The sequence below is a fragment of the Oryctolagus cuniculus genome, chromosome 11 (assembly GCF_051225735.1).
Source record: "Oryctolagus cuniculus isolate XC-2025 breed Fujian yellow rabbit chromosome 11, ASM5122573v1, whole genome shotgun sequence".
Lineage (NCBI taxonomy): Eukaryota > Metazoa > Chordata > Mammalia > Lagomorpha > Leporidae > Oryctolagus > Oryctolagus cuniculus.
In genome coordinates, this window is record NC_142877.1 from 9,625,341 (window position 1) to 9,899,590 (window position 274,250).

Below are 274,250 nucleotides of genomic sequence, written 5' to 3' on the forward strand. Positions count from 1 at the left end.
TTCCCCAGGCCGTGGCGTCCCTGGACAAAGGGTGCGGGGCATCGGAGCGGAGGCTTGTGGGGCTTTCACTCAAGGGCTGGCACTGTGGGTGCCACGACGCTGTCCCCGTCCCCAGCCAGGCCACTAGGGGGACCTGGAAGACTGCAAGACGACCCGGTTTCCTGTTTTCAACAAGCACCGGGCCGGCCTGCCCAAGTGCCCTGAGTTTCAAGACGTTGCTTTCATAGCTTCCAGAATTTATTTCATGGCCAAGGGCTCCGTTAAAAACAGACATTTCTTTTCATGCTGTTGCCCAGACTATTTTGCTGGACTGGGTTTAAGAAAGAGAAGGGGGGAGGGAGGGGAGGGCGTGGGCGATGAATATTTATTTGATCTTGGATATTTGCATTTTTGAAAGATTGGCAGCTCCCCGGGGTGGCTAATAAGGTTTGTCGAGACGCGATGTTCCGAGGCCCCGAGCCCTTTACCTGTTTTTGTTATGGAGCGCCGCGGGGTGACGCGGAAGGCTGCGGTGTTTGTGAGGCGTTCTATAAATGATGGACTTGCTCACCTCAAAATAGAACTGCAAAGTTTCCAGCAGGCAGCACAGTAACAGAATTCATTCAGGACTTGCTAATTTCCTACTTGAAATGGTTACATAACCGGGCAGCCCCGCCTTCGCGCCTCGCGGGGCTCCGCATGCAGGGATGGTGAGATGTATCATTAAAAGCCCGAAATAGCTCGGCTCAACTCTGGGAAAAAGATGAGTTTTTTTTCCTGATATCCTCCCCCCCACACACCCAGGTTTTTTTTTTTTTTCACCCAAACATTGCATAATGTTCAGAAAGTCAGATCTTTCCGTGGGGTTTAATTTCATTCTCCATGTGGCTGTGGTCGGAGGGGTAACCGAAGCACTTCGGGGCCGGCGGATTTTTGGAGGATCACGCATTCCCGGATCGGTTTTCACCCAGAGCCTTGGGTGGGTGGGGGTGCTGCCCACCCTGCCCTGGGGCTCCTCCCCGCCCCCGCCGTGGGCATGAACGCCCTCCAAGCGTATTTTCTGAGGGCTGCTCTCTGCTTTCCACGGCGACTTCTGATCCGGTCCTGGGCTCCCCCCCGAACCTCGGGGTAACTCGATCACGTGCGAGGTTGGCGGAGTCCCAGGGCTGTGTCTGAGGTCTCAGCCTGCAGGTCTGTCTGCGCACGCTCTGGACGCCGTGTCCTAAGCCTCCACTCTCCATTTTCATGAGACTTACGAGGCATACATTCTGTGTTTTATTGGGTCCAGATAAACCCAGGAATATTTTTTATTCATTTATTTTGTGACAAAGACTGGAGCCCAGAAGAAAAAGGTGGGGTGAGGGCAGGTACAGTATGCTAATGTTTTCATTCAGTTCACCAAATAGTTACTAAGCACTTCTTTAAAAATGTTTTAAATTCATGTTATTAAATTTTTTTTTTTTTGCAAAGCAGACACAGAGAGAAAGAGACAGAAAGATCTTCCATCCAATGGTTCACTCTCCCAATGCCCACAACAGCCAGAGCCCCGCCAGGCCAGAGCCAGGAGCCTGAACTTGATCTGGGTCTCCCATGGAGGTTGGCAGGAACCCAAGCCCTGGCGTCGGTGCCCGCTGCCTCCCAGGGTGTCCGTGAGCAGGAAGCTGGCATTGGAAGCAGGGCTGAGACTGGACTGAGAACCCACACACTCGCATGTGGGGGGGCTCCCAAGCAGCATGGCCTCGTCACTGACCCACCCCCGCCCTGTGCCAGATGCCCACCCAGTGCACCTGCTTGGGGCCAGAGGGACGGCAGAGAGCAGACAGGCAGAGCTCCTGCCCTCCTGGTGGCTGTCCTCTTGTATGTGTGTGAGCGGGAGAGAGGGAGTCAGCCGGCACACAGACCCTGATGGCCACAGGAAGTGAGGCCCTGCTAACCAGAGGCAGGGGGGCAGCCAGGGAAGGAGGGGGTGGAGCAAGTGATGGGAGTGGGAGAAGGGTCCTGAGGCATGAGAGGAGAGAGCCGTGGAGAGGTCGGAGGCAGTAGCATTCAGGCCAGGGGACGTGTAAAGGCCCTGGGGTAGGAGGGGCTGGGCGTGTTGCAGGGGCACATGGCTGCAGGTGAGCGAGGGAGCTCAGGAGACGGACAGGACCACAGGCCTTGGCCTTCAGGCCTGGGAGCCCCATAGCGCCTGCAGCAGCAGGCAGGTGTGATTGGAGGGGCCCCCTGCCCCTGAGCTGAGTCCGAGGCCCCATTTTTCTCCCTCCCTTCTCCCTTTCTTCGCTGACCCATCCCCGCCCGGTGTTCCAAAAGGCTCAAGTGAACGCCCACGCACCAGAACCCAGCCATTGCCGTGCCCCGCCCTTCAGTCTGCTTGTGCGCGCGTTGGCCACGCTGACCGACCAGTGACAGGCAGAAGCGGCCCGTCCTCGGGGGCAGTTGCTTGTTGCTAGGGAGAGCGAAGGGTCTCCCTTCAGCCCTGTAGCATGGGGGGTGGGGGACGGGCGTTGGCAGAGGAGCCCGCGGCGGGAGCCCGCGGCGGGAGCCCGCAGGCGCGGCCGCAGGAAGAGTAGGTAGAGAAAAATGAACTGGGTCATGTTCGAAGCCGCCACGTTTCCCGAATGTGCCCACTGGGGTCAGATTTCCAAGACGGAGCCTTGAGCTGCCGTGGACTGCGGGAACCCAGGCTGGCTTCGGATTCCTGCCGAAGAAAGGAAGAATAATAACAGCTGTGGCAAAGAATGTAGTTAGTGTCTTAAAGATGGGCAAATCCGCGTTCTCATTTGTCCTTTGATGTGAAACAGATTTTTAAAAAGGCAATTGGAGTAGCTAACGACATCCAGAGCCCTGCCGATGCGCGTGGGGCTGGCGGTGGGGGCTCCAGGGGGCTCCGAGAGCTAATCAGGCCCAGGAAAGAGGTGAGTTGATTGAGCTGGAAATCGCACAGGGATTCTTCAAAGCCCGGCCGGGAATCGGAGTCGAAGCTGCTACTCTCTATGCACATAACTTAGCATAATTTTATCAGGCAGCTCATCACCACCAGAATTAGGGAAACCCGGGCCAGAAAACATCCAAGCACCCGGGCTGGCTTACGCAGACCTGCCCCGAGGCCGCATCTCAGTGGGGCTGCCTCGGGCTAGAGGGAGACTCGGAGCTGACACCCTGCCTCCCTGCTGGGCTCTGCTGGGACGTGGGGGTGGGGGTGGGGGCTGAGGTGCCCCGGGGGTGGGTGTGTGTGTGGCTGGGCCCCAGCTGGCACTGGCACAGGCCGGGTTTGAGTGCCAGGTCCCTGACTTCCTAGCTGAGGGCCCTGGGGCCAGGAGCTTCCATTCTGGGAGCTTCCACGCCTCGCCTGTTTCTGGGAGCGCCAAGGCCAGCTATGAGGGTCAGCAGCGAGGCCTATGGGAAGTGGGAGCTGTTCTCCGCGCCGGGGGATGCGGGTGGAGGGAGCCGTGTGTCCCCCGAGTGTGAAGGCTTTTGCCCGACACTTTGGTCGCCCTCTGGCTGGAGTTGGGGGCAGGGGGCAGGGGGCAGGCTCCAGCGCCGTCTTCACGCACCTTTTCCAGGGTGACAGGTGCTCTGCCTTTGGGAGCCCAGTCTGTCCCCTGCCAAGTGGCTGAATGTTCGCAGAGGATGTGTCTGTGAGAAAGCATCCAGGAACTTCCCAAGTGGTGTAGCTGAAATGAGATGGAAGCCACACACCCCCGGCTCCCGATGAAGGCAGCCACAGTAACCGGGGCCTGGGGAGCTGCGTGGCTTGGATGTCCTCAGACAACAAGCCTTCTTCAGCTCTCTGCTCCCCTGACCCTTATCCTCAAGGTCCAGAATGGCTGCTGGAGCTCCAGCCCTCGTGTCTGAAGCTTGGGGCCTCTCTCCTGAAGGAGACGTCCCACCGCTCCCACACAGTATTTGTGCAGACATCGTAGGCAGGCAACCAGTGGCCACAGCTGGCTTGGAGCCAGCAGCTGGGAGATGGAGCCTTCCTGGGCCCCCTGGTGACACCTGAAACTCTGTTTGCAAAACCAGAGGGGAGCATGTGCCGGGCTGGGCATCGGGGTCCCCACGCTGCAGAGGGGAAAGGTGTGTGGCCCCGTGGAGGACTTGGCCTTCCATCACGTCTGTCACTGGCATGCGTGTGCAGTGCACTGGGGCTGCCTGAGCAGGAGCACCCGCCTCTGTGAAAGGCACAGGCACAGCTGGTGGAAGGCGCTGCAGGCTTTGTGCTTCTTTTGTTGCCTGCACCCCTCATCTCATGCATCTTCGTGTTCATCCAGGCCTTCAGGACGTCCTCTCCGGTTTTCCTGTAAACAAAATGTGAGCACAGCATGTGTGCAGCTACAAAATGTGGCCCTCGGTGTGCAGCTGGTGACTTGCTGTGTAGGGTTTTGGCCGAGAGGCCACCCCTGAGGTCACAGAGGAAGCGTGCGATTCGTTGTCTGAGCAGCTGCTGTCACAGGGAGATGTGGCTCCAGTCAGAGGAAAATGTCGGGACTGCGGCTGGCAGGGTGGCAGCGTGGGTTACGCTGCTGCTCGCGACGCCGGCATCCCATACAGGAGTTCCAGTTCACATCCCAGAAGCTCCACTTCTGATGCAGCTTCCTGCTAATGTGCCTGCGAAGCCAGTAGAGGGTGGCCCAAGAACCTGGGTGGCAGGGACCCGAGTCGCTGCCGCTTCCCAGGGTGAGCACCCACAGGCACTGGGATGGGAGGTGGGGCCAGGACCAAGCTGTATCTTAATTACTACAGTAAATGCGCAGCCCTGAATTATGTTTGGAGTAGATTTTTTTCTTTTAAAGATTTATTTGATTTGAAAGAGTTACACAGAGAGAGAAGGAGAGGCAGAGAGAGAGGGAGAGAGAGAGGTCTTCCATCACCGGTTCAGAGACAGACAGAGAGAGAGAGGGAGAGAGGGAGGGAGGAGAGAGGTCTTCTGTCCGCCGGTTCACTCCCTAATTGGTCACAAAGGCAGGAACTGTGCCGATCTGAAGCCAGGAGCTTCTTCTGGGTCTCCCACGTGGGTACAGGGGCCCAAGCACTTGGGCCATCTTCTACTGCTTTCCCAGGCCACAGCAGAGAGCTGGATTGGAAGTGGAGCAGCCAGGACTAGAACCGGCGCCCATATGGGAGGCCGGCACTGCAGGTGGCCGCTTCACCCACTACGCCACAGTGCCGGCCCCCGGAAAGAATTTTATGATACGTAATTTATATCTCTCCCGGCAACCTAAGTTCCTGAGCAGCTGCAGCACGCCGACCCTGTCGGGGCGTCCCTGTGGCTCCTCGCCCTCGCCGCCCTCGCCGCCCTCGCCGCCCTCACCACCCTCGCCGCCGTTACGGTATTCATTTCAGCCGTTCTAATACCAGGGCGCTTCAAAAGCTCATGGAAAACACGCATGTGCAAAGCTGTTCCTGAGTTTCATCATTTTTTGCAGCGAAACAGCCTCATCTTTGAGGTCCTCTCTCCGTGAGCTTTGGCGGGGCCGTGTGGGTGTCAGCCGTGGCTGCCTCGCCCGCACGCGTCCCCACCGGAGCTCGGGCTCAGGAACGACTTCCCGTGTGCTTTCTGCCCGCTCCGTGGCCTCCTTGGTGAAGTGCTCGTGTCTGTTGCCCATTTGGAGAATTAAGAGGTTTTCTTACGGCTGACTCCTGAGCGTGCAAGCCCGTTGTTGGATAGGGGATTTGCAAAATTTTCACCACCTGTGTCTTTCAGTCCTCTTTATTGTCAATATTCAGTTCTTAAAAAATTTGTTTGAAAGGCACGCAGAGAGGGAGGGAGGAAGGGAGGGACAGGGAGATCCCCCATCTACAATTTACTCCCCTAAGTACAGCAGCCAAGGCTGGGCCGGGCAAAACCCGGAGTCCGGAGCTCCAGCTGAGCCTCCCACGTCCCGGAAGCTGGAGTTGAAGTGGGGCTGAGCCTGGAATCCAGCACTCAGATCTAGGAGACGGGCATCCCTCGGCATCTGGACTGCGCTGAACGCCCGCCCCCCCATCAGCATCGTCAGCATCGGGTGCGGTGCAGCGTGGCACTGTGGTGTTCACGTGCACCGCGCCGTCTCTTAGTCTGGCTTGGAGCAGGGGGAGGGGTTCTTGGTTCAACTGCAGCTGTAGCTCATCTACAAATTAACTTTTTTAGTTTTGAAATCTGACAAAATTTTTTAATATGGAATCTTTCTGACGCGGAATCTTTCACCGTCTTGTCCTCCGATGTGGCTGGAGTGTGCGGTGAGTTGCTCAGGGTCACACGACCTGCAGGTGAGAGGTGAGGCGTCGGCTGGAGCCCGGTCTGAGGTTCTGGGGCTCAGAGCTGTCCTCTGGGTCTGCTTCGAGGAGCAGCCTCGCGTCTGTCTCTCCGCTGAGCTGAGCCCCGGGGGGCTGGAGAGATGCTGACGCCGACGCCAACGCCGAGGGAGCATCCGAGGGTCTCGCATCCCTCCGTCCCCAGGTCGGTCACCTCCAGCCCGCCTCAGTTCCCGGAGACTCGCCGCTTTCTCCAGCTGCCGTCACAGTGGCTGTCCCCACTTTTAATCATGAGCAGAGCCCAGCTCAGACGGGCTACGGGCCCCACACCCTCATCAGCCCTGCGCCGTCTGGAGGCACCAGGGACGTCCACTGGGTGCACGTGTAGTGTGCACCTGCTGGGTGCCAGGCAGCTTCCTCCTGGGGGTGTGAGGAGGTCACATTCCTGACAACGCAGCCTGTGTCCCGGGGGACAGAGACAAGTAAGCGTCCTCCTGCCTTCTTTCCCCACCCTCCCTATCCGCGGTGGCAGCCCCTCTCCTGGCTGCGTCTGTCTTGGGCCCTGAGCCGCTCTGTGAGGATGCGGGTTGACTTATTTGCTCTTCTGGTGATGTGGATGAGGCGGCAGGTGGTGCGCGTTCAGTGAGTGAATCAAGTAGACAAACAAGGCAATTGCATCTCATGATGAATGGCGTTAGCTGCCACTAGGGAGACGGAGCAGAGGGTGGCAGGTGGCAGGGTGGGGACGGTGTGAGGCTATTTCAGATGTGGTTGTGGTGGACATCCTTGGGCCGCCCACCTTTTGAGAGGAGCCAGCAGGCTCAGATGTGAGAAGAGGGTATCCCAGGCAACAGAAGCAGCATGTGCCAATGTCCTGTGGCAGGAAGGGTTCAGAGATTCTGGACGAGAATGCAGCGTGATGGCAGCCGGTGCCGCTGAGTGTCGAGGGGGTGCATTGTTGCCTGGTAGTACACTTGGTTAGCCCCGCAGCTGACCTCTGACCTTAGGCAGCTTGGGGAGTGGACACACCGTGCATCCTACTGAAGGCTGCAAATCTCAGGGTCCCTGATTCCGTGGCCAGAGAATTTGAGGATGTGGCGCTCACTCCAGGCCACGTGACCTGTCCCCCACACAATGGGTTTCTTTCTTCGAGTCCGGCCTGTGGCTTCCGGCAGCAGCGGTGTCAGTCCGGAGGAAAACCGCCTTTGTTGTCCAGGGAATGTCCCCGGGTCTGGTGAAGAGGCTTCTGGGAGCCTGAAGCTTCCCAGTGGGACTGTGGGTGCTGTGTGCTGTGTGCTTGCCCCTTGCTTAGCCCCTTGGGTCCTCGCCAGAACCTTGTGGGCCAAGTGGGATTGAGCCCCTCTGACAGATGGGGAGAACAAGTTCCAGGCCTGGCAACTTAGTAACGGGAGGTTCTGGGCGCAGGTTGCTCTTGGAGCCTCAGCTTGCTCATCTGTGAAATGGGTACATGCCTGCGTCTGTGTGCACGAGGGCCCGGGCCCTCACTGCCACTCTGTTGGGAGAAATGTGATGTATGTGCCGTGGTGCTCACACGCAGCCTGTGTCAGTTACAGCCCTGTGGGCGCTTGTGACAGAACTCCACACTGGCGAAGTAAAACCAAGAAAGGGGGAGGGCGGTTTATTGCCGGGACATGGGGCTTTATCACCGTTTGCTCCCCCGCCCCCACCTTGTCTAACCTCCTGCGAGAATCTGATGGGCGGAGCATGGGTCCCTGGCCAAGTGTCCTGATCGACACGCGTGGGGAGGAGGGACCTTTGAGGGCAAATGGATGCTTGGTCAGATGACGTTCGGCCCCTGCAGGTGGGACCTCTCCCGTCACCTCTGTCCCCTCTCCAGGCTTCAGCTCCTACTGTCAAATGAGGGGCAGAAGGTGACACTCAGAGTCCCACAGAGCTGTAGCAGCGCAAGGGCGCGCTCTCCTGCCTGGACCTCCTCCTACATCTCATTGGCCAGTGCTGGGGTACACGGCCATGGCTAAGCCAATCACCAGTGAGGGGGAATGGATGATGACCAATCAAAGCTGGCCCACAGTCTTGCGCAGGGAGGCTGAAGGCGCTGCAGGCCCCAGCGTGGGCTGCCAGGCCTCAGCTCTGTCTAGGATGTGGCCAGAGGCTGCTGTGCCAGTCACCCTGCCAGGTGGCTCAGCCACCGCACGGCACTCGTCTCAGTGTGCCCAAGCCAGCCGCCAGCCGCCAGCCTGGAGAAGAAGCGCCGGGTGTTAGCGGCCAGTGCATAAAGAAGATGGTGGCTGAATTGGAAAAAAATTCACTGTGCTCAGCCCATGGCCACGTCGGCGTGGACCAAGGGCAGGCTTGAGTCCTGGAGTCGGATCCCCTCTGCTCTGCCCGCATGGAGCTGTTGACGGTCACACAGCTGGGCTCACGTGTAACCCAACCCGTGGTAACTGAATTTGAGGTGCTGAAAGAAATATTGCCATTGAAATAAAGCTTTAGGGAACATTCATGTGCCTCAGGCGGAATTAACGTCTCGGGGAAAATAAGCCCCTTCTCTGGGCGCAAGCGCACGTTGCCCTCCAGGGCTCCGCAGGCACCGTGGGCTTAGCAGCGGTGTAAATCAGAGGTTCCAGGCCACACATTCCACGCATGGAGTTCATTAACTGTGTGAGATCTGACCTTGGCTCAGGGCGTGGCGAGGGGCTGTGCTAAGGGCCTAGGGAGCTCACTGCTTCTCCCCAGAGCTCTCTGTCCACAGACCCGGCACAAATAAGACAGGTGGCTGTGCCGTCTCACTCAAGTGGCCACCCCGGCGAGACGTGCGCTCCTAAGTCCTGAGCTGTGTGGGCGCGTCCCCCGGTTCGGTGGCCACTCACTGAGCCAGGCTCCCGGCTGCTCCCTGAGAACTCAGTGGCACATTAGACAACGTCTGGTCTGGTGGCTTTGCGGTTTTGAAGGGAGATAGATTACTTAGTGTTAAAACATGATTTATGTATTTGACAGGGATGGGGAGAAGAGAGGAAGAGGGAGAGGGAGAGAGGGAGGGAGAGGGAGAGAGGGAGGGAGAGGGAGAGAGGGAGGGAGAGGGAGAGAGGGAGGGAGAGGGAGAGAGGGAGGAAGAGGGAGAGAGGGAGGGAGAGGGAAGGAGAGAGAGATCTTCCTTCCGCTGGTTCACCCCCAAATGGCTGCAATGGCCGGGGCTGGGTCAGGCCAAAGCCAGGAGCTGGAACTGCACCTGGGTCTCCCATGAGGGTGCAGGGGCCCGAGCACCTGGGCCATCTTCCGCTGCTTTCCCAGGCGCATCTGCAGGGAGCTGCCTCAAAGTGGAGCAGCCAGGACTCGAACCCATGCCCTTATGGGATGCCAGTGTCACAGGCGGTGCCTTAACCCACTGTGCCACAACACAGGCGGCAGAACACTTAATTAATGAACTATAGTGCAATTGCTAACTGCAGGCACGTTGTGAAGGAAGACCTGGGGGGTTATAAGGCTCAGGTATTATGGGAACAGCTAATTTTGGGGGGCAGAGGAGGGAGTATTGGGGAAGATCTTTCTGGGCATAATAGTGGAGAGGGACTTGAAGGACAGGTGGCACTGAGCTAGGAGATTTGGTGCTGTGCACGGTGCACGGCAGGTGGAGAGCAGCCCCATCATCAGTCGCTGCTGGTGAAATACTTAAAGGCTGCCCGCTGCGCTCTGAGTCCCGCGCAGAAGGGGGAGAAAGACTTGCAGCTTGTATCAGCTGAGCCCATGGCTGCAGCTTTCACAGACCCAACCATTAGGAATGTACAGACACACGTTTCTAAAGAGGACAGAGTAGCTGGCTTCAGGCACGGCTGCATCCAGGAGCTTAAAATGCCAGCTCCCACTTGATCGCGAAGTCTCCTTTCCCTTGAGCTGACTTATGGTGGCAAGATGGCCCTCAGCGATTCCTGCATCGCCCAGCCGAGCGAGAGCAGGAGCGAGAGCGAGAGCGAGAGCGAGAGCGGGCACCTCTTAGTAGTTCCAGCCAAGGACGTGGTCAGGGGAAGCTCACACACTTATCTGCCCAGACTGAGTCGATCAGCCTCCTTCTGAGCTTGGCCTTGAAGGCAGCCCCCAAACCGTAGGGGAGGGGCGGGGTGGTTCCCTGGCTCCCTGAGGGAACTAGCAAGGGAGGGTGACCCTAAGAGGAGGAGAAGCCAGATGCCGGGACAGTGGGCGTGTTGGACGCCTGGGCATCGCTGTGGGAGTTGGTCGGTCAGCAGGAGTGGGGGGGGGGAGCAAGAGGCTCTGTGACGTCCGGGAGAAGCCGGGTGCCAGTGTGAGACAGGGCAGTGGCTGTTGGAGTGGCAGAGAGCCCTGGGCCGGGCGGGCTGAGTGCAGGGTGGGCTGGGCCCGAGATGCTGGGTCAGGGCTGCAGGTGGAGGCGGGTGATGTGGGAGGGACAGACCCCCTGGGAGGACAGGGCCTGGCGCCTCCCCCGAGAGCATTTGGGGGGGTGGGCGTGCACCCCGCGGGCGCTGCCTGCTCACTGCAGGGAGGGGCCTTTTGCGGGATGCCGTTCTCTGCAAAGCTTTCCAGATGTTTGCTGGGTAGCTTTGCTGTATTTACTTATTTTTTTTTAAGCGGTAACAACAAAGGAAAAAGCTTTTAAACAACAAAACCCACAGCAGAACAGAAGTGGAGAGCAAGGAGCCCTTCAGGAGAGGGGCCGGGGCAAGCCTGGGGAGGAGGGAGCCAGAGGTTGCGCACCTGCCCCAGGTGCCCCGGCTGCCTCGGCCGCAGGCTCTGAGCTCTGCCGGCTCCACAGCCGCCCCCTTCCCCTGGCTGGACTCCCCCTCCCCTCACCGCCACGCAGTGACTCAGAACTCCCGCCTCCATCCAGCTCAGCAAAGCAGCTGCTTGCCGGAACCCAGGCCTGATGGGAAACACAGCCCTGCCCGTGTAGCCGTGGAAGCCAGGTGAGTCCTCAGGCCCGGGGGCCTCAGTGTGCTCATCTGTAAATGGGGCTCGCCGTTCGCCTGCCTCCCAGAGTAGTGCTCTGGGGAGGAGGCAGGAGGAGGGTTTGTGAAAGCACATTTTCCTTCGTGGGCCTGTGTGAGTTCATAAAGTGCATTTGGAGAAGCGGCCCTTCCCGTGCGAATGTTCATGGAGCCGCGCTTGGGTGAGCTTTCTGGAGGGAAGAACGCGGCCCGCAGAGCTGGGATTTGTCAGAGTCCTTATGAAAACAGACCTGCTAGGGCCTGCCTGCCGAGGGGGGCAGGGCCCCCAGGTCCCGGTGCCTGCAGAATTCTGTGACAGCCCGCCCGCGGGAAGGGGCTGTGGATGCGAGTGCTCCCCAGAAGGGGGGCTGCAGGTCCGGGACATTGGCTGTGTTGTGCTGGACGGGGGGGAACGTCTTAATGGCCAGGGGCTGCCAGCACCCCTCACCCCCCTGCACGTGCGCCCACCCCCAGGAACCTGGCACAGAAGTGAAAGCTCCTGGAGAAAAGTGTAGATGAAGGCCCCAGCAGGTGTGGAGGTTAATCTCCGCCCAGGCCAGGGCTGCCTGGGCCGCCCACTCCGAGGGGAAGCCTGCACTTGGTTCCGAAGTTGACCGAACGAACGCAGCCTGGCGCTGGGCTCTGCAGGCCACAGGGGGATGCCCGCAGGGGAGGCTGGTGTCAGGGTGACCAGGGCTCCTGGCTGTCCCGTGCTCACCTCTGAGCCAGTCACTGCGGTCAGGGGAATTTGATGAGCTGATTGGCTTAGGCCGTGGGCACATGAACAAGCTTTAGTTGATTTATCTGAGAGAGGAGGGGGTGCTCCCACGTGCTGGTGCACTCTCCAAATGCCTGTGGGAACTCAGCCCGGGTCCCCACGCAGCAGCAGGGCCCCAGGTCCTTGAGCCACCGCTGCTGCCTCCCAGGGTCTGCATCGGTAGGAAGCTGGAGCCAGGAGCCGGAGCCAGGCGCTATGACCTGGGAGGTGGTATCCTAACTGGCATCGCACCTGCTCGCCCTGTGTGGCCCAACTTGAAGCTGGGGCGGAAGTCCCTCCCAGGTGCGCAGCCCGAGGGAGGAAGCGGCGGGACGCCCAGCGGGACACTGGGGGGGCTGTTTTGTCCAGAGGGTGAGCTGACTGTGCGTCGGGACTCCTGGTGCCGCAGTAGCACAGCCAGTGTCCGCTGCCCCGGGGGTCCCAGCCAGCCCTGCAGGGGGCCAGCAGTGAGAAAGCGGAGACACCAAGCAGTGGGTCTGGGAGCCCCTGCTGTGTCCCTCGGACCCGGGCAGGAGCCTTGGCACACCTGGTCTATCTTGCTCGAGGACACTTCTGGCTGCAAGAAAGCACGTCCTGACGCCAGCTGGCTTCAGCCCACAGAGAGTATGCTGTTGGACTGCTAGGCACTTCGGCGGGAAGGTGGGTCTCAGGAATGGTGTGATCAAAGCTCCGGGTCCGTCTCCAGATGTCTCCCTTGGTTCCGTCCCGTGCGTGTGTCGGTCCCCTTTCCTCCTGGTGGTGGGTGGTGGCTGCTGGCTAGGGCAACATCTCTGTTCGCCTGCATCCCAGGAGCTGGGGGTGGTGTGACAGTATCCCCTTCAGAGTGGCATAACTGAAAAAGAAGCGTTTTCAGAGGCGTGAGAAGCAGCCTGGAGCTCCTGTGACTTCAGGTGTGGCTGGACTTGGGGGCCAAAATGTGCTCGGCAGCCCAGGGTCTCCGGCCACCAGGATGCCCCGCGTTCCTCTGTGACGGCTCCGTCCGACCCCTGCTCTGCAGGCCGCTGGCCCCAAGCTGACCGGGACAGCGAGTAGGTGGGGTCTCTCTTTCCTGACGGTTGAACTTCAGTCCCAGGGCGGACTCTCACCGGCCTGAGCCAAGCGCTCAGGATGCTGATTGGCTGCGCCTGGGTCACACGTCTGTCCCAGGAGCTGGGGTACACGCGGGCACTGCGTGATCTGATCCCCGAATTCACTGTTTCTGGGAGAAGAGGGAGGGGCTGGGACAAGATTAGTGAGTACAGAGAGGGCCTTGGGGGGTGTCCCGGCGGTCACAGCGAAAGCCCCCTCCCATGCTCAGGTCCCTGCGCAGTCTGTCCGGACGGAGACCCTGGCCCGGTCTCCTGTGGCTTCCTGCACTGAGCTCGAGGGACCGGGTCCGGGGAGAGGCCGGCGCAGGCGGCTGGCTCCTGCAGCCTCTCATCTGCGGGCTCCGCCTCTTGCGTGTTCACGAGCTTTGCTCTGAAAGCTGATGACTGTGCAACTTTGTTAGGCTGCTCGGCTGCCGGCAAACTGAGTCAGCGCCATAAAGAAGACGCACTTTGAGGGAAGCCGGCTCTCACGGCGGACCTGGTGGACCGATGTGTCTTTACAGGGGAGAGGGAGGGGAGAGAGGAGAGAGAGGGGGGAGAGAGAGAGGGAGGAGGAGAATGGGGAGGCGGGGGGAAGGATGGAAGGGGAGAGAGGAGGCAGGCAGGGAGAGAGAGGGTGGGCTTAGGGAGCCACAGTTCCTGGGCCGGAGCCCCCCAGGGTGCCGCCGCTGGGCGCTGCCGGGTGGGGCTCTGGGCATGAAAGAGGGGGCTCACATGCCCTGCTGAAGAGACATCAACTGGTTCCCAAAGGGGATCTCTGGGGAGGACTTGGATCTTCCCACACAGGCCTGCGGCTGGCAGCTGTCGCCACACGCATGGGTGAGCGGGGCTCCGCGGCCGTTTGTGGATAAGAGATGAAGACGCTGCTGGGGGTTGGCCCTGACCTCAGGGGCGGACAGAGTCGCCCCAGCTCCCAGGTTTCCCCTGAACCACTCGGCTTTGCCGGTTGCCCACCCCTTGCGCCACCTGCCACTGGGGCGTGAACGTGACCCCGCGTGATTTGTGAAGACGTGTACAGCTCTGTTCCAATAAAACTTTATTCACAAAACGGGCACTGGGCCAGGTTTGACAGAAGTCTGTCAACCCTGACAGATTCCAAAGAATTGTAGGGACGCTTAGTGTCCAGAAGCTGGTATTTTATTTTAAAGATTTATTTACTTATTTGAAAGGCAGAGTTACAGAGAGAGAGGGGGAGAGGGAGAGAGGGAGGGAGGGAGGGAGGGAGGGGAGGGGAGGGGAGAGATATTCCATCTGTTAGTTCTCTCCCCAGATGGCTGCAACAGCCAGGGCTGGGCCAACCCGAAGCCAGGAGCCTGGAACTTCCTCCAGGTCTCCCATGTGGGTGCAGGGGCCGAGGACCTGGGCCATCCTCTGCTGCCTTCCCAGGCCACAGCAGAGAGCTGGACTGGAAGAGGAGCTGCCAGGTCTCGAACTGGCACCCATATGAGATCCTGGCGTCCCAGACGGGGACTTAACCCACTACACTGCAACGCCGGCCCTGGACGCTGATATTTTAAAAATTAAAATTCACATAAAATGACAACATGCGCATTTTGAGTGCGCGGCTCCATCAGCTTTGGCTGTAGCTGCAGGGAAGCACAGAACACCTCTGCGGCCCTGCGGCCCACGACGCCATCCCCTTGCCGCCCAGACGCCTCGTGAGCTGGCTGCTGTCCTGCAGGTGCGTGCGGACCATTCCGGGTGCCGCACGCGGGGCTTCCACCGCGAGCGCTCCTGTGGCCGGGTAGCGAGGCCGGGTCCTCTGCTCTGTCCAGGGTGTCTCTGGCTGTGGTCGTGATTTTGAATTGCACCTGCGGGTTCTTTGGCTCCACCCCTCAGAGGGCAGAGTGGAGCCTGTTTCTTTCACCCTGGAGTGGGAACCAGACGCCGGGCCTCGCGTCTAAGGAGCAGGCGGTGGTGGAAGCGACAGTGACGTCCATGGCCAGTCAGACTCTGGTTCTGCCAGCTTCGGTGTCGCGAGCACCCTGGAGCAGCCAAGGCCATGCCTGTGGCCAGCACCCTTCTGGCCGCCGCGTCACTCAGCCCTGGCTGGATGGTTGATTCCAGCACCGGGCAGGACCCTCGGGAACTGCTGACTCCCCACATTCACAGGGCTCAGAGATGCTTATGTTGTAAGACGCTGGGTTTTAGAGGGACTGGGTGTGCAGCCCCAGAGCACTAACCCGGGCACTGCTGCCTCGTCCCCCTCCTCCCTTCCTTCCCTCCCTCCTCCCGGCCATGTTCTCTCTTGTGCAAGCCAGCGTTCACTCATTCTTCCAGCAAATACTGACTTTATTTCTTTTCACTCATTTGAAAGGCAGAGAGAGAGAGAGGACAGAGAGTCTCCCATGTGCCGGTTTACTCCCAAATTCCTGTGATAGGCAGGGCTGGGCCAGGCAGAAGCAGGGAACCAGGGACCCAGCCCAGGGCCCCGTGCGGGCTGCAGGGACTCGAGTGCTTGGGCCATCCCTGCTGCCCCACAGGGAGCTGGAGCTCCAACTCGGGCACTTCCCTGGGGGGTGCTGGCGCCAGCCCCCTCCACGGACTCCTTGAACGGTGATGGTACTTCTGCACTTCTCCCGGCGCATGTCCCTGACCTGGACGTCCACTGGTGTCCCCATTGGTATACGAGGAGCCCTAAGTGCTGCAGTGTGGAAACCGGGTCCCAGTGCTGCCCTTGGCCTCTCTCCCCTTGGCCCTCGCCTGTGCCCGGCACGAGCAGGTTGATCCGTGACCACATCTGCTCCTGGCAGGGCCCCGGCTCCCCCAGGCCAGAGGCTGTGTCTTCTCTGTGCTGCGTTGGGCCCAGTGCAGGGCCTCACAGAGGCACGATGATTGGCGGGCCGATGGACCCGAGAGAGGGAGGGGTGGGCATGCCTGGCACCTGCGGGCCGGGGGCACCCTGCAGAGCAAGGACACCGCCTGTGCTCTCCGTGGGGCCGGCAGCCTCTGGGCCGACTCCTGGGCCAGACTGCAGCTCAGAACACAGGGGCCCTGGCCCAGGCAGCGCGGCTCCCCTGCTCTGCGGCCAGGCCTGGGGATGGGCTCTGTTTACCTTGGAAGGCCTTGCCTCTTTTGTAACACTTGCTCATTGTTGCTGGGAGCCCAAAAATACTTTTATTAATGGAAAATCAGGGATGGCTCGGCAGAGGAATATTTGGACAAGCGCAGAGGAGCTGCGGGAGGCCCGGAACACATCCTTGGGAAGCTGGGGCTTCGGCTCCTGCGGGGCACCCCCCGCGGCTCCCGTGTCTGTGCAGGGTGCCCAGGCCGGCTTTCTGGGCTGGACGTGCGATGCACCTGGGCCCCGCCCCACCCCACCCAGGACACCGCATGGGGGGCCCCTGCCCGTGTCAGGGCACCCGCCCTGCAGGTGCACCCTCCTCTGGGTGCCCAGGAGGGCTTGGAGCTGCTAGGACGTCTTCCTGGGCTCGCTGTGATCCGGGGTGCCTGCCGAAGCTACTGGGAGTGGGTGGGTGCTGTGGGCTTCCCAGCGCGGCTGCAGGTCGAGGGGTGCACCCGGGTGGCTGTGCTCCCGGAGCCTCGGGCTCTTACTACGCACCCACTGCACACGTGCACTCGCTTGACTCTCACAGCAGCCGGGGGGGGGGGGGTGCCACGGCACCTGCCCATTTTGCAGAGGAGAAATTGCACAGAGCGCTCCTGAAAGACATGCACCGCTGGTCTTGTTTCCCACGGTACCCTTCATCAAGTTCAGGGCCACGGAGCAGTGCCCGGAACACTTGGCAAATGCATGAAGGAATGAGTATCTCCAAAGGCAGCGGCTTGCTGCCTCACCGGATCCTTCCCCAGGGCCTTTGCACACGCTGCTCCTGCTGCTCGCCGTGGGTTTCCCTGGCTGGCAGCACGGCCGGTGGCCTTTGCTCTGCTCAGGGTCACCTCTGTGGGGAAGCCTCCTGGACCGCCCTGGCTACAACGGGCTCCTTTCCTGTTCCTCTGCGACCCCTCGCCCCCAGTTACGCTGATCCCTTGGCGCGTCCCACTCACCAGCGTCATCTCTCTGTGGACATTTACTCTCAGTCCCCTGCAGGACTGAGAGCTCCCCAGAGTGGCTTCTCCTACTGTTTGGCACAACCGCACCCCCAGGACCCGGAGTATGCTAGGTGTGCAGCAATGTTTGTTGCCCGAATAAACAGGAGCAGGTTCACCCATTTGATTTTAAAATTCCAGTGAGTGACTGGCACCTCGGTCCTCCCTGTTGACAGATGAAACCCTCGGTGCTTTTTATTTATTTATTTTTTTGACAGGCAGAGTGGACAGTGAGAGAGAGAGACAGAGAGAAAGGTCTTCCTTTGCCGTTGGTTCACCCTCCAATGGCCGCTGTGGCTGGCGCACTGCGCTGATCCGAAGGCAGGAGCCAGGTGCTTCTCCTGCTCTCCCATGGGGTGCAGGGCCCAAGCACCTGGGCCATCCTCCACTGCACTCCCTGGCCACAGCAGAGAGCTGGCCTGGAAGAGGGGCAACTGGGACAGAATCCAGCACCCCAACCGGGACTAGAACCCGGTGTGCCGGCGCCGCAGGTGGAGGATTAGCCTAGTGAGGCGCGGCGCCGGCCTACCCTCGGTGCTTTAAGCTTCGTTCTCGCAAAGATGCGAAGGCATTGCCCTCCCTCGACCCTGCGCCCCTCTTTCTCCCCCCCCCCCAATAAACGGAAATGGGAGCGGGGCAGCGCCCGCAGCCTCCACGCCGCGTTCGCTCCGCAGCTTCTAGGAAAATCGGCCGGGCCTCGAGGCCGGGGCGCTCCGAGCGCTGCCCGGCCCCTCCCGGCTCTCAGCAGCCGGGGGAAACTTGCCGTCAGCAGCCCTGGAGCTGGCGGGGAGCGCGGGGCTCTCTCCAAATGCCTCGGAAACCTCCCTGTTGGGTCACATTCCGGCCTGGGGGACCCTGGGATTCCAAGGCGCTCGGTGGCAGCCAGCGGCTGATGGGGAGGCAGCGAGATTCAGCACTTCTGAGCTGGAAAAAGCCGCGCTGCGGGTTATTTTGGGAACAGGCAGTCATGAGAGCTTCCAGGAGGGACCAGGGAGGCTGTGGGGAGCAAGACAATGTCTCCTGCGGCCAGCCAGGCTTGGGGCCCTCGCGCCCGCGCGGCCATGGCCACAGAACGAGGTGTTCTTTCCCGAGATGATCCCTCTGCGCCCCAGGGATAGGGAAGGTGTCCCGCTCCTTCCCCCCTGCCAGCCCCATCTGTGCACTGCACCCACCTCCCCGGCCACATAACTGTGGAGGGGCCTCCCCCCTCCCCAGTGGAGCAGGTGGCCAGGCACGCCTGCCATCAGTTATTCACTCAACAAACATTGACGGGACCTAGGAGTGTGGCTGTGGGGCCAGGTTGCCCCTGTCCTGCCTTTTGCTGTTTGGTGCCCGTTGGGCTGCATGCCTCAGTTTCCCCATTTGCAAAATGAGGCTGATAGTGAGTTTCATCGTGGAGACCTGTGGGGCCCAGAGGGGGTCGGTGTGGGAGGCTGGGAGAGTCTGCCGTAGCATCACTCAGTGGGTGGGAGGGGGGACCTAGACTGGTGCCCTCCCGTTCCGGACGTGGTGCCAAGCCCCAAGTCAGACAGGCCCCTATTTTTCTAGTCTGGCGGGGAGGTGAGTCAGAAGCAAGCAAGCAAACAAACCATGTTCTGTTATTCACTCAACAAACATTTTGGAAGCCCCGTTGTAGGCCAGGCACCGTGCAGATGCCGAGAACCCAGCAGTGCCGAAGGCCAGGGCGGGGCTGAGCATCCGGCCGCAGGGGTGACAGTCCCGGCCGGGCTGGCACAGGGGGCTGAGAGGATGCCGGAGGCCAGCCGTAGGTAGGGGCTGGTGTTGGGCTACGATGCTCGTGGCCTGCATCCGAGTGCCCGGGTCAGACGCCCGGCCGTGCTCCTGACTCCAGCTCCCTGTGGGTGCAGACCCCGGGAGGCAGAGGGAACGGCTCACGTGACTGGGTTCCTGCCACACCCATGGGAGGCCTGGACACAGTTCCCGGCTCCCAGCTTCAGCCTGGCCCAGTCCTGGCCACTGTGCGCTTTTGGGGAGTGAAATGGCGCACAGGAGTGCTCCGTCTCCACAATTAGTACATACAACTCAGGACAGATAAAGAAGCCAGGGACAGAGATGCAGGGATGAAGGGGTCAGGGCAAGGGGTCAGAGAGCACACAGGCTGGAGCAGGGGTAGCCCCCAGAGACAGACGAGAGAGGGGGGCGGGGCTGGCCCCTCTGTTGCGTCCCCCAAACCTAACGGGCTAAAGCAGCGTATGTTTGTCATCTCGCGGTCTCTGTGGCTTCTCCGGGCTCAAGGCCTTCCCCCAGACAAGCCGTGGCTGTGGCTTCCAAGGCTGCAGACGGCTGCCCGCGTGGCCTGGTGACACAGCACTGGCTTGCCCCCAAGTGGCGGGATGGAGGGGGGAGCACAGGGCAGAGCCACACATCGGCCATGACGCAGCCCCTCTCGGCCGTCTGCTCGGGCTGCCAGTGTCAGCCACGGTGAGGGGGTTGCGTTTTCTTCTGCGAAGGAGGGAAGCCCCCAGGCATCTGTCTGATCGATCTTGGTGCTTACAGCACAGCTGCGGTAGCCACCACCGTTGAGCATTCCCTGAGTCCCAGAGCTCCAGCAGACACAATGATATCAGATCCTAAGAAGTGGGTATGGCCCCATTTCACAGATGAGAAAGCAGAGGCTTTGGAGGAAACGTTAGCCAGGACAGGATGAAGAGGCCAGTGGATGTGCAGAGAGCAGCCTGGCGGCAGTTAGGAGCGCTGGGTGTCTCAGCAGGGCAGGAGCCCAGAGGTCAAGGTCAGGGGCCGGCAGCCTCTCCATGGCCACACATGGATTTGGGCTTTATCCTGCAGGCGACTGTCACCGGGTGGGTCAGATGTCCTCTTTAGTCTGATGGATAGCGTTGTGCACGAGACAGCGGACCTTGGGGGAACCACTGGACAGGAGGGCGGCGAGCAGGCTGTGGGGGCCCCCTGGGGTGTGGCTGTGGTGTGTGTGTGGAGGTCCTGGCTGGCACGGCAGCTGTGGGGAGGGGCAGAGTAGGTGGAGCAGAGAGACTCCCTGGAGGAGCTGTTTGGGGCTGGGAGGGCTGTCGGGTGTGGCCGTGGACAGAGGAGACAGAGCAGGATGGCAAGCCCCAGCTCAGGGAGCCCCGGGGTCGGAGGCCGCTACTCAAAGCCCCTCGGGCCGCCCGCGCACCCTCTGCTGATGTCGCCAGCATTGACTGCCCATGGGCACCTCCTGCCACTGCCGCCCGTCACCGCTGCTCCCCTAGCTTCATGTCGAAGCCAGGGCCTGACCCTATCCTGGCCACACAGCCAGAGCCAGGCTCCCGAATGAGCCCGGGGAAAGAGCCAGTCTTCAGCCGGAAGTTCTCAGGCCCCTGAGAAAACACTCAGACAGCGTAGCCTCCTGGGCCCGGTCATAAGTGCTGGAGTCATGTGGCTGGGGCTCGGCTCCCACCGCTGCTGCTCCTTGTGCTGTGCGGCCTCGGGTGAGCCGCATGAGCTCTCTGTGCCGCTCCGCACAGAGCATCCAGCGAGCCAGCACCGCACACAGCAGGTGCTCCAGGAGTGGCTGGATCGGTCAGCACACCTCACCGTCCTGGGCTCGTATGCCCGGGGAGGCGGGAGGCCTAATTTTGGCATTGGAGACAGGCATGGAAATGCGGCCCCATCCCCGATGGCCCCGTACATCTCAACCAGAGAGGGGTCAAGGATCAGGGTGGGCTGCAGGTCCGGAGGTGACGGGTGGGCTCTCACAGCAGCGAGGCAGCGGGCGAGGTGCCCTCTCTCCCCTTCCCAGCCCGGGGCCCTTTAAACCCTGCTGTTGTTGGAGGTGGCAGATGTAGGGGGGTCTCTCAGAGATGCCTGCCTTCCCTGTGTACAAGGCTTCGGAGCGTGGGGGGGGGGTCCTAATAAAAGGCTCCCCTGGTGGCTCAGGGCCGCGGCCAGTGCAACTGTCTGCAGGCTCCCGGGCCACTCCGTCCTGGCCACCTGGCCGTCTTGTATTTGCTTGGATTCAGCTCCTCTTCTGCTCTTTCCTCCCAGGCTGGCGCGTTCCCACCCCAGCTGAGGGACTCTATTTTTGGGAGTTTCGTGGATAATTTAGTGGGCGGAAGCTCCCCACCCACCCCCCTTGGAGCATCCCTTAGAAAGGGGGAGAGCGCTGCAGAGAAGCGAAAAACAGTGGGTGGTTCGGTTCAAAAGGACAAAATAGTTCTTGCTCTGGCACTGGGAGAGGAAAGAAATTGTCTCAGGAACGGAGCGGCAGCTAAACTAAGACTCGGAGAGCTGCAGCCCAGGAGGGCAAATTAGGTGACTCAGCTGCAACTGCCGGGCTCCAGCCCTCGTAGTATTAATGTGCTTTAAAAGGGAAAAACGCTTAACAAAGAGAGAGTTCCATAAAACCTCGGCCAATGCTGACTCTCCCGAGTTCCAGAAGGCGTGCCCGCGCCGCAGCACCGGGCACCTGCAAGACGGGGCCTCGCCTCCCAGGCCCGCGTTGGGTGGGACCGAGTCTAAAATTAGCCTGATAATGAGCCCGCCAGCCCGGCTTCCTGCCTCGCTCTGGCCCCTAGGACCTCCGCTCGCTCCGGAGGCCTCTGGCTGGCAGGGGCTGTGCTGCTGAAGACACGGCCCCCGTTGCCAGCCATCTGAACACCAACTCACAGAGCCTCAGTTTCCTCCTCTGTAACTGGGGCTCACAGCAGCAAGCTGGGGGCGGGGGGAGCGTGGAAGGCATTCGATCTTGCCCAAGAGCTTGCTGGACACGGCCTGGGGGTGACGGGCAGGAAGACAGAGTGGAAGAGGCTTACTCTTGGCCTAATCGCTCCTCACTTCTCCACTTCTTTTTAATTATTTATTCATAAGGCGGAGTTACAGACAGAGAGTGAGCAACCTTCCATCTGCTGGTTCACTCCCCAAATGGCTGCGATGGCTGGGCCAGACGGAAGCCAGGAGCCGGGAGCTTCATCTGGGGCTCCCATGTGGGTGGCAGGGGCCCAAGCACTTGGGCTGTCCTCTGCTGCTTTCCCAGGTGCATCAGCAGGGAGCTGGATCGGAAGTGGAGCAGCTGGGACTCGAACCGGCACTTTTCAGACACATATTTGTAGCATTGGCTGTACGCCTGACCGCTCTTAGCCCCTCAATGGAATCAGCTCGTGGGATCCTGACAGCAACTCATTTTGCACAGTTGGTCCATGAGCCGGAGCCTGGTTTTAAAGCCCCTGCTTTCCGCTGCCTCTTAGGCCACCTGGCCCATAGCTGCCTGAGAGAACTCTCTGGAGGAATGCAAATGCAGTGTGTGCCGCCGAAGAGCTGGGCCAACCTTCAGTTTAGCTGCTGAGTGCTGACTTTGCATTTCAAGGCGCGCGTGGCTGGCGGCTGCCATATTGGACAGCACAGGACTGAACCCGTGCATCACTGCAAGGGGCTGGTGAGTGTTTAGAATTTAGAGAGGACCCAAGCTCAGGGCCAACACTGAGTTGGAGATGCCAGTCCTGGGATTGCTAAGTGTGCTGGCTGCCTTCAGAAGATAGCAGTTCGCACATTTCCCTTGGCATCTGGATATTGGCAAAAGGAACTTGAACTTCTTTGGTGTCTAGGGTGACCAACCTGGCCCAATTTGCTTGGGACGTCCTTGGCTCCACAACTGAAAACCCAGCATCTCTCGGTGCCAGGCAGCCCAGGACAGCCGGTCGCCCCGCTGTGGCTTCAGGAGGCTTGGGGAAAGAGGCCTTGGAGAGTGGGGTATGCCCCAGGATTGGCTGAGCCACCTGCCTGCTGTGTGCCTCGGTTTCCCTTTGGGAAAGCGGCACAGAGCATCCATCCCCGGCTTGTAGGGGTGCTGCAGACATCTGCTGCAATTGCTCGGCGCACAGTAGGTGGACAGACAGTGTCTGCTCTCCGAGGGACAGCACCACCTGCGCTCTCCTGCTGGACACCACCAGGCTGCGGGGCCAGGGTGGGGGGCTGATGTCTCCAGCAGGAGGGGTCCTGCAGGGTGACCGTGGGCAGAGGCGTGGAGAAGACAGTGGTCCCATGGTCGGAGCCAGCTGCCTCTCCGTGCGTCTGGAAGTTCAGGTCCGCGTGTGAGAGAGTGCGGGGAGGCGATGAGTCACCGGCCCTGGCTGCTGCCCACGGTTTGATCAGAGCTCACCGCAGGGTCTCATAAAGTGCATTTTCAAAGTGGGCTTTATCGGGGGCCTGCAATGCCCCCCGCCCTGCTCGCAGGTGGAGCGGCACGGGAGCTGAATTCCAGGGAAGGCATCTTGCCAGCTGCACCTCTCCCTCCACCTCCCCACGCACGCCCCCCGGCCGTGTCCCCTGGAGGGAGCCACGCGCAGCTCCCGGGGACCTTCTCCTGGGGCCACGAGTTCACGACATCCCTGCCTTTATTTTCCTGTTTGTGCACAGCGTGTGTAAACACATGGGTTGCCTGGTTTCGGCGTCGCTTTGGCCATTTCATTACTGCTGGAGGCTGCTGAGCATCCCTGGAAACCCTGGATTCCCTAAATGAATCTAAAAATAAACCCTTTGAGAAAAAATATCTTCAAGTTGGAGCGTTGACACAGGCACCGTTATTTATTTCTTTTCCTTCCTCCTCCTTCTCTTCCTCCTATCCAGCATCCCTGAACACACAAGCCTCTGAGCAGAGGGGCCGGGGAGGGGCCCTGGGCAGGTGGGGGGGCGGGGAGGGGGCGCTCCACGACTTGGGGTACGGCTGGGAGCCCTGGGCAGCCCTTGGAAAACGGGGTGGGGGCACGACGTGGCGTCCTCCCGCACAGCCACCCGCCCTGGACACGCGCGCGCCCCCACCCCCTCCAGTCGGCGTCGCCCGCGTCGCGCTGCCTCTCCCCGACTTTTCTCGCGAACAATCAGGGACTTGTGCTGGCGGCCGAGGGAGCCACGGAGCTGGCTGGCCGCGGAGGAGGCGACGTCATGGATTCCTGAGTGTGAAGGTTGCAGGAAAGCCCTTCGTTTTGGAGATGGACGGGATCCAGCGGTTTCCATGGCGCTGGGTAAACAGGAGGAAACAGTGAGGGAATCCCGTTATTTTACTGCATTGAAAGCCTATAAACACGGAGCTCTGGGAAGGAAGTCGCGCTGCCTCTGGAGTAAGCCGGAGCGCGGAGCCGCGCCGACTCCGCCGCGCCGGGAGCCGGGAGGCGCACAGCCCCCGGGCCGCTGGAGGCTCCCGCGGGCGCGCTGCGGCCGAGACGGCGCCCCCCGGCTGCCGCTCTCCGCACCCAGACCCCCGTGCCCCACGCGCCGAGCCCCCAGCCCCTCCAGATGCAGAGAGAGGCTGCGTTCAGACTGGGGCTGTGCCATCCCCTCCGCACCATGGGGTCCGTGGACCAAGGTAACGGACGCGCGGCCCTTCCAGCCTTTCCCCCCTCGCGCCCCCAGCCCACTCGGCCGGCTCGCGTCCCGGGCGGCGCTTCCGGCTCCGGCCAGGGGGTGGGTGCCTGAGGCCCCCGGGACCCCGCTGCCCCAGGGGCGCACAGGTAGAGCGGCCGGAGGAGCGGCGCCGGCGCCCGCGCCCGGCCGGCCGGGGGAGGGAGAGGTCGGGAAGCCGCCGCCAGACGACTCTGCGCGGGGCAGGGACGTGTCCAAGGCGGGATTCCCTGGCGAGCCTTGGGGAGGACGTTCCTCGGCGGGACCCCGGGAGGATCCTGGCTGCTAACCGCTGGCTGCTTAACCGTTTCGGCGCTCGGCTTGGGGACAGCACACGCCAGGCAGCTGCATGCTGTTTTGCTTGTGACCATCATGGTTAGTTAGCTGCGCTTGGACTTTTACGCAGACAGGCTGGGCGCTTTCCTGTACGGTCAATACGGTAGGGGAGACTCGTCCCGCGCGGTTTCTGGACGCGCCTGGTGGAGAAAGTCCTCCCGGCTCTCCCTTTAAAGTGCAGTGTACCATCAGCTTGTTCTGTGACCTGATTACTGGCTGCCTTCTGTGTCTCTCCCGCTGCCCCCCTCCTCTTGGGGTTAGCCCTGGACTCAGCCTGCCTGGATCTTAGGTCCGAGGGTTCACGTGGAAGACCCCGTGGGGTGGGCACTGTGGAGGGGTTTCGGCGGCGCCGCGCTGCACCGGGCTGGGACAGTGAAGTCGCCGCGGTGCCCCTGTGGTTTCAGAGGCTCGAGCCCTGCGCGGGGGGCGGGGGCACTGCCCAGTGGGCAGGGCTGCAAGAGTTAAGCGAAATTAATTCGCGTAGGAGGAGTTAGCCTCGTGTCATAAACTCAGAGTTGAATGTAGGTTTTGTGCTCTGCGTGGCTGATTAAAGTTCTAGGGGGGAAGAAATGACAATTTCAGTAAATAAACCTGAGGGCCTTTTTTTTTTTTCTTTTTGAAAGCCAGACTGAAGCCAAGTGCCTTGGGTTAGGTAAATGGCGTGCTTTGCCACTGCGGGTCTTAATGACATATTTTCAGCTGAGTTGCGTTTTTGAAAGCAAGATGGTGCCAGCACTTTGAACGCTTTAACTGGTACCAGTTTATCCTGTCCTCTGCGACCCATCAAGTCCATGACATAACGACCAAAAAAAAAAAAATTACTAATCTGGCATCGTCTGTAAAAGTGACGCTCTCAGACAGGCGACACGTATATTAAGGACGCGAAATGGCTTTTACTGTGAAACATACTGAAACTGAGTGTTTGAAGTTCTGGTGGGGGTGGGGGTGGGGTGGGCGGGGGCGGGCACAGTCATGCCGCCTGTGGCTGTATTTGGAAGGAAGGAGGGAGAGAACCCAGCAGCGAAATGGGGCTTCTGTTTCACTGTGTGATCTCACACAGCCTCGGATTTTTACTGGGACTGCTCAGTCTCCGCTCCAGGTTTGTGAACTTGTTCCTCCGTCCTAGTGTGGAGTTTGTGTGTCTTGTGTGTGTGTGTGTCCACACTCGGGAGTGAGTGGATGCCTGTGTGTGTGTGTGCACACTTGGGAGTGAGTGGACACCTGTGTGTGCATGTGTGTGCACACTCGGGAGTGGGTGCCTGTGTGTGTGTATCCACACTCAGGAGTGAGTGGATGCCTGTGTGTGCATGTGGGTGCACACTTGGGAGTGAGTGGATGCCTGTGTGTGTGTGCACACCCGGGAGTGAGTGGATGCCTGTGTGTGTGTGTGCACACTTGGGAGTGAGTGGATGCCTGTGTGTATGTGTGCACACTTGGGAGTGAGTGGACACCTCTGTGTGTGTGTGTGTGCGCGCGCACTCGGGAGTGAGTGGACGCCTGTGTGTGTGTGTGCACATTTGGGAGTGAGTGGACACCTCTGTGTGTGTGTGTGCGCGCACACTCGGGAGTGAGTGGACGCCTGTGTGTGCATGTGTGTGCACACTCGGGAGTAAGTGGATGCCTTGTGTGTGTGTGTGTGCACACTCAGGAGTGAGTGGACACCTGTGTGTGTACACACTCGGGATTGAGTGGACACCTGTGTGTGTGTGTGTGCACACTCAGGATGAGTGGATGACTGTGTGTGTGCACACTTGGGAGTGAGTGGATGCCTGTGTGTGCATGTGTGTGCACACTAGGGAGTGGATGCCTCTGTGTGTGTGTGCACACTCGGAGTGAGTGGACACTGTGTGCATGTGTGTGCACACTTGGGAGTGGATGCCTCTGTGTGTGTGTGCATACTCGGGAGTGAGTGGATGCCTGTGTGTGCATGTGTGTGCACACTCGGGAGTGAGTGGACGCCTGTGTGTGCATGTGTGTGCACACTCGGGAGTGAGTGGATGCCTTGTGTGTGTGTGCACACTCAGGAGTGAGTGGACACCTGTGTGTGTGCACACTCGAGTGAGTGGACGCCTGTGTGTGTGTGCACACTCGAGTGAGTGGACGCCTGTGTGTGTGTGCACACTCGGGAATGAGTGGACACCTGTGTGTGCATGTGTGTGCACACTTGGGAGTGAGTGTACGCCTGTGTGTGTGCACACTCAGGAGTGAGTGGACAGCTGTGTGTGTGTGCACACTCGGGAGTGAGTGGACACCTGTGTATGTGTGTGCACACTTGGGAGTGAGTGGATGCCTGTGTGTGTATGTGTGCACACTCGGGAGTGAGTGGACGCCTGTGTGTGTGTGTGTGCATACTCGGGAGTGAGTGGACGCCTGTGTGTGTGTGCACACTCGGGAGTGGACGCCTGTGTGTGTGTGTGCACACTCGGGAGTGAGTGGACACCTGTGTGTGTGTGTGCACACTCGGGAGTGAGTGGACGCCTGTGTGTGCATGTGTGTGCACACTCGGGAGTGGATGCCTGTGTGTGTGTGTGTGCACACTCGGGAGTGAGTGGACGCCTGTGTGTGTGTGTGTGTGTGTGTGTGCGCGTGCGTGCACATGCACATGTGGGAGGCAGGGGTAGCAGGTTGCTCCCTGGGAAGCACACGTGGCAGGACAAAGCAGTCGGGCACACGGTGCCATTCCCGGCACGCAGCACAGCTGGCTCGGAGCGGCCTGGTCCTAGGGCTTCGTCCGTGCCCTGCACAGGGGTCTCCTGGGAGGACGCTGAATGCTCCTTTCACGCGCGAGCCCCGGGGGATCCGGGACAGGGACCCCCAGTGTGCAGGCAGAAGGGCGGGGTCGTTAGAGGAGAACAGAAACGTTTACAGGGGAAGAAATGCTGCCGAGGGCCGGCCCGAGGCCCCGGAGGAGACGCAGCTCAGAGGAGGTGTCAGTGTTATCTGAGGGAGACGGTGGAAAGTATTTCAGGAGTAAACAAACCTCCCAGGCCCACGCTCCCTGCCTTCTGCTTGGATTAGGATTTCTGCGCGGCCACATTGCAACGGTGTGAACCCGGACACGTAACATGACCTCTCTGGGCCTCAGTTTCTGCATCCGGAAAATGGAGCCGTTGTTGTTGGGGGACTCCATGGGACAATGTCTTGTTCATAGTCAACGCCCAAGGGATGGGGACTGCAGGACTGCAGTTGGTGGAGTTGAGAGACGCAGGGCCATTAACTGCTGTTATGCAGAAGCTGAAATTCACAGCCGCCGTTTGGAGACCTGAGGTGCCCTACAGTTCCCAGGCTACTTTTTAACTTATGGGAGCTTCGGCATGACACAGGCTGGGTTAAGATCGTGGCTTGGGAAGCGCAATTTCTTCGTTTGCCAGTAAGCATAATAACAGCGTGGATTTCATTGGGCTGTCTCAAGCGAGTGAAATCACACTCGCAAAACGCTTCACTCTGTGCTTAGCGTGTGGTGAACCCGCACGAAATGCTCTCATCGTGTGACTGTTGAAGACAGGCAGGCCCAGCTTTGTCTGAAGTCGCTCAACGGTTGGTGTGCAGCCAGCACCCGGTTGCTGTCAGAGTAAATGTCTCAGCTGGGCTCCGCGTGTTTTATAAACACGGCTGCTCCCTCTCCGTGGGGCGGGTCGCACGCCCCTTCTGTAAAATGACCTAGAGTTTGCACAGAACCCGTGCACATCCTGCTGTGTGCTTGGTCTCGTCTCTGGATGACTTAGAACCCCTAGCGCGAGGCAGAGGCTGTGCGAATCCGGAAACAGTGGACGTGCGGTGCTGTCCCGGGACGGCGACACACCAGACGCCTGCAGGCGTTCAGGGACGATGAGGTGTTTTCAGCTTTGTCGAGTCTGTGGAATGGAACCTGTGGACAGGAGGCCAATGGCATTGAGGTGTTTTTTTTTTTTTTAAATTGGTTTATTTGAAAGGCACAGAGGCAGGAGAGAGAGAGAGGGGTCTTCTATTGCCTCTTTCACGCCCCCAAATGCTTACAACAGCCAGAGCCAAGCCAGGTCAAGGCCAGGGGCCCGGAACTCAGTCCTGGTCTTTCCTGGGGTGGCAGGGATCCAACACTCGAACCGTCACCTGTTGCTGCTCGGGCTGCGCACTAGCAGGAAGCTGGATTGGAAGCAGAGGAGCTGGGCTGCGAACCCGGCACTCCCACCAAGGCTGCTGATTCCGCAGGCTCATTGGAACTGCTGCGCCAAACACCCACCCTGCACTGAGTTCCTTAGTCCTCATGGCAAACGTCTGTGACGGGTTGCAATCCCCATCTCCTTCATGGAGGTGGCGTGAGGCACGGAGAGGGACAGCAACCAGCCAAGAGTTAGCCAGTAAGGGTGCGGCAGAGCCTGAAATGGAACCCAGGTTCTCAACCTCACATTCTGAATCTCACTATCGCTTTCCTATATATATTTTTAAAGATATTTCTTTATTTGAAAGAGTGACGGGGAAGAAGGGAGAGAGAGCGAGAGATCTTCCACCCACCCGTTCACTCCCCAAATGGCCCCAACAACCAGGTCTGGGCCAGACTGAGACAGGAGCCCGGAGCTGCATCCCACTATCCCATGTGGGTGCAGGGGCCCAGGCACCCGGGCCACCTTCTGCTGCTTTCCCAGGCCACAGCGGAGAGCTGCATGGGAAGTGGAGCAGCTGGGACTCGAACCTGCACTCCGATATGGGATGAATCCACTGCACCACAACACTGGGCCCCATCCTCATATTTTAACCATGGCCTTTGACAGATGAGGTGACCGAGGTGGGGCCAGACCTCAGGGCTGGGCTGTTTCCCCAACCCCAGGTTGATCCTTGACATAACCTGGAAGGGAATAGGGGGGCCTCTGGGAGGACAAGGAGGGTGGAGGCGTCACTGTTAGAGACAGGGAAACTGAGGCAGTCACTGATCTGTACACGGGGTGGGGGGGAGTCCTAGCCTTGGCTTGCCCCGGGGGAGTGAAGGCACAAGGTCCCCCTTTCCCAGCCAGCCAGCACGGGGGCCCGAAAGCAGCGTGTGTTCCGTGTTCACAGAGCTGAGACCCGCTCCGTGGACCCCATTCTCCTGGCCAGGCCTTCCCTGGCTACCTGGATGGCCCCTCCCCCTCGGCCAGCCCACCCACAGGCCCCTCCTCTTCTAGGACTTCAGGGAGAGGCACCTGTTTCCGGAGACTTTGAAAGTGAACTTCCTTGTAAGCTGCCGGAGGCCAGGGACAGGTTTCCTGTTTCTGAGTTGTCTGTGGGCCTCAGGTCAGAGGTGCAAATCCTGGCTCTGCCACTTGCTGGCTGTGTGACCTGGTGCGAGTCATTCCACTGTCCCATGCCTCAGTTTCCCCAAGGGTCACCGAAATGTAACCCACGGTAATTTAATGAAAGCAGCAACTGGATATAAACCCACCGGAGCAGTGCGAGCAGAGTCCCAAGACAATCCCCTGCTGGGCCAGGCCCCTTAGCTGCTGAATTGTGGGGAGGGTCCCAGGCAGGAGAGGTCCCTGGAGGGGGTTGGAGCATCAAGTATTTAATAATCCATGGAAGTTTTCAGTCTTTGAATAAACAACCTGACCATCAGTAAGCAGGTGCTATCATTATTATACAATTTATTAACATTTACTCCCCCCCCAAAAAAAAAATTGCCACTCAAACCAGTTCCCAGGTGCTCGCTCCTGCGTTTTCTCACAACCCCTAGGTGAGTGAGGATTTTGTACCTTACCTGGAAAGAGCGGCCGGGTCCTCACTTGGGTTCCTCTGGCTCCTTTGCTAGCAGAGGAATTTGAGGCTGGCTGCCCGGGCTGTGCTGGGGGCTCCGTGGAGTCCCTGGGCTCTGTCTCGTGCTGGCCTGTTCTTGTGCTGGTCACACTGATAGGAATCGTCCATGTCCACACCAGGGGTGAACTCCCGGAGCCAGAAAGCACGCGGCACTTGGTAGGTGCTCAGTAGTGCTTTCGGTCAAGTGGGTGGATAGGTGGACAAATGAGTGAACGAATGACCAGTGCTCAGGAGGGGAGGGGCCTGACTTGTTAAAGCCGCAGCATGGGGGCCTGCGCGTGGCGCACTAGGTTAATCCTCCGCCTGCGGCGCCGGCATCCCATATGGGCACCGGGTTCTAGTCCCGGTTGCTCCTCTTCCAGGCCAGCTCTCTGCTGTGGCCCGGGAGTGCAGTGGAGGATGGCCCAAGTGCTTGGGCCCTGCACCCATGTGGGAGACCAGGAGAAGCACCTGGCTCCTGGCTTCGGATCAGCATAGCTCCTGCCGTTGCAGCCATCTGGGGAGTGAACCAATGGAAGGAAGACCTTTCTCTCTCTCTTTCTCTTACTGTAACTCTGCCTGTCAAATAAATAAATAAAAAATCTTAAAAAAAAAAAAAGCCGCAGCGTGGAGGAGACCTTGATGCCCCTGTCCCTTTCCTTGACACCCTCTCTTCTGCCTCCTTTAGCCATGACCGTGGCCTTTGACCCTCACATCTCCTCCCTAGGCTGGACCAGGAAGCCCCCAGTGGCGACAGCACGCCACAGCACCCTGGTGACCGTCACTAACTGAGCCCAGCTGTGTACCAGGCACCACGGCAAAAGCCGCCTCGTGGCTCCTCACTCGGCCCTGTCCTTCTCCCCAGATATCAGGGAGAGAGCGTGGCGCTTGGCCGGGCTCAGTCTGTGGGAGGTTTTGCACCAGGGTTCGGCACACACGTGGCCACACACTGGGCTGTGACAGCAGCGGCGAGGGTTCGTCTTTTCCCTGCAGGACAGGGGCTGTGTGGCCGACCACTGTGCGGAGATCGCCGTGTTCTGTCCCACAGCCCAGCCTCAAGGGAGCGTGACCTTCCTTTGAGAGAAAAACCAAGATGGGCGTGGTGAAGGCATCGTGAGGGGCAGAACTGGGTCTAGCTGAGCTCCGAAGCTTAGATTTTTTGAAAAAAAAAAAAATTCTTTTTCTTTTAATTGTACATCTTTATGGGGCACAGTGTGACATTTGAATAAATGTCTACCATGGGCACTGAAAGGCCTGGCTTCTAAGGGCTCTGTGGTCCTGTCTCCTCTGCCTGCCGCTGCAGGATGTGAGCCCGAGAGGAGAGGTCCAGCTCTCCGCACACCCGGCCCGGGGGTCCTCTCTCCCCTTCGACTTGACTTCCGCGCTGCTCAGTGGTTCCCAGGAGCCTCATCAGGCCCTCTCTGGCTCTGTCTGCCACAGTGGATTTGCCCAGGGCCCATGGCCTGAGACTCTTGGCGCAGGTCCCCCAGGCTTCTGTTCCCAGCACCATTGCCCCACCTGCTGTTCTCATTCCCACACACCCACGCGCCCAGTCTGCCCCGTGCCCGCACCTGTGCCAGTCCTCCTGTGCGGGCACACCTTGCTGGAAGGCCCAGCCGGTTCCCTGCTCCTGTCCAAGGCATCAGCAGTTTCAGGGCACCTGCCGTGTGCTGGCCAGTGTCCAGGATGTCGGGGGCGGAGCCTCGGATAAGACAGATGCAGACTCTGCCGGACGTGAGCCTGTGTGCTGGGTGGTGACCTAAGAAGTGTCCAGTATGATCTCTCGCAGTCTCAACTGCTGGGGACTGAAGAAGAGAACGGAGTCGCGAATGACCTGGGGTGTGTGTGTGTGTGTGTGTGTGTGTGTGTGATGGGGGGTGTGCTGAGTGTGTTCATTCGCTGTGGCTACTCTTTGGGTGGCTTCCAACAGTAGAAATGCATTCCCTGGCCACTTTCAAAGTCAGAAGCTGGAAGTCAAGGTGCTGTGAATGAGGCCGTGCTCCCTGTGCAGGTGCTGGGGAGAACCTGCCCTGTTCTCCCAGCTTCTCGTGGCTCCTGGATCTCCTTGGGTGGTTGTGGCTTGTGGACACGTCACTCCTCTGCCCGCCCTGCGCACGGCTGCCTCCCTGGGTCTGAGTGTGTTCTCGCCTCTTGTGATAGAGACCACAGTCATGGGATTGGACCTCTTAGCTCTGCTGTGACCTTGTCTTAACAAGATTACATCCGCAAGGGCTCCGTTTCCAAGTAAGGTCCCAGTCGCAAGTGTTTGGGTTGCACTTGAACGTAGTCTCCCTGGAGCGTGGGTTCAGGACCCCCCACAGATTCCACATCTGTGGATGCCCAAGTCCCGCATGTCCTTCTCTGTGCATAACAGTGGTTCAGGCCACGACGGGCCGCGTGCAGATGGTGACCATACTCCCAGTGATGTCACAGCCAGTGCGGCCTGTGTGAGGACACCCCGCGAGGCTCGCCCAACAGCCCCATCAGCTCACAACGTGTTTCTCAGAACATCTCCTTGCCATTAAGTGACACGTGACTGGACATTGAAATCAGGGGTGGGGAACGTCATTTAAGACCCACGAGATCATCTGGTCTGGCCCCTGCCAAGGCAACCGCAGCAGGACTCAAATTCAGTAAATCTATAGCAAGCTCATTGGCAGGTGGATCATCCTGTATGGCCCGTGATGGATGTTAAAAACATCTACACGGCCCTTGGCAGCGACAAGCTTCCCCACCCTTGAGTCAGGTCCAGATCGCTTATACCCGGGACGGTTGTGCAGTGCAAATGCCGTGCAAGTCTTTGTTTTACCTTGCTGTTTGGGGGAATAATGGCCACTTCTAAAAGACTGCGCATCTTCAGTCCAGACCCGATTTCCACGCGCCCACCCCCCACGATTATTCTGCCTCTGTGGTTGGCTGAATCCATGAATGCAAAGCCGGCCCTGTGTCTGTTGAGGGTGACGGTGGGGTCACTGCTTCAGACTGGGCGCCCCTTCCTCTCTAAGGAGACGTCTTCTTTCTGTTGATGCCTGAATGGTGAGGGATCACTCTGAAATGTCTCTGGGAGGAGCACAGGGTGGGGTGGAACCGTGTGTGCAGAGGCCCCGAGGAGAGGGGGTGCGTGGAGTGTTTCATGGAGAGCAGGAGCCCCACGTGGATGGGGTGGCCAGAGACGAGACTGCAGAAGCAGGTCAGGCCAGGGGCGCAGGGATCTCCTAAGAGCCCTGACGTTCCTTCTCGGCGCAGTGAGGAGCCACCAGGCACAGCAGTGGCGTGTGTGTGGTCCCATTCGCCTTTGTACAGGGTCCCTGACCCCGCACTGAGGCGACCAGGGCAGAGTGGCTGCTGGGATGGGGTGAGAGCCCACGGGGGTGGACCGGGCAGGAGGGCGCTGTTGCTGGAGCCGGTTTGGGGCAGGAGAGGGCATCAGAAGCAGTGCCTCCCTGTCCAGTTTCTCAAACTCTGTTCCCTGGAGCCCTGGGGTTCCCCAGGGGTTCTCGGCATCTCTGGCACTTGGAAGTGGAGCCGCTCATTCCGTGAACACGTGAGCCACCGGGGGCGTGAGTCCCCTCAGTCCCCACGTCACTCCCCTCCAGCCCTGCTTCTGCTGAGAGTCAAGGCCTTATCTCTTCATGTTCTGTCTGAGTCCGAAAATGTCTTAGGAACCCAGGACTGGCGTGACCCAGCGTGAGGAGCAGGGTGCACCTGGGACTTTCGCCCGCTGTGTGCGCTGGGCTCCTTCTCGCGGGGCTGCTCCGTGGCTCGAGGCGGGCCGCGGCCAGGTCTTCAGCAGAGGCCACGGGGTCACTCTGTGTCGGCCGCCATGTTTGCTATCATTTTATTATTTCAGATTCAAGCTATTGCTTTCCTGCAGCCAACTGACCCTCAAATGTCCTTCCTGAAGGGGAGAAATCCATTTCCCACCAAACCAAGGGGTCTTTTCTGTGGGTTCCAGACGACCGACTCCTGTCTCTCAAACGGACAAGTGCAGGCAGGGGCTTTGTGACGGTGCTGGGTGCTCACTGGCACAGGGAGGTCGGAGGTGCAGTGAAGTTGGGGGGATGGTCACTCACATGCCAGCCTGGTGATGGCCTTGGCAAGGTGCTGAGGGGACAGAGCCCAGCGGCTGCTTTGTGCCCTTTGGGAGGTGAGGACGCCCTCCAGGGCTTGGCCGGGCTGATGGGGGCTGCAGATGCATAGCCCTGAGGTCTCCAAGGTGAGCTCACCTGTGCCCTCATCATGCCCCGACTTCAAAGATGATGAAATGGGGGCCGGCATCGTGGCGTAGCAGGTAAAGCCGCCATCTGCGATGCCAGCATCCCATATAGGTGCTGGTTCGAGTCCCGGCTGCTCCACTTCCGATCCAGCTCCCTGCAAATGGCCTGGGAAAAGCAGTAGAGGATGCCCCAAGTGCTTGGGCCCCTGAACCCACATGGGGGACCCAGATGAAGCCCCTGGCTTTGTTGTGGCCCAGCCCTGGTTATTGCAGCCATGTGGGGGAGTAAAATAGTGGATGGGAAAATCTCTCTCTGTAACTCTGACTTTCAAAATAAATAAAATCAATCTGAAGAAAAAGATTATGAAATAGACATGGGTGTTCAAATCTGCACGGACTGTGGTGAGAGAGAGGAGAAGCATGACCCTGGGCTGTGGTCCTGGAGGAGGACAGCCTGGGTGACCCGGGGTGACAGTGGGCTGTGGGTGACCCACGAGGTGTGGTGGTCAGGAGTTGGGGGACGGCAGAGACCACCCCAGTGCTGTCTGCTTAGAATCACCCCATCTGCTGCCTGCCCTGATGGCACAGACAGACGCTGCAGCCCCCTGGTGAGGGAGGGCAGCTGATGGGACAGGAATTGAAGGGACGGGCCACTCTGCGGATTACGCTGTCCTAAGCATGGATCCGTGTGTCGGGTGTGGGCTGCAGACTGTCCAAGGAAGGGAGGCACCCAGAGGAGAAGTGAAGCCAGGACCAAGTAGGTGCGCAGGGACCCGGCGGGAGGCTCAGGTCCCGAGCTCCCACACTGCTGAAGCCAGCAGGTGCCGAGGGGACAGAGCCGCAGCACCTGCCCCAGGCACAGCCCCGACTCTGCTCCGGATGATTGGCCCAAACGGGATTAAGGGCCTGCTGTGGCCAGATCCCCCACTTTTTAGGAGGAATTGGGAATTTTGGTATTTACACGAGATCTTCCAATTTAAAAGTGAGTGCCTTTTAAAATAACGGGGCAGGCCAGACAGGAGATGCCTGTGGGCTGGTTGGCCAGGCTTCTGTGAACCTGTGCCCTCCGCCATGGCTGTACGGGACGTCGCTTCCCCTAGTGCACACCTGGATCTCGGTTCTGGCTCTCCCGGGGAAGGTGCCAGCCAACCGCTGGCGTCTGCCCCGCGGGTGGCGGATTTCGCTGACTGCCTTTTGCCGCCCTCCCCTCCTTGAGAGCAGCCTGCTTTCAGCCGGGCAGTCCTGTCCAGGCTTTCAACCGTCGTGTGGGAGACGGGAGATGCATGTGACAGTCGGGCTTGAAACCGTCTTCCTGTTCCTGAGTGCTAAGAGCCGATTCCCAACCGCGGCTCTGCAGGAGTGTCGAGGACAGGAGGGAAGTTAAAAACCTCAGTCACCAGGACAAGTTATAGTTTTATGTAATAGTTTAACCACACAAATGAATGCCAAAAATCCATGATAAACTAAGATAAGTAAGAATCAACAGGAGGCTCATTTCCCTGCTGTTCTCGGGTTCCCATCTTCACCGCACGGCGGCGCTGCTCCGGCACCTGCCTTTGTTGGCGCTGTAGGAGTTTGTTCACCTTGGAATTTCTGGGTCCGTTTTGGTTCTTTCAAACACTGCATGCAAATCTAGTCTATCTGACCACTGAATTCTGGGGCGCCCTCTTGGATTTCGTCCCTCTTGTCTCACCCGCTGCCGGCCCTGTGGAAGTCAGATGCACTCATCTGAAAATTACAGCAGCAACCTGCTGGGCGTGCTCAGGTTGTGTCCGGGGTCTCCTGGAGGGGTTCGCCCTTCTCAGATCTCGCTCAGAGCGGTTCAGGGCCTGTTGTTTGCGAGCTGTGTTTTATTGTAACAGGGGCTGTCAGGATGTGGGGCTGGTGACGAGGCTGTGATGTGAGACAGCGTCTGCCATTCCTGGTTCAACAATGATTAGGACTTTAAAGGCGGCGGCGGCGGAGCATTAAGCCGAGTGCAGGTGCCTTCTGCGGGCAGGCTCCCCCAGGTCGGGTGCTGTCTGGCTTGTCTTACCCGAGCCCCGTCTGCCACTCAGGTGAGCATGAGAAAATCCTCGAATACTGGAACTGGCATGGGGGCTCAGGAATTATCTAATTCAGCCCCTTCCCATCCTAAAGATGGAGAAACCGAGGCACAGGAAGTCAGGTAGGCGTCTTACTTAAAGGTCACAGGGTGAGTTAGAGCAAGAACTCAGACTGGGTCCTGGGTCTCCCAGTTCCGGGCTGTTTTTATTGTAGCGCAAGGTCACTCAGCCCTGGCCATCCATTTCTGCCTTCATGCCTGTGGGAAGGTCAGCGTGGAAGGGCTGGGAGGAGTCCCATCTGCCGGACTGGTTATTGGTGACCCCAAGGACATAGTTCCTGTTAATACTGAAGATGTTCCTATACAGCGAACAGTCTCTCATCTTTTCATTAAAAATTAAAAAACTCACGGGCAGGCCGAATGTTCCTGAAGTCATTGAAGCAGATGAAGTGCTATGCTAAGATGATGGCAGCTTTTAGAAGCAGGCTGGAGGCCGGGCCACAAATGTGCAGGACAGCGCCGGTTTCCAGCCCTCCCTGTGTGTCTCCCAGTGGAGCAGAGAGGGGGCCGGGGTCCTCCTGTGATGCGGTTTCATTTACTGAGGGTCTCTCGGGCCGGACCTCTGCTGGCCATGATTTAGCGAGGACTAGCACGTGCCAGGCACGCTGTAAGGATTGGGGGATGCAGCCAGGGTTGCCATTTGAAAATACAGGCTACCCAGTGGAAGTTAAGTTGAGAATAGCTTTTTAGTTTAAGCATGCGCTATATAATATGTGAGATCTACTTGTCATAAGAAAGCACTTGTTATCTAAAATGAATATCTAATTGGTGTCTTGTATTTTTATTTGCTGAATCTGGCAACCCTAGAAACTCCCTTGGAGAAAATGGACAGATATCCCCGCCCTGTGTGCACCTGCCACTCCAGTCTTCTTCCAGGTCCTCCAATGCTTCAAACTTCCTGCTGCCTCAGGACTTTGCACTCACGTGCCCACCTGTCTGTCACTTCATTCCCTGGCTATTCCCTGGCTAACTTCCTCTCAACCTGACAAGTCCCAGCTTGAACCTCGCCTCCCTGGGGAATCTGCAGGAACTCCCCGTCTGCGTCGGGTTCCGTGACGGAGGCTCTGTAATACCTTCTCCCTTCGTTTCTCGTTATTCACTGCAGTAAATGCTTCTTCTTTTTAATTAAAGATTTGTATTTATTTATTTGAGAGGTAGAGTTACAGACAGTGAGAGGGAGAGATGGACAGGTCTTCCATCTGCTGGTTCACTCCCCAAATGGCCGCAATGGCTGGAGCTGGGCCGATCTGAAGCCAGGAACCAGGAACTTCTTCCGGGTCTCCCATGTGGGTGCAGAGGCTCAAGCACCTGGGTCATCTTCCACTGCTTTCCCAGGCCACAGCAGAGAGCTGGATTGGAAGAGGAGCAGCCAGGACTAGAACTGGCATTCATATGGGATGCCAGTGCCACGGGCGGAGGATTAACCCACTATGCCACAGTGCCGGCCCTGGTAAATGCTTCTTGACTTGTGTTGCATTCCTGGGCCAGGGTCGCACAGCACCAATGTGTGCTAGCAGATTCCAGCTCTCGGTGGCTTCACCGCTTTCCCATTGCCCCTCTGTGGGAGAGGAAGGGCCGGGGCCTTTGCAGGGAGGTCAGCTTGGGGCAGAGAGGAGGCTGACCTGAGTGTGCTGGCAAGGCCTCCATCTCATCCCACCCGGGGCATACAGGGCACTCATCGGCAGCTGGCCCTTGTACCTAAGAGCACAGATGGTTTACTTTGGGCCTGAAAATGTGCCTTCCCCCCCTTCCCCTCCCATCCTTCCAGGTAGACTCTACGCAGCAAAGCTCGCCACTGCCTCTGCTCCTGCACTGCTTCTGTGGGCCAGCGCCTCGTCCGAACTCCTTCCTTCCTTCCTTTTCTTTCTTTTATTTTTTTAAAAGATTTATTTATTTTATTTGAAAGTCAGAGTTACACAGAGAGAGGAGAGACAGAGGGAGAGAGAGGTCTTCCGTCCGCTGGTTCACTCCCCAGTTGGCCGCAATGGCCGGAGCTGTGCCGATCTGAAGCCAGGAGCCAGGAGCTTTTTCAGGTCTCCTACGCGGATGCAGGGACCCAAGGACTTGGGCCATCTTCTACTGCTTTCCCAGGCCACAGCAGAGAGCTGGATTGGAAGTGGAGCAGCCTGGACTCGAACCAGTGTCTATATGGGATGACGGGGCTTCAGGCCAGGGCGTTAACCCGCTGCTCCACAGCGCCGGCCCCGTGAACTCCTTCTTTTCAAAGAACTCTGGGTGCTTTGGTGCAGACTTCAAATTCTAGAAGCATTGGAAGGACGTCCACTGTTCAGAGACAGGGACAAGTAGGGCAGCTGGAGTCTCGTTTAGTATGTCCGAACCATCTGCCCAAGGCTGCAGTTTTTGGAGCATTGAATAATTAGTTGTAAAGTGATCTTCCCTGTATTAGTTCAACCCTTGCAATTCAGAGTAATCCTCAAGGAGGAGGATCCTTCAAGAGAAATTTAGACACACAGGAGAATCAAACTTTCCCCGTCCATCTGTCCACCCACCCACCTATCCACAGATCCATCCATCCACACATCTATCCATCCATCAACACATCTATCCATCTACCCACACATCCATCCATCTACATATCCATGCATCCATCTGTCCTTCCATCCACCCATCCACCCACTCATCCATCCATTCACACATCTATCCTTCCTTCCTTCCTTCCTTCCTTCCTTCCTTCCTTCCTTCCTTCCTTCCATATACCATCCATCTGTCCATCCATCCACCCAGCCACCCAGCCATCCATCTATACATCCATCCACATATCCATCCATTCATCCATATATCATATACATCTATCCATTCACACCTCAATCATCCAAACACTATCCACCCACCCACCCACCCATCCAGCCATCCAGCCATCCACCCATCCACCCATCCATCCAGCCATCCAGCCATCCACCCATCCACTGTCCACATTAATCCATTGTGAATGAGGCAGCCACGGCCCCTGCCTTAGTAGCTCACGTGGGCTGGTGGAGATATAATTCTCTAATTGCCAAGATGGGGTCATTCATCCATGTCTTTGCCAGGGGAGGGAGGAACAGCTGTCGACAGTTCTACTGAGATGAAGTTCAAAGTCTTCTCCGAAGGGAACACACTGGGGGGTTGTCATCTGAAGAGGGGGACGTTGCTGGGTAGGCAGTCAGCTGATGTCCACTGGGTAACAGGCATTTAACCGCTGCTGGGTAGGGGGAGGGCATGTGCATGTGCCTGCGTGTGTGGAGTGGTGGTACTAGCTTTTCTCCTTTTCTACAGAAGGATGCGTGTGCACGTGCATGTATGTGCGTGCACATGTGTGCACACGTGTGTGTGTTCACGTGTGTGTGGAGCTGTGGTAGTACTAGCTAGTCTCCTTTTCTCCAGTGGAAGGAGAGGCTGCTTCCCTCCCTTGGCGCTGAGCGCATTTCCGGCTTGGGCCCTGGGACCCCTGTCATAGGAGCCCAGGAGAACCTGGCTCCTTGACTGTAACCGTCCTCGTCTGCATCCTGACGCTCTCCCCCACCTAAATGATCAGTCGCTCCCTGGGGCCTTGTTGGGTAATACGGGGAAGCTCTGCTTATGGTTAGGGGATTTCCTTAGGCTCTGACAACCACAAGTGCTTTCCACGACTGTGAAATGAGTGCCAGTGAGGCTCAGGGGCCTCGGGTGGAGTTTGACCCTAAACACATGGTTGTCACTCCTGGCGCACAGTGGGAGCACCTGCCTAGGTTCAGGCCCGCCCTCAAACCTGATGACATCCTTGTCTGGTGGGGCCCAGGGATTTGAATGTTTTAGCAGCTTGCCAGGTGATTTTTTTTTTTTTTTAAATTTACTTGAAAGGCAGAGTAACAGAGAGAGAGATCAAGAGAGAGAGAGATTTATCATCCACTGGTTCACTCCCCAAGTGGCCACAACAGCTAGGACTGAGCCAGGCTGAAGCCAGGAGCTTTCTCTGGGTTTCCCACATGGGTGCGGGCCCGAGCACTTGGGTAATCCTCCACTACCTTCCCAGGCCGTTAGCAAGGAGCTGGATCGGAATTGGAGCAGCCAGAAATCCCACTACCCACTAGTGTCTATATGGGATGCCAGCGTTGCAGGCAGCAGCTTGACCCACTGTGCCACAGTGCCAGCCCCCAGGGGATTGCAATACACAGCCTGGATTAAGACCCATTGGTCTGAGGCCGGCGCTGTGGCACAGCATCCCACATGGGCGCTGGTTCGAGTCCTGGCTGCTCCACTTCTGATCCAGCTCTCTGCTATGGCCTGGGAAAACAGTAGAAGATGGCCCAGGTCCTTGGCCACTGCACCCACATGGGAGACCCCAAAGAAGCTCCTGGCTCCTGGCTTTGGATCTGTGCAGCTCCAGCCATTGCAGCCATTTGGGGAGTGAACCAGCGGAAGACCTTTCCCTCTACCTCTCAAATAAATAAAAAAGGCCCACGGCTCTAAGTGCAATTTGAAAAGCCAATTCCTAGCTGTGCCTAAGCTCCAACAAGGGAGGAGACTGCTTTGCTAATAGCTGCCTCCCTGCCCCCGCAGCAGGGACAGGTTCCTGACAGGTTTCAGTACTCCCTTGTAGGACGAGTGATGATTGACGGCTTTGCACAAACCCCTGTGTGCAGCAGAGGTGGCTCTGTGGAAGATGCACACCCTCTGTGCTCCTCCTTCCTCCTCCGGACACAGGCTTCCTCCCCATCCCCCGGGAACACGGGCAAGGAGTCTGGTCACTGGAGATGCAGCCGTGGATCGCGTGGGGCTGTAGACGTGTCCCCTCGACCCGCCGCACCTGCTGCAGCTGAGTGTTGTCTGAAAGCCAGAGGAAGACATCTTCCGCTGCTCTCCTGAGCCCTGGAGGCCCCGTCCCAGTCTCCTTCCCCCTCCGGGAGTCCGTTTATGGGGGGGGGGGGGGTAGTACTGGGTTCTTCTGCAGTGTTTGTACCTGTGTGTGACACGCACCTTAGGTGCTTGATTAAAAATACCCAACCCCCAGCCTGGACTCCAGGGAGGGGCCTCTGAGCAAGCATCCAGGTGTCCCCTTTACCTGTCAACCTCCCAGCAGCCCTGCTGCCCCGCTCCCTGGGGGGGGGGGGGCTTGCCCTTTCTGTTGGTTATAGAGAGAACACTCTTCCCCCAGGGCTTCCCATCAGCCAGGCGCAGTCTGGGTCGCCCCCCCCAACCCCGCGCTCCCCAACCCCCAGCCTCTGTCCCAAGGATACTCTGTCTGCCAGTTTCCTTGATGCCTCTCCCACTACCAGAACCCAGCAACACTGGGAGCTGCTGAGGGCTGGATGTGAGGGTGGGGCTCGTGCTGTCCGCGCACCTGCATTTCCTTCCTAGGCCCAGGGAAGTTGAGTTCAGGGGCGTGAAAATCAGGCCACAGCTGCGGGCACACGGAGGCACCCGGAGACCTGGGGCTGTAGAAGAGGGAGTGGGTGCGCCGGGAAAAGGAAAGGGTTCCTTAGTTCCTAGGGCAAAACCACCAGCGGCAGTCGCTTTCTTGTTTGGAACCTGGGCCGGGCAAGGTGCTCAGCGCTCCCGGGGCAGGGTGGGAGGCAGCGGCCGCCCGCCAGCCCGAGCGCCAGACGGTGGCACAGCGCGGGGCAGGGGCGGTGCGCCGAGGCCGACGGCGGGCGGCTCCTTCCTCCCCCGCGGCCAGCGCCGCGCGCCCCTCCCCCGCCCCGGGCCCCCGGGTGGCGGCCCCGCCCTCGCCGGCCCGGCCGCGCTGTCCCCGCCTCCTCGCCCCGGGCTGCAACAGGTGCCTCCCCGAGCAGGAAGCCCGCGCCGCCGCCGCCGCCGCCGCCGCCGCTGCGCTCCCCCGGCGCGTCCAGGTCCCGCTGCGCCAGGCGCGCCATCCCCGGGCCCCGCGTGCGTCACCACGAGGAGAGCGACCCCCATCGCCCGACCGCCGCGCCGCCGGGTGCCGCCGCGGGCGAGGGGCCGACTGCGCCCGGCCTCGCCGCCCGACCGCCGCCTAGCGCGCCATGGACGCCCCGGAGCCGCAGCCGGACCCCGACGGCGGGGACGCCTCGGGCCCCGAGCCCGGGGGCAGCCCCCAGGAAGAGTTCGACTTCTCCATCCTCTTCGACTATGACTATTTGAATCCCATCGAAGGTCCGTGGCGGTTCCCCCGGCCCGGCCTCAGAGCCCAGGCAGGGGCGTGGGCCTGGGGCCTGGGGCGTGGGCTCGGAGGGGGCCCTGTTTTGCTCCAGGTGCGACCCTTCCTCGGGGGGTGGGGGGGTTTGGAGGGCGGTGCCCTCCGCAGGTGAGAGGGAGGGGAGGAGGCTCCGGCGGCCGCAGGTTCGAAGCCGAAGGCAGCAGGTGCCAGGGTAGGGGCTGCAGACTCCTTGCCTGGGAGTGGCCGGCAGAGGACAGGGGAGGGCTTTGCTCGCTCCGGAGGCAGGCGGCGAGGAAGCTGCGTGGAGCTGGGGATGGGCCGAGGCAGAAAGAGGTTACTGGGGGCCAGGGGAGGTCGCTTCCCCTCCCCTCCCGCGCTGCCGCCGCGTGCGAGCAGAGCAGCGCGCGCTGGGGACTTGGTGTTGAAACTGAACGAGAGGCTGGCAGGGCTGACTTTGATGTGCAGTGGCGCCCGCGGCCTCCTGGGCGGATGCTGCTGCTGCTGTGTCTGGGGGATCGTCCAGCCCCCGGCCCAAAAGGGTGGCTGGGAGGTGTGAATTCTGGAAGGGGAGCTGGAGCTATTTCGGGCTGAAGGCTGTGGCTCGGCTTCAGCTGCCCTCCCGCGCGGGGCCGGGGCCGGGGCCGGGGCCGGGGACTTCCCGAGGCTGGGGCCGTGCTCCGCCTGCAGCGGGAGGGGGAGGAGGAGGTCACAGGCGCAACCGCGCGGTATTTTTCTGGTTAGCAGGTTGTTCTGGAAAAAAACAAACAGCAGAAAACTTAAGCAGGCTTCCTGGTTTTGACAGCCCGGGCCAGCCGGTGCTGGCGGCCGGCTCCGCTCTGGGGAACCTGCCCGCGACTTCCAAACGCACGCTGGGCCTGACTGCTTGGGGAAGGGGGTGGGGCTACGCTCCGCACGGTGAGGGGGGTGGGGGGGTGGCGCCCTCCTGCCCGGAGCCGCTGGGTCAGGCAGAGGGATGGAGCCGCTGTTACCTGTCCTCGCTGGCCACCTTAGGTGAGGGGCTTGCCCCACGTCGTCGGCTCTTGCCCTCACTTGGATGAGGGCAGGTGGTAATGGCTAGCAAGCTTGTCTTTGGGCTGGGGATGGACATGATTAGCCAGAAGGGGGATCAGTCTTCTGGACTCCCAGTCTGGAGGAGATCTTCTGCTTTGAAAAAATACAATTAGGAGTCTGTGCTGACATCAGTGGTCTCTCTGTTCATTAAGATTAAAGTTGTGTTTGGAGGAAATTGATACTTACACCCCTCCCAGATTCGCAAAAAGTTAATTTTTTTTTGGCAGGGGTGGGGATTTCCAGGAAATAGCTCCCGAGTTGAATCTGGTGGGAGGTCCTTCTACCGTTTTTCTTGGCAAGCGGGGCTTGGTGGCCACGAGATGGGTATCTAAATGACCACAGTGAGAACTCCGGAATATTTTTTTAAATAAACTTTATTGTTTGGAACAGGCCCGTATTTACAGAAATGTTACAGAGATAGGACACAGCTTCCACACAGGCTGCTCCCATTCCTCATGAATTCTCACGGCGGCGTGGGGCACTTGTAATTAACAACCAGCGTCGGCACATGAGTTTTACAATCCATACTCTGTTCAGGTTTACACAGTCCTTGACAGTTGTGAGGAATATGGAGGAGGGGGAGGCCAGTTCTTCAAAAAAGTTCATGCAGAAGTGGAATGAAAAGTTTCTTGGGTGCAAAGGATTCTGAAATCCCTGCGAGGGAGCGGCCTACAGAAGCTCCTGGAAAAATACAGATGGTGGAAAGATTTGCAAACCTTTTTTGCATCAGAATAAATTTACTTTTCTTTTCCCCCCTCCGTGGTCCTTTTGCTGTACCGTCATAATGTAGGGTTTTTCTGAGATTCTTCTCGTGATTAAAATAGAGCTCTGGGTTCTTGGGAGGAAGCGCACAGCGCTGCAGCGCCCCCTCATGAGCGCGGAGGGCGTGGTTTCTCACTGCTGACGTGCGCTGTGAACACCTGGCGGAGGTCGGGTTTCCAGACAGACCAGGGTCTTTGGAAGGAAGTTCTTCGAGAAACCCCGAGAGCCTAGAGTTCACTCCGGAGTCATCTGCTTGTCACACAGGGACCATGCTGGCACTTGGGGGGCTCCGACAGTGGGCGCTCAGGAAGAGAAAGGACGCTGTGGCTTGGAGAGGCTGCTGGAAGACACCGCAGGTGTGGGTCTGGCCCGCCCAGGGGTGCACAGCACCCACTCCCTCAGCTTCTGCAGGGTGGAAGTCTCCGGGGGCCTGCCCTGGCCTGGCTTTGTTGCAGGGTCGGCTCTTGGTGATGCGTGTGAAGGGGCGCCCTCAGCTCAGGCCGTGAGCTGGCCGCAAGCGAGGGGCCGCGGAGACTGCTCGTGGGGACAGACTTCCTGGTCAGCTCTGGTGGGGGTGCTCAGGGAGTTCTGGGGAGACGCCCATGTTGTGGGACTGGACCCCCGAAGCCTAAGTGGGTTCTGTTATCTCCGCCCCCACAGAGAGGGGCACAGAGAGGTGCAGTAACTTCCCCAAGCAAGCAGAGCTGGCAAATGGCAGAGCTGAAGTCGGAGCTTCAGTGCCTGGCGCAGCGCGGAGCCGCAGTGGGAGGGGTCCGCGCCCTTCCCTGATGAGAGACACATGTGCAGCAGCTGGCAGGGGCCTGCGGCCAGGGCACGGCTGCGACTGCACGCGTTTACCAGCGGGGCCGTCTGCCTACGTGGAGAAGGCCTGGGAGGAGAGCCCTGCCCTCCTGGGGCTGAGTCCGCCTGCGGTGCGTGAACTCGCTTAACTCCACGAACACAGGGTCTGCTCTCTCCCTTGTGCTGGATCAGACCCTTGCTTATGTTAAGAGAGGCGCTCGCGCGGCTCACTAGGCTAATCCTTCGCCTGCAGCACCGGCACCCCGGGTTCTAGTCCCGGTCGGGGCGCCGGATTCTGTCCTGGTTGCCCCTCTTCCAGGCCAGCTCTCTGCTGTGGCCTGGGAGTGCAGTGGAGGATGGTCCAAGTGCTTGGGCCCTGCCCCCCATGGGAGACCAGGAGAAGCACCTGGCTCCTGCCTTCGGATCAGCGCGGTGCGCCGGCCGGAGCAGCCATTGGGGGGTGAACCAACGGAAAAGGAAGACCCTTCTCTCTCTGTCCACTCTGCCTGTCAAAAAAAAAAAGAGAGAGAGAGAGAGAGAGAGAGGTGCTCGTGCATGTAGTGTTGAGCACCTGCCGTGTCAGATCCTGGCCTACCTGGGAGGGGGTACGGCTGAGCTCCTGCCCTTGCTGAGTGAGGGCCTCCGTTGGGTCCCCTTGTCTGTTGCATGGTCCAGCGGATGCCTCTGGTAGGGACAGCAGGCGTCCTTGGCACCTTCTTGGCTCTCGCAGGAGTACCTCTAGTGCTGGCTTTATTTTTATTCTTTAATTTAAAAAAAAGGATTTTATTTATTTGAAGGGCAGAGTTGAGGAGAGGGAGACATATCTTCTATTTACTGGTTCACTCCCCAAATGGCCGCAAAGGTCAGGGTTGGGCCAGGAGCCACATCTGGGTCTCCCACATGGGTGCAGGGCTCCAAGAACTTGGGCTGTCTTCCTCTGCTTTCCCAGGCTTGTTAGCAGGGAGCTGGATTGGAAGTGGAGCAGCCGGGTCTTGAAGCGGTGCCTGTAAGGGATGCTGACATCATAGGCGACAGCTTTACTGGCTACGCCACGACACCGGCCCTAAGTGTTCGGATTGAGATGTGTGCATGTATTATTATTGTTGTTGTTGTCAGAGAGAGACACAGAGTGAGGGGAGAGAGCTCTTTTCTGCTTCTGCTTACTCCTCAAATGCCCACAACGGCCCCAGCAGGAGTCAAAGCCAGGAGCCAGGAACTCAGTCGATTTCTCCCGCGTGGCAGCAGAAACCTGGGTACTTGTGTCGCTGTCACCACCTGCCCGGGTCTGCATTAGCAAGCAGGTGGAGCCGGGAGCTGCATCTGTGGTTGAACCCGAGGCCGTCGGATATGGCACATGGACACCTTATCTTGTAGGCCACGCATCTGCTTAAGATGTATATTACGCTCAGGAGGGATATCCTTTCATCCGTTCCTGTTTCCTTGAAAGTTTTTTAGGCACGGAAGTTTAGTCACATCAAAAGTTTCTTGACATCTATGGAGAAATGATTAATATGTCGGCTTGTACAGACGGATTTTCTAATGCTGAGACATCCGTGCTATGCCCCACTTGGTCGTTACGGCGGCCTCTGTTGGGTTGGTAAGGTTTTCCCAGCAACGTTCCTGAGGGATGTTGGTCTCTGTCCCTCTACGCCCAGGGTGGTTCGTGCAGCCCTGGGCATTCTGGGTTGTAAAGTTGTGAGAGAGCCCCCGGGTGCCTTTTTGTAGAACTGCTGCTTTTTAAAATGTGTGTTTGTTCATTTGAGAGAGAGTGCGTGCGCTCATTCACACGCTCCCTCCTCGGATGCCTGCAACAACTCTGGGGGTGGGAGCCGGGAGCCGGGAGCTGGGAGCTGGGAGCTGGGAGCCGGGGACACAACCCAGGGCTCCCGCTCGTGCGGCAGGAACCCAGCTGCTGCCTCCAGGGTCTGTGTCGGAAGAAGCCGGAGTCAGGAGCCAGCGCTGAGAATCAGCCCCGGTCTCCCGGGCGGGACGAAGGCCTCGCTGCCGGGCCGGACGCCCACCCTGGAGCCCTCCCTTGAGGGCTGTCTCTGCTGTGTCCTTGGGAATTTGTTTCTACTGGAGTCAGCCTCGGGGAATGGCATCTTGCTAAGAAATTGTCCGCCTCCCCTTTCGAATACATTTGCCTAGAGATGTGCAAAGTAGCCTCTCTTTTCCGGTGGGGGTGACAGCCGGAGCCATGCTCGGAGGCGGAGACGCTCTGGCCGTCTCCAGGCAGCCCAAAAGTCGAGCCTCGTGATCCGCTGGTGCATTCTGCCGACTCGGATAGCGCTGGGATCCCTGGCGGCCCAGAGGTGCCGGATCCCCTGCATACCACTTGGGGACGGATGTGGTGGGACTGCTGCCTTCTGGTCTGCCCTGAGACATCCCACGTGTGCCCCCTTCACTTCCTCGGAGGGGAAGGCCCGAGCTGCCCCCTGTGACCCTTCGGGGTGGGCAGCGGCCTCCAGCCTTGTAGAGTCCATTCCTGGATCCTTCAAGCTCTGGGGCCACAGCCCTCGGGAAAGCTGATGGCAGCTGCAGCTCCTGCATCGCCCGTCCCCGGTGCCCGTCCCCGCCTCCCCCGCCGTGTGCATTTCACGCCACGTCTTGGGAGCCTTCCGTGTTTCAACCGAGGAGCACCTGCTCGGGACCCTGCAGGGGTAATGAAAACCAGTGCTTTCAGCAACACACTGAATGCTGGTTTTGTGCCAGGCCAAGCGGGTGTGGAGAGATGAATTAGCTGTGGTCCCTGCCCTTTTCTGCCCCGCCCCCCAGGCCATTATGGCACACAGCCTGGTAAACAAATAGGGACAAATGAGGTGCTGTGATACAATATCTGTTTTTTTTTTTTTTTTTTTTTTTTTTTTTTGTGCTTTCTAAAAATAGAGGCCTAGAGTAAGCAAGCAGGTTCGCTAAACACACGCGGCTTTCAGAGACGTTGCCGTCTGTGTGGAGTTAAGGACGGGCCTCCGTAAGCCTGCTTTGGGCAAATAATGTCTCCAGGTGCAGCTGGAAAGGTGAAGTGGGGCTCGCGTAGGGAGGCAGAGGAGAGGGGACTGAAGTGGGCTCCGGCGTTCTTCACCGCGGAACGCAGCGCGTGCTGGTTCCCGGGTGGAAGGCGGCCTAGGTTGGGATGGGAGCAGCCGCTCTGAACACCTTTGGCCGTGTCGTCAGCTTGGTTCCCCAAGCTCGCTGGCCCTGCAAGGCGGCCCGTTCAGTCAATCTGGAGAAGGCAGCCTGGGCGGTGTCTATGTCTCAGTGCTGCCTCGGCGCCACCCTCTCCCCGGCTGCACCCTGGCCGATGTTTAGCCTCTTTGGGGGTGAGTTCACTTGGCTGGGAGTCATGCCTTAGGAAGTGGGGGTAGGACAGGGCACTTGGGGTCCCCCACGCTCTACAGTGCACAGCCAGAAGGTGCCCTGCACCCAGGCAGAGCCAGTCCCGTGACGCTCGCTCCCTGTGTCACTGTGGGCTTGCTGCTCCCCTGACGGGATCATCCTCATTATAACCCTTCCAGAAAACTGAGAGATGAACAAAGAGGATGCGAAAGGGGTCCCGCTGCTCTCTCTCTCTCTTTCCCCATCCTGGTGGAGGCCACTGCTTCCCGCCACCTCACTGGCTCAGCAAGTCAGAGCACCAGGTCTGAAATCAGGGAATCTTGGCTGAACGTGCTTCCTCTGCTCCCTTCTACTTGGCTGACCTTGGCTGAGCAGAGGTGCCTGGCATGTAGCAAACACACGGCACGTATTTGCCGAACAGATGGATGAGAAGTTGCGCCGTTCCTTTGCCGTGTGCCGCGGGACGGGTGATTTGGTTTTCTGGACTTGCGTTTTCTCATCTGTAAAATGGGACCAGTGAAGACGGCGTCCATTGCTCAGGCGCACGTGACATTCCCGGGAGGCCATGTGATTCAGGCACGGGTAGTGGGGGTGACGTGGACGTGCGGTGCCAATGGCCATGGCAGCCAGCTCTGAGAACCCCAACCCCCCTGAATTTCTGCAGGCTCTGCTTGCTTATAGGACAGGGTCTTGGTCTTGGTCTCTGCTGGGTCCCGGACCTTAAGAGAGGCTGGGCGGGGAGTGAAGGCGTGTGCTGGCTGGTGGGTTGGCAGGGTAGGTTGGTGGCGGGCTAGAGTCCGCCCAGCAGCAAGTTGTCTGACTCCTGTGCCTGTTCCCGTCTGCAGAAGCTCTCCTCTGCCCCTCCCTCCTAGAACTGGGCTGGCTGCAAAAGCGTCCTCCGTTGTCCAGGTTCCATGGTTGGGAGGTTCCCTGGGGCTGCCTCTCCCCAGGATGCAGGGTCTCCCCAGGTGCCGTGTCCTGGCCCCATGGGACTGCCTGAGCCATGGCCAGGAAAGCACAGCCCTGAAAATGCACTGGGAGGGAGGGGGTGCTGTGGCCCCTCCCACAGGGGACTTCCTCCTCCCTCCCTCCCCAGCACAGGAAATAGCCACAGGCTCTGGCTAAACCCAGCTTCCCTGGGTTGATTCGAGGTTCGGTTTTTGCTGATTGTTCTCAAACTGAGCTCAGGGAGTCAATCAATGGGGGAGTGGCCCTGGGGTCCTTCCTGGGCTGGCCCAGGAGCTGTCTGCCTGCTTACCTGGAGCAGAGCCGGGTGGAGGAACTGCCTTTGACTCTCCCCCTGAACTTGTGAACTTCCCCCAAATATGCAAAAAGACAGTGCTGTGCCCTGATGAGCCCTGGTCACCCAGCTCCAGCAAGACATCTTCCTCCCTCCCTTCCAGCCCACATGTGCTGCCCACCCCACCTCTGGTTACTCTGAATCGAATTCCAGATGGCATGATATTTTGTTAATAGTCTGCCTGTCTCTCGAAGATAAGGATTCTTGAGAAAAAGCCAATGCTGTTATTCCAACTGAAATGACTCAATAACAGAGCCAGCGACCGGGTTTCTGGCTGCTCTCACAACTGGTGTTTCACACGCATTTGTCTGAACCGAGATGCAAGTGAGAGTCGTCTGCTGTGTGTGGTCAGACTGACCGCTGTGTCTCTCCCGTCTCCGAGAACCCCACCGGTCCCTGTTCTTGGCGAGCTCTTGCTGAAGACACGGGCCATCCGGGTCTTGCCAGGTGGATCCCGGTGGTGTCTTCTTAACCTGTCCCTCTGTCCCCGGTTTCTCTGCAGGGCCCCTTGTTTTTTCTTTCTGCCCCCCGCAAAAAGCAAGCAAGCCAGGGGAGACCGTAGGCTGCTTTACCCGAGTTGGCACGTGGGGCTCCTCTCGACCTTTTAATCTGCGGATTTGTGAAAGCACATTTTCCTTCGTGGGCCTGGTGAGTTCATAAAGTGCATTTGGAGAAGCGGCCCTTCCCGTGCGAATGTCCATGGAGCCGCGCTGGGGTGAGCTTTCTGGAGGGAAGAACGCGGCCCGCAGAGCTGGGATTTGCCAGAGTCCTTATGAAAACAGACCTGCTAGGGCCTGCCTGCCGAGGGGGGCAGGGCCCCCAGGTCCCGGTGCCTGCAGAATTCTGTGACAGCCCGCCCGCGGGAAGGGGCTGTGGATGCGAGTGCTCCCCAGAAGGGGGGCTGCAGGTCCGGGACATTGGCTGTGTTGTGCTGGACGGGGGGGAACGTCTTAATGGCCAGGGGCTGCCAGCACCCCTCACCCCCCTGCACGTGCGCCCACCCCCAGGAACCTGGCACAGAAGTGAAAGCTCCTGGAGAAAAGTGTAGATGAAGGCCCCAGCAGGTGTGGAGGTTAATCTCCGCCCAGGCCAGGGCTGCCTGGGCCGCCCCCTCCGAGGGGAAGCCTGCACTTGGTTCCGAAGTTGACCGAACGAACGCAGCCTGGCGCTGGGCTCTGCAGGCCACAGGGGGACGCCCGCAGGGGAGGCTGGTGTCAGGGTGACCAGGGCTCCTGGCTGGGGCTCTTAGGGGATGAGGGAAGGGGCTGCTCTGGCCAGTGTGACAGCAAGGCCGTCTGAAACCTATTTCTGGCTCATTCTTCTGACCAGCTCTTTCCTTCTGCTTTTGGGGGGAAGCCAGCTGGATCCTGCTGTCATGCGCTATACAGACACAGGCTCCTGCATTATAAGTCCGGCCTCGAGGGGCTGTCTGGAGAGACGGCAGGCTGGTTGGATCAGGCTTGTGGTGTGTTCCTGACATGAGCTACTACGCGGTAATAAGATGGAAACGGCTGCTGCACCTGCTGAGGCTGAGTCGCTGACTTACTGTTGAGCAAAAGCAGTACCACGCGCCCGGCTTGCAGAATTGTGTTTGTGTGATGGTCAAGGTCACTCAGGTTCAGCCTGTGGGGAGAGGAGTCCGGCAAGTGGTGGCTCCTGGGTGGGGTCACGTGGGAGCCCAGCAGGGGGCTGGGAACGTTGTGTGTCCCAAGTTGTGTTTCCCCACAAAAAAGCAGGCGACGGACATGAAGCGCTGCTGCATTGTGTTGTGCACAAGTGATGCCTCTTTTTTTTTTTTTTTTAAACATATATTTATTTACTTGAAAGGCAGAGGGAGGGAGGGGTCCTCCATCTGCTGGTTCACTCCCCAGATGTCCACAACAGTGGAGCTGGGCTGACCCAAAGCCAGGAGCCAGGAGCTTCTTCTGGGTCTCCATGGGGGTACAGGGGCCCGAGCACTTGGGCCGTCTTCCACTGCTTTCCCAGGCCATGGCAGAGAGCTGGATAGGAAGAGGAGCAGCTGGGACTGGAACTGGCACCCATATGGGATGCCGGCACTGTAGGTGGTGGCTTTACCTGCTTTACCACAGTGCCGGCCTCGACGCCTGGGTTTGAATCCCAGCTTTGCCCCTATTTTTGTCATCTTGGGAGTGTCTGCACCCCATGCCTCAGTTTCTCTGGGTGTAGCACAGAGATGTTGGAGACAGCCCTCTTGCCTGAGAGAGGCAGTGCACGCAAAAGCTGGTGGCACAGGGACCGTCACCAGGTGGAGTGAATAAAAACAGGTGGAGCAGTCTGGGGTTCTGCAAGGCAGGAGGGCCCCACGAGACGGCCTCAGCCCAGCGACGGGAGGTTCCCTCTAGGCAGACGAGGCTGCGTCTACCGGAAGCCCCAGCCCCACTGCCTCCATCTCCAAGGTGACCTTGAGGCCTGTGGGTTGCAGGTTGCATGCGTCTCCCCTACCTCCCACGTCAGCGTGTGGGCGCGAATGTTTTTGCACAGGGCGCTGCCAGCAGCCCGTCTGTAAGGCTCATTGCTTGTGGATCATCCGGGGCCTGTGTCCCCGGCGCCTGGCCTCACGGCGGCTGATTTGGGCAGGGCGACTGAGCCCTGCTTTTGAGCGTGTCTGGAGGAAGCAGACAGCGGTCTTTGCTGGGACAGGGTCAGCAGAGACCGGAGCATTCAAGGTGGCCTTGTCCAGGGCTCTCGCGTGGCCAAGCCAGGATGGCGAGCGCCCCACCTCGTCTTCCTGGCACTTGTGTGCCTGATTTATCCGGGAGGAATTTCTCGGCATGCAGGCGCTGTGCCCGCGTGTGTCACCTCTGAGTGGAGGGCGGGCCAGCCCGCGTCTCTGTCGTTAGTGGTGTCCCTGATTCATTGGTGGGGAATCCTGTTCTCACAGCGCCCGTGTGCGTGATGTGCGTGACGCTGTGTCTGCGGGGCCTCGGGGGCGCTTTGAAACTATGGCTGGGTGGAAGGCGGTCTTGTGGCTTCGTAGAGAGAGAGTCTGTCCTGTGGGCTGTGCAAGCCGCCAGAGGAGAAAGCGGCCCGCCCACCCCGTCCGGTGTGCGGTCCCTGCAGCCCCTCTCTTTGGCTGCAGATCTGCGGGGCCAGGTGGTGGCATCCTGAGCGTTGCCATGGCGACAGACTGTGATGTCTCAAGCCCAGGACCTGGAACTCATAGCACCTCTGGCCGTGAGCTCATGGCGTGAGGGGCTGGCTGACCACCTTGGACAGGGATGGGCCTTGGCTCCATGGCTCCATGACCTGTCCGAGGGGCATCTGTTTCCAGGCCTTGCCCTGCCATCTCTTTTCCCAGCATTCAAACCTGAAGGCACCAGTTAACTTTGCCGCCCCGGTGTAAGTAGCCCTGCTGGGTTTCTATTTTGGTCACTCTATTCTGCTTCCCGAAAATTCCACCCGCCTGCACTTCTCATTGGAGAAGATGTTCTCTCGCTGTTCCCGTTTTCAAAAGTGATCTGTCGGCGGCTGCTTCAGACTTGGCTGTGTGAGCGTCTGTGAGGGCGGGCGGCAGGCCTGCGGGAGGAGAAGGCGCTGGCAGAGACCACCGCGCCGGCCCGTGTGCGATTTTAAAATAATCCTTGACTCAGTTCTGGGGCAAACGGAGGGATTGGGAACATTCCAGAAGGAAGGAGCCAGCGTCTGCGGTTGTCGGGGGTGACCTGCGTCCTGGGTGAAAGGTGCGGCTCCAGCCGTCCCTGCGTGGGAGTTGAAGTGTCAGCTCTAGGAGAGAGCCCCTTGCGTGAGAAGCGGGGCTCAGCGGGGCTCAGCGGGGCTCAGCGGTGGCTGGGGGGGGGGGGGCAGGGAGCAGGTTGTCCGAGCCTGAGTCCCGGCTCTGCCACTCAGAAGCCCTGCGACCTCGCTGAACCTCCCTCCTGCGGTTCTGGGAGACAAGTGCAGGAACGCGGGGCAGATGAGCAGAGTGAGTGGTGTAGACGGGCGAGGTCAGACCACGGTCTCCTGCTGCGTCACTCATACCTTAGTAGGGTTCGGTGGATGTGCTCCCCAGGAGCCTGCAGGAGAAGTGCAAAAGGTGGAAGGAGGGCGCGTGGCTGCGTGGTCTCCCCATTCCCTGTGCTTGTTTCCTTGAAGATTTATTGATTTATTTGAAAGGCGGAGTTACAGGGAGAGAGAGACAGAGAGAGAGATTGATTGATCAATTGATCTTCCATCCAAATGGCCACAATGGTTAAGGCTGGACCAGGCAGAAGCTAACAGCCTGGAGCTCTGTCCAGGGCTCCCACGTGGGTGCCGGGGCCCAGGCACTGGGCCATCTTCTGCTGCTTTCCCAGGCGCATCAGCAGGGAGCTGGATCAGAAGTGGGGCAGCCGGGACGCGAACCAGCACTCCTGAGGAATGAGCAGCGGCTTAACCCACTGCGCCACACATTTTCTGTGGGCCCATAGAACTGGAGTGAAAAAGAGTTATTGAAATGCTGACCAGGTCCTTTTCTTCTTCCATAGCGGGCGAAAGGCAGAATTTTCACTTAAAGATCATTCTGTCAGTAATAGTGCCAGCAGTGACCCAGGAGGCCCCGGGAAGTGAGACTGCTGTGTGCTGTGGGCTTTTTGTGGGTTGAATGAATCCTCGGGTCGGTGTCATCACCGACAGCATCCGCCCCGCCCCCACGCGACACCAGGCTGTGGAGTTTCCCCAGGTCCTATGGCCGGGGGTGGGGTCTGCTGTACCGGGCTCGCCTCCCTCCGCTGATGGAGCCCTCTGCATAGGGGGCCTGGGCCAGCCTCCCCCGCAGTGTTTTCCTGCGCTCTCTGAGCGTGGCCAGAGAGCTCCTTCAACACTCAGGGGACCTAAACAGGCACCGCCCCCCAGATCCTGATGAAAGGAGGGTGGTGGCAGTGACACCCCTGGAGGCTGCGTGGGGACGGCCTGGTTACCTGCTGGGGCCGTCTCTCTATTGTTCCAGGTTTGTTGCAGTTGTGGGTGGTGCTGGCAGTGGTCTCTGGGCTTCTGCCGCACACTGGCCGTGCGTGCTGGGCAAGGCTGACAAGCGTAGCACTGTGGGTCTCATTTGGTGTTAGGGCTAGGGCTAGGGCTAGGGCTAGGGTTCTAGCCAGGAGTCTGGAGTTCCAACTGGATCTCCTACGTAGGTGCAGGGGCTAAAGCACGTGGGCCATCTTCCATTGCCTTCCCAGGTGCATTAGCAGGGAGCTGGATCAGAAGTGGAGCAGCCAGGGCTCAAACAGCACTCATATGGGATTCTAGCACCGCAGGTGGCAGCTTCACCTGCTATGCCACAGCTCCAGCCCCCACTCCTTTCTAACATTTGCTCTTCCGTCTCCCACCTCCTGGCTCTGACGCAGCAGACCCCGTGTGGCCATGGTAGAGCTGTCTGTCTTGAGTGTGGCGGGGGTAGCAAGCATGTTTAACACGAGGTGGGAGTCCTCAGATCCCGCGTCTGTACAGTGAGTGATGCCTCAATACCGAAGGCCCCCAGGGCGGGGGCAGTGAGCCCCGGCTCCGTGCCAGGGCCAGCCGCTGTGGCTCACTTGAATTTAGCACCTTTTATTTTTTCTTCTATTTCTACCCTACCTTCTATTTAGAGAGGTGACACTGATTTTCCATTTGTGGTAGTGGTGTCAAGTTTCCTTGCAAAATAAAAAAGAGATTCATGTGAGTGAATGTCAATAGAAATATTAAGTAAATAATATTGACTGTTGGTGCAGGGCCAGCACAAGGACAGTGCAGGTGGTCAGGAAGGGAACTTTCTGGAAGCCCTCCTGAGACAGTTGTGGGGTTCTCAGCTGAAAGTGGCTTCACCCAGCGCCGCGTGGACGCGGCGGCAACTGCGACAGAGCCGGCTCTCTGCGAGGTGGCGGAGACAGGGAATCCCACCTACTGAGGGAGCGTTTTACCGGCATGCTGTTCGGGAGTCTGCTGCCCGGTGCCCGGGACTGAGTGAAATGACAGTGATTCATTGCTTCCAGCTCCTCTGCTTGCCGCACAGCAAGGTCTTAGGGAAAGAGAGAGACGCTGCGGGCTTGATGGGAAGCAGCGTAAAAGCCTTAAATCCTTTTAAGCTCAGCAAAGCCAGGCTTTCTGTTCTCAGGCCTGCTGGGCTGCGGGAGCCTTTGTGGCTGCATTCCCCGGCCGTGCCCGTCGGCCCCGGGGCCTGCTCCCCATAACACGCAATGCGGTGTTTCTGATAAGGCTGGGGTTTTTGCCAAGAGACTTTGGGTGCCTGGTTCTGCTGGGTCACGGGGCAGTGGACACTCAGAATGCTGTCAGGCGTGGATTTGCTGTGGATCTCTTCCTAGATTAAAAGTTGATTCTCTGTGACCCACTGGGAAGGAGTGTGGCTGCGTGTGTGTGTGTGTGTGTGTGTGTGCGTGCGCGCGTGGGCACAAGTTCAAGTCCAAGTTGACATTGTCAGCTTCACAAGATCTCCAGGCCCCAGCGACTAACCTCAAGAGATTTTCAGAGGCAGGAGCAAGCCAGGGGTCTGATCCAGTCCCTGCCGAGGACTGGGGTGGGTGGGGACTTTTCCAAAGCCACACGGCTGGTTAGTGGTGGAGGAGGACCAGGGTCTCAATTTCCTGCTTTGTAAACCAGAGTTTCATTACCACATTATCAGGTTACGTCACTCCCACCACCACTTACAAAGTGGAATAGCGTCTTTGGGGAATTACGTTTCGCTGCATAGTCCAGAAGTCAGGCAGGCTCCTGTCTGCCGTGCGCGGTCCCCTCCCTGGAGGGGTAGTCACCGGGACCGGGACCTGGCAGAGACCATGACAGCCGCGTGCCGTGTGCACAGAGCCCTCTCGCCTGGTTGTACACTGCGTGCTGTGTGCGTCTCGCTTTCTCCTTTAAAACCAAACCTCAGCATTGCTGGTCTCCGCGCAGCGGGCGCTTTCCAAGCCTTTTTGTGGCCGTGTGAACACAGCAGCAGCAGCTTGCCAGTCGCTGTAGGTGGACTCGAGGTTGTTTGCAGTCTTGGGGGCTCACGGAGGGCTGCAGGGATCGGTCTCGAGTGCTCCCTTCTGCACGGTGAGCGGCAGGAGCGGTGTCTGGGCGTGGCCGAGCTGGCTCCCAGGGCGCGTGTGTTTTAGATGTAGACGGACGGTGCCCAGTCACCCTCCCTGGAGATTCTGCTCATCCACTTTTAGGCTCAGGTCTCAGTGTGAGTGGGGGTGGAGCCGTTGAGGCAGAGGCCACAGGAGGTGCAAAGGCCCCGAGGCAGGAAGGAACCTGGTGCTTTCCAAAAGTTTAGAGTCCAGAGGAGGGAGAGGTGAGAGAGTAGAGAGAGGCAAGGCTGGACAAGCAAGCAGGACCCGGCAGGGCTGAGCCAGTGGAGGAGGTCCTTTATCTTCACTGGGTGAGCTGTAGGAAGCCAGTTTTGGGGTTTTCTCCTGAAGCGGGGCACTGTGTGGCTCCCACCTGGTCAGCTGAGCTGGACAGAGAGGACACGAGGAGGTGGAAGCCTGCCCGAGTGGTCCCAGACCCCCCTGAGACAGGAACGGGTCGCGAGGCCTCAGGAAGAGGCTGTGGGTCTGGCCCGTCAGGCCCTCAGTCATGACTTTGACTTGCTCATTCGCTCGGCCTCTGCTGATGGAGGGCCTGTGAGTGCCAGGCACTGTGGCAGGTACTTGGCAGACAATGCTGAACCGCGAGAGCCGCGATCCGAGCCCGGGAGTGCAGTCACTGACTTGCATAAAGGGCCGGGGAGCGAGCGTTTGCCTCTCCTGTCGCAGCTACGGCTCTGCTGCAGGGGTGCAGCTGCAGCCACAGAGCCTGGGGGAACAAACAGGTGTGGCTGTGTGCCAACAAAACTTACTGACAAACGCGGTCCGCAGGGTGGACTGGGGGCTCCTGGGCCGTGGTTTGCCTTGTCTGGCGTAGCAGGCTGAGATTCAGCAGGGGTGAGTGTAGGGAGGACAGGAGGGTGGGGACGAGCGTGGTGACGGCTGGCTGAGCAGGTGCATGGCAGCCGGCAGGAAGTAGCCGCAGGAAGAGCCTGGAGCCTGGGAGGAAGATTCCAGGCGGAGGGCGGGGCGCACTCCAGGACACTGGGGCTGGGGGAGCAGGCAGGGTAGCAGAGGTGCGGCGTGGCCTCTGGGGACAGGTGGGGGTCTTGGGACGGAGGTCTTGCCGACTCCTACGTCCTATATGAAGAGGAAGTTTCTGTGGTGGATTTTGAAAGTGGACATTTTCAGAGGTGGCTGCTTGGGGACCGTGACGCAGGGGGCAAGTGTGGAAATGGATGGACCCAGGGTGATTGATGGTGACAGTGACACTCCAGGTGGCTCAGAGCGGGGTGGACTCATCGGACAGGGGCAGACATGTTTCGGTTTGGTGACAGAGCAGCGAGGATGTGCAGCTGGGTGGGACAAGAGCCCAGCTGAGCCCTGCGGCTGATGGAGAGAGCAGGGTCACCGCAGAGTGGGGCTGTGGAGACACAGTCAGGTGACGAGTGCCGGGAGCGGACACTCGGTCCCCCGCAGCCCCGTGCACCCGAACGCGTGCAGGCTTCGCAGGACGGCCGTCCACCGAGGCAGGGTCGGGCGTGGGGGGTGGGCTCTGTGCGGGGGCTGGTGGCCATGTCCTTAGGCGGGTGGCGTGGAGCAGTGCACATGAGCAGCGTCCTCCAGTGCTCGGTCCTGCTGAGCTGGCAGCACAAGCCCGAGGTGGACGCCCACTGAGACGACAAAGCGACACCACTGCTTTGCTGGTCTGGGGGCCTCTGTCACCTGGCCCTGCTTTCTGGGGGCCGAGTGACCCCCAGGCAGGACTTCCAAACATGCTCATTCTGTGTCTGTGGGTGAATCTCTTTCCTGCCTGGGGCCTCGGTCCCCTCATCTGTGAAATGGCACAGCTGGGGCGCAGGTTGGGGCGAGGGTGGGGTCGCTCGTGCTCAGGCGTGAGCCTCTGTAGTTCACGTCCAGTGCCACACAGGACACTGCGGCCAGTGCAGCGTCCCTCGGGGTTCCGCAGCTGTCTTGTACTTGTAGAGTAGGAGATGAGTGTGTTTCGGGGTCATGACCCACTGGTGGGCTAGGAGACTGATTTGCGGGTCGTGACCAGCGTTGGCACCGGGCAGCCCGGGCAGCAGGGCTGTCAATGTGTCCTGCATCGTGGTGGGGGGGTGGGGAGTGAGTAGTGTTCCAGGCGCGGGAGTTTGGGAGTGCCGTCTGCACTGTGAGGTCAGCCATGCGTCTTCTCAGAGTTGCGTTTGAGCCAGAGTGGGGAGGTCCTAGCCCAACTCGTCCTCGGAGCCCGGCCTGCGGGGCGTGGTCCAGGTGGGCGTCAGTTCTCCTTGGTCTCTGTCATTGGGAGACCTCGGGGGCCGCCAAGGCACCCATGCTTTCCTCGTGGTGAGGGGCGGACGCTTGTAGCTCGGGGGTCGGCGCGGTGGGGACGGAAGGACAGAGACAGGGGACGAAAGCCGACCTGTGACGGCTCTGCCTCGGGAGTGCTGTTTGAGAGGCTTAAAGAGACCCCTCCCCCTTCTCTTTCCAGAAGAACCGAGTGCACATAAGGCCGGCAGCCCACCCTCCGGACTCGAATACCCCGTTGATGTCTTGGACTGCGGCCTCAAGCCGTACAGCCCCCTCGCCAGTCTCTCTGGCGAGCCCCCTGGCCGGTTCGCAGAGCCGGATAGGGTAGGGCCCCAGAACTTTCTGAGCCCAGCCCAGCCAGCGAGGGCCTCGGGCCCGAGCCCTCGGATCGAGATCACTCCATCCCACGAACTGATGCAGGCAGGGGGTTCCCTCCGCGCGAGAGACGCCGCCGGCCTTCTGCCAGAGCAGCCGCTGGTGGGGGCGGCCGCCGGCCCGAGGTTCACCTTGCCCGTGCCTGGCTTCGAGGGCTACCGCGAGCCGCTTTGCTTGAGCCCTGCGAGCAGCGGCTCATCCGCCAGCTTCATTTCCGACACCTTCTCCCCCTACACCTCGCCCTGCGTCTCGCCCAATAACGGCGGCGGGCCGGACGACCTGTGTCCCCACTTTCAAAACATCCCTACCCATTATTCCCCCAGAACGTCGCCAATAATGTCACCTCGAGCCAGCCTCGCCGAGGACAGCTGCCTGGGCCGCCACTCGCCCGCACCCCGTCCGGCCTCCCGCTCCTCATCGCCTGGTGCCAAGAGGAGGCATTCGTGCGCCGAGGCCGCGGCTGCCCCGCTGCCCGGAGCCTCGCCCCAGCGCTCCCGGAGCCCCTCGCCGCAGCCCCGGGACGACGGCGCCCCCGCGGGCTACCCCCCCACGGCCGGCTCTGCCGTCCTCATGGATGCCCTGAGCAGCCTCGCCGGGGACGCGCCTTGCGGGGTTCCCCCGAAGATGTGGAAGACCAGCCCTGACCCGTCGCCCGTGTCCACCGCCCAGGCCAAGGCCGGCCTGCCCCGCCACATCTACCCGGCCATGGAGTTCCTGGGGCCCTGTGAGCAGGAGGAGAGGAGGAACTCGGCGCCCGAGTCCATCTTGCTGGTGCCGCCCACCTGGCCCAAGCAGCTGGTGCCTGCCATCCCCATCTGCAGGTGAGTGGGGCCTGGGAAGCCACAAGTGTGTGCCTGTTTTTTTAATTTATTTATTTATTTATTTATTTATTTGAGAGGCAGAGTTACAGAGAGAGAGAGAAAGGTCTTCCATCTGCTGGTTCACTCCCCATATGGCTGCAATGGCCGGAGCTGGGCTGAACCAGAGCCAGGAGAGCCAGGAGCTTCTTCCAGGTCTCCCACGTGGGTGCAGGGGCCCAGGCACTTGGGCCATCTTCTACTGCTTTCCCAGGCCACAGCAGAGAGCTGGATCGGAAGTGGAGCAGCTGGGACTGGAACCTGCACCCCTATGGGATGCCGGTGCTGCAGGCAGAGGCTTAGCCTACTACGTCACAGTGCCGGCCCCTCGTGGTTGGTCTTAGGAGACCGTTTTCTGGTGCTCAGCATGGAATTTCATCAGATACTCTGGATGTAAGCCCGGCTTTGCCATCTGTAGCCTGAGAGGGCAGTTGACTGCTCCCAGCTGCACTTTGCTCGCCTGTAAGATGGGTATCGCGAGTGTTCCTGACCCAGTCGATCGATGCACTTGCTCATATGACCCCTCACATCCTTTCAGTCACTCAGCAAGCATGCAGGAGGCACCCACTGTGTGCAGCTTCTGTGATAGATACTGGGGAGCTCGTGGTGAGCTCAACAGGTCAAGCTTTTGGCTGCCAGGGAGCTGACGTCCCGGGGTGCGTGAGTCAAGCCTTCCTAAGTGACTGCCTTCTTGGTGTTTGTTGGCACGTCAGTGCTGTGCCTGGGATTTGGAGGCCCTAGACAGTCTGCAGCCCGTGAGCCACAGTCTCCCCGGAGCTTAAAACCTGGGCAAGTTGAGCAGACGCGTGTAGGCAGCAGCAGGTGGGCTGCCGGGTGTCTCAGGACTGCCGCTGCTGCCGTCAGTCTTGCGCTGTGCCCGTGCAGACATTGCTAATCAATCCGGACTCTCTCATTAAGCACCGTTTTTTGATGCCAGGCCCAGGCAGGCCTCACTCATTTTTACCAAGCCTCTCTCTGGCTTTGGTTCACTTCCAGGGTAGCGGTAGTCCCTGCCTGGTGGCGTTACTTTCAGGGATTAGGAGAAATCTGCCAACTCTGAGTACAAAGCAGGATCTCAGGAAAGGAGTGGCCGCCGTTGCGATCGGGGAGCCGCTCTGCAATGGGCTGCCTCCTGGCGAGCCCTGTCTGGGGAGACGGAGCTCGCGGTCGCTGGGGCCGTGCTGGCCACCACGGTCAGGGTGTCGCTGAGTGATGCGCTGTGCCTGTCATTTCATGAATGCCCTTGCCAGCCCGGCTCGCTGTTTCCTACGTTCATTTTGGTGACAGGAAGGGGCTGTGCAGAGGCAGGAGCAGGTCCTCCGCCCCCTGTTCTGCCAGGAGGGGCGCTGGGGACCTGCGCCGTCGCCCTTCATCCGTGCGTCACCGTCTCCTCCTCCACCCTGTCCCTGTGTATTTCAAGCAGGTGAAAGCAAACACGTACACAGTGGGGTTGTGCTGCGTTTGTCTGAGACTTGGTTGCTTATAAAACCCTTCCTGCTCCGGCAGCCTGAGCTCCATCCGAATGCGAGCATCCTTTAGTCTCTGGCAGGTGCCAGTCAGTGAGTTTGCAGGAATTTTCTGTAAGGTGGAGAGAGCAGGCGTTTGGGGAAGCCTCATGTCCCCGCTCAGCGCAGGTATGGGCATGACTCCGCGGGGGGCTGGGTTCAGGTGCAGAGTTGGACGCTGGCTTCCATGGCTCCGTTCTTTTTATTTATTTGAAAGTCACAGTTGCCAGGGGGAGAGGGAGAGAGAGCAAGTGAGCACTTGATCTTCCATCTGTTGGTTCACCTCCCAGATGACCACAATGGCTAGAGCTGGACCAGACCGAGGCAAGTAGCTTCATCCGGGTCTTCCATGTGGGTGGCAGGGGCCCAAGCACTTGGGCCATCTTCCATTGGTTTCTTAGGTGATGGCGCCATTCTTTTTTTTTTTTTTTAATATTTATTTATTTGAAAGTCAGAGTTACATAGAGAGAGAGAAGGAGAGGTAGAGAGAGAGAGAGAGAGAGAGGTCTTACATCCACTGGTTCACTCCCCAAGTGGCCACAACAGCCAGAGCTGCGCCAGTTTGAAGCCAGGAGCCAGGAGCTTCTTCTGGGTCTCCCACGTCGGGGTGGGGGCCCAAGGACTTGGGCCATCTTCTGCTGCCTTCCCAGGCCATAGCAGAGACCTGGATTGGAAGTGGAGCAGCTGGGACTCGAACCCCATGTGGGATGCCGGCACTGCAGGCAGTGGCTTTACCCACAATGCACCGCCTCCAGGCTCAGACTCTTTTATGAGTCTTGTTTTCAGACTTAAAAATTGTACCTTGCATACGTGGAGCAAATAAGAGTGTTTGACACTGAGGCGCTGGCTGCAGGCAGAATCCCGAAGGCCACGTGGCACAGAGTCCGAGGTAGAATTAGAGGCCCCTGGGTGCTCAGAGACTGGAGCGGAGACGGGCGTCAGGCAGCAGAGAGGCCCAGGTGAGTGAGGAGATGGAGCTGCCTCCGTGGTGACGGCTGCGCAGTACCAGGCCCAGCCGATCACGGCTGCTCCCGGCGGCTCTGAGCCAAGGGAGAGAGGACACTTGGATTAATAACTTCTGCCACTTGTGACCGATGGGGACAAGGTGACGCAACCCCATGCACTCGCAGCTGCAAGGCGACTCTGACTACACAGGGCTTCCTTGAAATGAAGCCGATCACTCACTCACACGTTCTCTGCAGTGTCCGTCTGCCCGCCCGCACGTCCGTCTACCCACCAGTGAGAGAATTTCTTAGGGCGTTTTAAGTACATGAGTGGGATAAGAGGCAGTGTGGAGGTGTGAGAGGCGCCCTTAGCGTGGAGCTGGGGGGGCGAGTTGAATCTTGTTTTGCTCTGTGATTTGGGGGTGTGGCTCCGAGACACAGAAGGGGTGGTGTAGGCCTCAGTCAGTTCTTCAATGGCAAAATTCCAGACCCACATCAAGTCCCTGTCCTATTTTTTTTTTTTTTTGACAGGCAGAGTGGACAGTGAGAGAGAGAGACAGAGAGAAAGGTCTTCCTTTTGCCGTTGGTTCACCCTCCAATGGCCACTGCGGCCAGCATGCTGCAGCCAGTGCACCGTGCTGATCCGAAGCCAGGAGCCAGGTGCTTCTCCTGGTCTCCCATGCGGGTGCAGGGCCCAAGTTCTTGGGCCATCCTCCACTGCACTCCCTGGCCACAGCAGAGAGCTGGCCTGGAAGAGGGGCAACCGGGACAGAATCTGGCACCCCGACCAGGACTAGAACCCGGGGTGCCGGCGCCGCAGGCAGAGGATTAGCCAATTGAGCTGTGGTACCAGCCCGTCCCTGTCCTATGTGCTGGGTAGTGTTGAGACCCTGAAACCCAATGCCTGTCCCCAAAGACTGACAGCTTCAGACGTGCAGGTGGATACATCTGACACCATGGCTAAGTCAGGTAGTGATAGGAAATCTGTTTGAAATAGACAATATGTTGCAGGAAAAAGTAACTCTAGTTCATATTTCTTGGGTACTTATTGTACTCGGCTCGTTCACCCAGGGAGGCAGAGGCATTTGCTCAGTCACCCAGGTGGGTGGACCTGGAGCTTGAACTTGGGTGTAACTCCAGTTATTGTAGTGATGTGTGCTTGTCACTTAACACGAGGAGGTCTGAGAGATTGGTCTTGCCTGTATCCAAATCAGACATCTCTCTGTGGTTAAATGTTCAGCACTTGACCTGCTAAGTAGTGATTGTGACTAGAAGTGGCCTTTCCCCAAAATGTGCTGCAAATCAATAAATATTATTTGAAAGAGAGACAAATGCAGAGATCTTCCATCCACTGGTTCCCAAATGCCCACAACAGTGGGGGCTGGGCCAGGCTTACAAGAGGAGCCCGGCAGTCAATTCAGGTCTCCCCCCTGGGTGGTGGGGACTCACGTACTTGAGCCATCACCTGCTACCCACCAGGGTGTGCACTAACAGGTAGCTGGAATTGGAAGCTGACCATGGACTCGATCCCACTGCTCTAATACAGAGGTAGGTGTCCCAAGAGCATCTTACCTGCTGTCTCACATAGACTTTTAATGAGGTTTTAGATGTAGAGCCAAGAGCTGTACTGGCCCGCAGATGCGGTCTGGTCCACTTGCCAGGTGGTGATGGGGGGCTGTGGAGGAGAGAATAAAGTTCTTCCTTGAAGCTGCATGGCAGGTTTGTGACACCTGTGGGCCCCTTGCTTTCCAGCTCAGCCCCACGTTGCTTCTCCCATACTTGCTCCTGTGGAAGAGGAAACATCCTTGTTTTTGAGAGCTGGGAGGTGATGGTGTTGGAAGCATGCTATAACTAACACAGATTGAAAGAGGCATCATTGATTGAGATGTGGGTCACATTAGCCAGATGGAAGAGAGAGCAAAGATCTCTGAGAATGTGTGACTCCTGAACGCCCATCATCTCGTTCTTACGTCCACTGGATGCGATTTCAGAAAAGGGGCCGTTTACATTTATTGTACAGGCTGATGGGTTCTGGTTTGTTGTACACATCACTGACTGCATTTCCTCCTTCAGCATCCCAGTGACTGCGTCTCTCCCTCCTCTGGAGTGGCCACTCTCCAGCCAGTCTGGCTCCTATGAGCTACGGATTGAGGTGCAGCCCAAGCCACACCACCGGGCCCACTATGAGACGGAGGGCAGCCGAGGGGCCGTCAAAGCTCCAACTGGAGGCCACCCCGTGGTTCAGGTAAGGACTTGAGCTCTTCTCCTTTTGTGTGCTGTGTCTGTGGTTAGGTGACTACTTCTGCCAAGCTGGCCAAGCTGTCACATGCCGGGCTGTGGTGAGTGTCTCGGCTTCTCCCTGCTCTGAGGGAGGGGCCCCTTGAGCTTGAATTGTACCAGAAATGCGTGCAGCTGCTCAGAGACCAGAGGAGAAAGTCTTCCTGGCTGGACAAAGGCAGACGTGGGACTGCTGGGCAGGGTCTCCTTCCCCTGTCTGGCCATGGAGGAGCCCCGGGGTTGTGCAGAGCTTTCTGTGTTCACGGGTTTCCGAAGCCATAATTTCAGTTTCAGGCAAGAGATCATTGAGGGAAAACAGGAGGCTCTTGTAAAACAGAAAAATAAGTTAAAACTGCACGTGGCCACCTGAAATAACTGTTATAAGCACGCCGTTGTCTTTTTCCTACTCACCCACAGGGCAGCCTCCACCACTACACATCTGAATACTTGTAGTTTGCACTCAGCTTTTTTAAAAGATGTTTACTTTATACCCTGAGCGTTTCCTCCTGTTTTTTCTTAATATCTTTTATATCTATGGCTTTTGGTTTAACCTCAGTTTTTTTTTTTTTTAATAAGTAGAGAGGTGTACTTTTTTCCCCTCCAGATTAGAGTTGAAGTAGCTTTTTTTTTTTTTTTTTTTTTTTAAGATTTACTTATTTATTTGAAAGTCAATGACACAGAAAGAGAGGGGAAAGAGAGAGGTCCTCTATCTGCTGATTCACTCTCCAAATGGGTGCAATGGCTGGAGCTGGGCCGATCTGAAATCAGGAGCTTCTTCTGGGTCTCCCATGCAGGTGTAGGGGCTCAGGACTTTGGCCATCTTCCACTGCTTTCCTAGGCCATAGCAGAGAGATGGATCAGAAGTAGAACAGCTGGGACCCAAACCAGCAACCATTTGGGATGCTGACACTGCAGGCAGCAGTTTTACTTGCAAGGCCACAGCACTCGCTCCCTGAAGTAGTTTTCTTAATTGTGTAGTAATCTGAACCAGCCAACCTGAACCTTCAATGTCATGAAGTTAATGCAGCTTTTTGCCTTTAAGTGAAAGTATTCTATGAGACGAACAGGTTCTTAGTCCCCAGTGTGCCTCAGAACTGCCTTCAGTGATTCTTAATGATGCAAATTCTTGAACATTTCCCAGACAACTTAATTAGAAACCACATAACCTGAATAGACCCTAAACCAAGCAACAAAACAAAAATCCCCGAGCCCACAAACCGCCACAGTTGTTTTGCTGTCTCCCCAGTGGAGGACATCTGTGATAACATTGGGGCTTTGAGAAACCTGAGACGTGGCTCTTTCTAAATCCCACCCTGCAGCCACGTTGGACTCTGCGGCTCTTCATTGGTATATATTTTTTTCTTGACCATGGGTCACTTTCTCCTTTCTTGGCTGTCTTGTGATTGTCGGCTGTATTCTGACATTGTGGAGATGGTGCAGAGACACTGCGTTGTGTTACCTTCTTCTACAGGCGGGTCAGTTATGGGCTGGGCACTGTGAGCTCATATTGATTCTATGTGTAGATCCCTGGAAAGCCATGCACATCTACACCTTGCTGGGGCTCAGCCTTTGAGCGCTCTTAGCCATGTCTCGGGTTGGGGATTGGTTCTAGGCCCTACCCAGGCAGATTTGGGGTAGCCCTTACTCTAAGACAGGTGCCTGTTGCTCTCACATGCGTGTTTTAGTACTTTGGCACTGTAGGTACTTTCCCCCTCTGTGCCAGCCCTGCTCTGTTCCAGTCTCTGCCATGCGTTAGCCTTCCTCTGTGCTCACACAGCCCCCTCCCCACCTTGGCCCCGGACTGGAGGCTCCCTGAGCGCCTTTCTCCTCTCTGATGCCTGCCTGGCCCTACCGATTCCAGCTGCTTCCGCGGCCTGGTGTGCTAAACTCTACCTCCTGTGCTCAGCAGGACCACCACGCTGTGCTGATGCCCCACTCCCTGCGTGTGGAAGGGAAGCTGTCCCGAGGCAGTGAGCTGCTGTGACCCTGGGCTCACCTCTTGTGCTTTCTTTCCCTCAGGGACTGGTCTTAACGTTGCCTGCTGTCCAATGTCAGAAACCAGTTGCCTTGCGTGCTTCTGTTCTTAGAGTTATTGGGGTGGGAGGGTGGTCTGTTACCAGTTACTTGTCACACCCGTACTTGGCTTCTTGTGGCAGGGTCACCAAGCGTGGTCAGTCCTGGCTTGGAGGGTGCTGTGAGACTGCATGTTGGAATCAGAATTTTTACAGGAAGAGAGAGAAAGTTTTTCAAAGCAGGTTAGAGAAAGGGGCTGCTTGAAGAGCCCCCCAGATATGGTGTGAAGCCTCAGAGAACTGGACTTGAGGATCAGCAGGTGCACCCGCTCTGCAGCTGTTTGTGGAGCACCTGCTGCGTCTGTGCCGTGCAGTGCCTGCAATGCCGAGAAGCAAGTAGGAAAAAGAATGAAGTTACAGCCTCTTGTGCACAGAGCACATGGTTTACTAAACAGCCCTGCAGACAGGAGAGCGACAGCTGTGGCAAGTGATGTGAAGAAGTGTCTGGTACTCGCGAAACAGAGGAGTTGGGGGAGGAACATCAGCTAAGATTTCTCCGAGGAAGAGCCTGGGGCTGAGGGTGGATGAGAGGGGCCGGCATGTGCAAATGCCCGGGGGCAGAGGAACATGAAGAACTGAGGGGAGACAGGAAGGGGAGAGACGTGGGGAGGGGCCAGAGGATGTAGGACCTGAGTGGCCGTGGGACAGTTGGGCTTCTATTCTGGAGACGTGAGACACGGGAAAGAAGCGTGTCTGATTGAGCCTGTGACAAAACCCCATTCCAGCTGCTCCGGGGTGGGGAGAGGCCAGGCGGGGTGTCTCAGAGCCCCTGGGATAGGTGGCGTTGTCTTCCCGGGTTCTCGGCCAGGAAAGCCAAGTTACCCTGAAAGAGTCAGAGGGAGGGGGAGAGATCTCCCGTCTGCTGGCTCACTCCCCAGTTGGCCACAGTGGCCAGTGCCAGGCCAAGCCAGAGCCAGGAGCCAGGAGCTTCATCCAGGTCTCCCACGTGGGTACAGGGGCCCAGGTCTCCCATGTAGGTGCAGGGGCCCAAGCACTTGGGCCATCCGCTTTTCCAGGCCATAGCAGAGAGCTGGATCGGAAGTGGAGCAGCTGGGACTTGAACCGGCGCCCATATGGGATGCCGGTGTTGCAGTTGGTGGCCTTACCCACTACGCCACAGCGCCAACCCCAGGAAAGCCAGTTTTTTAAAAAAAGGAAGTGCTTTGAGAAACAGAGTGGCGATGTGGAGATGACTGCTGCTGTCGGCCGGGCCGGGGGGCAGCAGCCTCAGCGGCCGGCCGGCCTCGCTGCGCCGCCGAGCCTCGCCCCAGCCCTGCCGTCTCCACAGCTGCTGCTATTTTGGGCCCCACCGCAGCTGCTTCTCCCCTCCCCAGGCTGGGGCCCCGCCCTTCTCTTTTTTCTTCGCCGAACTGTAGAGCTTCGGGTTTTTTTTTTTTCGTGCTCAGTGGTTTCGAGTTGCTCTTTATATAAAAAGGAAATGAATACAAGATCATTTCATTCGCTCTCCTTTGATATAAAATTAAAGATCTGAAAACATGCATGCTCAGCTGTTTTCTCTCTCTCTACATTTTTTTTTTTTTTGATTGTCACTTGATCTTAGAAGAAAGTTTGTTGCAAACCTTAAATGCTCTCGGTCTCATGACTCATTCCTGTAGGGACTGCTTGTGGAGGTCCCACGGGGCACGGGCACAGGGCCCCTGCTAGGGGTGACAGACCCCCACCCTGATGGAGTTCAGCAGCTGCCCCCAGTGGAAGGGAGGGCAGGGTGGCTAGTGAGCCCGTGCTGGCCATGGAGGCCAGATGAGGGCGGCCTGGAATACATGTGTGGGCTCACAGCTGGAGTCGGGAGACGTGATGGCTGATTAAGGAGCTTATCCATTGGATTTACAATTTGGGGGTTACAGATCCTACATGACAAACCATTCTGAGAGGTGGTACTTGGAAGTTCTACCTTATACTGAGGGGGCGGCTCATTAGCTGGGCCTTGGAGCAGGTGCGAGGTGGTGGGAGCATCCTGTGTACTGGGCACAGCATGTGCAAAGGCCCTGTGGTGGGAAGAACTTGATGTGTGTCTGAGTTACTGCGGGGTGGCCAGTGTCGTTCAAGTTCAGCTTGGCAGGCTCAGGCAGAGCAGGGCTCAGGAGCCACGTGAGGAGCCAGGATTTTATTCCAGTGCGGAGAGGGGAGGGATGGACTTTGAGTAGGGAAACAGTTCTGAGATCACACCAGCTTCTCCCTGGGGACTGGATTAGAGGCGTTAGGGAGGAAGGAGGGAAGTTAGGCTGTGGCAAGGCTGGTGAATGACCCAAGGCTGCTGTTGGAGGCAGAAGGCAGCAGTGGGAGGCCGGGAGGCAGCTGCGCGGCTGGCTCACCAGCAGGTGGAGGGAGAAGACGTACAGGAGAAAGAGCGCCTTGGGCGAACGCGCGGAGCTAGTGAGCGGCGGAGAGAGCAGGAGGGGCTTGTGAGCCACCCGGCAGAAGGGTCACGCGGGCAGCTGCAGATCCGAGCCTGGAGCTGGCACAAAGCTTGGCACCTTGTCACCCTCAGGCCTAGGGGGGCCGTCGCCGAGGGCCGAGGGCAGCCCCTCGCGAGGCCCTGCGGCCCACACCTGCAGGAGCAGCCTGTCCCCTCTGTGGGTTGAGGGCGGAGCCAGGAAGAAGTGGACACAAAGGGCCCCGGGGACAAGCCTGTGGGCTTCGGGCTGGGAAGGGAAATGGCTGGGGCGGCCAAATGCCGGGGAGCGATAGTGAGTTGGGGGGCGTGGCCAGGGAGCGATAGCGGGTGATGGGGGCGTGGCAGAGAGCACAGGCGCCTGGCCCCGGGAGGCGGTCACTCTTGGGTCCCCGCAGGCTGTGTCCTGGGGTCTGTGGGTGCAGCTCCGGTGCTGCCTGGCTGGACGCTTGTTTTCCCGAGAGCAGCCAGGACAGCTGGGTCTGCGTCTCCCACTGGGCCATCACCTGCCGCCTCCCAGGCCGTCCGGTGGCGGGAAGCTGGAATCGGGCGCGGAGCTGGACTCAGACCCAGGTGCTGGGATTTCTGTGTGCCGTCCACACTGGGTCCAGGCTGCCCTCGCTCAGGGCCCGTGAGCTCTGGAGCACCGCCGGGGCTCCCCTGGGGGAGTCGGGGTGTCTCAGCGCACCTGCCGGACCCTGGACTGCAGGCCTCAGAGAGAGGGAGCCGCTGGGCTCCTCTTGACAGGGCGGGGGCCCTGGGCCTACAACTGCATTTCCTGGCGGCCACGTGAGGTTGAGATGCCAGCTTAGGGGGTGGCGCAGCACCTGCAGCAGCAGGGGCCTTGTGTCCTTGCTGGCCGCCTCCGAGTCCCTGCACCCACTCCCGCAGAGAGCTGCCCGGGCGAGCCCTTGTCCCATTTGTGCATCCTCGTAGGGGCATTTTGCTGCATCTCTGGGACCTGTTTGCAAAGGGAAGAATAATCCAAGGGCATGCTTTCAGCTAGAGGAGCCACAGCGTGACTCACTCCGAAGAGAACATTCTGGATCGTCCAGCTGTTCAGACAGATGCACAGACGACGGGGGTTTTCCTCCAGGAGGGATTCCTCAGGGGTGCAGAAGCTGGGTTCTGTTTCATCCTGGGTTTCTCAGGGCGAGGGGTGGGGGCCGTGCCTGCGTGTCCAGGTAGCCCCGGCCGGGGCAGGCTGGGAGAGGCTCCCAGCGTTCATCTCCTAAAGCAGGTCACAGAGCAGCACTGTTCTGTCGCCGCCCGTGACTCAGCGCTGAGCGAGGGAGGAGAGCAGCCGGCCAGAGTTTTCTGCTCCCAGGCGGGGCGCAGCCGTGGCCGTGAGCAGGGCGCCGGCGTCCACTTGGCCAGCAGCCACTGCAGTCCCTGTTGTGCGTTGAAGGCAGGAAGCGGGTCTCGCTGATGTGGTTTTGCCTTCGACCGGGGCTGGCGTGCTGGCGTGCTGGCGACTCTGGCAGGCTCAGCGAGGAGTGGAGTGGAGTGGAGTGGAGTGGAGTGGAGTGGGGAGGGGAGAGGAGAGGAAGGGAGAGGGGGAGGAGGAGGAGGAGGGGGACGGGGGAGCAGCAGAGTGATCTGAGCGGGTTCATTGGTTCACCGCTTCATTGATTCATTTCCCAAGCACCTGCCGGGTGCTGGGAGCAGCCCTGCGACCCCTTGACACTGGCATTCTGGCTGGAGGGAGAGACGCGATACGGCTCGTGCGTGGGAGAATTGCAGACGGGTTGGACGTGTGGTTAGGTCCTGTTGGGGGAAAACCCACGGTTGTGAGGAGTGGGCCTGGCAGGGCAGGCCCCCCCGGGGAGGTTTCCTCTAGGCAAAGCAGAGGGCAGTGGGGGCCTGGGGCAGGGGCTCCGGGCCAGGGGGTAGCCAGGGTAGAGGAAAGGGGCTGGTGTGTGGGGCTGCCCCTGGGAGGGGCAGGATGAGCCCTGGCTGCACTGGGGGCGTGTTTTGCGAGTGGGGCAGGCTGGGGTCTCTGAGAGATCCCTAAGCAGGTGCCCCACATAAGGTGGGCGTGTAGCTTTCGGAGGCCGGGGCCCTGTGGGTACCCGCTGAGCCTCCTCCTGTTCGGGGAGTAGGGCTCGTTTTAGGAGCAACCTGCTTCGGCCCTTTCATGTGCAGGAGGCAGGGGTGGAGTGGGGACCCTCGACTCGAGGAGGTGCCGTTCTCGCCACCGTCCTCACCGTCCGCTCCCTGGCCACACCAGGCTCTTGCTGATTTAACTCAGAAGCCTGTGGAAGGGTGGAATCCAGCCCAAGTGTGACCTGCAGCCTGGGGTGCTGGCCCCCAAGGGCGTGCAGGTGGGGAGGAGGAGAGGGGGCTCCCAGGGTGGGGCTGGTGTAGGGAGTGCATGCCCACTCACAGTCATACCAGGCACTTGGGGACTGCACCCCAGGAGACAGACTGTCCTGAGCAAGCCTCGGGGACACGTTCCTGCAAACGCCAGCCGGAACCTCCGAGAGAGAACCGGACATCGAGGCAGAAACCGCGTATTTCCGGCAACCGACGGTAGCATAGCCGGGGTCGTGGAAAAGTCCGGGAAGTGTGCGTGACGGCAAAGCGAGGCACAGGTTCAAAAACGTCTTTCACCGAGTAAGCCTAGCGTCTCATCTCCACGACGTTCTGAGAGTGGCCTCGTGGAGAAGAGGCCTGGCCGGTGCTGCAGGCGGTTCCGGCCCCCTGGGATGTCAGGACGAGAGCCACGCGTGAGGTGCCCTCCTCAGAGCCCCCATGCCCATCGCCTAGACAGCGAGGCTGGTGAGCCAGGGCGTGGGTGTGGGTGTGGGCGTGGCCGTCTCGCCGGATGCCACGGCCCCACCACAGGCCCCCAGCCCAGCTGCCCTGAGGAGTGGGAGGAGCAGGTCACTGGGAGCAAGGTGGTGCCGGTGGTCGTGAGCTTTGGCACTGCCACTTTATTTATTTATTTATTAATAGGTTCATTTATTTGAAAGGCGGAGTTGGAGGGAGGGGGGAGGGGTTATATGGGCACAGCCGGTGGAGTCAGTCAAGAAGCCTGTCAGTTGGGCACGTTGGCTGGACCTTGTCTGCCATATAGTCCTTGAGCCCACGCTCAGGGAAGCTGGCTGTAGCCGCCCTGGAGCCAGGAGGCTGCTTCCGGGTCTCCCACGTGGGTGCAGGGGCCCAAGGACCTGGGCCATCTTCTACTGCTCTTCCAGGCCATAGCAGAGAGCTGGATTGGAAGTGGAGCAGCCAGGTCTTAAACCAGCACCCATGGGATGCAGGCTCTGCAGGCTGGGGCTTTAGCCCGCTGCGCCGGCCCTGCAACATGTATTTCTACGTGTGAACCTGTGTGTGTGTGTGTGTGTGTGTGTGTATCCCCTGCGATTCTGTGTGTCTCTCCTTGGCTGCTTACCGTGCGGCTGTTGTTGAGATAATGCAGGGCAGCGCATTGGAAACCACGCTGCCCTCCCTGGGGCGGGCCAGGGCCTGCTCCCGTGGCTTCTTTCTCTCTGTTTTCTTCCCGTGTGCCGTGGAGGCTCCTGGTACCCGCTCCTGCCCTCCTCGCACAGCCGTGTCTGTCGCCAGTGATTTCGTGTCTGTGTCAGGCTTCCCAGCTGCCGAGTGAGGTTGGGCATTGTTTTGGGTGCTCGCCATCATTTTGGGTGGATCCAGTTCTCCTGCTACTGTTTGGCGGTACTGGGAGACACAGGCAGGTTGAGTCACTTGCCAAAGAGCTCACAGGAGGCAGGTGAGCCTCGGCCAGGTGGGTCTAGCCCGGAAGCCCACGCTCTGACCCACGTACGCTGCAGAGAGGAAGTAGAAAGCTTTGGGGATCTGCAGGGGATTTTCCAGGTGCCTCCCAGGGCTGTCACTGGGGCCTCGCTGGTCGTTGGCATCTGCCCGCCCACGTGGCTCCCTTCTCTCCCCGTGTCCAGCCCCGCCCGGCTGCAGGCGGAGCAGTTGCTGGCTTGTGGGGCAGGTGCATGGCCCAGTCGCTGGCTTGTGGGGCAGGTGCATGGCCTAGTCGCTGGCTTGTGGGGCAGGTGCATGGCTGTGGGCTTCTGTGGACAGCTCCCAAGCCTGCCTGGGTGTGAGAGGGACCTGGGGGAGGCATGAGCTGCCCACATGTGGCTCGGAGACGTCTGTGTGCTCTGAGCGGGCTGGCTCCGAGTGTAGACCGTGATGATCGTGCCTGCGTTGGGATGGGCACGGGACCTGCTTGATGGCCCTTGGACTGAACTGGTCTCACCATGAGAGGGATGTGGCTGTGACCCAGCAGGGTCACTACCAGCGACTTTGGGGGGCTGCTCCTTGCCTTTGAGGGCTTCTACAGATGTACATGAGATGTGTGCGTGTGTGAAGTGCTCCCTGGTGTAGTCCTGACGGCACGTGGCTCTGGTCTCTCTGAGGAGTTGATTCCGGGGGAGGAGACGCGCTCACCTGGTGCTGAGTTCAAAAGATACAAGCTGCGTGCAGGGCTTGGCCCTGGGCAGCTTCCCCTGCCTGGGGCCCCGGGGCCTCCTTCCTTGCAGTCTGCCCAGCACGCCCTGCCCCGAGCTGTGCGGCCGTCTGCAAAGGACTTGGCGGAACGCCCCGGCACGGTACGTGGCCAGCACGTGGCCAGGGTGTCGCGGTGTGACCTTGTGACCTCTCCCCTGGAAAGCAAGGCCGGGCTGAGCTCTCGTGTCGTGTATTTGACCACACAGAAGCTCGGGTTCGTGTCGAACGAGTGCTCCTCCCTGTGGGACAGTGACGATGGAAGCGGCACGGCTGTCCCGGTGACGCCGTTGTTGGAACCTGAATGGGGCGGACGCCTCCCCAGCGAGGGTTCCCCTGACTCTGCTGAGCGGCACGGACTGGTCCGCCGGCTCCCGCCTGCCGTGTGGCAGACACATCCGTCCGTCTGTCCGTCTCTCCGCCATCAGAGGGTGATACACTGAGGATAGAACCGAGCCGCCCACGAGCTGTCGTGTGTCCTGGCCAGAATGTGGCAGTAAAAGTGGGGAGTAGAATTCTGACTTTTTTAAAAAAAATTTATTTAAGATTTTATTGATTTATTTGGAGGTAGAGTTACAGAGAGCAGAGAGAGAGAGAGAGGTCTTCCATCTGCTCGTTCACTCCCCAAATGGTCACAATGGCCTCAGCTGGGCTGATCTGAAGCCAGGAGCCAGGAGCTTCTTCTGGGTGTCCCATGCAAGTGCAGGGTGGGCCATCTTCTTCTGCTTTCCCGGGCCATAGCAGAGAGCTGGGTCGGAAGTGGAGCAGCCGGGACTCGAACCTGCACCCACATGGGATGCCAGCACTGCAGGCAGCAGCTTTGCCTGCTATGCTACTGCGCCGGCCCCCACATCTTATCTTGTGTTTGTTTGGAAGGCAGAGTGACAGGGAGGCTCAGACAGAGAGATCTTCTATCTGCTGGTTCACTCCCCAAATACCCACAACAGTCAGGGCCAAAGCCAGAGGCCAGGAACTCCATCCTGGTCTCCATGTGGGTGCCAGGAACTCAAGCCCTCGAGCCGTCGCTCGCTGCTCCCCAGGCACATCAACAGGAAGCTGGGCCAGGTGGTGGAGCAGCCGGGGCTGGAGTCAACCACCCCAGCGTGGAGGTGGGTGCCTTTAGCCATGGTGCACCAGCTGTGCCATGTGTCCCCCTCCCTTACCTTGTGTTTGTTCCACAAGTGCTGAGTGGGCTTCTGCCACGTGCTGGGTGCTGTGCTCGGTACTCCCCACTCAGTTTGGTCCCCGCATCCCTTGGCAGGCAGCTCGTCACAAACCCAGGTTCCCGGGCCGCACCGCAGCCTGCAGAGTCAGGATCTGCATTGAACTCAGTCCCAGGTGGCCTCTGTGCGCCGGGGAGCGTGAGGTGCGTTTTTCCAGGACAGGAGTCCTCAAACGGTGCAGCCAAGTGCTGCCGGCCACCTGCTTTTCCCAACAGAGTGTGATTGGCTCACCGCCACACGCAGGGCTTCTGTGGCACTCCAGGGAGGCGGGCTCTCGCCAGGGGCCATGGCCGGCAGCGCCGGAAGTTTGGCTGCGGTCTGGTCCTTTCTGGGACAGGGTGCTGATGGCACGAGGAGGTGGGGGACTGAGCAGGTGGACAGCGGCTCTGATTTCAGGGGGCTGGCAGACGCAGAACAAACATCAGTCCTGGCTCTCTGGGGCGGCCGGAGACAGCAGTGAGAAGAGAGAATGGCACGGGAGGTGACTGTAGCGTGGCCAGAATGCCTTTTGCAGAAGACCTTCCTGAGGAGGCAACGTTTAAACAGAATTTGGAGTGCAGGGAGCGAGTAAGCTGTGTCGCCATCCTGGGGGAGGTGTCACAGCAGAGGGAACGGCGTGTGCTAAGGCCCTGAGGCAGTGCCGAGGGAGGAGCCAGCTGGATCTGACTGAGGAGTTAGGGGGCGACAATGACGTGGTTTCTCATATGAGCTTTGCTGTGGCCTTTTAGCGCCCTTTGAAAGACTGGGGAGTGGAGGCAGAGAACCCTAACTCACAGCCCAGGGAGCTCTTCTGGGTGTCGGTCGGTATGGTGGCACGGGCTGTGCACTGCGTGCAGGCGCTGTACATGCCAGGGCTTCATCCACAGGTGCGTGTTTACTGAGACAGTGCTCTGACGTGCACCTGCTGGGGCGCCGGGCCAGCAGGCAGCAGTGGCCACGGTGCACAGCTCTCCAGCAGAGAACAAGGTCCCGCCCCGCGGTGTCTTTACCTAGGGCCTTGGTGGTGCATGCCGGGGCCTGGCTTCTCTGCTCCTTCACGTCCCCTGCCTGGCCCCGAGCGCAGGGGTGCAGCGGTGAGGCGGGGCGGGGGTGCTGCTGCCAGGCCTGGAGCCCCTGCTCCCCGCTGCTCGCTCCGGCCCGCCCTCCCTGACGTGACCGCTGTGCGTCCCCAGCCCACGGGCTGCTCTCTGAGCTGTGTCCCTCCCAGCTCCACGCCTCCAGGGCTCTGAGCGTCAGGACAGAACAGGTGTCACCTGCGGAGGGGCCCTGGGCTCTGTGCTGCTTGCTCCAGCGTCTCTTTCCTAACTTGCGGCTGCAGGGTCGTTCTCTTCAGGGACCAGAAGCTGGCGGCCCCTTTCCCCCCAACCCCTGTTCCCCCCCCCCCCCGCCCCCTCCCCTGAGCTGGGAAGCCCGGGCCAGGAGGGCTGGAAGAGGACTTAGCGAGTGGCATGACCGCGCCGACGCTGGGTCGGTTCCCCACGACTGCGTGCCTGCCAGGGCTCCCGCAAGCCGAACGTGTCTCGCCCAGCGCCATCCTGCGGCCTCGGTGGGCGCCGTCAGTATCAGTTGGCCAGGTCGAGGCTCGGCTCAGCGGGGTGGTGTGTGTTACGGAGATTGCCACAGGGGTGGCTGCTGGGCCAGGCGGTGACGGCGTGGGTTAAGGTGCCCGGGTCCGCCGTCCGCATACCTGAGTTCCAGCCCCGGCTCTGCTTGAGGCCCAGGCTCCTGCTAACGCCGACCACGGCAGCCCGCAGGCGAGGGCTCCAGGGGCTGGACCCCTCTGCTCCCACGGGAGACCCAGCGTGCGCTCCAGCTCCGGCCGGTCCAGACATCGTGGGCATTGGGAGAGTAACCAGTAGATGGGAGCGCTCGCGCTCGCTCTCGTGCGCTCTCGTGCGCGCGCTCTCTCTCTCTCTCATCATTGCCTTTTGACAATGCTGGAGGAAGCTGGATGCAACCACATTATGTCCAATGTCATAAAAATTCCCAGTGATCTACGAAAACTACAGAGTACGAAGTTGCTGCAGGGAGTAAACCAGCAGAGCCACAGCCCGAGCGCCCGAGTGGGGGTCGAGGACGCGCTGTTGACCGAGCGTGTGGGACCGTGTCCAGCCTCACTCCGCCAGCGGGGTCCTGCGTCCCACAGTGGCCAGTCAGACCCCGAGCAGGGGGCGGGAGGTGGGGCCACAGCTGACTCCTCCCTGTCTCCCCCACGCCCCCTTCCCTCCGCCTCGGCCACGCTCTGTGCCTTCCCCGTCACCGTAGGCGTCCCGCACAGGCCCTCGCTGCTGTGCCAGCGAGGCGAGGGGCTCGGGCGGCTCCGGGCCCAACGTTTTTTACCCCCTGCCCTCTGGCAGCTGCAGCCTTCAGCTGCTTTTCTGCCTCCACTTACACCCTTCGTCCAATCTGTCGCACATGTAGCTCACCCACACCACCGCCTTGCTCTGACCGCTCCGGGGTCTCCCCTGACGCTGTGTGCACATCTGCCTGTGACCTGTGAGGCCCTGACCGTCGTGTGCCTCTGTACACCCCCCTTCCCCACCGCCCCGCCAACATTCTGTGTAGCCCCTGCCTCAGGGCCTTTGCACTCACTACTCAGGTCCCTGGCTAACCACGTGGCTCTTTTCCCCGCCTCACTCAAGGGTCAGCTCAGTTGTCACCTCCTCTAAGACGCTTCCCCTGATGTCTATGAAAAGAGCCGCCCCTCCCCTGCCGCCCTCTGGCCCTCTCCTTGTGGCACAGCCTCAGGCCACCTCCTTCCTTCCTTCTCTGCTGCCTGCCCACCTGTTTGTGCACCCCGTGCCCCCATCCGCTCATCATCTCTGTCGGCGTGCGGTCCCCAGCCCCGAATGCGGTGCCTGTCACACAGTAGGCACGTTGCTGTGTACACAGCCCCCCGCCTGTCCCTTGGGGGAGTCAGTGAGCCGGCCGCCTCTGGGGGCCCAGGGGATGGATGTACTGTGGCGGGTGGCTCCTTGGTGGCTTTCCCGTGTCGGGGGAGGCGGAGGGAGGAAGTGACAGTGGTTCCGAGGCCCCGGTTCAGTGCACCAGAACCTCACGTCCGTGGCCTGCAGGACCCGGGCTGCCCTGGGGCGCACGGAAGCCGTGACTTGGTGGAAGGGGCGCAAGTTAGTTTTCTAATGATTCAGAAGAAGGGGCAAAAAAAAAAAACTCTTATTTTTCACTTTCCTTTTTTAATCGAGAAGCAGGCTGTGGGTGTTCCCCTGTGGTTTGCAGTCAAAGAGAGCCTTGTTGCTGAGCTCCGGGCTCCCCGGGGGCTTGAGCCTTGCGTGTGTCCAACTTTAACCTTGAACCGAGCCTTTCAGGGCTGCGCTGGGCCCGGGGGTCCTGGGCGCGCCTGCGAACAAGGCAGCAGGCTTGTCGATTGTGTGCAGAGCGTGCCTCCCCCGTGGGGGTGGCGCCCCATGGCCTTCCTGCACCCGCCACCTCCTCCCAGCTGCCCCTGCAGGAGCCCAGGGAGTGCTTGCCCAGCACCAGGGGAGGGGGCTAAGCCGTGAGGTGCAGGGAGGGGCTTTCGTGCCTGTGAGGGATCTCCACCAAGTGGTCTGAGGGGGGCAGGAAAGGTAGCAGAATCTTGTGCAGAAATGGGATGATCTTTGCACGTGGCCCGCGTGTGTCTCCAGGGGAGCTCTGTGTCTCGTGCACTCCCAGCGCCCTGGCTCTCACTTGCGTTTTCTTACCGTGTTTCTATTCTGCAGGGGGGGTGGGCAGTCTGGCCTCGGCGCTCCTTGGCTTTGGGTCCCGGCTTGCGCCTGGGGAGCCAGGAGTGTGGGGGCACAGCCTTGGCGATTGCCCTGTTGCGGGAAGTGTGAGTGGCAGGTGCCGTGACTCGGTGGGGGGACCTGGGCGTGAGTCCTGACTTGCGACAGTCCCCGAGGGCTGGATGGACTTGGCATGTCTCGGTGGGGAGCATGTCTCGGTGGGGAGGTGGGGGGGTGCTTGTCATCCACTCTTGAGTCCTGCAAAACCCTGGTGAGTGGCTGAGCGCAGTGTGGGTTCTCACGCCCGGGCACCCTGGGATTCCGGTTCCACCAGCGCATGGCCGGCTGCGTGCCCGGCTGGGAGGAGAAATGCAGACGGCCCCTGGCTCCTGGGGGCTCTCGGTCTGCACGGAGTCGGGTGTAGCAGGGGCTGAGGTCCCAGGGGGCAGGGAGGCCGATGGCCTGGGTGTGAATCCTGCCTCTGCCGCTCACTGTGTGCCACTGGGCAGGTCACTTGACCCCCCTGTGCTGGTACAGTGGTCAGGGAGCGGAGGTTGACCACAGATCCCTAAGCAGAGGCCGGGCCGGATGTCTCCAGCATGTGTGATCGATTCTTCCCCGTTACAGAGACGACAGCTGCAGCAGGAGGGAGTCCAGCTGCTCACTCCGCCCCTGGGAATCCCGGCAGCTCCCTGGGGGAGGTGACGTTTGAGTGGGCGCTGCAGGATGTGGAGGGGAAAACGTCCCCAGCTTCAGGAAGTGGGTGGGGGCTGTGCAGAGGTCAGAGAACACAGAGGGAGAGCTCGGCGCCGTCCACACCGGGTTTTCCACAGCAGTGGGCGTGGTCACCAGTGTTTCCAAACGAGAAGGTGTCTCATTGAATTCTGAGCTGCTGTCAACCATGGGGAGAGCTGGCCACCCTGGCCCCGCTTCCCGCATGGCCCCAGCCGGGCAGCCTTTCCCTTAGGCCAGGCCTGGCTCCCCAGGCTCACCCAGGCCCACCCAGGCCCCATGTGCTCATCCTCATCCGTCACCTGGCCCCTGCGGGACCTGCTGGAGGCTCGAGGCTGGGGTTTGGAACCTGCTTTGGGAACACTTGGGAAAATGAGCCCCGAGCCTGCTGACTCTCGGTCCAAGTGCAAGTGCTTTTATTGATTTTAATATGGAAAAGATGCTTCCAAGGGCGAAGTCCGACCCCTGCCCATGCTGTCGCCTGCGTTTGTGTCAAGTGAGAGGAGTTGTGACTCGTGCCGGACTCCCCCGTGCAGGGGCCTGGGCTGCTGCTCCTGCTCTCAAACACTGGGAGTGATGGACTTGAACGCCACATTTACGACAGCGAGCAAGGCCGTGTGCCCTGGTCCCTGCAAACTCCAGGCTCCCCAAGCACAGACCCGTCTGCATGCTGCCCGGCTGCAGAGGGAACCCGGGTTGGAGTCCCTATGAGCCAGGTCCCCACCGAGGGAGGAGCTGGGCGGCGTTGACGGAGTGGTGTGACTCCGCCCCCTTTGAGTTCTGGCAAACCTGCATCCCCCCCCCCCCCAGCTGGCTCTTGCGGTCACACTGGGCCCCTGCTGGGGGCGCCAGGCCGGGCGGGTGACTGTGTGTCCGCCGCAAGCCGTGCAGACCTTGTCCCCAGTGTGGAGGGCTCACAGGAGACGGGCACTACCCTGTGGGGTCGAGGGCAGGATGGCCTGTGGGTCTCCTGGTGGCACTGGTCTTTCCTGGCTCCCGCAAGACTTGCAAGCGGAAGCCCAGAGGTGGCGCTGGGCCAGGCTGATTCTTAGCAGTTCCAGTGTCCCTCCTGGCACAAGCCTCACTCCCCTTTCTGTCCGCCTGCTCCTGCTGGCCCATCTGGCTTCTCAGCCTGGCCCTCGTGCCGGGGGAGGTGAGATGACGGGGCGGGGGCCTCGAGGACCGGTGGCTGCTGTGCCCACCCCGTCACGCGCCACAGGTTGTTAGCTTAGGGTTCAGGCTAAAGCCGTGTTCAATGCCCGGCCAGGGCAGGCTGCTGCTCTAAGAGCTCAGGAATGGGAGTAGCAGCAGGGGCGAAGGCCCTGGGGCCACCACACAAAGGCAGGCAGAGGGAGCGGTGAGTGGTGAGCGAGCCGCCGCTGCTGGTGCCCGCTTCGCCGTTGAAAGGAAGCTTTTTAAACCGAGAGGAAACCGGAACCGGTGTAGTGGGAAAGCAGTGGCAGGGAAGCCGCTGGCCTTGCGTTTGGTTTCTAGCTGTGTCCGGCCCGAGCGGGGCACTAGGGGCAGCTCCCTCGGCCGCTCCGGGTCAGCCCTCCTGGGCAGTGTTTGCTGGCACCGCCTCTCCTGGCCCAGGTCTGGGGGGCTGGTGCTTCCGCAAAGTGACTAAGTACTCCTCCCCAGTCCTCGGGGCTCTGAGGGACCGGCAGTTGGGCCTTGACCTTGGGTTGCCGACCCCCCACCCTGAACCGCTGGGCTCCACAGCTTAGGGACCTCTTCTGGTTTCCTGATGGTGACAGCCTGGCCCAGATGGTTTCGGTGACTCTGCAGAAGCCACTTGGCTTGCCGTGCCCCGCCTGGCTGGCTCGCGGTCGCATGCATCCGTCTGGGACTCTGCTCCCAAGCTGTGAACTGCAGCGCTCAGCCGGGTGGGGGTGGGGGCCCAGGGGGGACATGAAAGGAGCGGCTCGGCCTCGAGGGGGGTCGGCGGCCACTCCCTTGGAGGCAGTTGAAAGACGAGCTCCGGCTGTATCACGCCCCTTGACAGGAGCCACTTCCTCCCTGCTCTCGCGTGAGCCTTCAACCTCCGCCAAGTGGCCTGGCGCGGAGCCGCGGCCGCCTCCTGCCCGTCCATCCGTCCCACCGAGGCGCTGGCGGGGCGCCCGTGGCTGGTGTGAGCGGGCCTGGGTGGGCGGGCGCCGCCCCCTCGGCCCCGTACTTCGGCTGGAAGGGGGAAGTGCAGAGAGACGCTTGGGCTTGCTTCGTGTCCTTGGGGCTGCCAGGTTTTGTTGTTTGTTTTCCCACTTTTCAGCGTGAGGATGATGGATGCCTGTGGCGTTGCCAGCGCCCACCACACGTCATGCCACACGCACGCATGCACACGCACGCCCGTCCAGGCTGCACGCTCCTCTGGCTGTCCTCTGGAAGCCAGGCTCCTGCAGGGTCTTCGGGCCCCGGGCAGCGGGCGTGCGGGGATGTCTGTGGCCCTGCCAGCAGGTGCAGCAGGCAGCGGCAGCAGCAGCAGTGTGGCCGCAGCACCATCTGCATTCCCTTGCACGGGGAGCGGGGCTGGGGCCGTGCGTGTGTGGGGGGAGTGCGTGGGAGACCGAGTGGAGAGCTTGGGCAGACAGATGTGCACAGAGACCCGGGTCCATGCAGGGGTGCGGGCTGCTGAGAGCAGACTGTCGAGTCTTGACACGTCCTGGGTTTTGCTACAGTCTGTGCTGCTGGGTTATTGGCGCTCCCCGTCTGCGTTGGGTGGAGCGGTGGGTCACACCGCAGGCCACAGCACTTCTGTCCCCAGCGCTGTGTGCGGGGGCCTTGGTGGGTGTGTTCCCCACCCCTGGGCCTGGCAGACCCCGTGGAGCAAGCTTCCCCTTGAGATCTGCAGGCCCCACCCCTGCACCCCTGTACACACACAGGGCAAGGGTGGCGGAGAGGCTGTGGCACGGCTGCCCTGGGGGATGCTGCTCTCAGTTTCAGGAAACTGTGTCACATCTTCATGTAATGCTTGATTTTTTAAAAAAAATATTTATTTATTTGAAAGAGTCACACACAAAGAGAAGGAGAGGCAGAGAGAGAGAGAGAGACAGAGAGAGAGGTCTTCCATCTGCTGGTTCACTCCCCAAATGGCTGCAATGGCCAGAGCTGAGCCTATCAGAAGCCAGGAGCCAGGAGCTTCTTCCAGGTCTCCCACATGGGTGCAGGGTCCCAAGGACTTGGGCCACCTTCTACAGCTTTCCCAGGCCATGGCAGAGAGCTGGATCGGAAGTGGAGCAGCCGGGACTTGAACCGGCACCCATGTGAGATGCCGGCACTGGCCCCATGTTGCTTGATTTTTAAAAAATCATTTGGGCCTGGCCTTGTGGCCCACTGTGTTAGGCTGCTGCATGGGTTGCAGCATCCCATATCACAGTCCCAGTTCCAGTCCCAGCTGCTCCAGTTCCAGTCCGGCTCCCTGCTAATGCTCTGGGAAGCAGCAGAAGACGGCCCAAGTCCTGGGCCCCTGCACCTGCCTGGGAGACCAGGATGGAGCTCTTGGCTCCCCCTCCTCCCCCTCCCCCATCTCTTCCTCCCGCCCCTTTTTCCTTCTCCTTCTGTTGTTCTGCCTTTCAAATAATTAAATGGAATCTTAAAAAATAAAAGTTATTTGAAAAAGGAGAGCGAGAGCGAGAGAGAGAGAGAGAGCGAGCCCTTCCATTAGTTCCCTCTGCAAATGCCTTGAGCAGCCACCGCAGCCAGGAGTCAGGAGCTCCATCAGGTCTCCCACACGGTGCCAGGAGCCCAGCTGCTTGGGCCATCAGCTGCTGCCTCGGAGGGTGGGGTATGAGCAGGAGCCCCGAGCCCCGAGCCCAGGCTGGGACACAGACCCAGGCACGCAGGAGTGGGCGTCGGGCTTGGAACTGCCCGCCACGCGCCCGCCCTGAGACTTTGCCGAATTCTCCGAACACGGGGTCGCCGCCTGGGTCTCTGGGTCTCTCTCTTCGTGCAGGCCTGTGCGGTTTGCTGGGCACCTGTGTGGGCGCTGATCTGGGTGTTTTCTTAACCCGTCCACCTTGGGGGCGGCGGCTTCCCACCCCGGGGCTCCCCCCACCCCACCCCACGTCTGCTCCCCCTCGGCCTCCCTGGGGACAGGGCCATGGGTGAATTCCATGTGACTCCATCTGCGTCTCCCACGTTTGCGGTGGCCATAGTGGCACCTTTGTGTTCTGGTGTTTCTGCACGCCCCTGGGGTCCCCCGGTCATCCTGTTCCCCTGTGTGGCCAGTTAGAAAGCTGCTTTTATGATAGGTCTCTCCAAGTAAAGGTGCAAAGTACGTTATAAAGAGAAAGGTGCAGTGGGGACTCGCCGGCGGGGCAGGAGAGCTGCTGAGATTTGGGGGCGCTGTTGGGGCTGTTTGGGGGTGGTGCACAAGGCGGTGTGACCTTGAACCGGTTGCCTAAGCTCCGGGTGCCTCCCCCGGGGGCGGGGGACAGCGGTGCTCAGAGCAGCACCCGGTCCCGGGCAGACTGCGGGGCACTGCCGGTGCGTGATCGCGCCCCTGCCGCACACGTGTCCCCTAGCGCGGCTCCTTGGGCACACAGGCAGCTCTCAACAAATATTTGTTGACTCGAATTTAAGGTTTGTACGGGAGCTGCCAGGCCTGGCACCTCTGACGCAGGAAACAGCAGTTCGGGAACCAGACAGAAAGTAAGCAGAGTTTTATTTCTAGCGTGCGCTCGCCATCCCCGCGCGGCAGCCTGGGAGCAGCTGCGGGGTGTGAGAGGCCAGAGGCGGCGGACGGCCCGGGTGTGGCCGCGGGGCTGTCTCTGAGCGCCCACCCGCGCCTCTGACCTTGCGTCCAGGGCAGCTGTTGTCACACTCCCTCTCCCTTCCGGCTTCTCCCAGACGCGGTTCTCCCTGAAGCCTCTGGGAAGCAGAGAGTTTGTCTGAGCTGTGGCTCCCTGACCCGGCTGTCTCATGGCCCCCAAGGTGCAGAGGCCCCGGCACCTGAGGTTACAGCCGTGGGCCTTTCTGATGAGCTAAGTTGCATCTGACAGAAACCCCAAAATAATAGTTGCTCATGCACCCAAGAGGTTTTACCTTCTGGAGAGAGCAGACGGGAGTGCTGTGACGTCAGCCGGAATCCGGGCTCCTTCCCAGTTCCTGTTCTGCTGGGGTCCTCTCATGGTCCAACATGGTTGCTGGGGCTGCAGCTCTCACACCTGCATTCCACACGGTGGAATCCCAAAGCGGAAGGGATACAGGGCAAAGGGAGCCTGCTTCCCGGCTCGGCCTGCTCCCCTCAGGAACACCTCCTGCAACTCCGTAGATTTCTGCTTAGGTCTCCTTGGCCAAACTTAGTAACGTGGCTGTTTGCTTTACTTTTTTAGTAAAGGGTTATTTAGTTATATGGCAGGCAGAGTTAGAGAGAGAGAGAGAGAGAGCAAGGTCTTACATCTTCTAGTTCACTCCCCAAATGGTCGCAATGGCTGGGGCTGGGCCAGACCAAAGCCAGGAGCCTACAACTCCATCTGGGTCTCCCACGTGGGTGCAGGGGCCCAAGCACTGGGCTGTCCTCTGCTGCTTCCCCAGGCACATTAGCAGGGAGCTGGATCAGAAGTGGAGCAGCCAGGATGTGAACAGGAGCCCATGTGGGATGCTGGCGTCTCGTGGGATGCTGGCGTCGCAGGTGATGGCTTAGCCCAAAGCCAAGAGCCTGGAACTCAGTTCAGGTCTCCCACGTGGGTAGCAGGCACCCAGATACCACTGCCGCTTGCCCGGGCACATGAGCAGGAAGCTGCATCGGAAGTGGAGCGGCTGGGACTTGAACCAGGCGCTCCCGAGATGGGACGCGGGTGTCCCAGGTGGTGGTGTAGGCTGCTGCACACAGCACCTGCCCCTGAAATGCATCTGATTTCCCATGGCCTGTGGTCCAGAGGCGGGCATTAAATCTGTCCTGGTGACAGGGCGAAGGGAGAGTTGAGGGGGTGCCCCGCCGTGGCCCCCCGGGACCCCAGCAATCCTCTGTTGAGTGCCTGTACCCCAACGCAGAACGCCAGCCCTCCCTCCAGCCAGCCCCGTGTGTCTCACTGCCCAGAGCGCCGTGGCCAGCACACAGTAGGTGCTTTATCTAGAGTCAAAGAGCAAGGGAACCTGCCCTTGTGTTCCTCGTCTTTAAAGCCCCGTGGGCACCCTTAGCCTTCAGAACTTTCTGGAAAGAACGGGTTCCAGGGAGCTGCAGAGGCGGTGCCGGGGCCTCAGAGCTTTCCGGCAAGTTGTTTTCTTATAACAAAGGTGAGGTGCGCTCAGCGTAGAGTGCTGAGAAGGTGCAGACTGCCCGTCACTTCTGGGGTCCGTCGGGGGTCCTCTCCAGGGTGAGTTCATTTACGTTGATTTTCAAGTGATTTTAAGGAGCCAGAGAGGCGAGAACCTGGGCAGGAGCCTCACAGCTAGAAGAGCAAGTGCAAAGGCCCCGAGGCAGGTGGGCTCAGCTCCTGACGATGACGGGGCGTGAGTGTGACTGCAGTGGCCAAGGCGAGCCACGCTGGAGACAAGCCGAGAGAGAGGAGGGAATCAGGTGCCCTGGGACTGGGCAGGGCCCAGGCTTTGACTTGGTTCTCTGTGCACCAGAAAGCCACCACCAGTCCGTTTATGTGTGGGAGAGATGGGATCTGATTCTTGAAACTTTTAGGGTGGGCGGAGAGATCAGTGAGGGGTGGGTGGAGAGATCAGTGAGGGGTGGGTGCAGCCGGCCAGGTGGGAGGTGCTGAGGGGTGGGCTCTGAGGAGCTGCTGGGAGCCCATCACGTGATGGGACGAGGGCCGGGTCCCTGCACACAGAGGCTCACGTGGTGTCCCAGTGGCTCTCCCCGCTGTGGGGACGGCTAGCCCCTGGACTGGGCTGGGTGACAGCGGGGGTACTGGGAGACATCCCACAATGCACAGGGAGAACGCAGCCCCCATGCCAGCCATCAACCTGTGGTGACAGAGGCGAGGCTGAGGACTCCTGACTTCTGGTCTCTTCCCCCATGCCTTACACTGTCTGCGATGGTTTCCATGTGTCCCCCAGTACTCACGCTGCACACGGAATACCCAGTGCAAAAGTGGTGAGGTTTTTATTATTATTATTTATTTATTTGAAAGGCAGAGTGGCAGAGAGAGAGAGTGAACAAGCGAGCAAGAGAGAGATACCTTCCATTCATTGGCTCACTCCTCAAATGCCTGTAGTAGCCAGGGCTGGGCTAGGCAGAAGCCAGGAGTCAGGAACTCCATCCGGGTCTCCCGCATGGGTGCAGGGGCCCAGGGACTCGGGTCAGAAGCAGAGGAGCCGGGAGTGGAACCAGTGTCCTGCTGCGGGATGCCACAGTGCAGGCAGCTGAGCCACAAGGTTGCCCTGGCATCCACGGTGAGAACTGTCCCTTTCAGAGGTGATTAGATCTGGGGGCTGGTCATTACTGTGGGAGGGGGCTCCTGGGAACAGGCTGAAGTTGGCCTCTCCTCCCGCCCCTCCATGGATGTGCGGATGGGCTGCCCAGAGGAGGTGCCCCGACTGGACCGTGGGCTTCCCGGCTGCAGAGCGGTGAGCACGCTGCCCGCCCTCTGTTCCTAGGCCCAGCAGCAGGTATTGGGTCCGAGCGGCGCAGGGGGCAGAGTCACTCTGGCCTAGGGCAGCGCTGATGAGGCTGCGGGGCAGCTGGGCGGTGTCCCCCGAGGGCCGCCCTGCTGAGTGGACGCGGAGTTCGGGAGCTGCCTCGGCGCGGCGTGAGTCAGGCTGGCTGGGCCGCGAGCTCCGTGTTTGTGGAAGCCGGGCCGGCCGCGTCCGCACAAGAACGGGCTCCTTGTTCCCGCGTGCTGCCGTCTGCAGCTCTCCCAGGGCCCCGGCCCGCCCCAGGTCAGGACGCGGGCCGTCCCAGCGCCGGCTGGCCGTGCTCAGAGCCCCGGAGTCGGGCAGAGAGCCCTGCAAAATCCCCCACTTTGAAACCAAAGAAATTGGATCTTAAATCCCAAAATAGTGTGCGGAAAGGTCCGCGCCGCGTCTGCCTTCTCCCGTTTCCCACCTCGTGGCAAAAGTGACTCAGAATTTTTGGTCTGGGTCCAGAGAGACCTGTGCAGCCTTCGGGCTGGGCTGGGGGCTGGGGCGGGGACGTGGCGGGAACCGCCAGCCTCTCCTGGTGCTGGATGACAGCCCCGGCGTCCTTGGGGCCTCCGGCAGGCTGCAGTGCTGGGTACCCTCGGGGCACACGATCCTGTGAGGTCTCTGTAAGCCCCTTGGCTCCCCAGTTGCTCTCTCCTGGGAGTTCCGTCCTCTCCCCTTCCCCATCTCCCTGAGCTGGGGGAGACTGGACGCATGGTAATGTTTGTGCTCCCCTGCCCGGCCAGCGCCCTGAGCGAGAGACCCCCGGAGAAGGGCTTGCAGAGGACACCTTTGCCCTGCGCCCTCGGCGACTGGTCTCCGGGAGAACCCTGGAGCCGCGGGGGGTGGGTGTCACTGGTGCCTCACTTCTCCCTTGTCATCTCCACACGGCTGCCAAGTCGCCATACTCTCGACTCAGTCCCGGGATGCTCAACTTTTTTCCAGCCCTGTTGGCCGGGGCTCACTGGTCCCTTTCACGGGAGACACATTCCTGCAGCCTGGCTCGGACGGCGGCGAGCGCGGCCAGCGACTGCAGGCCCAGGGCTCCCCCAGACATGAACAAGCCTCCTTTCTCGGGGGCTGGGGATGAGTCACGGCGATATGTTGACCCTGTCGGAACCTGAGACTCCCCGTTTGTTTAGTCGGCAAATGTTTATTGAACATCTCCTGTCCGCCAGCCGCTGTGGAAGGTACTGGAGCACCGTGACGACCGCACTTCCGTTCCAGGGGTGGGGGAAAAGTGCGTCAGTGACGAGGCCGTACCCTGACCAGGAGGGTCGCCGAGTGGGGCTGGAGGGCTCTGCTTCAGCCAGGACACCCGGAGAAGGCCCTACATTTAGACCAGGACCGTGGGAGGACTCTGGGAGGAATATTCTAGCCCATGGGAACAGCACGTGCAAAGGTCCTGAGGTCAGGATAAACTTGGCTTTTTTTTTTTTTTTTTTTTGTAAAGATTTTATTTATTTGGGAGATAGAGTTACAGACAGATGGAGGGAAAGACAGAGAGAGAGGTCTTCCATCCACTGGTTCACTCCCCAAATGGCCACAATGGCTGGGGCTAGGCAGGCTGAAGCCAGGAGCCAGGAGCTTCTTCCAGGTCTCCCAGGTGGGTGCCGGGGTCCAAGCACTTGGGCCATCCTCTGCTGCTTTCCCAGATGCATTAACAGGGATGGGAAGTGGAGCAATCGGGTCTGAACTGCTGCCTGTGTGGGATGCCGGCACTGCAGGTGGAGGCTTAGCCTGCTACACCACAGCGCCGGCCTCGCTAGGATGTCTTGGCCGTGCCTTGTGCCATCTCTGTGCCAAGAGAGTGCAAGAGAAGACTTGAGAGCGCTCCTGTGGCTTCTTCAGAACGAAGCGAGACAAAGGCGGCCCAGCCAAAGGCTGACGGGGAGGAGGCGTGCGTGCCGCCGGCCGGGACTTCCTGCCTCCTGTCCCGAGTGACTCAGCCATGCCTGCCCGGGCCCCAGCAGCTGGTGCTCTGGCCGGGTTGTCCAGAGGCTGAAGCCGGAGAGCAGAGAAAGTCGCTGGCTCCGGCCCCGAGGGAAGGGGGTCAGATGACCTTGTTTCCTTCCTCCAGGTCCTCTGGGGAGCTGTGGTTGGGTGCCGGGGGTGCCGCGTCGGGTCCTGAACCCCACTGGCTGCGGGGCCGTGCCCAGGGCTTCCTCGGGGTTTCCAGCACGGCCATGGTAATTGGAAACAAATTTAGCCTGTTTGGGACATCGGGCCTCTCCGGAGCGTGTGCTTGCTGTGCGGTAGATGCGTCTGCTTTTAATTCCCAGGGATGTGAGGGATGGAGAATGACTCGATTCCTAATTTAGAATGCCGAGAGGAACGGACTGGTGGTGTTTTCAAGTTTGTGCAAAATGCTTCATTTTCATTCTCTTTCGACGGTTCCCCGCGTGATTGCAAACCGTGCCCCTCGCCGTGCACAGCTCTCGCTGGGGCTCTCCGGCTGGAGCTCAGGCGCCTCCGGCCGGCGGCGTCCCATTGCCAATGGCAAAGCGGATCCACGCGCCCCTTTTCCTCGCGCCCTGGAGTGCGTCCCCTCTGCTGGGAACAGGGCAGCCTGGTTGCCATGTGTCTGACCAGGCGAGTCCTGCCCAGGCCCAGCGAGACTGCCCTGTGGCACAGTGGTCACTGCTGGCCCAGGTGGCTTGGGTGGCGTCGCAGCTCTCAGGGGTAAGGGGTGGGTCTGCAGAGAAAAAAGCCACTCACCCTCCTGGGGTGCTCACACCGCGTGCATGTGCGTGGGGTTCTCGCGCAGTGAACAAGGCAGGTGCATTGCTGTGCCCGGCGCCCCTGTCCCTGTGAGGGAGACAGAGAAGCATCCACTGCGCCGTGTGCTGGACGACAGGTGGATGGCGCAGGGGGCGTGCAGGGTGGGAAGCTGCGGGTGCCGCCCTGGGTGGAGCGGTCCGGGCCGGGCTCTCTCTCCCTGACAGGGGTCCCCAGAGGACAGGTTTGCGTGAAGACAGGGACGAGCTCTGTGGCCTAGAGGGGTGTGGAGGGGGCACCTCACCTGGCACGTGCCTCGCTCCTGTGAGGACGCTGGAGACATTGAGGAAGGAAGGCAGGATGGGAGGGAGAGAGACTTAGGGTCTTCTTGGTCAGGTTAAGGACTTTGGCGTCTTGGGCTGAGCAAGGTGGGGGTTGGGATGGCGGTGTGAGCAGAGGAGCAGCTGGAGTGGGGAGGGGGCCGGAGGCAGAGCCCCTGTGATGAGGCAGGCGGGTGGAATGATGGAAGATTCGATGGGCGCATGCGGGGGATCCAGTGTTGGGGCGGCAGAGGGGGCCATCAAGAATTAGGGTTTCTGCTGGCGTTGTCAACACTGGCATTGGGCGATGTGTGAGATGGCAGATGGTGGGCGGGCTCGGCCTGATGTGTGTGTGTGTGTGTGTGTGAGGGGTGGGACTGGGGTCAGGGTGCAGGTACCTGCTGTGACTTTTGTCCCCAAGAAGGCCAAGTCTGAGATGTGTGTGCATGTGTGTACATGCGTGCGTGAACCCACCTTCTCCCCACGTGCCACGTGGCCAGCGGGAATGACCATGAAAGAGTTCCCCGGGGACTTTTCTCTTCTTTGAGGGTGAGACTAATTTCCTAATATTCTAAATTCAACAGAAAAATTACTTAACATGGTCCGAGTTTGATTTTGGGAAAATTCGAGAGTTTGCCTGGCACGTTGCCACCAGAAAATCAGTCCCACATCGCGGACCCAGGCGCGGCTGAGAGGACAGGCGTCCCCGCTTACGATGGTTCCTCTCGCGGCTCTCCCGCCTCGCGATGGCGCTCAGTCGAAACTGCCCGACCACTTTTGACTTCGTTAAGTCCCCGAAACGATGGGCTGTCCCTGAGTCTGATTTAATCACTCCAAGGTCAACACATGTCAAAACCTCGCCTGCTGTACTCCGTAAGGAGAGGGAGCTGAGCCGGCCGGGACACCTCTCCCCAGGGCGGCCGTTGCTCACGGGGCTCCGCTGGACGGGGTGCCGCGTCAGGCTGCAGCGTGCGGCCCAGCTCCGTGCGCACACCGTGTGGGCGCCTCTGCGTGGTGCCCCCTAGAGATGCCCCGGGACCTCGTCCACTGTCTAGGCAACACAGTGGCTCTGTTGGCCACAGGAAGCAGAGCCTCCTGCGTATGCCCGGGACTCGAACTGGTGGCCATATTGGATGCCGGCGCTGCAGGCGATGGCTTTACCCCCTGTGCTACAGCAGCAGCCCTAATAAACCTTTAAGAAGCAGCAGAGCGGAGGAAATTCAGTGTCCTCTGACCCACAATGACAAAGGTGCTTCTCTCTGCCGCACCGCACCCCTTCCTGGCATTGCCTGGGGAGAGGAAGGGGCGAGGTGGTCCAGGTGCTCCGACGGTGAGCGCAGCCAGTGCAACCAGGGACTGCCCTTGAACTCAAAGGGCTGTTCCGGACTTTCCTGGAGGGTTTTTCTCTTACGGAGCAGCCGTTTTGGTTTGTTTTGGTTGCTTTCCTCTTTTCCTTTCTCTCCCCACCTCGTCCACCCTCCCCCGCAGCCACGGCTCTTAGAGTCCAGCACACGCGAGGTTTGCTCTGAGCACCTGTCGTGGTCGGAGGGCAGCTGTGAGTCCAGCAGACCCTGCGGCGTGGGGAGGGTGTGGATCCGGGGGTGGGCGTGGAGCCTGAGAGTCAGGGTCCCCGTCCTTGCTGGGTCCCGGGTGGGGTAAGTTGCCTGGGTTTTGCAGCCCTCAGTTTGCTCATCTGTATAGTGGGAGTAAGAGGAGGCCCCTCCTGCGTAGAATTGTTGTGATGTGTTCCTGCAGCACTTGGCAGGAGGGAGGCCTGCGCTTTTGCTGCTGCGGGGTCGTTGACTGAAGAAGTGTTCACTGAGCACGGCGCACGTGGCTCCCACTGTCGGGGAGTTTGTGTTTGCTTGGGAGAGGCACTGATCAGAGAAGCAGTTACATAGCAAGGAGGTGTCCGATGGCGATGGGTCAGTTGTCCTGGAGGTGTGCTCGTAAAAGCTTAGCCTCCAGAGGGGGAAGCCGATTTCTGTGGTGTAAATATTCCCACCACGGCTGGCAGTGGTCATGGCAGAGGGACCAAAGTGTCAGCTGGCTCGTAAGACGCCTGAGTGTTTAGCAGCTGGTCCTCGCAAGGCTGAGACGCAGGGCGGGCAAAGAATGCACTCAGGGAAAACCATGAAGGTCGGAAAAGTACATATACTCCTGAGAGTCTTGCAGACAGAGACGACGATTTGTGCAAAGGGCCTGAGATCAGAAGAGCTTGGTGTGTTCTGGGAACAGAAGGGCCGCTGGTGTGGGCCTGAGCTTCGCAGGGCGGAGAGAGGAGCAGGCGGGGGCAGGGCTCCTAGGCCACGGCCCCAAGTGCAGATTTTATTCCGAGGCTCCCGGAAGCCTTTGGAGGGTTGAGCAAGGGAGTTAGTTCCAGATCTGGTTTGCATGGTCGCGAGGTGGCTGAGCTGCCCTGTGAAAGACCGGGAAGCTGATGGGTGCGGCCGTGAGAGGAGATGGAAGCTCAGACCATGCGTCCAGGGAGAGGCCAGCAGGGGCGGGGTTCAGGTGGAGCTCTGGGGGTGTGATCGGCCTTCTCTGCTCGTGTTCCCTGGCTGGTAGCCAGGCGTCTGCCCCACTTGCCGTTTCTGCCCGGCTCTCGGGGAGAAGGACGCAGCTCGGGCATGGGCTTGCTCTGTCCCCTGCCTGCTCTGCCTCTCCGTGCTCCGTGAACCTGTGCTCTCCACCTCCTCCTGCTCCATCCAGGAGAGGAGATGTGGGTCCAAATGCAAAGCAGAAACAGCACCAAGAAAATCCCTTTCTCCTTTGATTCTTGTCACTGACAGCGGGGCGGCTCTGACTTGGGTTCCTACCTTTGCCCAAGGCTGTCTCCTGGGTGTGTATCAGAAACTTAGGCAAATGCCGTGGGTGTCAGCCTGGCAGATGGCGAAACTGTGAACGCCCGCCCCACTGCCGGCCTCTCTCTCTGCGGGGTTTCTAGAGGGGGACACGGGACTCCATCGCCCCAGACCAGCCTTGTCCCGTGGAAGGCTCTGCGATGATGGACAGGCGCTGCTGCTCATGGTAGCCCCTGCAACATGTGGCTAACACGGCTGGGAAGTGGTGTTTTCAATTCTCTTGGTCTAAGGAGTGCAGTCGTGTGTCTGGTAGCTCCTGTGTCAGATCCAGCGTGGCAGGAGAGCCCGCTGGGGTCGAGCTGCAGAGTTGGGGGAGATCTTGGTGAGTTTTTAGCGGTTACGACTCCCCTCTGTCAGCAGAGAGAAGGTGGAGGCAGTGGAGAGGGGACATGAATTGCAGTGATGAGACAGGAACCAATCATCAAATCTCAGCGAAGCATCCTTTTGTCTTTTGTTATATAAATGAGTATTTTTATTTTTTAAGTTTCAAAAATTAATGAATATCTCTCATCCACTGGTTTACTCCCCAAATGTGACAGCATCCAGGGCTGGGCCAGGCCAAAGGCAGGAGCCAGGAACTCCATCCTGGTTTCCCATATGGGTGCAGGGATCTGAGTCCTGGGGCCATCAGGCCTGCTGCCTCTGAGCTGCAGTAGCAGGAAGCTGGATCAGAAGCAGAGGCGGGACCTGCTCCCAGGCACTTTGATATGGGCTGTGGGCATCTCAGATAGTGGTTTTACCTGTTGGACCAAAATACCCACCTATAAATGTGTATTTTTTTAATAGAATTTATTTACTTGAGAGGTAAGTTATAAGCAGAGGGTGAGAGACAAAAAGATCTTCTATCTCCTGGTTTACCCCCAAAATGGCTGCAATGGCCAGAGCTGAGCCGATCCAGAGCCAGGAGCTTCTTCCAGGTCTCTCACATGGGTGCAGGGTCCCAAGCACTTGGGCCATCTTCCACTGCTTTTCCAGGCCATAGCAGAGGGTGGATCAGGAGTGGAGCAGCTGGGACACGAACATGTGCCCCTTTGGGATGCCAGTGCCACAGGCAGAGGCTTAGCCCACTGCTCCCTAAATGTGTATTCTCAGTCCCAGTATTAAATCCCCCATGGGTTGCAAACTCACAGTGCTCTTTGACCACCTTCTCAATCTGGAGCTGCTCCTCCATCCCTAGAGGCGATCCTTCTGTCATCAGTTTGGAGCGCATCCTTCCACACCTTTTCCTATTGCATATACGTGTGCATCAGTGGATGGACGGAAAGCATTCTGCATTGTTTATAACTTGCCTCATGCTGCATGTAGTTTCCTACACAGTGCTGTTCTCTGTTCTAGATCATTCCGGGCCAGTTCATAGACCTCTACCTTAAAATGGGTGCCCATCTGATGGGTGAGAACTGCTGTTTCATAGCTGTGTAATTTAAAATTTTTCTGTTTAGAAGTCAAACTGAACATCTTTCCTGTAGTGGCGATCTGTGATTTTTCTCTCAACTGCCTGTTCAAATATCTTGCCCATTTTTCTGTTGGATGGCTTTATGAATTCATTCAGCAAACAATATCCTCGAATGACCACCACCTGCCAGGCATCAGTCCAGTGCGGGAGACTGTGTGTCCAGTGAAGCAGACAAGCGCCCCTACCTTCTAAGAGGGGACAGTTTAGTTGTGAGGGAGACCCGGTATGATCTCAGGAGAGCACTGGGCCTGGAGGCTCCACCTCGAGCGGGGTGACCGGGCCTCTGTCTGCCCCTCACTCACCTGGAGGCGATTGTCTCGGTTCGTCTTTCACCTGTTGAGATGTGGCCCACGTTTTCCTCCGGTCTTCGGTTGTCTTGACTTAAATGGTGATCTTTTTTTTTTTTTTTAATTTTAAACTCAAACTTTCTTCGTCGGCTGATTGTCCTTTAAGAAGTGAAAGTTCTTTGTTCCTCTCACCCCGGGCAGCCGTTGCTGAGGTCTGAGTTTGTTCTTTCCGTCCTGGCTGGTGCCCACCCTCATCACTTCCAGTTCTTTCTCCATGAGTGCTGTTCTGACCTACTGCATTCCTTCCCACGGCTGCTGAATAACCTGTTTTCAGCAGGGATCATGTAACTTACCAGGGCAGTCCCTCTGGCCGGCCATCACGGCCTCCTCTGAACAGTGTGGCGGCCGTGCCCTGGCTGCTGCCCGCACGCGGCGTGTGTGTCGCCCTGCGTGTGCGCCACTCTGCTGTCTTGTCCCCGCAGCTGCACGGCTACATGGAGAACAAGCCCCTGGGGCTGCAGATCTTCATCGGGACGGCCGACGAGCGCATTCTCAAGCCGCACGCCTTCTACCAGGTGCACCGGATCACGGGGAAAACCGTCACCACCACCAGCTACGAGAAGATCGTGGGCAACACCAAAGTCCTGGAGATCCCGCTGGAGCCCAAGAACAACATGAGGGCCACGTAAGGGCCGGGGATGGCGCTGGGGAGGGAAGTCCGGGCGCCCGGCGGCGGCTCTGGTCTGTGAGTGCCCGCGGTGATCTCTGCTTTAGAGCTTTCTGTTCCCCGTTGGCTACCTCACTTCCCAGATGGCTGCAGCAGCTGGGGTTGGGCCACGCTGAAGCCAGGAGCTTCTTCCAGGTCTCCCACATGGGTGCAGGGCCCAAGCACTGTGCCGTCTTCTACTGCTTTCCCAGGCCACAGCAGAGAGCTGGACCAGAAGTGGAACAGCCGGGACTCGAACCAGCACCCATGTGGGATGCCAGCGCTGCAGGCGATGACTTTACCCCCTGTGCCACAGCACTGGCCCCTGTTTAGAAAGTTTTATATGAAAATATTTTCAATCAATGCTGAAGAAAAAACAAAAATTGTTGAATTCTGTTGCTTCGAATTCCATTACATTAAAAAAAATTGCACTTGACCTAGAGAAATTATTAACTATGCAGAATGGCCATGCTCAGAAAGCTAATATGGTTATGGCTAACATTTAGAAAACACTGCACACACATTCTGGGGTTAAAAAGCCTTTTTATGAAAAAATAAAGCCAAACACAACAGGAAAATGCGAGAATCCTACACAGAACTCCTGAACCGCGTCCGTGTGCATTGCGGGTGTCCCTGGCTTCCATCTCTGCTTCGTCACTCTCGGCTTGTTCCTGGGCCGCCAAGACCCGGCGGCTGGCCTTGGCCCCTTTTGTTTTAAACCCCAGCATGCGCTTCCTGCTCACCCGGAGGTTTCTCACCCAGCCAGGGTCCCTTACCCAAGCCGGGGACTTCCTGTAGAAGCGCTGCCCTCCGCCGCCGTGCAGTCCACCAGCTGCACACTGGGTGTTTTCAGATGCTTTAGAGAGTAGAGGAGTTGGGACGAGAAGCCTCCCCAGAGAGGCACCTTCCCCCTGGGGAACCTCTCTGGTTGCTTTGGAAGGCGGTTTTACGCCACCTCGGCGTACTGCGGTGTCCCCCTGTGGCCGCCAGCTGCCCAAGCTGGGTCTGTGGCGGATCGATCCTGCTCATTTAGGGGGTCCCTTATAAACGGGGCTGTCCATCTCCCGCAGCATCGACTGTGCGGGGATCCTGAAACTCCGCAACGCCGACATCGAGCTGCGCAAGGGTGAGACGGACATCGGCAGGAAGAACACGCGGGTGAGGCTCGTGTTCCGGGTGCACATCCCCGAGGCCAGCGGCAGGATCGTCTCCTTGCAGACGGCGTCCAACCCCATCGAGTGCTGTAAGTCGGGTGCTGGGCTGGGTCCTCTTGTGCGAAGCATCCCGTCCGTGAGCTCCCACGCTGGGGGGAACAGGGCGCCCAGGGTGGCCGGCGAGTGTCCGCGCCGTCCCCCCCCCCCCCAGGGTATAATCTGGCCCAAGGGCCACGTAAGGGTTTTCTCTGCTTCTGTTGCCTTGTGGAGGGTTTTGTGGCCTTACAGGAAGTTTTAAAAATCATACAGCTAGCGAGTAGCCCACAGCTTTGTCGAGAAGATTTGCAACGTTTATAAATGTGGTGCTCCTCTTGGAGCTTTGAGTCTGCGAGTCGCTGTGCAAAGCGCTCCGTGTGCAGGAGCTCGTTAATATTCACAGCGGCTCCTGACAGTGCTGGTGTCACTGTGCCCACTTTACAGATGAAGAGGGAGTAAGTGGTGTCCATGACCAGGAGCGAGAGGGCAGGTGTCTGAGCCTTGGCTGAGTTGATGGCTCTTGCAGCTGTGCCACGCCCCACCCTCGGTTTGCTAGGCTCAGGGCTCGGGCGCTGTGCCGGCTGCTGGGGGTCTGCAGAGGAGTGCGACTCCTCTCCACGCTCGCCAGCTTCCGGTCTGGCAAGTAAAGGGCTGGAAGGTTGCAGCGGCTTTTCAGGATCCGGGAGGGAGTGGCCGAGACAGGCCCTTCGGGAAGGTTCTGCGAGAAGCCTGGCTCAATCCCACCAGGTTTCAGAATAGCCACAGCCTTGCGTTCACACCTCGGCGCCTCTTGCAGCAGTTTTGTTCTTAGTTTCTGTAATTCGAAGTGACGAGGCTTACTGTCTGCTCAGTGGTTGAAAGCGTAGAAGTTAAAAAGCATACAGGAGAAAAACGTTAACGTTGTTCTAGAAACAAAAACTGTTTGTTACTTTGGAGTTCTCTTTCCTAAGAATGTTTTGTGCTGTTATGTTCCAGGTTAAAACTGATGGTTCAGAATTTTTTTTTTCTGTTTTTACTGGACATTTTACTGTAACTGTCACAAAGTCAGCTTCCTGCAGAGGTGACAGGAAGGAGAGAAGGGGGCTGGGTGTAGTTCGAGGAGGGGAGGACACATCCCCCACCTACCCTGCTGTCTGTGACTGCTCCAGGAGAGAAGAGGTAGCAGGGCCCTCGCGGGTTGGACGCCCGCAGGGCGGCTGGGTGCACCCTTCTCTGGGTCTCGCCTGGTCTTTGGAAACAAGCTGAGGGGCTCTGCCAGTGAGGCTGCAGGGCAGGCTGAGCTGGTGCCTGTGTGTGCTCTCGGGAGCCTGCATGCCTCTCCCACTGCTCTCCCCAAATGCCCACGGCTGGCTCCTTTATAAGCCGAAGAGGTTTGTTGAGCTCACAGTTGTAGAGCCTGAAAGCCTAAGATTGGACAGCCCCATTCGTTCGGCCTCTGGTGAGGGCCCTGGGCTGCAGCCTAGCAGGTGCATCCCGGCAGGAGGTGGCGGAGTAGGACGGCAATCCAGAGAGATTCAGGCTCCAGGCTGGTGCTGTCTGCTGACTGCCTGTCGCTGGCACTGGCTCACTCCGTGAGCCCAGCGTGCACCCCTTCCCAAGTGGTTGGCCACGTGCATTGATCCCACTTCAAGGTTCTGCCACCTCCCAACGCCACCACCACTGGGGACCACGCCTCCTGCATGTGAACCTTTTAGGACGCACTGGAGCCGTATCCGCATGGCTTGCAGCACAAAGATCCGGGCGCTGCTTGCAATGAGTGCTGCGAACCACAACGGTGCAGAGTTGCTGGAAGTCCCCCGCGCTGCGCTGCCCTGCCCGGCTTGGCGGGCCTCGCCGGTTCCCCAAACACATGGCCACTGTCCCGCCCCGGCTTTGGTTTTGAACACCTCACGATGTTTTTGGGAGAGAGCTCTTGATCAGTGATCCAGGGTGTGTGTGTGTGGGCGGGGGTTTGAGCAGAGACGGTACCACCCTTGCTGGCTAGGGGCTCACTCCCCGGGCAGGGCTGTGGTCCTTGCTTGATACAAGCCTGTGTCCTCTGTGTTTCTTTGGTTCCTCGAGTCCACTTAGCTGGTGGCGATCTGAGATTGGAGGATCCCCGCTGAGCCGCGTGCGCGTCCTGCTGGCTCTTAGAGGCGTTGGAAAGTCGTCTGGACCCTGCAAATCCTGAGGCTTTTCTTGTAGCGTGCGTTTGGCTGCTTCAGCCCCTCGGCTGGCAGACCAGGAAGCTGAGGCTTTCTCGGCGAGTGATTCAGCCGCTGGGCCGGCAGGGAGGAGGCCGAGGCTCCAGCTTCCTCGTTCTGGGCAGCACCTTCTCCTTTTGGTTTCTGTCGCACCACCCACCCCGGTAACGCCACACTGAGCTGCCGGTCGTCCCTCTGCCTCCCGCCGTGGTTTCTGTCTCCTCCTCTGTTCTGTTTTTCTAGCCCTGTGCCTGGTGGCGCCACTTTATTTATTTGTTTGTTTATTTGAAGGGCAGAGTTACAGAGAGAAAGGCGGGGGTGGGGTGGGGTGGAAATAGGTCTTCCGTCCGCTGGTTCCCTCCCCAGATGGCTGCAGTGGCCAGGGCTCGGCCAGGACGAAGCCAGGAGCCGGGAGCTTCATCTTGGTCCCCCACGTGGGTGCGGGGGCCCAAGCACTTGGGCCATCTTTCACGGTTTTCCCAGGTGAAGTAGCAGGGTGCTGGATCAGAAGTGGAGCAGCCGGGACTCGAACCATGGAGGGATGCAGGCGGCGGCTTTACCTGCCGTGCCATAAATGCTGGCCCCTTCACAAATATTTACCGACTGCTTGACCTACTGTGGACTGCGTGGGGAGACGTCCTGAGTGTGGTGGCACTCAGCCGCTGGCGTGTAGTGACACAGGATGGTAACGTAAATATTTATGGATGAATCCGTGAGTGGGCTGCTTCTTACCCCAGGCTGCCTTAGTCACGGCGGAGGTGGCTTTTATATCTCATCTCTGACTCTGGCAGGAGGAAGCAGGAAGCAGCGACGAGCGGTCCCGCCTGGCTTTGCTGGACACGCAGCTTCCTAACGTCTGTCCACACTGCCTGCTCGGGGTGCAGGCTCACTGGCGCGGACGGGCTGGGCTCCCTGGCGGCTCCCGCCCGGGGTCTTGTTACCGGGGGGGCCCTGCTGGTGTTTCCCGGGCGCCCGGGAGGGCTGCTTGGATCCTTCCACGGTCTCCCCCAACTGGGTGCTGCCTGTGCCCCTTCCCACCCGGGCAGAGGACGCTCCGGGGAGCAGAGCCGGGGCCTGCGGGAACAGCCTCACTTTCCCAGCGCCTTGAGAGGTGGCTGCAGGCGGTGTGCTGGGTGCCCTGCCCCGGGTTCCTGCGGGTTCTTCGCTCCCACCCCAGCTTCCAGAGGTGGCCACGCCAGCCCCTGCTTCCTCCTGGAGTCAGCTTCCCACGGGGTCCCAACTGATGACCCCCTCCGGGGGAGGGGCGCTTCAAGCATCAGAGAGGGCTTGTCGCCTCCCGGATCTGGCGGCTCTGCGGGAGCAGCTGTCCCCGCCTCGCTCTCAGCTCTTGGCCTGGCTCTCCCTGTGCCTGCCTTTTCCGTGTCGCTCTGCCTGCTTCTCTGTCTCTGGCGAGGGTGGGCTCATTGTACCCCCTCCCATCCAGGAGGACCCCTGGGATGGGCTGGGTATGCGGTGTGGGGGAGGGAGCCACAGCCTCCACCCCCCTCCATCTCTGCAGCTGGCTCCCTGGCTGCCCGCGCCCAGCTCCCCACGGCCTTTGTCTGCACTGTCCCCTCCAGCAGGTCACAGGCTCTCCAAGGGGGCTGTGTGATGGAACCGCTTGGGGGCTTAGGGAAGGGATGCTGATGCCCGGGACCCACCCCCGAGACCGGCCCTGGGCACAGGACTTCTCAGAGGTCCACAGTGGCTGATGTCTCACCTGCTCGCTCTCTCTCTCTCTCTCTCTGACCCACGTGTTCTCTCTGAACTGTAATTAAGATGTGGCAGGTTGCACAGATTGTGTTTGGTCAGTGAGTTTTGACAATTGCACGTACTGATGTTCTGATTTCTATCACCGTTGCTAGCTGTCCACGCCCGAGAACGTGGTGGAACGGAACTGCACACTGCATGCCCCTGGGGGCCGGGCTGTGGCCCCGTGGCTCCGCTCCTGTGTCGCGCTGTGTGGCTGAGGCAGGCGGTCGGGTCGGTCTTGTGGTCTGGTGTTAGGGACACAGCTGCTGTGAGTGTTTTTTTGGGCGAACCCCTGGGTCACGGTGAGCGTGTGGGCGCCGATGCACGTTCTGGGTCATCTTGCCCTTGACCAGGGCGTAGGCAGGTGCCGGACCCTTGCTCATAGCTGGAACCAGGGGCGCCTCCGCTGCAGCCCTCGCAGCCCGCCTAAGCCGGGATCTCGCGTGCTTTTCATTGAACGCTGATGGCACGACCCCGTCTTCCCGTGCCGTGGGCCGCGTGTCTGCCTTGGGGAGAGGCCTGTTGCAATCTCGTGCGTTGCTGGGGCTCCGTACATGGCGCACAGCGTGGCCGTGGGAGACTCGTGCAGGGATGGTCTTTGCTGTTGGTGGCTTGTGGCTTCATGGCTGACTGTCAGGGTATGGGCCTTGGGGTTGACATCTGTCTGCAGGTTCTTCTAGAAACGTTGGCTCTGGGTGATGACCTCAGGGTGCTCATGCAGGGATGAGGCCGGGTCAGGCACCACCGGTTCCCCCCGGGCGAGTCGGTTGCATTGTCCCACCTGCCGCCTCCTGATGCCGGAGCTTTGAAAGCCCTCAGCGGTGCCGACCCTCCCTCTGGGCCCCACTGCGCTGTCCCAGGACAGCTCGGGAGGGAGACGGTGGCCAAGCCTGGAGCCTCAGCGAGGCCGGGCAGCAGCTTGTCAGCTTCCCTGGTTCCCGCCGTGTGCGGATCCCGCCTGCACCCTCCTCGGGGTCCTCCTCACGGGTGTTGCTTCCACTAGAACCGTGCTTGCAGAGTGACAGACACGCTCCACCGAGGCCCTGAGGGAGCAGCCACCAGCAAGGCCAGTGCCTGCTCGCACAGGGGCCACGTTCTAGTGGGAAGACAGAAATAGCAAGCGAGCGAGGGTGGCGTTTGATACAGAGCAAAGTGACAGAGATGAGGACCGTGCGTCGGTGGCTTGGGGATGAAGGGGCAGTGACCCTGTAGTGGTGACCGGGGGAGTCCCTCTGAAGGTAGCAGGTTAACCTGTGTCGGGGAGGGGTGGCAGGAGGGGCCAAGGGCGGGCTGCAGCACGTGCAAAGGCCCTGAGGCGGGGATCAGCTTGGCGGGGAACAGCAAGGCAGCCAGGGAGACGGTGAGGAGCAGGTGAGGGCCATGGGGAGGGCAGGAGGAGCTTGGAGACCAAGCCGGGGACTTTGCGTTTCACCCCGAGTGCAGCGGGAGGCCCTGGGCTCCAGGTGGGAGACGGGCATGAAGTGATTTCTTGCTTTTAACTGTTTAGCACAGTGCCTAGCACATAGCACTGGACCAAGGAAGATACGAAATGCGAAGGACAGGCAGGGTGGAGGAAAGCAGCAGTTACCCACCACCTGCCGCGTCCAGCTCCTGCTGTGTTGTCCTGAGTCCCCGGAGGAGCGCCACGGGCGGGGTCTCTGCTGCCGCGTTACAGACGGGCAGGGTCTGTGCTGCCATTTTACAGACGGGAAGACTGAGGCACTCAGAAGCGGAACACGTTGCCTGTTGTCCCGTGACTGGAAAGGGGCTACACCCGCTGTGCCAAACTCATTTTTTTAAAGAGATTTGTTTTATTTATTTGAAAGGCAGAGTTAGAGAGAGAGAGAGAGAGAGAGAGAGAGCTTCCATCTGCTAGTTCACTTCCCAAATGGCTGCAATGGGCTGGACTGGGCCAGGCTGATGCCAGGAGCCAGGAGCTTCATCCAGGTCTCCCTCATGGGTGCAGGGGCCCAAGCACTTGGGCCATCATCTACTGCTTTCCCAGGCCATAGCTGGGAGCTGGATTGGAAGTGGAGCAGCCGGGACTTGAACCTACGCTCAGGTGGGATGCCGGTGTTGTAAGCAACAGCTTTACCCACTATTCCACAGCGCCAATCCTGGTCAAAAACTTTGGAAATCCATGCCTATGAGGGGTTTTCAGAAAGTTCATGGGAAATGCGTATTATTAAAAAAAAAAAACAAACATGATCAATTTCAAAGATTTTTGCCCCAAAACCAACTTTCGTGGTAACTCCATTTCCCACCGACTTTCTGAGGCATCCTTCGCTCATCTCCATCCTCATGATAACCTTGAGAGGCCGTGCTGAGAGCTGGTCCCTGAGCCAGCGGCCTGTGCCCGGTGAGCAGTGAGCAAGGCGCCTGTGCTGCCCTGGTGGAGCAGCCGGGTCTCCGGAAGTGCAGGGGCCCCGTGGCCCAACCCCAGCCGCTGGAAGCTCATCCGGTGGGGAGGCCAGGTTCCGTGCAGGTGTTGGGGAATTCTCCGGAGGACGCTGCCCCTTGGCCTGTTGTGGGTGGTAGAGTGTCAGTCTGGCCAGGAGAGAAAGCGAGAGCTCCCACCTTGCACCTGTGCTCTGAGGATGGCTGGGTCAGGACGTGACATGTCATGGGGTGGCTACTGCTGCCCCATTTCCCGTGTGAGTAAGCCGAGGTCCCTGAGTTCCACAGCTAAAAGGTGGTCTCATGTACTGCAGATCTGTGCATTTGCCCACCCCAAGCCACCTTCCTGTGCCCCTCATGGAGACCAGCCCCACAAGACGGGAGAATTGGTGTCCCCTCGCCACCCCACCCCACCCCACCCCATCCCACACACCTCCCAGGGAAGATCCAGGGACATCCAGTGTGGATGCGAGGCCCCGATCGCTGCCCATGGCCCCTCCCAGGCGAGGCCCGAGTCAGCACCACATCCTGGGCTGAGGCAGGTCTCACTGGGCCAGGCTCGCAGCCAAGGACGGAGACCTGATACAGAGACAGGGCCTTCCAGCAGCCAGGGCGCTGCGGCTGGTGTGGCGCCAGAGCGACGACCTGGGCCCCTACTGCTGTCTCGGGTAGCAGTAGGGGCCGTGGAGTTCCGGGGTCTGAGTCCAGATCCCCCTGACACCGGGTGTGCTGCTGTGAGCCCCCAGGAACCACCCCCACCCCCTGTGCCAAGCTCCGTGTCCCCGGCTCCACGATGGGGATCACCCCTGCTTTGTGGACTGGGGGTTCAGCAACAGAAACACTTCCTGAGCACCAGTGATGCCGGCCCTTCCTGTGCGCGGCCTCTGTGCCCCTGCAGGCGGCCCTGGGCGGGGGCGCTTCTCCATCCAGAGAGGAGACGGGAGACGTGGAGAGAGGCCGAGACTTGGCCAACGCCCCAGCGCCCAGGTGTCACTGAGCTGGGCTTTGAACTTGGGCGGCCACGCTGCAGCATCTTTGCTCATCCAGGACCCTAGGGCACCTCCCAGTGCGTCCGTGTGAATACAGACAAACAGACAAAGCTGGCATGGCGGTGCCTGGATGCTGCAGGCCTCGTGTGCAGGGCTGGCGCCCACCCCTGCTCTGCTGCAGTGAGTTTCCCACCCGCCTCGCCTGCCTCGCTTCTGGGCTCTCTCAGTGGGTTGTGGTTCTTGGCCCCCTTGCAGGGGCTGCTGCTCTGCCGCCAGGCTCTTGCCAGTGAAAGCTCGCAGGCTGGGTAAGCCAACAGCGCCCTGTGGGTCAGAGCTCGTAAAATACCAGGGCCCCAAGTCGCTCTCTGCTGGGCCAGAAGCCGGGGCCTGGAGGGCATTCCTGGGAGATGGGCTGGCTTGGAGGCCGCTCTGCCCCCAACCCCCACCTCCCACCCCCCAGGCCAGACGCAAGCCCTCCAGGCTCGCTCAGGGTCTGGTTAGAGACCTGTAGGCCAAGGGTGCCGATTGCCCGGGGGTCTCCAGAGGAGCAAGGAGGGAGAGTCGGTGAGGGCTCACGGGGGCGGGGGGCAGGGGGCGGGCACAGGCCTGGGGGTCCCAGCGGGCTTCCTGAGGGACCCCCCAGTGTCACCCGGTTAGCAGGAGCTGCAGGCTGCTTCAGAGAGCGGCTGAGAGTGGGGGTGGGGGTGGGGGTCCTGTTGCTGCTGTTGGCCCTGCAGTTCCTCTTTCAGAGGCTAATTGGATTCCTTTGCTTTGCCTCGGGGCTCTCCTGGGACTGGGGCCTGCCCAGAGGAGATCCCCTGTCCTCAGGTGGCCTCTTAAACACGTGTGTGTGTGTGTGTGTGTGTGTGTGTGTGTGTGTGTGTAGTAAGTCACCTAGAAGGTTTGTTCGGATGCAAATGTGCCTAAGAGTGGGGGCCCGGTGGCTGTGGCCTGGGCGTCTGCATTTTTATCAAGTCCTCCTCCAGCAGACAACCTAGGGAACACTTCGAGAAACCATGGCCGCCGGGGTCTGCAAACTTGGAGTACGGCTCAGGTTCCATGGAGGGGAAAAAACCCAACTGTGCGTGGATGGCAAAACCTTCTGCACCAAAACGAGGTTCTCTTTTAATCGCATGCTCCCAGGGGCTTGGAATGCCTTTGTATTTCCGCAGGGGAGCTCCTGCACCGCGCGGGGAGGGCCGGTGCTGCGACCCAGAGAGGTGCAGTGACTTGCCCCGAGCCACACAGCAGGGAGGTGGCGGGTGCAGGCTTCCTGACCCCACAGCCCAAGCAGCCCGTCAGGGTGTCTTCCTGCGGTGACAGCGCCATGGGCCCTGCCTGGCGGTGCCCGTGACAGCCAGCTGAGAACTGAAAAGCGCTCAGCCTGCCGCACACAGAACTCCAGAGCTGTTGGAGTTGGATAAAGGCAGATAGGGAACCCGTCTGCGCCCTCACCCCTCTCAGTTCTGTCTCTTTAAATTTTCATGAAAAACAAGTTCTCCTCCGGGTGAGGAGTGGGCAGTGCCAGGCTGGCAGGGGTTGGATCCCAGGCTTTGCAGGGAGTGCAGCGAGCAGTGATTCACACAGCAGCCGCCCGCCCCGCGCGGGGAGCTCACAGCCCGTCCAGTCCCTGGCCCGCTGGCTGCGAGCCCTCGGCCGGCTCGCCCAGGAGCCATGACTCAAGCTTTCCACCTGTAAAATGGGAGGCGTGGCTCTGGCCATCCCCCACCCCCCGCGCCCCAAGCCCCGGCGACCCCCCAGCTTCATCCGAAGCCGAGACCTGCGGCTACTGTCTGCACTGCCAGTCTCCATCCGTGGCAGCCCAGCTAGGACGCCACCCCCAACCCCCATGCTGAAAGCGAGGCCTCATCACGGAGCCCCCATGGGAGCCCTGGGCAGCTGCTGGGACAGCCTTGGCGTGGACCCAGAACCCGCAGCCCCTCGCGGCGGCACAGGTCGGCAGCAGCTGGGTTGCAGTGTCCAGGTGAAGAGTGAGGCAGCCTCTGGGCTGGCGCACGACATCTCTGCTCCGCCAACGTGGCCCCGCAGCCCAGGGCAGCCGGAGGCAGGCCCGGAGCGGAGGGGTCGCATTGGGCCTCCCGCGGCTGCTGCCTCGGCTCCCGGATAGGGAGGCCCGCAGGCCCCTGGCATGAGCAGAGCTGGCCCTCGGCCCAGTTCCCTGAGCTCTGGGAGGAAAGCCAGGAGCTCAAAATGACTCACTCGGGGCGGCCCCGCCTGCAGGCCCCTGCTCTGGGGGCGGGGCCGGGGCTGGGACTGGGACCTGTGCCTCACTTGCCCCGCCTGGGAAGGTACCTGGGGAGGGTCTCCATCGTCCCTGCAGCATGCCTGCCCCGCGGATGGGAACTTGGAGGGGGAGGGTGGCTAAGTGACCGGGCTCAGGGCTGGGCAGGGCTGGGTGCGAGGGTCCAGGCCAGGCCTTGTCCTGCGCCCTGAGTCTCAGCTCCAGTTTTCTCTGCAGTCAAGTGTGAGTAATTTTCATACTTCCTTCCTGCGAGGGGTGCCGTGAGCGTCTGTGCACCAGTCTGGTGACGTGGGCAGCACGAGGCTGCCCTGTGCTTCCGTCTTTCAGATACTGAGCACCTATTGTAGATCTGTATCCAGTGCCCGCCCTCCTGTGCTCCTCCTACGGCGTCCCCAGCGCGAGTCCTGGTGCTGGGCTCCCAGCAGGCAGTGCACCAAGTAGGCCCCCTCCCTCCTGGGGCATCCGTTGTAGTGAGTGTGTGGCGGGAGAGAGGACAGAAGATAAACCAGTCGTAACAGGATAAAGGCTGCAAAGACAGACACACGGGGCTGGTCCTGCTATTGTGTCTGGGGTCGGGAGGTGGAGGCAGAGGGGATAGGGTTAAGGGCACCTCTTGGGGAAGCAGCCAGGAGGGGAGAGCCACGTGGGACTCACACACGCAGGTGCTCAAGGGTTGGAGTGTGCCAGGTGGTTCAGAGACCATGGCCAGAGCAGAGTGAGGGAGGGAGAGTTCTGGAGATGAGCCCGTGGGGTGCAGACTGTGCCGGCTTACAGGCCGTGTTCAGGTCACAGATGAATTCAGGAGTGAGCATGTCCGAAGCCTTCCAGGAGCAGGGCCAAATTTGAGCTGGTGTGGTGCTGACGCTGAATGTAGAGAGAGAAAACACTGAAAGGAAACCATACAAAAATTTCAATTTGCCCATCTCGTTTAAAAAAAAAAAAAAAAGTCTCCCTGGGAACAAGCATTCATTCCTTGATTCTTGAAAACAAAATGTGTCACTAAAATGAAATGAGCTAGGGTCACTTGGGGCGCTTTTACGGGAACGTAGGGCTTGTCTTCCATGGGACAGCTCTGCAGTTGCCATGACAACGGGTGGCGGGCGGACGTGGGTAGCTGCAGCTGGACCACTGCCCGCCTCCTCAGAGCAGAGCCCCCCCTTCACCCCACTGCCTTTCTTTTTCTCTTCCCCTCAGCCCAGCGATCCGCCCACGAGCTGCCCATGGTGGAGAGACAAGACACCGACAGCTGCCTGGTCTACGGGGGCCAGCAGATGATCCTCACTGGACAGAACTTTACGGCCGAGTCCAAAGTCGTGTTTACTGAGAAGACCACCGGTCAGTGGCTTTCTGAGCTCTCTCTCTGTCCTCTGGAGCCGTGCAGAAGTGGCTGTCTCTTTTTCGTACCCATCGGTAGATCCCACGGTGTAGAATTTTATACCCAGCTCTTTTGCTCCCTGGGTCTTTGCCGATTGTGCAGTTGACCACTACATGGGCTGTAATGTATTTTAACTGACCCTGGGTAATTCTGATGGTTGTCCGTCCCCCTCAACTTTTTTTAAAATTATTTTTTCCCTAAGAGCAAGGCCAACTTTGTAAACTTTTTTCTCTTATCACAAAGGAAGGGCAATCAAAATGGTGGTTCAGTGGGCACATGCTGGCCCTCATTGTCCTGGGTTAGAATCTTGACTTTGCTACGTGCTTGCTGTGTGACCTTGGGCAAATCAGCCAGCCTTTCTGGGCTTGAAGGGTCCATGACTGCACTCACAGCCTTGGCGTTGTGGGCATTGTGGACCGAAGCCTTGTTGTGACACTGCCCCTGGCCTCTCCCCACCTGGTGCCGGTGGCACTGCTCAGGTGGGGGTCACCAAAAGTGTCTCCCGGCACTGAGAACTGTGCCCTGGGGGCAAGACTGCCCCTGGTGGGGAAGCACTTGTCTGCAGGCTAGAGGTTCCAAGCGGGGAGGGGCAGGATGGGAGCCTGAGGTCCCGTGGGTCCTCCACCTGTGCTTCCCACCAGGTCAGGCCCAAGGGGTGTCACCTGTGGAGGGGAGCAGAGGCCCGGCCCCTCCCTGCTTTGCCTCAAAGGGCTAACCCAGCCAGCACAGGCCTGGCTTATGCTGAAATCTTCTTGTACCCATACTTGAGTCCTGTTTTGTGAATGGTGGCGCATCACTGGCATTTGTCCAAGTTTTGGATATTCTTTGAGGACCCGATTTCAAGCAGGTGTACTGCGTGCTGTCCTGTGGGTTTGTAGTGCTTTCCTGAGCCGACCCCCCTGTTGGCTTCCAGCTGTGTGCTGAGAGAAGCCTCTCAGTGGGGAGCAAATGTGCTGCCTTCGTCCATGAGATAGGAACTCAAGCTTTCAACCCAGGCTGCTGGTGCTTGAACCCTGATGCCATTGCTTTCTGAAGCTGTGACCTGGGGCAGGTCGCAGGACAGGGCTGCCTTGTCCGTCCGTGTGATGAGGGCGATGCCCGCCTGCTTCCTGGGGCGGGCGTGAGGTTGCCTCCTCGCGTGTTGAGCACCTGTGACGGTGCCCGGCGCACAGTTAGTGCCCAGTGAATCCTCTCCTCCCTCGCCATGCCTAGCGTTCGGGCCGTGGTGGTGCAGTGGATTCCAGGGCCGTGGGCCGCTCTGAATCTCTTCGTACGCTTGGGGAGGGCTCACTGTCCCCAGTGGTGGCCCCTGTGCGCTGCCCTCTGGGGGAAGGACTTGCTAGACTCTCGAGAGGCAGCGAGGCTGATCGGCACCAGGAAATGCACTTGGATGAGCAGCCAGGATGGGGTCTCCCAGCGCCGGGGACAGACATGGCTTTGGGTTGGCCTGGGCAGGGGTGAGGTGACGGGGACTCACGGGAAGTTCCTGAGCCGGAGGGAGGCGTGGCATGGCAGTGACCGGGTAGACAGAGCCTCTCCGGCTTTGCTGCCTCTGCAGACCGGGAAGCCGTGTGGCTGGCCTCCTGCTGGCTTTCCCAGGAAGTCCGCGGACGGCGAAGGGAAGATACTGACGAGGGGCACACACCTTGGCGCCGCCGTCCAGGTTGACACAGCTAGCAGGGGGGGGGCTGGGGCGGGGCCGTGCCGCGGGCGCAGTGGCTCGGAGCCAGCAGCTGCCAAGTGTCCTGGGAACTCACGCTCTTCGGCGCTGCCCAGAGGCATCAAGGAAGCGTCTGTTGAGTGAGTTGGTGAATGAACGAATGAGTGGATGAGTGGATGAGTGGCGCTCAGTTGCTTCCGTTCTTTGCGTTTCTCGAGACGTTTCGCACGTTTGCCTCTCGAAGGGAAGAAGAGGCAGAGCTGGCCTCGGCTCTGGAGAGCTGAGCATCGCAGGAAGTCGCAGCCACAGCTCCTGTGATGCCGCCGTGTCTGTGGGCGGGCCCCTTTCCTCTCCCTGGCCCCCTCCCAAACCAGGTGGACAGCTCGGTCTCTGTCAGGGGCCAGGGACGCGTCCACAGGCAGTGTCCAGCCCCGCCCGTTGTTCAGTCTCCCTGTGCCTCAGTTTCCCTCTTTGTAAAATGAGATTGCACCGGGGAGCATTGGTTGTCTGGGCTCCCGGCGCCATCCCTGCGCAGGCCCTGCCCTGGCCAGCCATACTGCTGCCGTCGGAAGGCCCGAGTTCGGATCCTGCTCTGCGTTTAGTCGCTGTGGCCGCCAGCGTGGGTCGCTCCGCCTCCCTGACCCAGCCTTTCCGTCTGTAAGACGCCCTGCACAATGTCCCTACCCCGTGAGGGCAGGCGATGGCTGAGATCTTCCAGGTTGGGCTCTCTGTGTGCGGCACAGCAGGGCAGGCTCATAAACGTTAGCTTTTGCTGCTGCTGGGTTTTGGCTGTGCAAAGACCAAGGGGAGCCAAACGTATGCTGTGCAACTGAGAGAAGTTGAAGGCCACCAACCGTAGTAACGAGAAGCGGTGGGCCAGGTCTCCCTCTGCGCGCCCAATGCGAGGGGCTGATCGGGTTCCTGGCGACAGCTACTGCCCTCCTGCTCCTGTATGGTGGGCCTCCGAGCACAGAGACGCTCAGAGACCCCGGGCACACTGCACAGCCGGTCCGTGCAGCTGCGGGCTGAGACCTGCTTGGGAAAAGACCAGCCCAGCGCTGATCGGCCTCAGCCATCTCAGGGCGGTGGGTTTGAGCCTGGTGCTGGAGAAGTGTGGGGGAGGGTTCCTGCCGAGGGGGAGGGGGTCCGGCAAGGGGACCCCTTGCACTTGCAGGAGCCTGTCCTGCTCTTTTGACCTCGGGAGCGCTCGGCCCGGCCCAGCCGCCTTCAGCAGGGGGAATCCCTGTTGCTCAACTTCTTTTTTTCCAAAACGCATCCCCGTTCCCATCTCCATGGCCACCGTGGCCAGCAGGGGCGCCGCGGGGTGGGTGGAACACTTGAAGTTTTCCAAGCAAGGGGAATCCCAGCTGCTGCTCACATTAAGGGAAGGTGACAGCCTCCTGGGCTAATCTTAGGCCCGCGTTGGGTCATCGGCACCGCCCGCTCCAGCGGGCTTTTTATAGCCGTGGACGAAAACGGACTTGGCAGCTCGTGCTGCAGCGAGATGACAAATTGGAGACCGGTGGAAAAGCAGCAGGAGAGGCCAGCGCGGGGCTCCCGCGAGCAGCGGGCCTCGTGTTTTGGAAAGTGCTGTCTTATTTATAGCAGCAGTAATAATAACGGCTATTCTATTATTTTTACTTCTATTTTAAGTCTTTTCACGACTTGCAGAGCCTGTGTGATCTGGCCTCGGCCCCTCGCTCGGCTCCCAGCCTCCACCCCTCCCCTTGCTCCCCGGCCTCGTGTCTGTCCTCAGACACCCGGGCCTCCGGGCTGCTCCTGTGCGTTCTTCTCCGAGTGCTCTCATTTTCTGAGCATTTTACTAAAATACAGCGTACATACCACGCAGTGCACGTACGCCTGCCTGTCCGTGGGCCTGGCTTTGCTTCACAAGGCTGCGGCCCCTTCGTTTTTTTGTTTGTTTGTTTGTTTGTTTGAAGATTTATTTATTTATTTGAAAGGCAGAGTTAGAGAGAGAGAGAGACATCTTCGTTCCCCGAATGACTGCAACAGCCAGGGCTGGGACAGGCTGAAGCCAAGATCCTAGAGCTCCATGCGGGTCCCCTCCGTGGGTGCAGGGGCCCAAGCCTTTGGGCCATCTTCCGCTGCTTTCCCAGCCAGGTTAGCAGGGAGCTGGGCCGGAAGTGGAGCAGCTGGGACTTGGAACAGGAGTTCATGAGGGACGCTGTGTCACAGGCAGTGGCTTAACCCTCTGCACCACAGCACTGCCCCCCATTCTTTCTAAGATTTACTTAGTTATTTAAAGGGGCGACAGAGGGAGGAGGAGAGATCTCCCGTCCGCTGGTTCACTCCCCCAGATGGCTGCAATAGCCAGAGCTGGGCCAGGCCAAAACTGGGAGCCAGAAACTCCCTCTGGATCTCCCCCAATGGGTGGCAGGGGCCCAAGCACTTGGGACATCTTACACAGCTTCCCAGCCTGATTAGCAGGGAGCTGGGTTAGAGCAAAGTAGACAGGACGCAGACAGGCACTCTGACGTGGCTGTGGGTGTCCCAGCCAGCGGCTTGACCTGCTGCACCACAATGCCAGCCCTCCTGTTTGACATCTCGGCTCAGAAGTCACCTCCTCCAGGGGGCCCTCCTTGATCAGCCGTGTTCGGAGGGTCAGCCTCCCCTGCCGTCCTGACGGCCTCTGCCCCCTTGCCCTGCTCAGCTGTCTTGGCAGCACTCAGCGCTGCTGCACTTGTCCTGCTTCTCCGACCTCCCGTGTGGGACCCCGAGTTCCCTGACAGCAGGGGCTTGGTTTTGCTGCTGTGTTCTCAGCCCTAGACCAGTCCTTGAGACCTAGTGGGAGCTCATTTGTATCTTTGGAGGAACCTATCCTCTTTTTTTTTTTCTTTAAACAAAGACTTATTTATTTATTTTGAAAGAATCAAAGAGATCTCCCATCTGCTGGTTCACTCCCCAGATGGCCACAGCGGCCAGTGCAGGCCAGACCGATGCCAGGACCCAGGAGCTTCTTCCAGGTCTCCTACATGGGTGGCAGGGGTCCAAAGACCGGAGCCATTGTTCACTGCTTTCCCCAGGCCACCAACAGGGAGCTGGAGCGGAAGTGGAGCAGCTGGGACACGAACTGGTGCCCGTGTGGGATGCTGGTGCCACGAGCAGTGGACTACCCCCTGTGCCACCACGCTGGCCCCTAACATATCCTCCTCAGTTGTCCCTGTGGCCCTGAGAGGCAGGCAGCATTCTACTTATTTTACAGTTGTGAAAACTGAGGCTCAGGGGTTAAACCAGGAGCCCCGAGTCGCCCCGCTGTGGGTGACAGCAGGACCCCTAGCATCTATCATTTCTCATCACCTCCAGAATAGTTTCTATGGCCACGTCACAGAGCAGGCAAACAGAACAATTAGGATCTTTCTTGTTTGTCTTCCTCGGGCATTGCTGAAAAGCCATTTCTGTGTTCTCTGAAATTTAAAAAATGTGTAACCTTGCAGGCAGAGTTCACGCGGGGAGGCCAGGCTGTTCCTGACTTCAGCTGGAGCCCTGGCCCCCGGCCACCAGCCTCAGGCGGAGTCGGGGGTCCCAGCAAAACATTGCAAAACAGGAAAAAATCTAAGGACACAAAAATAAAAGTGATGTGGCAGCGGAAACCGGGTTGCCATGGCACCGGGCGACTCGCCGCGCCTGGGCGGGACCCAGTGTTTTGGAAGGTTCCCCCACATGACACAGGGTTTTGGAATTTTTCAGCGGGTAAATCCTTCTTAATGCGGGCCCCCGGCCCTGGCCAAGTCGCTCCCTGGCTCTGTGTGTCCTGTGGGGGCGTAGGCTGGAGCCTGGCCTGCCCGGGGTTACTCAGCTTTGAAACCGAAATTGTTTGAAGAGGACTGGTGTTTTGTTTTGTTGGCTGATTGTCTTGGCGCGGCCGCCGGCAGAGCCTCCTGTCACCTGTCGCGAGGGTGGATTGATTTTTCAGAAGGAGGCGTGGGTGGAGGAGTTCCCTGATTTCCACTGAGTCACCGTGTCCTGGCTGGCGTGAGTCACCTCATTACTTGGAGGTTCCCAAAGGTGGTATTTTGAGCTTTGTTTAATAAATATAAATGCATATGCTTTGAATGTTTTTTTTTCTTTTCTTTTCTGCTAAGTTAAGGATTTTTCCATGCATTTCGTATCTTGGAAACGTTGGAACCTCCTCGGTGCACATGCCGCCTGCTCGCACCTGTTTCTCTCCCTGGCCTGGCTCGGGCCTGAGTGGCGGCCCCTAAACACAATGGCCGTGATCTGGGAGCCTCCAGACCGGGCTTCCCCTGGGAGATGTCCGACTCCAGGCGGGGCAGGGCCGTGACTAAGGCCCCGCCGGCCTTTGGCCTGCGTGACTCACGTCCAGTGTCCTCGGCCCCCCGGGTTGCAGCCCACCCTTTACGCACAGGCTGGCCCAGCACGCAGCCCGCCCCGGGGGAACTGAGGCCGGGCTGCAGCGGGGGCGGGGGCGGGGGTGCTATGACACGGTCTTGTTTGCAGAGAGCTGTGTGTCCAGCAACCCTGGCTCCGCTCGCCTGGGTGAAGAGGCTTTTGAGTGACAGGCTCCTGCAGTCGGTCGTGTGTGGGTGCCTGCGAGCGAGACCACCGACGAGCGGGCTTTTGGAGAACCTGAGTGTGCATATGCCCACTGCCAGAAATCGTGCTGGGTGCCAGCGAGTGGCCTCTCTGTGGTTTTCAGAGGCCGGACTTTGGGTACCCCCGGCTTGGCCTGCAGCCTGAGCAGCCTCACCTGGACTGCTGGCCATCAGAGAGCTCACGGCACCCCAGTATCTCCTTCCTGTGAGCCCAGCAGGTCCACGTCTAGGAGAACGGCCCTGTCTGGGGCAGGTGACAGCCCGGGCGCAGCAGACTCCTGCAGGTGTCGGCTTGCGGAGCGGGGAGAGCCTGGTGCACTGTGTGCTCTCCCCCACCCCCATTTTACAGACAGGGAAGCTGAGTCACACCGTGTGGTCGATGCACTTCCTTGAGGTGACAGAGCTTGTCAGTCCAGGGCTGGGCCCCAAACCCCAGCTTCCTGGTTTCCAGGGCAACCGTGTGGCGATGACACCCGGCACTGAAGAGGGTCGCTGGGGCTGGGGACCAGAGCTGCTGCCGCTGGCTTCCGGCAAGAGTGGGCCTTGATCAGGCGTGCCCTGCTGCCCCGGCACCTTGTCCTCGGGTCCCCCCTGAGCACCTGCCACGTGCAGACACGGGGGACCCGTGCCCTTGGGGGTGGGCAGCCTCAAGCTTTGAGATGGGGAAAAAGCTATGGAGACAATGAAGCCAGGGTGGGCGAGGCGAGCCAAGGGTTTGCAGCCCTGGGGGTGAGGAGTGCAGGGCCCCCGGTTAAGTGTGCGTCCCACAGTGAGTTTCTTTGGTGTGACTAAGCCCCGTGCTATGGCAGGAGTCTGACACATACCCGTAGTGCACAAGTCCTCGCTGGTTTCTGAAATCCAGATTTAACCGGATGCCCTGTGTTTTTATTGGTTAAATCCAACACTCCCTGGAGAGAGAGGTCAGGGAGGACTTCCCTGAGGAGGTGGCGTTGAGCAGAGCCCCCGCCAGGCAGGAAGGAGCGACTCTGGGCCGTGGGAAGGGCATCCCAGGCTGCAGGATCCACCCAGTGACAAGGCCCTGGTGTGGAGCTGAGCATAGGGTATTTGGGGAGGTGAGAGCAGACGCGACACCTGCCAGGGGGCCGGGCGAGGAGCTTGGGTTCTTTCTTGAAGTGGGGGGGGGGGGGTGGGCTCTGGTGTGAAGAATGGGTTGGGGCGGTGTGGGGTAGGGGCCCACACGGGGAGCGGACAGGCGAGTGAGCCATGCCCCGGCTGTCTGGGGGCGTCCCGTGGGGCCACATTTTTGTATAGATTTTAGGGGGTCATCTCCGATTTCAAGCCCAGCAGGGAGTAGGGGAAAGCCCCCCCGCCCCGATCGCAGTGAGTGTGAACGCTGGGCATCGTTTTCCATCGCTGGACCCCTAAGCTGAGGGGGCGGCTCGATCCCCAAGTCTGCTGGACTCATCAAGCCCGGCTCCCCCGAGGACACATTCTTCTGGAAGAGCAGGCCGAAATCCTTTAGCCATCTGCGTTTAGCCAAGCTTCCAAGTCCCAGCCCGGCCTGGCCAGCGTCACGCCTGCTCTCCTAACGCAAGCTCCGATTCTCTCCCTGTGCTTGCAGCCCGGTGGGTGCTGGTGGCGGGGACTGGCCTTTCTCTCTGCACCGTATGGCTGACCGCCCTGACTCCGGCCCCACCCGAGCCAGGACCCTGCCTCCCGCACGCGTGGTTGACGAGTGCTCCCCACGAGCGGCCGCTGGAGTGCAGAGGCTCGGGTCTGGAGGACCCCACTGCCCCGCCGGGCAGGGGCTGGTGGCGGTGGTGAAGCTGTGCTGCCCAGCCACGCCCCTGCGCCATTTTTCTTCCCTGCCGATTCTCGGATTCTCGCTGAGTCCCCTCTAGAGCCAGGCTCTTTGCCCAAGGCAGCTGCTTCCTTCCCTCCAGGCTGACTTAGGCTGCGGAGGTCGCCCCGCCCCCAGCCACACCCTTCCCTGCAGATGGAGCCCCCACCTGGCATCTCGGTTCTGTTCCCTGGGGGCCCTGGGAGTGCCCTGGGGCTGAGTTCCTCGGGCTGTGTCTGGTTCCCCTCAGGAGATTCCCCCAGGAGGGGCCCGTGGTGGGAGCCCTTTGCTGGAGGGACCGGTGGGCGTCCCAAGTCTCCCCAGCTCTGGCTGTGGGCGACACACCAGGGGGTCCTGAGGCTGGTGCGTTCACATTCAGCCTGTATTTAGGAGCCACTTTCTAGGTGCTGTGCTGCTGGGACAGAGAGGAGACAGGTGTGGCCCTGCTCCGTGTGGGGGAGGCGGGGACTGAGAGCCAGTCGTCAGCTAAAATGACGTTTAGGGTGGGTGGCAGAGTAGGAAGTGGAGGGAGAAGGCTCAGGGGGCTTCGCGGAGCTCAGCTTGTGGGGTGGGCATGGTCTGCAGAAGGCTCTCAGGAGGCAGGGGCAGCAGGTGCCAAGGCCCGGAGGCTGGAGCAGGGACAGAGAGGCCACCATGGCCTCAGCCAGGCCAGGGACAGGGAGCTGCAAGACAGCAGGGTCCCCAGCCCCGCAGAGGGGAGGAGCCTCAAGTTCATGTCTCCAGGGTCCCCAGGGGACACATCAGGCCCTGCCTCCGTGCGTGGGGCCCTGGAGGGCGGAGGGGTGAGTGTGGCTCATCCCACAGCCGCCTGCTTTACCCAGCTTCTCACCCCGCCCCGCCCCGCCCCGGCCGCCTCTGCTTTGGTTACGGCTCTGGAGGGCTCCAGGGAGGCTGGCGAGTGAGCAGGTAGTTACACGACACTTTTCCTTGAGAAAAAGACTTTATTTGTACTTTTTATTTGTTTATTTTAATTTTTCATCTGAAAGAGAGAGATGGAGGGAGACCTTCCATCCTTTGATTCACTCTTCAAATACAATTGCCAGAGTTGGGCCAGGCTGACACCAGGGTGCGCATTAGCAGGACGCTGGATTGGAAACAGGAGCCTGGACCCCCAGCAGGGGCTCAGATCTGGGCTGCTGGTGTCCCCAGAGCGTTTTAGCCAGCATGCCAAATGGCCGCTCCAAGATTTTATTTTATTTTAAAAAAGCAGACAAATGAGAGTCCCTCCTAGTTCCACCTATTTCTTGAGTCAGTGAAGGGAGCCCTGAAGGCGTCGCCGCTCCTGACCCCAGAAGTAAAACCGCGCAAATGGCTCGGAGCGCAGGGTCCCGAAGCAGAGGCAGACGCATCACAGATGGTCCCTCGGAACCTGTGGGGGATGGGTGCTAGGACCCCACCCCCCACCTGCACCTGAATACAAAATCCGTGGAAGCTCTGGTCCCTTCTGTGGAGGGCGGGGCTGGCACACGGCCCGCACCTGCACACACCCTCTTCTGAGTACCTTAACCAGCTGATCACCTGCTGCCCTAACACCTGTGAATGTTACCTCAGTGGTTGTTACACTGTTGTTGAGGGAAAGTAACAAGAGAAACAGTTTGTAGTATTTGGCATAGACTCATTTTTTTTTTTACTAAATTTTTAAAAACATTTCATTGAAATACAGAACACATACCAAGAAATGCTCACAAGTATACAGATAAAAGAGCTTTTGGTCCTCTGATCCCACCCGTAAGCGACACCCAAATTAAGACAGAACATCGCTAATACCCCGAGTCGTCTTGTCCCTCCCTGTTCTGTCTTTTAACGTGGGAAAGGAGAGTGTGTCGTCTCTTATGTGGCATGGTTCAGTGACGCGGCGTTTACGACTGCACACGACGTCCGTGTAATTGTTCTGCTCTCTGTGTTACACTGTGTGTTAACAATCAGAAAGTGTGACCTTTATGTTTTTGGGTCTGGTTTATTTCACTTTGCATAGTGATCTCTGCTTGCATCCATTTTTGTTGCAAATATTGGGATTTCTTCCTTTTCGTGGCTGAGTAATATTCCGTCGTTTTTGCTGTGAGTTGGTTACTCCGTGGCTGCAGACCCCGGGGCTAGGACCAGGGCCGGTGGCTGTCCTGGTCTGCACACTTCCAGCGTGGAGGAAAACGCACATCCGCCTCTCGCTGAGGGCAGCTCCTGCTCTGTACCCGGGACACCCGGTGCTGCGTAACTAACTTGAGATGGCTCATGATGAAGTCCACCAGCCGCCTGCCTGTCCATTTGGTTTATCTGCAGTGGGGAGTGCCACGCGATGAGCTGAACAAAAAGCTTTGCCGCTCACCAGGGTGCTTGGGGCAGGGCGCCCGGCCCTTCTGGGTTCCTAGAGGCAACCACTGAGGCTGGTGGACACCCGGCTCCCCAGTGCTCAAGTCCCCTCTACAGCAGCCTTGACAGTGGTGGCACCGGCCGTGGGTGGGGCCCGTGGCAAAGTGTGACGCACGACAGTCTCTTCATTCTCACAGCTCTCTGACCTCAGTGATAGCAACGTGGCTATTGTGCCTGTGAGGGAAACTGAGGCACAGAGCGATCTAGCTACCCAGAGGCCACACAGTTGACCAATGGTGACAGCTGGACCTGAACCTGGACAGAAGATTCTAGAAGCCCTGTGGGAGCGCGGTTCAGAGGATGGCATTCCCGTGTTTCCTGGGTGTACCCTGCAGGTGTGGGGTGAGAGGAGGAGGCGGAGCCCAGGACAATGGCCTGGAGCTGCTTCTCACACTGCCCCTGGACACCAGCCCCGAGCATATCGTCCATGTGCTGGGTAAAACCCCGGGGGACCAGGGCTGCCTGCTTTCTCTCCCCTCGCTGGCCTGTCCCCTGCTGAGCGCACACCCAGGCCACGTGCCCGAAGCTGCCCTTTGCCCTCTGACATCTGAGCGTGCGCCCGGCTCTGGCTTGGTTTAGGCTTTGATGTCTCATTCCCATGAGGTCTCTCTCTCAAACTGTGGTGAAAAAGAGCCATTTCTGAAAGAAGACACACACACACACACACAGACACACACAGATACAGACACACGCAGACACACACACTCACACACAGACACACACAGATACAGACACACACACAGACACACAGACACACACACTGACACACCCACAGATACACACAGACACGCACACAGACACACACACAAACACACACAGACACACACAGTGACACACACAGACACACACACTGACACACCCACAGATACACACAGACACGCACACAGACACGCACACAGACACACACACAAACACACACACAGACACACACAGTGACACACACAGACACACACACACTGACACACCCACAGACACACACAGACACACACAGACACGTGCACACACACACAGACACACAAGCACACACACAGACACACTGACACACACAGAGACACGCACACACACACATAGATACAGACACACGCAGACACACACACTCAGACACACATACACACACACACACACACACGGTGTCCCCATCTCCCTTACAGTCATTGTCCCCTGCTCAGTGCCACCCCACCCAGCCCAGACCTGCAGGCAGACGTAGTAATGATGGCAATCAGAGCTGTATTTCTGGTTTTAAAGATTAGCATGTTGTGGCACACATATGTGAAAGTGATGAAACGCTGGCGAGTGGTGATCTGTCGCTGCTAGATCACGCCGTACCCGTGACCCTGCCGGCTGCTGTCACACGCTGCAGCCTCCACGTGTCTCGGGTCTCAGGTAACCCTCCGAGCCACCCTAGGAGGTAGAGGAATGGTGGTTACTTCCATGTTTGCGGTTAGAGGCACAGAGAGGGACAGTACCTGATCCGAGGTCACACAGCAGATTAGGGCAACTGGGTTGAAAGCCGGGTGTGTTTGCTCCAAGGTTTGGGGTGCACAACAGTGAAATGCCAGCTGCTGCAGGGACAGCGAGGCGAAGGCGGCTGTGCTGCAGGACACGTAGCGGGAGGAGGCTGGAGTGGCCGGGATCCTCCTGCATGCTGTGGCCTCCCCTCCCTGGCCCAGACCTGTGGAGCCCCTGCTGCCCTACTGTGTGTGTTCCAAGGCGGTATTGCCCTGAGGGTGGTTTTCTAGGGTTGGAGCTCTGAGGGGGGCACTGTCCATGGCGCAAGGACTGCAGGCTGTAGAGCCAGGCCCCCGGGGCTCAGCTCGACTCCCCCCGCCCCACTGTGTGCATGGCTTGTGCTTGCGTCTCTGACCTCACCTGCAGGATGAGGGCAAGGGCAGACCTCGCTCCTAGGCTCGTGTGAGGCCGAGAAAGGTCCCCACTTGCGAGGGGCTGACACGAGTGGCAGTGGCCAGTGCTCGTAAGCACTGGGGTGAGACCAGCATCCTGAGGGGTGGGAAAGAGAGCGGCAGCCAGGTGTGCGGGCCTTGGGGCCCGTGGTGGAGTTTCAGCGCTGCGCTGGGGGCCCAGGGGGCAGGGAAGGCTTTGGCAGCCCTGCATGACTTTGTCCCACCCACTGGGACCTGGCTCCGCCCAGCAGGAGCTGGCAATCAGACTGCTGCTTAGCAACCTTGGCAGCACCTGCGCCATGGGCAGTGACTTAGTAACTGCACCGCGTGTCTCTGCACCCTTGTCCTTCCTTCTCCAGGCCTCATTTTCCCCATCTGACAGTGCTGGGCCTGCTGATTTCTCGGGGTGCCCCCAGGTGCTGGTGTACAGGAATTCTCTGGCTGTGGCTGGTGGAGTCTTGTTTAGTCCGTTAGCCCCCCAGAGATGGGGAAGAGTCTCCCTCCCGTCTCTGTTGGCTCCTTGGACCTGGTGAGGCATCTGCCAGAGATTCCCGTCCCAGGGAATCCTTGTCATCAGGGTGCCACTTGGCGCACTCTGCCTTGCCTGGGTCAGGGCTGGGAGCTGGGAGGGAAGCTGGCGGGGGGGCAGCCTGCTGCTTCCTGCTCACTTCCCCCGAGCTCTCCCCTCGCACTCAGGAGCGTCTGGAATCGGCCCGTCCTTTCTCAGAGCAGGGGCTCTGGCCTGGGCCCAGAGAACAGTGACGCCGATGCCGTGGGTGGCAGGATTGAGGCCAGCCAGCCACAGCCGAGGAAGGCCGCCGGGAGCCAGCGGTCACCTCGGTTTTGCTTCCCTCCCTGCCTTCCTCACCTGCTCTTCTGGCGTGGAGCCCACGTTGCGGGGAGAGAATAGAGACGCGCTCTGTGCCGGGCCCCAGCCTGGGGACGCAGGTCGAGAGCTGTGCAGAGCTCTGCACCCCGAAACCACCCAGGGCAGCGCAACCGAGGTTCCTGTGCCCTGACGCCCAGTCTCTTCATCCTTTCTTGTGCGCTCAGTGCCTGTGACAGCCGCTGCCGCCGGATGTGCAGACCTGAGTTGCGTGTGCGCAGCCCCTGCCGTGCGCTGGGCAGCAGTGATGGACGCACGCTGGTCCCTCCCACGGGGACCACACTGCAGGGAGAGTCGGGGGCATCCACCATTGCTTCCTCGGCCCCGCTTAGTCATTTCAGGATTCCCACCTGGCAGAACCACAGGGCGGAGACTGCCAGCCCTGATGGCTACAGAGCGCTCCGGCTCTGGCCATCCAGACGGCGTTAGCCCCAGTGGCAATGGCGGGTCTTGGCTGGTTACTGAGCTGGGGAGACGGGTTCTGTACTGGTCATCCTCCCAGTGCTTGGAGCCCAGAGTTCTTGGAGTGAGGATTAAGAGCCAAGGCTTTCTGGGCTCAGATCTGAGCCATCACAGTGGATGCAAGTGGCTACACTTCCGAAGCGGGGAGGGGTCCTCGGGCGTGCCGGGGAGTGACTGTGCATGCGGGCGGGCTGAAGCTCTGAGAAGTCCCACAGGCAGGAAACCCACTTGACTTTGACTCAGCGTTTTCCAAATGCTTATTAGCTTGAAGAATTTTCCCCTTCTCAAAAAGCTGGTTAATATCCCTCAGACTCCGTGTCCCCCCGAACAGCCTGGAAGTCCTCGTGGAAAGGATTTGTTTCGGCTGGGAGCGCCCCGGCGGCCGGTGTAGGTGGTCAGCGGGGGAAATGTGTTTTGTGCAGATGCAGTTTGGTTTGGCCCAGCTGTTGGCCCCGGTGGGGGAGCAGCGCTCTGCTCCCGGGCGGGAGAGCTCCCGGCGCTGCTCTCGTGATGCCGGGAAGGTGTCGGCGCTCTCCGTGGTGACTCAGGGCCCAGGACACCGTCTAAGTGGCCGGGTCCCCTGTTGGACTTGGGGCGGATGGACTGTCCTGGCGACCTGCCTTCTCACACAATGGAGAAGGCCCAGCTGGGCCACTCTGGACCGGAAATGGGGTCCCTGTGGCATCCTGGAGCGGTCAGAGCCTTTTGCAAATAGCTTTGGAGGATTCCAGGCAGTATTTTTTTATCTCACTTTCCTATGGCTGCCCGGTTTTCTGCCGTCAACATTCCTTGGTTCTGGAGAAGGGACTATGCGCTGCTCATGCGCACACCTGGCTGAAGGTTTATAGCCCATAAACCCAGATGTGCAGGAGTGGGTGAGCCTTTGTCTCGCTCTCTGGTTTCTAATGGTTCTTTCAAAGCCTGCTGTTCTCTTATTTTTCCAGATGGGCAGCAAGTTTGGGAGATGGAAGCTACGGTGGATAAGGACAAGAGCCAGCCAGTAAGCACGCGGGCCAGCTGACCGGCAGACAGCTCATGCTCACGAGCCCCGCTGTCCCCCTGCCCTGCCCTGCCCTGCCCTCCCCTCCCCTCCCCTCCCCCTCCCCCTCCCCTCCCCTCCATCCCTCCCCCATCCTTTCTCCCTCCCTCCCCTCCCCCCTCCCCTTCCTCCATCACAGTCCCCCCTGTTTTGGACCTGACCCTGGACCTCCGCCGAGCGAGTTAGACGTCGCTCGAGCGCCAGGCCCTCTGACTGGCGTCTGTGACGGCTTAGTGGATACTGCAATGCAGAGTTCCACTCCCCTTCCCTCGCACATGGCCTGTGTGCCCAGGAGCGTGCCGAGACCCTCCCGTTAGAAGGGCGGTCTGCACGTGCCCAGGGCCTGTGTAGGAGTCTGGTTGAGTCCACGACCCCTGCTTCCTTCCAGAACATGCTTTTTGTCGAGATCCCCGAGTATCGGAACAAGCACACCCGCACGTCTGTAAAGGTGAACTTCTACGTCATCAATGGGAAGAGGAAACGAAGCCAGCCTCAGCACTTTACCTACCACCCAGGTAAGGTCCGCTCAGCCAGCGCGCCCGTGTCCAGCGGGCAGCTCCTGGAACTCCCTGGGCTGCTCCAGCCGGGCCACCGCGGACAGGAGACGCAACCTCTCAGCCCGTATCTTCATCTGTCAGATCTTCTCAGAGTTGCAGAAATAAAATGCATCCGAGATTCTCGCACAGTGCCTGGGAGGTGATGTGGGTGACATTAGCGACTGTTGTCATTAGTCGGTCATCTGTCTGCCTTCGGGGGAGGGGTCACACACAGACGTGGGCAGCAGCAGGTGGCTACGTGGACGACACCTGTCCTGTCTGAGACCTGCCCCTGCCAGGACTAGCAGGTGCATTTGCCCTCAAGTCCGCAAAAGCTTTCGGTAGCACCAGGGGTCAGGGGCAACCAGGCCACAGGTCTCATTCCCACAAAGCCCTGCACTTGCAAGAAGAGTGATGAGTGTCTCTCTCTGCTTTGTTTAGAACAGTGTGTGCCGGGCACTGTTCTGGGCTGGCCCACCCAGCAGTGAGCAAAACACAAGCAATCCCTGCTCCCTTGGAGCTGGCCCGCTTGGGAGTACCAGTGCCACACTGGGCTGGGATAAGGGCTGAGAGGAGACGGGCGGGGGTGGCCGGGGAGGTGTGGCTTTCAATCTGAGATGCTGCTTTGAGCTGGCCCTTGGGGGGCAGGCCAAGAAGCACCTGCTCGTCCCCTTGCCAGGACTGGAGACCTGGGATCCGAGCCGGTCACCCGGGCAGGCATGGGTCCTGACCTCTGACCATGGCACACAGAGCCTCGGGCCAGCTGGAAGCCTTGAACCCAGGGACGGTCTGGTGGCCTGGTCTTGGTAGGCGTGGCTACCTGGAGGGTGTCACAGGTTTGTGTTGGAGCTGGGACACAGGAGCAGGCGGTCAGGTCACCCAGGCCTCACAGGGCCCAAAGCTTGGAGGAAATGACTGGGGGACTCGAGACAGCAGCTCAGCGGATGTCATGTCCCCTGGGCACGCAGGGGCCTTCAGTTACGTTTCATGGCGCTCCGGCTCTGCTGTCCTTGTGGCAGTGAGAACCTCCTGGGCCAGCTGTGGCTGTAGTCCAGCTGAGCAGGCCTGGGCGGGTGCACTGTCGCCCAGGGGTGCCAGCAGCCGGGTGCCGGTGTTGGAATGGCACCCTGGGAACCGGCTCCTGTGGCTGCAGTCAGCGGGGTGCGTCCTTGCTGCTTCCTGCCCCAGGGCTGGGTTGCAGCCCTGACAGTGATCTGTTACCCCGGGGGTGGAGGTCGACCCCCACTTCTGCAGCTTGGTGCTGGGGGGTGGGGAGGGAACAGCACCGCAGGTGTCAGAAGAAACACTGAGGTGGCCGCAGCCATCCTGTGTGCCGCCCCCGGCCATGGGGAAGGGGCGACTCTCTACCAGGGGACAGGTTAGGAAACTGAGGCCTGAGCCGCTATTACAGACCCGAGGAGGCCGCTGTGTGATGGTTGCTCTGCCTGGAAAATGACCAAGAGCCACTTAGGTTCCAGGTGCTGTTCCGGGCCCAGAGGACCCAGCAGTGGACAGAGCAGACAGAGATCCTCCTGTGGAGGGGCTGGTGTGTGTGTGTGTGTGTGTGTGTGTGTGTGGTTTGGGTGGCTGGGGTTCAGGTCATGGATGAGACCCCCTCCACACGCACTGTGCATCTTGGTATCCGTGGTGACACGTGGCCGAGCAAGCCTGGGTCCCGAGGGATCTCAAGTCACACACCCGCTGCTGAGCCCTTGCTGGGGACACAGCCTGTCCACGTCCCAGCCAGGGCTGAGCCAGACCCCCAGCCACCTGCCCCATACTGGAAGGGTAGAACTTGTGACCTAAGGCGCCCGCCCAGGGCTTCTAGGGACGCAGCCCAGCTGTGTGGACTCACGGCCATTCCTGCCCCCGTGTGCTTTTCTCTCCTCGCAGTCCCAGCCATCAAGACAGAGCCCACCGATGAGTACGACCCCACTCTGATCTGCAGCCCCGCCCACGGAGGCCTGGGGAGCCAGCCTTACTACCCGCAGCACCCGATGGTGGCCGAGTCCCCCTCCTGCCTGGTGACCACCATGGCCCCCTGCCAGCAGTTCCGCTCGGGGCTCCCGTCCCCCGACGCCCGCTACCAGCAGCAGAACCCGGCGGCCGTCCTCTACCAGCGGAGCAAGAGCTTGAGCCCCAGCCTGCTGGGCTACCAGCAGCCGGCCCTCATGGCTGCGCCCCTGTCCCTCGCGGACACGCACCGCTCGGTGCTGGTGCATGCCGGCTCCCAGGGCCAGGGCTCGGCCCTGTTGCACCCAGCGCCCGCCAACCAGCAGGCCTCACCGGTGATCCACTACTCGCCCACCAACCAGCCGCTGCGCTGCGGGAGCCACCAAGAGTTCCAGCACATCATGTACTGCGAGAACTTCGCGCCCGGCTCCACCAGGCCCGGCCCGCCCCCCGCCGGTCAAGGTCAGAGGCTGAGCCCAGGCTCCTACCCCACGGTCATTCAGCAGCAGAATGCCACGAGTCAAAGAGCTGCCAAAAACGGACCCCCGGTCAGTGACCAAAAGGAAGTCCTACCTGCGGGAGTGACGATCAAGCAGGAGCAGAACCTGGACCAGACCTACCTGGATGACGGTAAGAGTCTCCCTCTTCTCAGCGGCCGGGGAGGGCCCCACGTGGCCCAGGTGTGTTCCCTCAGGGCCCTCGTTGGGACTTCCGGGGTGTGAGTAAGATGACCTTGAATGTCCTGCCAGTCTCATTTCCCAGTGGGAGCTGCTGGGGTGGGTAGTAGCATTAGATCCCTCCCCCCTTCACTGCTCTGAAAGGGAAAGCCAGCCAGGGCAGTTGTAGCCCCAGGACAGACCCCAGGGTCATGAACTTGGTCCCTTTAACGGCTTCCACTCCCCTTCCGATGGCCAGATTTAGGCGGAGGACAGGAACGCAGAAAGGACAGGAAAGCCGAGCTCCCTTTTTTCCGGTGCAGAAACCCCCGCTCTGTAGCGCTCTTGTGTGTGCTGGGGCGGGGAGGGGAGGAAGAAGAGCACTCATTGAGAAGGGGCTCGGGCCGCATGAATGGGGGCTCGCCGGCAGGCTGTGGGTGGGGCTCGGCCGCGTGCTGCTGGACAGAGCACACAGATGGGAGAGGTGGGCACCTGCCGTGGTGAGCCCGGCCAGTGGGGCCGCTGGGCCAAGCGGATGATGCAAGAGGCCTTTGTGTGGGTCCGTGGGTGCCCCGGTCTGTGGGCAGAGGGCCCTGCCTGGGGGTCGTCGTGGAGCGGCTGTGATGTGGCCTCGGGTCTGCGTCTCAGGGAAGGAGGGCTGTTTGTTCTGGGCAGACTCACCTGGCACCGGCCAGGTGCAGCTGGGGCACGGGGGGGTGGGGGGCTGCTGCAGCTCCTCTCGGGAACTCGGGAAGCCAGCGCAGAGCTGTGCGTTCTCCTGATGGGAGAAGGAGCCATCCCGGGCTCCTGCCTTGTGCTCTGCAGGTGGTGGCACCCAGCACACAGGCTGGGCACCCCTTGTCTGCAGGTGGTCCACCCGGCACACAGGCTGAGCACCCCTTGTCTGCAGGTGGTCCACCCGGCACACAGGCTGGGCACCCCTTGTCTGCAGGTGGTCCACCCGGCACACAGGCTGGGCACCCCTTGTCTGCAGGTGGTGGCACGTGGCACACAGGCTGAGCACCCCTTGTCTGCAGGTGGTCCACCTGGCACACAGGCTGGGCACCCCTCATCTGAAGTGCTCAGGTTTAAGATCGCCAGGTTTGGGGTTTGGGAGTATGTAGAGAGCTCACCTGTTGAGCTTCCCTAATCGAAAGCCCACAGTGTTCCGGCATCTGAAGGCTTTTGAACATCACGTGCGCCAGTGTCCAGAGTTTCGGCTTTTGCAGCACTGCACGTTTTCAGATTAGAGGTGTTCGCCTGTACCCCAGAACCCCAGTTAGGAAAATTAACTCCCAGGAAGCCAGCCAAGGAGCGGGAAGTAAGACCAAGGCCTTGGTGGTTGTGGGGAGTGGGCGGGTTCCAGCCTCTCAGGTACTTGAGTGACAGGAAAACCCTTTGGAGCAAAGTCTTGAGGTGCCAGATTACCTGGGCTCTGGGGCTTCTAGAAGTTTCCATGCCTTATCTCCAGTAAAACGATCCTTCGAAGACCTCCCCTGACCTCAGCAGGCCCACAACTCTGGGGCTGCTTCCTGCCGGTTAATGTTGCCCGGTGCCTCACAAGGCCGACCTTCGTTAATGATTGATAATCCGATGCCAGATGTCTCGAGTGGAGTCCGGGCCCCTGTGCTGGACCCTGTGCCCCGGGGATGGGTGAGGCACGGCTCAGGTCCTGTCCTCAAGGGGGCTGACCTGCACGGCGGACACGTGATGCACAGGGCCTAGCGGTGTGGACACATGCCACGTGGCTGAGACCGGACCCTGTCCGTGTGTGGGGCGCGGTCGTGTTACAGGTGAGGCGCTTTATAAATAAATGAGAGCCCAGGTCACTTCCCAGGGGACTCTGGGACTGGCGGGTTAGCTCCCTGTCCCTGACCCCATGCTGAAGGCGAGCAGTGAGCGCCTGCGTTGGGAGCCATGATGTCCCCGTGGGTCCGAGGTGGGCTCCGGCCACAGCGCTGTGCTGTTGTGTGGGAGGTGGCCAGGTGTGGTAGCCCCCTGGGCATGGGCCCACCCCCTGCTGGTTCTCGGGCCTCTTAGAGGACTGCGCATGGCACGGCTGCTGCCGCTGGGGGAACCTGCAGGGGGTTCCGGGTGACCCCCGCCCCCACCCCCCATCCCTACCCCAAGGCTTTAGGAGCTGCCCTCTGATGGAAGCTTTCATGGCTTCAAAAGGTGAGAGAAGCTGGGTTGAATAAAGTTTTAAAAACCACTCCTGGCCAGTGCTGCGGCTCACTAAGCTAATCCTCCGCCTGCGGCACCGGCACTCCAGGTTCTAGTCCCGGTTGGGGCGCCGGTTCTGTCCCGGTTGCCCCTCTTCCAGGCCAGCTCTCTGCTGTAGCCCGGGAGTGCAGTGGAGGATGGCCCAAGTGCTTGGGCCCTGCACCCGCATGGGAGACCAGGAGGAGGCACCTGGCTCCTGGCACCGGCCGTAGCGGCCATTTGGGGAGTGAACCAACGGAAGGAAGACCTTTCTCTCTCTCTCTCTCTCTCTCTCTCTCACTGTCTAACTCTACCTGTCAAAAAAACAAAAAACAAAAAACAAAACAAAAAAAAACACCACTCTCGTGGGACCTCTCGGCACTTTCCCGGGGCCTAGGGTGACAAACGTCTCTGAAGCCTGGGGGCGTGGCCTTCCCAAAGGGACTGGACCCCAGGCCAGGCTGCAGCCCTACTGGGAACTGGGTGACGAGGGGGCCTGGAGCCTGCCCCACTCCCGCACACAGCTGAGGGCCCTGCAGATGTGGGCTCCGTCCAGCGTGGCTCCGTCCCATGCATCACTTGGGGCCGCAGCATGATGGGGGAGTGGAAGAATTTCTGCAGGTGTGGTGCCCATGGGCAGCGGTGTGCACCGGTTCGTGTCTGGTGCTCGACTGGCCTTGTCTGCCTGGCTCTGCCCAGCCTGGGCCTCTTCCCTGGGGAGGCCGTCCTGGCCATTCCACATGGCAGTTAGTCCACTCCACACCTCGCCGTAGCCCTGGGCTGCCGTGGGCACGGTGTGGCCTCCGGTTGCTGGCATCTCGGGCCCTGCTCACAGATCCTTGGACCTGTGGGACATCTCCAGTGTCCCCTCTGCGCATGTGGCTTTCAGACTTGTGTGTTTGCTGTCTCATGTGTGCTTCTGACACTGGACCCTCCAGGGCCATTGCTCTGATGGGAGACACCGAGGCCTGTCTTGTTCAAGGGCAGGGGCGGGGCTCTCCCACGGGGCTCAGGCTTGGCTGCAGTGAGGCGTGGGTCCGGGGTGGCCGTTTCTGACCTGCCATGGATTCGCCTTGGGGTTCTGAAAGTGTGGCGGAGCTGGGAGTTGGGTCTGCAGCTGGAGAAGGAAGTGGGGCAGTGGACTCCAGCCCTCTCTCTGTAGCACAAGAAAGGAAATGGACGTCCTGGGCGCTGGCCACGCCCCTCCCCAGTATCTGAGAAGCCCCCACTATCTGGTACCCTCTTCCCAGACCTGCGTGTGACCCCAAGGGTCTTGTCTGGCATCCTGCTCGGCTCCCTCGCCACGGTGCCTGCTCCCCGGCCCGCCCGCCTGTGTGCACAGGGATGCCGCCCCCCCATCCCAAGCCCTCTCTCCATCTCTCCTTCCCTCTCTCCACTCCGGCTGGAGGCATTTTCAGTCTCTCTGGGCAGAATGAGTGCTGCTGCAGGGCCCGGTGCTCCCACCCCTGCTCGGGTGTTTTCATATAGTTCCTGTCGCACCCGCACCTGTTCTCTGCGCTCTTGTCCCCTGCTGTGACAGTCTCCTGTTCTGAAGCCCCAGTGGTCCCTGGGGGTCTCCAGCAGCTCCTAGACCCGCCTCTCCATTGTCTTCTCTGTCCCTGACCTCCTCATCCCCCTCACTCCACGATATCTCCCACACCGGGCACTCCCCTGTGACTTAGGGATATGCCAGGGACCGAGTCCAGTGGGAGCCCTGCTCTCGTGGCGACTTTCACTGGGATGGGGTGGACTCCAGCATGGCGGGCAGCAGGCAAACCGGCAAAATTAGGAGCTGGAGGGGGCGGGATAGGGGTGGGGCTGCCCCCAAGGCCTAGCAGATGGGAGGGGCCACACAGTGAGGTCGAGGTCGGAGGGAAGGGGCGCCAGGTTGGTCGTCAGCTGCCTCTCAGCCCTGGGCAGTGACTGGATTTCCCTTCTAAGAGAAGGCACCCAGCTGCTTTAGGAGAGTGGCCCAGGGGAGGCGAGAGACGGCAGGAGGAAGAGGGTTCATCTGTCTGTAGGACCGCGGTGGGTGTGCGTCAGGTCAGCAGGGCAGGCTGTGAGGAGCAGAACGTGCTGGGGTGAGGAGCCAGGTGCAGGCAGGCAGTGCAGAGGCCTGGGAAAGTGGGCTCAGATGAGACCCCAGTCAGAGCCTGGGTGTCGGTGACTCCACGGGGGAGCTGGGGCTCGGAGGTCCCCGGGCCGCCTCACCACCCATCTGCCGCAGGCTCCCCCTGTCCTCAGTCTAGACCGGGGCTGTGGGGTGGGAGCATGGCGTGGGCTTCGTGGGAGATCCTTGACCCGCCATTCCGGAAGTGTGCAGAGGCCAGGATGCGGTCTGAGTGCTGGCCGGAGGCCCCGTGGGGCCGGCTGGGGCGGTGAGCGAGTGTGGACGTGTTGGGAGGGCTCGCGGCGCTCAGCTCCCATCAGGGCGATTGTTGGACCTGGATTTCGCGGGAGGCATCTGAGCGCTCGTCCCTGAACTGTCGTGAGTGCGCATTGAGGTCTGCACACATTCGGGATCCCGCATGCTCTGTGCACACAGGGGCTTCAAAGAGTTCACGGAGAAATGGGATCAAAAGACAGGCTCATTTTGGTGCAAAAAAGTCAGAATCCGTGCCCGCCTTTTCGCTGTAAGCATTGTCCATGGATTCTTTGAAGACGCCTTTCCCACAAGGGTTTCAGACAAGCACACCTGTGTGCTCAGATAAACCTGTCTTTTTGTTCCATCTTCCCTACACCTTTGAAAGCACCCTCGTGTTTCAGAGTGGGCTCCCACGTGCGTGACAACAGGATCTTGTCAGCCCCCAGAGCCCTGGCTGGGTCCCTCTGTGTTGTCCACGGGGGCAGTGCCTGCCCGTCACCAGGGCTGCCCACTCACCACTGGCTCCTCTCTGCCCACCCCAGGCTGTGACACCTCTCGGTCCCCGCGTTCCCCGTCGCTCCAGCCGGGGCGCGTCCTGCGGTCTCTGGTGCACATCCTGGTGCCCACACACAGCCATTGCTGTGGGGTGTGGGTCTCCCAGAGTGGCTGTGCCAATCCACACCCCTTACTCCCAGGACGACACGTGGGAGTCGGCGGGGTGGTCTCGGCGTTAGGTCTTTTATGTCTTGGGAGCCTGAGGCCGGCCCCCACCTCTCAGGAATGTGTCTCGTTTGCCAGGATCTGCGTAGCAGAGCTGGGGGGGGTGGGGAGCCACATGTTTGGGCGTCACCTGTCCCGCCTCGCTCAGGCCAGCAGCTGAAATCTACAGCCGGTCCTCACCCCTGAAACTCCCTCCCACTCAGATGCTCACAAGCCGTGAACAATGCATTCATATTTGAACTTGGCTCAAAAAGGTTGTCAACAGTGAATATTTACACGCTCACACGGTGACGGCCCGCCCACCACCAGGTCTCTGTGCCTTCTGATCTTCGCTCAGCCCTGTGTTTGCCATTTCCACACTTGGGTCTGTGTTTGATGGGAATATTCTAGATGAAGAGCAGACGGGAAGGGCCCCAGAGAGGGAGCTGATGTGCAGCTGACAGGCGTCATTCACGTCGGGCGCAGATGGCAGAGTGGAGACTGTGGCAGGAAGCAGCTTCCTCTGGGCCCTGGGCAGAGCTGACCCCATCACCCCCACGTGTGACGTTCTGTGGCGCTGACTGCGTTGGCTTGCCAAGCGGCTCAGCTTCAGCCCGGCTGCAGAGACAGGTGTGGTGCGGCGGCCGGTCCCCAGGCTCCCCCAGACACCTCCCTTAGACCTAGCACGCCAGCTTTGCATGCCGGCTGTGTGGCCATGGGCAAGTGATTAGCCTGCTTTTCCCTGTGACCTGGAGATGGGCCAAGAGACCCGCTCCTCTGCCGTGCCCACGGTGGAGTTGACACCTGTCGGATGCTTTGGGCGTAGCATGAGGAACCCTGATCAATATTAGCTGTTTTTATTTGTTTAGGAATTGAATTGCCTTCTTCTAGAACGTGGCTCAGATTTTTAAAAGAGCTTTGCATAGGAGGAAGGAAAATCAGCTGTGCGGTCTTTGGAGATGGACCCCCCTCACCCGCATGCCCCGATCTAATCCACGTGGGCAGCGCCCAGGGCACGCCCAAGGCCCCTCCCCCAGGTGTTGATCTGCACAGGGAGATGCAGGGAGGAGAACTGTGGGCGTGTCCCCTGCTGCGGGGTCCTTGGCAGGGGCTGGACATGGCCCACATTTGTGCTAAGCTATGCTATTGGCAGAGGGGCCAGGGCTGTCTACCCAGAGGCCGGCGTCACCCCGCATGTGGGAAACAGACAAGGGAAAAGCCGACAGAGGCCCGCCCTCCCAGGCGCAGGAAGCGGGGAGGAACGGAGGGGTGCAGACGTGTCCTGAGGCTGGCCTCGCTTTGTCCAGCAGGTCAGGATCTTCCACTGGGGCTGCACAGTGCCCACGGCAGGCCTGTGTGTGACAAAGCGGCTGCTGTTTGGGGAAGCGTGCGAAGGCCTGGCCACTGCCCATGAGCCCGGCTGCCACGGTGGCTCCCAGGGGCTGGGCCTCCTGGTGCTGACAGTAGGGGGAACACAGGAGCTCCTGGTTCTAATGAGAACCAGGCCAGGTGGTTGCCAGGCTGAGCCACCCGAGGCTGTGGGCGCCTGGAGAGCCCAGCACAGGTGTCGTCGTGTGGGCTACAACATGATGGGCCGGAAACCCCTGGCAACCACCAACACTGTGTTCAATTCACACGGCTCCTGTAGCCGGCACCAACAGAAGTCCCCGTATGCTTTTCAATGTTTATTTAAAGATGTATCTGCAATGTGTTTTATGAAGGCAGTATGTCGTCATAAGTCCAACAAGTTCATAGAAATTGTGCATCTGTTTTAACTCCATCTTCTCCCAGGCTTTCTGAAGCTTCCTCATAGGTTTTGGAAGCCATATAAGGAGGTGTCCAGGAAAATGCCCTTCCTGTTTCTGCTCTTCAAGCTGATACTGGTTTTCCTCTAGATTTCTAGAGCATTACTTCCCAGCCTCGTTTTCATTCTTGCTAGCTCTCCTCCCCAAGCCTTTTCGGACAGCCGTTCCCTCGTCACCACACCTGTGACAGGTGTGTGCAGTAGATGCACCGTGCATCTGTTTGTGTGCCAGGCCCTCGGCAGCTGGGGCTCGCTCACCCGCTCCAAGGGAACCAGGCCTTTCCCTCCCACGGGGTGGGGGTGGGGGGCCAGTAGCATCCACCCCGAGAAAGTACTCTGAGTTTCCTTCTGTAATCAAATTTGCGCATGCAAATCCCACCATCTCCCTTTTATCGTGAGTTTGCTTTGTGCAGTTTCAGGTTCTCTAGGTTAACCTCAGTGCAAAAATATGAAACAGAAAATTCCAGGAACAGTTCACGAGGTGTAGACTGCATGCTGTTCTGAGGAGCTCTGAGCACTTGAGTCATCTCTCCTCCCAGCGTGTCCTTGCTGGTGGTGCTACCCTCCCGTCGGTCACTCGGTAGCCGTCTCAGCTACCAGGTCGGCCGTCTGGGTGTCGTCGTGCTAGTGTTCACGTGACCCTCGTTTTACTTGATAGTGGCCCACGGTGCGAGCCTAGGGATGCTGACGACTATGACGTGCTGGAGAGACAGTGCCGTACAGTGCTCCTGTGGGTGACAAGGTGGGAGTTTGTCAGGGGCGTGTTCCCGTGGGGCTGTGTTCTGTCCCCAGTTACCTGCCTCCACTGTGGTCTTGGAACGTATGGGGAAGCCACTAAGTATGTGTGTCCCCCCCTTTTGTTTACAAGAGGGAGCAAAGTACGCAGGCAGCCCCCCCTGCAGAAGGGACCTTGGATACCCCGGCTGTGGCAGCAGCGGCAGACGGCTTTGCTCACTTGTCGCATGGCAGACGGGGCTGTTCTCAGGGCTGGGACCCGTCTCACTCTGGGGCCTGCTTCTGGGTTGTCCCTCCGGATTTCAGCCTGGCCGCTCCGCCTCTCTCTTGGGTGACTTAGGCTAATGGCTGCCACCCTCAGGGTTATCGTGCAGGTGAACACTGGAGCATCCCAGAAAGCAGTGTCCGGGTCCCTGGCGTGTGTGGGCGGTGCTCAGATGATGTACCCCCGAGAGCAGCAGCGTCGCCAGTTTCAGGCCAAGCAGAGGGGCCACGTGGAGGGACTTTGAAGCTGACTTGGGCTGGATTCTTAGCGTCCTGTCAGGCTCCCTCCCATTAATGGACCAAGGGGAGCATCTCGTTAGGAAATTCTGAAGTCCGGGCACTGTGCTCGCCTGCAGACGCGCCCACGAAGTTTGCACATCTCTCAGCTGGGCCCGTGGCAGGTCTGTGTCCTTCTCCGAGGAGGGTCGGCATCACACAGGCGTCTGTCCCCAGCGGGTCCCTGTCTTGTTCCCCTGAGAACCCCAGAGGCCACGTCGCCGTCCCTGCGTCGCCCAGCCGCGTGCTCCGAGTCGCTGCTTATGTAAGGGGCGACCTCCCAGCTGACTGGGAAAGCCGCGGCCGTGCCGGGAGCCTCTGCACAGCAGATGTTCTCAGAGAAATGCGTGCTTGCGTTGGGAGGTCAGAAGCCACCAAACCACAAGAAAGTCCCTTCCCAGACTTGCCGTCCACCCGGCCTGCATTCCACAGCCGCAGCTGACCCGCAGCTCGGTGAAGGGGGCCGAGAGACACGCCACCCCCTGGCAGCCGCCGGTCTCGCAGCCACCCCCACCCCCACCAGCATGTCTCCTCCTGAGTCCTCGCCATTCCCCTGCGGCAGGAGGTGAGCGTCCCGCGGAGGGAGCTCGGAGCTGGGGGAAGCAGAGATCCGGAGCAGCGTCAAAGGCCCTTCTCTTTCTGTTCTCACTGGAGCACGGGGCGGGGTGCTGAGGCTCAGTCCCCCGCCTCCATGGCTGTGGTGTGCCGGGCGTGCCGGGACTTAGCCGACCTCAGGACGCTGTAGCGAGTGGGGGTGCTGATGTGATGGGCGTCGTGTGCGGGGTCGCAGGTTGCAGTGTGTCTTCGCTCAGGCTGGGCCACAGCCCAGGAAAAGCCAGGGCCCTGGCATATTTATGTTAGTTTGTGTTGACACACACATCTCCAGGGCTACCTATCGCCTGATTTTCTATAAAGGTAGAAAGGGAAAATGACTCAGTTACCTGGGGCTGGAGTCCAACGGGTGGCCACCGAGTCTATAATCTAGATTTTCCCTGCACTCCCTACTGTCTCCTCCATCACTGAGCCCATTTTGGACAAATGGCAAAGCTTTGTTCTCCCAAAAAAGTACACACACGCATCTCACACAGGGACACACATGCATACACATCACACATGGACACACATCCACACACATGTCATGGACACGCGGGCACACACATATCTCACACATGGACACACATCACACAGACACACATCACACAAGGATGCACATCTCACACATAAATACACATGTCTCACATGGACATACACCACACGTGATCACATGCACACATGTCACACATGGACATACATCTCACACATGGACATGGACACACACATCACACATGGAGACATGTACACACATCACATGGACACACAGACACACATCCACACATGTCATACATGGACAGACTCCTCACGCATGGGCACACACATATCATACATAGACACATCACACATGGACACACATGTCACACATGGACACACATGCCTCACATGGACATGCAGCACATGTGGACACATGCACACATCACACATGGGTACACATGGACACACATGTCACACATGGACGCCCAGACATGTACACATCTCACACATGGACACGCATGCCTCACATGGACACGCATCACATGTGGACACATGCACACATCACACGTGGATACACAATCACACATCTCACACATGGACACGCATCCACCACCCATGGACACACGGGCACACACTGAACCCTCTTTGGTGAGCTGGATTTGGTGACTTGGTGTTGCTGCCTTCCGTGTACCTCGAGAGTCCCGCTCTCTCTATTCAGCTCCACCACCGATTTTCTTGCAGCTTCCACGCTTTCAGAGTGAAAAGAGGGGCTTTGTTCCGAGGATGGCGAAACCACGCGTTTGGCTCTTCCCCGCTGCATTTTTGACACCTCTTTAAGTTTTTACGGACCCGGGATCTGGTCACGTGGTGGCTGTGCGTCTGGGGCCTGCTGCGCCCATCCAGCCGCACTCCTCCTGCTGCAGGTGAAGTCAGACGGACGCGGGTCGCGTTTCAGGGAGCCGGTTCTGGTCCTCGGGTGCGACGCCCCCGCTGTCAGGTTCGGGGTAGCACCGGTCCTGTCCCTTTAGACTGCCATGAAACCCCATCTCTGGGAGGCCAGGTCGCGGAAGCAGGGCCCTCCCCCGCCAGGTTAGGGCGACGCTGGGACCCCGGCTTGGTTGGAAGGCGGGATCCTGTGTTGCATTTGGGACTGGAGGCCCAGGCGTTGTGCACACCAACAAATGGATTCCATCTGACGCCTGTTAGTTCCACTAGCCCGGGAAAGCGGGGAGGACACTCCCGAGTTGTGAATTTCCAAAACTCTGGACGGAGTGGAGATTCTGTTGCATAAGCCGACAGCGGGAGCACGCCTGTGAGATGTTCCGCAGCCGGTTCTTATAGATTTCTGGACGTAGATGGCGTCTTACGAATTCCGAGCTTTATTGGACGCCTAGAAAAGAATTGACCCGAAATTGATTAAAGCGCCCTTTCCACTCCGAGCAGATGGATCGAGTTGTGGTCTGCCTTCGCCCTCAGGAGGGGCGGCCGGCTGGTGCTCCACGGCTGTGCCTAGCCTGTAGATATTGAGCTTGGCCCACCCACACTGCGTTTTTAAAAAAATATTTGGATTAGATGCCAGCATTTAAAAACCAGGGGATTGCACCGTAAAAATATAGATTTCCGGCTTTCCCTAGAACATCCGAGGGTCTGGCTACCTTGGGCCCCGTGTTTTACATGGCAGCTGCCTGGAGTCGGAGCAAGGCTGGCCAGGAGGACAGATGGGGCTTGCTTTGCGGCACGTGCCTGTCCTCCTTGCTGGGTTGTGATGGTAGGCAGAGGGGCCATGTCACCTGCCACCATGTTGCTTCTGTCGTCCCTCTCAGACTTGGCCAGCGCGCTCAGTCGGGCTCACTGTCTGCACCTGGTAGGCATTTGTGAGCCTTGTCACAGAGGTGCCAGTCTGTGCCTGCCCCAGCTCAAGCCCTGTGCTGACCAGTGACTGTGAAAGTGTCCACTCCCTGATTGTCTCCCTTCCTTCTCCTTGTGGCTAGGGAAGGTTTCTAAGTACGGGTAAGGTGTAAAAATTCTATTAAGAAGTATTTTGAGGGGGCTGATGCCGCAGCGCAGTGAGTTAAGCCACCATCCACGGGGCTGGCATCTCATTTGGGTGCAGGTTCGAGTCCCTGCTGCTCCACTTCTGATCCAGCTCCCTGCTAATGTGCCTGGTAAAGCAATGGCACATGGCCCAAGCCTTGGGTTCCTGCACCCACATGGGAGACCCAGATGAAGTCCTAGGCTCCTGGCTTCGGTCTGGCCCAGCCCTGGCTGTTGCGGCCATTTGGGAAGTGAACCAGTGGATGGAAGATCTCTGTGTGTGTGTGTGTGTATGTCTGTCTGTCTCTCTCTCTCTCTCTCTCTGTAACTCTTTTACATAAATAAGTACATCTTTTTTTTTAAAGAGAAGTATTTTGAATGCCTGTATATGTATTTTAAATACAGAGCAGTCAGCTTCTACTTTTACCAACTCACGGCCAACCTGGTTTCTCCTACAGCTCCATCCTCTGTCTCCATTACACCGTAACATTTCAAAGCAAATCCTGAACATGGTATCATCTCATGTATGTGTCTCTAAGGGACTCTGAAAATGTGACACCAGTAGCACCTGTGGAAATTACTAACATTTCCTTTTTTAAAACAAACAAAGATCTATTTATTTATTTACTTGAAAGTCAGAGTTAAAGAGAGAGAGATCTATCCACTGGTTCACTCCCCAGATGCCTGCAGTGGCTGGGGCTGGGCCAGGCCAAAGCTCCAAAACTCATTCTGGGAGTCCCACGTGGGAGGCAGGGACCCAAACGCTGGGGCCATCTCACTGCTTTGCTCAGGGCATCAACAGGGAGCTGGATTGGGACTTGAACTGGCGCCCGTGTGGGATTCCAGCATTGCACGTGCCAGCCTTAACTGCTATGCCACGACACCATCCCTGTAATATTTTTTAAAATCATAAGATATTTAATGTTTAAACTTCCAATTGTTTCATAGTATCATGGACATTTTTCATTTGATTTTATTATTTCAGGGTGGGTTTGCATCAAGATGCCTTGTAGGAAGATGCCTTGGTCTTGAAGTCTGTTGTGACCTAGATCATCTTTGATTAAATACTAAAACATTTGGGGGGGGGGTGATTAGTATTATTTTGAGTATTATTTTGATATTATTTTGAGTATTATTTTGCAGTCAAGCGGTTGAGAAAATGAGCTTGTGCACGGCCTGCCTTTCAGGGCGCGTCCCCGAGGTGCGGTCTGGCCGGGCCCTCTGTCCTCCGCGGCCACTCGGGGAGTCTCGGTTCAGGCTCAGTCGTTCCCGGCACGGTCGCGTCACAGGTGGCGCCGCCCCTCTGCGATGGCCGTGGCGGTGTCCGCCGCGCCTGTCGCCCGCGAGTCTGCGGGGCACCAGCTGCGAACGTGGTGCTGCGCTCTGAGCCCGCCGTCCCTTCCTCTTCTGCTGCCTGGAAAAGTTCTATAAAGGGAAACTTTCCTGGAGTCACAATGGGAGAATTCATATAGGAAGCGCATCATGAATGCTTGATTCTTTGGCTTTATTTGCCAGCTTTAAAAGTAATAATAAGCTAGTTCATTCGCATCCTCCGGTGGGGAGCAGTTGGGGTTGCTTGTGTTTTGTTTGTTGTGGGTTTTTTTTTGTTTTGTTTTTTGGTGCTATTATGAGCCCATAGATGGAAGTATAATTGAGGTTTTCAGATTGTAATGGGCTTTTATGGGTAGTTCCTTGGTCATTTGGCGGATCTCAATATTATGGCTTCCTCTCCTCCCTTCCTCTGTTGCAGCAGCCTGCTCAGATGAGCAGGGAGGGAAGGGTCTCCCCAGAGTGTGCCGAGGGGAAGATGGCGCAGGGGCTCCTGGGAGGGCCTGAGCTGGTCCCCACTGCGTTGTGCGGTCTTGAAGTGGGCTGTCAGAGCAGATGGCGTTTGCCAGGCAGGAGAAGGTCCTCTCGAAGCTACTGTGACCAGCACCCAAGGGGACAGCGGCTTCACCAAGACAGAGGACTTGCTTCTCATGTGACGACACAGGCACCGGCACCAGCAGTCCGTGCGGGTGTGCTGGCCTCGGGCTGCCAGGAGCCAGGCTGTGCCTTACTCCCCGCCCCCCGCCCCGGTCTAAGAGGGGTGCTCCTGTCTGCACTGGGGTGGCTCCTGGACGAGAAGAGAAGGCAGCAGAAAGAGGAGCAAGGGCATCCTTGTGCTGGCGAGTAGCTCCCGCAGCAGGCTGGGTATTCTGTGTTCTTTAGTGTCTAGGCTACAGGGGTGCACGTGGCACAGTCCCTGCCTTCACAGAGCCCACCCCCTGCTGAGGAAGCGAACAGCTTGGCAGATCGGCATTAGGATACTTAGAATGCGAATGATGCTGTCGGCATGGTAATGAGGGTTTTTTAAAAGATTTATTTATTATTTGAAAGGCAGAGGCAGAGAGAGAGGTCCTCCACCTGCTGGTTCACTCCCCAGATGGCCACAATGACCAGAGCTGGGCCGACCCTAAGCCAGGAGCCAGGCGCTTCTTCCAGGTCTCCCACGTGGGTGCAGGGGCCCAAGGACTTGGGCCATCTTCCACTGCCTTCCCAGGCCACAGCAGAGAGCTGGGTCGGAAGTGGAGCAGCCGGGACTCTTAACAGGCACCCATATGGGATGCCGGCACTGCAGGCGGCGGCTTTACCCGCTATGCCACAGCGCTGGCCCTGGTAATAAGTAGTATAAAAAACGTTTAAAACAAGGCAGAGGCCTCACAAATCCAGTCACTGCTGAGCCCTCGTCTTCTGGGTGCAGCCGGGAATCTCGGCCCGTCTTCTCACCGCCCGTGTGCCTGAACAGAGCCCATCAGCCTCGGCGCTGCCATCCTCCCCTGTGGATGCTGTCTGTGCGAGGCGGCCTCTGCCCACCACCACCACCAGCATCCCCTCCAGCTGTGATACCCAGACGTCCCAGATACTTCCCAGCATGCCCCAGGGGGATAAACTGCCCCTGGATGGGAACCAGCATCTGGTGGACTCAGTGCCCAGTGCTGGTGGAAGCCACAGCTGTGTGATGTAGAGCAGGCACCCAGCCACGTGCGTGGGGGACTGGGTGTCCATTCCGGAGAAAGGCTTGCTTTGGTTAGCCGGCGAGTTCGCATGACATCCTGTGCACGCCCCCGGGGGAGGTTCCAGGCTCAGAAGACGCCAGTGAGTGGGCGTTGTCGGAGGAAGCCTTTTCCCGGTCTTGCCGGTGACCCCGAGTGAGGCGGGTGTGAAAGAGGCCATCGGGTGCCCCGGGAGTAGCGAGGAGGTTGCTGCAGGCCTGTGGGCTGCGGGCACCGTTAGCGCCCGGCCAGCGGGACTGGACATCTCGGGCACCTGCTTGGGAGCCGTCTCACCTGTGCTGCTTAGCAACTGGTGCCTGTTCATTCATTTGCTCATTCAGTCATTCATGGAGCAGATTTGCACTGAACACCTGCTGTGTGCCAGGCGCTGGGAGGTCCTGGGGCCCTCCCCCAAACAAACCCGCTGTGTCGGGGGACTGGGGACCCAGATCAAGCAGTGAGAGTTTCAGGTGGGTGCACGGGTGGTCTGGACGGTAGTGGCCAGGGACAGCCTTGCAGGGTTTTGATCTGAGACCTGAACAGGGAGGGGAGGGGTGGAGGTTCCAGGCAGAGGACTGGCAGGTGCAAAGGGCCAGGGTTGGGAGAAACGTGGTTTGTGTGCAGCTGAGAGTCACGGCGGGTGGGCGGGTGGAAGGGAGGCTATGGGGGCAGGGCGGGCCAGAGCACAGAGGGTCCCCGAGCCTGCATTGTATTCTGGGGGGCCGGGGAAGCGCCGGCAGGTGGCAGGTGGTAGTTCGGGCTGTGTGTCTGCCGGCCGGGCAGGGACAGGATGCCCGCGGTGCCTCCTGCTTAAGGAGCACCTCAGGAGAGCGATGACCCGTCAGCATCCCCGTGTCACCCTGTGAGGGCAGCACACAGGTGGGGGTGGGGTGTTGGAGGCCACCGAGCAGAGTGGGTCGAAGTCAGAGTGTGTGAGGAACGACCTTGAGCCGATCCATAAAGGGCAGGGGTCAACGTCTCAGAGCAGGCCCCGTCCCCTCCCCCATGGGACAAGCGGTCAGATGCTTGGCGCTCACTGCAGGCACCCCTCTCTCCGGCCGCCTCCCAGACCCCGTCTGTGTTGGGTGTTGGGAGAGCCCCGCCCCTTCCCAGGCCCCCTCTGGGCCGCAGGTGAGCCGTGTCCTGTCCGCGGCCCCGGCTTCCCCGTCTCTAAAATGGAGATGGCAGCAGTGTCTGGAGTTTCTGGGGAGGGGGGACCAGAAAGCGCATCTCCCGGCGCTGGCCACACAGCGCTCCGGGGGGCAGCCCTGCCTCCTCTTCCTCCTCTTCATCGGCTCCCATCATGAAGAGATCGTGGTCTCTGTCCCTTCCGACCACTGTCTGGTTCCCAGGTGACAGGGGCCAGAAGTAACGGGCCCTTTGTTCCTGGCAGGGGGAGGAGCCAGGGGCTGCACCCTCCCCAGCCTCAGTGGGCAGCCCCGCCTCCTCTCGGCACCCTTGGGAGCCGAGTCCCTTGGCTGTCTCTCTGATTGCCCAAACTCCTGCTCCCTTCTCTGGCTCTAGACCTTGCCATCCAAGTAGCATCTCCTGTGCTGGGTGTGGGCTGGGTGCAGACCAGTGCTAACTGTTCCTCCTGGGAGATGGGCAACGTTGGCAAGAGAGAAAGGCGGGCAGGCTGGCGCCGTGCGGTGTGCAGCTGCTGAGCCAGGGTGGCGCGTGCACCCTCGGATGGCACTGGGGGCCTAGGCGTGGGGGGAGCCTCTCTGGAGGGCAACTTGGGAAAACCCCACAGCGAAACCACAGCACGCGTCCCTTGCCCCCGAGTCCCCCACCTCTCAGGCTCTGTCCCTCTGCCTTGATTCGGCACACGTGTGGGGTCGGGCTGGCTGGTTTACGCACACTGTGACTTCCGGAGCTCTTGCTCACCCTGGGTCACCGGACACAGCGGAAGGCCACCTGCTTAAATCGGAACGAGCCCCGTCTGTCTACAGGGACCCTGGCTGGGTCTGTCCCGACAGCCTGCTCAGCCTGGGGTGCTGATGGCGGTCTAACAGGTGGCAGGAGACTAGGATGACTGAGTGCCCGCTCAGGATGCAGCCGCTCGAGGGACGGTGAGTGGCTGGGCCTGCACCAAAGGCAGGCTCCTGCGGTGTTGTTAGGCCTTGGGCTTTCCTCCTTCCATGCAGTGCGCGTGCGTCACTTAGGAGGAACCAAGACAAACGCAAAGAGCAGGTGTCTGGTCCTGAGGGGACCCTGAGGCTCGTGTCTGGTGCCAGGGTGAGAAGCAGAAGCCGGCTGGTTCCACCGAGGGGCGTGGCTCCTGCCAGGGGACGCGTGCCCATCCTCCTCGCCCAGTGCCCTCGGCTGCGAGCCAACGGTGCCCCTGGCTCTGCCCAGGCGACTGTGGCCTGGGCCGCGACGCCGGCCTGGAATGCCGTCCCCTCTCCTGATCCTGACGAGGTCTCCTCTCTGCTGCTGGACGGCTTCACCGGGGCCTCGTTGGAGTCCCAGAGACCGGGGGTTCCTTTCAGTGCCACCATTCGCTCTTCTTCCCCAGCTCAAATCTGGTCTCCGGGTGGTGAGGACGGGGGTCCCCCGTCAGTCTGCGCCCTGACTGCCCCTGGCCTGAGAGGCCCTGACGGCACTGGCCAGCGTCCTGAGCCTGGCTCAGCTCCCTGCCCCTCAGTGCCCGCCCTGGGTTTGTGGAATTGAGCGGATGCTGCTGCCTGGGTGTTAAATGACGCAGAACCACTTGTCGTAAAACAGGCAGCACTCGTCCCAGCAGCTTCTGCTCGGAGGGGGCTTGTCACACCCCGGGCACACTTCTAAGCCTGCAGCCCCTGAGGCAAGCGCCGTTAGGATCCCCATGCACAATGTGTAGCCCAGAGAGGTTAGGTAACTCGCCCAAGGTCACACAGCTGATTGATGAATTGGCAGATGGAGTTGCTAGAAAGTCACCCAGTGGGTCTTTGGAATTCAGGAGTGCCGCTAAGCTAAACTCGATAGCCTCTGTGAGCTGGGCCCAGCAGCCTGTAAGCGGGGGCCGGAGCCTGCGTCCTGGCCTGGTGTTGAGCACTTCTCCGCTCCGAGGGTCTCTCCGGGCTGAGCTCGCGGAATGTGCAGTGGACTTGCCCGGGGCAGATGCTCGGGCCTCTGCAGCCCTCGGAAACGCGCCGGCCGCCGGGGCCGCTGGCAAATGGGTTTCTCGTCTGCAGCCAGCAGTGCTCCCAGCACTGGGCCATCCCGAGGTGGTTGTGAGAGCAACACTGAATGCCATGGAAAGGATTGTGAAACCAGGAGAGGCTGCCTGGGGGGCGGGGGCACCACCTGCTGCTCCCCCCGGGCCCCCTTGCTCTGTTGTGCTTGGCTCGGCGCACCTTGGACGCCCGTGCTCCCTCTGCAGGGGGACCCGCGGGATTGCCACCCCTTCCCATGCCGAGAGGCCAGCCCGGCTGGCACACGCGCCCTGTTCCGACTGCTGCGGTCCACCTCCCCGCTCCTCCTACAGATAGCATCCCCCGGGCCCGGCAGGCTGAGAGCACGCGGGGCCTGGGGCCGCCCAGGATCGGGCACGGGGGCGGCCAGCGCTTCCCTGGGTAAAGAGCAGTGGCGTTTGCGTCCCTGCGCTGGCCGGGCCTCCCTCCCGCTGTGGCTGCCGGCAGTTTCTGGGGGTGGAAGACAGAGACCTGCTGTGTTTTCCCGGCTGCCGGGGTTCTGAGAAATCCCTGAGCTCCCTGCTCCGTGCACCCCCTGCTCCCACGGGGAGGGGGACCCCAGCCGCCTCCGTGCCACCAAGCCATCCGTTCTGATCGGAGATTAGGCTCTGAGGATGCTCCTCAGGGACCACTCCTTCGGTCCCCACCCGGTCACCAGCTGTGTGGTGCCGGGGTGCCCTGCTGCAGAGGGCGCACCAGGGTGGGCTCTTGGCTGCTCTGTGAACTGTAGAGCGAGTTCATGTCCCCCGGTCACTTAGCTGCCGAGGGTCCCCTCCGAGGGCACAGCTGCAGTGGGCCCAGGGGCTGCAGGGAGAGAAGCAGTTTCCTGCTTGGGTGGAGCCCAGGCTAGGGCCCGGGCCCCTCCCGTGGGCGCTTTACAGGGGCTCCCCGGCACGGGCCTCTCACCGGGCGAACCCTGGGACCCTGGCCCGTTCCCTGGACCTCAGGCCATTCTGCCAGCGCATTTCCTGAGTGCCTACTGTGTGCCAGGCAGAAAAGCGGTCTCAGAGCCTTGATGCGGTGCCCTGGCCCGTGGCCTGCAGTGTGGCCAGACATGGTCGGCCACGCAGCAGCCAGGGTGCCCAGCCGGAAGCAGCAGCTTCCTCAGGCCCCCCTGGAGTGCCCGTGGTTAGCTCGGATCACTTTCGGCCTGAACAAAAAGCTTCTGTCTTTCCTGTAAAGCGAACCTCTGTCGGCAGGGCTGGAGTCCAGGGTGGGCCTGGGTTTAACCGTTGCTCTCCCAGCGGATGGCTGTGAAATGGGTCAGGCCCATTCAGAGCCTTGATTTACTGAACTGCACAATGGGAATACCACCGCCCCCTCCTGTCAACTGCCGAGTGGATTAACGCCATGGATTTCTTAGAACTGCCCGTGGTGCCAGCTGCCACCCCCACCCCCAGCCTCTGCTGCCAGCCGGGCACATGGGCAGGTGCTGGGCGGGTGCTGCCCCACGAGTGCCAGGTGCCCGCTGTGTGCACAGGCAGAGCTGACCCCAGGACGGGTGCACACAGCTGCCCCCTAGGGTCCCACAGAGCCAGTGGCCACGCCCGCCCGCCTTCTCCCCCCCACCCCCGCCTTTATCTTCCCTGTCTCCCTGCTTTCTTCCCCTACATTGGTTTTGGGAGTGGACGTGGACATGGACGTGGACGTGGACGTGGGGCAGTGCGTGCTGGGCCGCCCCCAGGTGTAAGGAAAGAAACGCAATCCAGGACCTTTAGCGCTTCTGTATTTTTCTTTTTAAGACTTATTTATTAGAGTTACAGAGAGAGGAAGACACAGAGACAGGGAGAGGGAGAGAGAGAGAGAGAGAGAGAGATCCATCCTCCATCTGCTGGTTCACTCTCCAAATGACCACAACAGCTGGGGCTGGGCTGGGGGAAGCCAGGAGCCAGGAGCTTCATCCGGGTCCCCCATGAGGGTGCAGGGGCCCAAATACTCGGGCCATCTTCTGTTGCTTGTCCCAGGCCATTAGCAGGGAGCTGGAGCAGAAGTGGAGCAGCCAGGACTCGAACCGGCGCCCTTCTGGGATGTCGGCATCACAGGCAGCCGCTTTACCCGCTATGCCACAGCGCCGGCCCCAGCTCTTCCATCTTTTTAAAAACATGGTATCTGCAAACCTTCAGTTCTGTTTCTCTAAAAGATGACTTTAAGAACTCTTTTCCCTGATCGGAAGTGGAGCAGCTGGTTCTCGAACCTGTGCCCGTATGGGATGCCAGCCCTGCCGGCGGTGGCCTAACCAGCTACACCACAATGCCGGCTCCTGAAGAGAAACTTTTCATTGTAGTGAAATTTATTCCCTGAAGGTGAGGGGTCTTCGAGCGTGGTTTAGGCTGTTGCCATCCAAAGGTGCCCCCCAGCTGGCACCGGGTCCCCAGGACGGAGCTTGTGACATGTGCAGAGTGCCTGGTCTCGCCCGGACCTGCTCTATCATGGACGCTGGGTGGGGGCCCCACGCCTGCTTCTCCACCCTCCGGGGGTCCTGGGCTCCCTCCAGCTGGAGGCACTGGTTTTGGAAAGCGCTCTCCTCCCCGTGTTGAAGTAAGGTTCTTCGCCGCTGTCTTCCTGCACACCCAGTGCGTCAGCTTCCGCAGACTCTGGTCCCGGGCTCAGCATTCTGTGTGGATGGCCAGCTGGCTGTCCCCCGCCATCCCACGGGAAGGCCACCCTCTCCCCACCGGCCTGGGGTCCACAGTTTTCCACAGTAGCGTGGTCTCTTCCGGTGCTTCTGTTCCACAAGCTGCCAGTCTGTGTTCAGCCGATGATGCGCTGTCGCTTTTAAATCGACAAACGATGATGGCGTGCGTCTCTGGGCGTCACACAGGCGGTCTTGGTGACAGTGGCTTCGTGGAAAGGCCCGGTGTCTGGCAGGTTCAGACACAGCTTGCTGTTGGGAGCGTCTTGGCTGTTGCTCGTCCGTTGCTTTCTCACACACGTTAGAGCGAGCTCGGCAGCCTCCACGGAACTGTGCGGATTTTCCAATCCACTTCAGCTCCGCAGATCCTGGCTCAGTTCCGGCTCATTCAGTTCATGAATGGACACTGCACAATGTTATTTTTTTGGTTTTCCAAAGCCTGCTCGAGGCCATCTGCCTCTCCTTGGGCTCCCCGTCACTTCCAGCCCTGCCATGTGGGCTGGGACACACCTGTAGCCGGCCCCTCCCCGCCCCCTGTAGCGTGGCAGCCTCAGCGGATGGGTGGTTGGGGCGCGCAGCAGCCAGGGCCGTGGTTGGGAGGCTGCCCTTGCCATCACCAAGCGTCTCGCGCTCCCTGGCCTGTGCCTTCGTCTTGTCTGGGGCCGTTTGGCAGAAACGATTTCTCCTTCACATTGGCTGAGTGGTTTAATGTACCTCCCTGGGTGCCCCGGATGTGTGGGCCTCCTGGGATATGGGGCTAGGAGGAGATGGAGTGCCTGGCAGGGTCCTGGTGTGACCTCCCTCTGCCCTGCTTGAGTGACAGCTGCCTCTGCCGATGACCGATGCAGCTCCAGGCCTCGCTTCTTGGCCCTGTACCCTGGGGCCAGGGAGGCTCTCCCTTTCCCCCTCCCATTTCCCCAGCAGCTGTCCCCTGCAGGCTTGTCGCTCAGATGGGCCCCAACTCCCCCCGGCTGCCACAGGCCTGGGAGACAAGTCTTGCGCATGGGTGGCCCCTGTCGTGGGTTCTGCAGAAAAGGAGACAGCTCCGCCCCTGAGGCCCCTACGTGAGCCTGTGTCTTCTCTCCCTGTTCTCTTGCACCCCACAGCTGCCCCGAGACACTTCCTTCCGCACCCCTGCCCCCAGTCTCTTCCCCTGCGCACCTCCACCCTGCCCCGCGCTGCCAGTCCAGGCCAGTCCTGTTGATTCTGACCATTCCTCAGCCTCTGTGGCTGTAGGGGCTGGGAGCGAGCGGAGTGCGAGCAGAGCACTCCTTCCTCCACCGAGCCTCCCCATGGCCGGGCCTTCCTCAGCCCCACTGCTGCCCCCTCGGCCGCCAACTGGCCATGACCTTGCAGCCAGGGTCTCAGGCCATCTCCTGGAGGCAGGTGGAAGCCACACCCAGGTGTGAGAATTCCTGGCTAAATGCAGCAGCTGGGTTTCCCCCTCGCCCTCAATCACCGCTCCTCAAAGAGCCTTCTGAGCCCCGCAGGTGCCAGGCTCTGTCCTAGGCCCTGGAGAGGCCTAGTGGTCCTGGAGAGGCAGAGCTGGTCCTGGCTTCCCGCGGCTCTTACTGCCCTGTGAAGGGTTTCAAGAGGCGGGCTCACTGTAGCCCGAGCCGTGCCTCCCCCTCCCAAAAGAGCGAGACTGTTCCCCATGGTACCCCACAGCTCGGTGTCTCTGTCTCTCTGTCTCTGGCAAGCAGAGGCCGAGCCCCTGGGAACCCCAGCCCGTGCTTGTCGCCGTGCTGGTGGGGCAGTGTGGGAAGTGCTGTGTAGAGGCTTGGGGCCGGCACGTGGCTCTGCAGGTGCTCTGGCGTGACCTTGGCCCCTGCCACATTTCCCTGCACGTGGCACCTCCTCCTCCTCCCCCTTCCCCGTGGCACCGCGCTCTGGGGCCTCCGTGGCATCGTGCTGTCTGTGGACTTGGGGCTCTGGAAGGTGTCCTTGGGGGAGGACAAGGACAAGGAGGCCGCTGGGTCTGGGTGCCGGGAGGTCACTGGTGGGCGGTGAGGAGGTCTCCCGGAGGCTGGCTCGGGGCCAGCAGCTCCGCTCCATCTCGGAGCCTGCGGCCTCCTGGCTGCAAGCCGAGCTGCCCCGCCCCATCCCCACTCTGCCCGCACCCCGCGCCCCTCCCGATCAGCACCTCTGCCTCTCACTGGGAACCAGTCTCGGAGCCGCTGCGTTTACTCATCCCGAGAGCCGGGGACAGCTTGGGACGCAGCCTGGCACCGCACTTTTCTTGTAAACCCCGAAGCCTTGCTCATAAGGTGGCTGCCGCCGCGCTGGCTTCCGGAGGCCTCGCGTTTGCACAGAGGGCGGGTGAGTCAGAGCGCTGCTGGGCGTGGTGCCGGCCCGGCGAGGTGGGCGCAGCGAGGGCTGGGAGGGGGCCCGTCTCTGCAGGATGTGGAAAGTCATCGCCGAGAGCTCGGCTGACCTCAGCCCCACCCACTCTGAGCTGCTCGGTGAAAGTGCTGGGGTGGAGGCTGGCCTGACCTGACATCGGCGCAGCCCAGAGCTGCAGGGCCCCTGGGCGCTGTGGGTGCTGGGCGAGGACCCCCCACCACCACCACCACCACAGAGCTGCAGCAGCTGCAAACATGGGACGCTCCTCATGATACCAGCGAGGAAGCAGAGGCCCAAGGACATAGACCAGTCTGGGTTCACTCGATGGACCTTGAGGCCAGCGCATCGCCACGTGCCCAGCCCTGCTGGAGGCACCTGGTGCGTGCTGGCCGCCGATTCCCTCGGACGCCCTAAACTCGGGGCAGGGTGGACAGACAAGGACATGGCAGAGCCTGTCACAGAGGCCCAGTGATGCCGGCCCCTCGTGGGAGCCCGCTTGTTGCTCTGCTTGGCCCCCACCCACAGGGGCTGCCTTTGTGAGCTCCGCAGGGAGCCGAGGACCCAGGCGAGAGTTGGGGATTGAGATGTGGAGAAAGAAGGCCCCTCCTCCCCACCGGCCTGGAGTCGGACTGCAGAGGGCGGAGGGTGGGCCCAGCTGGCTGTGTGGGCAGCTCCCTTAGCTGTGACGGTGTCACTGGCAGGTGCCTCCCACATGGGCATAGACTGGGACCCACGAGAGCAGTGTCATGGGCAACACAGTGCCTTGAGGGTCTTAGCTCAGGCCACAGGCAGAACAGCCTAGGCTGAGGTCTCCCCCAGTGCTGGAGGCTGCGGGCGAGAGCAGGTGCCAGCGCTGTCAGCCTTGGGAGCCATTTGCAGTAGCAGGTGGCCGCCTGCTCGCTGTCCTGGTATGAGAGTGCTTGGCCCAGTGTCTGCTCCCCGGAGGGCACCGATCTCATCCTGAGGCCCCCTCCCCATGCCTTCACAATGTGGGGTACAGTTTCCGGGTAAGGACCGGGGCACAGTTCGGTCGACAGCGAGGACTGTCGGTGGAAGAGTCAACCACGTGATGGGTCACTGTCCTTTAGGGACACCTGGTGCAGTGTCACAAGAGTGCTCCTTGCCGGTCAACCCCCGCGGCCTTTCGTCCTGGGCCTGCAGTGCCCGCCTGTGGCTGCCACAGGGAGGGGTTTGTCCGATCCCCGCAGCGTCTCTCCAGGCAGGCGGCGGCTTCTCCTGCCGCGAGTCCGAGGTGTGACTCAAACCTTTTCTGGGAAATTCATGACTTAGAGTACAAAAGCCACATCAGGGGGTGTCACAGGGGACCAGGGACATGCGCGTAAGTGGGGCTTTGTTAGCCCGTGGGGGTCCTGAGTCGGGGGCTGTGCTGGGAGCGCCGGAAGGTAATTGACAGGTGAGGGCGTTGGCGACTGGGCCGGGAGACCCAGCAAACACCCAAACAGCAGGTGCCCAGCTGGGATTCCAAGGGAAGGCTGCGTGAAGCCAGGCCGGAAGTTCTGTGACCCCAGGAGGAGGATGGGAAGCTTGCTTCCTGCTCGTGCCCCTGCAGGTCTCCCCTGCCTCCCGCGGCCGGCCCAGCCCTTGTCTGCGGCAAGGCGGGGACCCGCGGCCTCAGCTGTCTTAGGAGAGATGCGTGCTCCAGCCTCCCACCTTCCAGCCTCCAGGGAGAGAGGCAGCTTCTCAATTAGTTATTTACTTTATCATCTCATTTGTGGTCACAGGCTGACTTGTGGGTTTGGATTACTGTGTCTTTCCTGAACCTCAGCGCGATGTAGTAACAAGTGCAGGCCTTCTGCTTTTTTTTTTTTTTAAGGCAGTGAGGTTTTTGCAGCAGCTCTTGCTGCTCAGCAGAGGTTTGGGGTCAAGGCTGCCATGAGCTGGCAGGACCAGGAAGCCCGCTGGGGTCGGGTCGGGGTGCTTTCCTGTCCTGCCGGCGGCGGCTGCGTGTGATCAGAGGTGTCGCGTGGCTGTGCGCCGGCAGGAGCCGGTCTCCTCCGACTTTGCATGCTCATAGTCCTCCCTTTCAAGCAGCTTGGCTTAGGAGAAAACCACCAATTGTTTCTTCCCCGAAGGCCTGTCGGCTTGGCCAAGCGGTGCAGGCGGGAGCGTGTCCTGCCCCAGGGAGGGAGCTGGCCATCACCATGGAGGACTTCGGCCAGTGTCCGTGCTCGTCCGAGCTGGACCGATGCGCCCAGGTCCTCCCGGAGGTCTGGGACCCTGGCGGGTGGGATGGCGGCCGCGCTGCCATCGTCTGGAGAGGCTGCTGGTTGCCCCGGTGCTGTCAGGGAACCGCCGGCCTGACTCAGCACATCAGAGAGCCACTTCCACTCTGGGACTCTAGGTATCCTTCAGTGCCAGGGCAGGTGGGGCGTGTTCACCCGCAGCTGTCTGGGTCTCCAGCGGTGGCCTCGTGAGTGGCCCCACAGTGGGCAGCGAGCTTCAGGACAGAGGTGCCTTGCGGCTGAGGATTTGCAGGTGGCACCCAAGGGGCACAGTGCCCGGGTCCTCTTTCACGCCCTCCCCGTCCCACAGCTGGGCACTCACTCCCCGTAGGACCAGGCAGGACCAGAGGCGGCGTCTTGGTTACTAGAGTGGACCGTCCTGTCCCGTCCCTCCCAGCTGGTTCTCTGAGCTCATGATCAGGTGCCACTGAGCCTGCTGGCCCGGCTCACCGCAGCCTTGCCCTGGGGAATAGCCTCACCCCCATCCCAGGGCCAAGGAGGCTGGGGTTCGGCAAGAAGCTGTGAGACCTGTGCAAAGGCACTGGGGACGGCTTTTGTTCCAGAGGCTCGGTGCTCCTCTGCCAGGGCACAGAGCCCAAGGGCAGACTAAAGGTCCTTCAAGTTGGGGAACCCTTGCCCCAGGCTGGGGCCCCAGGCAGTCTGCCCCGTGCTCAGGGCTGGGACTGGACAAGTCACCCTCTGTCTGCCTCTCGACCTTGAGCTGGGAGTGGGAGTCACGCAGCCTCCCCCAGGGCGGCTGTGAGGATGAAACCTGGGGAGGCGGCTGCCCTCAGGCCCCGGGTGCTTGTTTGCACCCGCAAAGCACACAGAGCGAAACTCCACGAGTAAACAGGAAGCCGCGCCGCAGGCAGAGGTCAGGTACTTGCTGTGCGTTTCCCAAGCGGGTGACAGCGCGGGGCTCACCTGCTGGAGGCTGGCTCTCTGGGGCCCCCGACACTGAGCACCAGGCGGCTCGGTGGGTGGAGGTCTGCAGAAGGAACCCTGGTTCTAGGCGGACGGTGTTGAGAGCCCGGGCCCCTGGTTCCACCTGGGTTCAGATTACTCCTGCTAGGCTGTGACGTCAGACCGGATGTGACGCTGATACTCTGCGTGTTGTTCGCTCAGTGAGTGTGTACAGATAAAATGAAAGTCTCGGGTGCTCTTTGTCCCTGGGACGACTTAGGTTCCCGTGGGAGCGCCAGGATGGGGGCCGGGGAGCCTGCTAGTTTCCTGACACAGGCGCTGGTGTGCGCTCTGTGGCTGGAAGGAGGGACGTGTGTGTCCCGTAGCAGGAGCGAGCAGCCCTGCGTTGCTTGCGGTGAGGACGCAGAGGCTGGTTCTGGCCGCGTTGGGCGTGGGCTGTCGGGGGTAGATCCGTGTCTGAGCCCCGAGTTCAGGCCTGCCGGGCTGGGGTAACAGGGAGTTTGGCGCTTGTAGGGACAGGGAGGGATTTGGAGCAAAGCAAAAGGCGGGAGCCACCGAGGAGCACCTGGGGTTTCGGAGCGTGGGTCTTCACGCCCAGGAGCTGGCCTGAAATGCATGGTGCCAACCAGGGCGCTGCTAGAGTCATTCCCGGAGGGTCTCTCCCTGGCCGCCGAGGTTCCAGGGTGGTCACGGTGCACCCCGTAAGAAACTGAACCCTGAGACCGGTTCTGTATCCGGCACGCGTGACACAGCATAGGATCAGGTCGTTCAAAGGGGGTGGGCAAGACCGCTGTGTTGACAGCTGTAGGCATCGCACGTAGAGCAATTTGCTGTTATTTAAAATGGGCGATGGACGATGAGAGCGTGGCTCCTGGCCTCAGGCCTGGTCCTTTCCTACTGCCTTCACTGCCGGCTGGACAGGGGCTATAAAAACAACGTTTTTGCATTGTTAGCAAAACTTCCCAGAAGGAAATGTGCAGTCCTCCGAGTGTACGTGACCGCTATGGCCAGATCTCCTGCACAGGAGGAGCCCGCAGGGAGATGGCATGGGAGGAGGGCCCCAGGGAAATTCTCTTTCCCCTGATGGGAGCAGAAGCCAGCTTTGTTGTTTTAACCTCTGGAGCTGGCCAGGACGCGAAGCCCCTGACCCACCTGCAGCAGAGCCCCCCGGCCCAGCTCAGCTCAGGGACTCACACACACAACCCTGGCGTCCTGCTGACCCATCTTGGGGGCCGGGTGGGGGGCGGGTGCTACAATGCTGCAGGACTGGGGCTTAAACTGCAGCCCAGGGGGCGGCGCTGTCTCGGGTCTCTGGAGGTCACCAAGCAGTGGAGGATGAGGGTAGGAGTCGGAAGCATGATAGAGATCAAAGGTGATTTTTTTTTTTCTTCTCAAAAATGGTTTTGCAAATCTTTTTCAGAGCTGATAGACACACACCTTAGCTGGATACAAAACATTTTATGAAACAGAATGACTGATCTTTGATCCAAGAAATCAAAGTCAAAGGTAATTGGGATCTCTTGCTTCTCCTTTTGTCTCCCAGCTGTGTGTCTGTTTTAATTTTAATACAAAAAACATAAAACCTCTACAATCCAAAGAGCCCGCTCTGCTCCTACGGGCTGGCTCCCTGTGGGGACATCGCTGTGTTTCTCCGTCTGGGAGGCCGGAGGTCAGAGCAAGGCTGGGGTGGGGTGCGGAGCGGGGGAGGCACTGGGGAATTGCATGCTCTCCGGGGCCGGCCCCATCCCAGGCCTGCACGGGCCTGCTCCTCTGGGCTTTGTGTGTCCCGCGTGGGTGGGGGTGGTGCACAGGGCCCCAGAGTGGGCAGGGAGGTCAGAAAACCACGCCCACTCTGAAGGACACACCCCAAGCGTAGGTAACTTCCCGTCCACCCAGGGGCTTTCTCGTAGTGTGCTTTTTTTTAAAAAAAAGATTTTATTTACTTGAATGGCAACGTTGCAGAGGGAAAGATTTGCTGGTTCACTCCCAAGACAGCTATGGTGGGCCTGGAGCCTGGAGCTCGGACTGTGGTGCCGGCGGCTTACCCTGCAGTGCCCCATTTGACGACATTAATTTGCTACTCTGAAACTGAGCCTGGAGCTCTGGTTTTCTCACGGTGGGCTCCCTGGGAAGACTGCAGGGCTCTGGGGGATGAAGTCCTGGGAGGGACATTGAAACTCACGCTGCACTCCCCCGGCAGTGCCACTAGCATTGAACGGTCCCTCTGTTGGGGAAAGTGGCTTCCTTCCAGGCCCGGGAGTCCTGGAGAGCACCACGCTGATGGCACAGAACCGCCAGGACTTGGCCCAGTGCATTTTCCAATAGGGATCGTCAAAAGGCGAGAATCGCAGCACACACGGGCCATGTACCTGGCCGGGGCTGTACTCTCAGCGTTGGGGCCTGATTGCCTCACTGTCCAAGGGGAGGCCTTTTCAATGAGCCCAGGTCAGGGCTCTGGCCTCCCCCCACCCCCCTAAAGTCACCAGCAGGGAGGGGAGTCGCTGTCATGTGACGCCGTGAACATCTACACGGCCGCTTTGAGCTACAGACCTGCTAAGGGAGTCTGGTTCCTTTCACTGGCCTGGTCCTTCTGGAAGGCTCTTCTCTGTTCCCGAGCGCCCCGGAGCTCACGGAGATAGCTGGGGAAGACAGAAGGTCGCTTAGCCAGGAAGCAGCAGAGCCCCAGGGACACCATGGCCGCTGCTCCTGGGGAAGGCTGGCCTCGGCCCCGGGGCATCGCAGAGCCCAGCAGGTGCCTTCGGGCCCCCTCCTGCCCTCCCCAAGCTTGCCAGTCCTGGGAGCAAGTTCAGCACGGCGCTGTCGGCCACAGGAGAAGCGGGGACGGAGGCTCTGTTGAGCTCCTGTTGGCTCCCTGACCCCCATCAACGCTGTCTGGCCGGGCCCAGGCTCTCATGGGTACTCTGGTGGTCGGGCCAGATCTAGGGAAAAAAAAACACCCTTGAGGTGTGGAGAGAAGCAGGACTGGGCTCTGCTGCAGGCCGAGGCGTGGGGACCTCTGAGCCCCGATTGAGAAGGGAGCCGGCCCATCAGGCTGCCTAGCGGTCATGTCCAGGTTCTCAGAATGCCCCCTGAAGCCGCAGGGCAGCAGGCGGCCTGGGCTTCTCTGTCTTGCGGCTCCTCAATAGCAGGGACAGAGAACGCCCTCCTTCCGTTGTCCATGGGCCCCATCCGGCCCCCAGCCTGTCTGGGTCAATAAAGCTTTATTAGAACACACCCAGGCCCGTGTGCTTATCCATCATCTGGCTGCTGTGATGCCCGGGAGCAGGGAAAGAGGCCGCAGAGCCCCCAAAGCTCAAAACTTACAGAGAACATTGGCTGCCCCCTGGCTTGTCCTCCTCTTGGGCCTGCGGCCATCTTTTCTGGAACATTTCCAGAGCTGTAACAGCGCTCTCTGTACACCAGGACTCTGCAGAGTTCACGGAAAAAGTAACAGGAAACTAGGGCCTGGATTTCAAACTGCACCAAAGCGATGCGTCCACCCCATTGCCCGTGAGCTTTCTCAAGTCCCCTCTAAATGACTGTCGTGTGCGTGAAGCACACGGGTTTCTCTAGCCTTGTGAGAGGGTGTGCTCTCTGTCTTAAACTCTGCCCTCGGTTCCTTTCCGGTCTCAGCCTTCAGCGTGGGCTTAGGAACCCCCGCCCCCCGAGGTTGCGGATGCACTCACGGCCGCCTCCCCATGGGCTCAGTTCTGGGTCGGGCACCTGCTCTGGCCGCTCGCCACGTGACCTCGCTGCTGGTAACCAGGTGGAGGCTGCCTCTCCGTGCCCTGACCCCGACAGGAGCCGGGATTCGGGGACCTTGCAGGAAGGGTGATGAACACCCAACTTCCTAACAAAGTCTTTTACCAGTTCGTGGCCATTTAGTGTCCAGGTTAGAATTTGAACCCAGGGCCCCTAATCCCCCTTCCTGTCTCTATTTTCCCATCGATAAAGCCTGAGTGGGGAGTATATCATTAGGGCTGACGTGAGAACGGATGCCCTGGCATTGAACAGGACCCAGCACCCGGCTCTCGGTCAACACGAGCAGCTCCTACCCTCCTGTACGAGAGGACAAGCGCAGGGCAGCAGCCTGCCTGGGGGGGGGCAGGGGGGACAGGAGCAGAGCTGCCCGTCACCACGTGACTCAGCCAGGCCGCACGCATCCGGCACCCGCTGCATCCCGGGCTGTGGGCAATGCTTGAGAACTCAGGGCGAGGACGAGACAGCAGGCAGCCGGGGTGTGTGTGTGTGAGAGCTACAGGAACCCCTGGGGGCTTCGCATGAGGTGGGCCAGGAAGAAGCTGTGATCCTTGGGGGTGCATCAAGGACAGAGTGGGACAGGAGGCAGCAGGGGGCAGGTCCTGGGGAGCTGCTGGGCAGGTGGAAGGGGCAGAGGGGGGCAGAGATGGAGGGGGAGGGACAGGGCCGGGGGCAGGAGGGCCTGGTGAACGTCGGGGACTGGGTTCGGAGGGCACTTACGTCCCCTCTTCTCCCCGGCACCCGAGTCCGCAGTGGGAGATTAAACCAGGTGACATGGCCAGGTAGACACACCACCCCCACCCCGCAACTCTCCGCACCTGGGGCCCAGGCTCCCAGCCGGGCCCTGCGGTTTCTGAAAGAGAAGCCCGCCCCCCCCCCCCCCCCCGTGAGGTCCCAATGCACCGAGTGCGCCAGAGCCACTCCACCTGCAGCGACGTCGCCCTGAGTGGGGGTGGGTGACAAGCCACTCGCTGGGCACCTTTCCCAACCTCCCCGCCCCCCTGTTCTGAGAAGGGAAACGACCCTTAGGCCAGGGCTGCGGTGCCAGCGGCTCTGCCTCCCGCTATTTTTGGAAAGCTGAGGCTGTGGAAAGTTTCCATCAAGGATCCACTCCTCGCTTCCTACACTGAGAAAACAGGAAGCCCTGCAGAATCCGGGCTTTGAACAACGCCGCGTGAAGCCGCCCGGTTCCCGCCTGCCCCTGGCATTCTGCGACCAGCCCCTCTGCATACATACAAGCACCAACCGGCATCAGGGGAGGGGGTTCCCTGGGCGTCCACGGGTGCCTGGACACGGGCTGTGCCCCAGCAGTGCCGGGCCATTGAACCGAGGGACTCGTGCCCACCACCGCCTCTGTCCTCGCGGTCTAACGCTGTGTCGCTCTCTCTGGCCACTTCTCTGGGGGGTATCTGATCCAAGCCCCTTGACAACCCGAGGAGGGAGGTTCTGCTTACAGATGGAGGCACAGCTCTGTCCCCAGGGCGTGGTCTTGCAGGCAGGGAAGCGAGAGGTGGGATCCTAAGCCTGGCTGGCTGACGCTGGAACCCAGACGCTCTACCTCCCCTTGCACGTGCTCTCAGAACGCACTGAGCAGCAGTGAGCGGGGCTGGACCCGCGGGCACAAAGCATGGCACCAGGTCCCGGGCCGGCACAGCCACTGCACACATGCCCCAGGCACGGTGCCTGCGCGCTTAGAGTTCTCAAGAAGCCCTAGAAGGTATGCGCCCTTACGAGCCCCATTTTACGGATGAGAAAACTGAGGCCCAGCAATGAAGCCACACACTCCCTGAGCGAGGGAGGTGGGAGCCCAGCCTGGCTGCTGCAGCAGCCCAGCTCGGGGGAGCGTTAACACCCCGCCCTCACTGCCAGTTTTGCATCAAAGGCAGCAGCAGAACCAGGAAACGGGTTCGTGACCTGCCTTGGGTGGGACCCCCGCAGGGTCGCCCTCCTCTCCCAGGCCGCACTGCACAGCCCCCCATCTCAGGAACGTGCCCAGCCTGCCTCTGGGGTGAGCTGGCGCTGCTGGCAACTGGCCATTTCCAAGCACACGGAAGGAAGCTTTTCGCTGCTTGCCCCTCGCTCAGCTCAGAGCGCAGACTCCAGGAGGTGGGGGGCCGGCCAGTTCGCTTGCTTCCTGCTGGGGCCGCACACCTACCTCTAGGGGGCGCTCGGGGGGGGGGCTAGAATCCCGGTTGTGCCGACGAGAGAGGAATTCTGTTTAAATTGACGGCGATTCAGGCTTTGTCAGAACCGCACGTTCATGCGCGGGTCTCGGGGAGCCTGCTTGTGTCAGACGTCATCGCAGAATAGGTGTTTTCTGGCTGCTGTAGTCACGGCAGTAATTTGGCCCTTGAGAGCCTCAAATGCATCAGATAAAATATAGACGGGGGAAGCGACTGAAATCTTGCCCCCTGGCCCGGAGCCATTTCTGCCAGAGAGGTGCACAGATTGCCAGTTGAATGATTTTCACTAGCAGAGCTATTGCACAAAATACTGTCGTCCAGAAACAGAGACCCCAAAGGGGAAGGCGTGTTTTGTGCTAAACACTGCCCGCTGCGTGACCCCAGGGAGTCCGCGTGTGCCACCACCTCTCACGTGTCCCTCTCCTTCCTTTCTCTCGTAGTTAACGAGATTATCAGGAAGGAGTTTTCAGGACCTCCCGCCAGAAACCAGACGTAAAAGCAGCCATCACCGCAACGCGCCTTCCACAGCGGACCCCTCGGAGCCCTCCGCTGCCCACCCCGCGCCCTCCGCTGCCCGGCTCCCGGCCCTGGAGGCCGCACGCGGGAGCTGGCCGCCCGCCTCTGCCGACACCAGCGCCTGCTCTTTGCGTCTTCGCTTCAAATCCCCGGGAGCATCCCCGGCTGAACTTGTCGGCGTCGCAGCCAGCTGTTAAGTGCCTGCCTGCCAACCAAAGCGACATTCGGACCGAGCGGGACCCTGCAGCTTGCCTGCGACCTGAGTGGCTGGAGCCTGGGTTGACAGGCTGGGGGACAGATGCAGGCTCCTGTGAGACCCCAGCCCTCGCTTTCATGACCCCGTGCCTCTCCAAGGGCGAGCACACTCCCAGGAACACAGCCCGCGGGTCCAAAGTCCTCGACAGACACACACACACACACACACACACACACACACACACATGCACGCACACCGTGGTCCTTAGGGCTGGCCCTGTCCGTGCCTCCGCGAAAGCTTTAGTCCTGAATTTCCTCCTTCCGGAACAAAACTGCCTTCCCAGCCGAGACCCCCGTTACAGCGTCTCGGGTTAAGTTATGATGTGTACAAGTTTGTTAGCTTCTTTTTTTTCTCCGCTTCGGAAAGCCGACGAAGGCGGCTGGGGTGACGCCCTCCTAGCCGGCTGCCCCTCAGCCCGTGGGCAGCGGGCGTGTGGTTTCCACAGACCCAGGAATGTCCCTGGTTCCCGGGAGCCAGGCCCTGGCTGCAGCCGCCGGCAACCCCGTCCCCAGGGGCCCTGCCTGCCTTCTTCCTAGCGTTTCCCCCACGCAGCCCGTGTGTGGGATTTTGAGGAATTGGCAGAAGGGCAAACACAATGCAAAAAAAAAAAAAAAAAAAAAAAGTGCAAGTGTTTTTGTTAAGGAAAAAGGACCCAAGTGCTTTGTTAAGTGGATTTCCATTGAGAGAGAGAGAGACAGACAGACAGGAGGGGCCGCTTCCCTCTCCACCATCAACCTAAGGCAGGTCAGAAAAGCTCAGGCTTTGGTTCCAATACTCATTGGTCTTTTTTGCCGGACTCCCCCTCCCCTTCAAGTGTCCGCACAGGTGCGTCCTAATGGAAGCCAGGCTACCGCGGACTGAGTTCTGCACAGACCACCTGTTCGCTACGTGGAAATGAAATCCTAAATTTCACCGCAAAAAAACTTTTGAAATCTGTGCATAGCCCCCCCCCCCCCATAATACACCTTTTTTTGGAAAACCTTTTGTATGTCATTTTCCCCTAGTATTTCTTGCCACTGAGCTCACTCCTGGTCCTTGAGTCTTCCTCCACTGGGGCAGTTTTTGCCAACAAAACTGAGTTCTCAGCAGGTGAATTTTCCGAGCGCAGCTGTGCTCCGAGGCCTGAGCCACACACACCCCAGGATAAGCTGCGGGTTCCTCTCCAGTCACCTGTGGCTCAGCCCGCTGCCCAGGGGCCCAGGCTGGGTCTCCAAAGTCCCGGCTTCCCTGTCCAGCTCACTCAGCGGTGAACCTGAGAGCTGGGCCTGTGCACGCGCTCATGTGTCACCTCTGGTACCACCTGGCATTGATTTCCCCCAAGAATGGGGGCAGCTTCCGTCCCCCTGCCCGAGCGTGGAGTTGAGACCCCCCCTCCCTCCCTCCTCCCTCTCTCTCTCTCTCAGCACACAGAACGCCGGCGCGCAGCCAGCCAAGCGAGTCAGGCACGGCTCTGACCTCGGGAGCTTTCTCTGCAGCAGCGCTGGCTTCCCTGGGGAGGAGAGCCTCCCGCGTGGCAGGCGATCTGTTTGCACTTGACCTGGCTCGGGGCCGAGTCCTGCACTTGAGGGCATCGGGCCCTTCCTCTGTTATCTCAGAGTCTCACCCAAGTGCCTTCCTGCTATTGTAGCGCAGCCGCTCAGCTCCATTGTCCACCGGGTGCGATTTCCGTCGGTCTCCTACCCGGGTGAGCGCGCAGGGCCTGCGGCCGCCCCAGCTCCTGCACACGGACGTGAGTGTCTGGGGGGTGTGTCACACACCCACGGACAAACAGCTCTGCTGCCACGTCGCGACGCGATAGTACAGGAAGCGCTTTCATCCCCGGCTCTACCAAAGAGCCAAGGAAAGGAAGAAGCCACAGCGTTGAGATGGACGGGTCAAGGAACGTGAAGGAGACAGCTACCAGGAAGTTGCAAGAGTTGCAAATGCCAGGAGGCAGTGTTGCCGGGAGTGATTGGGGAAGAGGCCACGAGGCCGGCCGTCGGGGGTCTCAGGAGAGGAGGGGTGTGTGTCGTGTGTCGCACGTCCGGGAGAAGGGCTCGGTTACGTCGAGGTTTGCACTCGCAGCGTCCAAGTTCGTGTAAATAGGTAGCCCTCGGGCAGGTCTGCCACGTTGCCGAATGGAGTATATTTCCAAAGTCTGCAAGTCTTCCTGTATTGTACAAAAATACTGCTGCTTCGTAATATATAGCAATCCAAATTAATTAGTATCTTATTAAATTTTATTTTCTTACCTGTATGTTTTTTTTTTTTTTGCTTTATATCTATCCTCAGAATATCACACCCTTATGGGAATTAGAAAATATTTATAAATGGTCAGAAGTCTTTTTAAATGTCTCTTTTTACATATATGGATTTTTTTTTCCTTAAGAGAAATGATGTATTCTTGAAACATTTGCTGATCATTCCAGGAAACCAAAAGCAAACAGTCCATCCCGCCGCAGAGCCGGCGCCACCTTCCCGGCGGGAGTGGCCCAGGACGGGGGCGGCCGGCCGGGCGGCTCCGGGACCAGCTTCTCCTCGCCTCTTCAGCCCCAAGCCTGGGTCTCGTCACCGACAGAATCGTTCTGTGAGGCCTCCAGACCTCTCCCCACCAAGACAAGCGACCCAGAGTGGGACCTCAATTAACAAACAAAAAAACCAGCAACAAAGCCCATCCTGCCGTCCCGAGGCTCAAAGGATGTTTTGGCAAAGCCACTGCCCAGGCCGACCGCATCCTTGAGGGCTGACTAGTCCTGGTATTGCTGGCTGCCTGCAGGGTGATCCCGGCACACACAGCCCGCAGTGGGCGGAGCGGACGCCTTCTCACACCCAGGTGGCCCTGCCTGCAGCTTGTTCATGTCCAGTGGCCAAGACGTCTGCCCCAGCGTGCCGGTGGGAGCTGTCACACAGATCGGAAGCCCGGGTGTTCTGACTGTCACTCACTCCAGACTACAGTGAGGCTGGATCTGTTTATTTCCATGTAAGGAAAAAGACAAACGCACACGATCTCCACTTGCTCCGATTTGTCCACAGCCAAGAGGACGCCGGGTCCACAGAGCAACCATGTTAATTTCGTGTGGTTCCTTTTGCAAGTGGCTGGGGTGGGATGGGGGCCGTGTCACGCGTTCCCAAACTCCTCTCCTGGAGAGGTGGCTCTGAGGGACCCAGCACAGCCTCATGGGGGTTTCCTAAGTGTAGGGTGTGGGCGTGAAGTCTCTTGGGACCAAAGCAGCTGACTGGATGGGTGAGAGTGGGAGGCAGAAGGCGAGGAGCAAGAGCAGGACACGTGTTGGGGGTTTGGCCAGTGTCTGATGGGCCTGGCCGGTGTGATCAGAGGCGCAACCTCCCGGAACCCTGGGGACAGAGCCTGGCTCACCCCATCACCTCTGCAGCCCTCAGAGGCAAGGAGGCATGGGGAGTTCTAGTAGGGTTCTCCAGTAGACCCAAGTCTCCCCAAAGGGCAGTGCTGGAAGGCTTGGCTTTGGAAAATCCTGACTGTTAGACGAGTTTGAATACATCACATTCCTATGCAAAACGTTTTTAATCTCCAGTTTAATGCAGTTTATTTTTGCTATATGTAAAGTATTTTTATACGGCTTGTATTATGATAGTTTAGCAATAAAATGGTTGGAAGCAACTTTGGTGTGCACTTTTCTGCTCTGCTCGGGGACGCTGGGCAGCTTCTTGGCAGTTGGGTCCCTTCGGCAGAGAATGTTCATGGCTGTGGACCTACTACGTGCTCACACCCGCTCCCAGCCCAGGAGGTGCTGTCCTGTCTCAGAGGAGACGGAACCACAGCTCAGCCTGTGGTTGCTTGACTCTCTGCATCACAGCCCTGCTGCCTCTCTGGCCCCAGCCCGCCTGCGTAAGCTGGCTGATCGTATCAACCCTGGCCGTCCATCAGAGGGTCCTGGGGGTTTGCAGCTAACGGGGCCAGCTGCTCACTTGGAAGGCAGACGTCCCATTTGTTTTGAGCATCTTGCAAAAATTCCAAGGTCAAAGCAAAAACAAAACACCTTCACCATCGAGCCCACAAACAGAACTCGAGAGCCAGAGGACTGCGGCTTTCCGGCCTGTTTCCGCCTTAACACGGTGCCTCCCCGCCCCCCCAGCTGGGGCCGAAGCCCCTAGAAGTGTGCAAGGAACTGCTGCTGGCGAAGCCTTCGCAAGTCCAAGCTTCCCCTGCCCCCTTCAGTGCTGCCCTCAGATCCCCGGGCAGAGCCCCTGCCCAGGCCAGGCTTTGGGAACCCACCCCATCTCAGCCCCGCACCTGGGAGGCCTGCCTGGGAATGTCTGAGGGCCCCTGCCCGAGCCTGGAGCCAGCAGTGTCATGTGTGCAGGTGACCCCATGGCTGTGGTGGCTGGAAGGGACCCCCTGGGATGTCCCGAGTCCCTCTGTGGTGGGAGCAGCTGGTCCCCCACCCCCACCCCGTCCCTCCCGTTTGGCTGCCCCCAGGAGGTCCAGAACTCTCACTGCAGGGGCGAGGCCCATCCCAGCAGGGCTCCCCACGGCTGCTGCTGCGGTTTTAATCTTTCTAGCACCGTGGGAGGTGGGGCCAGCAGAGTGGTGCTACCACGCCTACTCGCCAATGAGTCAAATCACAAAAATTCAGCCAGCCAGGGCCACACACACGCTAGAGGCCACTCTGCACCCCTAAGATGCTTTCCACAGCCGTGCACACCTGTCATTCGCTCCCTGAAAAGCCTGTGCCTTCCGGAAAAACAAACAAACAAAAAAACAACAACAAAAGAACCACAAAACAGAATCGTCTTGAGCAGAGGACCAAGGTAAAAGGGGCTGTGTTCCCCCTTTGTGCGTGAGCCGCAGGCCTCGGGGGCCCCCGTGTCACGTGAAGACAGGTGCACAGTGCCCCGCAGCTATCAGCAGCCGACCTCGTAGCTGCCTGTAACAGACTCAGCTCCGAGCTCAGGCAGGGACCTGGAAGAAAACGGGCTTCTCCCACGGTGGGGTCTGACTCTTTCTAACTGGATCTTAGAGCAGGAACCTGAGTTTATCCACCTTCCAAAGGCTGACACGCAAGGGAAACACACGCGGGGACATCTGAGGGTGACTCGGCCAGAGCCGGCAAGTCTGAACCGGCTGCTGGCGGTACACGGGGGTCTGGTAAACGCCTTTGTACCAGCAGTGGGAGGCCGAGCACGGTTCCCAGCAAGCGGGAACCCAAGGAGCAGGCGGGCTCGTGGGAGGAAACAGCGCTGTCGACTGCTGCCCCCTCTCAGGGCCACAGCCTGGAAGGAAACAGGCTCCGTGGAGGACAGGCTGGGCAACAAACAGTCTCATCAGGCAGGCACCCGATATCGAACAATCAGTCACCCCAACACCAAACTGAGTCTCATCAGTCACCCCAGTAGCAGAGAGTCTGGATCAGGCAGTCACCCAGTAACAAGCTTTCATCTGGCAATCACCCCAATATCCAGTCGAGTCTGGATCAGGCAATCACCCCAAATCAAACAGCCTGGATCAGGCAGGGCCCCAGAGGAGGATCACAGAACCCCAAGGAAGGACTTTCAAGGAACGCGTGCGTGCAGAGCCCCGGAGAAGCCCACGCCTCCCTGCAGTAGAGGACAAACTGCCTCCAGCGCGGGGCCTTGCTGCCCGGCCTCCTGGCGCAGCTCTGTGACCAGCCCCAGAGCCCCAGAGCCCCAGAGCCCCAGCCTGAACCCCGCACTGGCTTCAGGACACAAAGTGCCTGACAGCCCGCGCTGCCTGCCGCCCTTATCAGTCCTCATCGGGGAATCGGGCCCCTGCCCTTTGCAGAAGGGCGCTAGGGGGAGACTGTACTGAACCCCTGCCCCCCCCCAACACGCGGCCGGCACCTTCTGCCGGCTCAGAGCATCCGAGGCTGTGCACGGTGTCCGGAGGAAGCGCTCTCTGCCCCCAAGGCCATCGATGGGGCAGCTCGGGGGCGGGGGGCGAGGGAGCGACCCCTGGACCATCTTGACACAGCGTACGTGCCTCCTAGGCTCATGCTCCAGATCACCTGCCACTGCCCACTTTGACAGACACGGGGTTTGCACCCCGAGGTGCCCCCTCATTCCCGACCCCCCCACCCCACCCCGCACATCAGCTCTGACAACAGCTGCAGGGCAGCAGCTTGGTTGGAAACCTGGCAGGAGCCTGGGTCTCCGCAGTCCCCATCTCTCTTGCCCCGGGCGTCACGGTGGCCATCTCAGAAGCCCATCCCATCTGCCTGGATGGCAGAAGGGCCCCTCCCCCTCAGAGCCGCCAGGCTGAGCCCCTGAGACCTGGGCTCCTACCTGGCCCCTGGCTGCTGCCCCGCCCAGGGCTGCCCTCCGCATAAAACCAGGCTCGCAGGCCAGGCGCCTCGCACCTCTGCAGACTCAACTGTGGCCCCGCCTCTCTCTCCTGAGTCTTCCCAGAGTTCCTCCCGCCCTGTCTCTGCTCTCCCTAACGCCTGAAGCTCTGACCCGACTCCCACGCACCTGCTGGCCCTTCCGCATTCTTCAGGTCTCAGATCAAATGTCCTTTGACAGAGAACTTGCTGGAACACCAGGTATCCTGTGGGATCTACCTGCACCTGCCCTGACACACGCACACACCCATCAGGCTCTCTCTCTCTCACCATCCGCATCTGTCCGCCAAACCTGCCAAGTGCAGCAGGACACACAGTGCTCGTCCTCGCTCTGCACCAGCAGGCCCTGGTCACTGGGTGTGCAATGGACCCGCGTGCCTAACCCTCAGACACACGCGCCCCTGAGAACGGAGTCCCCGGGATGTATGGGAAGCTTCACACTTTTTTAAAAAGTGAACGACGGACTCGGACTCAAGAGAGAGCTTCCTCCTGTCCCATGCAGCTCGGTTTATTCCTTCCCAAACGCCTGTCTTCTAGAAAGAGCCAGAGCCCCTTGCTGCAGGTGGCAGTAAACCCCGTGCCTCCCCAGCACGCTGGCACTGCCAGGCTCTGCTCTGTCCCTGGCCGCCCGGGGCCCTCCTGCCTGTACAGTGCCCAGAGCTGGGGACCAGCAGCTCCTGGGGGACAGGTGGGCGATGGCACTGCGTGCAGCTGCCCCTCACCTGCCAGCGTGCACCGTGACCGGCCCCAGGGAGATGGGGAGGAGGGGCTTGTGCATGGAAGCCAGGTGCCCAGAGGCTGCTCTGGCTCCACCCCTCGCATCTGGCTCTCCCCAGCTGCACCTGCGGCCAGGCCAGCAGGAGCCCGCATTCTCATTTCCCTGTCTCGCCCCAGGCCTGGAACCCCAGCCTAGGCTCCAGAGGGCCGGGCACATAAAGTTCTGAGATCTATCCCACGGACACTTCCCAGACTCTGAGAGCGGCCAGCACTGGCCAGGGGAGGGCCGGGGCTCAGAGCTAGGGCGTGGGATCCCCGGCCCATGGCTGCCCAGCCCCCGGGGCTCGCAGCCTCCCCCCAGAACGAGCTCATGTCACTCATAAGTCACCCTCTACCCCCACAAAGATCCCCCCTCCCTGCTCCCCCCGCCCTCTGCATCTCAGCTCACCGTGAACACCCCTGCCTTGGGCTGGGGGTCTGTTCTCACAGAAACCCAAGGCCCCGGTGACCCTCACCACAACTCACAGCGACACCCACTCGCGAGCATCCAGTTCCGGCGGGCAGACGTCTACACGGGGAGCCGACGGGCTAGTGGGCCCCTCGCTGCTCTCACCTCCTAGTTCCCCCAACTCACCTCCTCCTCTGAAGGCCCACTGGACTCCCAGGAGCACTTTCGACACACCTGGCTCATCGCCCCGCCCGTGATTAGGAATCGCACCTGCTCCCAGGGATCGGGGCGGCTGCCTGTGGCCCAGAGCCCCGGCCGGGCCATGCCCCAGCTCTCCTCCTCACTCCTCGGGGATGTCGGAACCTGGGGGCCCCATCCTTGAGGATCCTGGCACAGGCAACTTCTCCCATCTCCCATTCCCCTCCCCAGCCCCTCCCCCCACTTAGCGAGGCACACCTGGAGGGCGTCTGAGGCTGATGGAGACCTTGTGTTTCTAGGGGGCCCAGGTGAGGCTGATGCTCCTGGCCCCTCGGGGAGTCCTGGCCTCGCCCTCCACTGCTCCCTTGCTCAGCACCACCCCCGTGGCCTCGCCCTCCACGTGCCCCTCCCTCCCATCGTGGCCTTGCCCTCCACTGCTCCCTCGCTCAGCCCCGCCCCCCCAGCCCCCGCCACACTGCGCAGCTCCTGTCTGTAGTGCCTGACCCCAGAGGCGGCTCCTGCCAGCTCCCTTTCTCCTCGTCCCCTGCTCTCCACTCTTCCCGATGCCTCTTCCATGCCCCTGCCTCTCTCCCTGAACCCCCGGCGCCCCCTCCACCACGCTCACGCTCTCCTGGTGCCCTTGCCACTCGTTCCAGGGGTGGGGGGATGGAAGCATCTGGAAGGGGCCTGCTGAGTGCTGCTGCCATTCACGGCACCTGCCCCCCCGCCCCCGCAGCTCTGCTTCGCTCCACCCCAGGCTGACTGCCACCCACCCCTCCCCCTTCCTGGGACAGAGCCAGGCTCACCCGTTCCCCTCCACCCCCAAAGTCTGTGCCCTCAGATCTGACAGCACTGGGTTCCAGCCAAGACATCTCCCATGCTCCCTCCCCAAGTAGGCACTAACTGGCCCTCTGGGAATCTGGTGCATTTTTGGTTAGCGCCCCTCAGCTGCCTCCCCTGTGGCCTGCCAAGGGGCGGTGACAATGGCCCACCTGGATGCAGGCAGCCAGCGCCTGCACCAGCCACAGAGAATCTTAAAGCACTAACGGGACAAGAGTTTGCATTTCCTGTCACCAGCTACAGGCAATCTTGACAACGCCAGCCATACAGACGCCTCCCCACCAGGACGGGCTATGCCCACTCCTGGCCGCCACCATCTCCCCACCAGGACGAGCCACGCCCACCCCTGGCCGCCACCACCTCCCCACCAGGACGGGCCACGCCCACCCCTGGCCGCCACCGTGTGTGCCTTAGTCATTCGTCTCACAAACGCCTCCCAAAGCCCTACTCTGTGCCTGACACACTGGAAGGAGCTACTGCCGTAGAGAAAACCAGGAGAGCCACTCCCAGGCTCGCCCCGGCGTGGCTGGGCGTGGCTGGGTGTGGCTGGGCGTGGCTGGGCCGGTCTCTGCGTCTCCAGCCGTCCAGCTGCCGCTGTTGATTCTCTAAGGAGAGCAGTCACTCCCTCCCTCCGCTCTCGTCGATGGCTCCCTGCTGCTCTCGGGCTGGACTTGGTGCCCACATCTGGACCTGACAATACCTTGCTGGTCTGCACCTTGTTAACTCCGCACTGATTCCTCTCCTGACGCCTGCAGCCCCACGCACCCACCGTCGTCCCTCTGCCCGGCACCTAGAACACACCGAGGACTTCTTGCCTAAATACTTCTACTCATTTTGCAGCTTTCGGCTCTGTCAAGCCCATGGGGCAGTCTCTCCAGAGCCCAGAGCACCCTGAAGTGACCGCCAGGTCCCAGGGCTGGGGACCGTGGCTGTCCTGTTTGCTGCGCTGGTATCTGGCAGGCGATGTACTAAGTGCTCAATAAACACCACAGCGCAGGCGCTGCTCAAGGCGCTTTGTGCACTCCCACCGATTTCACGCTCACACGGTCTCCCGCGCGGGCCTGTGGGTGTCCTGTCTCTCGGGGGATTTGCCGCACCACCTGGTATTCAGGCCCTTGTGTGATCTGGACCAAGGGATTTGCTTTTTGTGAATAGAAATTGTCAGAAGGGAGGGGTGTCATTGCTGAAAGGAGACGGCGGATGGCTGCAGCAGCATCTGGCCGGCTCTGTCTTGATCCATCTCCTCCTGTCACCCTGTAAAGCCAGCCGCCCCGTCGTAGGCCAGCGACACGGCCGGTAGACCGTGAGCTGAGCGTGCAGGCCACAGTCTGAGAAGGAGCCGAGTCCCTTCCACAGCCGAGCCTTCCTGGAACTGGCCCCGCCCCAGGAGAGCCTCAGTGTACTGAGGGCTCCCGGCTGACCGCTAACCGCGGCCTGTGAGGGTCCCTGAGCCGGGGACCCCTGGCCCGCAGACGAGATCCGAGCGTAACTGTGGGGTGTATTAGGCAGCCAGGTTCAGGGGTGAGGTGTTAGAGCAACGGAAACCAAACGGCACAGCGAGGTCTAGCAACGAGCACAAGAAGTCGAGAATGAAGCCCAGTCTGTCTCCGAGAACTTGTACTTGAAGACAATTATTTGTTGAAAGGGAAAGAGAGCGCCAGTCCGCTCACTCGGTCCCCAAATGCCTACGGTAGCTGTGTCCCCGCAGGGCACAGACTGAGCACCAGGAACTCGCTGTCCCACGTGAGTGCAGGGACCTCCCAGGGTGTGCACCGGCAGGGGGCTGGGATCCGAGCGGAGCTGGCGCCCCCATGTGGGGTGTGGGGGTTCCCAGCAGTGTCTTGGCTGCGGGGCCAAGTGCCCACCCCAAGCTGTGCTTTCCAGAGCAGCTCTCAGACTCTGCGGCCCGTGTGACGACTGCCATTGCCACCGGCCTCTCCGCCAAGCAGCTGAATCGAGGTGACCCCGTGGGCACACAAGGGCCGGCCCACCTGCCTTCTGACCGCCTATGCCTCCCACCCAGGTCCCACGCCACTGGCGGTGACGGCTCTGAAGCTCAAATCCAACCCTGACGTCCGACTTAGAGCCCTCCAATGACTCCTGGGTCCTGGGGTCACCCTCAACCTGGCCCCGCCCACCTGGAGCTGCTGCTCCACACCCGCCCAGCCAGGGGTGTCGCCCACCTGCTCCCAGTCCAGAGACCTCCCTGCGGCTGTCCCTTCCTCTGGCCTGGGGTTGTCACCTGCTGTCGGTGGATGCCTGCCTCCCTCCACCCCTCCCCACCAAGGCTCCAGGGAGAGCCGGTGACCTCTTTTCTGGCCTTGTCCTCCGGCGCAGCCCCAGGCACCTTCACGCCCTGCTGCCCAGGCCAAGGCCGCAGGCGCCCCCCACATTGCTGCACTGGACTCCTGCCTCTCCCCTTCCTTCCCCAGCGGCCCGCGGCACCAGCACCGGGCCGTGCGGTCCGCCCCGCTTCCTGCGGCCCTGGCCTTGCCCTCGGTGCTCAGGACACGGTGCTGCCTGCCTTTGCCTGCTTCAGCCTTGCCCCCAGTCCCTGGCAGCTCCCACAGGGACCCACCGCCCTGGCAGGTGCCACCCGGGTCATCTTGCCCGCTCACACACAGCTGAGCCCGGAGCTTTGATTCCATGGAGACTCCGATCTTCCCTCACCCCCGACAGTGCCTGTGGACAGATCTCAGGCCCTGTGTGCTCATTGTGTCCCTCGTTCTCTGCCTGGGACCCGCTCAGAAGTGACCTCAGCATCTGCCCAGAGCCCCCATGGGTGGCCTGATCGCCCGCCGTGTGCAGCCCCCGGGGCTACCCACTGGCCTCACCTCCCGAGTTTCTTGTGAGCTTCCTTTTCTTGCACAACAGTTCCCAGTGGAGGGGCTTCCCGCCCCGCCCTCCCAGCACTTACTGGGCTAGAGGCACTTTGGCTGTCGGAGCTGGGGGGAGGGCGCACAGGCATCCAGGGAGCACACCTTGCGCCCTGCGCACCTCACAGGCAGGTGCTGATTTCCGTGGCAGAGTGGATCTTGAACAGCACCCACAACCCACAGGGTGACACCTGCGCTGCCCTTGGGAACTTTACGTGCAGGCAGCTTGAATGAATTTCGCCCTTTTTTGCCTTTAAAAAGCTTCCCTTTGCCTCAGCGTCCTTGGGGATGTTGGGGGACACAAGCTTTCTCCTACAGTTTGTCTGGCAGAATCCCAGTGAGAACTAAATCCCTCCTTTGGGGTCAAGGCCGCGGCCACAGACAGAACCCAGCGCAGCGGGACGTGCACACGGCCCTGTCGCTCCCCCTCTTCGTGGAGGAACGACACTGAATCCTGCCTAGGCTTCATATCCGAGTCACGGCACCATTATGTCGCTCCCCCTCTTCGTGAAGGAGTGACACAGGACCCTGCGCTGTTCTTTTGTCTGCTCGGCCCTCCCCGGGTTTGCTGCTGGTTCTTCCCGAGTTGGCTGCCTTCCCTCCACCTCCGTGGAAGGGCAGTTCCCCCTGCCACTTTCCCCACTTCCGCGGGGGAGCGGCACACCGCCGGCCGGCTCTCTCGGGGGCTGCACAGGTGTTCCTTCAGATGTTCCCCTTAGATGTTCCTGGTGCATGTTGTCTCTCTCCTCCTTTATAGTCCTTCCACCAATCCCAACTCTGCTACCCACACGCCGAGTACGCTGCTCTCCTCCAATCAGGAGCAGGTCCTACAGTTTATTGGTTGAACTGGAGGCAGCTGCGTAGAAGCTGTTTCTCCCTTCTCAGCGCCATATTGTGGGAGAGCAGATGCATAGAATAAGTCCTAATTCCAGTAACTTAGTCTAGTCCGGGTTGCTCCCCACAGGGCCCCGAGGGCACTGTCACAGGAACAGCGCAGCCAGTGGGAGAACTGTCCCCGAAGACGTCCAGGTCCCCAGCCCAGGCCCTGTGGCTTTGTCACGCCTTACCAGGCAAAGCGGACTGCGCAGATGGGAGTGAGCGCGGGACTCCGAGGTGGGGAGCAGACCCTGGGTCACACAGGTGGTCTCATTGTGGCCACAGGGCCTTTGCAGGAGGCAGAGGTCAGAGCGCAGGAGCCCAGGAGTGGGGCAGCTCCAGAGCTGGAAAGGATGAGTGGCAGATTCTCCTGTAGACCCGGGGCCCTGGGGCTTCTGAGCTCTGGAATCGCAGAGGGGGAAGGCGTTTGGCCTGGTGGTTAAGTAGCCACACCCTACATCCGAGTGCCTAGGTTCTAGTCCCACTTCCGGCTCCTGGTTCCAGCTTCCTATAACGCAGACCCAGGGAGCAGTCATGGTGGCCCAGGTAGTCGGGTTCCTGCCACCCGTGGGGGAGACCTGGATCGCGTTCCCAGCGCCCCTGGCTTTGGCCCCATCCAGGGGTCTCTGCAGGCACTTGGGGAATGAACCAGAGAACAGGAGGCTCTATCGGTCTCTCTCTGCCTCTCAAAAAACAAAAACCCCTGTGTTGTGGTAAGCCGTTCTGTTTGCAGGGATTCGTCATGACAACACAAGGAAACCAGCGCAAACAGCGTCTGGTCTTCCCTCGCCTCCTGCCCGGCAGGGCAGCGCCGTGTGTGCGTCTACGCAAGGTGAGTGCAGTCACACCGTCTCCATTTCACAGACCGGAAATGCAGGCTGCAAGCAGAGCAGTGCCTCCTGGGGCTCACGGCAGGTGCCACAGCCAGGCTGCAAACCCTGCCGGTCTCCTGGGCTCGCAGCCGCTTTCTGCCTACAGGGCCCCACTGCTTCTTGGGGCAGTGACACCTCCTGGGGCTTTGGCTTCCCCTTTGTCACATGAATAGGTTTGATTAAATCAGCCCTTCCGCCCGCCTGGTGCTGCGTTTTATGCTTGGTTAGCAGGCCCCACAGAGGGAGGTGGGGGGAGGGGGAATAGGTTATGATCACGGTCTTTGGACGTTCAAGTTCGGGTTCGAAGCCTATTTGCCATTTTGCAGAGAACATCCCAGAGACCCTAAGATGCCGAGGAGCATGGCGGCTGGCTCAGAAGAGATAGCAGAGGCCGCGGCCCACGGGGGCCTTTGGAACAGAACATTGCTTGGGCTGAGGCTGGGGACGCCCTGCCTGAAGTGCTGAGCCAGGAGACCTTCAATGTCTCCTCTGGTTCACAAAGAGCGGGGATTCTGTGAGCTGCAACCGCAGCTGGCGGCGAAGCGATGCAGGAGCTGGGAGGGAGCCACCTGTCGGCTGTGTGGGTGGGTGGGGGGATGGGTTCACCCAGGAGCATTGTTTCTGAGGGTCTGGAACTCTGCATGGAGCCCCGAACACCAGCGTGGAGATGCACATCTCTGCGCACGTCCCGAGCCTTGGCGGTCCCCCTGGAGAAGCCTGGCCGCCTGGGCCAGAGCTGTCAGGAATGGCCCTGAGCTCCCCACAGTAACGCCGCCCCTTCCTACTGAGCGCCCACCCCGGGCCCCCGCCCCGCACACCTGATCCAGTCCAGGCCAAGGGAGTCCAGAAACTGCCCTTCTCCTTGAACCTGGAGCCCAGAAGCTTTTCCTGGCCTTGGGGAAGATGGAGGAAGGCGCTCCTGGTGGAGCCCCACTGCCCCCCAGAGGAAGGATCGGGAGCCCAGCTGGGAACCCTGGGTCTGGGCTTGGGATCTGGGGTTCCAGACTAACCCCATGCGAGAGCAGTGCCCCCACCCCCACCGCCTGCTTCTCTGCCTCTCCCTGGCCCCTGGCCCAGGCCAGTGGCTCTCAGGCCATTGGCTGGATCAGGAGGGTGTGGGAGCCCCCCGCAGCCCCCAGGCCAAGTCAGGTCCTGCACGTGGGCTCAGTCCCGAGGAAGCCGCTGGCTCTGGCCCAGGCGACAGCTGACGTGCACGGGATTCTGCCGGGGAGAATCGTTCGGCTCACAAACCCTGGAGAGAGCAGGACGCTCACGGCCCTGTGTAATCACGGCGAACCCAGAGCTGTCAAAGGGCAGGAAGTCTGTGACGTTTCTGCGGTGGGTACTGAGCACGGGGGTGTCGTTTTGTTTTTTCACAATAAATGTCCCTCAAATGATGAACCAGAAAGACACCGGGCACACCGTGAACCTCTGGGCACGTTGCTTGGACGCACTCCGGCAGCTCCTGGCCGGGGCCGGGGCCGGGGCCACGCACTGCGAGGTTCTGGGAGCACTGGCCGAGCTGCAGCTCGGCGCTGGGACTCTGTTGTCATCATTGGCTTGCGTACAAGGAAACCGAGGCACAGAGAGGTTAAGCAACTTGCCCAGGATCACACAGCTAAGAATGCGGCGTTCCGAGGGTCTCCGAAACCCCCAGGCCACATGTCTCGTTTCTGAGCTGGGTTTCTGATGCCAGGCGCTTCTCTCTCCAGGAGGGGATGTAATGCTACGGCTTAGTCTTCTCGGCTGCATGGAGTCTCAGGACCCTGCCTACATCTCTCTGCACCTACATGGTCACAGCCCATGCCAAGGGCCACTCCTGTCCTCTCTCACCAGATGGCCACACTAGCCCATCAAGCCCGCTCCCCAACAGCCCGTTCCCGACAGCACACACCAGCAGTCCGCTCCCTGCACAAGCTCAGAATGAGTCCGATGCCTTTAGGACAACTCCACGGGTCCTCTGAGCTCAGCTCTGGTCACTTCTTCCAAGAAGCCCTCCTGACCTAACCTCATTAGATTGAGGTGGGACATTTGTCATGTGACCCCCAACCCATGTCCCCCACTGGACTCTGTCCTCAGTGTCCCCCACTGGACCTCTGCCCCTGCCCTGCACTGCTGGACACATAGGGCAGGGGCTGGCATCTGGCAGCGCACTGAAGATGCTGCCTGGGGTGCCCACACCCCATGCTGGAGTGCCTGTGAACGAGTCCCAGCCCCCCTTCCAATTCCGGCTTTCTGTTACTGCTCCCCCTGCGAGGCAGCAAGCAGAGGCCGGTACTGTGCTGTCACAGGTGAAGCCTCTGCACGCCGTGCCACCATCCCATTTGGGCACAGTTTGAGGCCTGGCTGCTCCACTTCTGATCCAGCTCCCTGCTAGTGTGCCTGGGAGGGCAGTGGAAGATGGCCCAAGTGCTTGGATCCCTGCACCTGCATGGGAGACCCGGAGGAAGCTCCTGGCTCTGGATTGGCCCAGCTCCGGCCAATGTGGCCATTTGGGGAGTGAACAGAGGATGGAAGCTCTCTCTAACTCTACTTTTCAAATAAATAAATCAATATTGAGAGAGAGAGAAGGGGGCGGGAAGGGAGGGAGGGAGGTAGAGGGCTGGACAGCTTGCCTCCTCCCTGGGGAAGAGACCCTCAATATCCAGGCTGCCGAGACCCCTCCGGGGTGGGCAGGGTTCTGGCTCAAGCTCCCGCTATGCTGCCGACACCCCAACCGCTCAGTTCCTCAGCTGCCCCCCCACCCCCGCCCAGGCTCCTCTCCCCAGGGGGTCCTCTCCATGTGGACTGCACTCGGCTCCACCCATCCCCGACCCAAAGGCTGCGAGCTCCGCCCTCAGGCTGCACCAGGCCCACGGAGAGATTTTGTTCGGTACACACAGTGTTATTTCCTTTTCTTAATTATTTTTAAGCCACTTGAAATTCACGTCTCTTCACCAAAAGGGTTTGATTTCCATTTGCTTTAAAAGCACTGGACGATCTGGCCACGCTCACCCACGTGGTCCCCGGGGACCAGGAGTCAGAGCCGAGAGGCCGCTGTCCCTTTGCTGGGCCCGTGTTCTCCGGCTGGCCACCGCCTGCCCCGCGCTGTCCCATTACCCATGACCCGCTTTCTTCATCCATGGGCGCCTGAGTTGGGGACCCCTCTGCCCCCGCCGGGGGGACTCCTCGTGCAGTGTGCCCGTGCCTGGGTGGGCTTCGTGCTGGGCACTGGCCTACAGAGACTGCAAGGACACAAGGCGGGCTCTCCCTGGGGCTGGGCCTTCTTGGGGTCCGGATGCACACTCCCAGAGAGGCCACGTCCTCTGCCTGCGCCCACCCACGCGTCTCGCCTCTCGCTCGCTGCCTGTACAGCCCTGCCCCCAGAGCGTACCGGAGTCTCTGCTTCCACTGGGGTGGCCTTCCCCGTGCCGGCCCTGGATCTGCTGAGTTTCCGCTGGGCTCCTGGAACACAGCAGAGCGCCACCCACGTCTGCAGGATGAATGAATGAAGACGCGGTTTCTGTTCTCCAGGAGCTCCCCCCTCCCGGGGGAACGGCCCCGGCTGACCGCGGTGTGCTCAATGGTGGTGACCCCCACCCCTGCCCCGCACCGTTCTGCCTTGCCAAGTGCACACCGCTGGGAAGCTGTGAGGTGACCTTGTTTGGAACAAGATCTTAGCAGACGCAACCAAGACCTCAGGATGAGCGCATCCTGGACGGCTGGCGGCCCTGACGCCAGGCCAAGTGTCCGTGTAGGAGGCGGACAAGCAGGCTAGGACCAGGCCCCGGGAAGGCAGAGGTTGGGGTTCTGCAGCCACAAGCTAAGCCCCTCCCCCCACCCCACCGGAGCTGCCAGAGGCCAGCAAAGGCGCCCCAGGCAGCTTTCCGAGGGCGCAGGGCCCGGCTGACACCTTGACTTCGGGCTCCCTGCCTCCGGATGGTGATGGAACAAGTCTCTGTTGCTTCAAGTCGCCAGTGTGTGGGCACTTCTACAGCAGGAAGTGAGCACAGGAAGCCCTCATCTGAAGTGCCCGCGGCCAGAAGGGTCCGATCCGGGACCTTGTCAGATTTGGGAGTATTTGTATCCACATCATGAGAGGTCCTGGGAGCGGGGCCCAAGTCGCCTCCACGCGGAGCCGGGAGGTGATTTTGTACAAGTCTTCGAATGCTTCTGCGCACGGAACAAACGTCACGGTGGGATTTTCACTCGCGGCACCACGTCCATGTTGGGAAGCTTTGGAACAGACCGAGTTTCTGACCGTGGGTCAGGGAAGCTCAGCCCGGACGCAGCCGACCCAGCACGGTGTATCCACCTGCAGACGACCACCCAGGGGGCCACAGCCATGCCACCCAGGCCCCCTCCCCAACGATGACCCGACACAGTGTATCCACCTGCAGACGACCACCCAGAGCCCGGTGCCGACCCAGCATGGTGTATCCACCCACAGACGACTACCCAGGGGATTCCTACCCTGTGGGAGCCCCGGCTCCACCCACCAGTGGGTCAAAGGTTTGACCTCACACCCTGACCTCCTGAGCACCTGTTAGTGTGCCCCCCCCCCGGACACCTCACAGCCCGGAAGTGCAAGCACCTGACAACAGTGGCTGCTGTTGTTGGCAAAGTCGTCGAGGCTGATGATGGTGAAAGTGATGATGGCGGTGGTGGTCCTAGCCTGAGCCTCAGGTCACTACACAAATCTGGGGCGGCGGGGGGCAGGGACAGCACCCGAGCTCTGGTTCAGGCCAGCAACGCCCCGGGGAGCCCTGGGCAGCCCTTGCCCGGGCATCAGCAGAGCCCACGCCCAGCGCTGGCCACCCCACGTCCCTTCCCCGGCGGAGTGCATTTCTGCGGCGCTGGGAGATGTTTTCAAAATGACGCAAGCATATTTCTGAGGTCAGCGTCTAATCAAAAGCGACTCCCAGACGGTGCCCTGGTTTAAAAAGAAAGAGAAGAAATTGAGTGCGTCGTCATCCAAGCCATTTGAATGAAACGAAGACACAACAAGCTCCACTCTTCCCTTGCGCCAGGATGGGCGACCTCAGTCCTGCAGAGACACAGCTGGAGGGAATTAAGGGGGATCTCCGGTTCCCCGAGATAGCAGAGACGCCCAGCCAGCCACCGTGACTCACGGCAGAGCCACAGAGATGTGGCCCGTGGAGGCGGGGCCTGGATGCCTGGCAGGGGCTGAAGCCAGCGCTCCTGGGTAGGGGTGCCAGGCTGCAGCGTGGACAAGTCCCCAGAGCTGGAGCTCTGTCTTCTGGGGACCCAGAGGAGACGCCGGGCCCGGACGAGGCTCCTGCAAATGGCCACAGTGCCCTCCTGGGGATGCCACCCGCCACGCCAGGGACTCCTCTGAAGCCCCCGTTGCTCCGTCACCGACTCTCACCACCTGCCAGAGGAGGAGGGAGCCCAGCGACTTCCCCGGAAGCGTGCGGGTTCCCCTCTGCAAGGCTGTGTCTGCCAAGTTCCCACCTTCCTGGGGGTGGGAGGGAGGCTTGACACAGGCAGGTGGAGCAGGTACAGCGGGTGGCCACAACTATGGAACTGAGTGTTTTCACACTTGAACCAGTTTCTAAAGTGTTAGCAATAGGGGCTGGCATGGTGGCTAAGCAGGTGTAAGCTGCCACGTGCGATCCCAGCATCTCTTATGAGCACTGGCTCAGGTCCTGGCTGCTCCGCTTCTGATCCAGCTCCCTGCCAATGCACCTGGGAAAGAAGACGGCCCACGTGCTCGGCCCCCTGCACCCATGTGGGAGACCTGGATGGAATTCTGAGAGCCCTGGCTTCAGCCTGGCCCAGCTCCAGCCGCACTGTTGAGAGCAGACTCCTCCGAGTGTCTTTCTAGGATCCTTGGCTTCTTCCATGTAACTGTCAACCACCCCTTTAAAAACAGTCATGCCGTCTTTCTTAGATTCCCTTGTGTGAAATCCTCGGGCCGTTCTCTCATGTACAGTATGTCGAGGGTGAACATTCAAATTCTTGAATGTCTACAAGTGTCACTGTAGGGTCCTCTCGGCACCCTGCGAGGGAACTACTTTCCACGGTCCCCAGTTCACAGATGAGCAGGTTGCGGCTCAGAGAGGGTACGCACATCACCCAGGGGCACTCAGCTAGAAGTGGTGCAGCCCCTAGCTGCCCCGCACCTTGCTTCCCTCTTCGGAAACCGTGCAAGGCTCAGGAGGGGTCAGGCGGGTGTCTGTGGTTTCCAACTTCCCTGGGCTCCGTCTGTGTCCTGGGCCGGAGCTGCCCCAGGACGAGCAGGTGGACATGGAGCTCTGGGCGAGGGGGCCGAGGCTCGCTTCCTCTGTGGCTCTGCTCCTTTCCAGATACTTCCCCAGAAGGCCCATGGGGGCTCAGCATCAAGTCTCCTGCCATCATCTCAGCCCGTGCACGAGGAGTGGCTGTGGCATGACCTCCTTGCAAGGGCCAGGCCTGGCGGCTGACCCCACCCCCACCCCTCCCTGTACCTCCCCACCCCTCCCTACAACCCCCACCCCCTCCATACCCCCCCGCACCTCCCACTCCCCCTACACCTCTCCCCACACCCCCACCCCTCCCCATACTCCCGCACCCTCCAGCACCTCCGACCCCTCCCATACCTCCCCCCACACCCCCACCCCTCCCCATACCCCCCACCCCTCCCCGTACCTCCCCACCCCTCCCACACCTCCCCCCACACCCCCACCCCTCCCCATACCCCCACCCCTCCCTGTACCTCCCCACCCCTCCCCACAGCCTCCACCCCTCCCCATACCCCCCGCAACCCTTGGCCCAAATTAGTCGTTTGGCCAAGTGTGGCTGCTGCAGGTATCACTTATTCTAGGGGGCCACGGCCCCGCTGGAATCCAGAGGGCAGGAGCTAATGCAGGGGGGGTACGAAGCTGCCTGTGACACCAGGGAGCAGGAGGTGTCAGGCTGCGCTGAGACCCCATACGCAGTGTTGAGCACTTCTGTGCACCAGGCACCCCCCACCCCGGGGTCACCCCACCTAAACCCCACCCCAGCTTGTGCGGCATGCTCTGTCCTTATCTCGGCCACCGAGTGGGTAGCCGAGGCTGCACGAACCCCTGCCACACGCCCCGAATCACAGCTGCAAAGTGCACGGGTTGGGTCCACTCCCAGGTAGGACCCCAAAGCCTGCGTTCTGGGCTCTGGGCTCCCCCTCAGCAGGGTGCGCTCCCGAATCTCCCAAGAAGCCGAACGGGCTCCAGTGCCTCGCCCACCTCCCCCTCCAGACACAGCCCCGAGTGACAGCTGTAACCAGCGGCATTCACCGAGGGACCGCCGTGGGCCAGGCCAGTGGCGCCGAGAAGCCACTGAATCCTAGTCCCTAGCATAGTCCGCCAGGCCATCACTAAACCCATTTACAGACGGGGAAACAGAGGCTGGTGGAGACCTGCACAGCAGGTGCACAAGGCAGTGCCGTGGGGCTGCTCCAGACACCACGGAGCCAGCCTGCTCCTCCTGAGAAAAGCCAATGGCTGCCAGGAGATTCTGACTCGGTCACCACTTGGCATGGCCTCTGTCACCCAGCTACCCACATGCTCATGCGTCCATCCCTCCACCCGTCCATTTGTCTTCTGTCTATCCTTCTGTCTGTCCATCTGTCCACCCCTCCAGCTGTCTGTCCATCCATCTACCCAGTCATCCATACCTCCATCTGTCCACCTGTCTGTCCATCCATCCACCCATCCCTCCAGTAAACATTTGTGCACCTGGCAATGGTGACATGGTGACTGCTGACACGGTAGCGGCCAAGGAGGCAGAGAGCCCTCGTCTGGTGGAGCTGACTCTAGAGAGAGACCGACACAGAGGTCATGGAAGGTGCCAGGGAGGATGAGGCACTTGAAGAGCAGAGGGGGTGGGAGGGAAGCGTCCTGCCCGAGGCTGAGGGTCAGGAGAGGCCTCGCTGGGCAGCCCGAGTGAGGAAGGGCGGGCGCCGCGTGTACATCCGGGAACCTTCTTGGAAGTGGCACCAGCAAGCGCCCAGCCCTGCGGTGCAGGTGCATGGCTTTGCTCAAGGAGCAGGAGGCCGAGTGGGAGGGGACGAGGCCAGGAAGGCCCCGGGGCAAGAAGCCCCAGGCCTTGTGGCCGTGGGGAAGACTGAGCAGGTGAGGAGCTATGGAGAGTCCCACAGTGCCGACTGCGCCTTCCCTGTGTCATCCTCCCCCTGGGCTGGGGCGGGTGCCCACCCCTGCAGAGAAAAGCGAGGGGGAGCCAGGGAGCGAGCATTCCTCCCGGGATGCAGACCACATGCCCTTATTTTTGTGTCTCTGATGCCAGGCGCAGCGCCGGACCCAGCGCGGTCAGTGGCAAGGCCCCAGGCTGGTGGCCGGTGGATGTGCTATGTGCGCTGGCTCGTTCAGGTGTGTTTGCCTTTGTCATCTCCTGCCAACCCATTACACAGAGAGGGAAAACCGAGGCCTAAGGAGGTGCTGAGCATCACCCACAGCCGCTGGCAGAGCTGGAGCTCACGTTTGTAGCCAAGCACAGCCAGAACCAAGTCCCCCCACCCCACCCCAGCCCCTTCTCTGCCCTGCCTGCATGCTGAGCGACCACACTAGGGAAAGTTTCAGAATGGTCCCTGCATACGCAAGCCCTGCCCCCTCTGGAGTGACGTCATCCCTCGGGCTGCTGTGGGGCAGGTGGCAAAGCTGCGGCCGCCACCCCGACTTCCTTCTCTCAGTCCCCTCCTGCTCACTGCGGGCCACGGGCACGGGCCGTCCGCTGGGGGCGACAGACACACTAGAGGGTCTGGCTGGCACCACCACCGCCCAGGGCCTGGAGAGGGCACAGCTCCCCTCCCCCACAAGCTCCAGGAACCTCGGAGCCCTTGGGAAAAGCTTAGCTGGTGTGGCCGATCCCGAGCCGAGGCTCCCATCCCCCGGCAGGAAAACCAGCGGGTCATAAACATGGCTCCCGGAGATTAGCCGCCCGGCTCCCGTGGCCTCTGCCAGGGGCCCGGGGAAGGACTGAGTCAGGGCCCCGCCCTTGCTAAGTGGGACTTGAAATGAGAAAGTAAATAAGAGGGGGAAAGAGCCTGATTGTTTTCAGAGCAGAAAACGAGCTTTGGTCGTGCTCACAGGCCCCGGGATGACCCAAGGGAGCGAGAGCTCGGAGCCCGGCCCCCACCAAACCTCACCTTCAAGGTGAGGCCTGGAGCCAAAGCAAACACTGTGCTGGAGCCCAGCTGCTTGATGGACTGAACTGAGTGCAAACAAGTCACACAGCCCCTTCCCCCCGCACATCTGGGTGGGGGAGGAAGGGCCTGGACCGGGGCCAGCGCCACACTCCCCACGTCCTGCCCTGCGCCTGGCTCCTGCTTCTCTCGTTTCTCCGAGCAGCAGGCCCAGCACTGGCTACGTCAGCTCGGGGACGCGCAGGGGGCAGGCGCGGACTGGCGCTCGGACGCCGGCATGCTCCCCTCGTCCATATTCGCTGTCCAGCGTTGTTCTAAGTAAAGAAAAGTGCAAACGTCTAAATTATTGGATGAAGTTTGACTGTGCTTCTAGGTATTGTACAAACTCAATCTTAAACACAACAGTAGGGGCCGGCACTGTGGTGCAGCCGGCAAAGTCGCTGCCTGTGACCCGGGCGTCCCACATCGGAGCTGTGTTCCAGTCCCAGCTGCTGCGCTTCCCATCCAGCTCCCTGCTAATGCACCCAGGAGAGCAGCAGCAGGTGGCCCAGGTGCTTGGGCTCCCGCACCCACGTGGGAGGCCCGGATGGAATTCTCGCCTCCTGGCTTCGGTCTGGCCCAGCCCTGGCTGTTGTGCTGTCTGGGAAGTGAACCAGCAGGCGGAAGATATTATCTCTCTCTCTCTCTCTCTCTCTCTCATTCAAATAAATAAATAACGTTTTGAAAACACCCACAAACCCCAGCGCCTCTAACTTGTAGGCACAATCACTCATGCCTCACTGCCCGGCGTGCACAGACTGCTCTCAGCAGGACGGCGGAGTCGCTGTGCCGTCACCGCCCCGGCTGCCTGAGGGTCACGACTGCCCAGTGAGCGCCCCGGGAACAGTGGCTGTGGGACGCTCGGGTCACAGGATCGCTCATCAGAGCCTCTACCGACCCCTGCCAGCTCTCCCAGCACACATGGAGCACAGGGCCTGTCCTGCCCGGGGCCGCCTCCCGCCCTCCACCCTCCACTCCAAGTGCGCAGGCCCCTGCCCGCCCCCAGAACACCGGCTCTCCTGACTCTGGCTGCGTGCCTGCGGTCCCTGTGCCCACGCTGCCCCTGCGGCTGACTCTGCCGCCCTTGGCTCCCAGTGCGAGCGTCCCCTGCTTTGGGCCCCTCCCAGCTCTTCCTCCACACGCATGGGACCAGGAACTGCATACTTGGCGCCGATGGCCTCCAGACCGGGGTTCCGCACTGACCGCTGATGTGCGTAGCGTTGTCACTGCCCGAGACCGGGGTGGGCACCACCGCCCGTGGGCCGGCTCCGGCCCAGTGCCTGCGCCCACAGCACAGTGGTATGGAACACAGCTGTGCCTGTTTGCTTGTGCGTCAGCCATGGCTGCTTTCCTGGAAAACAGCGAGCTGCCACTCTGTGGTGGGCACCGCGGGGCCCTCAAGGCCTCTGGGTCGGAGCTTGCTGGCCCCTGGCTGAGGCTCACGGGAGCCCACCCTCGGATGCGGGATGGGTCGGCTTCTCCCTGTTTCCCGGCAGCTGCATCAGCAGGGGGTGGACGCCCACAGAAAATGGAGAGCGAGGAAGGAGGCAGGGGCGGGTGCGGAGAAGTCGCAACCGGCGCAGTCGGCCCGGACGCACACGCGCGCGCGCGCACTCCGCTTTCCGGGCGCGCTGTGGCCCGTGACTCCTGCACGCCTGCTCCGCCCGTGTCGCCGGCAGCCCTGCAGCACGAGTCCACACGCACACGCGTCTGCCACGGGCGGCCTCCTCAGCTGCATGCCTTCCCTACACGGGGTCACAGGCGGGGGACTCCCGTGGAGGGCGGGGAGACACGGGCGCTCTGTCTTGGGGTCCGAGAGCAGTGAGGGTGCTGGCTGAGTCGCCGAGAGGTCCCGAGGACCCGGTGTCCCAGGGGAGGCTTCTCTCAGCCTCCTGCCGTGCTGGTGGGTGGCGTTCTGGCTACAAGTTCACACCAAGCACACGCATCCCCAGCCCCGGGTCACACAGGTAGGCACCAGCAGAGCAGGTGTGGAGACCCCTGACCCCCAGCCCGGCGCTCCTCCCTCTCACCCCAGCACTGAAGGGAACAGAACGCAAGGCCAGCGGCTGGCGTGTGGGCTGCTCCGGAAACCCCAGAGGCCCTAATTGCTCGCCACAGGGTGCAACAGGGACCAGGCACCCCCCTCTCAGCCCCTGGCTCTCCAACTTCTGCTGTTCCCTAGCCTGATCCTCCAATGCCTCCCCTTCCGCCTCCCCTTCCCCCTCCCCCACCCCCCCCCCCCAGCGTTCCATTCATATCTGTCTCCCAGTTGGGGCTGCAGTGTAAGGTACCACACCCAGGGGGCTTAAAACACCCCCTGTGGGGGGTGGCACCAGGTGGGTCTTCTCGGGCTTGAATGGGGCGCTAAGGTTTGGGGGTGAGTCTGGGTATTCCCTGAAGTCCGTGTGTTAAAAGCTTGGGCCCCAAAGTCTTAGCAATGGCTAATGGATCAAGGGTGGACACAAAGTCCAGTCGAGGTGTCTGAAGGTGGGGTCTTAGGGAGGGAGGGTGCAGACCCTGTGCCCAAGTCTTGGAGAGTCAGACACAGGTGCTCCCTCTTGGGGGCGATGCCTGCACCACCGCTCCCTCTCTCCTTCCCGGCTCGCCACAGGGTGCACCTCCGCTCACTCTGCCACAGCCACCGCTGGTATCACCAGACGGCACAACCAGTGGGGCCGCTTGAGCTGGGACCGGAACCCGGCGCTGTCACCCGCGGCTTCTCTCGGGCGTGTGTCACCGTGGTGGGAAGTGGACCGACCCGGGGAGAGCGCGCCAGGGCGCCCCCGGCCTCAGGAGTCCCTGCAGCCTCTGCCTCCACCTTCACGTGCCCTCCCCAGGGGTGTCTCCAGGCCCCCTCCTTTCCCACAAGGACACCTGTCACTGGGTTTAGGGCCCAACCGCCATCCAGGGTGACCTCATCCTGAGATCTTTAACTTCACTACATCAGCCCTTTTCCGGGCTAAGTTCACCCTCACAGGCGCCGGGGTGGGACTTGGCATCTCTTTCAGGACCACCCAACCACTGACAACTGCTCAGGCCCAGGCTCTCGGAGTCACCCTCAGTGCAGCTTCTTCGCTGATAACCTCCCTACCCCAGGCACCTCCTCTCTGTCTCCACACCGCCCCCTCCCAGTCAGCTTTGCATGACAACGGGAGGACTCTTAGAACAAAGCAAGTCCCTCCTTTGCTCAAAAGGTTTCAGCAGCCCCTCCCATCAACAGGACGGCGCTCTGTAAGGCCCAGGGTGGTCCACCTGCCCCCCACCCCCATGCTCCCCTTGCTTCCTCACCCTGCCCTGCCCACGCTGGCCGCCTGGCCCTAAACCCACCCCAGGTGCTTCTGCTCGGGCCCCACTTCTTGCTGTGTCTTCCATCCAGACTGCCCTTCCCAAAGGGTCCACGCGGTTCCTTGTGGGTGGGGCCAAACACAAGAACTCTGGTGGAGGAGAGGCCTGGCCCAAGCTCACCTGATCTACAGTGCGGTGCTGTCTGGAGCCAGGAACGGCTGCGAGGGGTGTGGGCACCCCCGGCCTCCTGCCGGCGGCTCAGGTGTGACCCCAGGGGCTGGGGCAGCCTCACGTCCTGCAGGGAACAGCACTGCCCGGCTTCTCTCCTCCTGGCCACAGACGCGAGCTGTGCCTTCCTCCACGTGGGGGACAGGATTTACGGTATCTAAACCTTGGCATGGACGTCATCTACACATCACTGTGGCTCCTCTCTGCCACGCTCCGCACCTCGGAGAGCTCCAGGTGGCGGGGATGGCACACCAAACTTGGTAGGGGTTATCCCAGGGATGATACCGCAGGTGTGCAGGCGGCGAGAGAGGTCAGCCGCTCGTCCTGAACAGCATGACTGCCAGGCGGCCACGCCGGAATCCGAATCCAAGCCTGTAGCCCTCAGAGCACCTGCCCCCGATAGTGACGCTGCTCACTGCCAGTGCCTTTTAGCCAGGGACTCCCCGCTTCAACACCGACACTTGGGGTGGGACAGTTCTTGGCCGCAGGGACCGGTCCTGTAACCATTGCGTTCAACAGCATCCTGGCCTCTACCACAAGACACCACTGATACTCCCACCTGCCCCTGAGCCATGACAACCAGAATGTCTCCAGAGATTGCCACTCTCCCTCAGGGGCCACGCTGTACCCCATTGAGAATCACCACTTTAGCCCAAGACCACTCCCCTGGGCCCCGGCCCCACCGACTCCTTCCTCTTGCTTGCTAGGAAAGAGCTGAGGCCCAATTCTGCTGTCCACCTGCTTCTACTGTGGGATGGACCCAAGCCACAGGGGCAGCTCAGCTAGGCTCCCAGGGCCATGCTCTCCCCCCGTGACCTCTAGAACAGAGAAGGCGCCCGTGGGCCGGAAGTGAAGGGAGAGAAGGCCGGCCAGGTGGGTGGCGGTAGAGCCGAGAGGTTGGCCGAGCCACTGTTTCCAAGCGAGCCCCGGGAGGCTGTTCTGTGGGGAGGCGGGGTAAAGGCAGGTGCACGGTCCGTGGGGGGTGGGCACGGCCAGGCTCTCAGCTGTGGGGCTTCCTGCAAGCCTAGCAGGATCTGGGGCACAGCTTGGAGGGGCTCTCCCAAGAACCCACAGGGCTCCCGAGGTTTTGCTGAGCCAACCTCAATGAGTCCCTTCCGTTTAGCCCTGGATGGCAGTCCCACTGGGAGAAGGAAGTTTGTCCCAAGGAACGAAGTCTCGGAGGCGAATGAAATAACAGAGGCAGCAGAGCCCTGGACCCCCCGGCACGGTGGTGGGTGCTCAGAGCTCGTTCCTGGGGACATCGCCGAAGGCGGCCAGGACGGCCGATTGCCAGCCAAAGACTGAAGACCATGCTTCCCAGCATCCCTTGCAGCTAGATGCACAGTCACACATCCTGAGATTATGGTTTAGTCTATACAGATAAAAGGGGCTTTAATGAGGAACAAGAGGCACGCTCTGTACAGAGGAAGCCGTGAGGACCGTATGGCTCCTCAGCTTCTTCTGACTGCCAGCCCAGCATGTGGATGTGGTGGCTGGAGCTGCGGCAGCCACTCTGAACCCTGAGACAACCTTGAGGACAGTGCCACACGCTGAGGATGGCAGAACCGGAGTCATGCAGTCGCGAGTGAGCTTTGTCAGTGACAGGATAACGATAGACTTTTTTTTTTTTTTTGACAGGCAGAGTGGACAGTGAGAGAGAGAGACAGAGAGAAAGGTCTTCCTTTTGCTGTTGGTTCACCCTCCAATGGCCGCCGTGGCCGGTGCGCTGCGGCCGGCGCACTGCACTGATCTGATGGCAGGAGCCAGGTGCTTCTCCTGGTCTCCCATGGGGTGCAGGGCCCAAGCACTTGGGCCATCCTGCACTGCACTCCTGGGCCACAGCAGAGAGCTAGCCTGGAAGAGGGGCAACCGGGACAGAATCCAGCGCCCCGACTGGGACTAGAACCTGGTGTGCCGGCACCGCAAGGTGGAGGATTAGCCTAGTGAGCCGCGGTGCCAGCCAGACTTCAGTCTTAGTGAGCCTGGCTGCGTTCTCGGTCCCGTTATCGCTCGTGAGACCAGACAGACGGTACTAGACGTTACACGGCCATCCGCGGCGCGGACTCTTCCCCTGACACTTTAATGAGCGCAGCTGTGCAGTCTGGATGTTTAGACTACACCAGAAGCCGAAGCTCTGTCTTAACGACGCAGAGGCCGGGAGCAGCAGAGAAAACAGGCCTGGCTCTGCTGTGTCACAGCGTTCATTACAGCAACCGTGAGCGACAAAGAAAACTGCTCTCTGGGCTCGGGGTGGGGGTGGGGGAGGTGGGGGCAGGTGGGGGAGGGGCAAGCTTGCCACGCATCCCTCTGGTGGGGCCAACCCTTGTGTGTACGTGATGGTGATGGGCCGATCAGAGGCAGGGCAGCGGCCGCGGCGAGCGCCAGCAAACAGCCTTCCGGGCGCTCGTGCGTTCTCCTGGTTTGATCAGAATGAAGCATCATTGAAAACAGCGCCCCACCGGCTGTGTCCGCCAGGCCTGGGGAGACCCCACCCCCCCAATGGGTCACGTCGCGCTGGACGTCATTGGCTCTGAATTTTGCACAGGCGAAGCGCCTTGGAGGGCCGCAAGCCCACAGGGCCTCGGTGGCAGCGGCAGGAACTTCCGGAAAGTCCCCGTTTAGCAGCACGGGTCTCGGGCTCCACCCACGAGACAGCGAGCAGCCACGAAACACGGCCACTGCGGGCGGCCGAAGCCAGCGTCCTCCACTGCGGCCTTCCAGCCACCGAGGAGGCTGAGGTCCCCTGAGGCCAAGACGCTCGGGAGCCTGAGCCTCCCACAGCGTGCGCGGCCCGGGCCCCAGACCTGGAGGCAAATGGAGCCCTCCGCTCTGAGCACTCACTAGCCAAGTGACTGCACCCCCAGGGCTGCCGTGTTGCCATCTGTAAGATGGGCACAGGGGCCGTGCCCGCGCGTGGGAGATGTGCCGTGACCCGCTGCTGTTCCCACGGCACGGCTGCTCCTCACTTTCTGTGTGAGGTCAGCGTCCCACGAAGTCGTTTTTACTGCACGACACTTGGCAGAGATGTTCTCAGAGTTGGTCCTTTAGACGCTGAAGAAGGAGAAAGATCAGAAAGTCATTGTCAAGGCTGGCGCTGTGGCACAGCAGGTTAAGCCACCACCTGCAATGCCAGCTTCCCTATGGGCACCGGTTCAAGTCCCGGCTGCTCCACTTCTGATCCGGTTCTCTGCTATGGCCTGGGAAAGCAGCAGAGGCTGGCCCACGTGCTTGGGCCCCTGCACCCACGTGGGAGACCTGGAAGAAACTTTGACCTGGCCGGCCCCAGCTGTTGTGGCCATCCAGGGAGTGAACCAGCAGATGGAAGATTTTTTTTTTATCTCTCCCTCTGTGCAACTGACTTTCAAATAAATAAACCATCTTTAAGCCGGCGCCGTGGCTCAATAGGCTAATCCTCCACCTTGCGGCGCCGGCACACCGGGTTCTAGTCCCGGTTGGGGCGCCGGATTCTGTCCCGGTTGCCCCTCTTCCAGGCCAGCTCTCTGCTATGGCCAGGGAGTGCAGTGGAGGATGGCCCAGGTGCTTGGGCCCTGCACCCCATGGGAGACCAGGAAAAGCACCTGGCTCCTGGCTCCTGCCATCGGATCAGCGCGGTGCGCCGGCTGCAGCGGCGGCCATTGGAGGGTGAACCAACGGCAAAAGGAAGACCTTTCTCTCTGTCTCTCTCTCTCACTGTCCACTCTGCCTGTCAAAAAAAAAAAAAAAATAAATAAATAAATAAATAAATAAATAAACCATCTTTAAAAGAAAGATAGTCATTGCCACTGTCCTTATTTTATTTTATTTATTTTTTTTAGAGGAGAGGCAGAGAGAGAGAGAGGGAGAGAGGGAGGGAGGGAGGGAGGGAGGTCCTCCATCCAATGGTTCACTCCCCATTTGGCCGCAACGGCCGGAGCTGTGCCGATCTGAAGCCAGGAGCCAGGAGCCTCTTCCAGGTCTCCCACATGGGTGCAGAGGCCCAAGGACCTGGGCCATCCTCCACTGCTTTCCCAGGCCACAGCAGAGAGCTGGATTGGAAGTGAAGCAGCCAGGTCTTGAACTGGCACCCATATGGGATGCCGGCGCTCAGGCCAGGGTGTTAACCCGCTGCGCCCCAGTGCCGGCCCCTACTGTCCTTGTTTTAAAGCAGATAACTTTGGAGGAAACGTGGAAGCATCTCACAGAACGGTTGGATGTGTCGCTTTAAACAGCTCTGCAAAGCAGCGGCGCCGTGCCCACGCCCGCCCCTGCAGGCTGCTGCCCGGGCTTTATGCTGAACTCGCTTCATCACGGGGCCACCTTCGTGAGTCTGCCCAGGTCGGGGTGGGTGCCATGCAAGGGGCCTCTTGCCCCACGAAAGGCCATGGCAGGCCAGGGAAGAGCTCTCCTCTCCGAGGTGACAGACAGGGCAGCCGGAGGGGTGCAGGGCATGCAGGCAGCAGGGGCCTGGGACGCTGCTGGGCCCTGCTGGCAGGACAGTCCTCGTCTGTTTGCTGCTGCTGAGACAGGATGCCTGAGCGTGGGTCACGTGGAACAGGGCTCCATGCCTACGATTCTGGAAGCTGCAGGTCTGAGAGCCGACAAAGGCACCACGTGACGGGGCGCCTCATGGAGAGGCACGGGAGCGAGCCGGCTCTGGTCTCTTCCTCTCCTTATGACGTCAGTGAACCCCACCCTGGGGCTCCACCCCTTGACTCCCCCAACTCTAATGACTTCCCCAGGCCCCGCCTCCAACCGCCACCAACACATGGGTTTGGGGGTCGTGTCCCCAGATGGGTTTTGGGGGACATGTGTAAAGCAGGTCGCTCTCCCCCTGGACCCCTGTCTTCCCTGGGGAAGCCCCTTGTGCCAGAGCGTCCTGGGGCTGCTGTCTGCTCCCCAGGGGAAGCTGGCTGAACCAGCGTTCGGGTGAACTAGAAAGGAGCTGGAGCCCTTGGGCTGTGCCCACAGCAATGGCGCTAGACATCTGTTGCCGGGGCTGACGCCTTCAGGCAGCAGTGCCCTGGCTGTCTTTTGTGGGACCTCCTCCTCCAGCCTCCATCTAGGCTGCACAGGCAGAGTTACCCCCGTTCCAGACCAAAGAGGAGTCCCATGACCCAGGCCCAGCCAATCAAAACTCCACTTGCCTACAGGGATTGGTTCAGGAATGGATGCATGACCCAAGATAGACCAATCAGAGTTAACCTTGGGAATTCTGCAGGAACCATTGGTGGGGGACACTGCCCTTCAGCTGAGGTTCCGGACCCAGGAGTCCAGAGTTGCTGGTGGGGAGGCTTAGCCTGTACTTGGGAAGAACTTGCCTAAGGATGTAGCCCAAGGCAAGGAAACCAGAGCGGGAGATCAAGGGACAGCACCCCAGAGACGGCGCCCCGAACCCAGCCACACCCCAGCTTTTGGGCTCCATGGGCCCGTGCTTGTTCTTTCTTGGCTTATGCCAATTTTGACCTCTAACCAAGAGCTCGTCACTCAGGTGGAGAGCAGACACCTCGGACCCCAGCCCTGTCCCCTGGGAACTGGCCAACATCAGAAGCAGCTGGCATCAGAGGAAAAAACCTCGCTCGGGCTCAGAAGGGAGCCGGGACCTGGGCCAGCCATGAAGGTGCTAGGCAGGATAGAAACGTGCCCCACCCGGGTTCAGCCTGGAAGCCCGGAAGCTGTAGGGTCCTGAGCTGCACCTGTGCCCTCCCCAGTTCTGTTGGGGACTGTCCTCCATCAAGCCACTTTCCCCAGGCCCTCTGTTGCTGTCCTTTCCCACACCATGCTAGGCACTGGCAGAGTGAACGGCAGAGATGGAACCAAGGGGTGGGAGCCAAGGCTGCTCCCGGCGACTCCCGGCGAGGGCGGCAAGAGCAGATGAGGGGCTGACACGCCGCTGACCCTCCCCGAGCACCTCCGTGAGCCATGTAGGATCCCGGCGCTGAACACAGCCCTCTCATTGCACCCTCGTAACCCCACAGGGAGATGCCTACAACAAGCCCCATTTCTCAGATGAGGAAAATGAAGAACCTCGCCCGTCTCAGTCTTTTCTTGAGGAACCAACCAAACCCGGCGCATAGTAGGCGCTTAAACAAGCAAGCCAGCCTAGAGAAGGCGCTCCCCACCTCGGCATGGTTGGTGTTCGGGACCGGATCAGTCGGTCCTGGGCACTGCAGGATGCTTAGCGGCGTGCTCGGCCCCCAGCCACTAGAGGGCGCAAGCATCTTTGCACCTGCATCCCCCAGGTGGACCGATCAGTCCTGTGGCAGGCACTTGGCCCAGCTGTCAAGAGGCCCACATCCCGCAGCAGACTCCTGCGAGCGCGCACCCGGGGAGGCAGCTGGTGATGGCGCTAGTACCTGGGTCCCAGCCACCCAAGCAAGAGACCACCGTGGAGTCCTGGGCTCCCACTTTTGCCTGGCTCAGCCCTGGCTGTTGTGGGCATATTTGGGGATTGGGCCAATGGATGGGAACTCTCTCTCTGCCTTTCAAATAACTGGAAAACGAGATAGCTTCAGGTATTGCCAGCCATCACTCGGGGTGGAGCACCCACTGGTCCCCGTGGTCGCCACGACCTCTGGGTACTCACCCAACCACCTGAGATTGGAGCACAAAAGCGCCCTGGGGACTGACGCGGCATGTGTTCGATGCACAGCCTGGCCAGCAGCCACGGCAGGGGCCTGCAGCATCGGTGACGTGAGCGCCCAGCAGTGACCACAGCCCACAAGTATGTGGCATCCTCCGTCAGCGCCGGCAGCCCCGGCATCCATACATCCGCAGCGGCGCGACGGGACACCGAGAGCCCCGGTGATGTCAGAGGGTGGTGGGCCTGGCGTCTGATTTCAGAGAACAGCCCATTCCCCAGGAGACACCGTCTGCAGAGGGCAGCAGAAACCCAATGTGATTTGCTTCGCCGCAAACGGCAGAAGCGAGTTTCCATCGGGAGATGGAAATAGATCTCGTTTCTCCCGTCACTTCTTTCTTCCCACGGATAGAGACAGAGCGAGGCCCTGTCCCGGCGGCCACACTGTGTCCGGGTGGGACAGGACGGGTGGGCGCAGTCGACCCGTGGGCTCCACCCCCAAGGATAACAGCCGTGCATCTGTAAGGAGCGGGTGGATTCCCCCTGCGAACGGTCGGCCTCGCCAGCAGGTGCACTGCCCTCTGCTTGTTCTGGGTGCTGTAACTCACCTAGCGATGGTTTTAGAAAGTCTGCGGGGTGGGGGCTTGGGTAGGCTCCAGGAAAAACTGTGCCACTGCACACCGGGCCGGAGCGTCTGGGGATTCTGGGACCCGTGCACGGGGAGGTCCTGGGACCAACTGCACTGCAGGGAGCTTGTGTTAAAAACGACACCTAGGGGGCCGGCGCCGCGGCTCACTAGGCTAATCCTCCGCCTAGCGGCGCCGGCACACCAGGTTCTAGTCCCGGTCGGGGCACCAGATTCTGTCCCGGTTGCCCCTCTTCCAGGCCAGCCCTCTGCTGTGGCCAGGGAGTGCAGTGGAGGATGGCCCAGGTGCTTGGGCCCTGCACCCCATGGGAGACCAGGAAAAGCACCTGGCTCCTGCCATCGGATCAGCGCGGTGCGCCGGCCGCAGCGCGCCGGCTGCGGCGGCCATTGGAGGGTGAACCAACGGCAAAGGAAGACCTTTCTCTCTGTCTCTCTCTCTCACTGTCCACTCTGCCTGTCAAAAAAAAAAAAAAAAAAAAAAAAAAACGACGCCTAGGACATACGGGTCACACACGACACGCAGATCACAGAGCTGCTTACACGCGTGTGCATCTTCTCTCCCATGGAGTCTTTACGTCTTAGCTCATTTACGTTCAGCCACTGGAAGCTGACCTTGGCCGTGGCTTCGCATCCTCCTGCTGGCTCCAGGGCACATGCTACAGGATGGGGTGAGCACCAGCTCCCCCAGCTGGGCTCCGATGCAAGTGGGGAGGGGCGGGTGCCCCTCTGATGGAAGGATCCCTGAGGGCTTGGTGGTGCTGGCACACGCAGTGTGAAACTCACAGTGGAGTCCACCCTCCAAACCTCGGCCAAGCCACCTGCTCCCAGGCCTCAGTTTCCCCTCCTGCAAAGCAGGAAGAGGGTGGGTCCGGCCCCAAGATGGTAACAAAGAGGAGCTGTGGTGATAAGGCCATGTGAGGGACTGGCTTTTCCCCAGGGCCAACGGAGGTGGGCACGGCGCTACCTCGAGGGGGGCATTAGAGAAGCGACGGGTGGCCAGCCGGCACTTGGGTCCTTTCAGTGTCACCCGAGAGCGTGCTGATGGCCCGAGGGCGAGAGCAGCAGTTCTGACATCCGGGCCCAGCTGCGAGGGCGAGAGCAGCAGTTCTGACATCCGGGCCCAGCTGCTCCCAAAGTGCTCCCTCGGCATTTTTTTCACCACCGTAGCGATTGCCTCTCGGCTGGCAGGAGGCCCGGGGAACGTGGGACCGCGGTCTCAGCCCAGGGCCCCGGGTGGACCCCGCCGCAGCGTTTTTCCACGCCTGCTGCCGGCCTGGCTCCGCTCTCAGCCGAGTGTGGTCCCCACGGAACAGCGCGTCCCGGGCGGAGCATGCTGGCCTGCCCGCGGTGAGTCATGCGCGTTTGTGGGGAGCCAGGACCCAGGCCGCACGCTCGGCTGCCAAGGGGGCCTCCGCGGTGCTGCCCTGGCCAGGGCTGGGATCCCCCAAGCTGCCTTGCTCTTCCTCGGAACCCGGGCCCACCCTGGTGGCCACGCCTGGTCAGTGCTGCTTCCGGAACCCCAAACCCACACCCTGACCACCTCCAGGAACGGATTCAGCAGATCCCAGTTCCCACACAGAGCCCCGCGGGGGCCCCAGGGACTCCCCGGGGCAGCAGAGCCTCCGCCCCACCCAATTCCAGTGGGGGCGCCTCGGACCTGACTTTCAGAAATGTTGATTCATTTGGGAGGCGGGGTAGACACAGAGCTCCTGCCCGCAGGTTCATGCCCTCCCATCCCCTGTGCCTGTAGTGGCCAGGGCGGGGGAGGGGCTGGAGCTGGGAGCCGGAGCCGGGAGCTCAATGCAGGTCTCCCATGTGGGTGGCAAGAACCGACTCCTGGTGCGTCCCAGCTGCCTGCCCGAGTCTGCAACACCGGGAAGCTGCATCGAGGAGCCGGGGCTGGGAATCGAGCCCCGGCACTCAGATGTGGGGTGAGGCTACGTTAGCCGGGGTCAACTGCAAGGCCAGACACCTGCCCGTGGCCTGGCTTCCACCCAGCTCTCGGTGTCCTCCTTACGTGGCCTCAGCGAAGTCACAAGAGGGGACTTCAGAGAGTCTGTGAAACACGGAGTTTAAGGATAACACACGCTGTCCATGAAACTTTTGGAGCTCCCTTGCGTAACCTCTGTGGCCCTCAACTTTCTCATCTGGCAAATGGGACGGCTGCAGCGCCCACCTCGTCTGTGGGGAGCGAAGGCGGCAGGTGCAGGGGAAGGGGCGTCTGGCGCCGACCTGGGCTGGGGAGCAGGGGTCGCCAGGGCCATCAGCTCCTCACGGAGTCTTAGCCTGGCCACCTGTCACCTCTCTGGGCTCCCCTTCCTCATCCGCCCCCTCCACCTGCCCCGGGAAGGGCGCCAGGCCGTGTGTGGCACTGTCGTCCGGGCGCTGACCAGGCCTCTGCACGCTCTCCCACACCTCATCATTTGCCACCTCAGAGAGGTTCAGCGACTTGTTCTAGGCCACACAGCCGGAGAGTCAAGTCCAGGTTTTCTGATTCCCGAACCTCTCCTTTTGGATATTCCAAATGTCCACATTTCAACCGACAGGGGAGGGGCCAGCGCTGTGGCGCAGTAGGCTAAGCCTCTAACTGTGGCGCTGGCATCCCATATGGACGCCAGTTCGAGTCCCAGCTGCTCCACTTCTGATCCAGCTCTCTGCTGTAGCCTGGGAAAGCAGTAGAAGACGACCCCCCTGCACCCATGTGGGAGACCCAGAAGAAGCTCCTGGCTCCTGGCTTCAGATCAGCACAGCTCTGGCTGTTGCAGCCATCTGGGGAGTGAACCAGCAGATGGAAGACCTCTCTCTCTGCCTCTGCCTCTGCCTCTCTCTATAAGTCTTTCAAATAAATTAAAAAATAAATAAAGATAAACTGACAAGGGCGTGACGCTTCTAATAAGCACTCCGGCCGGTTCACTCCCTGCCGTATCTTTTGTTGTGACCAGGATTGGCGTTATGTCAGCCTGGCTGAGTTGGAATCCCCAGGGCTCCCTAGCCAGTGGGGTTTCTGGTTAGTGTGGGCCACGACAGGCTTCCTGGGCCTGCCCTGCAGTGAAGCAGCTTCTGTGTCCTTGTCACGTGTGGCAGGTGGCACCGGGCACGCGGGCCCAGCTCCTTCAGGTGGGCACTCGTCACCTGGCTCACCTCGTGGGCCTGCGGGGCCTGCGCACTACCCCCAGCATCTCTCATGGGGCAGAGACCTGCTCAGCTGCGTGACGAAGGCCGCCACCTTTCTTCTGCCCCCACCACCCTGGTGGTCCTCACAGATGCACACTGGGAGGTGGGAGACACGGATGAGGCTCCCAGCCGCCCCCACCCCGTCACCCACCCCTCCTTCCTGGTGGCCAACTTGGCCATGCCGCATCACGTTTGGAGTAGGGGACCGGCTCCCATGGAAGTTCAAGGTCAAACCCCTATGATCAACCCTTCCCACTGGTTCGCGCTCTCCTCGATTCCCGGGCAACCACAGAAGCCGAGTCTCGTTTCATGGATTGTAACTAGAATAACCCAGGCCCGTTTCCATTGCTTCATCGTTTTCAAAGCTCGTATCTGGGAGCGTGGACGGAACACCTACAAGTGCTGCTCATCATCTCAATTAGGCTCGAAGGTTTGAAAAAATACCTTCCCGATGAGGCTGGGAGGACGCCCGGTGCCCTGGACCCCAGCGCCCCGGTTCCACATCAGCCCGTGGTTTCTTCCCGCAGTCCTGCCCTTGACTGACGCTCTGAGAGCAGGAACTCTCCAAGCTGGCCCCTGGGGAATGCGGCCCATCTAGTGGAAAATCTGATGCCAGCTTGGGCCTTGTATCGCAAGCCTGCGGCCAGCCTGGAGGAGGTGCTCCCGAACCACAGGAAGTGACGGGTCTCCCTGGATGAGGCCAGCAGATATGATCTGAAACAGAACCGTTGCCCGCGCTGGGCGCAGGCCACGAGCAGCTTCGTGTTTACAATTGCACATTCCTCGGCATGTATGCACGTATGTCTAACTCGGCATGCATGTGCCCATGTGCACACAGCACGTGCATTGGCAGGGACTCCCGGAGAATGAGCAACCAGGAGACCGCTGATGGAGCCCCGCTGGCCCGGCGAGAGTGCAGTAGCAGAACCACAAACAGCTCCCCACTCGCGGAGCGCGGCAGCGGTGAGCAAAGTGGAGACCAGTTACCCCGAGGAGGGCACCAGCGCACGAAGCCACGCGTGAGCCCCTAGTGACCACGGTGGGAGGGCAGCCCCGGCTGGCTGTCCCCACGGTCGGCACACTGTGGCCCGGGGCCGCCGTGGAGCCCAGCCGCGCGTGGCCTCAGCGTCTGGTCTGTGCTGCTCTGATCCAGGAGTGGGTGGGCAGCCTGCAGAGCCTGGGCCGTCCACTGTGCGGCCCCTGAGGCCAGGTGAGCTGACCGCCGGGCTGCTCCATCACCTCCAGGGCCCCGGAGGTGCCTGAACACCTCTCCCATTTTTGATAAACCAGTGACGCCCCTCAGCCCTGCTTCCTCCCTCCCACCCCCATCATCTCAGCTCTGGGACTCTCTTGGGGGGAGGGGTCAGTCCCAGTGCCAAACCCAGCCCCGCATCACGGCCGGTGTCCTCACCACCACCAGAGGGCACTGGTGAGCACAGGGTGCTCTGGCTCAGCAGGCCGGTCGGAGCTCTCCGCACCCCCCTCCCTGGGGGCACAAAGCCGGGATCCGCAGAGCCCCTGGGTCCCGAGGTCACACACTTGGCTACTTTGGGTCTTCGCTTCTTGACCCGCTAACTAGATCTTTTTTCTTACTTTTCAATCTATGCTACAAGATTCCTAGGAACCAGATGAAGATCTAAGAGAGAAGAGCAGACGGGGGGAAGCCCCAGCGGGCCTGCACCAGCAGCACGCAATGCAGGGAGCAGGCCTGCACCACCAGCATGCAACGCGGGGAGCACCAGCACGCAACGCGGGGAGCGGGCCTGCACCAGCAGCAGGCAACGCGGGGAGCGGGCCTGCACCACCAGCAGGCAATGCAGGGAGCACCAGCAGGCAACGCGGGGAGCTGGCCTGCACCACCAGCACACAACACGGGGAGGGGGCCTGCACCAGCATGCACATGCAACGCGGGGAGGGGGCCTGCACCACCAGCATGCAACACGGGGAGCTGGGAGGACCCGGGGTTCTCATGTCCACGGGAAGCTGCTGGGCCCAGAGAGGGTAAGCAACCTGGCCTAGAGCACACAGCCCCTCACACAGCAGAGCCCTCCTAAAGCTACGACTGCAGGAATGCTGAGTGCCTGGCTTGGGGGTCGGACGGGTCGGCTGTGTGACCCGAACCCTGCCCACTCCGGATGTCTCTGTGAGACGGTTAGCGGTGTCAGCTCCGGCTCCAGTCTTCAGTGTGGAGACGGGCTCGGAGGGCCGGCTCACTCCCCCGGGCGGCCAGGCGAGGAGGGAGCAGGCTGGGGTTCAAACAGCCAGACCTGACGCCCTCCCTGGGCGCACTGCTCTCCCAGCACGGAGAGTTTCATCAGATCTCACCTCCCCCGGGGGGCAAGATGGGCACCTCCCCAAGTGACCCCCCCAGCCTGAAGCAAACGACTTGGCACCGTGGCCCCCGCGACCCAGCCTCGATTCTTTCTCCTGGATTATGTGCTGCGTGCCCAACCCTCATCCACACCTTCAACCCTGGCTGTGTCCCAGGCTTGAGGATGTAACAGCCAAGGAGGCTCCCACGGGAATGGTGTCTCAGCGGGGGAAACAGCAGCCAACAGGCAAACGGTACGTGGCTGTGCACCGCGCACTCACACACACCACAGCGCCAGAGCTTAGGAGACAGCTATGAGGACAGCGTCGCAGAAAGTGTGGTCCTGGAGGGCTTCCCTGAGGAGGTGGCCCACGGACAGAGGCCAGCATTCCTGTGTGTGCCAGGTAGGGCTATGCCACCTAGGGCCTTGTGGGAACGTGGCTTTTATCCTCTTTGTGAATGGAGAGGCCCTACTGTTCAAGGATCACATTTAGTTTTTTTGGTCCGGATTGGCGGGGCAGGGGGTCCCTGCACTCTACCCTCTCCTGGCCAGAGGGAAGGAGCCGGCTCCCTTAACCCCAGGCTTGGGGGCTGCCCCACCCCCCCAGACAGGCTCTGTGCCCCCACCCAGAGCAACCACAGCTCCAGGGAGCAGACGGGCAGCGGACGGCTATCGGAAAAAGTGACTCACCGCCGCCCTGGCAGGGGGCCCTGCGATTGCCGGATCTGCTCTCTGCGTGAGCGTGGAAACCACACGCCAGGCTGCGCCGCCCCGGGGCCTGCGGAGGGTGGTGCCCCGCGACCCTGGCCCGCCCAGCCCCCTCTCTCATGGCCCTGGAGTTAAAAGTCAGGTACAGCCAGATGCACCCCGCCTTCAGCACCCCAGTCCTCCCTGTGTGTGTGTGTGTGTGTGCACGCGATACGTGTGCTAGGGCCCTATGCAACAGGAAACCCAAGTGGCGGCTGCTGGCTCCCGTGGTAGCCTCACTGCTGCCCTCTCCTGGTGGCCCCGCAGCAGTGCACACTGCCCGGGCTCCAGGCTCCAGAAAGATTTGTTTTGCATGCGTCAGTCCGCAAGGCAATTACCTGCAACCGAATCCCCAGCCCAGGCCGTCTGACTTCATCAGGACACCAGGGGCCGGGCCGGGAGGGAGACACTTCTGGCCACAGACACCACGGAGGGGAGTTCCCGCACTGCGGCGTCGATGATTTCACTCCGGCCTCTGTGCCAGACTGGAGGGCAACCCCGAGGCGGCTGGAGCGGGGGATCCGGGGGCAGTCTCCCTCAGCCCGCCGGCCACAGCCAGGCGCCTCTCCTTCTGGCACCCATGGGAGATGGATCTGGGGACTGTGGAGAGGAACTGGACTCAGCGTAGACAGACAGCGAGGTCCGAGTCTGTGGGTTTCCGAGTGGAGGTGGACAACTCGTGCACACACATGCACACATGTACAGCACCGGTCCTCTGAAACCTAAAAGGGACAGCGCCTTCAGGGTGGCACAGAGGCTGAGAACAGAGCTAAGACCTGGGCACTCAATGAGCACCTGCTGGTTACTTCCTTCTCACCAGGTACCCATCTGCCAGCAAGGGCTGCAGTGTCCCAAGTGGCCCCAACCTTCGGCCACGGTGACTCCGGGCAGTCCTGAGCAGAACGGAGGCACCCAGCTAGAGAATCAGCGACCCGAGTTCAAATCCTGCCTCCAGCCCTTCCGGTGTGGGGCATGTTGGCAGGCATCCGGTGCACTTCCTCCCGGGACACGGAGGTGACTGCTAACATTCCGCCCATGTCCCCGGGAGGAGAGTGACGTCATCTGTGTAAGCCGCTTCAGCAGGTCACGGCAGTTACGAGTCTTCCACCTCTGTCACCGACTCCCAGAGTCTTCAACCGGCACCTGCCCCTGCCAGCCCCCAGACACTGCCCCAACGTCCCAACCTTGGGGATGCTGGCCTGAGAGGTGGCTGTGGTCTCGGGGCCCACGCGTGAGTCGCAGTGTCTCTGAGTGACGGGATCTGAGCAGGGCTTTGCCTTGTCTGCCGCGCGGCACCGGACAGCACTCAGCCAGCCCTTAGCCAGCCACAGCCGCCATGAGTGCTAAGGCAAGGCTCGGGCAGCTGTCCGACAACAGCAGTGTTAGCCCGCGGCGGGGATGCTGCTGCCTCCTGACCCTTTCTCCTCTTCAGAACCCCGGGGTCTTCCTCCCTTGTCCCTGCTTCCAAATCAGGCCACTTCCTTCTCCGTCCATGGCCACGGCCATGGCCACACTGTCAATCACGTGGCCTCAGGCAGATCATTCCACGGCCACGGCCCCTCTCCTGCCCCTGCCCCCGCCCCCGCCATCATCCCTCCACTCTGAGCCTCCAGGACTCTAGAAAAATCAAAGCCCACTTCAGACTGCACTGCTCCCCTCTCCCTCCCGCCCCAGGGAAGAGGAAAAGTTGAAGTTCGCCGCCTTGGCCACACCACCAAGGCCACACCACCAACCACCCGGGTCTGAGCTCAGCTGTGCAGGCTGGCCTGCTCTTGCAATCACAGAGCTCGCGCCTGCCCCAGGGCCTTTGCCTAGGCCATTTCCTCTGCCTGGAAGGTTCTTCCCCTGCACGGCGCCCCCTCCCCCTACACCCCTCCGTTCTCTCTGCCTGGCTGATGCTTCGTCATCTTCGAAGGCGCTGCTTAAATGTCACTGCCCCAGGGACGCAGCTCCGGTTGCTGTGGCTGTGTAGCACATTACCCCAAATACCAGGAGCATGAAACAACTGTGTATTCTGCTTGCTGATGCTGTGGGGCAGGAATGCGGGCGGGCAGGACACACTGGCACAGCTTGTCTCTGCTCCAGGACGTCTGGGGCTGGCCCGTCTGAGGGCCTGTTCCTTCCCAGGGCTGGCGGCGGCATGGTGGCTCCGGTCCATGTGGGCTATGGGAACGTCTTCACAGCCCGGTGGCCGGCTTCCCAGGGCGAGTGTCCCCAGACAGACGGTCCCCCGGGCGGAGGACAGACTGTGACCTGGAGAGGCACAGGGCAGCCCTCCTGGCACATTCTAGGGACTCGAAGCCAATCCCCAAGACTGGCCCACGTCCGAGGGGAGGGAACCAGGCGCCCGCCTCGGGGGGCTGAGGGCTCCTTTAGGTTGTAAGAAAGCGCGGGGTGCGAGACGGTGACGGGCTGTCTTTGGGTGTAAAATCTGCCGCTGAAGTGGCCAGGCCAGTCCTGATGCTGTTCTGGGTGGAGTCTGTCTGCGCTCACATACTTCCCTGGACAATACTCCATACACATTGCACGGGCCACTCAGTATCTAGCCAAGCTGTACAGCAGGTTCTAGGTACCCTGCCCTCGCCCAGACCCCGGGGAAGCCTGCAGCCAAGGAAGGCGGGACCACTGCCCACGCAGCACAAGGGGGAGCGCGAGCCCTGACCCCAGCCCCCACGGCAGGGCCCGGGAGCGGTGGAGACTGCTGGGGCTGGCCAGTGTGGGGCGCACGAAGAGGCCCCTGCAAGGTCTGGGTTGTGTGTTGAAAGGAGGGGCACCCTCGCCGGCTCTCCCCATACCCCGCCACCGGGAGGTGCTAGTGACAGCCAGGCCGTTGCTGTCAGGGGCCCCAGGGGGTCCCCAAGGGTGCTACTGTGGGGGGCAGTGTCTGACCCTGGCCCCGACAAGGCCCTACCAGCACTCACACGCTGGCGACTCCTGCCTGCCAAGGTGGCTGCAGCTCCAGACTTGCCGCTGACCAACAGGACAGGGCAAAAGTGATGACGTCACTGCCAAGAATACCCAAGGGACTGTGACTTCTGTTTTGTCTGGACTGAGTGTCTCTCTCCTTTTTGGCTTGCTGGCTTTGGAGGCACAGGGCACATGTGCGAGGGACTCCAGGCCAGGAACGGAGGTCAGAAACAGCCAGCAAGGAGCCGAGACCCTCAATCCCGTAAGCTGTACGGCACCGAAGCAGCCGCGTGAACCCGGAGGCAGATCCTTCCACAACCCGGCCTTGAGATGGCACTGCAGCCCCCCAGGAGGCCTCGACGCAGGGGACCCCCGAGGCCAGGCCACAGCAGGCATGCGCTGCTCCAAGCCACTCAGCCTGGGGTGCTTTGCTATGTAGCCAGGGATGGCGGACATGTGGACGAGGAAGGCAGGAGGCTGGGTCCCTGGTGACCTCACGGAGCGGAGCCGCCACCAGCCAGGGAGCAGCATGCACCTGCTGGGCAGAGGCCACACGCAGCAAGGCAGAAACCCGAGCCAGACGTCCTTGGGAAGTCCAGGGCCGGGGCTGGAACCGAGGCCGGGAAGGTGGAGCCAAGCAGAGCGGGGTCGAGGCCCCAGCACCTGGCTCTGCCTGAGCCGCCTGCGGCAGTGCGACCGGAGCCGGCGGCTGAGGTCGTGGTGCGAATGGGAGGCTGCGTCAAGATCTCACTCTTCCTCAGGACTTGGGCGGGGGCTGTGCACGGCCCCCGAGGCTGCCCCCCAACCCCTCTCAGCCAGGCCCATGAAGCTGAGGGGACCCCGGTCCCGGTCTACAGCAGATGGCACAGCTGATGGTTCAGGGAGCAGGGAACAGCCCTGGCTGATGGGGAAGAAGCCGGAGAAAGGGGCTGGGGTGGAGCGGCCCCTGAGGACGGGCTCCCAGCAGGCCTGGGCAGAGAGCAGCGTCTGAGGACGCCCAGCAGGGGAACGGCGCCACAGCCCCGCGGCCACCGGAGCCGGGTTCTGCCCACAGCCTGCACGTGCCTGGATGGGGTCCCTTCCCCCAGCTCCCAGGCAAGAGCTCAGCCCAGCCCGCACCTTGCTGGGAGCCTGTGAGGCCCCGCTGTGGCCGCCTGGGCTTCTCGGCCGTGGACCCGGCAGGTAAACGGTGCTGATTGAGGCCACGGTGGTGCCTTGTCCTGCAGCAGTGCTGAGAGGGGGCCATAGCTCATCCTTCAAGTTTGTCTAGCACACGTGGCCTTGGGACCCAGGGGGGCCCAGATATCAGCAGACGGTGAGCGAGGCGGCTGATGCCGGAGTGTGCACCGTGCTGCCCCTGGACGGCCCCAGGCTGTCTGTCCCCCAGGACCAGCTCCTGACCCCTAGGCAGCCAGGCTGGCTGATGGGCCCGCCCCTTCCTCGGCACTCACCAATCGCAGGCCCTGGTGACAGCAGTGGGTGGGGCAGTGCTCCTCTGCAGTCAGCACTCCCCAAAAGCTGCCCTTCCGACACTGCCTCCAGCTGCAACAGGCCATTTGCACGTCTGTTCTCTGCTCTGCCCTGCCGAGAGGCCTCCACGTGGGCACTGCTGACCCTGTGGACCGCACACGTCCTGGTGGCGGGGCCACCCTGTGCACTGCTGAGCTGCACCTGTGGCCTCCACCCCCAGGTACCAGCAACACCTCCCCAAGCTTAAGGCACAAATATCTCCAGACTTCGCCAAGTGACCGCTGGGGGGCCAAGCCACAGGCCTCACTCCCAGCCCCCGTTCAGGCCGCTCTTACAGCTTACCTGGAGCGCCCTGGAATCTTCCTCCTGCCCAGCTTGGCGCGAGCCCGCCCCTCCTGGACGACTGATCACCTTCCCATCACAGCCTGCCATTGTCAAACGCCGGGCTCTGCGCTATGTGCGTATTCCACCGTGCTCAGCCCGTGCCAAGTCCATCCGAGGGAAGGGTGCGAGGTGAGGCGACACACGAGGAAAGAACCTGCTTCCTAGAGGGCCACCTGCAGGCCCCTAATAGCACCCAGCTGCACGCATGGCTGCCCCAGCCCCCCCACCCCATTGCTCCCGGCTCATCCCCGGAGCCCCGGCCTTGGGGCCGTCACGGTTCACGGTGAGCTTCAGCCTCCCCATTTGCCAGATGGATAAACTGAGGCTCAGCAAGGCAATGTGAAGAGTGCAGGGCCGGACCCGTCCAAGTCTGAAGCCTGTTCCCATGACTTCCAGCGTCCGGGGCTGCACAGCGCACACCCTGAGCGCGGCCTTGCACCCTGCAGTGGGGGGTTGGTTTACCAGGGCGTCTGTAGCTCCAGGTGTCTGAGGGTTAATTTTGTGTGGTCAACTTGATGGGATTAAGGAACTCCTAGAAGTCTGGAGAAGCCATATTGGGGGGTGCTGGTGAGGAGGCTTCAAAGATGAGAGTGGCTGGGCTGCGGGTAAGGTGGGGCCTCGGTGAAGCCGGCACCACCCGGCTGCTGGGGTCTGCAGAGGCCAAACCCAGCGGGCATCTCAGGCCTCACGCTGGGCTATGGCTCGCTCCACCCCTGCCGTGCCCGCCACCACTGGCTGCCAGCCTCCTGGACCCTCCCCCCGCAGCCTCCTGGCTGACACCAGGCTGACACTCAGCCTCGGCTGCCCCCACACGGAGGCCCTGGAACTTGGCCTGAGCCAGGTTAGTGGCATCCCAGGGTCTCTGGCCCAGGGTCTCTGGCTGCGTTAGCCACGGGAGCCAAGCCCCCTAGCGCATGCTGTGTGCCACCCACCCTGTCCCCTAGCTCTGGCCCGAGACCTGAGTGGTGTGGTGCCCGTGCGGTGCCACACGCATGCATCGGACTCATGGTGATTTCAAACCGGGCAGAGCGTCAGGGACCTCTGTTCAGAAACTACAAGCCAGCAGCCTGTGGAGCTGTGCAGCCTGCGTGATATTTGAGCTGCGAATGCTAACATTTACAGGCCTGAAGCTCTCACACAGAGGCCGGAGGCATGGCTTTGGGTGACGGGTCGGGCAGGCGTGCCATTGCCGGCCCAGACGGCCACACTGGGGCAGTTTCCCTCCTGCCCCCTGCCCTCCGCACGCCCCAGGGGTGGGCCCTGCCCACACACTGGGCCCTTAAGGAGCGTGTGATGGTCTCAGCCACCTGGTTCGGGGCTTCCTGGCCACATGCGGAGTCACCAGGCACCTCTGTACCTCCAGGTCAGGCCCACGGCCGGGTCCCAGCAGCGGGAAGATCAGACAGCGGGTGACCTTCAACCAGCCCCTCAGTGGTCTCTGCCCTGGATAAACTGCCAGCCTGCCACCATCTCCGTCACCTGACAACGCTGCAGCTGGGTAGTAACAAGTAAATCAGCCGCCTTGACTGGGTTGCAATAAAGCTTTATTTATAAACACAGGCGGTAGGCGGGGCCGGCCTGCAGAGTGTGGCTGTGTTTGCACAGCGGGTGGGACAGTGAGGCCAGCAACAGAGGGCCACCTGCTCAGCGCAGAGATAAGGAGGCCTTGCAGAGGGACAGCTGCTGCGAGGGGAGAAGGGTTAGTGGAGACGAGCTGGCCCACGGGGCTGAGCTGGGAGCCAGGAGCCGGGAGCCGGGGCCCTCAGCTGAGAGCAGGCCGATCCCTGATTGTGCACGGCCTCCCATCGCGATTTGAACCTTGGGGAAGTCTGCTCTGCTCCCGAAAGCCCTCTGGGACAGGCCGCCTCCTCCAGGCACCCAGGCAGGGGCACTCCCAGGCCCAGCCCCAGTGACGGCTGCACAACCCTACCCACTCCTGCAGCCACCGAGGAAGGAACAGGCATCCCTCCACTCTGAAGCTGAGAGTCCCCCAGAGCCACACAGCCTGGGAGCGGCAGCAACAGAGACCACTCTGCAGAGCCCACACTCTGACCACTGGTGGTGAGTGAGGGCACAGCCCCCAGAACGTGGGGCGAGGCCTGGGGATTGTCAGGCTCAGCACGTGGGCCACAGCACGAGGAACCAAGCCCAGGACCGTGGCCTTGTCCTCAGCTGCTCTCCACTGCCCCCGGCCCCGCCCTGGGGCGCCCTCCAGATGCACCTGCTCCCCTGAAGTGGGGCAGCCCCCCGTCTCTGCTCTCAGATCTGGGGACACGCCGCAGGCTTCATTGTCTGCGCGCAACCAGCACCCAGGCGGAGTCCGCCCCTGGGCGCCCCGTGACGGTGTGGGCCACGTGGTCAGAATCCCCGACCAGACTTCGATGGTGTCTGGCGCCACATTTTCAGGTAGGATCCCTGGATTTCATATGAGCAGCGTTATTGGGACATGGTAAAACTTACCACGGTTCTCATATCCCTGTTTGGCTTTTTAAAATCTGTAATATAGGTCTCGGCCTCCCCCACCCGTGAGAGGCCCCGAGCAGGCGTCACCAGCAAGAGGTTCCCGGGGCTCGACAAAGGCAGAAGACAAAGACGGAGAACGTGCCCGCATCACAGCAGCAGGGCCCAGACGCGCTTCGGTGACAAACATCGTGCGACAGCTCCCTCCCAGCGCCCGGAGGAACGCCGCGGGAAACACGGACGGCGGCCTCCTCCGCGCCTCTGGAGCCCAGCGCCCTGCCCGCCTGAGGGCCTCTCCTGCCTCTGCCAAAGGACGCGAGCAGAGGGCAGGGCAGCGAGCACGGGCATTTTACTCCCAACGTCAGCCACTCCCAGACTCCACCCATCGGCCCCTAAAGCCCCAGGTTTAAAAAAACAAAAACAAAGCTGAGGTTTTTTAAAAAATAGGCCAAGTCAAGGGGTGGGGACATGGTGGGACAGAGGTTAAGCCACTCCTTGGAGGGCCTGCATCCCATGGGGGGTCCCTGGGATCGAGTCCCGCCTCTGCTGCCCATCCAGGTCCCAGCTAATGCACCGGAGAGCAGTAGATGATGGCGCAAGTGCTTGGTGCCTTCCTACCCACATGGGAGACCTGGATGGAGCTTTTGGCTCCTGGCTTCAGCCTGGCTCAGCCTTGGCTATATGGGCATTCAGGGAGTGAACCAGTGGATGGAAGGTAAAACGTTTTTTAAAATACAAGTATAATTCACGATCAATGCAGCTGAACCCCAGGTGCAACCTTTAGGGGAGTGCCCTAGGGTCCCCAAATCCAGGGAGGTGTATGTGAGGCTGGCGCAGGTCCAGTTCCCATCCCAGTACCCATCCCAGTACCATGGGACAAATGACCTCATATGAACAGGATCTCCCTCTAGCACTGTCCAGGAAGCCCAGGAGGGCAGCACCTGGCACCTGCAAGTACCCAGTCGGGGTTGGCCCATTCCCCATCATGGACCCCCTTCCAGGCCCCGAGGACCCAGCAGGAGGCAGGGAGGGGATCAAGGCCCCTGCTTGTCCGAGACCTGCCCCCCCTCCTCGTGCGGCAGGAGGATGTAGGTGCCTCTCCAAACTGCCACAAGAGGGCGCACGTACCATTCCTAACACAGAGGGCCATAGTGCCCCTTTTCCCTTAGGATACTGAAGACCTGGGCTCCCTGACCCCTGCTCCCCCCCAGTGGCCAGCGCTGTCCTCAGTGTGTTCTGCCCGGCCTCCGCTCTGCGCCTGAGCACTGGGCCTGCCATTTCTCCTCCACCCGTCCCAGTGGGGCTCCTGGCCTCTTCCCGCCCTTGGAGTCCTGTCTGCTCCATGGAGTCAACAGCCACCCTCACCTGTCCCCCTGCCTGGAACACGGGCAGCCATGGGAGCAGTCCTGAGACTGTGGGGCGACAAGACAGTGGGCAGCGGGGCAGCCTGGCCCACGCCAGACCTCCTGCCCGTCTTGGGAAGGTCCTCAGACTCCCCGGCCCCTCTGACTGTGCGGTGGCTGCCACGGCTGGTAGCATAAATCCCAGAGAGGCCTCACCCAGCCTGCTTCCTCCTGGTCTCCCGATTCTCCGTGCTCCCCTCTGCCACACAAAGTCCATTTCTGGCCCCGGCCCTTTGCACTTGCTGGTCCTTCTTCACCCGAATTTCCAAGCTGCCGACTGTTCCGATTCACCCTCAGCTCAGCCGTCACCTCCCCAGGCCCCTCGTGGACTCTCTCCTCCACCTGCCCAGGAGCAGGGCCCCGTCTCCATCTTCCTCAGGCCCCTCGTGGACTCTCTCCTCCACCTGCCCAGGAGCAGGGCCCCGTCTCCATCTTCCCCAGGCCCCTCGTGGACTCTCTCCTCCACCTGCCCAGGAGCAGGGCCCCGTCTCCATCTTCCTCAGGCCCCTCGTGGACTCTCTCCTCCACCTGCCCAGGAGCAGGGCCCCGTCTCCATCTTTTCGTGGCACTTACCACCACCCCCGCTCCCCTGTGCACCCCTGCGGGAGCCTGGCTTTCTGACAGCCTAGAGCGCACTCCACGGGAGAGAAACGAGGACCACCTGCTACGTGAGCCTGTTCTTGTCTTCGCCTCACTCTCTCCCTGCGCGTGCAGAATCCTCGCCCAAGATCAGGGGACAGGGAGACCAATCAGAAGCAAGTGGCAGCAAACACCTGTGCTGTGCCGGCCCAGGCGCCAGCTCTGCCCTCGCCCCTCCCCTGCAGTGTCGCTCCCGGCACTTACACTCATCCTCAGGGGACGAGCGCCCACCCTGCTGATGTTGACACAGGGACACAGTGGCCACACCACGTCCCCTCAGCTCACGTGAGCGCCGATTTCCCCAGCAGGTGGCTTCGGGGGGGGCACGCCGTGGAGAGGAGAGGAAGTGGGGAAATCCTGGGACAGGCAGGGGAGGGGGCTCTCCTGACCCCCTCGTGCAGGTCTGTGCAGCGGCTGCTGGGAAGACCCCTGCCGGCCATGTGCCTGTTTGCAGACAGGCTGGGCGGCTTGGAAAGAACAGCGGTTCCTCTCTCTCTCAGCCCTGGACATGGCCAAGTTCATAGTCAGAGCCTTCTTCCAGTCATCCCATGCAGGGAGTGGGACAGTAGGGGAGAGGGGCAGAGGGAGAGAGGAGGAGGGGAGGAAAGAGATGGAAGAGGGGAGAGAGAGGAGAGCCCTCGTGGCCCAGTTACCTCTCAGTGCTGCTGCAGTGGGGACTTGGTTTCTAGCCCACGAGACACGAGACGTGGGGACACCCTGGAGCCGGGGTACCATCATGCCCACAGACACAGAGTGGCCACGGCCATCTCCACTCCTGCCCCACAGCTGAGAGGGCTGGCCTTGCAGTCCCATGGACCTGGGTAGTGCAAGCCCTGTGACCCCTGACCCATCACCCCTCCGTGCCTCAGTTTCTCCCTCTGCAGGTGCGTATGGCAGCTGGGGCTACCTGGGGGATGCCCGGAGAAGTGATGCAATGAGGTGTAAAATGCAGGCCCTTTCTGAATGCAACCCCCACCCACCTCTGCTGAGTTGGGGAACAGCTGAGCTCAGAGGATGTGGGGACAGCTCCCAGGTGGCCCCTTGTCCAAGTCCAGCAGCTCCCTGGGCTGCACTGCACAGCCACCCACTACCTCCCTGCACCCTGATCTCTTACAGACCAGTCATGTTGGGGTGGGACAACCCTGACTGACCTAAAGACTCTCATTCCAGGGGCTGGCGCTGTGGCGTTGTGGGCTAAGCCTCTGCCTGCAGTGTCGGCATCCCATACGGGCACCAGTTCAAGTCCCAGCTGCTCCTCTTCCAATCCAGCTCTCTGCTGGTGGCCTGGGAAAGCAATGGAGGATGGCCCAAGTGCTTGGGCTCCTGCATGGGAGATCAGGCTCCTGGCTTTGGATTGGCCAGCTCGGGCCATTGCGGCCATTAGGGAAGTGAACCAGCTGATGGAAGCTCTCTCTCTCAAATAAATCTTTAATATACATATATTTAAAAAGATCCTCACTCCAGGTGTGCTCACAGTGAGTGCTGGGGGTGTGACAGAGATCATCCAGACATAGTCCCTGAAACCCCGGCCAGCCACAGGGCACGGCCTTTAGGGCCAGGACAGTTCCAGGCGGGGCAGGAGTGCCCAGTGCTCTGGGGATCATCTACCATCCCATGCACCAGAGCCCTGCAGTCAGGATTTGGCCCCAGGGCTGCCCCTCGCCAGCTCTGGGAGCTGAGCCAGCCTGCGGGGGGCTGAGCAAGATGGTGCCGTGTCTGGCGGTCTGCTTTCCTACCCAGCGTTTCCCGGAGGGCGGCTGGGGACTGCGGACGACCGTGGCCGTGCTCTGGCGAGGTAAAGCCGCCCGAGGCTGCAGGTTGACCTGCGTGTAGAAGGCTGTGGCAGAAAGCAGTTAGCCCGGTCAGCGGTTCCTGCAGGATGGAAGTTTTCCTTCCGATGTAAAGCGAACACTGCAGAAATGGCAGGTGTGACAAGTGGGGTCCCTGAGGGCTCCCTGATGCAGAGGCCCGCGATGACCTGGGTGAGCAGCGGGCGCGGCTGGCTCAGTGCTCCGGCCCCAGCAGGGGGGCACAGGCCCAGCTCCCCGCGCAGCCCTGCGCCTGCCTCTCGGCCTCTGCCACTCCTGCCACCAGCCATGCCCCTCGAGGCTCCAGGCCTTTACACGTGGAGTCCTGGCCTCCCATGGGCAAGGTCGGAACCCTCCACTTCCTCAAGACACCTGCCAGGCCAGCCCGCCATCTGTGGGGTGGGGGAGCAGTGACAGCCGCAGATGCGCTTGGACCTCTGGGACACCCCCCACCCCCACACACCCCAAAGATGACTCACAGGTGGGTGCTGAGAGCCCCTGCTCCGGTGCACCCGTGCTGAAGCTTTGGGAGTGGCTGATGCGCCCCCATTTCACAGATGAGCAAGTGGAGGCTCAGCCTGCACGTGGGGCTGCTGGCTCTAAATCATGGCCCACAGCAGCTCCCTCAGCTGCTCATCTCATTTCTGCAGGAGCAGGGCCCTGGGACTGCACAGGAAACCTTTGCCCCGAAGACGCAAGGATGCCACAGGAAGACGGCTCACAGGGAGCCACGGAGCAGGACACAGGATGGCAGCCACGGAAGACTACACCACTCCCCTCTGGGAAACGAGACCCCTCCCCCACAGATGTGTGCCACCTGCCCTCCCGCCAAGGGGCAGCACCACGGTGGACTAGCACTCGGGGGCGATCGCCAAGCTGGCATCCATTCTGTCTCCCCGGGCCCATCCGTGCACACCGTAGTCTACCTCTCGGCCACTAGGCAGCTGCGATGGAGATTTCCTGCTCCTCTTTCCAGAAGGTTCCAGCAGAGGCCACGCGGCACAGTGGAGCGCGGAGGTGAGGTTTGGAACACTGATTCTGCATCCTTCGGGGCCGCTGGGCTTTGTCTCGGTTCAGGGCCTCCAAGGGAGGCCGGGAACATGCGCCATAGGGTGATGGATTGGTTTCGCTGCTTGGGGCCTGAGTGACTGCATCGCAAGCATCGCTTTGGGGGAGACAAGTGCTTTTTTGAGCAGGTGAATTCCCAAACACAGAATTCACAGATAATGAGAACCAGCTGCCCCGAGGCCCCCAGTGGGAAAGTGATGCTCTTTCCCCTTCTCTCCCATCCTCCTGGGATCCGCTCCTTATGGTAACTGCTGTGTCCATTTGGCGCAAACAGGTTTTGAGTCCCTCTCCCCATCCCACCCTCCTGCATGACACAGAGCCGGGGCTTCGGGCTCAAGGCCTCGGCAGGCACCGGGACCCGCCTGGCAGGCAGTGGAAAGGCGGAGTTCGCGCTGTGCGTCGTTAGCCTTCCTGGATTTCTGGCAAGTATCAACTTTGTATTTTTATGGAAGTGGCAGAAGGACACAAAGTGGTCTCCCACCTTCTGGTTCACCCCCCAAACACCCACGGGGCGGGCCAGCAGCCGAGAATGGAATCCAGGTCCCCCACGTGGGTGCAGGGACCCGATGACTACGGCCAGCTCCACAACCTTCCAGGGTCTGCACTGGTGCCAGGACCCGGAGCCAGGACTCGAACCCGGCACTTGAATGTGGGACGTGGGCATCTTAACCTCCAGGCTAGCACGCCTGCTCCCGGCAAGTGATTAATTGGCAGAAAAGCACCTAAGTAATGGAGCAAGGGGGACTTCCTGGTCAACAGCGAGACCTTGAACATGGAAACGCCTTCTCCCTGCTCACTCCTGACACAAGCCCACACCGCATCCCCCCCCCCCCCAGCTGCTCTTCTCTGCCCATCTCAAAAGTTGAGGCTCGAATCCAGAGAGCAGTTGAGGGCAGGAGGCCCTCATGACCCCCAAGGTCAGCTCCATCAGCCCTGAGCTCAGCCAGCCCACTCACGGGCTACGGGAAGCCAGGGGGGAACCATGGAGGCCTCGCAAGCCGGGTCGGCCCTAACACCACCAGCAGTAGGTGAACCAGGCCAGCGTGCACAAGACCTAAGACCACGGGCAGACGGTTAAAATGCAGATTCTGGGGCACACCCTCACTGCCCAACTCAGGACCCAAGAATGTGAATTTTGACAAACCCCGCCTTCCCTGGTCCAGGTCATTCTGTGCTGGGCGCGCTAAGGTTTCTCCTTGGAGAAACATGGATGGAGGGAGAAGGCCACGAGGTGGGGCAGCAGCGGGGTCACGGGCCACCGTGATGGGCACTGCCTGTCTCAGGGGCCCCTCCCACCTCTGCGCCCACTGACGGCTGGAGCTGAGGTCACCCAGCCGGAACGAGGCAGGCCAGGGCCCCTGCAGAGCCTGCTCTGCTTGGATCTCTAGTGACCTGCGGGTTAGAGCGCCGTTCTCAAAGCTCAGTGGCTGGGAAAGGAGAAGGGAAACCGAGGCACGGAGAGTGCGCTGACTGGGTACGGCCTGCGAGGGGCGCTGTAGCTGGTCATCACGGCAGGAGGCTGCAGCAGGCTCACTGCTGACAACTACGGGATCTCACCAGGGCCACCCAAGCCCCACCTGGCCCCAGCTCTGTCCTATCCCAAAGCCGCTGACACTCACTCCGCTCACCGTCTACCTGGAACCCCGAGCCCTGCATCTGTCAGCTCCAGCTGTGTGATGAGCCTTCCAGAACCCAGCGGCGGATGACAGGCGCAAAGGTGACTGGGAAGGCAGACGGCTTCTCTCCACGTGCGTTCATCCCGGGCCCTGGAGTCCGTTGCTGTCGTGAGTGAAGCCGAGGCTCCCGGAAGGCCAGCGTGAGTGGAAATATTCGGTGCCGCCTAAGGCCCAGGCTCAGGTCTGGCACAAGGTCACTGCCAGCCACCTGCTGCTGCCTAAGCCGAATCACACGGCGGAGTTCAGCACTGATGGGGCAGGGAGCGCCCCCTGCAGAGGGGCTCCCAGGCCGGGGGCTGGGGGGAGCAGCGGGCACATGCTGAACCCCAGAGGCGGCTGGGGGGCCGAGAGCCGGGGGCTCCCCTCCCCCCTCTCATTTTCACAAGCTCTGATCCTAGGATGCAGAGCTTGGCTTCCCGGGGGTAGGAGAGAGCCAGGCCCGGCCTCTGCAGTAGCAAGACAGGTAACAAGGAACAGAGTGGACAGGATATAGACAGTAGGGAGTGCTGGGGTCTAGGGCAATCGGGGAGAGCGCCCAGCGCCCGTACACTCCCTGTGGAAGGAACCTCGCCCCGGACTCCTGCTGTCTTTGCTGGCTGAGCTGCATGTTCTAGAAGCTTCCTGCTGCTCGCGCCGTGTCGCACAGACCTCCCCACGCCGCTGTGTCTGCCCCAGGGAGTGGGATTGTTGCAGCACCTGGCTCTCCTCCCCCAGAAGCCTCTGCTGAGGGGCGGGACAGAGTACAAAGCGCTCTGGCATCCGGGTAAAAAGAGGCCGCTCTCGGCAAAAGCTCCCGTCTGTCACTGACCCAGAAGTTCGGCCAGATGGCTCTGCAGGAGGCAGAGTGGAATGCAACCACGCGGAGCAGGCTGGAGCGGAGGGCAGCACCAGGGCGGGGGCCTGGGCCAGCCTGGCAAGGGGCTCTGGCCCAATCACTCTTCCCTCAGCCCACCTGGCACCACTGGGTGCAGGCCACTGCCCACGGCAATGGCAATGGGGGGACCTGTGGCACGCCACGCCCTGTCCTCTGTGTAGCACTGCAGCTCCTGACATCTGGGGGCTGCCACCCCTCCCCAACTGGCCTCGCACATGGGGGCAGGCTGCAGGTCACTCGCAGCTCCAGAGGCGGCCGCTCACCCAGGCCAGCGAGAATCCAGCCCGCTGCTCGGCTGGCAGCTGGAGGGGGGCGCCCTCCCCTCATATGGAGGATGCCCGGGCCGCCGACCACCCCAGCCTGCTGGGGAACGCAGCCAGCGCAGGCTCAGGCGCCGCGGTGAGCTGCACAGGCATCTAAGCAGAAAACCAACCAGAACAATCCGGTTTGGTGTGAAAATGTGCTATTTTGCCTCAGGGATCTTAACCGTGGATTCCTTCTGCATTAATTTTGATTTAAAAATTTTGCATTCAGATATAATTTATCCTCTGGATTGAGCTCTTTGCATCTTTTATCTTTCGCACCTGCAGTTAGCACTCCCACTGATGCCTGCAGGCCCAGCCCTGGTGCTGACCCTGGGCAGGAGAGTGGGGGCCCGTGACCAGGCCTGGCTCTGTACTGATAGATCCACGCGGCCTCAGCTGCCTGTGTGGCCCTGCTGGACCCTTGTTAATTCTGCTATAACACAGGGGTGGCCATCCCATCCGGGGCTAAATGAAACAAAGCTGACTCGTGTGTAGAAATCAAATCCATGGGCTGGCACGAGGCACAGCCAGCATCCCCGATGAGCGCCGGTTCAAGTCCTGGCTGCTCTGCTTCCGATCCAGCTCCCCGCTAATGCACCTGGGAAGGCAGCAGAAGTCGGCCCAAGTGCTTGGGCCCCTGCCACCCCCATGAGAGACCGGGAGGAGTTTCAGGTTCCTGGTTTCAGCCTTGGCTGTTGAGGCCACTGAGGGAGTGAAGCAGTTGATAGAAGATCGATCGCTCTCCCCATAACTCTTTCCAGATAACTCAATCTTTTTAAAAAGCCCTATCAACTGTGACCACCTGTGTGCCGGGGCTCCTGTGGCTGCACCTGCAGCTCTCACTCCCCCCAGTGACTGAGGAGGACCGAGGAGCACACTCAGGGCTGTGCACAGAGCTCAGGGGCTCACAGGTGCTGTCCAACAGAATCCTTGTGAGCTCCGAGCTTCTGACCCGAGGAAAGCAGTCCTGTTGCTACAGGTGTCCCGGTCCTGAGAGCGAGGAGACAGACGCCCATCTCTTCCCCGGGGCTGCTCCACGGTCACAGGCAGATGCAGGCAGCAGGAGGGAGGGAGCTGCAGGCTGGAGTCGGCCGGCTCCACTGCCCGCACCGTGCAGGAGACCGGAGCTCTGAGCAATCGCCCTGATCGCGGCCCTTGGGGGCTCCTGAATGCTCACCCCATGTGTTGCTTTGGCTCAGTGTTTACAGCCGAGATGACCGTGACGCTGGCTTAGTCGCGGCTGTGTGCTGTGGCGACAGGGGACGGGCGGCTGGTTTATCTCAGGGCCTGGCTTCCAGCCCCGTCTGTGCCGCCGATCCAGCTTCCTCCCGGCACACACCCTGGGAGGCGGCCGACGATGGCTCAAGTTCTTGGGCTCCTGCCGCCCACGTGGGACACCCACGTTGAATTCTGGGCCCCTGGCTTTGGCCTGGCCCAGCCCCTGATGGAGTTCCTGGCTCCAGGCGTTAGCTTAGCCCAGCCCTGGCTATTGTGAGTTTTGGGGGGGTGAACCAGGGGTCTTCCTCTCTCTCTCTGTCATTCTGCCTTTCAAATGAATTAAAATAAACATTTCAAAAAACTGCCTGGGTCATTAAGGTGACCCCTTGGCACCCAAGCCCCATGGCTGCTGGGCTGCCCTCGCTCAGTGTTGTGGGTGCCAGCCGCGCTCAGCCCACAGAATCGGAGTCCACGTGAGCCGAGCGCACCACAGAAAGTCCTTCTCGACAAACAGGTACAGCCCTGTGTGCGTCACCACAGAGCGTCCACTATAGGAAGGACACCCGATGCCCATGTCCGGACGGCCGCCTGCCCGTGAACCGCTGGGACTCTCACTGTTTAGAGAAGTGGCAATGCTTTTCCTCTCCTCCCACCTCTGATCATCACAGACCCCCACGTTCCCTTCAGGTGGGCAGCCCCTCCCCCGCTCCCCGTCTGTGGTGCCGCGCACACAGGGCTGCACCTGCTTGCGGAGGCCTTTGGTTGCCATCCAGGGTCACGGATGCACAGGCGCCGAGGTCGAGACCGGGACGTCGCTGGGGGACCGTGACTCAGCCTTGCACGCCCCAGTGCGGCCTCCTTAGCTGTGACGCAGCACCATGGAGACGTAAGCCGTGAGCCACGGACAGAGCTCGGTGGAGACCACATGGAAAGTGTTCTTTCCCACTTTTCCCTGGTCTGATTTGTCCAGAGGTTTATTTGGGAAAAGACCGGGAGTTGAACGCCCACTGCAGCGTTTGCTGCACGATCCTGGGAAAGTTACGTTCTGCTATCTCAGAACCGAGCACCGTCCATCCAGCCTGGTCCCCCCCCCCCCGGGGCTTCTGTGAGCACCCAGGAAGTGGGCCAGGACCACTCGAAGATCAAGCGTCTGCTACGATCCCAGGAGAACCTGAGAATCAGGTCCGTGGCTAAGAGTTGGGCTCAATATTTGGGAAGGAGACAACTTGCAAATGAGACAACAGCCGATCGAGGCAGAACAAGCCCAGGTCTGGCCTCCTGGATGAGACGGCTGAGGCCAACCTGGGGAGAGAGGACATCAGCATTAGCAGAGCCTGGAAGACAGCCTGCCATGCTGCAAGACACCTGTGATCTGTTACAAATCCCAGCAAAGGGAAGCTAAAGACCAGAGGGCACTGTGGTGCCCTGGCGCTGAGGGCTGAGACCCCTCCCCTCCAGATGGCCGCCCCCCAGGCCCGGGACCCCATAGCAATGCGTCCTGCTGCCCCCGCCCCCCAGTGTCGGCGTGGACCTGCCACAGCTCAGTCTGATGTGCAGCCCTTCCCAGCGCTCCCCACTGCCCCCCGGGCTCCACGCGACCCTTGCCATCGTGTCTCCCTGCAGGCTCCCAAGTCTCTCCACGCTCCTCGTATCCCACAGACTAGGAACAGCAGCGGGCACACCTGCAGCCCTCGCTGGGCCTCCTGTGCTGCTCAGCAGCCGCCTGCTCCCTTCAACCCCCAGGACTCCGCTCAGCAGCCGCCTGCTCCAGGAAGCCTGCCCTGAATACACCTACAGGGTGGACGCCTCTCCTGGGCGCCCAGAGCCTCTTGTCCTGGCTTTTGCCCATCTTGCCGATCAGCACCTATACAACCTGAAGCCAACCTGCTGCTCTAGCTCTGTGTCACGCTGATGCGCCCCACGGAACTGGGATTCACGCGTCCCTGGAACCACCACGCTGGCAGACGTGTGTGGGCTGTGTGCTGATGTCAGGCCCTCTGACGACCCTTGGAAGCTGGTGGCACTGCTATTCCCATCCTACAGACGAGTGGTGAGAGACCTCGCCACACCACAGGGGTCCTACGGGACAGAGCACTGCAGACGCCCCCTCCCCCCAGCCCTCCATCCACTATTGCTGCTGTCAGCGCGATTCTGGGAGTGACTGAGCAGGAGGGTGGCGCCCTTTGCTGACAGCCACCAGCAGGGCTGAAGCCCCCCACATAAGGCAAGGGGGCGCCTTCAGGCTTCTTCCCCCATGGTCCCCAGAGTCCTGCCCCTCCCCCTCACCGCCAGCTCCGTCCAGCTCTGATCCTCACACTCTGAGTGTCCTTTAGGGGATCCCCAGATGACCCTTACAGGTGGGAAGAGACGGGTCTATGTTCTGCACACCTTTCCCCCCAGGGAGCTGTGACCTGTGAGGGACAGGAGATGAGGCTGCTCTATGCGGCCAGGGCCACAGAAGACAGGCATCGGGCGACGCTCTTGCCATAGAACTGACGCTCTTGCCATAGAACTGATACAGACCCCAAATCCGACATGCAGTAACTTCAGGAATGGCCAGATCTAGGGGCTCACGTGATGTCATCAGAACGCCATCCCTCCCCTCCCCACCTTTCCGCCTGCCAGGTGGAGTGCTCCATCCCTCCCTCCCCTCCCCCAACCTTTCCCCAGTTGGGTCGGGTGCAAGGCAGTCTCTCCAGAACGCCCCCTGCTGGCAGCTCCCGGGTTCATCTTTCTCCTCCCAGCCACTTCTCAGTAGAGCACTCCCCACTCCCTCGCTCCAGGAATTCTCATCAAAGTCCCAAGCCAGATCTTGCGGGCCCCGCTAGGGTTTCCTGTTCACACCCGGAGCGCCAAGGTGGTTCAGAGAAAGAACGCACCAAACGGCAGGCCTAGGTAATCAGACCACCCATGAAAACTTGGGGGGAGGGGAAGAGTCCAGCCCCTCCCAAAACGCACAACCCACATGCAGAGGTGGTAGCAGCCCCCTTGGGGAATTGAGGGTCCGTTTTTAGAAGCAACTAGGTTAGGAAAAATCCGCAGACACGGCTAACTGCTGGACTGAAAGAAAAATCGCGCACCTCTGCCGCTAACTCCCCGAGCCTGAATTCATTCCAGGAGTCCAGTCCCATCAGGAGGGGCCCAGACTAGGCTGCGTGGCACAGGGCCCGCCGGGCAGGTGGAGGGCCACCTGCCGCTCACCCCTCCCGCGCCCGGCCCAGACGGTGGCAGGGCGCAGAGGTGGGCAGGACGCAAGCTGTCAGGATCATCTGCTACGGAGCTGGAACCGGCACGCTGCCTTTGGAGACGGCAGCCACTTTCTGATCGGGCTGATATAAAAGGAAGGCAAGAAGTAAAGTGACATTTACGTGCTAGGAAAAGCATACCTTCCCGCCTGCTCCAGCACCGGTTCAGGAGCTGGGAAGCGGGGGACGTGGGCGTGCGCCCCCCACCCCTCCCCTTTCAGGTTGGGGGAGCATCTGGCCTTGGGGGGCTCCTGCCAGCCTCAGCAGCCAGGGGGTGGGGTCCAGCCTCCCATCCTTCGTGCTCTAGGGGGCCAAGACGGCCCCCACCGCCACCCCCACCCCCATCTGCCACTGGCAAGTTTAAATACCAGGCTGTTTCAGCTCTGCACCGTGGCATCAGGAAAGGAAACGCGGGGTGGCGGGAAGCAAGGCAGGCAATGAATCACTTTGGACGGCGCCCCATTCGCGGGCCGCGTGGGGGTTATTTTGGTCGGTGCTGGGGGAGAGGCAGTTCCGTGGAGGAGGAAGAGTTTGGGTGGTCGCCAAGACCTGAGTTCCAGTGCTGGCTGCACGGCAGTGAATGACAGGTCTTGGACCTCTCCCTCTCCAAGCCTGCACTTCCTTGTATGCAAAGGGGGCTCATCCCAAAGGCCCGGGCCCATGGCTGGGGCAAGGAGGGCCCTCATGGGCCTTGACCCTCCCTGAAGGAGGGAGGCTTTATTGGCACACAGCCATGGCCACTCTTTTCCATAATTTCCAGGGTTGCCGTCTCCTACTTGTCATAACGCCTCCAGCTCGTTTTTAAAGGAAACTCCCTCCCTTTTGTCCCATGAATCTTTGACCAAAGCCCAGCAGGGCCCTGTGTCGTGCTGGCACCTGCCGTCTGCCCTTTGTAAGCCGCTGCCAGGAGAGGAGGGCCGCGGATTCCAGTGCTGCCCGAGAAGCGGCCCTGGGCCGGTCACAGCCATCTCGCGCCTCCTTTACAGTCACGCCGTGTCCCATCTTTCGGCGAGACTGGATGGTCCATGAGAGAAGTCTCATCCTGACTTCCACAGTGATTAAAGGCCTGGGGCGTCCGAGACGCTGGGGGCACGGAGAGCCGGCTGTGCGCTCCAGGGCAAACATGGAAGCGTGGCCCCATGAAGGCGCATGGCAGCGACAGGACTTTTCCATTGCAAGTGACGCAGCCACACAGGGGACTCGTCTCGTGCAAAGTGCGGGTCAGAGCAGGCTCCCGGGCTCGGTGAGCCCGAGTTGCAACAATCCCACCCATGACCACCCCTCAGCACAGCGGCCTGCGGCCAACGCTCCCAGGAGCAGAACCTGCTCCAAACAAGACGCCCCCTGATTGGACCTTCAAGGTCACATGCAAGCCTGTGACCCAATGGTTGTGCAGGAAAATGGACCCCATAAACCAATCAGGACCCAGGACATGACAAAGGGGGTGGAGTCAGCTGCACCCAAAGCAGGAAGAGGACATGGGGAAAGGGGGCTTATAGCACTGTCAGAGGCAGGAGTGGTCCAGGCTCCGCTGAGCCGGTCCCCCAGGCCTTCCCCCACATTCCATGGGAGTTTACGGCCACAGGCTGGGCCCAGAAGCAGTCCCTGGGGTATGGGGGCCGCCTCTCAGTGCAGGGAATCGCAGCGCCCCGACATGGGCTTGCTACAGGGTCAGAAACCGAAGCTGCCCAGGGTGGCTGGCCGGGGCTGGAGCGTCAGGTGCGCTAGGGCCGCAAAGGTACTGGAGACACGTGGGCCGGGTGGACGGTGCCGCAGCACCAGCACGGCTGCGAGGGCCTCACCGGCAGCCCCTCCCTGCCTCTCGCCCAGCGGTCTGGAAGCTGCAGGGTGGAGAACCGAGGACCCCATCAGACCTCGCAGCACTCTGATGGGTGAGAACTCCGTGGGACGGCGTCAGCGGCGGACACTGAGCGCGCCTTGCTGCACGTGGGCTCGAGCAGCGACTTCCTCCAGGGTGGGCAGGGCGCGTGTCCCCTCAGGACGGTGACAGCGGTGGAACCACCGCGTGTGTGACATCGGGGTGCCCTGTGTATGGCTGCAAGGGTCCACACATCTGCCTCCTTGTCCCACGCCAACAACTGGGTCTCCTCCACCCGAGGTGGGGCCGGAGAAACCTCAGGGCTCCTTCCAAGCAGTCCGTCCTGCGCGTTCTGGGGCTGCCACAGAGCCGGCCAACAGACAGGCGAGACCTAGTGATCAGCCGGAAAGGAGACCTGGCGGTGCCTGGACCTAACAGCACCCACCACGGCCACGTCCGCGTGAGCAGCACGGCTTCCGGTCGCCCCATCCCCCAGTGTTCTGTTCTGTAAAACGTGGGTAATGACAACACAACATCTCACAGGGCGAGGACACATGCTCGGGAACGCTGTCTGCTAAGGGTTAAGTACTATGATGACGGCTGTGGTCTCGCGGAGTCCCCGCCCGGGGTGATCACAAACTGGCTCGGAGCAGGGCCTCCTGCCTCTCTCAGCCTTGCTTTCTCTCCCTCCAAATGGGGACCGAGGGTCAGGCTGCCACGGGTGGCTGATGGGTTCATTAACTTTAAATGCAGGAACCAAGGAGCACGGTGGGCCTGACTGCTGTCCCCAGAAGAGACGGCTCCCATGGCCAGCTTTCCACCAGCATCTGGTGTGGGGGGGGGGGGGTGCGGTTCGGGGGCCTGCTATGCCCTGACCAGAGGCACTCACTGTGCCAAACCCACTTGCACGAACGCTGTGATTCACGCCGAACCCCTTGCTTTCCTTCCAGGAACTTGACACATGCCAGGGAGGGGGTGCCTCGGGATCAGCCCCCAGAAAGCCCTGGGTGCAGAGGCCCTGCTGGGCTCCCCGGTGTGCAGAATCGCACACGTGATCTCGCAGTCCCTAGGTGGCCCCATTGGGTGAGGTCTGAGACTCTGCTTCACGTGACTTCTCCCTGTGCTGCTCATGCTCCGTCTCCTCTCGCCATACGCCGCAGCCACAGGTGCCACCATGTGCCGCGTACTCCCAGGAAGTCCCTGAACCTGGGAGGGGCACTCTTGGGAGCCCTAACCCCCCCCCCCCCGCCGTGAGTCCTCGGTCGATAGAAGCTTCCAGTGTGAGCTCCTTGACAGCTGTGGGCACAGTGTCCCTCCTTCAAGAGCCCACTCAGAGGCGCTCCTCTGCTCAGAGAGCAACTTGTCTTCCCTTTAAAGAAAAGTAAAATGGTATTGACTCCCACGGACCCAGGGCCCCGGCGTGGCCAGGACAGAGCCGGGGCAGTGGGCGCAGGCCCCGCCTCCTCCTCCCCAGTTCTGAAGGCGACCCCACCAGCTTCCTCGCAGCTCTTCCTCTACTGCGACAGACCCCGGTGGGATTGTACCGATCAACACGAGGCGTGCTGGCGAGGGGGCTGTGGAGTCGCAGCAGGAAAACCCAACAGCCACGGGGAGGGAGGGAGAGAGAGACATGGGGAGATGGGGGACAGGGGCCCAGAGCCAGAGAGCCTGTGACCCTGAACTGGAGGTGGCTTTGCTTCACCTCGGGTGAACGTGGGAGGTGAGGAGCAGGTGCCTTCCCGGCCCCTACTGTGCACGGAAGGGAGGAGTGGGGAGGAACTCGTAGAGGTGGTGTTCATGTGTGTTCGGAACGGGCTCTTCTTTGAGCTGCTCTTCCAGAAACTCCAGCAGGTGCTGGCACTAAGGCGTAGCAGGCTGAGCCGCCACCTGCAGTGCTGGCATCCCATACGAGCACTGGTTCAAGTCCCGGCTATTCTACTTCCAGTCCAGCTCCCTCCCTGCTAAAGTATCTGGGAACATGGCAGAATGCGGCTCGAGTGCATGGGCCCTGCCACGCGTGTGGAAGACCTGGGGGAGCTCCTGGCCCCTGGCTTTGGCCTGGCCCAGCTCTGGCTGATGGGGCCATTTGGGGAGAGAACCAGTGGATGGAGACCTTGCCCTCCCCACCATAGCTCTGCTTTTCAAATAAATCTTTTTTAAAAAATGGTTGACTCCCATGTGACTTAGGGAGCGAGGTCCTGTGCAAGATGATAGGGGAACCAAGGAACCCGGGCCAGGTCCGTGGGGTCAAGTTCGGTGACAACCAATTACATCACTGTGTGCCAGGACACCTCTGTGCTCCCTTGGTCTGAGAATCAGAAAGGCCCACCTTCCAAGTTCAAGGTAATCCTGATCTCTAACAATTTCAGCTTCTTGGTGTCTGCATTTTAAAACAGGCAGTTGCACATGCAGGGCAAGCTCGACTTTCTTAAAGGAAGTGAACCTGAAACAACTTGGACTGGGCGAATATCTCACAGACCCCGTGATGAACGGCAAAGAAGCTACTCATGTGGGACCCAGGCTCCTGAAGACTCAGGGGTTGTGGGAAGGAGGACCCCACTCTCCGAAGGAGAGAATACAGCAGCAGATTTATCACCAAGATGGAATAAAGTTTATGCAAATAAAAGGCATAAAATGTTATTGGAACAGGCACCGTAGCGAGGAGATATCCAAAATGGTTATAAAACATGGAGAAAAGTTCTCAGCTTCACGACTTATCAGGGGAATGCAAATTAAAACCAAAGAGCGATACCGCCACACACCACCCGAAAGGTCAGGGCGAAAATAGCAAGCGTTGGCAAGGTGAGGCGCCGGATGCCATGCCCTGCTGGCCGGGGGTGGAGGCAGGGGCTGTTTGGAGAACTGAGAACTATTTGACAGTGTCTCCCAAAGCGGAGCAGATACACAACTTCTGACCTCGCTGGTCCACTGAGACACTGTAAGAAAAGGTCTGCGGGTCAGAATGGAAAATCGCTGTTAGCTGACTTGCAGATGTAGCAAATCTCACCAGGCAAACAGGATGCTACAGAGTAGCCACCGCACAGGACACAATTAAATCACAGAAGCAAAGAGGAAGGTAACTTTGTAACTTAGGGGACACTGGGGCAGACCGCACACCCCATAGTTCGCAGCCAGCGAGGAATGAGGGAAGGGAAGTGCGCGCTAGGATATCAAGGGCTTGTGTAACTGCTCCAGCCGTGCCTGCGCGCCAGACACCTGATCCTGCAAGACCGATGAGCAAGTCTTGCTTTCCCTGCACTCTCGGAGCCCGAGTCCTTCCCTCGGGTGGGTAGGTGAGGCTATTTCCTACAGACGGGACAGAAATACAGACATGTTTACTAAACCTGTGGACAAGAATGCTCGTGGTAGCACCATTGGTGAGTGGTCTCAGACTGAACCCCCCCCCCCCCAGCTCATCAGTCGTAGAGTAGATGCAGCAGTGATTGTGTTTGTACAAAGGAATACTCTATCACAGGCTCTGCCAACACAGCCTTGTGTTTGTAAATTCGGCTGCCTGTTTTTATCGATAAAGTTTGATTAGAGGATGGCCCCATTGCTGGCTTGACTGCTGTCCACGGCTATTTCCACATTACAACAGCAAAGTTGAGGCGTCAGGACAAATAGCAGGCACCTGCATTGCAGTGCAGGGGTTGTTACCACTGGCAACGCTGACATCCCATAAAAAAGCCAGTTCGAGTCCCGACTGCCCTGCTTCTGATCCGGCTTCCTGAGAATGTGTCTGGAAAGGCAACATTAGACGGCCCGAGTGCCAGCGTCAGGGGAGAATCGGGAGCAGTCACCTACCCCACAGCACCATGGAGCTGGTGTGCAGGTGCAGGGCGTTGGGGGTCATAGCCATTGTCCCCGACAGACCCCAGGGGAGGACCACGACCGCTTTGTAAGCTCACAAGGAAACACACGGGGCCGGGGCTCGGATGTGTTGCAGATCCAGCGTGGGTCAGGCCACACTCTCACTCCAGGAGAGGCTCAGCAGGAAGACAGAGGTTGGCCTTGTACGGTGCCTCCGACCCTGACCCACCAGTGTGGCTCCCGCAGTTCCTTCCTCCGTAGCAGGGAGTCGGTGCCGTGCAGGCTACAGCATGATCTCAGCCATCAGGGACCAACGGCAGGGAGAGCGAGCTGCCCGACTTATGCCAGAGAGAAAGGAACCCGGCACCGGGCACTAGTTGCTTACAGCGACCGCCAGAAGTTGTGAGGAGCCTCTAGGCAGCCCCGGGGAAGCAGGTGCACCTGCCTCTGGCGGGAACGTGGAGTCCCGGCGGCCATGCTGGATCGGCCGGCTTCTAGAACATTCGGCAGCAGCGGTGATGCAGCAGTCAAGAAGCCTGCCCCATGCCAAGGGCCCTCGACTCCCAGGAAGCTGGTGGCAGCTCCCAAGTGCAGCGTGGGACCCTTGATGTAGCAGATGACCTTGGCCTCACTGCCCTGCACCGGGAAGCACCGGCTCGCATCCGGGGTACTCTGGGTGCAGAGCGGGGGGAATGGGTTGTTCCTTTTTTCCCTTTCTAGTCTCTGCAGCATCGGCACACCCAGCAGCAGCAGGTCTGCCCAGATGGTGACAGCCAGGAGAAAAGTGACAAAGGAGGCGGCACGGGGGTGTGGACAGAGGTGGCCCACAGCCTCCCTCTCAAGCCAGCCCTCCGAGCACTGGAGGCCGCTACAGTCGCCTGGCCCAGCTCCCAGCCTGACCCCACCTGGGTGGCTCCCCCGAGCCTCCCACATGGAGGGAAGCTCAGAGAGTCAGTCCGAGCCTGGGCTCTGCTCTGCCCTCTGTCCCCACCTCCTCCAGGGAAGCCCCTGGCAGGAGACAGTGGACACGCGGTCCCCCGAGGCCGAGCAGGGAAGGCGGGTCTCGTGCTTGGGACGATCTGAGAAAGGATTTGCTCCCTGAAGAGACACAAATGTCCCCGGGAACAGCTTCCTCGCCTTCCCTGCTGCCTTGGAGCAGTGGTCCTCAGGGGGGCGACCTGCCCCCCCCCCCAGGAGACACGTGGCACTGTCTGGGGAGGTTTCTGGTTGCTGCAAATGTTTTGCGTTCATTTACTCCTCACCACAAACCCATGACACAGATGGAGAGACTGAGGCCAGCATCACACCGTGAGCGGCTGAGACGGAGCAGATGGAGACCAGCGAGGAGCAGTGCTGTGCAGTGCTTTTCATTACCACAAAGTGTTTTACACCTCCAGGAGTGTGTGAAGAATCTCCTTATCAACACCCTTTCGGGGCCCGGCCAGATTTAGCACGTGTTAAAATTTGCTAAACTCATTCTCTTCTCTCCCTGAAGCAGAAACCACACATCTTAGCTGGGAACATGATCTTTAGAACGAAAATAATTGCAACTTGGCCTGCACCTGAGTGTGGCCTTGTACCTGGGTGCTTCCCAACGGTATGGGACTAAAAGTGATGTGTCCAACTTTCGCATCATGCCCTTAAAGGGAAGTGTATGCTCTTTTCCATTTACCCTTGGCAGGCAAGCAGACATGATAGCAATGGTTGGAATGAAGTGGTGGTGGCAGGAGCTATAGCAGCCACACCGTGCCATGAGATACAAAACATGAGTGGAAGATGGCAGAACAAGAGATACAGAGCCTGGTTATCAGATGGCCGAGCAGCCACCCACTCACCCCTTAGGCACGTGCAGGCTGCCTCAGGAAGAGAGGAACGTAGCATTGCTACTGGGCAGCCGGCACTGCAGCTCACTAGGCTAATCCTCTGCCTGCAGTGCCAGCACCCCGGGTTCTAGTCCCGGTTGCTCCTCTTCCAGGCCAGCTCTCTGCTGTGGCCCGGGAGTGCAGTGGAGGATGGCCCAAGTGCTTGGGAGAGAGGGGGAGAGAGGGGGAGAGGGGGAGGGGGGAGAGGGGGAGAGAGGGGGAGGGAGAGAGAGAGGGAGGGAGAGAGAGAGGGAGAGGGGAAGAGGGGGAGAGAGGGGGAGAGAGGGGGAGAGAGGGGGAGAGGGGGAGAGAGACCTTCCATCTGCTGGCTCACTCCCCACCTGTCTGTCCAGCCAGGACCAGGCCAAAGCCAGGAACCGAGAACCACATCCGGGGCTGTCACACGGGCAGCACTGGCTCATCCTCCGCTGTCGTGGCGGACACGCTAACAGGGAGCTGGGTCAGGAACAGAGCCGCCGGGACACTGACGCCGTCATCACAAACCACTCACGTTGCCACGATGCCTGCCCTTTGCCTCCGCTTTTCAAGATTCACAAAAAGAAAAAAACAAGCAGTGCTTCAACCTTGCTGCCCCCGGGGACCTGGTCAGCTGGGGGGGGGGGGATCCCTGGGGACCACCTTCAGCTCGGGGGCGGATCCTTTAAGCAGTCGGAGTAGAGGGAGCACAAAGCCCCTCCTGCAGTGACCAGGCCGTGGCCGTGGTGGCCCTGCTGCCCCAGACGTGGTCCGGCCTCCGCCCCTTCCTCCCTGCGGGGCCTTGATTGAGTCCCTGCAAAGTCAGAGCCAAACAGGCTCAGGAGCAGCCCCGGAGGGTGGGGGCCGCTGGGCGCGCACAGGCCATGGGGTTGCGTTTGCCCTCTGTTCCCAGAGGCTCTCCCAGACTCGGGGCTTCCGGAAGCCAGGGCTGAGCTCCCCAGGGAGCGCAAGGACGCCCCGCAGATCCCGCAGCCTTTCCCGGAGCGTCAGGGACTCGAAGCGGCACCCAGGTGGGACGCCGGCACTGCAGGTGGTGGCTTTACCTGCTACGCGTTCGCGCCAACCCCTGTCCTACCAACTCTTGACATCTGGCAATGTGGGCACGGTTTTGATGGCCAGGACCGGGGTGCTACTGGCATCTAACGGGTAGAAGTCAGAGACGCTGCGATGCCCAGGGTGGCTGCACAGCAAGAACGAGCCCATTCAAAAATCCACGCATGGCAGCCGAGGCCGAAGTCCCACTAGAGCAATGAGCAGGAAGGCACCGTCGCTATGCAAACCACACAGACGCCGTGTGACTGAAGGCCGAGCTTTGGCCGAAGTGGCATTTCCTCAGAAGCCCCCTATCTGCAGGAAAAAGGAGCCCCTGCTAACTGCCCTGGCTAGCGTAGTGGTTATGCCCTGCCATGCGACAAGCAAGTCCCTGTCCCTCTCTGGGCCCATGACAGTTCTTCACCACTGAACATCACCTTGAACAAATGCCTCGGCAGCCCACCTTAATCAGGACTCAACTCTGAGATCCTCTCTGCCAGCCTCAGTTTCATCATCTGTAAAATGGGTGAATCGGGGGCCGGTGTTGTGGCGTCGTGGATAAAGCTGCCTGCGATGCCATCATCCCATCTGGGCACTGGTTCGGGTCCTGGCTGCTCTACTTCTGATCCAGCTCCTTGCCTGGGAAAAGCAGTGGAGGATGGCCCAAGTGTTTGGGCACCTGCTACCCGTGCGGGAGACACAGATGAAGCTCCTGGACCTGGCCTGGCTCGGACCTGGCCATTATAGCCACACCGGCTCCTCCGCAGGGCTCTGGCGGACGCGGTGATGTGCGTGAAAGGGGACCAGGACAGTGAGCACTGCTCCAGGACGCAAGGAGTCCTTTTCATGACTAAGATCACACAGCACAGAGGTGGCAAAACGAATTTCCCAGGAGAAAACACCACCATCCCTAAAATAGCCGCCTTCTGCCAGGGGTCCTGGTAGGGACTCAGAAGTGATAAAATAGTGTCGAAAGAGCCAGAAGCTTTAGAACAACAGCCCCACCGCACCTGTGAGCTGTGCACCCCCAGCCGCTCTGAGGTGCGGCGTCTCACGGTGCTCGCTGGGGAGGCAGGGGAGAGTGTAGAGGCCGAGAGAAGAGGTTTGCAGGGGTGAAGCTGAAATCTTTGCTGCTATGGGGAGGCAGCCCGCTGTGTCGTGTGCAGACGCGTGGGCTGGAGCTGCTCACACCCCGACAGCCCAAGCATCTGAGCACACGACACAGGGAGCTGCTGTGACCCGCGGGTGGGGAGTGGGCAGCTAGCGCCTTTTTGCAGGATCCCGGGGTGCGAGTGGCCTCTGAGAGCTGGGGGAACCTCCCCTTTCCTTAACCTGCAGCCTCCTTCACTTTCCAGAGAGCGAGGCCATGTGCGGCAGGAAGAGCAGCCCAGGGGTGAACCCCGGTCCCTGCCCTTCCCAGCCACGAGTCCCTGGACAAACTGCTCGGGCTCCCCCTGGGTAAGATGGAGCCTGGCCGCCTGCCTCACCGTGAGGGTGGAAGGAGCCGGGTGTGGGGCCGGGAGCCGAGCCCCCTGCACTGGGGAGGCAGCGTGGAGCAGCCGCCTGCTCAGGGAGTACCACCTCCCGCCGGGTGCAGAGCCTGTCGGAGCCAAGCTTGCCATTCCTAAGTTCCTCCTTCTAGCTCCTCCCACTGGCCCCCTCCAGAGTAGCAAAGTGACACCCAGGGGCACTCAGGGAGAGTTGTGATGTTTCTCGGTAGAGGTAGAAGCCCGGCTCGGGCCACGTGAGCAGACATGAGCCATCACTGATGGCGAGGGCCACCCAGGCATCCCCACAGCCCGAGCGCCATCTCAAATGCCAAAACGGAAAACAGAGCCGAGGCCTTTGTGAGTTCCCAGTGGCAGATGCCAGAACAGAACATGGCCGGGATCCTTTCACGGGCCACCGGGGCCCCATTACACTCACCCACTCTCCTTTTTTCATTTCTCTACATCACCAACTTAAGATGCTGCCAGGGCCACCAAATCCTCACTGCAGAGAGCAACGGTACTGAAGGGAACGCTGGTCCAGAGCTGTAATCTGCAGAGTGTTCGCCCCCTTCCGGAGGTACTGGCTAATACCATCGCCCACGACACTCATAATTAAGCCAGTCAGCTCGTAACCACGCGTGGCCATGACAGTGACACGCCCAGCGTATCCAGCACTCACTGTGTTTCCTGCACTGGGCTAAACCCCTCTGAGCAACTCCCGGGGAGGGAGGGGTTATCATTACCCCCACCCCGCAGCTGGGGAACACGAGGCACAGGGGGTGAAGCACCTGCCCTGCCCTAGGCTTCCCGGCTGATCGGTGGCATTGCCCACGGCTGACCCTGTGTGACCTCAGCTGCCTTGGGTGCGGGTGAAACGTTTATTAACGCCCATCGGCGAGGACAGAGGCCCCGTTCTCTTCCAAAACGATCAGGAGATGTTACTGCGAAGGAACCACCTTGGTATTTTTTGGAAGAATTAGAGGTTCCTTTGGGAAGGAGGAGGTTGAGCAGGTTAATGAAAGGACTTACACGACGGAGGAAGCCAGGCTCACGCAGCCCAGATGCGCTAATGATGCCATCGGACCAGGGCTGCCAGCTGATCAGCCCCACTTCTGCTTTGGCAACCTGCTCGACCCGGCGGGCTGGGCCTCAAATGCTAGTTCTGCCAGTGGCTGGGTGACCTCAGGCATCTCATTTAATAATACCCAGCATCCCTTTTTTCATCTGTGAAATGGGAGTGATGGTACCTGCATTGCTACGTGGACTACGACAATGTGTGAACAGCAAATCCTCCAGAAGGCACCACGGCTACTACTGCAGCTGCTCAGAAGACAACACAGAGCAGCACAGGACCAGGCAGTGGACAGGGGCTCTGAGCCAAGTGTGGCTCAGACATGACCCTGCACAGGCAGCAAAGAGAAGGGAAAACCTGAAGCATGGGCAGGTTCCTTGAAAAGCAGAGGTACTAAATTTGCAACAAGGATAGCAAGCACTGTAGAGACCAGTATTAACCATCCTGGCAGGCTGCGGCTCCCGGCCACGGCGTGGTGACCGGTAGTGGTTCCTTGCTCGCACCTGTGGGGAGCAATCCGGACTAGACTGTTACTCGAATTAAGACTTATTCTATGCATCTGCTCTCCCACAATATGGCGTTGGGAGAGAAGTAAACAGCTTCCGCACAGCTGCCTCGAGTTCAACTAATGAGCTGTAGGACTTGCTCCTGATTGGAGGAGAGCAGCGTACTCGGCGTGTGGGCAGCCGAGTTGGGATTGGCGGAGGAGGACTATAAAGGAGGAGAGAAACGGCATGCACCGGGAACATCTATGGGGAACATCTAAAGGGAACCCGTGCAGCCCCCGAGAAAGCCGGCCGGCGGTGTGCCGCTCCCCTGCGGAAGTGGGGAATGTGGCCAGGGGGAACTGCCCTTCCACGGAGGTGGAAGGGATAGTAGCCAACCCGGGAAGAACCAGCAGCAAACCCGGGGAGGGCCGAGCAGACGAAAGAACAGCGCAGGGTCCTGTGTCGTTCCCCCACGAAGACGGGGAGCGACATAATGGTGCCGTGACTCGGATATGAAGCCTAGGCAGGGTCCTGTGTCGTTCCTCCACGAAGAGGGGGAGCGACAGCACCAGCAACAGCTAGTGTGGCCAGATGAAAGGAAAAACAAGACAGCTTCTGCAGCCTTCAAAACATGACACAGCCAGCACTTGGCCCCCCAAAAAAGAGAGGTGCGGGAGGTGAACCCAACCTTCTGCCTTTCCCCTCAGACGTCTGCCGTGTGCAGGGTCCAAGAGGCCAGGCAGAGGGCTGACAGCAGGACAGGCAGCAAAGTTCCCAGGATCTCACGGAGCTGAGTCAACGCACCAGGCCCCAGGGGCAGCATTCCTGCAAGGAGGAAGTGCAGCGGAGTGAGCCCAGAGCTACGTGGCTCCTCTGAGACCCTTACTGGGTTCTTAAGTTGCATAAGACAGAGTCCTAGAAAACAGCCTGAAGAACGGACCACACTTTGGGGCAGTGTTGCAATACTGGGGAGGCAACTGAGTTCAGGGCTTGCCAGGGACAGTGGGCCCTGGATAACATCACAGGCTGAGTCCTTGGAGGAGGGCACCCAGCTCAGCTCCTGACTGTATGGAAGGGATCCCTCTCACATCAGCTTCCTACAAAGGATATGAAAATGCAAGGCACAGACTCTCATTTGTCTCAGGCACAATGTCCAACATTCAATCGAAAGTCACTAGCCACGCCAGGAAGCCAGACTAAGGGGAATGGCCAAGTGTGGAGAGCCAAAACGATCCAGATGTGAAACAGCACAGATTTTGAAATAATTTTTTAAAAAGATTTACCGATTTATTTGAAAGGCAGAGTTACAGAGAGGGAGAGGCAGAGACAGAGAGACAGAGCGAGAGACCCTCCTCCATCTACTGGCTCACTCCCCAAATGGCCACAACAGCCAGGGCTGGACCAGGCCAAAGCCAGGAGCCAGAAGCTTCACCTGGATGTCCCTCATAGGTGTATGGGTCCAAGCATGGGGCCATCTTCTGCTGCTTTCCCAGGAGCATTAGCAGGGAGCTGGATTGGAAGTGGAGCATCCAGGACTCCAACTGGCACTCACATGGGATGCAGACGCACTCTGGCCCCTGAAATAACTTTGATTAAAGATGTTCAAGAAAAATCTTAAAAGGCATTTCGAGATCTTTTCCCCCTCGTCTAAAGCTCTAGGCCCAGCTGGTTCTGTAGGTGAGTCCTACCAAGCACTCCAGGAAGAATTCACCATTGTCTTACACAAGCTCATCCAAGACCCAGACGAAGTGAAGAATTCCTCGTGTGTGAGGCTAGAGAGGAGGGGTCAGCGGGCAGGGTGTGCGGCACAGACTGGCGATGACTAGACAGAGGGTTAACGTGGAGGGAGGAGGGAAGACGGGTGGGCAGGGCTGGATCAGAGGCTGAGACAGGGTGGAGACTGCACAGGCAGACTCGGTGGGTGATGGGACTGAATGCGGGTTCTAGCTGAGGTTAGGTCAGAGAGCTCCCAGGCATTCCCGCCCCATCCCACAAAAGGCACCACGTGACCTCGGTGCAGCACGCCTGGAAGAACCTCTCGCACCCAAGCACTGAACATTGAACTTATCGACAGATTTAGGTACCAGAGCTACGCGTGTATACGTCCATCCTGCCGACGCCGAGTGGCTCTAACTCCACGCCCCAAGCCCCGCTTCTCAGAGATGAGTGAGACAGACAAGACCCTCAGCGGCACAGCTGCCAGCCCAGGGCTGCTCTGGCACCCGCCGCCATCACTGAACTCCACCGACTGAGCGCTCTATAAACAGCAGAAGTGTATCTGGCTCACGGTCCTGGGGTCGGGGAAGGCCCAGACCAGAACCTGGAGCCAGCGTCAGCTCAGCCCTTGGTGGGGGCCTCCATACGGTGTCGCAACACAGGCAGAGCCAGGAAGAGCCCAAGCTCTCTCTCCGCTTCTTACAGAGCCACTAACACCCTCAAGGGGCCACTCCCCAAACCATTAAGGCATGACCCCACGATCTCATCCGATCCTGGTCCTCCCAGAGGCCCCACCCTGAGCCCCATTAAGTCTGGCTTTGGGGATTAAGTTCCAACACAGAGCTTCCGGGAGGCACATTCAGATCACCGCACTAAGCGGGTCAGAAATAGACAAAATCCTCCCTCCCACCGTCTATTCCCCCTGGCTTGTCCATTATAAATGCAGTAGTCAGATTGACTTATTTATAAGAGAACAGAGTGATGAGTGGCTGGGTGGTCACTTTTAATTAGTGAGCAGGGAGTCTGTCGGCAGAAAAGCCATCGGCTAAGGGGGAAAGAACAGGACGAGCCTGGTGCATGGACAGATGAGGGAAAAGTGTCCCAGGAGGAGGGAACAGCAAGAGCGAAGGCCCGGAAGTGGGAACAAACCTGGTGGGTTCAAGGAGCAGAGGTAAAGCGGGCGTGGCTGGGCCAGGGCGGAGGGCAGAGGCCTGCAGGGCCCGGCAGCGCGGCTAGGGATTCAGACCTTATCCAGGGTTCCAAGAAGGTTCTGGAGGGAGTGAAGAAGAGGAGTCCCACACTCAGACTTTTATTTTTAAAGACTATGTATGTATTTGAAAGTCAGAGTTATGGAGACAGAGGGGGAGACAGATCTTTCATCTGCTGGTTCCGTTCCCAAATGGCTGCCGTGCCCTGGGGCCAGGGGAGGTGAGCAAGGCACCTGGAACTCCATTGGGTTTCCCACGTCCCGCGAGGGTGGCAGGGGCCCACGCACTTGGGCGCATCAGCAGGGAGCTGGGTCAGTCACGGAGCAGCCGGGACTTGAACCAGCACTATCCGGAGTGCCAGAGTGGCAGGCGGTGGCTCAGACCCGCCAAGCCACAACTCTGGCCCCTGCACGTACTCTGAAAGTGCAGAGGCGAGCCCAGGACAGGGAGGAGAGCCCGGAAGCAGCCAGCTGGTTCTGAAGCTCCGGCCACCATCTTGGCAGAGACGTGGCTTCTTCGCCCGTGGCAGGTGAGGTTGACATGGACTCCGGAGGTGGGACGTACGTGCAAGAGCCAGAGACAGTCTGCACCTGAGGCCTGAAGCCAGCGGCACCCTCTCTGCGAGACCCCGTGGTGCTGTCTGAGGTCACCTCGGAGCAGAGCCAGGAGGCCTCAGTGGTCAATCCGCCGGGCTGTGGCCTTCGCGGTGGGGGCGGCGGGTGACAGGACAGCGCTGCCTCCACCCAGTCTGCTCTTCGTGGGGAGAAGCGGAGGCGGCAGGCGGACAGTCTGGGTGCGCTGTCAACCTCAGCGTCCAGGCTGGCCGCCTACTGCCACCGCCTTGGCAAGCTCACTTAGGCTCAGTGCGACTCAGTTTCTCCCTCTGTCCAGTGAGGTCAGGACTCCGTATTCACATGCACAAAGCGCTCAATCACATGGCCATCTTCTACTGTTTCCCACGCCAGAGCAGCGAGGTAGATCAGAAGTGGTGCAGCTGGGACTCGAACTGATGCCCATATGGGATGCCGGCACTGCAGGTGGCGGCTTTACCTGCTTCGCCACAGTGCTGGCTCCACATAATTAAAAAAAAAAAAAGGCAGCAGCAGTGACTGAGTAGAGAAAAGGGCTACGACCAAGTGAAGTTCCTCAAAGACCCCGACGGATGGCATTCTCCCTGTGCGTCCTGTATGCTCAGGGGGCCACAGCAGCTGGATGAGAACAGCCCTGTCTGAGCAGGCGCTGCTTCCCAGGCGCTGGGTTAGGCGCTCAGTGATGGCTGCACCCCCTGCCCCGTGCCCACCCCAACCTCTGTGGAGGGTAGATAGGAGGCTTATCTAGGGAGCACGGCCCCTTCAGGGCTCCATGTCATTGGTGATTATAGGATTAGTAACAGTTTCTCAGGCCAGGGATTGCTAACCCAGGCCACTTAACGGTGGCTGTGCTCTTACAAGCTCCTCTTCAGGGCATGGCCATTAAGCAGGTGGACTCTGGAGTCAGACAGCCTGGGTTCAAGTCGCGGCGAAGCCAAGCACCTGCTGAGTGGCATCGGCAAGTGACTTGCCCTCTCTGCGCTTGTTTGCTCAACCCATTCCTTGGATTATTAACCTCTCGTAACTCCCAGCAGGCTTCCCTGCCCTGCCTGGACTCACACATCTCAGTGTGTTACGGGGCTGGACGGTGGGGTTAGGACTGCAGGCTGAGTCCACACTGGTGACCACTGCACCGCACTGCCCCAGTCTCCAGACTACTGCAGCTTCCGGTCCTGGTGCCCCCGCAAGGTCTAAGAGAAGATGGCTCTGCCAGTGCTTCCTGCACAACCCCCTTCCCAGGACCCAGGGCCTGCGTCTCCCCTCCGATACAGCTCCATGAACCCATTTCTGCAGTGACCTAGACTCCAGCACGGAGCCTAGATGAGGTTGTCTCGGAGCTGTCAGCCGAGAACGACTCCAACAGAGGACGATGCCAGGGTCTGCAGAGGGCTGGGTCTGTTCTTTCCCGCTGCAGCCCCTCCTGCTGATCAGCTCCCCCCCTCCCCCAGCCACGTGAAAGACCCCAAGGGCGTCCTGCCCCCTGCTCTGTGTCCCTGTCACCTGCCCGGCAGTGTCTGCCCTGCAATGTGGCCAGGGTGGAGGGAAGGAGAAGGACGAGGCAGCCATGCCTGGTCCCGAGGGGTCTCAGGCTGACATTTCAGGCAGCCGCAAGGAGCTCAAAGGATGCTAGAACATTCCATCACTTCCCCAGCCTGACTGACTCCCTCTTCAGAGTCCTGGCATCATCCTTAGATCTTCGGGATAGTCTGTTTCAGCTGGAGATCACGGACGACTCTCCACGACACAGGGCAGTTCTAGGATCCTTCCCAGAGACTGCCAGCAGGCAGCTCATTCATCTTTCTTGTGCACATTCCAGAAAAGCCTTGGCAGGCAGATCGCACAAAGTGCCCCAGGCTGCTCAGAAAGCTCCCATACTGCAACAGGGTGGGCGCGACACCCCTCCCGGATCCAGAAAAACAGAGGGGAAGGGTTGGGCGGGATGTCCCAGCTGGCCACCTGGCCCTGTACCCGTTGTGACTTCCCTCTCCCTACAGCCCTGTTCCACCTTGGCACAGCCAGAGGGACCCTGCAGAAGCCCTGTGGGGTCGTGTCCCCGCTCTGTTCAGAGTCCTGCCCTGACGTCCCGGCACACTTAGAATAAGAGTCGCCTCGGCCAGCGCCGCGGCTCACTAGGCTAATCCTCCGCCTTGCGGCGCCGGCACACCGGGTTCTAGTCCCGGTCGGGGAGCCAGATTCTGTCCCGGTTGCCCCTCTTCCAGGCCAGCTCTCTGCTGTGGCCAGGGAGTGCAGTGGAGGATGGCCCAGGTGCTTGGGCCCTGCACCCCATGGGAGACCAGGAGAAGCACCTGGCTCCTGGCTCCTGCCATCGGATCAGCGTGGTGCGTCGGCCGCAGCGCACCGGCCGTGGCGGCCATTGGAGGGTGAACCAATGGCAAAGGAAGACCTTTCTCTCTGTCTCTCTCTCTCACTGTCCACTCTGCCTGTCAAAAAAAAAAAAATTAAAAAAAAAAAAAAAAAAGAATAAGAGTTGCCTCCCTTCCAGGGCCTGCCAAGCCTGCTGCCTCCCGAGGGGCCCATGGAGCCTCAGAGACGGGGTCCTTCCCAATAGCACAGCAGGGACTACCGAGCTCCCGGCTTCTCCGGGCTGTCACACACACGACCAGTTCTGCACACAAACAAGCTCAAACAAGATCAAAGGCATCCTGGACTGCAGGCGCCAGCAGAAAGGCCGAGTGGCAACGAGCTAAATTAGACTCATAAATAATGTGTGGGCTTGGGACTGCTTGTGGAGCCTGGAAATCGGCTTGTGGAAGCCTCGTTGAGAGCTGAATGATGGTTCAAGCACAACATGGCAAGGTGGGGGCGAAGAAATCAACAGAACCAAGTGTGGCGGGCTCGGCGCGAACAAGGTAAAACATGACATGGGTTTGCAAGTGTGTCTTCCTCTAGAAGCGTTCTAGCCGGGAAGCAAGGAGCTTGCTCATGGTCAAATTTTCTAACGGCTCCATAAAACAGGCATGAGACCTCGGCCCTTACCACCCTACCACGCTGGGGGCTTCCCCCGCAAGCTGTAGCCATGAGCACCAACCCAGGCTCTGGGCAGCTTGGCCAAGTGGGAGGGGCCCGCCGCCTGCCGTGGGTCACTCCAGTATGTCAGTAGCTGCCCATCCTGCACTGGCTCCCCCCCACCAACCTGGGGACCACACTCCTGGGGGCTGGATGGCCGCACAGGGGCTGCTGCCCGCCCGTCCCCTGCTGTCTGTTTTCAGCTCAGTGATTACACTGCCAGCCGCTGCAACCCCACACAAGCGAGTTCCGTAGCCTGGGACATTCTCCCCTCTTTTTTCCTCGTAAAACCAAGACCCATTCCTTTCTTACTGGCCTCCTCCCTGTCAGCCTGCGGCAGGATGATTGTGTCAAAACCCCAGCCCAGGAGCTGGCCCTGTGGTGCAGGTGAAGCTGCTGCCTGCAATGCGGCCATCCTTATCAGAGCACTTGTTCAAGTCCCAGGTGCTCTGCTTATGAGCCTGCTTCCTGCTACTGTGCCTGGGAAGGCAGTGGATGATGGCCAAGTGCTCGGGTCCCTGTCATTCATGTGCGAGACCAGGGTGGAGTTCCTGGCTCCTGGCCTCAGCCTGGCCCAGGCGTGGTTGTTGTGGCCATTTAGGGTAGAATCAGAGGACAGATGATCTCTGTTTCTCCCTGTCACTCAAAGATACTAGTTGACCATGCTGTTTTCCTATACTGCTCTCAGGCTGCCATGGCTCCCACCAGAGTCCTTACGAGGACCCTCAAAGCCGAGTCGGTCGGGCTCCCCCAAACTCTTCCATCTCATTTCCTGTTTCTCCCCTCCTGGCTCCAATGCTGTAACCACACCAGTCTCCCTGCTGGTCCTTCTACTGGCCAGGCCCAGTCCTGCCTCCAGGCACTCGTCACCCCCCGGAGACCCATGCAGCCCACTCCATTGCCTTCTGAAAGTTTGGGCTCATATCTCACCTTCTCAGTAGGCAAGGCTTTGTCTGACCGCCCTACCTGGAGCTGCAAGGCCTTGTCTGACCGCCCTACCCGGAGCTGCAAGGCCTTGTCTGACCGCCCTACCCGGAGCTGCAAGGCCTTGTCTGACCGCCCTACCCGGAGCTGCAAGGCAGTCCCCAGCACCCTGCATCCTCGCCTTCCTGACATGAACAACTGCCGCATCACACATTTAACTCCGTTACCATCTGTCTCCCCGCCCCCCCGCACGTGCGGGCACAGGGAAATGTGGAACTAAACAGGAGAAATCGTGACTCTCAGAGCTGGGCTGCCCACTCAGGAAACGTGTGGCCACTGGGCACCTAACACGTGGCCAGGCCAAACCTCATCAAAGATGTTCCCGCTGCGGACGTGTGGGATACAACATGCTGATGTGTTGGATTAATAAAAACATCACAGCTGTGTTTCTTTTTACCTTTCCCCCACGTGGCTAACAGAAGATGTAAACTTATACCTGGGGGACCTCTGTGCCTGTCTTATGTTTCCCTGGGACATCAGAGAGCCGAGAAATAAGTCATCAAATCATTGGTTCAGGGGAGTCCAGGAAGTGACGAATGCTCGGCAGATAGAACCAGACACGGTGCAGAGTGCCAGGCCCAGGGGAGCCCAGAGACTGCACGGTCCATGCTGGGAGCCCAGCTGTGTCGTCCCGAGTTCCCTGGGAGGAAGCCCTAACCCCCAGTACCTCTCACTGGGGCTGTATTTGGAGACGGGACCTTCGAAGCAGCAATTAGGTCAAACCAAGGACTCTAGGATGGGCCCTGAGCCATTGCTGGCAGGTTTGCAATGAAGTTAGGACACAGACGTGACACTGATGCATCAAGACCCCAGGAAGGGGCCAGCGCTGTGGCGTAGAAGGTTAAGCTGCGACCCTACAGTGCCAACAACCCATATGGGCACCAGTTCAAGCCCTGGCTGCTCCACTTGCAATCTGGCTTCCTGCTAATGTGCCTGGGAAAGCAGAAGAAGATGGCTCAAGTGCTTGGGCCCCTGCACCCATGTGGGAGGCCCAGAAGCAGCTCCTGGCTTCAGCCTGGCCATTGCCACCATCTGGGGAGTGAACCAGCAGGTGGAAGACCTCTCACTTTCTCTCCTTCTATCTCTGCCTTTAAGTAAAACTTAAAAAAAACAGGGGCCGGCGCTGTAGCACAGAGGGTTAACACCTTGGCGTGAAGCACCGGCATCCCATATGGGCACCAGTTAGAGTCCCGGCTGTTCCACTTCTGATCCAGCTCTCTGCTGTGGCCTGGGAAGGCAGTGGAGGATGGCCCAAGTGCTTGAGCCCCTGCACCCACGGAGGAGACCTGGAAGAAGCTCCTGGCTCCTAGCTTTGGATTGGTGGAGCTTCAGCCATTGCAGCCATCTGGGGAGTGAACCAACAGATGGAAGACCTCCCTCTCTCTCCTCTGTATCTCTGACTTTCAAAATAATAAATAAATCTTAACTAAAAAAAAAAAAAAGACAAGGTGAGGAAGACCCCCAGAGAACTCTGGGAAGATCCTTCCAGGGACAGGAGAACAGCAAGGGCAGAGGCCTGGAGGGAAAGTAGCACAAGGAGACCCTGGAGCGGCTGGCTTGTGGGGGATTGGGAGGGAGGGCACAGGGCACACGGGGCGGGGCCAAGCCTCATGTGCGAAGCAGCAAACCCTCTCCCCGCCGTCCCCACGAGGAACCTGGATCAGCTCGTTTAAAGCCTCCCCTGGGACTCTCCCCAAGCTGCTCTGGAAGGTCTGGACCCAGGAACGCACTCAGCACCACACCGGGGACCCAACAGCGCTGCTGCAGGCCCAACGCACCCAGACAGGCGCTCCCCGAGACTACCGGGGCGGCACAAGGCCCTGGGGCCTCTGGGAACTTGCACCTGCAAGGGAGGACACTCACCGGTATTTTTAACATCACCTGAGGGCCAGAGAAAGATTTCAAGGGTGGAAAGGGAGAGTCTGGGAGATGGCAGACAGCCCAGTCACCTGCAATGGTGGGTGGGGTTAGTGGGGGCCACTCCCAGCCTTAGGGTGGGTGGGGTTAGTGAGGACCACACCCTGCCTGAGAAGGTGGGCAGGGTTAGTGGGGACCAGCAAGCCTTGACCCTGAGTGGGGACAGCTCCCAGCCTTAGAGGTGGGCGGGGTTAGTGGGGGCCACTCCCAGCCTTAGGGTGGGCGGGGTTAGTGAGGACCACACCCTGCCTGAGAAGGTGGGCAGGGTTAGTGGGGACCAGCAAGCCTTGACCCTGAGTGGGGACAGCTCCCAGCCTTAGAGGTGGGCGGGGTTAGTGGGGACCACTCCCAGCCTTAGGGAAGGTGGGCGGGGTTAGTGGGGACCAATCCCAGCCTTAGAGACGGTCTCAGAGCTGGATGGAGCCATGGAGACCCTCTGACCCACTGCCCCTTCTGCTCTGTTTTACTCAATGCTCCCGCATTACCCTGTTCTCTAAGATGCTGACAGCCACAGTTCCACCTCCTCTCTGGATCAGCACTGCTGTTTTCTGAGTACTCATTGTTTTTTGAGGACGAAAAGAACAATGGCACCTTGGTCCCTGGGGGGCGTGCCACTCACAGGCCCAGGAGGGCGTTGCAGGTGGATGTAGTTAAGGGTCTTGAGAGTGGCGAGATCCTGGATTGTCTGGGTGGGGCCAACATGGCCATGGGGACTCGGAGAGGATGGTGAGAGGGGCAGAGTCAGAGAGGGGGACGTGACCATGGAGAGAGTGAGCGAGTGAAGTGGCCGGAAGATGCTGAAGCTGGGAGGGTCCCGGGCCGTGGGTGTGGGCAGCCCCCAGCTGGAAGAGGCTGGCATCAGACTCCCCTGCCGCCCTGCTTTGAACCCTGACCTCAGAACGGTGCGCGTGTGAAGCCATGGACACGTGGCATTGCTTGAGTGGCCTGCCTGGTGCTCCCACCCAGGAGGGGACGGATTCTGAGAACTTCCCCTGTGCTCCCTGAGGCACCCAGCCTGGGAGGTGACACGGGATCCACGGCTACAGGGACATGTGTGCACATATGACAGTGACACGGATCTGAAGCCAGAGGCCAGCAGGTGGGGCAGAGAGCCCTGGGCCACGATCCGCACAGCTCAGGTCTCTTCTTCCCTTGCTTTGCAACACAGTAGCAGGATTTGGCCTAGAGATACGTTCTGCTGAGGCTACACGGGATTTTTCCAATAATGACATCCTAATAACAGAAACCGTAGCAACAACTAGAGTTTATTGAATTCTTCCTGGGGAGCAGGCTAACAAGTTTTCCATCTGATTCTTAAACTTCCCGCATGGGTAGTGGCTGCTCTTGCCCGTTTTAAGCAGGGAAGTCGGCAAGGCTCCCCCCCCCCCGCAGAGTCCCCACCTGGACGAGTGTGGCAGCCTGACAGGTGCTCCGTGCGCACCTGCTGAATTAGTGGGCTGTGTGGCCCAGCACGAGAGGCGGCGCAGCCACATGAATACTTGTTCCCAGGCCTGATAAGGCTGTGGCACAATTCCTGGGATGGGATGCATCCTGGGATATGGGTGGTGTTGGGAAGGACTCTGTTGACCGGGACAGCATCATTCTGAAAGGTGGCTGGACGGGGGGGTTGGCAGGTGTCAGCGCCAGATGGCACAGCCAGGGGACAACACACGGGTGACAGCACAGCCAGGGGACAGCATGGGGTGAAGGCCCTGACAGGGAAGAAAGCGGACACTGCTTGACACCCTGTGGCTGACGCACAAGGCGACAGGAGCACAGGGCAGACCAAGAGCCAGGATTTGCCGGGCACGCCATATGCGTCTCCTAGGGCTGCTGGAGTAAATCAGCACGGCCCCCTGGATGGCTCACAACCCGGAAGTGCACTGTCCTGCAGGTATGGAGGTCCCAAGTTCAAGATCAAGGGGCCAGTAGGGCCTGCCGCCTCCCAGGGTCCAGGGAGCATCCTTCTTGGGCCTTCCACGGCCTCTTCCCTGCATCCTGCCGTGTTCTCATCTCCTCCTGGAAGGGTGCCAGTCATCGGGTTTAGAGCCCAGCCCCAAGTCAGCAGGATGCTACCCCAGGCCTTACCTTAGTTACACCTGCAAAGTCTACTCCCTCAGGCCACCGTCACAGGTACTGAGGGTTGGGACTTGGACGTGTCCCTTTGGGGAAGCGACACGATTCAATCACGTAAACACTTTCCCACCATGTTCTCAGTTAACCATTTCTTAGAGTTTGAGAGACAGAGACAGAGACAGAGAGATTCTCTGCACTGGTTTGTCCCCCAGATGTCAGCAACCGCTGAGACTGGGCCAGGCCGAAGCCAGCAGCCAGGAACTCCCCCCAGGTCTGCCATGGGAGTGGCAGGGGCCCAGGGACTTTAGTCACTGTCTGCTGCCCCCCAGGTTCATTAGCAGGGCACTGGGTTGCCAGGTGCAGCCAGCACGGTGATCCAGGATGTGGGCATCCCCTGTGGCAGCCTCACCAGCTGTGCCTCATCGCCCGCCCCCAGATGAGCGACGGTCAGCAGCTCAGGGCTTGGGATGTCATCCACTGTCCCCACGATGTCCCTCCTGGTCAGGCTGAGAGCTGAGCTGCCCAGGGGAGGCCCCTGGACCATGCGCTTGGCTCTGGGCTTTTTCAGCTGTGTTTGCATTGGCCACGCAACAGCCAAGGCCAAGGCTCCAAAATAAGATCCTCAAAGGCCTAAGACAGCTGTGTACAGTGGTCAGCGCCCGCCACGTGCGAGGGCTTCGCCCCCTGACCAGCCCAGTGTACCCCAGCGCTCCCCCACCCAGCGAGCCCCCAGGCTGGGGCTTCACTCTGCAAGCCTGGCGAAGCGGACACGAGTGGAGAGCGCACTAGCTCGTTCTGAACGCACTCCAGGCCCCTCCTCCTCTGCCAGCCCCACGGCTGCGTGGTGCAGGTGTCTATCGCTTCCCAAGGCTGCGCATCCTGCGTGAGGCCCATTGCCAAGGCTCACTTGTCTTTGCAAAGGGCTCTGTGCACTCTCTGAACACCTCAGCACGTGAGGGGCTGGCTGGATGCAGCTGGTGGGGTGGATGTTTGAATGGTGAACTGCAGGGCGGGCACCGCCCACCGCCAGCTCCACACAGCCCATCTCGCTGGGGGTGGCGCCCCATCATTCTCCGCAAGGGAGACACCTGTGTGCAGGCAGGTGCGAACCTGCTGTTTCCGCCCCCGGCTGCGGGCTCCGCCGTGGGCGCATGCACCTGCCCCCTCCTCCTGCTCTCTCCGCTAGCCCTGGTCTGCAGGACGGAGCAGAGCACCAAAGCCACCGAGAGCCGCTGCTGGGAACAAACCACGCAGCATGGCACCAGCGCTGCCTGGGAACTGTTCTCCTTGGACTTCTAACAATTCTGTGATGAACAAGCGCTACCAGTGAATTCATTCTTAAAAGCCCGCTTTCCAACCCTACTCCCGGAGACGCAAAGACAAGGAAACCCACACACAACTGCTGCAGCACGAATTTCTCCTGATGACGGCAAAACGCGTCCCAGTGTTCATCACCGATCCTGACAACCGCTACTCTCGGCGCCCCGACGCCGCGCCAGCTGCTCCTGCATCTGTGTCTCGCCCCTTAACACTGCCCCCTCTTGACGGAGGAGGGAATTGAGGCACAGAAAGGTGGAGGGCCGACGCCGCAGCTCAATAGGCTAATCCTCCGCCTAAGGCGCCGGCACACCGGGTTCTAGTCCCGGTGGGGGCGCCGGATTCTGTCCCGGTTGCTCCTCTTGTAGTCCAGCTCTCTGCTGTGGCCCGGGAGTGCAGTGGAGGATGGCCCAAGTGCTTGGGCCCCTGCACCTGCATGGGAGACTAGGAGGAGGCACCTGGCTCCTGGCTTCGGATCAGCATGGTGTGCTGGCCGCAGCGGCCACTGGGGGGTAAACCAATGGAAAAGGAAGACCTTTCTCTCTGTCTCTCTCTCTCACTGTCCACTCTGCCTGTTAAAACAAACAAAAAAAAGGTGGAGAAACAAGTTCAAGGCCACACAGTGAGGATTTGGAACCGATGGATCTTAGTGAACATCCCTTACTGCCTCTCTGTAAAAGGCCACAGGTACATTAGCCTCCTTCAGATAAATCAACACAGACAAACGTGTTCTAGCCATAATGTGGAATACTATGCAGCCATTAAAAACATGGCATGGGCGTGGGAGACCTGGAAGCAGCTCCTGGCTCCCGATAGATGCAGCTCCGGCCATTTGGGGAGTGAATCGGTGGATGGAAGACCTCTCTCTCTGCCTCGCTGTAATTCTGCCTTTCAAATAAATTAAACCTTAAAAAAGAATGTGGCACGGTCCTGTATGGACTGCCGTGGGGGTCTCTCCAGTACAGGAGCTAGAGAAGGTGTGGACGTCCTCAGGCCATCTCCGCCATCCTGACTTGTTTATAGCGATTAATGACTCTTCTCTTCCCAGATGGGGAACAAGTAAGCTTAGGTTTAGGTGGTTAAGGCTAATGATTAACCTTGAATTACCCTGCAATCTCTAATATTTTCCAAAAGGTGTTTGCAAACGTAGCCATTCATGGGTGTGAAATCCTTGCCAAGCTCCCACAAGGCTGAGCCACTTGCTGTGACATCACCGTCTGGGAGGAGGGGCAGGTGCTGGCCTCGCGGCTCAGACAGAAGACGCCCACCTCCCGCAGGCGAGTTCTGGGCTGCGGCTCTGGCCCCCGACTCCACCTTCCTGCTGGTGCCCACCCCGGGAGCCCACGGGCGACGGCTCAAGGATTTGTATCCCTGACACCCACATGGGAGATCTGAACTGAATGCCTGGCTTCAGCCTGCAGGTGGAGTGCTCTCCCCCCACCCCCACACATGTCTCTCAAACAAAAGTTCATTAAAAGACGGCGAGAATCGTGCCTATGGCCTCTGTCTCCACCTGACTGCTCACAGTGTGGCTGCCTGTGACGGCCCCAGTTTGTCCTCCACAAGCAGCTGGGAGACAGAACATGGGTCAGAATATGTGGGTCACAGCCTCTGGGGGCTCCCTCCCACCCTGAGTAAGAGCCAGAGTCCTTACTGTGCCCCTCCCCCCATCACCCAGCTCCTGCAACACTGGCCTCCTGTTTCCCTGAGGGACCAGGCACACCCTACCGCAGGGCCTTTGCACCAGCTGTCAGCCTCTTCTGCCACCTACTCCAGTCAGCTTCTCGTGAGACGTTCCTTCCCACCCACTCGAAGGCTTCGTCTCCAACGTCACGCCCCGCCTTGCTGCCGCCACTTTCTCCCGAGCTGTGCCCGACGGGCTGCTTACCTCACCACCCGCTTCCTCCACTACTTCCTAAGAATCACGTGATCTGCTTTGCTCACTGCCTTGTCCCTAGCTCCCAAGACAGAGCCTGGCACATAACATGAGCTCAGTATCTGTCATCCGGATGAGTGGACCCCTCCCAGACTCAGCCTAGGCCTCGGAGGCTCTAGGAGACCTGTGGACGCCACCCTCACCCCAGCTCCGGGCTTGGTGCTTGTCGGAGGGCATTGAAGTCCTCGCCCTCATCACCATTATTGCTATACGCTGTGACTACATGCCGCGCCCTCGTACACTCGGCATGTTCGGATTCTCAGATTACGCACAGACCACACAGGGCCAGCGCCGTGGCAGAGGGAGTCAGGTTGCCACCTGCCACACCAGCATCTCACGTCAGAGTGCCGGTTTGAGTGCCAGCTACCTTGATCTCAATCCAGCTCCCTGCCAATGAGCCTGAGAAGGCAGTGGATGGTGGCCCATGTGGTGCGAAACAGGTTTAGGGGAGACCTGGAGTCCCCGGTTCCCTGACTTCAACCTGGTCCAGTCCCAACCATGGTAACTATTTCGGGTGGGAACCAGCAGAAGAATATCTGTCTCTCCCTGTCACTCTGCCTTTCAAATAAACAAATCCTTAAAAAATCAAGTTGCATTTCATATAAAAATTCATAATCTTCTCACTATAAATAATCCCCATAGAATATTTGGGATGTACACTAAAATAATTGCTGATGGGACACGTGTCCTGTACTTTCCCTTCCTGACCCCAGCGGCCTTGCTTGTCTGCATTGTCTTATTTATTATACGCCTTATTTTATGTAGCTGTCACGAGGCAGGCATCATTATGGTCGTTTGATGGCTGCGAGGTGCAGCTACGTGGGATGGAGAACCTGGGGAGCTCTGTGATGCTGACACACAGTGCTCTGCAGATCTGGGGACAAATGGAAAAACAACAAATTGGAACTGCCTGCTCTTTCAAATGAGGACATAAAAACGAAGTGACAAGAGCGCCTTAAATCCAAGCAACAAATGAGCCTCCGATCCTGGGAAATGAATGGAACCAGACTCTGGGGAAAACGGATCATCCCCAGTGGAAGATGAAAAGCACCGACTCCCAGAATCGCCCAGGCTGCAGCCCGGGGACTTGGAGCCCGGGGCAGCGTCCTCCATCTGTACTGGACAAGTGGCCGGTGCACGAGCTCAAGTGCGCCACCTGCAGGAAGAATCTGGAACTTCTGCATTGTGGGTTGCATCCTCGCCAAACCTTACCCACCTCTCCCCACCTTGAGCGATGCCTCTGTCTTATTAAGTGCAAACAACTCCCTCAGCCGCAGTGCCCTCTGCCCCTCTGCACTGGGAGCTTCCTAAGACGTCAGCTCCCTCTTGCCTGGTCGTCTTCGCACCACCTGGCAAACATGCTGTAGTTATTTTATTACCACCAATTCTCCTCTTCCCCATAGAACATTCCCTACCGGCAGAGACTTTGTTAGCATTTTTCACTGCTACATTCCCGGTATCCAAAACAGCTTCTGGTCCATGAAAAACACTCAAAAAGCTAAATGAACGGATGGGGGAGGCTTCCAGTGGTGCCTTTGAGGGAGAGACCCAAGTTTCCCCACGCTCCCCATCCCCCCCACCACCACTGGCTTGAGTCTCTTTGTGGTGTTGGTGGGTATCTGGGGCCACACAGACAAGCCCCAGGAATGCTGGGGCAGTGGTTGCACAGGGCGCTTGCCTGCCCCAGGCCGCTCACATGCAATGAGAGACGGGAGGAAACGGACACACCGGTTTCAAGTCCCTGCTACTTTGGGTCCCTGACACAGCCACCCACCCTCCAGCAGCCAACTGAAGCATCTGCTGAGAAGTTCCGTGCTGCACGAGCTCAGAGGAGAAAGCTCCGGATTCTGCATGGGGTGGGCATCAGGAAAAATGTCCCCGATAAGACCTCGGCGACTAGGTGCTGACACACGGGCAAAGGAGATGACATCCCCAGTAGGACACAAGTCAGGAAAGATCTGGAAGGGTGCAAGGTCACGGGCTGTGCAAGCAGCAGCCCACGTGAACACTGAGGCCGGGGTAGAGGGGGAGATGCAGGTGGATGCAGGCGAGGGCTCGCGAGAGGCCAAGGACAGCCCCGGCTTCAGGAGCAACGTTCTTTCTCGCTCTGGCTGGGGTGAACGTTCCACGGGTTCCTGCTTGGAAAAGCGGTCAGCCCCGAGGTCAGCAGTGTATGAACAGGGAGGTGCACTGGGCTCTGGCCCCATGCTTCTCACCTGGGCCAGCCTCAGCGGCCAGAGAGAGACCCCTAAGCCACCTGACCCTGCCATCAGCAGGACATTGCCCAGTGCCTCTCGCCGCAGGTCACACGGCCTGGAGAGGACCTGGAGACTCTACGGCTGCTGCCAGGGAGCGTCCTGTCCCCTTCTCACTCCCAAACCCGCCTTTGCTGGTCTCCAACCAAGAGCCTCTGCTAACCGTGTGCTCTGACTTTGGGTCCGAGAAGGGCAGCTGCTCCACCCACAACCTCCAGGAAGCACGCCCACCCTTCTCGGGACAGTCTGGGTGCAAGAACAAAGAGCCCAGGAAGAAGTTCTACTTGGCCCCGAACACAAATGACCCAAATGGCCCTGCCAGGAGGTGCGTGATCCCTCCGTGCAAAGCCGCCTTTGTCCTTTTCAATCGGGCTTTGCAGGGTACATTCTCAGGGAGGGCCGGCCTCGTTCCTGAAACCCTGCTCTAATTGTATATAATTTTCATAAATACAGTAATCAGCACTCACCATGCCTCACGGCTTCAATGGAGCTGGGTCTTTGGAAGAACAGGGCGGTGAGGGCGGCAGAGCGCTGGCATCCGAGTTCTCCGCCCTCACCCCTGTGGGGAACGGGGCTGCTGGGACCGCTAAGGGACATCCAGAAACCGCCGTCCCCTTAGTGCCACGTGGGCGTAGGGAAAGTGAAGCACTCCCCAGCTCTCGCCAACCCCGTAAATCCCAACTCCGGAACGGAAGAGACAGGAAGGTGGCAGCCTATGAAAGTCTGTCTCCCATGCGCCAATGGGTTTCGTCACTCATCTTAGCCTTGGCACCGCAAGACCGCAGAGACCCGGCCACGGGAAACCACAGGAGAGCTGCCCTCTCGGCTCCAGCCCTGCCTTCCGCACTTTGCCACAGACCCCACGATTCCTTGTTGCCTGTGATCAACGCTCGTAGCTTCCTTACAGGAGTCACTCCCTGGACTCACGCCTCCTTCAGAGATGGAAAAATGTGAGGCTGAAGGGCAGAGGTCGCCAGCAAGGTGGGACAGACCACGTTAAGTCTGATGAAGGGCGTGAACACACCCACGGCCTCGTTAACTCAGCACACGCTCGCGTCAGTACCTGCCAGCACACGAGTGGTTCATCGTGGCCTGCCTGGCCGGGCTGCCATGGGCGTTCGCAATCCTTTCCTTTATAGCTCCCAGCCCCGCCCCACACACAGACCCTCCCACTGTCCACGTGATAAGCTCTTCCCCATCCTTTGGCCTTGGGCTCAGCACGTGGGATCGGGTGCACACAGCACAGCTAGGAGCTGGTGTATCCGACTTCTCCCAGCCTCGGCCACGGTCCTGAGACACACACCTCCGGGTAGCCACTGGACTGAAAGGAGCCCAGCCTGGGTCAGGCAACCCACAGCATGCAGGCGAGGCCACGCGGGCATCCTTAGCAGCCGCTGAATTGCGAGAGGGGCAGCTACACGGTAGTGCGTGGCGACAGCTGAGTGACATTTGCTGCCATAGGATCTCAGTACCCAACCAGGTCAGTGGCCAGGACCTCCAAGGCCCCAAAACAAGAGACTTCTCTTTCCACCTGAAACCTCGTGACGTTGCAGGCTCTGGAACTTCGGATGGGCAGCGCTTCCTCGCGTGAGGTAGGCAGCCACGCAAGTGACAAGGCTTTCACGCCAGGCAGTGCCACGACCCCACGGCTGCACCCTCGGGCGTCTCCATTTGGAAGCGCTCCAGCTTGGCGCCAGCCTCACACTCGGGACTTCTGAGTGCCATCAGGGCCAGGAAGCAAATGATACACACAGACCAGCTTCTTGCTGTCTGCAAATTGAATATGCAAATACGAAACGTGACCCCCCCCCCACGCAACTCTAGACAGCCAATCAGCCAATAGCCATTGAGCCCCCCGCCCCCACCTGCAGATACAATGTGCTGGTAGCTCCAGGAGGCGTGGTGATGTGCCCATCGGGGACCTGCAGGAGGTTTGCTGCACACAGTGGCCGGGGGTGGAGGGGTGACTGCACTCCCTTCCCCGGCCTGACCTTGAGATGTCAATCAGAGCTAGGCCCAAAGGGGTAGAAAGCAGAGGCTCCCAGGAGGCCTCACGCACCCCCAAGGCTTCTCGCTGGGTCTCTATGCCCGGAGTCACACACTCGGGCATGTGCTGGACTTTTCTGTGCCGGTCCTTCCCAGGCATCTCATGCAGAGGTCTAAACGTTACGATGGTGGTGCTGAGTGTGGAAAGCTAAGCCAGCTGTGGTGCTTAGAGGCCTTTGGGAAGTGATTAGGTTGGACCAGGTCATTAGGGTGGAGCCCCCATGGGTGAATCCTGGCAACTCCACAGAGAGAGGGCTGGAGGCGACACAGTCACACGTGTCCTGTCTTCCCAGGGGGCACTCCTCACTGCCTCGGGCCTCTGCCAGCAACAAGGCCCTCCCAGCTGCTGAACCAATGGGGTCTGCCCAGCCTCGGACTGACCTTCCAACACCACGACTCTGAACAAACCTTCCCTTCATAAAGGCAGCCTGCCCAGGCTCAGGTTCATTTGCCGATTTCTCTGCCCACATCCCAGCCCCCTCCAGACTCCCCCATAGCAGGGAAGGTACCTGCCCAGGTGCTCCAGGTAGAGACGCGCAAGGTGTCCCTGGTGTCTCCCTTGCCTTCTCCTGCCTACACGTACCTCCTCCCTGACAAAACCCTGGTTACGATGCACTCCTAGACCCTAACTCCAGCTTGCCTACAGTCTTTAAAGATTTATTTGAAAGGCAGAGCTACAGAAAGAGAGAGGTGGAAAGAGAGATCTTCCATCTATTGGCTCACTCCCCAGATGGCTGCAACATCCGGGGCTGTGTCAGGCTGAAGCCAGGAGCCAACATCTCGATTCAGGCTGCCCGCATGGTGCCAAGGACCCAAGTGCTCTCTGCTGCTGCTTTCCCAGGCGCACTAGCAGGGAGCCGGAGTGGAAGTGGAGCAGCCGGGACTCAAACCAGCACTTACATGGGATGCTGGCATCGCAGGGCACGCGTAACCCGCTCCGCCACAACACCTGCCCCCAGCCCGCGTGCCTGGACCAGCATCGCCTGCACACCTGCACAAGGCCTGGGTTCTCCAGGGCTGTGACCACCACACAGACGTCACTTCGGGGAAGACGGTTCCGCTGTCTTCAAACTTCCAAGAAGCTTACTTGCCGCTATGCAAGAGCACCTCGCCTGTGGACACGCCCACGCCACGACTGGGGTGGCCACGGTGGCACCGGGGGCCAGGCTGCCTTCCCAGCTGCTGTCCTGCTTCCCTGGCGCTCGGGGAGGGTGGCAGCCACTCGGCGCTGCTCCGTGTCCCCTGGCGGTTACGCGGGGGCCTGCCTGTGACAGCGGTGACGGTCACTAGAAGATACTTTCATTTGTCCAGTATGTTGTACCGAGGGCGGCACGCAGGCGTACGTGAAATTGTGGGCACAGATGGATCACGCTATATCCCAGCTCCAGCCCGTGAGCGTCAGAGGCAGAACGTTTCCAAAACATGTTCTAAAGAGAAACCCTGCACCTGCTGTGGGGAACTCCGGACTTGGGGAAAATTTCCCTGGGAAACGGCACAAGGGGAAGGCGGGCTCCTAAGTGGGGAGGAGGAATGTCCACCAGGGAGACTAGGGGGCAGCCTGCAGCACAAACAAGGCGGGGCCAGTGCCCCATATCCGAGTCCTCGGGGTGGCTACCCAGCTCTGGGTCCTGGCTCCAGCTTCCTGCTGGCACAGACCCTCGGAGGCAGCGGTGACGGCTCAAGTGGCTGGGGCACGGCACCCACGTGGGAGATGTCACCGAGTTCCTGGCTCTTAGCTTTGGCCTCCGCCCAGCCCCAACCCTTGTCGGCGTTCAGGGAGTGAACCAGCAGATGGGAGCTCTCTGTCTCCCAAAGAACTCAACTGGTAAAAACTAAAAGGAAGGCAATCGGGGAAACCTACAAAACCCTCAGACCTCAAAAGGATTCTGCTCAAAGAATTAAGACAAAAGCCTCCCTTCAAGGCCAGCACACCTGGTTTGTCCTCTGCTGCCTCCAAGGACAGTCCCTGAGCCAGGCCATGTCCCTGGGGTTTCAGACCCTGGGAGTCACGGCCTCCAGGTCTGCCTGGACCTCCTCTGCTCCCTACCTGGGCCTCCAGCAAACTCCTTTCTTCTTGTTTTGCCGTGGCCTCCACGCAGGTCCGGCGTGAGCTGGGAACCCAAGGTTCAGCGGCGTCAGAAAGAGAAGCCGTGGATCCGGCTCAACTGTTCCCTCCTCTCTTCCTGTTTCTTCTGCCTGAGGACCGACAGCTATAGAAACCAGCTATTCTGGTTCAGAAAACACGCACCGGAAACAGAAATGTCTCAACAACCCCCCCCCCCCCCCGCCGCCCCGCATCCAAAACTGTCACAGAAATCAGGGCATGGCTGCCAAGAAAGGAGGAGGCTGATGGCTCCCAGGTTGCCCCACGCAGGCAAGGCAGTGGGGGGGTGGGTGTAGCCCGTGGGGAGGGCGGACAGAGCGGCTGTCAGCCACGTCGGTGGACAGCGAACACCCCTGGAAGTCACACTAAGGGCATCCTGCCTACGGCTCTGGACGGCGGTTTTCAAATGTGGTCCCTGGACCCCAGCATCCGTGTCCCTGCACCCCAGCATCCGTGTCCCTGGACCCCAGCATCCGTGTCCCTGGACCCCAGCATCCGTGTCCCTGGACCCCAGCATCCGTGCTCCTGGACCCCAGCATCCGTGTCCCTGGACCCCAGCATCCGTGTTCCTGGACCCCAGCATCCGTGTTCCTGGACCCCAGCATCCGTGTTCCTGGACCCCAGCATCCGTGTCCCTGGACCCCAGCATCCGTGTTCCTGGACCCCAGCATCCGTGTCCCTGGACCCCAGCATCCGTGTCCCTGGACCCCAGCATCCGTGTTCCTGGACCCCAGCATCCGTGTCCCTGGACCCCAGCATCCATGCTCCTGGACCCCAGCATCCGTGTCCCTGGACCCCAGCATCCGTGCTCCCTGGACCCTAGCATCCGTGCTCCTGGACCCCAGCATCCGTGCTCCTGGACCCCAGCATCCGTGTTCCTGGACCCCAGCATCCATGTCCCTGGACCGCAGCATCCGTGTCCCTGGACCCCAGCATCCGTGTCCCTGGACCCCAGCATCTGTGCTCCTGGACCCCAGCATCCGTGCTCCTGGACCCCAGCATCTGTGCTCCTGGACCCCAGCATCCGTGCTCCTGGACCCCAGCATCCGTGTTCCTGGACCCCAGCATCCATGTCCCTGGACCGCAGCATCCGTGTCCCTGGACCCCAGCATCCGTGTCCCTGGGAACTCGTGAAACGTGCCCCCCCCCAGCATGAGAAACCCCGTGGAGCCTGCCTTCGCTTCCAGAGCGTCCGATGCCCACTGGAGTTGGAGAACCACTGGCCCAGGGGAGATGCAGCCTCGTCCGTCCATGTTTCTCTTGATTGAAGCCGGATTTTGGAAAGGTCAGTTGTAAGTTACTTTTATCCACAGCAACAAGAGGTCTGTGCCCAGCAGAACGATAACCTCAGGATCAGGGCTGACTGCTCTGTGGGCGTCAGCAGTCACGTGTCTGCTTCGCAGTCCTGTTCCAGCCCCGGCACTGGGGCCGCAGGCCGCTCCCCAGAAGGACGCTCACGTTTTAGGAGCTCAGAGAGGCTGTGCTGGCAGTGGAGTCTTGTACACCAGGAGGCTGAACTGGGGAGCAGGCAGAGGGGAAGACCCTAGGAGAACCCCGTAAAGTAATTCCAGGGCCTGAAGACGACCCTTACACCCTAGCGCTGGCAACAGACAGGTTGGCCAAGAACAGACAGAGTCCAAGATCATAAAACACAAACGAGCGCCCATCCTCCTCCAGGTTGCAGAACTCCCGGCAGGTGCGTCAGGTGAATTTTCTCTTCATTTTGTTTGCAGGGCACTTAGACTGGGGGATTCAGGACTGACCGTTCCCCAAGTTGAAGTTCTCTTCAAAACCACTGCGCAGGGTGGGGGTGAGCCTTCAGCCCAGCAGTTCAGACCCCTCGTCCGGGGCTTGAGCCCTGCTCTGCCCTGACTCCAGCTTCCCGCTGAGCCACACTCGGGGAGGCAGCAGGTGATGGCTAATGTGGTTGGGCCCCTGTCTCCCATAAAGGAGCCCTGGATGGAGTTCCCGCTCCTCATCAGCCTCGCCCAGTCCCAACCACTGCAGGCATTTGGGGAGTGAAACAGACGGGAGCGCTCTCTCTCCCTCTCCATCCTCCGCTGCCTTCCCAGGCACATTAGCAGGGAGCTGGATCAAAGTGGAGCAGCCAGGATGCAAACTGGTGCCCATAAGGGATGCCGGCATGGCGGGCAGTGGCTTGAAAGTTATTCTATAATGCTGGTCTCTCAAATGTTTTTTAGAAACTTTTTTTTAAAAGAAATCCCGCTGAGTTTTGCTAAGAAAATGCTGGTTCTTCCAGGGGAACCAACTCTCAGGTCGGAAGAGTCTGGGAACCTGTGGTTCTAGAAGCTTCTCCTGGAACCACGGAACCCTCCCCTGTTTGCCTGGAGCTGCTAAGGTGGAAGAAAAACAAACCCAGGGGCCCAGGCGCTCCACACCTAGACACACACCCTTGGCAGAAACGACGCGCCAAAGCGTGAAAAAAAATCACGCTCGTGGAAACCACCCAGATGCCCACCTACAGCCGAGTGCACCGAGTGCTGCCACACGACACAGACCCGCGCTACCACACACGCCGGCATGGACGAGCCAGTGAAAGGAGCCGCACAGGAGGGGACACAGAGCACAACGCCACTGTGTGCAATTCAAGATCAGTTCACCTACGCAGAGGGCGGCTCCCCTCCAGGGGGCGCTCTTCCCAGGGAGGGCCGTGGAAGGACTCCACACCTGCTACCTCTTTGCTCCAGACTAAGGCTCCGCAGGTGACTCCACCCACGCCACCCCCACACCCCTGAATCTTGCTAATGAAAGCCTACAGCTTCCAGCAGCTCAACCGCTTTGTCTGTAATATGCAGAAACAGAGCTGTGTAAAATGAATGAATTCATGGGCAATTATTTGCCTGTAGAAGGGCTCCCGGTGGGGTTTCTTTCAATGGTGGGCTCCCTTGGGGGCACGTGAAGAATAAGACCTAAGTTGCCAGCAGCTGTCTATTCACAAATGTTAACAAATGCTAACATGCCCAGGGTGATCTTGGTGTTTGAGGGGGTGGGGAGCAAAGGCAGGACCAGGGAACTCAGCCACAGTACCCCAGAGAGCAGTCAGAGGTCCTCAGAGCTACAGGAACACAGACGGCTCAGGTTTATGTGGGAGGTGGGAAGACCTTGGGGAAGGGGCACGGAAAACACAGCTGCCATGGAAAGGCCACATCTCTCTGGGCGGGGGAGGGGGGGGATGGCACTCAGGCTGCCTGGCGCCGCCCCAGCACACAGGGCCCAGGCAGGCCCAAGCAGCCATGCTTCCCTGCTCCCAGGGCCACACGGGAGCTACGGGTCGATGAGCACCCAAACCAAACACACTGGCCGTAGTCCTCAAAAACACCGAGCGCCTTGGGGAGAGGATGCTTAGGTCACAGGGCCAGGCCAGGCCCAGAGGCCACTTCTCCTTAACACCGTGTGCTTCCTTCTCTCTTAGCACTGCCTTCAGACCAGCCGTGCGGGGTGAGCCCTGCAGCTCACAGCTCCCGCAACCACCCTGCACAGACTCTGCTCCCCAACTCCCCCCGCCGTTCTCCCAGCACACGCGAGCGCAGGGGCGTTGCCGTGCAGGTTAAGCCGCCACTTGGACACCTGCGTGCCCCACCAGAGCTGGTTTGAGTCCCAGCTGCCCCACTTCTGACCCAGCCTCCTGTCACTGCACCCGGGAAGGCAGCAGCAGATGGTCCCAGGACTTGGGATCCTGCCACCCGGACGGGAGATCGGGGTGGATTCCTGGCTCTTGGCTCCAGGCTGGACCAGCCCTGGCCATTGTGGACATTTGGGGAATGAACCAGTGAGGATCGATCTCTCTCTCCCCTGCCTTTTAAATAAATGCATCTGTAAATGTGAGTAAAATGGTGTTGCCCTCATTTTATAGATAAGGAAACTGAGGCACACAGCAGGTGGGATTTGCACTCAGGCCTGACAGCACAGCCAGGGACAGAGCAGAGCCTGAGCTGACAAAGTCTTTCTTCTCCCCTCTGCCACCCAGCCCCCTCTCCAGGTTCCCCAGTCCCCCCACCCCCCCAGCCCAGGGCTCTGCAGGTTGACCTTCAGCTCCCTGCCAGCCGCCAGCAGCCAGCATGGCTCTGTCCCCAATTATCTTCAGTTAGAATTGGAAGGCTATTCTTGGTGACTGAATACACATGAGTGCCTTAATAACGTCCCCTCCCCTCCCCTCCCCTCCCCCTACGCGCCTGCTGAGGCTGAGATGCCAAGAGAACAGGAGGAATGAGGAGTCGGCCAGAAGCCAGGGCGCGGAAGTCACCTTGCTCCTTCAGGCGTGACCTTGGTGCCTTTGCCTGTGTGAGTCCTTCCTGTGGGGTCCTGGAGCGCTTCCCTTCCCTGCACGGCCCACCTAGCAGCTACACGGCCATGCACATCAGAAAATCACTGCCCATTAAAACAGTGCACCCGACATGGAACGTTCCACCGTTCCTCCCGTACGCACGCCACGTGCCGCTTTAGAAAGTGGATTCCCAGGGTGTGGATGCCTCTCCCGCTGGACGGACGCTGGAAGCACATAGTGATTTTGAACCCCCAGGGGACAGCAGCATCCAAAGCCCCGGTGGCCATCCACCACGCCCGTCCCACTCTGAGAAATCCAGCCCCAGACCCGGGGCTGCAGCGGCCGCGGTCCTGTGTGGGTGCCTCCTCCGCCGACAGGGCTGGCTTTCCTGTGTGCTCCCATCCCCGATTCCCATCCACCCAACAGCGCTGGACTCTCCACCCAGCAAGATCGGAGTGCACACCTGTCTGACGTGTGCGTGTGGAACATTCACCAAGACACACCATAGCCTGGGCCACGGAACACACCTGAGCAATTGGTAACCAAACCAAGTTTAGTCCTGGATCACTACAAAATTTGAGCAGAAACCAGTAAGAGAAAGATACCTGGAAAGTCCCCCAAATATTTGAAATAATATTCAACCAATTCATTGCGACTCGAGAGGAAACCACAAGGGAAACTAGAAGTATATGGGCTGGGGGCCCACGTTGTGGCACAGTGGGTTAATGCCCTGGCCTGAAGCGTCGGCATCCCATATGGGTGCTGGTTCTAGTCCTGGCTGCTTCTCTTCCGATCCAGCTCTCTGCTGTGGCCTGGGAAAGCAGAAGATGGCCCAAGTCCTTGGGCCCCTGCACCCACATGGGAGACCTGGAGGAAGCTCCTGGCTTCTGGCTTTGGATCAGCACAGCTCTGGCCATTGTGGCCCATTGGGGAGTGAACCAGCGGATGGAAGACCTCTCTCTCTCTCTCTGCGTCTTCTCTCTCTGTGTAACTCTGACTTTCGAATAAACAAATAAATCTTTAAAAAAAAAAAAAAACTACATGGGCTGAATGAAAATGAAAATGTCAAGATCTGCGGAAAATGCTGAAGCAATCCTTCAATGGTCATTTATAGCATGGAAGTGCTTATGTTTGAAAGGACAAAGTGAAGAATCAGTAACCAAAGTGTCCCTCAGTAGAAAATCAAATTAAACCCAAAGTAAGCGAAAAGAGGAAATGATACAGTAGAAATCAATGAAATCAGACACAGAAAATGGAGACAATGAAGCCAAAGCTGATTTTTGAACGGAGCCATAAAATTGACGAGTCTCTCAAAGATGGCCAAGAAGCAGAGGAGAAGGCAACAAGTGAGCAGTATCTGGAAGGAAAGAGAGGGCTTTCACCACCACAGAGCCCACTCAAGACGACGCAGAACCTCCCTCTGACCTGTTAAACATACTCAGTGTGCAGCCCCAGCCCGACCCAACAGAGCGCACACTCCAGGCCCCGGTGGCTTTGTTCCCCCGAACATTCACAGAGGAGATAATGCCCACTTTACACAGTAGCATCAAGAAGAGAAAAGAAAATAGAAGGCAAAATGTAAGTCCAACATCACCTAACACCAAAACCAAAGACATACAGAGACTCAGATGTTTGCAGTCCGCAACAGAAGAGCAGCAAACACAATGTAAAGATGCATGATAGGGCCGGCGCCGTGGCGTGGCAGGTAAAGCCGCCGCCTGCAGTGCCAGCATCCCAGATGGGCACTGCTTTGAGTCCCCACGGCTCCACTTCTGATCCAGCTCTCTGCTGTGGCCTGGGAAAGCAGTAGAAGATGGCCCAAGTCCTTGGGTCCCTGCACCCATGTGGGAGACCTGGAAGAAGTTCCTGGCTTTGGATTGGCATAGCTCCGGCTGTTGTGGCCAACTGGGGAGTGAACCAGCAGATGGAAGACTCTCTCTCTGCCTCTCTTTCCCTCTCTGTGTAACACTGACTTTCAAATAAATAAATAAAAATAAATCTTTTATTTAAAAGATTTGAAAGACAGCGTTACAGAGAGAGGTAGAGCCAGAGAGAGAGAGAGAGAGATCTTCCATTCCACTGGTTCACTCCCCAAATGACCGCAATGGCCAGAGCTGAGCTGATCCAAAGCCAGGAGCTTCTTCTGAGTCTCCCATGTGGGTGCAGGTGCCCAAGGACTTGGGCCATCTCCTACTGCTTTCCCAGGCTATAGCAGAGAGCTAGATTAGAAGATGAGCAGCCGGGACTCAAACTGGCACCATATGGGATGATGGCACTGCAGACTGGGGCTTTAACCCGGTACACCACAGTGCTGGCACCATAAGTAAATCTTAAAAAAAATGCATAATACAGAGCCAGCGCCATGGCATAGTCAGCTAGGCCTCCACCTGCAGCACTGGCATCCCATATGGGCACTGGTTCACGTCTCAGTTGTTCCACTTCCAATCCAGCTCTCTACTTACGGCCTGGGAAAGCAGCAGAAGATGGCCCAAGTGCATGGGCCCCTGCACCTATATGGGAGACCCAGAGGAAGCTCCTGGCTTTGGATCGGCCCAGCTCTGGCCATTGCAGCCACTTGGAGAGAGAACCAGTGGATGGAAGACTTTTCTCTCTGCTCTCTTGTCTGTAACTCTGCCTCTCAAATAAATAAATTAAATCTTTAAAGACACAAAATATGGCCGGCGCCGCAGCTCACTAGGCTAATCCTCCACGTGCGGCGCCGGCACCCCGGGTTCTAGTCCAGGTCAGGGTGCTGGATTCTGTCCCGGTTGCTCCTCTTCCAGGCCAGCTCTCTGCTGTGGCCTGGGAGTGCAGTGGAGGATGGCCCAGGTCCTTGGGCCCTGCACCTGCATGGGAGACCAGGAGAAGCACCTGGCTCCTGGCTTCGGATCAGCGTGGTGCGCTGGCCACGGCAGCCATTGGAGGGTGAACCAACGGCAAAGGAAGACCTTTCTCTCAGTCTCTCTCTCTCTCTCTCACTGTCCGCTCTGCCTGCCAAAAAATAAAAAAAGAGACACAAAATATATAAAATACTTGAAAAGGATATTACCACCGGTGGGGTTTATCCCAGGAATGCAACACTATTTCAGTTTGCAGATACCGAGTGACGTAATCTACCACACTAACAATCTAAAAAAACAGGAACTTGATCATCACAACAGACACAGCAAAAGCCCCACATTCATTCACAGCTGAAAACTCCCAGCAAGCTAGGAACAGAGGGGACTCCCTTAACCTAGCGGGGGCACAGATACAAAACCCAGAGCTGATGTGCTTAGTGGAGAGACCGTCTCCCTGCTAAGACGCGGTGCCTGGAAGGGCTTCTTCTCTCACCGCTCCTATTAGACATTCTGTTGGCCATCCTAACCAACCCAGTAAGGCAAATACATACGCACAGACATACATACGTCTTGGAAACTGTCCCTGTTCACACACAATTTTATCATTTATGTAGAAAACCCAATGAAATGATCACAAAGCTCCTAGAACTAAGTGAACTCAGCGAGGCCACAGGATACAAGGGCCACGTGCAAAAGCCAGTGCGCTCCCCCAAGCCAGCCAGTGAACAGGTGCAACCGAGACTTTTTCAAAAATGCCACTTGGACGGCACCCACGACCTGATACACACGTCCAGCAGGCATGTGAGGGATTTGCACACCGAAAACTACGACACCGCCGGTCAAGGATCCAAGCACGTGAAGACCGGGCAGCAGACTCGGGCTCTGCACTTTGAGTTGCAGTTTCAAGTCAACCCAAAACCAGATTCCAAAAACGTCTTTCTAGGCATCGCTAAGCCGATTCTAAAACGTACACAGATAAACAAGAACCCAGAGCCGCCCCCACGGTGCTCACAAGCAGGACAACATTGCGGGAGCGTTGCTGCTCTAGTTCAAGGCCGATCACAAACTCAGCCGTCGAGACCGGTCGGTGTTGCTGGAAGGGGAGACCCGCTGCTCCCTGGAAGGCAACAGGGCACCGGAAACTGACCCCTGGAATCACGGTCACGTGGTTTTGACGTGGTGGAGACTCCCGGGAGAATGTGTGATGCTCTCCAGGCTCCTGCTGGGACAACTGGCGCCGCCCGGCTCTCACCAGAGGTCAGGCACCATGCGGAGCGGTCCCCGTGCCTCACGGTGCCGAATCAGTATCGCACACTGTGGGGAGCAGCCCGGACTGGACTGAGTTACTGGAATTAAGACTTATTCTATGCATCTGCTCTCCCACAATATGGCGCTGGGAGAGAAGTAAACAGCTTCCGCACAGCTGCCTCCAGTTCAACCAATAAACTGTAGGACTTGCTCCTGATTGGAGAGCAGCGTACTCGGCGTGTGGGCAGCCGAGTTAGGATTGCGGAGGAGGACTATAAAGGAGGAGAGAGACAGCATGCACGGGGAACATCTAAGGGGAACATCTGAAGGAACACCTGTGCAGCCCCCGAGAGAGCCGGCCGGCGGTGTGCCGCTCCCCTGCGGAAGTGGGGAATGTGGCCAGGGGGAACCGCCCTTCCACGGAGGTGGAAGGGACAGTAGCCAACCCGGGAAGAACCAGCAGCAAACCCGGGGAGGGCCGAGCAGATGAAAGAACAGTGCAGGGTTCAGTGTCGCTCCTCCACGAAAACGGGGAGCGACATAATGGTGCCGTGACTCGGATATGAAGCCTAGGCAGGGCTTAGTGTCGTTCCTCCACGAAGAGGGGGAGCGACAGCACACTAGGAAGTGAGGACCGTTCCTAGCTCTAGTGCTTAGGGACGCTGAGGCTAGGGGGGACGTCGAGGCTAGGGGGCCCGCCGGAACCCAGCAGGTTTCGATCAAAAGCCCCAGCAGCAGATGGGATGCTGGCGGCGCGTTTGGCCTTAGGGGTTCAGCTGCCCATCAAGATGCCTGCTTCCCACATGGAGAACCTGGCTTCAGTGGCCAGCTCTGGCTCCGGATTCTAGCCTCCCGCTCAGGCCACAGGTGATGGCCCAGAAAGCTGGGTCCCTGCCACCACATGGGACCTGGATCGAGTGTCCAGTTGCAGCTCCACAGCCGCTGTGGGCACTTGGAGGGTGACCTAGTGAGCAGGAGCGTTCTCTCTACCTCCCAAGTAAGTATTGTAGGAGTCAGAGTTATGAAACCACAAAAGGCAAGTTGTTCAAACTGGCCCCTCGGAAACTCGATTTCTCCATCTATAAAACGCACGTGTCGGTCCTTCGCCTCAAAGGGTTGATGCAGGATTTGAGTCAGAGCACGGCATCCCAGGAGCACAGGAGGAGTGGTCAGCGGCGGCCCCGCCTCTCCCCAGCTCCTGACCCCTGACCCAGGGCTGGGCACAGAGCCGACCTCAGGGCGTGGCCGATGCTGCCTCCCCACAGCCCTGACCTGCGGTTGGTGTACGTGGAGTACATGGCGTTGGCTCCCCCCCTCCACTCCCACATCAGCCCCGGGTGCTGCCTCCTGCAGAGAGGGGCTCTCCACACCCCGAGTCTTGGAAACACGTGCCTTGCTTGAGTCACCATCAGCTCCTGAAGTTATGGCTGAAGCATCAAGCAGAGAATCTCCTTCCACACACGCACCAGGAGGTGTCGCGGTCTGCCCCGTGTCGGATCCAAAGTCAGCACCCATTCCCATTCACTCACTCGCCGACCACGTGACCACACACCGCCCACGGATTACACCGTGCTGGCCTTGCTCGAGGCGCTGAGGGTACAGAGATAAATCGGTTCTCTCCTGCGGCCTGGAGAAGTCGCGCTCTAAGAAGCAGCGCGCTGGGCACTTGTCTTTCTGGCTGCTCTGCTCCTTGGGAATACCTTTTCCTTGTTCGGGAAACTCATTCTCCCAGCATCCCTGGCGTCCAGGGTCTAGTCACGTGACATGGGACCCGCCAATCAGACGCACACCTCCATTCAGACGCTAGCAGCTGAAGGCAGGTGCAGAGGATGTCTCCCAGGGGAGCTTGGCTGCCTTCCTCTGAATTGGGAACGACCGTAGCCACCCGAGGTCAGGGTTGTGATGAGAGACAAACTTTTATAAAGCAAACGCTCACGAGCGCGGGAAAGGCTCATCATGGCGGGGAGGACCGGCGGTGTCGTTCACTCGGCCAGCACCACGAGGGAGGCAGGGGAGGAGCGGGCCTCTAGTCAGCTCTCCAACACACTCCAGCTTGAGTGCCTTATCCGGAAAAGCGATTGCACGTCGATGGAACAGACCTCACTCTGCAAAGCGAGAGAAGCCAGGTGCTGAAGCCCGCACCCCGATTCCATTTCTTTGGAATCCTGAAGCCGGCAAAGCCAACACAGAGTGACGGACAGGGACAGAGCAGGTGCCCGGAGTTGCTCAGGGCAGGGGCGGGGCCAGGTTGACCACAAAGGGTGCAAGGCGCATCGTCCTGGGACCAGGGGCGCCTTCTGTGTACTGCCCACGGGGTCTGCCTTGTCAGCATCCACTCTGCGCAGGTCCGTGAGTGTGCCGTGTTGTACGTGAACTGTACCTCCATCGGCTTCATCTTAGGGGTACGGAGCACTCGGAACTCAGGAGCGCTGACAGAACCCAGCCGCCCCCAGCCCTGCCCCGGCCTGTCTAGTCTGCCCAGTGCTGTCCCTCCCTGCACACTGACAACCGGCAGCGACACAGTTCCCGGGCATCATTACGGTCTCTTAGCTTGGAGTCACCCAGACAAATGTCTTTCCCTCCTGTCCAATTCTGAATCAAGTCAGGAGAAGACAGATCGGCTAAACATTACCAAACAGAGTTGGCGTTTATAACAGCGGCTATTAGCTCCACAAGCCTCTGCCGCCGTCTCCCCTCGGCGATGACTCAATACAAGCCCCTGCCCTCCGTCCGGCTGCCCCACCATCTTTGCACACTTTTCCAATCTGGGCCTCACTCCACGAATGCTTTGTAGACACTGGAGCAGTGCTGAGTGGGTGGTCTCTGCCTTCAAAGAGTCGGGGGCATGAGAGGGGTACCCAGATAAGTTAAAAAAAAAAAAAAAGACTACAAGGCAGCGCAGGAAGTCCCCAGTGGAGGATAGCACATATTACAGGAAGGTAGAAGAAGCTGGAGAAATCAAGGAAGCCATCTGGAGGCGGTGACCCTTTGGATGGGTTTTAGAGGAGGAGCAGGAGCTAGACAGATAGTGCTTTTTAAGAGAATGATAGTAACCCTCGAGCTCCTGTGGTGTATCAGGCTCTGGGCTCAACTCTTCCCATGGCCAGTACTCCTCTCCCATCTCCCAGATGAGGAGACCAAGGCCCAGAGGTGAAATGGCTTGTTCAAGGTCACACAGTGGTAAATGTAGCACAGCGAGTTCTGAACCACTTTCTCTTTGCTAGGTCCTGGTTTATTTCACCGAATTCTTCTGACCTCTCTACAAGGTGGGTACTGTTCACGGGGCCCTTTTACACCTGATGAGACGGAGGCTCAGAGAGGCAGAGGAGTGCACCTGCAGTCACACAGCCAGGAAGCGACGGCTCTGGGGCGCACACCCGGGTTCCCCAGCACGAAAGCCGGGTTCTCGGGACAGACACCTTCCAGCAGGCCTCAGCTCCCCAACAATCAGCTCTCAAGGGGGCAGTGTGCAGTTGAAAGCTCTGGGCACGTGCCTGCACACCGTGAGCACCCCGTGCACGCTCTGAGCTGCTGTCATTAAGGACCGGACGCAGGTGTGCAAAGTGGCCTGGCCCTGCAGCCCGTGCTCCCTGGGGGCCAGCACTGGCCAGGTGTCCTGCTGGAAACCGGGGGTGCTGACATAGGAGGCAGGACTCCAAGAACCCAGGGAGCTCGCTCTCTTCAAGTCCATGCGGCCCTGGCCGGAAATGCTTTTGTCCTGGGTCCTCGGGGCAAACTGACACCCACCGCAGGGGCCACCGGTGGTGTTTGGGCTCCGGTCTGAACTCGTGTTTCAGAGCGAAGCGCTCGGTGGCGAAGAGGGGCTGGGGGAGGGGCGCATGCTGGGGGCGGTTGCTTTGGGGTGGCAGCACAACGGACGCACTCTCTGTCTTAAACTCTCTTTTGCATTTCACAGTTTTTCTCTAGGGGAAAAGATGTCAAAAAGGGGAGACATGGTGACCCTCAGGAGCAAGGACAAAGGCACCTGCAGACATGTCCCCACCGCGCCTGCCTCGTCCCCGCAGGCCTCCATGGGGGATCGGGGCCCCTGCCAGAGCCCCTGCCCCCACCAAGGGCACACAGCCGGAGGCGCCCACCCTCCTCTCATTCTGTCCCCACGTTGTCTTTCTCCCTGTCGCTCCTGGCATTCAATTTCATCCAGAAAATGAATGAGCTCAGGGTTCTAAATTGGAAGGACTAAATGACATTCCTATTCATTATTTAATCCGCTCTCCGACTCGAATGAACATTTCTAGGGGGTAATTACTGCGCGGCTCCGAATTCGTCTCTAGGAAGTAGCCGCCGGCAGCGTGCGCAGGGGGTGGCGGCACAGTTCAATATTTATGAAGCAGCGCTTCCCGAGCAGATCGGCCCGAGTCGGCGTCTGGCGACGCCGCACCTGCAAGCACACAGGCCCCGTGTTCCTTTTCCTTATCGTCTTTAGGCAAAGAAAAGAGCCACCCTGCCCCCAGTGCACACACTCACACCCCGGGCACAGCCCTGCAGCCGCCTCAGGCCTGGTGCTAACAGGGGACCGAGGTGGGGAAGCAGCGGCCCAACGCCAGACGGAGCCCAGGACGGTTGTGTCTCCCCAGCTTGGCAAGCTACGGCTGCCCTCAGGGAGGCCAGTCGCCCACACGCTTTCCAATTACCCACATAGCAGGTGCACAGCGTGTTTTAAAAATGTAGCACAAAAGTCCCAACCATCAAGGAAAAAAAAGGATAAATCTTCATCAAAACCTGCTCACAGGAAGACTCAATGAAGGTATAAAGGCAAAGGGCCGGCCAGGAGGAGCTATTCACGATGCGAACCTCCGAGGTTGGACTTGTAGCCAGAGTACACAAGGGTACTTCAAAAGGTTCATGGAATATGGAGTTTTAAAAAGCTAATTTTGGTGCAAAAAATTTTGAAATCTACGGTTTTTTCATAATATGCATTTTTCATGAACTTTTTGGAGATTCCTCATTTACATAGATTCCAAATTTGTTTGCTCCCAAAATTGATCTTTTAATTCCATCTTCCATGAGCCTTGAATATTGAACCATGACTGCTGAAACATCTTTGCATAACGAACTCTCGCAAGTCAATAAGAAGATAGAAATCAGTAATAAGATGAGCAAAAGTCTTGAAGACATTTCAAAAAATTAGATGGCCAGACGTTTGTGCAAACACGCTCAGCGTGTTCAGTCATCAGGGAATGCACAGTTAAGCCTCCGGGAGGTGCACCACATAGCCGTCAGGACGGAGAGCTGCAAGAGCAGACAGGCAGCGGCTGGCCCTGTGCACGGGCTTAACATGCTGCTTGCAACGCATCCCTTTTCAGACTGACAGTTCGAGTCCCAGCTGCTCCACTTCCGCTCCAGCTCCCTGCTGACGTGCCTGGGAAAGCAGCAGAGGATGGCCCTGCACCCACATAGGAGACCCGAAGAAGCTCCTGGCTTATTCAAACGGCTGTTGCAGCCATTGGAGGAGTGAACCAGCAGATGGAAGATCTCTCTCTCTCCCCCTCCCTGTGCCATTCTGTCTCAGATAAACACATTTTTTAAAAAGCAAGCCGACAATGACAAGTATTGGAGAAGAAGTGAAGCAACTGGAATTCCCACCCGTGCTGGTGGGAAGGCCGCGTTTCCACTTTGCTGACTTGTTCCAGTTTTCTCTAGGGGCAAACACACCCCTGTCTCGTGACCCAGCAATTCCACTCTTGAGTATTTATACGAGAGAATCAAAATAGTCCGTCCACTGACAAGACTTGTACGTGAACGTTCATGGCGTTTTTACTCCTAACAGCCAGTACGTGGAGACAACCCAAACCCAAGCCAAGAGGCGACAGGCAGCTTGAGGCACCGTCACACAGGGGGACGCTGCTCTGTGATGGGGAACAAACTGCTGACCCGTGCAGCAAAACCCCACGCTGAGCTGCAAGTGGACACGGGCGCCCGGACGGGGGCCGGAGGTGCCGCGTGGATGCCCACACCCCGTGTCAGAACACGAGGCTGGACTCCCAGCCCTGCTCCCGACTCCAGCTTCCTGTTAACATGCACACTGGGGAGCAACAGGTGACGGCTCAGGGACTCGGGTCCCCGCCACCCACACGGAAGACTGGGATTGGGTCGACAGCCGCCAGCCGCTGCCTGACCCAGGCCTGGATGCTGTAGTCGTTTGGGGACTGAACCAGCAGATGGAAGATCTCTCTGTGTCCATCTCTCTATGCCTTTCAGAGATTATTTAAATAAAAATTTTTTAAATAAAATAGCGCAAACAATGCAATGCCATGTATGCGAAGCTTGAGAGTAGGCTAGGCACAGGACGGGAGAGACCTGTGACTGCTGGGGGGGCGGGGTGGGGTTGCTCAGAGCCTCAGGGCACTCTCGGGGTCCCTGGCAATGTGCTCTCCCTCCAGACTGAGCCCCGGCCACACGTGTCCGTCATCACATAGAGCGTGTGCTTGCTGTGGCCTGTGCATCCTAGCGAGGTCTGTCCAGCTGAGAAAGCAAAGCCACTCCCTCCAATTCTAAGACTTTGTGGATTCCAAGGCCTTTTTTTTTTTTTTTTGACAGGCAGAGTGGACAGTGAGAGAGACAGACAGAGAGAAAGGTCTTCCTTTGCCGTTGGTTCACCCTCCAATGGCGCTGCGGCCGGCGCACCGCGCTGATCCGATGGCAGGAGCCAGGTGCTTCTCCTGGTCTCCCATGGGGTGCAGCGGCCCAAGGACTTGGGCCATCCTCCACTGCACTCCTGGGCCACAGCAGAGAGCTGGCCTGGAAGAGGGGCAACCGGGACAGAATCCAGTGCCCCGACCGGGACTAGAACCTGGTGTGCCGGCGCCACAAGGTGGAGGATTAGCCTAGTGAGCCGTGGCGCCAGCCCCAAGAGTCACCTTGTACTCTCCCTAGGAAGAAATGGGCGAAGGCGCCTGTGCGTGCAGCCCTGTGCTGCCCGAGTGCAGGCACCCGAGCCCCCCCTCCATGTCTCATCCCGCTACAAGCACCTGTTAAACCCTCACTGTGTGTACTCCACGTGGGGGAGTAATGTTGCACAGCAGTTAATGCTACAGTGGAAGTATCTGCAGCCCCCAACTCATGCAAGAGCTCAGTCCCGGGGCCAACACTGTGGTGCAGTGGGTTAATGCCCTGGCCTGAAGTTCTGGCATCCCATATGGGCGCTGGTTCAAGACCTGGCTGCTCCACTTCCGATCCAGCTCTCTGCTGTGGCCTGGGAAAGCAAAAGGTGGCCCAAGTCCTTGGGCCCCTGCACCCACGTGGGAGACCCGGAAGAAGCTCCTGGCTTCGGATCGGCACAGCACTGGCCGTTGCGGCCCATCGGGGAGTAAACCATCAGATGGAAGATCTCTCTCTCTCTGCCTCTCTATGTAACTCTGCCTTTCAAATAAATAGATAAATCTTTTTTAAAGAAAAAAAAAAGAGCTTAGCCCCAACGTCTCCTGTTAATGGTGCCAGGGGTGGAAACTTAGCCGATGACGGTGTTTGGCGGTAAAGCCTCTGAGAAATAGGAGGATTGGATTGGGTCCTCTGTGTGGGGGCCCTGGGATCGAATCCTGGTGTCTTTATAAGGACAGAGAGACTCATGCACACCCTGGCCTTTGCCCATGTGATTTTCTGTGCCACCTTGGGACTCTGCCAGCAAGGGTAGGGCCAGACGAGGCCCCCAGAACCAGCAGCCAACATAAACCTCTTTTCTTTATAAGCCTAAGCTGCCTCGGGTGTTTCATTATAGTGACTAAGTGCTCAATAACACAGGTAGGAGCACAGCTTTAGTGGCCAAGGATTCTGAACCAAAACCTTCGGAGGGCAACACTGATGGGAAACACTGACAACCGGAGTCCACCGCCAAGTACAAGGGCAACACTGATGGGAAACAGACAACCAGAGTCCACCGCCATGTGCAGGAGCTGCTACTTCTCCTGTGGAAATAGACCACTAAGCTTGGGCTGGCCTGGGCTAGACCGCGGCTTCCTGCAATCGAGACTACGTCTCCCCGCCTGCCTCGCATCTCCACGTGGCCCTGCCCCATCCTATTGGTCAGGATTAGCCTTCCGTAAGGGACGGTGCATAGCCCCCTGTTCTTTTTTTTTTTTTTTTTTTTTGGACAGGCAGAGTGGACAGTGAGAGAGAAGAGAGAGACAGAGAGAAAGGTCTTCCTTTTGCCGTTGGTTCACCCTCCAATGGCCGCCGCTGCAGCCGGCGCACCGCGCTGATCCGATGGCAGGAGCCAGGATCCAGGTGCTTTTTCCTGGTCTCCCATGGGGTGCAGGGCCCAAGCACCTGGGCCATCCTCCACTGCACTCCCTGGCCATAGCAGAGAGCTGGCCTGGAAGAGGGGCAACCGGGACAGAATCTGGCGCCCCGACCGGGACTAGAACCCGGTGTGCCGGCGCCGCAAGGTGGAGGATTAGCCTATTGAGCCACGGCGCCGGCTTGCCCCCTGTTCTTTGTTGCGTGCCCTCTCTCCTGTTGCCTGGAACCTGCATGCCACCACACTGAATCAAGAGGCCACAGCCACCAGGAGGCGGTGTCTAAGCCACAGATCCCACGGAGCTGCTGTTCCTCCCAGCCTCGGATGTTCTCTGAGCAAAACAGAATCCCTTCTGCTTGCTCTGGATTCCCGTCAACTTCAGCTCAATCCGATGCTAACTGAAACAACTGTGTCCCTGTGAAGCCGCGCGTTTGAAATCCCAGTTTAATCGCAAGACGGCTTAATCAGCTGTTGGAGTGGAAAGCAGCTCAGCACGTCTGGAAAGTGGCATTTGAAGAGGAGAAGGGGGGACGCAGGGGCAGGCGAGCAGGCGAGCAGGGCCTGGCGGCTGCGTTACAGCTTTAGGTCTCTGTCCAAGAGGCAGTGGGAAGCAGCAGAGGGGACCTGCTTGGTCAGCATTTGAGACAGATTCGTGCCTGTGCCCTGCAGAGACTCAGGGGGCGCAGCACGGGGGCAGGAGGCCACCCCAGGGCCCAGGTGGTGCTGCCCACGCTCTCATTCTTCACGCAGGGTTGCAGCTAAAAAAAACACCTCATTTGCCATCCCTCGGGGACACAGAGACCTCTCCAAGCCAAACGCCTACAGAGGCCCCCGTGGAGGCGGCAGGCAGCAGGCAGCCTGTGGGACAGCAGCAGGCAGCGGGACGGGCACTGGCACAGGGGCCGGCTGCTCTCTGCCCCCGCCCTCCCTCCGGCGTCGCCTGTGGAGGATGGCCCGGATTCCCAGGGCTGCCAGGTTTTCAGAACTCCAAAGATGGGTTTTTGGCGTGGGAACCTGACATCTGGGGGCAGGCACCATCCTGCAGGCTGTCAGCTCGTGTCCTTGAACTACCTTCCCTCCCCCCAACCCCGGCCCCGGCCCCCCGCCAGACCACGAAGTGGAATCCACAGCTCGGGTTTGAGCCGAGTGGCCCCAAGCTTCCAGTCGGTTTGCTAGAGAGCTTTTGCCCACTTTTATTGGGCAACCAGAGGACACTGGAAGACAGCCACAAAGGGGGCTCCGTGTCCAACACCCAGGCAGGCTCAGTGCCCCGGGGAGTGCCTCCTGCAGGGCGGCAGGCCCGGCTCGGGGCAGGGGTGCTGCCCTACCTCCCCCACTCTGCCTCTGCCGAGATCTCGTCACCTGTCACCAGCATGGTCATCCGCACCCTGCCCCTCGCCCGCTGCGTGGGTCCCTGCAGGCAGCTGGCTGGAGGCGAGAGGTTGCTAAGCTTTGTGGATCTGTCCCAAGCCCCCAGTGGCCGCCCGTGGAGTCTTTCTGCGCGTCACGGTCGGGTAACTCTCCCCGTCCCATTTATCACGATGAAGCCGAGGAACATGGGACTCCGGGGAGCTCTCCATCCAGCTGAGCAGACAGAAGAGGCGCGCAGCCGTTCCAGGTCCAGAGTGGGCTCAGCCACCAGCAGCAGCCCGCAGGCCAATGCGGGCCCCTACCGCCTGGCCTGCTTAAGAAAGATTCCCTGGGACCCAGCTGTACCATTTGTGCTGTGGATGGCTGCTCTCTGGCTGTAGTCAAAGAGTGGTTTAGGGCCGGCGACGCGGCTCAATAGGCTAATCCTCCGCCTCCCATATGGGAGACCAGGAGAAGCACCCCGGCTCCTGGCTTCGGATCAGCGCGGTGCGCCGGCCGCAGCAGCCATTGGGAAGTGAACCAACGGAAAAGGAAGACCTTCCTCTCTGTCTCTCTCTCACTGCCCACTCTGCCTGTCAAAAAACAAAAAAAAGAGTGGATTAGACCCTCAACATCTAGGACACCTTCTGGTCCCGGTGGAGCTGGTGTGCCCTGTAGAAAGCCAAGACCGAGCTGGGACGGAGGGCCGCTGGGCGACCACGGCTGTGTTGAGGACGGCACCCCCGTCACACCGTGAACCCTTGGATGCTTCAGCGGCAAACCTCGTTCTCCCCCACTTTTACAAGAGAGGTTCGTGCAGCTGACACTCTAGGACCCTCGGGGCACCGGGGTTGGGCTCGCACTAAGCCCAGCCCAGACACAGGGGCTCCATGAGAAGCAGCTGCCCCTACTAGGGCATGTGGGAAGTTCACAGTGAGCGGCAAGGGGCTAAGCCACAGCTGGAGATGCCGGAGTCCCACATAAGTGCCGGTTTGAGTCCTGGCTGTTCCATTTGTGATCCAGCTCCCTGCTAATGCACCCAGGAAAGCAGCGGAGGATGGCCCAAGTGCCTGGGCCCCGTCACCCATGTGGGAGACCCGGATGGAGTTCTAGGCTGCTGGCTTCAACCTAGTTCTGGCCATTGCATTCATTTGGGGAGTGAACTGTCGGATGGAAGAGCTGTTTCTCCTTTTAACTCTGCCTCTCAAAAAAAAAATAAATATTGAGACTGACACTGTGGCGTAGCAGGTAAAGCTGCTGCCTGCAGAGCCTGCGTCCCATATGGGTGCGGGTTCATGTCCCGGCTGCTCTACTTCTGCTCCCACTCTCTGCTATGGCCTGGGAAAGCAGTGGAAGATGGCCCAGGTCCTTGGGCCCCTGCACCCACATGGGAGACCCAGAAGAAACTCCTGGCCTCAGATCAGCCCAGCTCCAGCCATTGCAGCCATCTGGGGAGTGAACTAGCAGATGAAAGACCTCTCTCTCTGCTTCTCTGTAACTTTGTCTTTCAAATAAATAAATACATCTTTAAAAAATATTTTTTAAAAGTTGAAAATTCACAGGAACCTTTTAGAGACACTGTTAGCATTTAGGGGTGAGGCCAGGGAGAATCATGGCCCTGCACGCACAGGGCAGCCCCAGGAGAATGAAGTGCCGGGCCCCTCCCGTGTTCTCCCCTTGACCTTGAGGCTGGCAAGCCTCCCGCGGAGGAGCTCGGGGCTGAGGCCGACTCCACAGCATGCACGGCGTCTCGGGTGCGATTTCCGCTCACACTGACACTTCTTTGCTCAGAACCTACCAGACATGGCTCGCCACTCCCGAACACCCAGTCACCACCGGCACTGACAGCTGCGGGAGACGCACCCGTGGACTAGAACTCGGTGGCCGGGACAAGGCCATCTCAGACATGTCACCAGGGACGCCCCAAGGTCCTTGGGGGCCACAGACACTTAGAACCTCTCTGAGCACACGTGGGCCTAGTTACCCATTTTTTCTGTGCTCCTGAAAACAGTCTAAGACCCAATGGTCTGTTAGAATGAGGTCCGCCAAGCTGAAGGAAATGGCCCTGTGCCATCCAGATGGGGCCAAGCCCCGGCTCATGGGTCATGGGCCTGAAACCAGGGCCTTGGGAGAAAGCAGCCGTCATGGGTTATACAAGGAGGCGCCGCGGCCAATGCCCTCCAGGCCATCTGCAGGCACAGGGAGCCTTCCCAGGAGCTCCCTAGAGACCCAACGCCTGGTGGGCAGATCGGCGACTTCATCCGGCAAGCCAGCCCTGGCCGTGCACAGGCTGCAGGCACGCTGACCCCCAGGCACAGCCAGGACACTGACTGGAACTCCCCAAACACCCACATGACTCGGGCTGGGCCAAAGTCAGGAGCAAGGACTCAATCCAGGTGTCCCACGTGGGTGGCAGGGGCTCGGTGACTTGAGCCATCATCTGCTGCCTCCCAGAGACAGAAAGCTGGAGCCAGAGATGGGAACTGAACCCAGGCCCTCCGAATGGGACATGGGCATCTTCGCTGTCCTCCCCCATGGGGCTTTCTCCCCCCCACCCGGAGGCCGCTTTTGTCAAGGTCACAGGGGACCTCCAAGTTGTCAGTGCAATGGCTGATTCTCAGTTCCATTGTAGGAGAAGTGGATTGTTTCAGTGGGCAGAAGACACCCGGTGCAGAACACACAGTAGCAATGAAACCCACTTTACAGATGAGCAAACTGAGGGGACCCAGGGCTAAGAAGCCACCTGCTTGAGATTAGACATCTAGTGAGCACTGGGCACCGAAGGAAACCGGGACCCATGGAGAGCGGGGAGGGGGCTGACAGCCCACCCCGAGAGCATCACCACAGGCGAGCTCACCAGAGCAGCCGGGGCGAGGCAGGGGAGCCCAGCACACAGCTCAGGAGGCCAGAGGTGCAGGCACCAGTCTTGACTATGACTCGCTGGCTAAGACATCGGGCTTTGCTTTCCCATCTACAAAGCAAAGACACAGTTTCTGTCCTCAGGCTTGTTGTGAGCACCGAGGGGCTGGGGCTGCCATGCCTGGGCTCCTGGCTGGCTCTTCAAGACCCAATCCTGGGGCCAGTGCTGTGGTGTAGTGGGCTAAGGCCAGCATCCCATAGGGGCGCCAGTTCAAGTCCTGGCTGCTTCTCTTCTGATCCAGCTCTGTGCTATGGCCTGGGAAAGCAGCGGGAGATGCCCCAAGTCCTTGGGCCCCTGCACCCTCGTAGGAGACCCGGAAGAAGCGCCTGGCTCCGGATCGGCCCAGCTCTGGCTGTTGCAGCCATTTGGGAAGTGAACCAGCAGATGGAAGACCTCTCTCTCTCAGCCTTTGCTGTAACTCTCCTTCAAGTAAATTAATAAATAATTTAAAAAAGAATGACCCAAGCCTGCTGTCCTTGGCTCTCTCCAGTCACCTCTGTCTCCATGAGCAAAGTCCTCGGTGAGGCATCGGGCATGGAACAGAGTCTGGTTGACTGTAGTTATGATAAGCATCATGGTTGCTCTAAGGGGGCCTCTAGAAAATGTGTGTTAGGAAAAAAAATAGGCAGAGATTTTAAGAGTGCCGTGCACCAAGGCAAAGTTCAGAAAGCTCACTTTCCTCAGACTTTGGGGGGCCCTCGTGTTGCTTGTTCACCAGTCACAGCCCAGGGGCACCAGAGCAGGCACAGAGCACAGTCAAGGGGGACAGCAGCGTCCTCAAATCCAGAACGCCCAAGACACGGCCACCATGGCAACAAGGAGGCTCTGGGGCCCCTGGTCTCAGACACAGACCAGCAGAGACCCCGGGATGCCAAAAGTCCACAGGGAGCCAAGCACGGATCCCCCCTCCCACTGGGCAAGAGTCAAACTTTGAAGGCAGACCCAGCACTTCTGAGCGGGGGTCACCCAGGGAGGCAGCAACGGAACCAAGGATGGACCCTGCCCTGCCAGCTCACAACCAAAGCAGGCAGCGTAACTGAGCAGTCGCAGAAGGAAAAATCAGAAAGAAAAATCAGATTGGCAGCTGCGCAGCCTGCAAGGAAGCCCGCCTCTGCCGCTCCACCTGGCAACCAGCTGGGGTTCGTTCAACCCAGCTCTCAGCAGGAGCTGCTGGACGACAGCCTCGCTCTCCACTCCTCTCTAACTGCGGCAATGTTTGCCTCTGGGGTTGTATCTAGCACTCGGACGAGGGGTGGATCGGCTCTGCCAGCCCGAGTTCGTAGCTGTGTGCTTCCCCTCCTGGCCCAGCGAGGGGGAGGGTCCAGCACTCCTCCTCCTGCATGGCTGAAGTCATTTCTGCCTCTGCTTTCACCGAGCCCCTGACACTGACCCCTGGCACCCCTGCCCCACCGCTGCGAGAGAGAAGGCAAGATGGGAAGGGACAATGTGGGAGCTGCCCAGCCCCTGGGCATCCGTCCGGTGCTTCCCTCACTTCTCACAGCCAGGCGGGGGAGGTGGGGAGCTTTTGGCTTTACGCCACTGTCCTCCCTTGGCATCCGGGTCCTTTCGGTTACTTGCCAGCCTCCCGGGCAACCACGGGATGAAGCAGGTGTTCCTTGGGCATCTCCCTCTGTCCTTCCAAGTTGGTCCAAGGCTCATCAGCCAACAGCCTCCTCCTCCAAGAAGTCTGTCTCGACTCTTTCACTACCAATTTCATCTTTCTTTCAAACAGCTCTTTCCAACATCATTAAAGAAGTTCCAAGAATCATTTCACAGTGCCAAGAGCTCTGTGTACGTCAACAAACAAGACCCATCCGTATCCAGAAGGTACTCTGGAAACTGCTAGCGCAGGAGGCAGCCGGCACCGTGGCACGCCGTCTCCATCCCAGAGTCCGTGTGGGTGAGCAGGGCAGCCAGAGAGGCCTGGGGTTCCAGCACCAGCTCTGCGTCCTCCTACCTGGGCGGCCCGACTCTCGCCCACCTGGAAATCGGGGAAAATACACAGATGCTTGGAGCAGCTCATAGAAAATGAGTTTACTTCAAACTCTTGAATTCCATGCATGCAAGGGGTCTTCAAAAAGCTCATGAAAAATTCGTATATGGAAAAACAACGCCTGGATTTCCAGCGTCTTCCCACTGGGGCTGGGGCTGGGGCTGGGGCTGGGGCTGGGGCACGAGTGAGGCCACTGCCCGTCATGCTCACACCCCGTATCAGAGCGCCGGCTCCAGGCTCGGCCGCTTCGCTTCCAACCCAGTGTCCTGCTAATGTGCCTGGGAAGGCTCTGACATGGCTCCCGTCCCCGGGCCCCCGTCACTCACACGGGAGACCGAGACGGTGGAGTTCCAGGCTTCTGCCTTTGACCTGACCCAGCCCCGACCACAGCAGTCATCTGGGGAGCAAACGAGCGGAGGGAAGATCTCTGTCCCTGAGTCACTCTACCGTTCAAAGAGGCAAAATGAATCTCTAAAATCAGTGTTTTAGTTACACGTTCTCCATGAGGTCCTAGTGCCTACCATATGGGGTGCTGAGACCAGGGAGTTCCTGCAGGCCCCACACTTAGCATTCTGCTTGCATAGGGTAAGCGCCCGGAAGTCTCCCGTTGTGGTTCTAACCGATGCTTGATGAATTGTTTCTGTTATTAAATTTTGATTTAACATTGAACAAGTCTCCCTAGTGATTTTATCAACTCCTTCTTAGCAGCGATGTCTCTGCCCCCACAGTGTCTGTCAGCAGAAAACAGAGCCACTGGGAACTCGCTACTTGCTGACGGCAATGAACTTGCTCCAGCGTCAAGATGAACTGCAAACGTTTTCCTGACAACAGCAGCCAGCCCGCTCCTTCCGCGGCTTATTGTTTGAGGACGCCATGGCTCGGAGCTCTCCAGTAGTCCCAGGAGCAAGCCCCAGGCCTCCGGGCCACTTCTTCCCACCCACTTCCACAGCCTTCTTCTCTCCTCCTTCTAGAATGTTCTTCTCCCTCCCCTCAACTCTTTGAGTGGTTAAGACCTGGTTGCAATCCAGGGCTATGGCTCACCAGCTGTGAATAACTCCGGCTGTCACTAAGTGGCTTTCTGAACACCTTCTCCCAAAGGAGATGCTGTGACTGAATGTGGCGAAATCCATTACACAGTCAGCACAGCCATCGTCACCATCACCAGGCCAAGTGCAGGTGTCAGCAGTGTCACAGCGTCGAAGCCAAGGACCACAGTGTCATGAGAATCCCAGTCTGTAAGCTCTGGAGCCCCAGGCTCTCTACTGGTGCGAGTGTCAGAGATGGTGACACACAAGGCCAGGCTGCAACCTCAAACACCCGTAGTGGCTAGAGGCAGCTGGAGTCGATT

The 274,250-nt window shown here is 59.9% G+C and overlaps 1 protein-coding gene and 3 long non-coding RNA genes across 15 annotated transcripts; 3 read left to right on the plus strand and 1 right to left on the minus strand.

Moving 5' to 3' along the window:
- Positions 1-11,011: 11,011 nt before the first annotated feature.
- LOC149123316 (uncharacterized) lies at positions 11,012-13,107 on the plus strand. Of its 2 annotated transcripts, none has more exons than XR_016217084.1 (4): positions 11,012-11,132; positions 12,080-12,213; positions 12,477-12,570; positions 12,785-13,082. It is a non-coding gene; the product is annotated as an uncharacterized LOC149123316 (long non-coding RNA). The 2 variants fall into 2 exon arrangements; XR_016217085.1 differs by lacking the exon at positions 11,012-11,132 and adding an exon at positions 11,140-11,335 and having other exon boundaries at positions 12,785-13,107.
- Positions 13,108-23,897: 10,790 nt separating this feature from the next.
- On the plus strand, positions 23,898-162,176 carry NFATC2 (nuclear factor of activated T cells 2). 5 transcript variants are annotated; one of them, XM_051832680.3, is made up of 11 exons: positions 42,562-42,931; positions 59,701-60,715; positions 65,274-65,445; positions 95,818-96,020; positions 97,112-97,284; positions 108,010-108,150; positions 122,807-122,862; positions 123,290-123,416; positions 125,331-126,020; positions 153,267-153,352; positions 158,229-162,176. In XM_051832680.3, exons 1-10 carry the CDS (start codon positions 42,802-42,804, stop codon positions 153,308-153,310), a joined length of 2,751 nt encoding a protein of 916 aa, XP_051688640.1. In that variant the 5' UTR covers positions 42,562-42,801; the 3' UTR covers positions 153,311-153,352; positions 158,229-162,176. The 5 variants fall into 5 exon arrangements, with proteins under 5 accessions (XP_008248642.1, XP_008248645.1, XP_051688640.1 ...); XM_008250420.5 differs by lacking the exons at positions 42,562-42,931; positions 153,267-153,352 and adding an exon at positions 23,898-24,387; XM_008250423.5 differs by lacking the exons at positions 42,562-42,931; positions 153,267-153,352 and adding an exon at positions 23,905-24,387 and having other exon boundaries at positions 60,218-60,715.
- Positions 145,446-166,454, minus strand: LOC149123317 (uncharacterized). 6 transcript variants are annotated; one of them, XR_016215761.1, is made up of 4 exons: positions 166,226-166,454; positions 155,171-155,273; positions 154,397-154,485; positions 145,446-152,770 (listed from the first exon to the last, which is right to left on the minus strand). It is a non-coding gene; the product is annotated as an uncharacterized LOC149123317 (long non-coding RNA). The 6 variants fall into 6 exon arrangements; XR_016215760.1 differs by having other exon boundaries at positions 166,107-166,277; XR_016215758.1 differs by having other exon boundaries at positions 166,117-166,274.
- Positions 166,455-169,994: 3,540 nt separating this feature from the next.
- On the plus strand, positions 169,995-174,211 carry LOC149123318 (uncharacterized). Of its 2 annotated transcripts, none has more exons than XR_016215765.1 (3): positions 169,995-171,066; positions 171,563-171,661; positions 172,028-173,391. It is a non-coding gene; the product is annotated as an uncharacterized LOC149123318 (long non-coding RNA). The 2 variants fall into 2 exon arrangements; XR_016215764.1 differs by lacking the exon at positions 172,028-173,391 and adding an exon at positions 173,414-174,211 and having other exon boundaries at positions 170,001-171,066.
- The last annotated feature ends 100,039 nt before the right edge of the window (positions 174,212-274,250 follow it).

Coding starts and splice junctions, on each gene's coding strand:
- NFATC2 (XM_051832679.3), top strand. CDS start 42,802: ATGGACGCCCCGGAGCCGCAGCCGGACCCCGACGGCGGGGACGCCTCG. Junction 65,446..95,817: donor GAGGCCACCCCGTGGTTCAG/GTAAGGACTTGA, acceptor TTGTCCCCGCAG/CTGCACGGCTACATGGAGAA. Junction 122,863..123,289: donor ATAAGGACAAGAGCCAGCCA/GTAAGCACGCGG, acceptor GCTTCCTTCCAG/AACATGCTTTTTGTCGAGAT.